The 288,358-nt window shown below is 38.7% G+C and overlaps 1 long non-coding RNA gene across 1 annotated transcript; it reads right to left on the bottom strand.

Annotated features, from left to right (window-relative positions):
• Positions 1–145,825: 145,825 nt before the first annotated feature.
• Positions 145,826–262,341, bottom strand: LOC129047998 (uncharacterized). Its single transcript, XR_008509959.2, has 4 exons — positions 262,126–262,341; positions 221,055–221,144; positions 148,708–148,746; positions 145,826–146,095 (listed from the first exon to the last, which is right to left on the bottom strand). It is a non-coding gene; the product is annotated as an uncharacterized LOC129047998 (long non-coding RNA).
• Between the last annotated feature and the right edge of the window lie 26,017 nt (positions 262,342–288,358).

Genomic DNA, 288,358 nt, shown 5'->3' with positions numbered 1-288,358 from the left:
GGTCTTCAAGAGGCAGGGTTAATCCTGTGGTTGTATCACAACCTTTATCAGAAATGCCATCTTCTCTTCCTCTCTTGTTAAATATCCCTTACGGTCAGCAGCCCACGGCCCACAACAGCAGTCACATGCTCCAGGATCTAAAAAGCAGGCTTTAAACGTTCTCACCACAAAAAATAATAAGTAGGTGAGATGAAGGATATGCAAATTAGATTGATTTCATCATTCCATAATGTATACATATACCAAAACATGACATTGTAACCCCATAAATACAATTATTATTTGCAAATCTTTTTTTAAAAATAAGCAAATCCTAAGCCCCACTTTGTTAGTACTTTATCTGATTCCTTTTTAGCTGCTTGTATGGTGGCAAGGTCCTGCTTCTGTGCTGTGCCACAGCTGAGGGGATCCCATCTCACGTCTCTTAGAGGATCCTGTCAGCTACCTGGTGGCTGTATGAGCTCAGCTTTCTGATGGCTTCAAGGAAAGCTGTGATTTTGTGGCTTAACTGGTATTTTTCTCATTATCAGATGAAAGTTACACTTCTTTTCCAGTTTTCCATACCTTAGACAACAACAGAAGTCTCTCACCTTCACTTGTGGATGGTATTTTCTCTTCTTATAGAATTATGAGCTAGTAGTAGATTTGCTTCTTCTTTTGGTACTTTAATGAGGCTCTTCTATTGTCATGTCACCCCAGCATTATTGCTTCTAATAATGTCACCATCATTTGTTTATTTGATCCACTGTATGTAATGTGTCAAGGTTTCTTTTCTTTTTTTTTTTTTTTCTGGCTGCGTTGAAATTCCTTCCCTTTCTCTCTCTCTCTCTCTCTCTCTCTCTGTTTCTTCTCCCCCCAGCCCAATCTTTTCCCAGATGTTTGCCTATAATGTTCATAGTTGCAGTTTATTTGTATTCATTCAGTTTAGGGTTTCCTGGGCTTTTTCACCTGTAAGTATCTATTTTTTATCAAATCCAAGTAATACTCTTTTTCCTTTTTTTTTTTTTTTTAATTTTACTTTAAGTTCTGGGATACATGTGCTGAACGTGCAGGTTTGTTACATAGGCATACATGTGCCATGGTGGTTTGCTGCACCTATCAACCTGTCATCTAGGTTTTAAGCCCCACATTCATTAGGTATTTGTCCTAATGCTCTCCTTCACCTTGTTCCCCCACCCCTCAATAAGCTCCAGTTTATGATGTTCCCCTCCCCATGTCCATGTGTTCTCATTGTTCAACTCCCACTTATGCATGAGAACATATGGCATTTGGTTTTCTGTTTCTGTGTTACTTTGCTGAGAATGATGGCTTCCAGCCTCATCTGTGTCACTGCAAAGGACATGAACTCATTCTTTTTTAGGGCTGCATCATACGACATAAACTCATTCTTTTTTAGGGCTGCATCATACGACATGAACTCATTCTTTTTTGTGGCTGCATAATACTCTTTTTCTTAATTAAAATATTTGGTTCCTTTTTCTCTTTCTCTCCCTTTCTTCTAGGATTCCAATTCCTGGTATATTAGAATGCTTGATAGTATTCCATAAGTATTGAAGTATTTTTTATTTTGATTTTTGTAGATACATAGTAGGCAAATATATTCATGAGGTACATGAGATGTTTTGATATAGACATGAAATGTGTAATAATCACAGCATTGAAAATGGGGTATCCCCTCAAGTATCCCTTGTGTTACAGAGAGCCCAATTATACTCTTTCAATTACTTTAAAATGTACAATTAAATCATTATTGACTATAGCAAATTGTTGTGCTATCAAATACTAGGTCTTATTAATTTTTTTCTAACTGATTTTTTTAAATCCATTAACCATCCCCACCTCCCCCCAACTCCGTTTTATTTTTTTAATGTTTTATCTCTGTTCTTCAGATTGAATACATTCTTTTGATCTGTCTTCTAGACCCTTTCTTCTGCTTTCTCTAATATTCTGTTTAAGCTATTCAGTGATTTTAAAATTCTACTTATTTCACATCTTAGTTTTAGAATTTTTATTTTTTGGCTAATATTTGGGCATTTGTAATGAACATTTGTAATGGCCATATTTTCTTTTAAGTTCTAGAACACATTTATAATAGCTGCTTTAAAGTTCTTGCTATTTCCAACATCTGGATCATTTCAGGGTCTTCACTTGCATAGTTTCTTTTTCGTTGCTTATAAATCCTTATTCACAGGTGTAGTAATTTTTATTGTATGTTGAAAATTGTGAATTATATATTATAGATACTGAATTCTGTATTTTCCTCTTAAGAGTACTGATTTTCATTCCACCACATAGTTAATTTGGTTTAACCTTGATATTCTGTCTCCCCAGGAGTGAGCAGCAGCTGAAATGTTTCAGGATGAGAGAAATGTAAATGTCTTCCATATTTCTAGCTGCAGGTTTCTGCCAGATACCTCAGAATCTCTCTCGTACTTGCATAGTCAACCAACATTGGGCAGCGTTTATATGCAGACTTGGGAGCTCCCTCCTTTATTTTCTCTCTTTTATAGGATTTTCGCTCACTTTCAAGCCATTGTGGCAAGTCCAAACTTTGCTTACTTCTCAAGCCAACAATGATGACAATTCCTGCTTGAGTTCCAGCTTCCTCCTTCTACATGATATGGGGAATGTCTCAAGGAAAAACTAAAATAAGAAATCATATAAACCTCACTCAGTTCACTTTATTTTTCAAGGGCCAGGTGTCTCCTGTTTTAAAACCCCATTACTCTAATACAACAACCTGTTTCAATGTGTGTGTTACTTTTTATTGGTCCATTGCCAAATAAATTAAAAAGCATCAATAATAATTTGCATACTATTTTGCATTCAGTAAAAAATTATTTGTGAGGTATCTTCACTATTATTTTGGCCAGTTTAAATAGAATTGTTCTTTAATTCTGGAAACCTTAAGTATATATCACACAAGACCAATATTTTTATGTTTTCAGTCAAAGCATGAGAAAAGCACTTTGAAAGTTAAAATATTAATTAAACAATAAATCATTATTATGTTAGGTTTTATTTTGCTTGTTTGATGAATTATTAGGCAATGGTTTAATTTTAGTTTCTAAATTTAGGTAATATACATGAGTAAAACCACATAGACTCTTACATCTAGAGGTTTGGACATTGTTTCCTATCAAGTAGAATATACATTTAACATAACTTTTAAAAAATCATGAGGATTTCATTAGAATATATTATTTTCTATCATCAACCTTACTACATAAGCATTTACAAGTCATTAGACTGTGTTTAGTACTGCAACTATCAGTTAAATCTTTTGAGTGCTTATGGCATTAGGTGCTGTTTGAAGAATGTTCTGAGTGATAAATTCATTTAATCTTTATATCAACTCTGTGAGAGAAGGACTATATTTTTCTCTAATTTCCAGTTGAGGAAACTGAGGCATAGAGAATCTTAATAAACTTGTTCAAAGTCACATTGTTGGAAAGTGGCAGAGTGGGCTTTGAACCCAGATATTCTGTTATCAGGGCCTTCAATTAAGAATTGAGAGCACAGAATACATTGTTTTTGAATATGGAAAGATAGGAAAGTTTGAGACCAAACAGAAGAAAGCTAAGATGAGGGAAAGAATGGAAGGAAACCAAGAGCTATACAGCAGAGAGTGTGAAGAAAGAGGGAACTGTCAACAACATCAAATGCAACCGAGAGATTGATCAAATAGTATGAAAAACATAACCAGTGGGTTTGGCAATTCCAAGGTGACTTTCATTAGAAGGACTTGGCAGAGTGGGGGAGGCAGATGCCTATGACAGAGGAATGAGATAGTAGGGGTGACAAGGTGCATGGTGCAGACTTCTGCGAAGTTGGTATGGAGATGCTTTTGAGGGTGAATGGAGGTGGAGAAGGGTATTTGGAGTTAATGTCTTTTTCGTCTGAGGACATGTTTGTTTTGTGTTTAGGATGAGAGAAATGTGAGCATGTTTATGAGCAGATGAAACAAAGCCAGAAGACCGAAAAAGACTGGTACAGAAGGCTGATTATAAAACTATTTTTAGAGACCATTAGAGCTACTTAAGACAAACAGAAAGCAAAAGGGAGGGATGTGTGTGTTGGAAAACAAGGTGTGAAGCCAACTTCACCTGCTCCTCTATATATTTCTCACAGGCCACTTTGCACTGGCACTTCAGACAGACAGACCCAGATTTTACTGTAAAACCTTACAGACACATTGGCATATATTTCTCTGACAGAGCAGTCTGCTGATAAATTAAGTGTGAATGAATCAGATACAGATGGACTGAATTTTGCTTGAAATAAACATGAATTACAAAATTGGAAGAGGAAAAATGCTGAAGGAAAAATCACTTTGTGCCAACTGAAAATTGTTTGGAATGTCAATTTTCCAGCCTGGCCTGATATTCCCATTTATTCCTCAGCCCTCCTTCAACCTGTTCCCAATTTGTCTGAATAGATGATATCTGCCAGTCCTCTGGGGCCTTCAGAACAGGTCTGGGGAAACCATGGAGGCAGGGACTTCTGGGAAGCAATGATATAAGACTTGTGTAGGCATTTATTAGTCAGCATGGAGTTTGTGGGGATGCTGGTGAGGAATGACTCTGGCATGCCTGAAGAATGTTCTCCCTAGACAGACTCAGTTCGTGGCAACACATCAGAGTGGAAAAATCCATGGTTTTAAAGTCAGGCTGACTTGGCTTGGGATCCTGGAAACACCATATATTAGTTATATGACCTTAATCAAGTGACTTTTACTTCATAAGCCTCTATTGCATTATCTGGAAAATGGGAATAAAAAGTGCTATTTATATCACACAAATGTTAGGTTTCCATGAGGTGCTGCATTCACAAAGCATACAGAGAGTTCATAATAATAGTTATGTATTCAGAAAGAATAAGCCAGTTTCTATGCAGAGGGGGCCAACTTCAGAGACCTTCAGAGTCATCTAAAAAATAGAGCAGTGGTTTCCATGCTAAGTATCCTGAAGTAGAGACTCTTCAGTTGAGATATCAGAAATATATATATTTTCCAAACCTTCTCAGGTGATTCAGATGATTGGTTACAATTAAGAACCACTGGAATAGAGGTTAGAGTAGGAATTTTTAAAAGCCTACCCATATCCAGTGTGTAGCTTCTACGAAGTCTCTTCATACCCTTTAGGTTATTTCTGCTTTCCTTAATTCTCAGCCTTGTGGGTTCCATGTAATTTCACAGAAAAACAACTATTTAATTATAGTAAAATTAAAATGCTGACACCAAATGGTAATGTGGTTTTTCATGAAAGATCATCTCAGAGGGAGATAAAAAGGTCATAGTTGTTGAGAGAGCACTGGAGTAGTCAGGACCCAATTCTACTTGTAGCTCCAGAAAGCAGAAAACCCACTCTATACCTCCAATTCATAATGTATTCTTCAAGGGGCTGTTCTGAGAAATAAGTGAGATAAGATGAAGAGCATCTTGGCATTTAGTAAATGACTGCTTTGGTAACATTAATAGTAATATTAATAGCCCAACTAAAAACGTCAGCTGGGAGTGGCCATATGACTGGGTTCTAGCCAATCAGACATAGTCAGAGCTATTTGTAAGGCTTCAGAGAAAGGTCTTTAAAAGGGGGTCCACTCAGCCAGCATGTACCTTTTATTCCTTGCCCTTCCCTCTTTTTTTGGTTTAGATCATGACTATGATGCTGGAAGTGGATCTGCCATTTTGGTGGAAACACATGCTAAAGAAAGGCTCAGTGAAAATAACAGGAAGAGCCTGAGTCTCCACTGGCATCTTGAAATAGCCATGGAAGCCCTGGATTACTTGCCTCTACATTTCTTATTGTATATGAGTAAGAAAATTCATGTTTTATTTATGACAGTTGTTTAAGGGTTTCTCTCACTGGGAGTCAAACAAATATTGATACATGAGCTATAAAACACCACAGAAGACCTTGAGTTCAAAACTCTGTAGAATAGATTTGCTGTAGAAGTTGGGAGCAGCCTTCTAGGACACTGGACTATGTGTTTCTGATAGCCAGATAAAGAAAAATGAAGAGCAATTGGTTTGACCCACATTGATTGGGATCCAGAGACACTGAACGATGATCAGGCACTGTAAGCTGGTGTTGAAATTGATGCTGGGAAGAAGAGTACAGTATCCCCTTTACCACCTTATCCATGATTTCAGTTACCCATGGTCATCCATGGTCTCATAATATTAAATGAAAAATTCCAGAAATTGACAATTCATACACTTTAAATTTTATGCCATCCCCTGTAATGTGAAGAAATCTGACATAGTCCTGCTCCATCCAGCCTGACTCATGAATTGTTCCTTTGTCCAGTGTCTCCATGCCATCTACACTACCCACCTATTAGTCACTTAGTAGCCATCTTGGTTATCAGATGGACTATTGCAGTATCACAGTGCTTGTGTTCAAGTAACCCTTATTTTACTTAATAATAATCCCAAAGGGCAAGAGTAGTGATGCTGGCAATTCAGATATACCAGAGAGAAGCCATACAAAAGTGCTTTCTTTAAGTGAAAGGTGAAAGTTCTCTACCTAATGAGAAAATAAAAATGGTATGCTGACATTGCCAAGATCTAGGATGAGAGCGAATCTTCTATCCATGAAATAGGGGACAGCATTTTTTATAATTGTTTTATTTCAGTATTAGTTATTGTAAAATTTTTACTGTGCCTAATTTATAATTTACACTTTATCATAGGTATGTATGAATATGAAAAAAATACAGTGTATATAAGGTTCAGTACTATCTGTGTTTTCAGGCATCTACTGGGAATCTTGAAACTTATCCCAAGTTACACAGCTATACAGGGGGCCTACTGTATCAACTGGAGCTTGAAGGTGATGCAACAGGAAGATGGAGAGCTGACTGAGCAGTTAGGATGGTTATGATATCATAGAGGTATTAGATGAGAATGATCTTCAATGCCTAAGAAACTGGGGGAGAACGGGTAATTGGCAAAAGCTTTTATCCTCTCAGAATCTACCTTGTTGCACAGACTCCGTAAGAGGCCACAAAACGTAGCATGCGTCAGGGCATACTGCTGTGGAAAGAATGCAGTCATGATGGAATCTCATAGGCCAGGTTTGAATTCCGGCTTCACCACCTGCCAACTCTACCAATTAACACCATCCTTCGGGATTTTAGTCTTCTCAACTCTCAATTGGCATAACACTGGCTACTTGAGTTGATCCCTGACAAGATTATAAATTATTACATAATTTATATATAAAAATTATTACATGATTTATAAATAAAAATTATTACATAATTTATAAATATATATAAATCTCAGCTATTGCTATATTTCACTCACTATTTTAACAACAATCCTAGGTGCCAACTATATGCCAGCTATTTTGCTAGATGCTACAGGAATACTGAATATGGTCTCTGTCTTTAAGTAGTGTGGAAAATAGCTGTATTCTCTATAAATGAAAGACAGTAGTATTTTAAAATTAAATTCTCATCAAGTCACTCTTCTGTTTAAACTATTTTGAAGATTCTTATTATTCTTAGGATAAAAACCTGAAATCCTTAGTAGGACAATTATGGATAATGTTGCCCTTGCTTAAAAAAATCAGTCTAATCTCAAGCTACCTTTCACTCTCTCAATTCCAGCTGCCTGTTTATTTCATATAGAGTGTATTTATGGCTATTTGACTAATGTCTATGTCTCGTGACATCTTTGCTCTGTTGTGTCAGAAAGTTTTATCTATTTTGCTACTCACTATATTCCTAAAGCCTGAGCAAAATTTCTGACAACCAGGAGGTTGTCAAGAAATAGGCTTTTAATAAAAGGAAGAATAAATGACAAGTAAAAGCTACAGTGGTAGATAAAGTTATCCCATGCAACAGGAGCACAAAGAGGGAAACAGCAAACTCTGCCTCAGGTAGAGGAAGTAGCCTTTGAATATAGTAGAACAATCAAGCTTGGCTTTAAAGCACACCGCAGAAGAGTTATCCAAGCAGAGAAGCTTTTTGTTTGTGCAAAAATCCCAGGAGGTACTAATTGTGCAGACCTCATTCTTCACCTACAAAATGAACTACATGATACCTATTTAAGAGAGGGAAGTTACGAGTATTGGCTGAGATGCATGATGTAAATATCTCTGCCAAACATATATAAGGTATTGTGATCAGAATCTACCTATCTCATAAGCCTGGTTTATATTATGGCATTCTTGAAAATAAAAAAGCATTAAATAATAATAGTAATAATAATAGTGACAATAATAATAAAAACAAAAAGTATCAGAAAAGAAGAGGAGGAGAAGGAGGAAGAAGAGGAAGAGGAGGAGAAGGAGGAGGAAGAGAAAGAGGAGGAGGAGGAGAAGGAGGAGAAGGAAAAGAATAAATAATTTTCTTTGTTTATTTTCTACTATGTACCTAGCACTTGATGTACAGTATTTTAATCCTATAAAAACTTTCATAGTAGCTAGTATTTTCTTCATTTCAATGATAGAGAAACTGACTTCCAGAGGATTTAAATGTCCTTTTACAAAATCATAGAATAATAAGCAATTTATATAAACAGTGAAATTCTAATATCCTGGCCATCAACAAGTATTTATTATGTACCTACAGTGGATCAGTCCATCTTTCTATGCTCTAGAAATGCAACTGCGTATAAAAAGATAGATATTCTGCCTTCATGAAGCATAGAGTCCGCTGGCATAAGCATATTGCAGAGATCCTGATGCTGATTGGTACCACACCATGAGAGTGGTGTGGTTCCCACACTAAGGAGCATTACTATAGGCAGATAGTGACTCGTTTAAGTCTCCATGAATGTCTTGCCACCTCACCTTGATACTAAATATTCTCATATCATGAAGCCAGAGTCGTAGGAAAAGGGCAGAATCAGAGGCTAAAATGACCAGTTGGTGAGGTTGTAGCAGAATGACATCTCAGATTCTGTTGTCCAAAGCCAGAAAGCGGAAGGGAACTGGAGTTGGCCCAGACACTTGAGTTCTTGTTCACATCAGTCTGGAATATGTTGATACTCAATAAATATTTGTAAGCTGTCACTATAAAATTTAGGAGCAGTCATGTGCTGGCAGCACACGAGAGCCCATTACTTTCCAACTCCACATTCAATAAAATAGATCATGATGAGAGTATTTTTTAAACAGAGAAATCAGCAAACACTATAGATTGGTCCCTGCCCACCACCACCCTGAGTTGGTTGGTAAACATTTACCAGCATACCACTGGAGAAAGAGCATCTCTCTCTGAGTCATTGTTTCTCCATCTGTTCAAGGGGTAGCCGATGAAGTGATTTTAAAGCCCCCAGAAAGCTGGATGATATATTAGAAACAGCAAAGGTCTGGGGCAAGGCATACTTGGATTAAATTACAGATGCTGGCCACACATTGCCCTTGGAACGTTCAGCACGCTATTTGTCTCCCTGAGCTGCAGTTCCCTCCTATGTAGAATGAGGCTATTAACTTCTGCATGTTTAGGTTTTTCTAGGTGTTAAATATCAACATGGAAAACATGGAAAACCTAGACTCTAATAAGTGTTAGACTCCCCTTATTCCTATCATCTTCATAAATTATAAATAAAAGAATGAGCAAATACATCAATTTTCATTTTTTTTAGAGTTTGTATACCCCTCTTTTGCTTGGTTACTTTTAGTTTTTTTGGTGTTATATAATAAATACCCATGATTTACTGCCATTTTTATTTATTATCATTATCATTATGATTGTATGCTCTAAATTCCTACTCTATAATGGTAATATTTTTAAAGAATCTTCAAAACATAACCATCTGTAGCCAGTTCCCTTTGGAAGGGACAAATAAATATGCATTTATTCAGCAGCTACTTGGTAGCAGGCATTGTGCTCGCATGTTACATATTTGGCTCATTAAGCATTCCAAAGATAAGAGCAGAGTCTACATCTCAGAGAGAAAACGTTTTCTTTGGACATCAGCAGAAGCCTACTTGCACCACCAGGGAGCAGTAAAGAGCCACTGTTCAGGATTTTGAAAACTCCAAATCCCCACTACCAGATCACAGCAGTTCTCTTTGGACACAACATAATGGTAAATATTAAGTCTTGGCTGGCCCACCAGTCAGATGAGGGTCAGTGTTGAGGGAAAGGGCCTGTGAGCTAGACCAGCATGTCTGATTTTAGGTACGTAATCCATAGGAGCTTCCAGGAGATTAATAAGCAGGGATGTGGTTTTCCAAGTGAGTACGGAGATAATGTATTCCTTCCACTGCTTTTTGGAGAAAATGAAACTGAGCCCCAGAGATGGACAAAGACTTATCAAAGCTAGCTTAGTAGGTTGGCAGCAGAGCTAGAGCCAGAACCTGTATACAGTGTCTTCACACTGATACCTGTTGATAAGTAGGCACATACGTTCTGAAATATTCTGATATCACCCTTATCCTGTATTGTCAAGGAAGAGACTGTTACCTTTTTTAATGGAAGGTGTTTCCATCCTGGGATTCCCAAGGGGTCTTTGCACATAGTACTTCCATTGGTATTGTTATTAGACAATCTTGAGTTTATTGCTGCTTTATAAAAGATAGCCAGGAACATAGGTAATTACATGTAAGAGAGCTTATCAAAGACAAACTTTAGCATCTTTTTCAGAAATATAATTTTGGTGACCACAGATAAAAGGCCTTTTTCATTTTGAACATGGTGCCCAGAAAGGACTCTAGGAGGAGATCCATGCACTCATTCAGTCTTCTTTATTTAGTGAAATAATAAGTAAATGACTAGAGTGCAACTCTGCAGCGGGTTCTAGCTTAGAAACTGTGTGCATGGATAGAATTAAGGTGTAATGCCTTAATGGTTATAGGTAAGATGTAATTCCCACTCTCAACAAATCTACAGTCTAAAGCACATATTAGCAAGAAATGGTGCAATTGCATTATAGAATCGTGAAATTGATTGTTGTGCGATATATGCCAGTGGTTAAATTTTGTTTTTCCTTCTGTTTTCAACAAGACGCATGCCAGGAAACCACTTTTGATTCATCAAGAGCAGTCTCTCCTAGAAGTGGGGAAAAACAGAATAGGGTACTTTGCAAATCTGAACATACATGTAGATATTTTGGAATCCCATGATGAGCCTCTACTGGAAAGATAAATCACTCTTTTGTCACTGAGGTTAGAGTTCCATAAAAAAAACAACAACTGAGGAACTAAGGGCACATCTCTTGGAAGGATGAGACTGTCACCCCATTATATAAGGGAAGGGCAGTCTGATCCTTTGAGCATGAAAAATCTGCCTGCCCCCTTAAGTCAATTCCCAGGAAGGAAAAGGCACAGGGATTCTAGGTTGGTGATATAGCAGACGTAGTCATTTCCTTGACCAGAATTCTTGGGTCTAGCTGATAAATTGGCTACATACCTGAGAGAGCTGCGTATGAGGATTTTCAAATAGAGAACTTCACACTGGGGACCTCTTTGCCTGGCTTGGTTAAGAATATATGAGCATGTTCTCCCTTGAAGAACCACGGCAGGTGGCATGACAATTGGACAAGTGAGGTATTGTGGCAAGATGAGCCGTATGAACTGTCAGAGCAGAGATTAGCAGTTTCTAAAGGGATAGATTCGGCAGCTGAAAGCGATGAGAGAAATGCTCTTATCTGACACCACTCCTCTTGCTTTATCTTAGAGGTTGGGGATTTCATAAGCTCATGTTTTGTTTATTGTTGTTGCGATGGTTGTTCTGCTTGTTCATTTTTAAGTTTTTTTTTTCTGTTGAGAGAGTACTCCAAAAACTTAACACTGTACAATAATGAAGTCATAGGATGAAGTGATGTATGCAGTCATGAAGCATCTGGGGACCTGAGAGATCAACTGGAAACATCCAACAAATGTGACTCTATTTTCACTCTGAGTTCAAGAGGTGGTTTGTAGAGGTTAAAGCAATATTGGAATTGTAGTTTGCTGTGGGTACAAAGAAAAGAGATCTCACTGATGGCTGCACCAAAATCAGAAAAGGCTTCCTAGAGGAGGGAGGCCTAAGAACAGGTGAACTCCGGACAACCATCAAAAGAGGAAATCTGGGCAATGGAAACATGCACAAGGCAGAGATGGCTGAATTCTTAGCTGAGTGTTTTCTTAGCATTTGCCTTGTATCTGTGTGGGGGTGTGGGGAATCAACTTACAGAATATACAAGCAATCATTTCATTTTGTTTCTTCGTTTTTAGCATATCAAGTTTGGAATTCCACATGACCAGAGCATCGAGTTCATGAGTAGAATGAACAGAGAAGAGGCCAGCAGCCATGCTTACTGGTTTAGAGAGTCATAGGTTATCTTCCAGGCCATGGGGAACTCTGTCAGAGAAAGAATCTCTTGGCTTCTGAAGAATAAAACCTCTGAGTATGTGGGCCATACAGTGATATCTCTACCTCAAGCTAGAGACCTACAAGGAGAGAGGGGTTAAATAAGTGCATAGTTCTTTCCCAGTCACTGTTCATTTGGTCTTTGTATTAGTCCATTCTAATGCTGCTATGAAGACATACCCAAGACTGGCTAATTTATAAAGGAAAGAGGTTTAATTGACTCACAGTTCCACGTGGCTGGGGAGGCCTCAGGAAACTTACAATCATGGTGGAAGGAGAAGCAAATACGTCCTTCTTCACATGGAAGCAGGAAAGAGAAATGCAGATGAAATGGGGGAAGGCTGCTTATAAAACCATCAGATCTCATGAGAATTCACTGAGTATCATGAGAACAGCATGGGGGGACTGCCCCATAATCTAATCACTTGCCACGAGGGCCCCCCCATGACACATGGGTATTATGGTAACTACAATTCAAGATGAGACTTGGGTGGGGCACAGCAAAACTGTATATGAACAGTCTTCATAACTACGAAGTGGGCTAGGCAGGGCTGTTCTTTGATTGATGGGTGGCGAGGATCAGAGCACAAAATGCCTGTTGGAGAGGGTCAGAAGCCTAACTTGCACCAGCGTCTTCAGGTGAGAAAAGCAAATTGCACTCTTAAATGCTTTCTATCATTTCTCTTTCTTCCACCCTGTTGCTTCTTTAGCCAAATTTGGCTGCAGAATCTGGCTTCAAGTGATTCATTTCTATGATCTGATCCTTAATTTTAAGAATTGTATGTGATATACATTATTAACTCTGTCTTTCCTAAGTGTGTTGAGAAGCATAAAACCAAAACTCTTTGAGAGGCTTAGACTGCCATTCACAATCTGGCCCTGCACCTCCTGCCAGCTTCGTCTCCTAGTACTCAGCCGTGTATGTCTCCACCTGTGATATCTTATCCAAGTCACACTGAATGACTGTATTCTGTGAAATCATCCTATGCACTCTCAAATCCAACCCTCCAACCTCAGCACATTTCCTATTCATACAGAAAACAGTTCTTTCCATCCTTATCCCAATTACTGGAGAATTCCTACTCTTCCTTCAAGTCTAGGCTTAGACACCTGACTTTCCCACCAGAGAAATAGACTTCAGCAGGTAGTAAGCAGAGCTGCCTTATCCTTTTATCATCTCTCCAGCACCACACATAGCATTTGACAAATGATGCATGCTCAAACAATGATTGGGTTAAAAAACAGATGACTAAACATACTAGTGCAGATAATATGAGAATTTAAAGGGAGAGGTAAGGAAAGATGAAATAATGCTGTGGTACAACCTGTGGTCATTTATTTCCATGGCAGCTTGAGACTCCTTATATTCCCACATTCTGCCCTTGCTTGAGAGGTGAAACAAGGTCTGCTCGAACAGGAGCCCATTTTCCTCTGGACAGTATCCATTGCTCCTATTCTGCATTCTTTTGCCTCTGATGTTTTCAGTGAAGCCAGGAGCTTCTTGGATCTTTATTAGCTCAGGCTGTGTGAACAGACTCCAGGCCAGAGTTTCAGCTGGGAAGAATGCCCCTGATGTGAACAGAGCTGTTCTGAATGCATGTGGAGAAAGCAGGTGGCATTTGCTCTTGCTGTGAGCAGACGTGGTGGTCAAGCGTGAAGGAAAGGGAATGAGAGTCAATTATGTGTTGAGTCCCTCAAAAGCAGTGGGACACTGTAGAAACTTAGCTTAAAATTTGGAAGCACACATCCCGTATTTAGAGTGCAGGTCTTTCACTAACTGTATGACTTTGGGCAAGGAAGTTATCATCTTTCTAAATCCAGGTTCTTGAGAATAATATCAGTACCTAACTCTTAGACCTGTGCTAAGGATTAAATGAAGAGCATCTCATGCACTGCTTAAATGAATTCTTAGCATTTAGAAGGCTTTTTTTTTTTAATCTATCTACCCACCGTCTATCTAATTAAATGTATGAATAGGAAATACCCCTTCCTTTACACATAACCTAATTTTAACAACTCTGAAAATTAACACAGCATCAGATAATTTTATTCTATTTTAATCTTTCACTATGTATTCCCAATAAACAGTAGCTAAATGATCTAAGCCAGTACCAAGAACCCACAATATAAGAGGGTCTACATATTACCAGTTCTCTAAATCCATAAGATGTGCAACAATATTCTGTAAGAGAATATCCTAACCCCATTATCTGAAAATACACACAAATAGCAGCCTGTGCAACAACTATACCAATTAATACTTATCTTCTGCCATGAATGTTGATTCCAGAGAAACTCTGGTTATTAATCATTCTCACCCCACCTTCATCCATCCAACCAAAGCTGTCATCTACCAGGGTCAGCAGGCTCTAATAAGTCAGGGGAGTCAGATATATGTAAAGTTAGTTCTGCAGCCAGTTTGAAAGCCTGAGATCCATGCCTCCAGTAGACGGGCCCAGGCCTCCCAGTCTCATTGGAAACATTAGCACCCAGAGGTAGACTAGGGAGGATATTCATGCATTGGTCCTGCTCCAGGGCCAGTGTGGTGGGTACTGCTCTGGCTTGGCTAGCCCGCTTGGGCTTTAGTCCAGCAGCACACGGCTCATCACTCCTCTCTGTAGATATAATGGGGCCATGCTTGACTTCTGAGCCAACCAAAGTAGGAGCCATGCCATGCTTTCCATAAATTCTGCTAAAAATATATTTACGTCAAACAAATAAATCCTTCACATCTAGACTTCAGGTGTGAAACTGACTAAAAGTCTCTGTTCCTAGCTCATTGAGTTATTATTGTATTGACACAAATTAAGACCTCATCTATGGACTAGCTATAATGGATCCTAAGCATGGTGTACTGTGGTGTTCATATTTTCTCCTACCTAGTCTGATTATGCAACCCCCCTTTTTATCTTTATAGAATCCCCTTTCCTATGGTAAAAATCCTCTCCCAAGTTATATGGTCCTGGTGAAAGAAGGAAGCTCGGCATTCTTGTAGCTGTCAGTTATACAACTAAGGGAGATCTAGGTTGGTCCATTCATAATACTGGCTTTCACTGAACAGAAAGTATGACTCAAAAAGTGTGTGTGAGACAGAGAGAGAGAAATGAGGAGGAAGGAGGAAGAAGAGGAGGGGAAGGAGGGGAAGGTGAGGAAGAAAAGGGAAGGGAGGAGAAGAAGATCATTTGAGACTTAGAACCTAAAATAAGAATCTGACACAAGTAAAGTCAGTTTCCACTCCCTGGAAAGCATAAGTTGTGTGTGTGTGTGTGTGTGTGTGTGTGTGTGTGTGTATTATAGATGACCTATACTTTCTGTGGTTTTGTTTTAATTTTTTTAATAAAAGAGAAAAAATACAAACAATAAGAAAAGGTAAATCTATTCCAACAGAAGGAATTCAGTATTTCAATTCAATGAATGCAATTTACAGTAGGAAATTAATAGTATTAAATAATAATGATAATAATCATAAATAAAATAGTGGGGAGGAATCTCAAAAACATAATGTTGAATTTAAAAAGCCAGATTCCTAAGAATACATGGAGTACATGCTATATAATTCCACCAACATAAGGTTCAACAACAGGCAAATGTAATCTCTTAGAAGCTAGGTATCAGCAGAAGAAGAGTTATCCTAGTGGAAGATACTGAAGGGCGTAAGAGGAGGGTTTCTGGGGAGTTGACCATGTCAGTTTCTCATCTATCTGCTGGTTCTGGGTGTGTCCTTAAATTGTGAAAAATTTGGCCAGTCACAATGGCTCACGCCTGTAATCCCAGAACTTACTTGAGGCCAGGAGGAGTTTGAACACAGCCTGGCCAACATGGCAAAACCCTGTCTCTACTAAAGAATACAAAAACTAGCTGAGTGTGGTGGTGCATGCCTGTAATCCCAGCTACTCAGGAGACTGACATGGGAGGAACGCTTAAGCCTGGAAGGCAGAGGTTGCAGTGAGCTGAGATCACGCCACTGCACTCCAGCATGGGCGGTAGAGTGAAACTCTCTCTCAAAATAATAATAATGATAATAAAATTGAGAAATTTTTTTAGCCATGCACTTGTGATTTGTGCCCATTTCTATAGGTCTGCTATATTTTACTGGGATGCCAAAAAAATTCTTAAACAAACCTTGTCCTAAATCACCTAAATTAATTGTTCAGTAAAGATCTTTACGTTGTTCTGGTGGGCTCACGCAGAATATCCCATAAATTTGATGTGCTATAACTCATATCTTCCCTTTTTTTAATTCAAAACTCATCCTTACTGGCTTGAAAAGTAATGACCATTGCACTTGCATTCTCCTATGCTGCTTTTTTCTTTTCTTTTGCTTTTTTTTTTCTTCCAATTCTCAGCAAAATTTTGAAACTACTCTCCTCATAAATTACTGTGGGGTTAAAGGCATGTTTTTCTGGGCCTAATTCACAAGCCACTTTCTGAATGGGTCAAGAGAAGCTAGCTCTGCTTTCTCTGAATGATAACATAGGCATGCCCAACAATTTGTGGAAGGAAAGTGCAGTCATTACTGCAGTGCTCATCTGTTTATAAAAGCCAAGCTGAACTGCACATATGTAAAACATTCCCAGATTTTAGATGTAATATGTGTAAATGTAAATTTAGCACAATATTATTTCTTTGCCAACCAGCACCAGATTCCTCTTTGGGAGTAAATTACCTCTTACTGGAAAAATTTTTCTTGGTACATGGCTGTGATAGAAATTTAGATTCCAATAACTTACAGGTTGGAGAATTCCAGTGCTTCAGAGAAAACAGGCCAAGTCTCTCTAAGTAAGAATGGGGAATGTGGGGTACAGGAGTGGATCTGTGGTCCTTTGGAGAAAGGGATGATTAGAGAGTGAAGGAGATTGGGGAAGATGAGTAGAAGTCCTTGGTGATGTGGGATTTTTTTTTTTTAATAGAGCTATACAAACCCTTGTGTGAATAGGGATTTATGGAGCTGAAGGACATGACTGACTTTCTTACTGAAATTAACATCATGGGCTGGGCATGGTGGCTCACACCTGTAATTCCATCTCTTTGGGAGGCTGAGGTGGGTGGATCATGAGGTCAGGAGTTTGAGACCAGCTTGACCACATGGAGAAACCCCGTCTCTACTAAAAATACAAAAAATTACCTGGGCGTGGTGGCACATGCCTGTAATCCCAGCTACTTAGGAGGCTGAGGCAGGAGAATCGCTTGAACCCAGGAGGAGGAGGTTGCGGTGAGCCAAGATGCACCATTACACTCTAGCCTGGGCAACAAGAGCGAAACTCCGTCTTAAAAAAAAAAAAAAAAATTAACATCATTCATGTTATAAGATCAACAGAGACCAGAGAAAGAAGGAGTTTAGGAGGGAGAAGAGGCCCCGAGAAATCAGTTGCTGGGTATCTGTGGAATATTTGGTTAGGTTTTGACTTTCACTGGAAATGCAAAGGTCATAGAATCAGCAGAGCAGGAGAAGGGGGTGTGATCAGAAGAGCCAAATGACAACTGAATTACCTAAATATGAAAGTGGGTTATCTTGAAATTATGCTTTTCACCATGCTATAAGTAGAGTTTGGCTTTACATTTTGTTTTGTTTTGTGTTTTCACTACTTTACTGAGTTTGATACACATACAAAAAGCTCTAGATATTTAATTTATACAAAGTGATGTTTTTGCTGATAAGCATACATTATGAAACCATCAATCACAGTCAATGCCATACATTTACTCATTGCCTCCAAAGCTTTCATCTCAATCCCTTTGGTTCTATTTTGGGTTTTGTTGTTGCTGCTGCTGCTGTTGTTTTCTTTTGTGATAAAAAGCCTTAACATAAGATCTGCCCCCTTAGCAAATTTATACTTTTAACCATATACAACATCTCAATGGTCCTCGACACTTTTGTAGAAGGGAGAGTTTTATTTCATTTCACAAAGTCAGGTCACTTGTCATATATTACAAAATTTGTGATATGCCCCATGCCTTGTGCTAAGTGCTAGGGATATAGCGCCAAGCACATCAGACAATGGCGCCCTGGCTTTTGTCTAGGCTTATGTTCTAGCAGAGATAGCAGGAATTGAAACAAATTATTATACAAATGTTCTGTCAACATCCTACGGAGGTTGTAATAGGAAGTGCAAACTTCATTTGGGGAAAAATATCGCAATGTCTCAGGAAGAAGATTTTTAAAGCGGGTGATTTGCATCAAGTTGCCTTGAAGGTCAATAAGGAATGATAGAAAAAGGTAGAGGCATGCAAGCAATATAAAAACCCAATCAGATTCATCCTAATCCATCTCAGGTAGCTATGAAATATCTCTCACTGATCCATTAAATTTCTCTGTAAACCTGTCTTCTTGGAAAATAAAAATTGTATGCAAGGAATGTGTGTTATATTTAATTAGTTGTTTTTAAAAATGCCCTCAAGTTGTACAAATAATCCTCTGAAAAGTTATTCAAACCAGTAACTTTGCCTTTCTAGAAATAACATGTCATTAAAAGTAACTGTTCTATAAGCCAGGCAATAGTGGCTCATGCCTGTAACCCCAGCACTTTAGGAGGCCAGGTTGGGAGGACTGATCGAGTCAGGAGTTTGAGACTAGCCTGGGCAATATAGTGAGACCCCATTCCCGATCTCTACAAAAAGTAAGTGGTCAAAGAGCTTCTGCCTGCTTTAATATGACAGTTAAAGAAATAACATTTTGTTATTACACAGCTTAAACATCAGTTTCTTACAGATAACATGAATGTAATCTTTAACATTAAAAAGTTTATGTGTTTAAACAGTTAAAAATGAAGGTACAATGAGATATTTTCCCCATCAAAATGACAGTATTAAGAAATATAAAAAAAATCAATTACGGTAAGATAAATTTTAAAAAGGAACACCTGCTGATAATTTATATCAATACTTTTTTGGAAGAATTTATTAAAAACTTGCATTGCATTTAACCTTTTACCAAATAGTTTAGGCACTATCCTCAGATTTATTTTACATTTGTATAAAGACATATGCCTAAGAATATTCACTGTAACATTTTTATAAATCTGAAAAATGGAAAACTGAATGTCCAATAGTGGAAAAAAGATCAGATTAATTTGAAAGGATTCTTCCTGTAAGAACGGTGCAGCCTTTACAAAGAATAGAAATTTTCTGATAAATAATATTGGGTGAAAATTACTAAAAAGAATCTATGCACTTATCTTCCTATTTTGTGATCCCATTAATGTCTAAAGGAACTCCAAATTATATGAATAGACATTTACATACTGTATATTGTATGTGTATGTATATGTATGTATATGTGTATGTATACTTTTTTCACCAAAAGGCCTAGAAGACTATTTATAGTAGTGAGCAGAAGGTAACATGTGTACTTTTTCATCTATGAATTTTAGTAAACTTTAAATAGTTTAAATAAGCGTATATTCATGATGTACTCTTTAAATTGTTTTTAAAAGTAAAGCATGACCTATATCTCCCCGGGTTGTCTCTGTCCACCTCTGGATGTGAGACAATACAGTCTTGTTTATGTGGGGCCATCTCTTTCTGGCGAGCAGAGGCAGCTTTTGTTTTCTTTAATTGATGTGATTGTTTTTTAAATCCTGTTACTAAGACCTGTGGGTGCCCAATAAGCATCTGTAGCTCTAAATCTAAGTCATCACTCCTTGCAGCCCCTCTTTCAAGTTCCTCAAGTCCCAACACAGTCCTGTGCCCAGTACCTGTAGGACCACTCCTCTATACTCCTATGCTTGGAGAAACCCAGCCTTTTCTCTTTGTTCCCCAACCCTGGGACCCTGCTTTCTACAGTTTCTCTTTTGTTACCTCATTTATCCCTTTGCTATTTTTTTTCTTTTACTTCTTCAACATTAGATTTCCTATATTAAATTTTCTCTGTTAAATTCTACATGTTAAATTTTTTTTAAATAATTAAAATGATTAGTTGGTTTCTGTTTTCCTGATTGGTTCCTTCCTAATACAAACTCAAACTTGTACGAATAGGTGAGGCTACTTTGTACCAAAGTTTGGAAATAGGCAGTCATGTTTCTCTGCCTCAAACATCTGAAAGTAGGGCTTGGATTCCTCTTTGGTTTTCCTAATTTCAAAGGCTAAGAACATCTGGAGATGGGCAGGCTCAGCTGCCTAAAGGTGAGCCTGAACTCCTACTGTTCACCCTCTGTCCCCTGCTCTTCATTCTGTGTTTCTAAGGCAAGTACTATTTTCCATGCAGGTAGTGAGGTGAGTGCAGTATAATCAGATCTAATACTCCTCACAGTAGGTCTGGAGGCATAGATTTGCTGGTCAGGTTATCAGAGGACAATTGACGTCAGTTCCCAGCCACATTCTCCAATTCTGCCTTATAAAGAAGCCTCACAAGTTGGAAACTATCAAGCCTCTATTTTTATTAGCTCCACATTTCACTCCTGCTTCTTTCTTACACTAGTTACAGCCTGAAAAGGAAGAATATTAAGTGATTGGTACCCTTAATTTCCAAAAGGAAAAATAATAGTAAAAAGCAGACAAAGACTAGAAGAATAATATCCCCCCCAAATACATAAAGAGCTGCCCTGTCTGGATGATTTTTATAGATTTTCTCTTTTATGCCTGTCTGAATTTCATTTATAATGAACTTGCATTATATTTCTGTTAAAGATAAACTGTAATAAAATTCAAAAATGAGAGGAAACTAAATCTAGAAGGAAATTACACTACAGGTGGAAAAAATTGAACTCTCAAAAGCATGAGATTTATAATCAAGTCATGTTGCCTCAACCATACTCCTAGTTTCTTATAGATCCTCTAGGCCAAAAAGAGAAATAATGGTCCAAAGAGTACAAGAAGAAATTGGGCAAAGCAAAGGTACAAAAACGGTTCATTGAAAAAGCATAAGCAAAGGAGAATAAGCAGATAGAGGGTAGAAGGAGATTTGAGCTGGAGAAATGAGGGGTAATGAGAGGAGAGGAAAGAGAGCAGAGCCTGTATGCAGTGGCATCTGATCTGCCACCATCTATGGAGATTTCCGCAGAAAAGGAGGTTGGCTACTGGCTCCAGCTGGCAGCTTCTTCAATCTCACTCTCATGTCAGACATCTGTCAGCACTCTGCAAGGACCATTGGAAATCAAGCCCATTCACAGTTAGTCTTGGACCTCCTCGAGTCTTCCCACCCCTACCAGCTACTGAAAAGGAAAGGGGAAAAATGTTATAAAGTTTCTCTAGCCAAAGTGAAAATAGCCAAAAAAAGAAAAAGGAGAAGGAGACAGCATCAACAAAGGAGACGTGTTCCCATGACTCCTCATTGTCAAAGGCTTTATTCATTCATTCATACCCCAAATATTTCATGAGCACAACTGTGTGCCAGGCAGTGCAGTAAGTACATTACTAATGCCACATTACATGTCCATGCAACAGGTTACACATTAGTGATGCCAACCTGAGCAAGGCCCTGTCTATGCAGCTCTGTGCTTCTCCCCCAAACAAGCTACAGCTCCTGGAACTGCGGTCCACTTGTACCTCTCTTAAGATCCTCCCTTTCCCTGAGAGTGAAATGGCTAAATATCTAGGAAAGGGAAAATAATACAAGGGAATTTGTCTTCAATTTGCCACCCTAAAAAGGTCACATATCTAAACAGCAGTGCTTTTGCCTGCTTTTCAGTTGACTCTGAAACTTTTCCTAACATCAAGTATACATACTTGAATTAGATGTCATTCTTCAAAAGTACATACTTAAGTACATAAATGCCTTTCACGCATCAGTGCCTTTGCCTGTGAAATTCTCCAGATTTTTCTTTTATCCTTTTTCTATTTGTTGCCAAAATCCTAGCCAAATTTTATTTTTTCCTATGAAATACTCTATCTCTTATGTAGAAAAATACATCTAAGATAGCTAGCTAGCTACATGATAGATTGATTGATAGATAGAGAGATAGATAGAGAGATAGATAGATAGATAGATAGATAGATAGATAGATAGATAGATAGCACTATAAACTGAATGCTTGCCTCCCCCATTCATATGTTGAAACCTAATACCCAATGCAATTGTATTTGAAAGTAGAATCTTTGAGAAGTAATTAGGAGCCCTCATGAATAGGATTACTGCCCTTCTAAAAAGGACACCAGAAAACTCCCTCTCTCCTTCCACCATGTGAAGACACAGAATACAGTTGCCCATGAACCGGAAAGCAGGCCCTCACCAGACTCTACGTCTGCTGGTGCCTTGATCCTGAACTGTAAGAAGTAAATATCTGTTGTCTATAAATGATTCCATCTTTGGTATTCTGTTATAGAAGCCCAAATGGACTAAGATGGGTAGATAAATGAATAAATGGATAGCTGGATAGATTGATACACAGATACATGGATACATGGATGGATGGATGGATGGATGGATGGATGGATGGATGGATATAAAAAGAAATACTAAGAAAACCAGGAGCCATATATACTCCACCCAGCTTAAGAAATAGAATGTTAAAAACCTTTGGAGCGGCCTATGTGACCCTGCCATGTGCATTCCATTATCGTTCTCCCAGCCTTCAGAGGTGACCGCTATTTTGAATTTTATGTTGATTGCTATTTTGAATTTTATGTTAATTATATCTTGTTTTTCTGGATGGATTTTTTTCACAAATATTCCTCTGTTTATTGTGGTATAAACATAAAGGGGATCATACTGCAAATATTTTCTCATGAAATACTACTTTCAATCAATCTTATGTTTTGAAATTAACCTATTTTTTTTTGTACTGTAGCTCTATGTTCTTTCAGCTGCATAGTATGTAATGCAATTACTATTTTACAGTGTGTCGGTTCTACTGATGATGGGGATTTAAGATGCTTCCAGTTTTTTGCTAGTAAAATCAATGTTGTTGGAAACATGCTTGTAGAACATTTCCTGGTATACATGTGCAAGTTTATTTAGGTGATATTCATAGGAATCTAATTGCTGGGCTGTAGGAATTTTTGAAATTTAGTAGACAATACCAATTTATTTTTCAATATATTTGGACCAATGTACATTCCATAAGCAGCATATGAGAGTTGCTATTGCTCTACACCTTTACAACAATCAGTATCATTGTAGTTTCTTTTTCACCAGTCACAAGAGTGTGAAATGGTAATCTTATGCCATTTTATTTGGTATTTCCCTTATAACTGATGAGAACAAGCATTTTTCAAATGTTTATTGGTTATTCATATTTCTGTTTTTATAAAATGTCTGTCAATGTCTTTGTTAACTTTTATATATTGTTACATGCATTATACTTTATATATTCTATTTACTAACACTTTATTTGTTATGTTGCAACATTGTTGAATGTTGCAAATACATTCTCCAAATGTGTGGGCTGCATTCCCACTCTATGATGTCTGTTGATTAACAGAAGCTCTTATTTTTAAAATGTAGTTGGACTTATTAGTCTTTTTCTTTATGATTTGCATTTGTGTGTAACAGCTTTTCTTATTTGCATACCCCACAGGCACATACATATTTCTCTTTTCTAAACTTGTAGTTTTTAATTAGTGTTTGCATGTTATATAAGGAAACTTTTTTTAAAATTTTCTATATGAACAGCCAACATTCAGCCTCATTGAATTAGTCAGCCTTTCCTTTATTGCTCTACAAAGTCATTATTGGTATATACTGTTTACGTAAATGCTTGTTTCATTGCTTAGATTTCTATTTGATTTCATTGGTTTATTTGTCTATACCTGCAGAAATGTAAAGTGCCTTCATTGTTATGGCTTTAAACAACTCATTTATATGCCCGAACAAGTTTCCCTGTCTTGTTTTTAAGGCTAAGACAAGCTCCTGGCCCTTTGATATAAATTTCGGGATTCACCAATCAATTCCACAAAAAAGAAAATCCTGCAAGATATTTATTGGTATTGCATTAAATCTATCTATCAACCTGGGAAGAATTAATATCTTCAGTAGTTTGTTTCTATGAATATGTCATGTCTCTCCACTTACTTAGGACTTCTAAAAAATCTTTTGCGATACAAGTTTTTTTTTAACTTTCTACACAAAAGATCTTGCACATCATGTGTTAGATTCATTCCTAGGTACCTCATCTATTTACTATTAGGAAATAGTATTTCTAACTGAAGTGTCTAACTTTTCCTGGTATAAGAAATCTATCGAGTATTGTATATAAATCTTACATTAAGCAAGCTTGTTCTACTTTGTTATTAATTTCATTTGTTGATTTATTTGTTTTGGATTTCATACATAAAGAATATATATATTGTTTATTAGTGTAATTAATTAATTCATTAATTTTGCCTTGATGAGCTGGTTAGGATCTCTATTATAATGTTAAACCCTGTCTGGTTCTTGAATTTATATGGAAAAAGTTTTTAACATTTTGCCACTAAGCATGAAGGTAGCTATACAGTTTTGGTAGCTGGTTATGTGGGTCCTTAGTGAGTTCTTTGTGAGTCCTGTGTGAGTTGTTTATAGTTAGTGAGGCTAAATGTAAAGAATTATCCATTCTTGGCCAGGTGCGGTGGCTCATACCTGTAATTCCATCACTTTGGAAGGCTGAGGGTGGGGGATCACGAGGTCAAGAGATTGAGACCATCCTGGCCAACATGGTGAAACCCCATCCCTACTGAAAATACAAAAATTAGCTGAGTGTGGTGGTGTGCGCCTGTAGTCCCAGCTACTCGGGAGGCTGAGGCAGAAGAATAGCTTGAACCCAGGAGGCGGAGGTTGCAGTGAGCCGAGATCGCACCACTGCACTCCAGCCTGGTGACAGAGAGAGAGACACCGTCTAAAAAAAAAAGAAAGAAAAAAGAAAAAATTATCCATTCTCTTGGTACATGATGGGGTAAACTTCCTAGCCTACTCTAATTACACAGGACCATATTACTAATTGCAGCCAATAAGTAGTAAGCAGAAAAATGTGTGTCACTTCTAGATCAGAGCATTGCTTGCCCATTTGAGACTCTCCAGAGTCCTCTTTCCTGTGACATGGTGACTAGTAATATCCAAAAGTTGTTGCTTCTTCAGCCTGAGTCCCCAAGGACATACAATGAGCAGAGGTCCCTGCTGATTTCTACTGGATATTTAGTGTAAGGGATAAATAAATCATGAAGTTTTAAGTCACAGAGATTTGGGTGGTCCTATTTGTCACCATGGCCTGGGTAACCTAACCTGTACTGACTGCTACAGTATCCTTTCAGACTAAGTGGATTTACTTCCTAGGAAAATACTGCCCTCTGGAGAGTCGATGTTGTTATTCACAAATGGAGGTTGAGTTGTACAAATATTTTTTCTACATCTATTGATATTTACTTTTCTCTTTAATAGATTAATGTGATAAAGATGCCTTAATAGATTTCATAATGTTGAATCAACTTTGCCATCTGGATTAGTGGTAATAGATTCATGCTGGGTTTAGATTATGAATGCTTTGATATTTTTATATCTGTGCATGAGTATGAATATTCTGAAAGTGCTCTACTTTTATTAAGATATATTTTTTTGAAACAAAAAGGGGAAAGTTCTCTCTTTTTATCCAGTATCTGAAAGACTATATAAAATCATAACTATCTGTTACATAACTATTGGTAAATTTGCCTATTAAACTGTTTTTTTAAAAAATAATAAATTTTGAAGTGATAGATGTGCTAATTACTCTGATTTGAACTACACATTGTATACATGTATTGAAATACCACACATTATCTGATAAATATGTACAATTATTATGTGTAAATTAAAAATAATAAAAGCCAGGAAACCCAAAACTGTTTACTTTTTTTTCTTTTGGTTGATAGAAAAATTCTGAGCCAATTTCTAATTTTTATAAATACATTTAGATTATCTTTTTCTTCTCTAGTCTCCTTAGTAATTTACATTATGCAAGCGTCCATCTATTTTCTTTTACTTTTTTTTTAGACGGAGTCTCACTCTGTCGCCCAGGCTGGAGTGGTGCAGTGGTGTGATCTCAGCTCACTGCAACCTCCGCCTCCCGGGTTTGAGAGATTCTCCTCCGTCTGCCTCCTGAATAGCTGGGATTACAGGCACCTGCCACTACGCCCAGCTAATTTTTTTGTATTTTTAGTAGAGACGGGGTTTCACCATGTTGGCCAGGCTGGTCTTGAACTCCTGACCTCATGATCCACCCGCCTCAGGCTCCCAAAGTGCTGGAATTACAGGCGTGAGCCACTGTGCCCGGCTGCAGTGTCCACCTATTTCCTTTCCTAAGTGTACAATTTACTAGCTGAAAGTTCATACAACACTTTCATTTAAAAATTTATAGCATGCGTCATTAAGTCCTTTTTCTTTTTTAGTATCATTTACTTATTTCTCCTTTCTCTTTCTTCTCTTACACTTTCACGTCCAATCTTGCATGATTTGGTTTTAATTATGTAAAGAAACAAACTCTGTTTTTATTCTTTCTCCAAGATGGCAAACTAGAGGCTTTCAGCATGCCTCTGCCACTTGGAGATAGCAAGACAGCACATAAAGATCAACACTGTGAGCTTTAATTCAAGAAAAATGGGAACCCACTGGAATTGTAAAGGACACCCCAGATGCCAGCGAGGAGAATGCTGGCATACAGCCCCTGTGATGGTGTCCAGTTGATAAAATGATTGAAGCCCCAGTATGTAAGAGAAACAGCCTCTTTCTGTGACTTACCTTTCCACTGGGGATATGAGCAACCCAGGCTGAGGGAGAGCATTTTGTTTCTCCCAAGCCCTGGAAAAAACTTAGGGAGAGTCTTGGAGATGCTGTGAGGGAAAGACTCTGGGAAAAGTTGCAGACATTTTTCCAGACCTGGGTCTGCAGGCAGGACATGATTTTTAATGTGGGTGCATACAACCTTGGCAACCCAGTTGCTTAGTTGCACAGGCACTTTAGTCTTGGGTCAGAGATTTGAGCATCTGCTCTGGAGTGGGCTAGGGGCCTCCACAACCAGGACAGTGGAAAGTGCTTCAACAGTAGGCACTAGAATTGTTCTCTCCTCCCTAACAGCTGGAGGAGAGCTGCTTACAGCTGTGGTTCTTCCTGGGCAATAACACTTGCAGGCAGGGCTAGCTTGGTAACCTGAAACTGATCTGCATGTGCCATTGCTGAATGCCCTACCTTGCTCTCCTGAGATTGTGGTATAGTGGGGCCCTCTCTGCTTCATGCCCAGGTGGATCTCCAGGCATTTGTAGCACCTGCTCATCGGGTTCAGCAGCCTGAGTTGCATCATCCTTCCTGGACATAGATTGTGATGCACCAGCACCCCCTTCACTCCTTCCCAGAAGGTCCGCAGACATTCAGAACACCAGCTCACCTGGATCAGCAGCCTAAGCCACCTCATCTTTCTTGTGCAAAGATTCTCGTGCAGGGGGGCCCTCTCTACTATGCACCCAAGCATTTCACCAGGCATTCTGCTCGTAGATTGGAAGAATTCATATCATTAAAATAACCTTACTGCCCAAAGCAATCTATAAATTCAGCGCTCTTCCTATGAAACTACCAGTGTTATTTTTCACAGAAATCACAAAAACTATGCTAAAATCAATATGGAAAATAAGAGTCAAATAGCGAAAGCAATCCTAAGCAAAAAGAACAAATCCAGAGGCCTCACATTGCCAGACTTAAAACTATACTATAAGGCTACAGTAACCAGAAAAGCATAGTACTGGTACAAAAACAGACACATAGACAAGTGGAATAGAATAGAAAACCCAGAAATAAAGCCACACACATGCAGCCATCTAATATTTGACAAAGTTGACAAAAATGAGCAAGGAGTCACATGCAGAGGAATGAAACTGGACCCTTACCTTTCACCACACACAAAAATTAACTCAAGATGGATTAAAGATTTAAATGTGAGACCTCTCAAACTATGAGAATCCGAGAAGAAAATCTAGGAAACAACATTCTGGACATCAGTCTTGGGAAATAATTTATGACTAAGTCCTTGTAGGCAACTGCAACAAAAACAAAAATTGACAAGCGGTACCTAATTAAACTAAAGAGCTTCTTCACAGTAAAATAAACTATCAACAGAGTAAACAGACATCCTAAAGAACGGGAGAAAATATTCGCAAACTTTGCATCTGACAAAGGTCTAATATGTGGAATTTATAAGAAATTTAGACAATTCTTTATGCAAGCAATTATACAATTCCTCATTCCTTTAAACAAGCAAAATAAAAACTTCATTGAACAAGCAAAAACAAATAAATTCCTTAAAAAATAGGCAAAAGGCATAAACAGACACTTCGCAAAAGAAGACATTCAAGTGGCCAGCATATGAAAAAATGCTCCACATCACTAATCATCAGAGAAATGCAAATTAAAACCACGAGATATCATGTCACACCAGTCAGAATGACTATTAAAAAGTCAAAAACCAACAGATGTTGGCAAGGCGGTGGATTAAGAGGAATGCTTATACATTTTTGGTGGAAATGTACATTAGTTCAGCCACTGTAGAAGGTAGTTTGGAGATTTCTCGAGAAATTTCAAACTACCATTCAATCCAGCAATCCCATTACTGTGTATATACCCAAAAGAAAACAAAGAAGACACATGTACTTACATGTTCATCACAGAACTATTCATAATAGCAAAGACGTGGAATTAACCTAGGTACCTAACAAGAGTGAATTGGATAAAGAAAATGTGGTACATATACACCATGGAATACTACACAGTCTTAAAAAAGAATGAAATCAGGTGCTTTGCAGCAACATGGCTGCAGCTGGAGGTCATTATCCTAAGCAGACTAACACAGGAACAGAAACCAAACATCACATGTTTTCACTTATAATTGGGAGTTAAACACTGGGTATTTAGGGACATAAAGATGGCAACAATAGACACTAGGGACTACTAGAGTGGGGAAGGAAGGAGAAGAAGTTTGAAAAACTTGGGTACTATGCTCAATACCTGGATGATGAGATCATTTGTACCCCAAACCTCAGCATCAAGCAATATACCCAGGCAGCAAACCTGCACATGTACCCTCTGAATCTAAAAAAAATTTGAAAAGTAACAATAATAATAATAATAAAATGATTGTTAAATAGCACAAAATGCTAATTAAAAGATTTGTGAAGCCTTCTAATTGTTTAATTCATTTTACATACTCACACATTTAAATACTATATATTATTTTTAAAAATTCTGGCTTGGCTGGGCGCCGTGGCTCAAGCCTGTAATCCCAGCACTTTGGGAGACCGAGGCGGGCGGATCACGAGGTCAGGAGATTGAGACCATCCTGACTAACACGGTGAAACCCCGTCTTTACTAAAAATACAAAATAAATTAGGCGGTCATGGTGGTGGGGGCCTGTAGTCCCAGCTACTCAGGAGTCTGAGGCAGGAGAATGGCGTGAACCCGGGAAGCGGAGCTTGCAGTGAGCAGAGATCCAGCCACTGCACTCCAGCCTGGGCGACAGAGTGAGACTCTGTCTCAAAAAAAAAAAAAAAAGAAAAGAAAAAAAGAAAACTTCTGGCTTATCTGAGACTAGGTTGTAATTTTGCTCTAGTATTTTCTGAACTTTTTAAATTCTAGCTTCTTTTTTGTTTAATTCTGTTGTTGTTTTTTCTCTTCTTTTCTTTTATTTTTTATTATATATATTTTGAGGTAGTGCCTCATTCTGTTGCCCAGGCTGTAGTGCAGTGGGATGATCATGGCTCACTGCAGCCTCAACCTCCCAGACTCAAGCAATCCTCCCACCTCAGCCTCCTGAGTAGCTGGGACTACAGGTGTGCGTCGCCACACCCAGCTAAATTTTTAATATTTTGTAGAGACGTATTTTTCCCTATGTTAACAAGACTGGTCTTTAACTCCTGGATTCAAATGATCCTCCCGCCTCAGCCTCTCAAAATGCTGGAATTGCAGGTATGAACCACAACACCTGGCCTATAGTTGAGCAAATACTTTTTTTTTTAACTTTTATTTTAAGTTCAGTGATACATGTGCAGGTTTGTTACAAGGTAAACTTGTGTCATGCGGGTTTGCAGTACAGACTATTTTTCTTTTTCTTTTCTTTCTTTTTTTTTTTTCGAGAGACAGAGTCTCACTCTGTCATCTAGGCTAGAGTGAAGTGGTAGGATTTCAGCTCACTGCAACCTCTGCTTCCTGGGTTCAAGCGATTCTCGTGCCTCAGTCTCCCAAGTAGGTGGGATTACAGGTGCCCACCACCACGCCTGGCTAATTTTTGTATTTTTAGTAGAGACGGGGTTTCACCATGTTGGCCAAGCTGGTCTCTCACTCCTGACCTCAGGTGAGCTGCCCACCTCGGCCTCCCAAAGTGCCGGGATTACAGGAGTGAGCCACCGCCCCCAGCCTTACAGATTATTTCATCACCCAAGTATTAAGCACAGTTCCCATTAGTTGTTTTTCCTGATCCTCTTTCTCCTCCCACCCTCCATCCTTCGATAGGCCCCAGTGTGTGTTGTTCCCCTCTATGCGTCCATGTGTGCTCATCATTTAGCTCCCACTTATAAGTGAGAACATGCGGTATTTGTTTTCTGATTCTGCGTTAGTTTGCTAAGGATAATGGCCTCCTGCAAATGTCTTCTAATTTTTTCTTAAATTTAAGTCTTTCTTATTTTGTAATAAAAGCATAAAAAACAATGAATTAATCTCTAAGCCCTGCTTTTAATTGGATTCCACTATTCTGTTTAAGTTGTATTCCAATCATTCAGTTGTAAGCATATTAAAATTTCTGTAATCTTTTTCTTTGTAATCTAAGTTATTTAGATGTATGTTTTCAAATTGTCAACATATTTGATTATGTTTTATTTTTGTTTTTGTTTTTTGTGTTTTGATTAAAGAATATGGTTTATATAAGCTAATTCTTCAGACTTCTTTTATGAACTGGTATGTGGTAGATTTTCACTAATATTCACTAATGTTTCTAATATTCAATAATATTTTCACTAATTTTAAAATATGCCTTAAAATAGCATTTTCAGATGTTATATGAAACATGGTTTTTGGGTATGTGGATATATCCACACACGCTTCATGCCACCAATACACACACAGCCAGGGACTACTTCTCTCATCCATTAGCTCCAGGTTGTTAATTGTGACATTTACATTTTCTGTATCCTCAGAGACTTTTTAAACAACCGGCTAATCTAATAATTGTGAGAAGATGATGTTTTTAAAAATATTTTAATATGATGGTGGCTTTATCCATTGTTCCTTGAAAATTTCTTAATTTGTGCTCTGTATTTTACTAAATGATATGTGCATACAAATATTATCTCTTGTTGGCAAAATAAACATTTAATCAACATGTAGTGATCCTCTTTATTTCTGGTAAAGAGTTCTACCTCCAAGTCTACATTTATGATCATTATATCAACCTATTTTTATTACTGTTTGCCTAGTAAAATTTTTTTTCATTCTTTACTTCTGTTTTTGGCCTTATGTTTTACGTGTTTCTCTTTTTAAAATCAGAGAGCTCATTTGAAAAAAAAAATCCAATCTAGCGATTTTTTTAACCTGAAAACTCCAGTCCATTGCCATTAATTTTGAGTATTAATATAGTTGGATTTGTTTCTGTCATCTTATTTTATGCATTCTATTCTCATGCTTTTTCCTTTTTTCTCATGTTTTGCCCATTTAAAATATTTGATTGATTAGGGATTTATTTCCCCTTACTCCATATTGTTCCCCCCTCTGTGCTGTTTTGGAAGTTTCCTACTAGATTGCTACTATTACAGTGTTTCTCTGAAATTAAATACTGTACCTGCTTCATTTCATCCAAAGTTAGTCACATATTTATTTTCTCTTTCTGAACACAGAATCTAAGGACATAGTAATTCTCATTATTCTTACACGACATATACTGTTTATTGCAGAATTTTAATTCTAGATTTCAAATATATAGTCAAGGTTTGTTTAGACTTATCCACATGGGTAACATTTTTTTCTCAATTTTTCTTGTTGCATTCCAGACCTTCTTTTATGGATTATTTTTTTCCTTCCCAAATTTTATTTTTTTAATTACTCTAGTAATGATAGTGAATTCAGTTGTTTATCTGAAGAAGTCTTGATTTTACTATTGTTCTTAACATTAGTATTATTGGATATTCAATTCCAGCTTGATTTTTTCCGATAATTTGAAATGTTCCACTCTCCTCTTTCTGTGGATTAAAGTTAGCAGCTAGTCTAACTTTCATGCCTTTGACTTAAACTGGTTTATTCTTCTGTCACATTTTAATAATGTCTCTTTTCTATTGATGTTTTCCTATGTCACTGTAGTTTTACTATAATTTATTTAGTTTATGTGTGTCTTTGTCTTTCTACTTAGGATTCACTAAATTGCTACTATCGCTTTGCATAATGCCTTTTGACACTCTGTTCTTTATGTCTAGAACTGTAATTAAGCATGTGTCAGACCTACTAATTTATCATGTATTGCCAAGATATCCAGATAACTCCATGGCACATCTCCTCATTTCCCCTCTGTATTTTCTTTTTTCTTTTCTTTTCTTTTTTTTTTTTTTTTTTTTTTGAGACAGAGTCTCGCACTCTTGCCCAGGCTGGAGTGCAGTGGCACCATTTCAGCTCACTGCAAGCTCTGCCTCCTGGGTTCATGCCATTCTCCTGCCTCAGCCTCCCGAGTAGCTGGGACTACAGGCACCCGCCACCACGCCTGGCTAATTTTTTGTATTTTTAGTAGAAACGGGATTTCTCCGTGGTAACCAGGATGGTCTCGATCTCCTGACCTTGTGATCTGCCCACCTTGGCCTCCCAAAGTGCTGGGATTACAGGCGTGAGCCACCACGCCCGGCCTGTATTTTCTATCTTATTATACTTTAGCATTGTTCTCTGTTTAATCTCTTTACATTGCCCTATCAATTCTTGATTTTTCTCTCTAGCTTTAATTGACGTTTAATATATCCAATGTAATTCTAATTTCAATTATCATATTTTTATTTCTATAATTTCTGATCTTTTACTTAATTTTCCTGACCCATTTTTAACAAGTTCTTGCTTCTTATTGATTTTTTTGTTTCTTTTTAAGAACATAATAAATATAAAAGTGTTTTACATTCTATATTGGTACAAGTAGTCTTTTGCATATGACTATATTGTTTGATGTTTCTCCTGAGTTTTCTTTATAACACCATTAATTTTTATGTGCTTTGTGATTTTTTATTTTGAGTTCCAATTCACTGGTCCCTATTTGTCAGAAATATTTAAAACCTATGTTGAGAGTGCATTCCTCGTGGAAATTTATCTAGAGGCATTACCAATCCGGAACTTTAAAGTCCAGATTAACATGTTTTGTGCCACAAAGGTTGTCTGAATTACAGCTCTAAACCTGAGTGAGAGTGGGCTTATGATTGGGAAGTTTTAAAGGAATTTTCTTTTTTCTTCCTCTCAGAACCAAGGCCAATAACTCCATCACATGCTTCTGAAAAACATGCTTTTCTCTAGTTCACCCACTGGTGTGTTGCATTTTAGGAATTTCAGATTATGAGGCATCTCCAATCTGATCTTCAAATTTACGTAGGCCCCAGAATTTATTTCCCACAACCCTTTCTGTACCTTTTTGAAACCTAAGCTCTGGGCCACCAGGTAACAGCAGATGCCTCTAGTCAAGAAAATCATCCTTCCCCAGCATTTTAGACATTTCGCTCACACAAGTATTATTTTAGACATTTAATCCTCTGTACTGCTGATAAAGTCACTCCTATTCACTCTTCTAAAATTATTCTAAGTGTTGAAGAAGATTTAAAAAATTATCCAGCCCAGCTAAAGCCCCTCCTCTGTTATTCCATAGCAAGAATGAATTCATTCTAAATTAGCTCTAAGTATGATTTGTTACCTCCTCTGTTTATTCACTTTTGTCTTAACAGTGAGCTCCTTGAAGCCTTCCAGTATGGCTTAATGAGTGCTTTCAAATGGTATCTGAAAAATAAGCCCTCTCATGGCTCAATCTACTTTGTTTTAATAATTGTTTATATCTATGTATAGCTAAGTATACACACACACGGTGATTTGTTACTGTGATTTGCCCACTTCTAATATATTTTCTAGGACCATGTCTATCCATTCACTCAGCAAAATTTCTTCAGTTTGCTATATGTGAAGAGTAAAGTAAGATCACTCCCTTCAAAATACCTCAACTTAAGGTTAAATATGAAAAATATAAAAATATGTAGAAGTTCTCAAGAAAGTAGTCTTATTATTCACTTCTAGCTTCTTCAGGCATCTTAAATTTTTTTCATTTTCCCATAGATACCATGATAGTTTTTGCTTAAGGGCAAAATTGCTACTAACTTGGAGGATATATTTGTTCAAGTTAGAGAAAGACATGATCTCTTTACAGAATTAGAGTGGAAGAACCTCTAGGTAGAGGAAGCCCCAAGAACCCATCACTTGACTTGTGAAAGTTGTCTTTTTGCAAAAAAAGAAAAAAAAAGGAAAAAGAAAAAAAAAAGCACTCCTTCCTCCAAGTAGATGTGTCTGGATTTTAGTCTCCACTTCATCATCAAACGGTGCCCAACAGGAATCAGGCTGCACAAAGATATGTACTAGGTATCTAAGTAGGGACATTGAACAGGCAATCTGATATAAGCCTCTCAAGCTTGAGTTGGTCCTAGGTAGAGATACATCTTTGGAATTTATCAGATTATAAATATTGTATCCGTTTAGACATTATCCCCACCAAGAAGACTCCTTACACCTGAAATCTCAGACACCCAAAGAAGAGAAAGAAAAACAGGATATTGAGACATGGAGGAAATCTTAGAAATCAGAGTTGATTCTTATGACCATTCATCACACAGCCTCTGGATTTGAGAAGTTTGTTATAAATACAGGTGAAAAACTAATCACTAGCATCTTCAGCATTATGTAGTAAACAAAACAGGCTTCCATCTTGGGCACACCTCCATCACAATTGTCATCACACTGTGAGGGTTAGTGTTTACTTATTTATACTTTTTTTTTTAAGTTTACCAGTTTAATACACCACTAATAGTGCACATTCCTCACTTTATGATATACTGGGCTGGATGATTTTCCAACTCAGCCTGGAATTCAAGGGTCTAGTGAATGGTATAGATTAATGGGAATTCAGATAAGAAAAGAAGGCTTCCTGGATGCAATGGAAATTGTTAGTAAAGTCATGTGCTTGGAATAGTTAAGCCATGAGCTCTAAGTTGTCTTGGACAGCCTACCTGAATTCTAGCACAGAGACTGTCATAATGTTAAATCAATAAATAGCATGAATTAAGTTTGCCAAGAGGCTTGGCCTCAGTTAGATGCCTCTGTAAATTATTTTACTCTATAAGTTATGGACTGCTGGATACAACCAAGTGATCAGTTTTTATATTCATAGTGCTAGTCAGCATTTGACAAGACACTCAACATGAACTTATTGTGTGGCTGCTATTACTCACTAATATTAAGGTTGCTTATGGCAGCCAGGAGTGGTGGCTCATGCCTGTAATCCCAACACTTTGGGAGGCTGAGGCAGGTGGATCACTTGAGAGTAGGAGTCTGAGGCCAGCCTGGCCAACATGGTGAAACCCTCTCTCTACTAAAAATACAAAAGTTATCAGGGCGTAGTGGTGCATGCCTGTTAATTCCAGCTACTGAGAGGTTGAAGCTGAAGAATCGCTTGCACTCGGGAGGTGAAGGTTGCAGTGAGCCGAGATCATGCCACGGCACTCCAGCCTGGATGACTCCAAAAAAAAAAAAAAAAAAAGAAAAGAAAAGATTGCTTATGGGAATGTAGTCAGGATTTTATGGTAGCATCATTAAGGCCATTAAGGGTGAGGGCATTTCCCCATTTAGTCTAACACCTTCAAAGAACACTAAAATATATCTTAAACATCCTCAGTGCTTGCTTACTCGACAGAAGAATCATAAATCCAGTGAGTCATCCTATACCTGGCCCCGTACTGTCCGTCATGGGTAGGAAGCTGTTTGCACAGTTAGGTTTTCCCAGGAACAGAGGACAGCTTGCATTTTTTGGTTCCTGTTTATTTTCAGCAACTGAAGTCTTTCCAAACAGCAGTTCATGAGAATTTCAGAAACGTGGGACTGTCATGAGAAAGCTATATAATCCATTAAGCCACTTGAGCCAAGATTTTAAGCACGCAAGTGGCATATTAGTCTTCAAGGGGTAACCACTTTATCCAAGATGACCCAGCTGACCCAGGTGTCATCTTCCCATACTGCAGGGTGGGGCATAGAATGGGAGACCCAGTCTTCCCACAGTCTTAGCTGCTAGGCACAATGACATTCTTTGTTATTTATCCAGCTGTTAACCTGAGAACATATCTAACTCCTTTTTGTTATTCTTGAGACGGAGTCTTGCTCTGTCACCAGGCTTCAGTGCGGAGGCGCGATCTTAGTTCACGGCAACCTCCACTTCCTGGGTTCAAGTGATTCTCCTCCCTCAGCCTCTTGAGTAGATGGGACTACAGCCGTGCGCCACCACACTCAGCTAATTTTTGTATTTTTAGTAGAGACGGAGTTTCACCATGTTGGCCAGGATTGTCTCAATCTCTTGACCTCGTGATCTGCCCGCCTCGGCCTCCCAAAGTGCTGGGATTACAGGCGTGAGCCACCGCGCCCGACTCATATCTAACTCTTGATGAATCTGTTTAGTGAACCAAGGAAAAGATTAACTAGATAGCAACTGCTTATTTTTTTTTTTAATAAATAATCTCACGTTTGGGCTTAAGATACTTGTATTTTAGTCCCAGATTTGTCATTAATGTACTCTATGACCTTGGGCGACTTATTGATTCTTCTGGGCCTCAGTATACCAATCATAAGAGAAATTAGAGTAACAAAACAACAACCTTAAAACGAAAATGAGATTGAAGGATTCAGTGGTCGCTAGGATTATTTCTGTTTCAAAGATGCATGGTGCCAGAGTGTGACTGACATCCTATAAGCGTTTTATGGGCTATAAACATCTAGGAGGCTACTTTCAGAAGCTGAGCTTCTGTGGATGTTAATTCTTGAAGATAATTTCTGATATATGCCCAAAATACAAGAAGAGCTGGCTGACATAAAAACACTTTGAGAAAGAAATGAGCAGGATGGAAATGGGACATTAGGATATCACCTAACACAGTGATCAGTGCCCAGCCCTCACTTCTAAGCCTTTATATGTGAAAAAATAAAGATAAATACATTCAAAAAGCCCTTTGTAAAATAGTATAAGAGAAATCTAACAGCTAAATGGGGAATAAACAAAAGAAGGGAAAGACTGAATTGACTTGAGAGTTTTAGAGGAGCATGAATCATAGCTTAAATGTAAATGGGTGAATATTAATCTTGGATTCTCCCATTTATTAACTGTGTGCCATGGAGTGAGTTGACTGATAAGGGCCAGCTTCATGGGCATGTGACCTGTGAAGTCACATAAAGCCCTATGCTTAGAAAGGCCTCATGCCTGATTTTCTGTTCAGCTACTGGTATCTCGAAATGCTCAATAATTTTTTAACAAGGTCCTTGAAAATTATGTTGCCAGTCATGAGTATAACTTTTCTAAAATTTGGCTTCTTTATCTACAAAATGAGAAGGGTCATACTTATAGTTCAGGATCCTAGTGAGGATTAAGTGAGGTAATTATGAAAGCTCCCAATAAGCTCAGTGCATGACGTATTTGCTAAATAAATGGTTAAGTCTTGTTCTTCGCCTTGATCCATTTCTCTACCCAAATCTAACTGTTCTCTTTAAAAGGAGCCATAAGATTAAGAGTGCGTTTTTTTTTTTAACTTTCTTCTTAGTTTGTTCTCACAGACTAGTGCAGTCCAAATGTGGAAGCATAAAACCATCTTGAATAAAAGCTGGTTTTGGCCAGCTCAGAAATATTAAATACAATAAAATCTCTCATGGTTTTACAGTTGGTGTTGGGGATTTATATGGACTGATAGTTCTGATAAGGCTTTTGAGAATTTCAACAGACACCGCATTTCAAACAGTACAACATGCCCCCATCAATAATGAACATTGAGTTTAACCTCCACACCCACCACTTGTCTTTTCTAGACAAATAAGCCCTTAAATGGCCAATATTTTCCTTCAATAAATCTTCTAATGTTATGGGGAAAATGTGAGTTGTTACTATGGAAAAGTCACATCATTCATTTCCCTTGAACTCTCCATTCTCAACATATTAGTTTTTAAAGAATCCAAGTTCTTCAATTTCAGAAGATGCTTCCCTCTTCACCTCCTGCAGAAGAGATTTTAATGAATATCTTTTGTTGTTTGATTTCCTGTTTCCACTCAAACATTTTTTATTTTAAGTTGATATTATCATTTTATTATTATGGTATATCATGCCTGAAATGCGTGCAATGTAGCCAAGCAGACATGTCAAGTAGGCTATCACACATGCATGTCTAAAATGCAAATGAATAGTCTAGGCTGAAAATACAAATGAGGGTGTAGCCGACAGAGGAGTGAGATCTTGAAAAGTTCAGCTGCCTAATAAAAAGACAGGAAGAGAGTACAAAAAGGGAGAGAAAGAAAACAATAAGGGAGAGAGAAAGCAACAAAGCAGGAATAAAGAAGCCCTGGAAAAGACCTGCATTCTCTGAAGAAGGCAGTGGTATATGCAGAGAGAATGAGATAAAGTAGCCATAAAGGTAAGAGGAAAACCAGGCCAGTGTGGCATATTTAGAAAGATATGAAGGGATGGGACTCAGAACACAGGTGAAAGATTGGATCTTTGAAAGTTTGAGGGATACACTGTGTCTTGTGGCAGGTAGCGAAAGAGAAAGAGAAGATGAAGTGACAGACACAGCAACATATAAGCACTACAGTAAAAATCTGGACAAAGTACTACTAAGCACACAGGGAAAAGGATTACTAAACACCATGAGAAAGGGAAGAGAGGACAGGATTGGAGAAGCAACATAGACGATGAAATATTTGACCTACCTGTCAAAGATTAGTGTGTGTTAAGTCAATATCTTTGCCAGATTAGGCAAACAAAAAGATCGTGTTGTGCAATATTTGGGACATACTTATACTACAGTTTTATCTGTTGTTTATTTGAGGTTCAAATTATACTGATAGCCCTTCATTTTATCTACAATCCTTTAGGCAGGAAAGATAGGAAGAAAGCACTCCTGCAGAGAATAGAGCAAAATAAAAGCATGAGCCTTGGCAATGCATACTTTATCTAGGGAATCCCAGATACCTTGCAATAAGCAGACTAGGAAGTTGTTGCAAATGATAAGGCTGCATATCACGGAATGAAAACATATGCTTGTTAAATACCTCTCATGTGCCAGTCCCTCTTCCAGGCAATGTATATAAATCACTGAATTACAGAAAAATCATAGATAAGGAAACAGGTTCAGAGACTAAAAACAACTTGATGAAGGTCACACAGAAGGTCGCTGGAACATTTGACAACTCCAATCCCTAGATCAAGTCTCCTTCCTCTGCACCAGTGTTTACACAGTCATAATGAATCGCAGTTTCTCCCACCAGGATCAAGGAACCATACACAGAGGTACACTGTGGTTTTCATTGATGAGCACTCATTTCTGGAGAAGTTGCCTTGTGATTACCTAAGTCTTCTTTCATAATTCTCTGGATACTTCAAAGAATAGAGTTGCCACCTTCATTAAAGCATATACATGCATATCTCCTTCTCTAAATGTTCACACTTCTCCAGACAGTTTTATCCTGTTTACTATAAAACCAAACAACTTTGAAGACCTAAATACAAGTAAGTACTGTAAAGGTTTAAGCATGCTTTTTCCCCTTGAGAATTAGGCATGTGTATACTCATGGTTTCCAAGCCTTGGCCATTGCCTCAGGGAATAGGACAGCTTGTTTTGGCTACAGTTTGGGGACAGCACAATTGAAACATTGCTTAAATAAATGACACAGAAGTCACTGGTGATATCATGGCTTTGCCATGAAGCTGCTGCAAATAAGTCCATTTAAGTCATTGAAAGAAATACTTAAAAGGTTGTCCTTTATCTTGGGCTTATGAGAAACTGAATTTTTATTATAACCTCATTATTTCAGATAACTTGACTATGAGCACAGTTTAGGTCACTTTCAAAACTACATATTTAATGTCTAATGTTCACTATGTACCAGGAGCAGTTTGATGCTAATAATTTCAGAATGAATTAAATATTATCCCTGACATTCCTCTTTTTTCTCCTGATCTGTTTTTTGCTCCACTAAATTCACCCTACAATTTTTGAGACTTTTATAACTGAAAGACCAGTTATAGTTTGGATGAAATATCCCTTAGTTACCAAATTTTAGGAACTCCAAGAAATTTCCATATGAGTTCTAGGCTTCCTCAAAGATAGTGAAGAGACAGCTGAGTGAAGAGATAATTTCGAGATAACATTTTTCTAAATTCTGTGACCAAAATAAGGGACTCCAAGAATTGTTTTAGCATGCAGGCATTAATTAGGTGATTATTATCATCATAATGACTTTTTAAATGTCTGGAATATTTTATAGAGTGTTTTGATAAAGATAATAAGAGCAAGTTGGGGTGGGGCCCTGAAGAAGAGCTCCTGATTCGGGCAGGGACAGGCAGTAGGGTGAGAATGTATGGTAAGCAAAGCTTCCTGAAAGAGGCAAAGTCTGAAGAATCATGGAAGATGACTTCAAAGAAGGAACAAAGAGTGATATTCCAGGCAGAGATAATCCCGTAGACAGAGGCATAAAAATAAGAGGATGTTTTTAAGGTTCTCCAAGGTGAACTCCACCATTTTACAGATGGAATTACTGGCCACTAGAGAGGGGATGTGTGAGTGGGATACTTGCCTAATGTTTTAAATAAACTGTCAAACCAGGGACCAGAACACTAGCCCCCTGACTTCAAATCACTGGTTTTCCATCCCAGTGTGAGATCTTTGTTCTTCATATTTAGACTACCTTTCAGGACCTTAATGCTGGTCAAAGTTCTTATAAACATTCCAGTTATCCCATGCAAAATTCCTCACCACAGGTTGTATGAGATGTCCAAGACCACCCTGTTTGCTAAATGAAAGATTAATTGAAGTTTGTTATGGGATGAACAAACCACAGAATATCTCTAACTTTCTGACAGGATGAGTCCTAGTTACTGTTATTCTGAAAAATTATTTTGAGCAAATTTAAATTGACCCAAGCAGGAAATCTGACTGTACCTAGCTTTCTTCTCTCTTTCTTTCCCTGTTTACTCCTCTGCTACTTCATCCTCAAAGTTTTGTTGATCTTGTCACTTAAAGACAATTTATGTTTTGAGGGACTATCCAATTTAGTTACCATATTACATAAACTTTAAGAGTTGCATTTGAGTTCTAACCTTCTTTGAGCCTAGGTTAAGAATGCTAGAAGTAGGTTGTTTGACCTTGAACAAACCGCTTCTTTGGTTTCAGTTTTCTTAACTGTCCAGTGAGAGGGATTGGTCTGGCTAGATGTTCAGATTCCTCCAAACCCTAAAGTTTAATATTTTGTTTTTATAAGTTACTGGCAGAAATACTGAGTTTCTTACAACTTGTTTTCAAAGCATAAATATTTTTCAAGAATTTGATTTAAGAAACAGCTTATTTTCCAAACACAAACTTGTTAATGGCTTGGACAATGTTCCCCTTGATTCCTTTTGAAAAAAAAAATAGCTTTATTCTACCTTTTGAAGCTCTATTTCTTCTTGCATGGCTTCCTATTTTTGTCCTTGGCTGATTTTTTTTAATGTTGGTCTCTGTGGCCAAACAAAAACAAAAATAAGGCCAGGAGTAGTGGCTCACACTTGTAATCCCAGCACTTTGGGAGGCCGTGGCAAGTGGTAAACTTGAGGTCAGGAGTTTGAGACCAACCTGGCCAACATGAGGAAACCCCATCTCTGCTAAAAATATAAAAATTAACCAGGCGTGGTGGTGGGCACCTAGTAATCCCAGCTACTCAGGAGGCTGAGGCAGGAGAATCACTTGAACCCAGGAAGCAGAGGTTGCAGTGAGCCAAGTTAGCACCACTGCACTCCAGTCTGGGCAACAGAGTGAGACTCCATCTCAATAAATAAGTAAATAAATAAACAAATAAAACAAAAAACCCCAAACAAAATCTCTACAGTTCTGTGGAAGGAAGCCCATTCAAAACACAACTATTAATATTTCAGCACTCTAAAACAATTCCTCAATTTCCTGAGAATAGTTTCTAGTAGCTCCCCCATTTTTATTATCTTATGAAAAGAATTCCAAGTAAGCACAGGCTAAAGATATAAGGGTGTAATGTGTATCTTTTGAGGAATCACTGCAAAATGGAATTTTTTTTTCTTCTCTAATCTTTAAATGTGGCAAGGACATTTCCATTTTGTTCCAAAGCCAGGTAGTAAGAATGTGGACATCTCTTCATTCTTGAGCTGTAAGATTACCACTACCCTTTGGAGAATTGATAACACGCTTAAATAAGCTTCCTTAGATGGAAAGAAACTCTGCTTTTCCAATGGAAAAATCAGGAAATTCTGGGAAAATGCCCACAGTAATCTGCTGTACATGCGTGCTATAGTATGGTGGTGACGGATTTCTTCAATCTTAGTGCCTCTAACTTCTTACTTTTTCCTTATGCTCCTACAATAATGTTCTGCATGGAGTTCCCCAAATGCCCTATCATATGCCATGTTTCTGTCCAAGGAGACATGGTAAATGATAGGAACTCTGTTCCATCTTCCAGGGATGCCCGTTCACCAACTGCTCCTCCTGGCGCAATCTGGAAGAGCTGTTTCAGACCACTCCTCCTTAGAATCCTTCCCTGATATCCCTGATTGAGTTATCTTCCTAGCCCCTACCCCTGTTATAACAGTTCTTACATTGTACTTCTAACTACTTTTAAGCATCTAGTAAGCCTAGTGGAATCTCCATTTGATTTATCAACAAATGAAAACAACAAACAAAACAAACAACAACAACAAACTCAGCTTGTGCCTAACCAGGCTCTGAAGGACACTGGATATTAACAGCTAGTTAGGTAAACCCTATCTAGGTAAATATATCTTCCAAACTCAGAAATGAGCATGATGAATACCTTCAAGACATGTTGAAATGATTAATAAGTTAATTTTATCTAGAATAAGATGAAATGTTTTGAGAGGGTACGACTTTTTTTGGATAATTTAAGAAGACATAGATTTAACTCCATTCAAGGGGTGTCAGGGTTCATTTCAGAGATAGGTAAGTTTTTTCTAATTAAAAATGGGGTTCAGGGTAAAGAGAATATCATAACTTTCTATTTCTTTCAGGATACCCTATACTAGGTAGGAGAAAGAGAATTCTGGACCAAGAGTCAGAAGCCTTGAGTTCAAATCCTAGCTCTGCCACTTAATACCATGTTTGACCCAGCTTCCTCACTAGTAGAAAAGATGTAAATAATAAAACATCTAAAATAAATTGAAAAATCCAAAGGTCATATGCATTTGAGAGTTGAATTTTCAAATCCAGAATTTCAATGTACTAGGAGCTTGGAAGAAAAGATAAGGGAAATTTTCTTGGATAGAGAAAGTCATGAGCCTTTATAATGCATTGCATTTATGTAGGCAGAAAGTAGGAATATGTAGATATAAGACATAAGATTGGGAGTGGGCCAAGGCCTTGGTATTTAAGAAGAGTGGGACTGTACAGAAGTGTTCACATTGGGAAGGTGAAGGCCTATTTAAATGGAAAATATAGGGGCTTGACACCCGGCTAAGGCATTCATTTGATATTTCATCTTCAATACACCAGTTGATTTCATACATTCCAAATGCCAGTTATGAGACAAGCATGAGATGCTGAGTGTGAGGGTTAGAACAAGGACAAACAATGGGAACACAAGAATAAATCAGATGGCTTTCCTGTCTCCCACGTATCTCACAATCCAAGGTGGCGATGTAATTGTCATGTTTTCAGGAAATATTTTGATGTTTTTCCCAGGCTTAATCTCAGTCCATAGCCATTCCTCAATTAATTTGTGTGAACTAAATATTTCAGCAAATGACTAAATTAAGATATAGCTATCAGTCAGAGTCCAAAGTGTTAAGTGAACCAAAATTTTAAATAGCAATTTTAAAACTCTTTTCCATTTACAAAGAATTTTTTCATCCTCTGCCTTATATAATTCCCAGAAAGCCCTATAAAGTAATGGGTTTCTTTTTTTAATCAGACCCATTATCGTGTAATGTAATTGAGAATCTAAAGAAGTTATATAATTTATTCATCACCCAGCCATGAATTGCAAACTGGAAACCCAGTCCTCTAATTTTAAATCCATTTTCCTTTTTATCAGTCTCTCTGTAGCAGTTAATAGTATGCATCCCCAAAAGGTAGTTTATAGAGAAATTGAGCCCTGCAGTAGTCCTTCTAAGGAGACACAAAAGGAGAATAAAACAGAGAAACTCAGAAATCAATGGGATCACCCATGTAAGGGTTGCTCAATCACCCCTGGTGCCCAATCAGATGGGCAGGTGATTTTGCTCCTCTGTAGCAGACTGATACATCTTGCAGAAGCTTAAATAACTTCTTGATGTAGACTCTGTTCATGGTTCCCATGGAATCATTCACTTGTTCATTTATGTACTCATTTATTCAGGATGTCTACCAGCATAGTGGAGCAGGCCAGGACTGAAAGAATGATCTCAGCCTGTCTGTGCAGCTAACCTTGGAATGAGATCTGGAAGGGACTTGCTGTCCTGTAACTGTGGGTCAGGAGGCCTAGGAGGCAGCATATCAGAGAGCTGTGGGTCGAGAAGACCATCCTAGGGGTAAGATGGTCCCTCCTGAGGCAAGAACCTGGGCCATCCATGTGTCTGTATGCCTGTCCCAAGCCTTCTCCAGCTCAGGTTACTGTGCCTGACTGTTTTCAGTTCAGGAAATGAGAAAATCAGCTTAGATTCCACCTTCCTTGAACTGAGCAGGGTCATTTCACATACCATGTAAATTCAATCAAATCTCTAAAAAGATCAACTGCTTTCCAATTCAGACATGTAAGTCCCAAAATGACATGTTAATTCTAAGGGAAATAGAGACTTTGAGTTCAGAGAACACCGCGTCAAATCTCAATACCAAATTTGCTATATGAACTTTAACAAATGATTTAAAGGCTCCAAGCTTTAGTTTTCTTAACTGAAAAACTGAGAAAATATTTACCACACAAGACAGTTGGGAGTATTACATGGAAAACCATGAAGAATAATAATAGCATATCCATTTGTTGTGTGCTAAGCCCTGACCTAATTATAATTTCTAGTGGAATCATCAAAGAAATAATTTAACTGATAAACCTCAGAATTGAAGGATGATGGGAACCAGGTAAGTGGCAGAATTCAGAGTCCAGAGTCAAACCTGGGTGGATCTGACTCTACATTCCTGCCTTTCAGCTTGATATTATTTATCTCCATGTTGTATTCTTTTGCTATTTTGCTGTTCTTTTCCAGCTCCCTTTCTCTACCTTTTCTTTCTGCATCAATTAAAACATCATTTGGCCCATTTATACCAGAAGACGCTTGGGCTTCTCATCTGAATCCTGTGCAGCCCAACACCAACGTGTCATGGTTCTGCTATTAGTGAATCACTTAACTCAAGCAATGTTACATATTTGGCACCAAGTGTTAATTTTTATTTCTTTACAACTGACTCCAAATTAAAGGCTATCTGAGACTTTTGCCTGTGGATATCAGTGGCTGACTGGTATAACACTAAAAGCTATGGAGTGTGTAGGCAGGTAGACAGTCTCCGTGTAATGGAGAGGATGAACAAGTACTGGAACATGTGGCCACAGGACGGGTCAGATGGTATCTAGAATGCTCACTGCAGTTTGAATGTGTGTAGCTGGTAGTAGTATTTTCCAACTACTCTCATTCCTCTAGGTTTGGTCCACAAGTCAGCAAAGGTCTGAGAAGGCACCAATAACAGTCCACTCTCTGATACACAAATAGAAAAGAATGGAAACCACTTCTCTATTCCTTCACCCATATTTGAAAGAGCAAGTGGAAACCAGCCCGTGAATGTGAACTCTTTAGGTATAGTTCCTCCAGCCAGAATGACTGTGATGACACTTCACATCTGTTATAACCCTTCTGCCAAATCCTGGGATCTACAGTCCCTGATGCTTTTTCAACACCGCGTATACAGAAAAGCTCATGTCTACCTTTCCCAGAATGTGAATCATCAGCCCTTGGTACATCCCTCCTTTTTACCTAAGAAACTGGTCTTAAATAATTTCATCATCTGTCTATGCATCCAGACTCACTTTCTCACTTAAAAAGTAAGAGATAGTGGAGAACAGATACAAATGCTTTAGGATAAGGGCCTGACAAGGACTGGATGTGGAGTCAAACAGAACCAGGCTGCCTGGGGTTGATAGTTTCTATGCCACAGGCCTTAGGATGTCCTGCTTTTTTTTTTTTTTTTTTTTCCCTGAAATGCTGTTTATTTCTTTCTCATTCACTAATTTTTTTATTCTACTTTTGGCATATAAGGTGTTCAGGTAAAATAAGATTACAGCCCAATCATTGCTAGCTTAGTTTCTAACATGCTGAAGGTAAGTCCTTTATGCTACTGTGCACGGGAAATTCTCGTGTTTTTCACAATGTGACATATGATGGCACTCACTCTCACAAGCTTTAAAATGCTATAATTCATAGTGGTAGAGCTGTGATTGATGGTTGTGTGGCCCAAGTACATTTAAAATGCTACTTTGTAGTAGAAAATGTGAAAGTGGTATCAAACTTTGGAGATAGAATTTTGAGCCTAGGAAAGCAATTTCAGTTTTAGAATCCTCAAGAGACTCTGTGGATAACATTCCCCTGTGTATAAATATACATCAATTTATCTACGGTTGAAATATTTCATAACAATCACTGTAAATAAATACAGGATTTAATTTTTAAAAAGTATAGAAAGGATAAAACAGCCAATTACTATATAAAGCATTGAGACAGGTGTTTGTAACTGTGATCTAATTTAAATTTCATCATGATCTATGAAAAAGATGTTTCATCTACCAAGGTGGAAATAGGCTTGAAGAAAGTAAACTATTTGCTTGAAATAACAATGCTCTAGAACTAACCCTTATCTATCAGATCAGAAAACCTATGCTTCTGCCATTTAATAAGATCCAGTATTGGATGATGGCCTTTCTCAAGGCCCTCTGCTTTTTCAAGGCCCTTGAATTTATAGCTCCTTGTAGAGAACAATAGGGAGGCAGAAAGTTGGGCTGTTTTCCACATAAATACTGTCAGGTAGGGAAGTCACCAGCCAATTTGAATACAGAAATGGGCTTATCTCAAGCAAGCCCATCCCTTGGGCAAAGTGCAGAGGCTTGATCCAATGTATTCTGTGACGGTTTCCACCACCTTGATGGCTGGGTAAGTCCTATCTTGTCAAAAAGATAACTAGGCACCATGAACACTAGATGTGACTGTCTCTGGAGCCTGAAATTAGTAACCACCCAGTGAAAAGCACACCTCAGTGGCTGCTCCAAACACAGATTCAGAGGCAAAAGAAGTGGGATGGGTCATCTGAGACTGAAGGAAGCCAGCATGCCCCACGTGGTCCTGTTCTAGCTCTCCCACCCCCATTTCAGCCAGCATACTCACGCATACAAACTCATCCTCAGCTAGCGGGTCTCTGAATGTTAGCCTTCTGAGGCACCACATATGGAGGGGCTTGGCAGTTCTCTCTCCCTTGTTCTTGGTTGCTAGAGCATTGAACCCTGTCCCTGTTGTCCAATTTGTTCTCCCTCCATAACCATGTGAGCTCTGGACTTTGGAAACAAGAGTATTAACTTTAAGTGGGTGTGTATTTATGTGTATGTGTGTTTTGTTGTTTTGTCTTCTCTAAAATTCACTATGTTGAGCAATTTATTGGACAATGCTAGTACCCTTGTTCAGAGCCAAATGGCTCCAAAGGGTTTATATGTATATTAAATCTATATGGCCTCAATTTTTAATTTGGGTTTTGAAATCCATTACTGTCTGGGCCCTGTATATAAGAGAAGAAGTGGAGGAAAAATGAAATCTGGTTACCTATTGATAGAGACCTTATTTCAGGTCAAATAGACAGGGTAAATACCAAAAGGCAATACTACATGCTACGTTCTACAGGTACAAGTGCAGTGTCAGAAGAGGCTCTTGTTCAAGACAAATGACTTTCTGCTTATCTGTGATACCAGAGGTGGGGCAAGTTTTGCTAGCAGTAGGAGCTCACTGTCTTACTATGGAAAAGAACAAGGTCAAGCTTTACAGGTGTAATAGTTGTGAGTGAAGAGGCAGAAGTATTGTGAAAAATCTCTCTGGAGACCTTACAGATCAGACATTTCAGCATCCCAATTTTACAAATACAACTAAGCACCTGCACCAAAAAACAAATAATCTAAAAAAGTCAAGCACCCATATATGAGAACATAATTAACCCCCTTCCCCCATTAACACATTCCATCACTCAACGTACTATGTTAGTTGACCAAGTACTGATCCACGTACTGATGGGATCCAATAGCAAGCAAGACTGATACAATTCTTGGACATGTGTCTTAGATTTTAGTAGGGAAAAAAGGCAAATAAAAGCAAACAAATGAATAATCACTATGGAGGACACAAAGAAAAACAGTGCACTGAGAGAGAATACTGGGGATGAAGAAAATCTCCCTATGAAGGAGTATTTATTTTTATTTTTATTTTTTATCTTTGAAACAAGATCTCACTTTGTTGTCCAGGCTAAAGTGCAGTGGCATGATTGTGGCTTACTGCAGGCTTGACCTCCCAGTCTAAATTGATCCTCCTACCTCAGCCTCCCAAGTAGCTGGGAACATGGGTGCATGCCACTACACCCAGCTAATTTTTGTACTTTTTGTAGAGATGGGGTCTCACTGTCTTACCCAGGCTAGACTCGAATTCCTGGGCTGAAGTGATCCACCCAACTCAGCCTCCCAAAGTGCTGGGATTACAGGTGTGAGCCACTGTGCCCGGCCCTATCAAAGAGCACTAGCAAAATATTTCTCTAAGAGCTGAAGGACAAGAAAAAGACACCCATGTGAATTTCAGAGCAATATACATGCCTGCAGAGTAAGGACTAGGTATAAAATCCTTGAGGAAAAAAGAATTTGCAAAATTCTAGGAACTGGGAAAAAAACAACAACTACAAAAATAAATAAATAAAATTAAAAAATTAAAAAAATTAAAAACCTGACTTAGGTGATAGCATCATGCTGCATAGGGAGACGGTGGGGGAAAGATGAGGTAGCAAAGGCAGAGGTAGGATCAAGCATGGCCTTGAAGGTCATGAAAAGAATTAGGATTTTATCCTAAGGGTAATGACAAGTTAATGAATTTTGAACTTATTTTGGGGGATAATTAGTACACTCACATGGGTCATGCTAACAAGTTTAAGGAAGTTTACAGTATAAATTCTTCCTGTTATCTCTATCCCATGTACACAGTTCCCACTCCCTCTCTGCCCTTCACAGGTAGTTACCATTTATTAGTTTCTTGGGCCTTGTTCCAGAAGGATTTTTACACACATATACAGGTATTCCTATGCGTGCTCCTAACTTACACACAAAATAGAATATTATATACACTGGTCTGATGCTCGCTTGTATTAGTTAATATATCTTGGAGATTTTTCTCTATAAACGTAAACAGATCTTAATCCTTTTTGTGTAGCTACAGAATACTCCATTATATAGATATGCCTTAGTTTGTTTAACTAATGAATGCGGTGTTGTCTTTAATCATTCACTATTACAAACAACGTCAAAACTAATAACTAACTATAGACAAACATCCTTTTGCCATGTGCCTGTGTACAGCAGTGGGATAGAATCCTACAGGAAAATTCTGTGAATCAAGAGGTATTTATGTATTTGTGAGCATCATGGGAAATTACAAAATAGGGAGCTCCAAGAATTGGTTTTTCCACTAAAGTATTTTAAGTGGGCAAAAACTGACAGCATTAGTGTTTTCATAATCCTTATATCTAATAAACAATTTATACAATGAAAGGGGTGCTTAATGAAGAAAGTGGTTTCTAAATTCTGAAAAGAAAGCATTATGATGCTTTTGCTTACTCACCATCTCCCTTTCCCCAGCTAGGCGACAGCCATAGGAATGATGGTCCACATTCCTGGTGTGATTTGATGATGTCAAGGAGCAACAAAGACCTTGTTTTCAAAAGTTGTTCTTGTGCATTTTGACAAGTTTGGTGCTTCCCTGAGGGACCACTGCAGACTACTGCCTTTATTTCACTTTCTCAGCGTGGGTGGCACACATCAAAATCATTAAAGATGTTTATTACCAGGCCAGGCACGTTGGCTCATGCCTGTAATCCCAGCACTTTGGGAGGCCAAGGTGGGTGAATCACCTGAGGTCAGGAGTTTGAGACCAGCCTGGCCAAGATGGCGAAACCCCATATCTAAAAATAAATAAACAAGCCGGGCATGGTGGTGGGAACATGTAATCCCAGCTATTGCGGAGGCTGAGGCATGAGAATCACTTGAACCCGAGAGGTGGAGGTTGCAGTGAGCCAAGATTGCACCACTGCACTCCAGCCAGGGTGACAGAGCGAGACTCTGTCTCAAAAAAAAGAAAAAAAAATGACATATATTACCTGTAGATGCCAAGGGCAAAGGATGGCAGATGGGGCAAGCAGTAGACAGACCATACAGCCTAGAAAGGAGGTAACTGAGAAGGAAGAGTCTTGAGGGGGATAAGAGTTTGAAATGCTACCATGTATAACTAAGAAATCCAAAGTGCAATGTACATGCCTAGGGCTGGAAAAGGCCTGAAAAGGTCCTAGTCTGGACCTCTGGCTGATGTTTCAGCTCTGCATAAACAGGGGGTAAGGGCCAAGGCAGGGTTGTAGACACAATGGCAAAGAATTGAAGGAGTATTTCAGCCCAAAGCCAACCTGCATAGACTAAGAGAGTAGTTTTGTTGTTGTCTTTTTGGCCCCAGGAATTTAAGAAACTCTGTCAGATCACTAGCTAATGACTGAAATAATGGAACAAGATTTTAATTACCACACATGACAGGAAATACAGACTTTATAAAAAATAGATTGGAGTAGTCATTAAACAAATGGATAAACAAGCCCTCACCAAGCAACAACAGCAAACATTAGGGAGGAAAACATAATCTAGTTTTCAGAGTTACCACATTATAATATTCAAAATGTCTAGTTTTCAACTACAACAAAAAAAATATAACACATAGAAACAGAAAAGTAAGGCCTATTTTCTGGGAAAAATAATTAAAAATATATGGACAGAAACCCTAAAGCAGCCCCAAAATGAACTGGGTTATATTACATATTTACCTATGTAGTTATATTTAACAGGGTTCTGTTTTTATTTGTTTGATGTATTGCCTAGTGTCCTTTCATTTTCATCCGAAGGACTCTCTTTAGCATTTCTTGTAGGGAAGATTTACTAGCAACAACTTCCCTTAGCTTTTGTCAATCTGAAAATGTGTTAATTTCTACTTTATTGTTAAAAGGTAGTTTTTTGCTGGATATGTTTTCTTTTTTCTTTTAACACTGTAAATATGTCATCTCATTGCTTTCTGGCCTCCATGGTTTCAGCTGAGATATCATCTATTAATCTTACTCGGTATCCCTTGTAAATGATGAGTTACTTCTTTCTTGCTGCTTTCAATATTCTCCCATTGTCTTACTCTTTTGATAGTTTATAATGTTATTTGGTATGAATTTCTTTGTGTTTCTACTTCTTGGAGTTTGTTGAACTTCTTAGATGTATAGATTTATTTATCAAATTTGGGAAGTTTGGGGGTCATTTTTTAAAAAAATGTATTTATTTATTCCTTTTTCTTTCCTCTCCTTCCAGGATTCCCATTATGTATATATTGGTCCAGTTGATGGTGTCCCACAGGTCTCCATAAAATATTTAAAACATTCTCCACTCTTTAATAATGCTTTTATATGAGGTGAATCTTTTCAGGGATTCACAAAATGGCTAGATTTGTTTATGTAACCAAGTATGCAGCAAGATTCCACACATGAAGATGAAGAAGTGACAGACAGTAGAATATTAACCTTCAGGCATTAGCAGAAACTGCAGCAAAAGCTTTGGGATTTCACAGGCTATGGAATTGTCAGAGAACTCATCTCAAGTCCTCTGGTACTCTGGAGAACAGAGTTATCTTTTCTGATACCTGAGTGACATCAGTATTGCAAGTGTCTGACACATGGTAGATGCTAAAAACATTTTTTTTTAAGTTGAGCAAATAAATCAGAACCAGAAAAAAAGTGACTCAGTAAAGTAGATAGAAGATGGGTTGACAAATGAGAAGAGAATCTCAGCTCTGCTGAAGACTACTATTAAGATAGTTTATTAAAAATAACTGGAGTCCAAGCATAAGTTCCACAGCCCCAGAATAAGTCTGGGTGAAAAGGGCTGAACTGCATGAGGTGATAACAGTCAGACAAATGCCCATTCATGGTCTGTTTTTCTTCTGTGTATTCTGCCCCATCTTCCTTACCACAATCCTGCCTATTTTTTCGTTGACAGCTTTATTCTCTTTGCCTGTATTCTCGATGTGCCAGAAGGATAGATACTCTCAGTGAGGACTCTTTCATTAGCAAGCATAAACTGACTGAGGTTATTCTAGGCTAGGCTATGCGCTTAATACTGGGAATTGAGACATGATTGGGACATAGTCCATACCATACAGGAAACTAAATCTATAGCGGGGTGGTGGGGTGAGGGGGGTCTCATAAGCACACAAATATAATCTCATAAGTACACAATTATAATCCTATGTTAAAGGATTTTAAAAAGTAATGTATTAATTATTTAAATCTTTATTGAGCACCCACAGGGATCCAGAATCTGCCCTAGGATAAAAAAGTCACTGTAGAAAAACACAACTATAATCTCTGCATACATGGAAATTTCTTGCTTTGTGGTCATGGAGGGGTTGGGGAGGACCATACAAAAATCAAAGTGTGTTGAGGACTATGAAGGGATTTGATTTTGTGATATTCTGACTAGAGAGCAGCATTAGTCTGATGGAGAAAAAAAACTATTTAATGGAGCTCTTAATGTAGCTATATTAAGCCAAACTTCAAATGAAATCTTAGTAGAAGATTGATAAAGTCCTTGCATTTGTGTTTACAAGGAAATTCAATTCTATTATTTACTATTTACAAAACAGCGTAAGTTCCTTTTGAAACAATATCAGCACCATTATTTTCATTTGATTATCACAGCTAACACAGTAGGGTAGTTTCATTGTGAAAGTTTAATTCTTAAATAATTTTTCTTTTCATTTATAATTATTATTTTAAACCTCACCTTTCTCAGCTGGAAATTAAAAACAGGTCAATGACTACCCACCTCACAGTATTGTTTATGAGTTCAAATGCATGAGATGAAACATACAAGAGAACACATAGAAGTGGTATATAATAGTTTTCAATAAATTAGAGTTAAATCTAAATCATAAGCAGGGTCAACTATGTGTTGACCCTATAGTTATAAACTATAACTGCTAGATCTTAGTCCCCAGAGATATCTAAACAGAAGTAGAATATGATTCCATACCAAAAATACTGCAGAAGAGATTTCTAAGTTGGGTTGAGCCACTAGATTATAAATTTCAAAGAAAGGATTCACCTGACTTTTCTCTTACATGATTTCCAGGACCCAGTTAGGTGTCTGTTATACTGTAGAAGTAATGGAGTAATGGTTAATTTCTTGTGTCAGCTTTAGTTGTTTTGTTGTTGTTGTTGTTGTTTTGGTTTGGTTTGGTTTGGTGTTTTTTTTTTTTGTTTTTTTTTTTGAGACAGAGTTTCTCTCTTGTTGCCCAGACTGGAGTGCAATGACGCAATCTCGGCTCACTGCAACCTCTGCCTCCCAGGTTCAAACTATTCTCTTGCCTCAGCCTCCTTAGTAGCTGGGATTACAGGCACCTGCCACCACACCCAGCTAATTTTTGTATTTTTAGTAGAAACAGGGTTTCACCATGTTGGCCAGACTGGTCTCGAACCCCTGACCTCGTCATCAGCCAGCCTCGGCTTCCCAAAGTGCTGGGATTACAGCTGTGAGCCACCGCCCCCCGGCTTCTTGTGTCAACTTCATTGGGCCATGGGTTGGCCAGACATTTGGTCAAATATTATTCTGGGTGTGTCTGTGATAATCTTTCTGTTTGAAATTAACATTTGAATTGGTAGAATGTGTAAAGAAGATTGCCCTCCCTAATGTGGGTAGCCCTAATCCAATCAGTTGAAGACCTGATTAGAACAAAAAGACTAAGGGAATTTCTCTTACCTGACTGCCTTCAGCTAAGAGCTATTCAATCTAACATTGGCTTGTTTTTGTTCTCAAGCCTGCCAGCTTTCAGACTGGAATTTACAATATCAGCTCTAGTGGTTCTAGACCTTCAGAGTCGGACTGGGACTACTAGACCATTAACCTTCTTGGGTTTCCAGCTTGCTGACTGATAATCTAGGGACTTCTCAGCCTTCATAATCACAGGAGCCAATACTTTATAATAAATCTTTTTAGATAGATTAGATATAGATATAGATACAGATATAGATATATAGATATAGATACTATTGGTTCTGTTTCTCTGAAAACCCTAAGAAACACAGTAAGCAATAAATTATTAGTAGAATGAATTAAAGTCTTCAATAATTTTTAATTTGATGTGATTGGCTTTCCTACCTCTTATTATTCTAAATTATTTTGTATTTTTCTTGAGCTAGCATTTTACTCTTTTCAAGACAAAATAAATGATTCATCTGTTCTGAAATCAACAGTTTTTGGTGTACAGATCTCCACTTTTTTTTTTTAATTTTGTGCATAACTATCCTGTCACAGAACAAACAACATTATAAAATAACAGTTCTCTTCTAAAGAAAGTGAACAGAAATCATCTCAAATCAACTATCCCGAAATTCTTTCTCGGAGGACACCTAATTCCTAAGGAAGCTAACTTTGGTATATATTCTGTTGTTTTTTTTATTATGTGCTTCCACGCGAGCTTGGCAAGTACTTTTAGATATTCTATGAGTATAACTTAATCAATATGTTAATTTTCAGGGTCATTCAGAAGCTAGTCCTACCTTGAATGAGACATATACATACCCTGTACTTCAAAACAGTGTGTTGAGAGGTAAGGGGTGTCCTGGTGCACTTCCCTGACAGTAGATCTGTAGCATAAAAAATGTGGTGTATATGCACTTATTCATATAAGTGGAATACTATCCAGCCTTAAAGAAGAATGAAACCTGTGATTTGTGACAACATGAATGAGCTTGGAAAACATTATGGTAAGTGAAATAAGCCAGGCACAAAAAGATAAATACTACATGATTGCACTCATGTGGAATCTTAAAAAAAAAAAAAAAATTGACCTCATGGAAGAAGAGAGTAGAATGGTGGTTACCAGGGGCTGGACTAGTTGGCAGGGGAGATGTTGGGGAGATGTTGGTCAAAGGATACAAAATTTCAGTTAGACAGGAGGAATAGATTCAAGGCATCCACTGTATAACATGATGACTATAGTTATTAATAGATTGGATTCTTGAAAAATCCTAAGAGAGTAGATCTAAAGTATTCTCACCATAGAAATGATAACTATGTGAGGTAATGCATGTGTTAGCTAGATTTATCCATTCTACAATGTATATATACTTTAATACATCACGTAGTACACTGTAAATTTGTATAATTTTATGCAAATATAAAACATAAAGTAAAATTAAAAACATCAAAAGTATAAAATAATCTTTAGTCATCAACTATTCAGTACACCGATGACTTCTTATATATTTGCTTACCATGAAAGAATATTAAGAGGTGGTTTTTGTGCAAAAAGTAGGAGCATTTCCTCTTGTAAAACTTTACATGACATTTCTTAAGTGTCGCATTGGAACAGTAGAGCTATCCCAGAATTTCAGGTGGCCTTATGGAAGCACTTGCTGGAGGCTGTATTTTTTTTTTCCTACTTTTACTGCCTCTACAGAAACAATGCTGTGTGTATGCAGAAGCACTGGGAATATTTTTCCAGGATCTCTCTGTGGGGTTCAATGTTGCTTCAAAATCTTTGTTTGCATTGAGAGTGTAGTTAGATAATTGAAACCAGAACTTGAAATGGCTACTTGCTGTTTTAAGAGGCCAGATAACCTAGAGATGGGAGGTTTGGGTTCTTGCCCTGGTTCCACAACTCCTCTGAGCTACTGTGTCCCCACCTCTTTACTACGGGCATAAAACTACCCATCTCCCAAAATTATGAAAATTAGCTCATTAATAATCACATGAGATCTTCAATAAAGCTGAAGTAAAAATCAAAGCTATTTATTCAGATGTTTAAGAATTTCAAATTAAGGACTCACACTTAGCTTGTGGTTTTTACTCAGAATTAATGGGATTTAATCGAATCAGTCTGCATATTATTTGCCCTCTCTTCCATACCCTACAAATAAATGAGTCTCATCTTTACCTTTGAACATGCTATTTCTTCTATCAGGTATACTATCCCTAGATCTGTTCCTCTACGTAAGTCCCAACCATGATTTCAATCCAGTTTAAATCCAGTAACAACCTGGGGAAAACCAAGAATGGGGAAGGGAAGTGATTTGCCCAAGTCTGTACAGTGATTTAGTTACATGTGTTGTTTCATATATTACCATTGGGTTTTCTGAATTCACTGTCTCCATAGAAAATTTTGAAAAGTAGAATTCCAATGGCAATAAAAAATTTTGGACATTTATGAGTTTTGCATGCTATTGAGCCTCTTAGATAAAACTTACTCTGTAAAATTGTATTATTGTTCTTACTTCTGAAAAAGTCAGTTAAATACTGACATTTCTCAAAACACTACTTTTTAACATGAGGTGGCATTAAAGGAGATTATTATAAACAAATATCTATTTACTTTTGATGAAGATTTTGTTATAGACACCCAGCATTATAATTTGCAATTAACATTTAAGAATAATATTTAGCCCAAAGCTGAAAAGTGGTCATCCAGCCTCAAGATGAAAGCATGTCTCCAAATAACAGCTAAATTACAAGCTGCATTTTGTAACAGTGCTATAAAGGATGCTTACCAGGGATCGTTTCTGTGCAGAACTCAATTAGGGTCAGTATGAGTATAGTGATAACACTTTCTAAGACAGCACTCCCTATAACAGGATAGAAACTGTAGAGCTAGCTCTTTAAGCTGATCAATGCGTAGGCAAGGTGACTTAAAGTCATTCATAGATTACCTTTTGTTCTGATGTCTGGGGGCAAGGTTCCTGGTGCAGAAAAAGGAAGCCAATCACCTCTCCAATTCCTTTGACCACCACAAAGACTACATTAAGTTGATTTTGTTCTGAAAGGAGCCAACGTCTACAGCTCATTTCAGACTGAAGTCTGGAGAGAGGATGTTATCTTGCTAAGGCTTCAGTGTTTGATAAAGTGACAAAAATAATGGCTAAAATCTGTATTTCTTAAAAATCCATCTCGGGACTGGAGATATGAAATGTATTCTGTCTTTTCCTAAAATGTGATATGAATTATAATTGTTCCAAAGTCTTCAGAAGTTCCCTCTTTTCTCATCATTACATTCCTGCTGCCTGAAAGAATAATAAACTATCCAAAGTTATTACTGAGTTACAACCACAACTCTCTACCTTCAAATCACAAGTTCCCAAATGGTTTCTAACTATGGCCAAGCCTCCGTGCCTTTGATTTTACTCTTCTCTTGACCTGGATAATGCTACCTGTCAAAATCCTTTAAAGACCAACTCAGACATCATGTCTACTTTCCTTTTTTTTTTTTTTTTTTTTTTTTTTGAGACAGAGTGTCACTCTTGTCACCCAGGCTGGAGTGGTGCAGTGGAGTGATCTTGGCTCACTGCAGCCTCCGCCTCCCAATTCAAGCAATTCTCCTGCTTCAGCTTCCTGAGTAGCTGGGATTACAGGGACCTGCCACCACACCCGGCCAATTTTTGTACTTTTAGTAGAGATGGGGTTTAGCCATGTTGGCCAGACTGGGCTCGAACTCCTGGCCTCAGGTGATCTGCCTGCCTCAGCCTCCCAAAGTGCTGGGATTACAGGTGTGAGCCACTGTGCCTGGCCATGTCTACTATCTTGTAGCTCATTTATTTGGTTGAGTTATTATCCTTAGTGATTGGTTTATATTTTACTTCAGCCAGTTAATCACATATTTTCTTCTTTCTGCTTGTAAATTTTCATCACTGAGTATCTGAGAGTTGTGTTTTGTTTTTCTTGATAGCATCTACAATATCAATAAATGTTCTATAAATGTGTGCTGGATTTGAATCTTCCATTGACCAAAGTCTTGAAAAAGGTAGTAAAAAAGGAAGACTGGAGCCCAGATCTTCTGAGTCTCAGTTTCAGTTCTCTTTTTATTCCAGGTTGAAAGTTGACTTTGATTTCCATTTTGATCTTGTGTGAAGACACCTCTCCTGTTCCTGGCTTCATACTGGATGCTCAAAGCCAGCAGAGCACACTTTGACATATGCTAATGGATGAAATCTTCCTCACTTATCCTGCAACCTTGGAAAAATCTCACATCCGGCAATCCCAAATGCAAACCCTAAGCCTTTCATCTGGGAGTCCATCTGGTATTGTAAAATCCATAAATGTCTTTGTCAGTCCCAAGTTCTGCTGTGCTAAACATAGTTTTCACACCAAGTTGCCTCTTGAATCCCACCCACCGAGTTCTCAGAAAAGTCATGTAGCAATAATTATTTTATCCATCACTGTCAACATCTGTGATTTAATTGTGCCCAGCTATTAAGAAAATGCAGAGAAAGACAAAGGAAAGAAGACAAAAAGCCCTGCCCCCGACCCCATCCCTATGACTCAAATGTTTTAGCACCAAGAAATCAAGAACTAGTTTAATCATTCTCTTCAAAGGTGTAGTGGGGAATTGATGTTAATCACTTGCAATTTGAAATTAAAATTTCCTAAGTTTATAATGGGAATGCTATTTGAGTTGCCTAACAGAAATGGGAGACAGTCATAGATCCTTTGTTTCAACTTCCTAGATTGGTGGCTGAGTAGAGACAGATTTGAAAAGATTTGTGTGGGGCCCTTAGAATGTTTAATCTACACTGGGACCTGTTGGCAAACTAGGAGAAAACTTTTCCTGCATCTAATACATGGCTCCCCAAAAAGACTTCCTGAGACAGCTACTTCTACAGAATGTTAATAGGTATTTTGAAGAGAAGGGTCATACTAAATCATTTAAGAAACACTAGGTAAAGCTAAATCTATCCCTCTAGGCTGCAACTTTCTAAATGAAGAGGGCCTTTATGATAATAATATATTTGTACTTGCCCAAAGAGGATAGAGCCTGTGGCTTATTTGACCATTAAGCACTTTTTCCACTGAAGCTCTGGTAGGACTAACAGTAACTGGGACACTTTAAATGAGCAAACAACACCAAAAATAAAATAAAATAAACAAATGTAAAACAATGCCAAAACCTCTAATCTAGTACTACTGTTCTCTTCTTCTTACATCAACCTGCGGAGTCACCTCTTGCTTTTACATCCTCTTCTCTATTTTACTTCCATTTAGTCTATTCGTTAGTTTATTTATAAGCAACTATATGCCAATTTCTTCCTTTCCAAAAAAATCCATTTTTAATATTGTCTCCATGTTATTCTGAGATAGAAAAAGCAATGGCCTTGAATTCAAACAAATATGAATTCAAATTTTTGTTATGGGGGTTACTGACTCTGTGATCTGGGGCAAATCTCTTTACTTTTAGTTGTTTATGCCTTACTTCTTCTGTAAAGGGAATAAGAAAACACTTAGCCCTCAAGATCATTGCAAAACTGAAAAAATAAATATATGAAGCATTTATGATAATATGTGACTCACGTCAGATCTGCATTATAAATATATGTGAAGCCCCATTCATAGTACTGCTAATGTTATATTGACAGTGGTATTTGCAATAGAAATAGAATAAAAATAGCTTTGAAATAGCATACCATATAAATGTGATGAGGTTTATCAATGCTGTTGATATGGACAGGAGGCAGGGAAATGCTAAAATGAGAACTTCACATCCCCATTTTCCCACCTGAATGTTTCCTTTTGACCTGCCATGCCCCTTATCCTGTGCCCATGAAAACCCCAAGCTCCACTGGCAGAGGAGCAGAGCAGTGTGGCAGAGAACAGAAGAGAGAAGCATCAGAATGTTTAGAGGAGAAAAAGCAGCTGGACATCAGAGACTACAGCCAAACTCCAGGGGAAGAACACCTTCCCACTCCATCCCCTTTCCAGCTCCCTATCCCACTGAGAGCCACTTCCACCTCTCAATAAAGTCTCTGCATTCACCATCCTTTAGGTCCATATGACCTCATTCTTCTTGGACATTGGACAAGAATTCAGGACACCCTGGGTGGGGGAACTAAAAAAGGCTGTCACACTGGCCCCTAGTCCTCACTGGTAGAGGGAAGCTGGCCCATACAATGAGGTAAATGCCTCATTGAGCTGTTAACAGCCCTCTGGGGCTTCAGGGGTCCCAGGCATCCCTTTCCAAAGGCAGAGATAAAAGAGCAATTGTAACACATGTGGATGCTGCCATGAGGCCTAAACAGGGCCTGTTCCCACTGGAGAGAAGGGGCTGGTGGTTCCAGTGTTTGTTCACTCTGGTTCCCACACCTGTCTGCTTGCGTGTTCCCTCCCATAAGGGGTTGAGCACAACGGCCAAGTAAATGAGCCACCCGTTTCACAAGTCCTGCAAAGGGGCCAAGGGAACTCTCTTATTTCACTGTTTTAAGTCAAGAGGCATAGTCAAAATATTTATATACTCTCCCTGACCCCAGAAAAGTTATTCTAATTTGTATTGTTCATTTAATGCTGAGTTTCCCAACTGAGGGGCTGCAGTCAGGAGGCCTGCAAGGGTATTAATCCCCTTGATCTTTGTGGTTATCCAGAGCCCTTGGACTGCTCACTTCTGCCTCTAAGTAGCCTCTTTAGTTAATTACTATGTTTGGTACACATATGGTCATTAACTCAGGCAACATGATGTCAACCAGGATGTAGTGAACCACACTAGTTAATGTCATGATGTCAAAAACACAGTCATGAGGGTACAATGAGTTCTTGTTGAGTGACCCATTTAAACATTTAACCTTTATTTAAAACCAATCAAGGTTTCAGTTGCGACTGAGAGGTTGCTTACTTGGATACATGACTTAAAAATTGTGTGTCATTTAAGAATTAATTAGATTGATATATCTTTATAGACCCTTTGGACATTGAGATGATTAGATTTTATCAACTGAGTCCAGCATATGCCCAACAGCTTGACCCTGAACTTTGTAGTTTTCCTTTTCCCAATTCATAACTCAGAAGTAAAGCCAAACGAAGAAATAAAGGCCAGCCTCTTTGGCCACCACAGATTTGCCACTCAGAGGGAAGTTGAGGCCTAACAGGCAAAGTATAAAGAAAGTTAAAATTTCTCAATAACAATGAAATGATTGAAGAACTCTCTGGTTAGTGTGGCTTAGTGTCAAGGGTTTTAGAGCCAGAAGAGCTTAAATTAAAACTACAATTCTAGATTCCTATCTCTGAGCTCTGATTATCCATTATCTAAATTGAAATGATGAAATGAGCAACTCAGACAGTAGCTGCAGAAAAATAACTTGTAAATGGTAAACTGCTGTGAACACGTGATTGTTGTGTTCTACTGGTCGTGATCCGGAAGACTGGTAGAGAGCAAATGAAGACTGAGCCAAAAAGACAGTATTTCCAGCCCATGCTTTACTTCTGGCCCCCTGCCTTTCCTTTCCCAATTTCGCATTTTCACATTCTCACATTGGGGCTCAGACCAAAGGGAATGTGCCCTGGAGACTGGTGGTTTCCATCAGAACACAAGCTCCACGTTCCACAGCGGGATTCCCAGTCTCAGCACATGTAGGTCTGGACTCCACAATCCCCCAGCTCCACTCTCCTAAATTGCTATCAGTCCCCACAGGACAGCTTCTTGCAATGTGTTGTTTTGTCTCTCCCTGTTGCTACAGCAATCCAAAAAAGATTTGTGTTTCCAATTCTCTGAAATGGAGACATCTGCATGCAATTTTTGAAAATCCTTGTCGGGGTCCTCATTTACTGTTTTGATCAGCTCTCCCTGACATGTGAGCAGAGTCCCCAGAGAAGTTAAAAGGGAAGAGACCCCTCTAGGCAAACAAGTGCTTCCCATAAAGGCAGCATGCCTATGGATTTCTGTCCTCTATGGAGTGAACTCCAAGAATGCACAGATACCAAATTATCTCCCCAAGCCTAACCTGAGCCTTTTGATTCGACCCTAGAAGGAGAATGGTCAAATCAAAAGGCTCAGGTTAGGACTCTCTTCAAGTGAAATTCTGTCGGGGAGTTGTCTCTTCTACATTTTTATATGAGACCATGTGAGTCCTAAAAGTCCTGCCCCTTGCATGTGCCCCATTTTGAGAGGTGACAGAAGGTGACATTTTTTAGGACTGGACAACAGGAATCCTAATCTTTGTTCCTCATTGTAAATAACCATGCAGTCGTAGGTGTAAGAATCACATCTGGGCTTCAGTTTCCTCATGTGTCAAATGAGTTGACTGGAGGTCCACGGCCTCTTTGAAGTCTGCAATAACTCTAGGCATGAAGATTATCCAGGAGTGGGGCTCCAATACATACACCTGCTACTGCTAACCCCCAGGCAGAAATTTATTATAAAAGTTTAATCACTGGACTACTGTTGGAATAATGTTTGGAAGTATTCTACTCCTCAATGGAGTAAAAAAACTTGTCTAGATCTTAAAGTCAGATAGACTCACTTCCAAGCCCTCATATGTTACTTTTTGGTAGTGTGACTCAGGGCAATTTATGTAAGGCCTCCAGGCTACTGGTAGCTATTTTACAAATAATTTGTGAAAAGTAGGTAAAGTAGTTTATGTAAAGTACAGAGCACAGTGCCTAAAACAAAGCAAGATCAATACAATTTCCCATTCCTCTTTTTTTTTTTAATCTATCCACTTTCTAACCTCAAGCTAGCCCAAATCCAAGCTTATATGTGTACAAATTAATGCTTCTACATTTTTAAAATGTGTATAAATTTAAGGGGTGCAAGTGCAGTTTTGTCACATGGATATACTGTGTAGTGGTAAAGTCTGGGCTTTTAGTGTATCTGTCACCCAAATACCTTTATGTCTATATGTGTGCATATACTGAAATGCATACGTACAGCTGAAAAATCACCCCTCTCCACCCATATCATGGCTTTTGCTTAATTGGGGTATTAACACTTAAAAAAAGAATCATAACTTTTAGTTTAGATTCGGGGGTACATGAGTATATTGAGTGATGTGAAAGTTTGGGATACAAATGATCCTGTTATCCAGTTAGTGAGCATAATACTCAACAGTTTTTCAATCCTTGCTCTCCTTTCACTCCCTTCCCTTTTAGGAATCTGCAGTGTCTATTGTTGCAATCTTTATGTCCATGAGTAGCCAGTGTTTAGCTCCCATTTGTAAGTGAGAATATGTGGTATTTGGTTTTCTGTTCCTGCATTAATTTGCTTAGGATTATGGCCTCCAACTGCAGCTATGTTGCTGCAAAAGTGATTTCATTCTTTTTAATGGTTGTGTAGTATTTTATGGTATACATGTACCACATTTTCTTTATCCAATCTACCGTTGATGGGCACCTTGGTGGATTCCATGTCTTTGCTATGGTGAATAGTGCTGTGATGAACATATATGTGCATGTAACCCTTTCTTCAAAATGAAATTGAACCATCTTCTTTTTCCATTTAATGCTATGTATATTTATGTTAAAATTTACATGTTACATATTAATGTTCAATATATTTATGTAACATATTTTAATGTTCAATATATATTATATATATATTTTCTGAGAAGTGTCTATTCATGTTATTTTCCCACTTTTTAATGGGATTATTTGTTTATTTCTTGCTGATTTGTTTGAGGTCCTTGTAGATTCTGGATATTAGTCCTTTGTCGGGTACATAATGTGAAAACATTTTCTCCCATTCTGTAGGTTGTCTGCTTACTCTGATGATTATTTCTTTTGCTGTGCAGAAGCTTTTCAGTTCCATTAGGTTCCATTTATTTATTTTAGTTTTTGTTGCTTTTGTTTTGAGATTTGGTCATAAATGTTTTGCCTAGGCCAATGTCCACAAGTGTTTTCTGTGTTTCCTTCTTGAATTTTTAGGGTTTCAGGTTTTATATTTAAGCCTTTAATCTATTTTGAGTTACTTTTTTGTATATAGTGAGAGATAGGGATCCAGTTTCATTGCCCAACAAACAGAACACTTCTGCTACCTCTCCAGCCACACACACACACACACACACACAAATGTGAGTGCCTGCTCTCCCCCTGGCTCAGAGTCTCAAATTAAATATCTTTCCTTCTTGTTAGAAACCAAGCAAGGTTTTCTGCTAGTCCATTCTAGGTCCATGTAGATATGGCATCTGCATTTTGAAAAGTGCCAAATGGAAGCCAAGGTTGAGAGACAAAAAAGGTACTAGCTCTGTTCCTAGTCTGGAGTGGTCAAACAATTTAATTTTTTCCCATATTAGAAAAACTAGGCAAACACCCCCAGAATTGGGGCTTTCTTGCTCCTGGTGACTGATACAGTGAGATACCATGTTCTTGATTTTTGCCAGACCCTGTACTAAGTGTAGATATATATTATTTTATCCCAGTTACTTCTCATAGCCACCTTATGAAATTTACACTATTATTAGTGCCCATTTATACATAATGAAACAAAGGCTTAAACAAGTTAAATGACCTGACCAAGTTCAGATGGCTAGCAAGTCTCATTCATAAGATCCCCCACCAGACCCCGGTCTTCCACAAGGTTGACCACTCCAGGATTTGATCTATTATCTTTTCTTTATGTTCTTCCTTAGGTGATGGTATCTGGTCTAATCAGTTAAAAAATTATGTATACACTAAATATCTTTACACATAAATCTCCAGCCATGATCTCTACAGGGAGTTCCAGATTCATATATTCAACCATCCCATTCAGCGCCTCCATTTCAAAGTTCTTTAGACACGTCCAACTTACGATCAAAAATAAATTCCATTTATCACCCTCCTTAATATGTACCCCTCTCTCCCAGTTGTTTGCATCTCAGAAAATATTACTATCATTGAATGATTATCTTTTACACCTCATATACTATATATCAACAGTTCCTGTCCTCTCTACTTTCAAAATATATGCAGGATCTAAGCACTTTTCCCCATCTGAGTCTAAACTGGGTGTCCAACAGAAATATAATGTGAGTCCTACATACAATTTTAAATTTCCCAGTAGCCACCTTTTAAAAAGTAAGAAGAAACCATTGAATAGCATATTTAATAGCATTTTATTAACATATTTATTAATGCTTTATTTCATCCATTTGAGCAATTATTTGAGAAAAATATATCATTTCAAAATGTAGTTAATACAAAATAGATATTAGTCAGACATTTTACATTATTTCATATTAAGCCCTTGAAGTCTGATGCATACTTACACTTACAGAGTGTGTTAGTTTAAAGGAGCTACATTTCAATTGTCAGTAAGCATGTTTGACCAGTGGGTTCTATGTTGGACAAGCAGTGCGGGTCCAAGGTCATAATCCCCCTAGAATTCTCTAATAGCCTCCTAGCAAGTCTAAATCCTTCTACTCTTATTCCACCAAGTCTATGATTCACACCACAGTCTAACGATCTTTTAAAAATGTCAATCAGATCATGCCACTCTATTGTTCCAAATACCTCTGGTTTCCTAGCACTTATAAAACTCTGAAGCCCTTCCATGGTCTGGCTCCTGACTGCCTGCTTGACAGGGCTCTCTGATCCTCTGCTCTGTACACTGTCGCACTGTGCTTCAGTACGCTGGCTCTAGCAGACACAGTTGATGGTTTTTCCAGACCCTCTTCTATCTCTTTGTTGTTCTTGTGCTCATTGTCCAGCCTCTGCGAGCCTTATCCTCTAATGGCTGACCCCTGAGACTTTGTTTAAAGGACTGCCTCTGGTCATATGGAGCTAATTCTCTTGCTTATCCTAACAGAGACCCGGAATCTAGGGGAGCTAACTTCCTCCCTGGCTCCCTGAAGTGTAGTATAAGCTCCAGGAAAGACGAAGCTAAGGCCAGCACTTTGCATAAATTCTTACTCTTTCCTTTCCTACCTCCCAGACTCCCTTACAGATTCCTTCTGCAAGTGCTTCCATAATGAATAACTTATAAGACAGCATGGGCAACCTAACCTAGGACAACGGCCTTAGACACTCTTCTACATCAGAATTGCCTTTGCAGTTGCCAGTCCTCAGCCTAGAACTCTCTTCTCCCATAGAGAAACATGGCCGGCTACTCTCACTTCATTCAGGTTTCTGCTCAAACATCACCACCTCAAGGAAAGCTTTCTCTGATGTATGTGTCTGTTTCTCCCTTTCTTCTTCTCTGCTTTATTTTCCCAGATAAGAATTATCACCATCTTATATAAGTGAGTTTTCTTGTCGTTATTGCTCGTTTCGTTCACTAGGATATAAACTTCATGAAAGAAACAACTTTGTTTTGTTCACATAATATTCATAATACTCAGAAGTGTGCTCAACAACACTGCTAAATATGTATTTAGTTAATAAATGTATGAATGAATGAACTGGTAGAGGCACAACCAGGGTAGACAGTATTAATTCCAAAAATGCATATGCTACATGTTTGAAAAGCCTAAATCTACAAAAATTATTTCAAATTGTTAGGGTGCACACAAATACACATATGTTCAAAGAAACATTTTTTATCAACCATCCTATAGGCCTAGAATGCCATACACTCTGCCTCTGTAACAAGGAATGGCCCCATTTCTTAAGGGAAAAAGAACAAAAGTATACATTATTCCTCCGAAAACTCTCTAGCTATTAGGAATTGTAGCTTCTTACTTTCCAAGCCCAACTGTGACTCCAACCAACAGTGCAACAACGTTAACCAATGTCAGATTGAAAACATAAAAATTCAGATTAAAGAAATGAAATAATTACAAAATGCTATCACGGTTCCTGGTACATTATATGCTCTTTATTCACAGTTGCTAAATTATCACAGTGGTTCTTTGCTCCCTGATATCTTGCTTAAAACCTGAGTCTTAACTCAGTTATATCAATGTGAAAGAATGAGATCTGGTTGGGAACAGAACTCGAATTCAGAGGGCGAAGCTGATAAAACATGCAATGCCACATTTCTAGGACTTTCTGTCCTGAACACTGACCACCGTAACCTGCACAGAAGGGATGAGAAATAGCAGTGAAGGGGAACATATGATTTCCCAGGAGAAAAAATTATCATCTCTGTGGCTTGAGTAACAGAGTTGCTCAGTAAACTTTACTGGTAGTTTGCAGTCTGTCTGAAAATACTAGCACATTCTTCCAGTACCCTAGCCAATATTGCTTTTGGAATAGAAATTATTGGCAGATTGTGAAAAGACGACTGAAATAGTTTAGAAATGAGCTTTCGCCTGTGCTAATCACTCCAACCTTTTCGTGTTTAAGTAAGTCAATGAAAGGAGCATGTACTCTGTCTTTAAATGTCAGTTAGCTAGGGAGTCATTTAATTCACCAAGGAAATGCAATTAAATGATAAAATGACTATTACATTAGGATCATTAATATTGATATCAAAACCACAAGCAACATAACAAATGCCATGACATTCCTGGGGAAATGAATATCAACCCTGTTCCTATTCTACCATGAAACTCTGCTTCTGGGAACAAAATTTGGAGCACACTGTAGTTGAGATGTGACAGTCTTCAGGATGTGGTGCCAGTTCAGTCCCTGGGATGAGATGCCAGGGCCTGGGAGCAATGGTGAAATGGGTAGCACAAGGGTAATGATCATTATTATCTATTGTCCTACTGCTGCTGTAACAAATGGCCACAAACACAAACAGGTTTTAATGGCTTAAAACAACACAAATCAATTATCGTATCATTCTGGATGCCAGATGTCTAAAATGGGTCATACAGGGCAAAAATCAAGGAATCTACAGAGCTGCGTTCCTTCTGCAGCCCCTATGGGAGAATCCATTTTCTTGCCTAATCAAACTTCAAGGCTGCCCTATTCCTCAGCCCTGGCCTCTTCCTCATATTCAAAACCAGTAGCGTAGCATGGCAGTTTCAAATCTCTCTTTGTTCTGTTTCTCACCAAACTTCCCTAACTCTGATGCTCCCTCCTACGAGGACCCTTGTGATTACACTGGGCCCAACCAAAATAATGTAGGATAGTCTATTCAACTCCAGATCCTTAACTTTAATCACATCTGTAAGGTCTCTTTTGCCTAGTAAAGAAACATTCAGAGGATCTAGAAATTAGAATGTGGACATCTTTGGGGCCATTATACTGTCCACTAAATTCCCTGTCACAGGCTTCCCTTATTTCTTCTGTATTTTCTACCCTTTTATCTGTGAACAGTTGATTCTTATGTGGCACAAAGGACTTTTCCAAACTGAAGATACTTGACCAAACTCTAGCCTGGCTTTCATCTGCACCAAGCTATGTCCCTAAAGGCAACCTCTGCTTCCGTGCTGAGTTTTTACTTGAGAAAATACAAGCCACCAAACCCCAAAATGTACATTGTTCCAACCCACTTTGCCATACCATTTTAAGTAATTTTCCACTTACCTCTCTTTTCTGTAACTCTCCATTTCTACATAGCTCCCAGTACCTTTCTCATTCCCGCTGAGTCCAGTTTTGTTCCCTATCTATGTTCCCTTTAAAAACCTTTGTTATCTTCACTTAGTTGGAGTTGAGCTTGTTATATATTAGAGTCTCTCCTCCTTCTATAGTAGTCTGAATAAAATCTATCTTCTCACCTTTAACAAGTATCTGGCTCTGTTTTCTCTTTGACCCCTCTCTCACAGCAAACATTAGAAAAGGATCTGAAATAAACATTTGGACCTTTCTGTGATTTGGAATCTTTGTGTCTTCTCACAGAAATACAGGTCAGAGAGGTCAAGCAAACTTATCAGTTTAACAACATTAGCAAGAAAGAAGGTGTTTTGTAGGAGATGCTCCTAGAACCATGCCACCTGATGTATGTGCCAAGCAGGGTAATGATATGGATTAGGATTATGAAACAGATCAGAGAATCTTCATGAAAGATATGGGGTTTGATTTAAGCTTGAAAAATTATCAAAACCTGGTGGAGGAGTGAAAGCAAAGAAAGAACAGAGGAGTGCGAAGGCAGAAGATGTCTTAAACACAAGAGAATCAGGAAGCCCACAGTAACCTTCTCTATAAGGATGTATAAAAATGTCACTTTCGGCTGGGTGTGGTGGCTCATGACTGAAATCCCAGCACTTTGGGAGGCCGAGACGGGAGGATCACGAAGTCAGGAGATCGAGACCATCCTGGCTAACACGGCGAAACCCCGTCTCTACTAAAAATACAAAAAATTAGCCAGGCGTGGTAGAGGGCGCCTGTAGTCCCTGCTACTAGGGAGGCTGAGGCAGAAGAATGGCGTGAACTCGGGAGGCGCAGCTTGCAGTGAGCAGATATTGCGCCACTGCACTCCAGCCTGGGCGACAGAGCGAGACTCCGTCTAAAAAAAAAAAAGTCACTTTCGTCGAGTGATATTTTCTTTGCTGATCAGTTACTTTTAGAATCCACTCCTTCTTAGTCTCCCTTGTTCTGTTACATATTTTCCCTTTATAATTTCATGTTTGCAAGATCAAAACAAACAGGCATCTTTATATTCCCCACCAAAATACAGTGGTTAGTGGTGTTGCCACCGTATAGATGGACAGTCACGCCTTGGGTCCAGTCACCTGCACTCTCTTCCTCACAATGTGGGTGACCAAAGACCTAGACTCTCAACTATCTGCCAGCTTTCTCTCTATTGTTAGTAAGATTTGCTAGATCTGGAGTTCTGAGGATTGGAGGAATGGTGTACTCTTGATCTGTCTTATTCTACATATATATTTTGGCCAAAACTTCCCTTCCATGGTCAGAAACAGGGTAGAAAGACGAATGTTAGAAACACATGCATGACTCACTTCCCTGGTGACTATTCTACTCCAGTCAAGACTTTCGTGGGGTCTCCTGAGCTAAATAAATGTTTATTTTAAATGCTAAAAGAAAAAAAAGAAAAAATTACCTAGCTGATTGGGGAAGGTATTATAAAAGAGGTTATAGTTAAAGCAGTTCTTCACAGTGAAATCTTGTGAGTTTGCTAGGTATAGATTCTGAAGGGAAGAACATTATAGGCAAAAAGAATCAAATTGCAAAAGCCCAGAGGAATAAGAATATGACATATTGCTGAAATATTACAAGTTCAGTGATTAGGACTTTGGGTGTAAAGGAGTTCTTGATGAGAAGTAAAATCAGGAAAGGAGAATTAGCTGGATTATGAGAAACCCTGCATGCTACATATGAGATGTAAACTTCATCCTGTAGGTGATGAGAAGCCACTAAAACAATTGACACAAGGAATGACTGTGCCCATTGTATAACTGAAAATGATGGCTTGGTCAAGCAGTGTGCAGGATGTTGAAGAAGATAGTAAGACTGACCAGTGAGGCAAAGAGACTCCATTCCAGGCAAATAGATAGTCCAGCCTACTGGATGTTTTAATACTGAAGAAGAGTTGAATTGAAAAAAAAAAAAAACTTAGAAGGTAGAATGGACTGGAAGTGGAGACCAGCTGATGATGGGGAAAGAGAAAGGGGAAGATTAAAATGAGTTCTAGGCACTTGGTTTGAGTTACTTGGAGACACTGTGACATCAACTGCATGAGAGGCAATAGAAAAAAAAGTTTCTCCAAAGACGTCTTCCACCACTAATTTATAAAGTTGGGAGGGAATAGTTCTTATAACTGGACATGTCCCTTAGTCATTGGAAGGCTGAGAATTCATATAGAATGCTTATGTAGGAGGCAGGCATGTCCTGATGACTACAGTGTTTAAATAGATGAAAATATTCAGATTGTCTGGAAAATATTTCACCATTAGAAGTGATCTAACTGTGAAAGTTTCTATTTGGAACCAATCCCAGTTCCTAAACTTCTTGAAGACTTTTCCTTGCAAGGAGGTGAAATAAGCAATACTAACTTTACCCTCACAGAGTCAGGAATTGTGCAAGAAGCAATGCTGCGAATAGCTAATTCATCTAAGAAAGTGAAGCTCGCAGGATGGCAGTGGTCCATGGAATCATTGCTTTTAAAACTGGAATAAAATTAGAATAGTATCTGGCTGGATTGCAATCTTCTACTGAATTGATAATGTAAATTTCTCTGATTTGTTGGTCAGTTGCAGTGATACAGTTTTTCTGACCCATTTAGATGTGCGGGTTAATTTCAAAATAGAAAATTACTAAATCTCAAAGCAAAATCACAGACTATAGATGAGCTTCTTTAATCTCTTCTTGTAAAATAGAAGGTTGAAGTCTAAGAAATATTAAGAAACTGATCAAAGATCAAACAGTAACTTGGATATGGGGATTGGTTAACTCACATGATGAACAGATTCTGAAAAACTTGAATTAGCCTATAACTGGGTGCCTATAAATGAACAGCGTTTGCTGTGTACTTGCTGTATGCAGGGATGTATCCCGAGTGTAAGATGTGTCAAGTGTCAGTGATAAGCTTAGGTCAGTTCTAGAATAATGAAATTTCCACAGACAGGTTGGGTCGAGTAAATTTTTCATTACTAAGATCTACCTATCTTTATTACTTAAGACCATTGACCAGTTTTTCAACCTATATCTCATATAATAGCCTGAACACTCAATGTTCCTGCAGTGCCTTTGGACCCCACCTGCAGTGCCTTTGGACCCCACCATATTATCATCCTTCTTATCACTACTGATTTCTTCAGTGTTTTCTACATTGCAGGTACAGTACTAAACATTTTACATTTATTATCTCATCCAATCTCACAGTCATCTTATGAGGCTGGTACTACTATTATTCCCATTCTATAGAAGTGAAGTTCAGAAAGAAGTAATTAGTCCAATATCACATAGCAGGTACATGGAAGAGCCTGCACTAAAGACTGTGAAGGTTAGAGGGGACTTCATGGTTATATTTGCTAAACTTCTGCATCGTTCCAGCAACAAGATACTCATCCCACTTCTGCTCTGATTGACTCAGGAATGAGGATTTATTACCAACAAACACAGTTATCTTCATTTCATACATTTGTAACTGTTCTTCCTTACAATGAAGCTGAACTCAGTATCTTTATAACATTTAATTATGAGTCCTGGTCATATCTCTTGAGATCCTCACAATAGTTCAAAAGCGTCATCTATCTGAGAGTTATTCAAATATGTGAAGACAGAGTCTTTTTTCCAATATTTAGTTTCCTTCAGTTCTTCTTCATATGTTCTGACTCTTGAATCTCTTACCATTTTTATTATTCTCTTTCAGAAATGTTTTTAATTATCAAGGATTCTCTCACCAAAAGCAAAACAAAAAAAAAATCACAAACACAAACTTCCAGAAGTAAATCAACAGTCCTGGATAGAGCAGAATTTACAGCATGACTTTTTAAGTGAATGAACATATTAAATAAAAGAACACAAGCAAAAGATATAGGTTAAATCCTGACTTTGTCATTTGCTGAACTAAGTCCCCTTACCTTCTCCCAATCTCCATGCTCAATTGTTAAATTGAGAAAATGATACCACACTCATTGTCTATTAAGGACAAAATAAAATAATAGGCAGTCATTTTATTGTGCCTAATTTTATTGTGTTTCACAGATATCACATTTTTTACAAATTGAAGTTTTGTGGCAACCCTGAATCTAGCAAGTCTATTGGTAGCAGTTTTCTAACAGTAAGTGCTCACTTTGTGTCTCTGTGTTACATTTCATTAATTCTCATACTACCTTAAACTTTTTTGTTATTATTATATTTGTTATGGTTTTCTGTGAGCAGTAATCTTTGATGTTACTATTGTAATTGTTTGGGGGCACCAAGAACTACACCCATACAAGAGAGCAAACAATCGATAAATGTTGTGTGTGTTCTGACTGCTCTACCAACCTGCATTCCCCCACCTCTCACCCTCTCCTCAGGCCTCTGTGATTCCCAAGACACAACAATATTGAAATTAATCCAAATAATAATCCTACAATGGCCTCTAAGTGTTCAAGTGAAATAAAAAGTCTCATGTCTCTCACTTTAAATCAAATGTAGAAATGACTAATCTCAGTGAGGAAGACATGTTGAAAGCCAGGACAGAAAAAAAAAAAAAATTGTGCCAAACAGTTAGCTAAGTTGCTAATCCAAGGGAAATATTCTTGAAGGAAAAGTGCTACTCCAGTGAACACATGAATAAGAAAGCAAAACAGTTTTATTCCTGATATAAAGATGGTTTTAGTTTGACAGAAGATCAAACCATCCACAACATTCCCTTAAGCTAAAGCCTAATGCAGAGCAAGGCCTTAATTCTCTTCAATTCTATGATCACTGAGAGGAAGCTTCAGAAGTCTGAAACTAAGCAACTTGCTTCATAATATTTAAGGAAAGAAGCTGTCTCTAAAGCGTAAAATTGCAAGGTGAAGCAACAAGTTTTGATGTAGAAGCTGCTGCAAGTTATCAAGAAGATAAGATAATTGATGAAGATGGTTACTGAATAACATATTTTCAATGTAGATGAAACAGCCTTATACTGAAAGATTAGTCTGTTTTCATGCTGATGATAAAGACATACCTGAGACTGGGAAGAAAAAGAGTTTTAGTTGGACTTACAGTTCCATATGACTGGGGAGGACTCAGAATCATGGTGGGAGGCAAAAGGCACTCCTTACATGGCAGTGGCAAGAGAAAAATGAGGAAGATGCAAAAGTGGAAACCCCTGACAAACCATCAGATCTTGTGACACTTATTTATTACCATGAGGACAGTATGGGGGGAACCGCCCCATGTTTCAAATTATCTTTCACCAGGCCCCTATCACAATACATTGGAATTATGGGAGTACAGTTCAAGATGAGATTTGGGTGAGGACACAGAGTCAAACCATATCAAAGAAGATGCTATGTAAGACTTTTGTAGCTAGAGAGGAGATGTCAATGCCTGACTTTAAAGCTCCAATGGACATAGTGCAGCTTGTGACTTTCAACTGAAGCCAATGCTCATTTAGTATCCAAAAAATCCTATGACCCTTAAAAATTATGATAAATATATTCTTCCTATGTTCTATAAATAAAATCAAAGACTATAAAGGCTGTATGGCAGCAAATTTGTTTACAGAATGGTTTATTGAACATTTGAAACCCAATTTTGAGACCTACTGCTAAGAAAAAAATTATTTCTTTCTAAATATTACTATCCATTGACAATGCACCTAGTCACCCAAGATCTCTGATGGAGAAGTACAAGGAAATTAATGTTTTCATGCCTGCTAAAACAACATCCATTCTACAGTCCATGAATCAAGCAGTAATTTTGATTTTTAAGTTTTATTATTTAAGACAATTTGTAAGGCTTTAGCTGCCATACAGAGTAATTCCTCTGATTTAGGCAAAGTAAGTTGGAAACCTTCTGGAAAGGACTCACCATTTTAGACACCATTAAGAATATTCGTGATTCATGGGAGGAGGTCAAAATATCAACATTAACAGGGCTTTTGAAGAAGTTGATTCCAACCCTCATGAGTGACTTTGAGGAATTCAAGACTTCAGTGGATGAAGTAACTGCAGATGAGATGGAAACAGAAATAGAACTAGGAGTAGAAGATGCGACTGAATTGCTGCTATCTCATGATAAAATTTTAACAAATGAGGAGTTGCTATTTATTGATGAGCAAAGAATGTGGTTTCTTGAGGTGGAATTTATTAGTGAAGATGCTGTGAAAATTGTTAAAATGACAGCAAAGGCTTTAGAATACTGAGAATACTACATAAACATAGTTGTTAAAGCAGCAGCAGGGTTTGAGAGGATTGACTCCAATTTTATTTGTTTTATTTGTTTATTCATTCTTTAAAGACAAAGCCTCACTCTGTCATCCAGGATGGAGTGCAGTGGTTATCATACCTCACTGCAGCCTCAAAGTCCTGGGCTCAAGCAATCTACCACCTCAGCCTCCTGAGTAGCTAGGACTACAGGCACACACCACCACACTTGGCTATTTTTTATTTATTTTGTAGTTGTTGTCATTAGAGGCAGGGTCTTGCTTTGTTGCCCAGGCAGTTCTCAAACTCCTGGCCTCAAGCGAGCCTCCTGCCTTGGCACCTCCAAGCACTGAGATTATAGGCATGAGCCACCATGCCCAACCCCCAAATTTTGAAAGAAGGTCTACTTTGGGTAATTATCAAACAGCATCACATGCTACAGAGAAATCTTTCATGAAAGGAAGTCAATCAATACAGCAAACTTCACTGTTGTCTTATTTTTTTTCTAATTGCCACAACCACCCTAATCTTCAGCAACCATCACTCTGATCCCAGTTAGCAGCCATAAACTTTGAGGCAAGACCCTCCACTAGCAAAAAGATTACAACTCACTGAAGGCTCAGATGATTGTTAGCATTGTTTAGTAATAAAGTATTTTAATTAAGGTATGCACATTTTTAGACATAGTGCTATTGCATACTTAATACACTATAGGATAACGGAATCATAATTTTTATATGCACCGGCAAACTAAAAAAAATGTGGGCTGGGTGCAGTGGCTCATGCCTGTAATCCCAACACTTTGGGAGGCCGAGGCGAGTGGATCACCTGAGGTCGGGAGCTCGAGACCAGCCTGACCAACATAGAGAAACCTTGTCTCTACTAAAAATACAAAATTAGCCAGGTGTGGTGGCACATGCCTATAATCCCAGCTACTAGGGAGGCTGAGGCAGGAGAATCACTTGAACCTGGGAGGTGGAAGTTGCGGTGAGCCAAGATCGTGCCATTGCACTCCAGCCTGGGCAACAAGAGTGAAACTCTATCTCAAAAAAAAAAAGAAAAAAAAAATGTGTCACTTGTTAATTGTGATATTTCCTTTGTTGCACTAGTTTGGAATTGAAGCCACAATATCTCAGAGGTATGACTGTATACAAAGAATATCATATTATTTCTAGAGGTAATAAGCATTCAATATGATGATTCAAAATTATTTATAAAGGACTGTCACCTTCAGAAAGATTGAGTAGATCTACTTTTCTCCTAGTAAATGCAACTAAAACCTGTAGATACCATATATATGAACACACAAAAGAAGACTCAGAAGGTTGAGGAGAGGAAGGCATGCCATCTAGGGACCTTGTGACCTGAGGAACAATGAGACAGTGAGTCTGTGGGTTTCTTTTTGCCTCATATGTTCATGACTGGGAGTCGAAGAAGCCAGTAACCTAAAAATGCTAATAGACATAGACATTAGCATTAGCATGACCAAAATCTCCAACAAAAGCTTTTTGGTTTTTCTCTCTAGCAAAAGACCAGGAAAGGAACAGTCAAGCCGGACATAAAGACAGATTTTAGGCAACCATCAATCTACCATGGTCAAACACATCAGAAACTGTGACCAATCCATACTTGCACGAGTAAATGCCAGGTGAGGAGCAGCCTAAACATTCATCCTCACAAGGCTGTAATGCAGCACTCCCAATACCCAAGACTGGCGTGATTTAAGAGAAGACCAAGTTAGGACCAATGATTTCAATTCCTCTAGCCAGTAATGGACCATCCTGCTGATGTCATTAGAGACCACATAAAATTTCTGGACTTCTACCCCAACTCCCCATTTACCTCCACACTGAGACAGTGTCAGGGCAGATCTCGTGAAGATTCAGGACTTTCACCATCACCTAAAGTAATAAAGCCACCCCTTCTGTAGTAGTAGTGGAGATCCCGTAGGAAGCCAGACTCCTTCCAGCAATAACAATGAGCCTCCCTTCCTTCAGTGTCAATGGAAATCAAGTAGAGAACCCGGACTTTTACCATCACCAGACAAGATGGTCTTCTCCCTGCTCCTGGCAGGGCAATGTCAGAGAAAACCAGCCTTATTTAAATGGTAGGTTTAAATAAGATCCAGATTTTTACAAAACAATCTCCTTGCTCTAATTTAAAATCACTCATCATATCAAGAATTAGGATGATCTCAAACAGAATGAAAAAAGACAATAAATAATAAAACTAAGATAACAGATATGTTAGTATCAGCTGACAAAGATTTTAAAGGGTAAAGCGGCATAAAGAGAGGTAAGCTTTCTATACTTTAATCCACCTAGTAAAATGATGGCAACAGTAGACTGCAATAACTTATGTATAAATGATGTAATATATTACCTAGAGGAACCACAAAAGATACACTTTTAAAAATATTAAAGGTATATCAAATTGTAATTCTAAGAAATGTTCAGTAACCAATGGGAAAGCTGGGGAAAGAAATTGGAAAAATGAAAAACATTACAAGCAAAACCAAAAGATCAAATCAAATCAAGTAGCAGACTTAAGGTTTAACATAGCAATATTACATCAAATGTAAATTATTTAAGTACAACAATTAAAATACAAATATTGGAAGAGTTGCTTTAAAAAATATGACTCAGTCATTTGCTATATATAAGAAACTCCAAATATTAGGGGTTTGTGCAAAAGTAATTGTGGTTTTTGCCATTAAACTAATGGCAAAATACAGGCAGGTTAAAAGTAGAAAGACGAAAACAATATATCATGTGAACTTTTATTGAAGGAAAACAAAAATGGCTATGTTAATGTAAGATAAAATAGACTTCAGAGCAAAGAAAATCATCAGAGACAGAAAACGGCATTACACAATGAAAAAGGGTCAATCTATCAAGATGATATACCAGACCTAAGTGTGTATGCATCAAATAATGGAGCTGAAAAATATATGAAACAAAAACTGATGGAGAAGTAAATAACTGTACAATCATAGTTGGAGACTTCAACACACCTTTTTCAATAATTGATAGAACAACTAGACAGAAAATCAAAAATAATATGGAAAAATTAACATCATCAAACAATAGGATTTAATAAACATTCAAAGAACACTTTACTCAACAACAGCAGTATACACATTTTTTTTTTCAAGCATCAGATCATATGTCAAGATATACCATCTCCTAGGACAAAAAAGAAACCTCAAAAAATTTAAAAGAATTTAAAGTAATCCAATGAGCTCTGACCACAATGAAATCAAACTGTAAATAAATAACCAAAAGATAAGAAGAAAATCTTTGAATACATGGAAACTGAACAATATCCATCTAAATAGTCCATGGGTCAAATATAACATCTCACAGGAATAAAGAAAATACATTGAACTGAATGAAAATGAAATGCACATATTAAAATGTGTGGAACATAGCTAAAGCAGGGCTGAGAAGAAAATGTATACCATTAAGTATGTACATCAGAAAAGAGAAAAAGTCAAAATAAGTCCAAAGCAAGCAAAAAAAAAAAGAAAAGAAAAGAAAAAATAAGAACAGAAATTAATGAAATAGAAAATAGAAAAACAATATGGAAAATCAATTAAATGAAAATTTAATTTAATTTAATTTAATTTAATAGTTATTTGGAAAGATCAATAAAACTGACAACCCTCTAGTGAGACTGGCAAAGAAAAAAATTAAAGAAGACGCAAACTACAAAGCTCATGAACAAATTAGGAGATATTACTACAGAACCTGTAGACACAAAAAAGATAATGAAGGAAGGCTCCAAACAAAGCTAGACACATAAATCTGACAACTTAGAGAACATGCAACACTTCATTGAAAAACACAAATTGCTATTCAAAATAAAACAGGTAATTTGTAGAGTCCTATAGCTCTTCAGAAAATCAATTTTATAATTTAAAAGCTGATTAAAGAGAAATCTCTAGGCCCATTTGGTTTCACTGGAGAATTCTCCCAAACATTTAACGGAAAAATAACACAAATTCTACATAACTTCCTCAAGAAAATAAGAGGAAGGAATACTTACAGTTCATTTTGTGTAGTTACCATTGCCCTCAATGGGGAAAGAGAGTTTTTTCAACAAATTGTGCAGAGTACTTGGACATCCATGAGCAATAAAAAATAAGTAAATAAAAGTACCTCGACCTAAGTCTTACATCTTCTACAAAAATTAGCTCAAAATGGTTTATGAACTTACATGTAAAACATACAACTATAAAACCATTTCTTTAAATAGGAGAAAATCTTCACAATTCAATGTAATCCACCATTCAAATAGCCTGATAAAGCAAAATCACATGAATATATCAATCAATGCAGAAAATATACTTGACAAAACTCAGCATCCATTCATGATTAAAAAAAAAAAAGTCGGAAAAATAGGAAAGGAGGAGAACTTCCCAAACTTAATAAAAAGCATTTAGCAAAAACAAAGAAATACCCTATAGCTAAAACTATACTTAATGGTGAAAGACTGAAGGCTTTATTTCTTAGTTCAGAAACAAGGGAAGAGTCTTTGCTGTCATAATGCTGGGAATTCTCATCAATATAATGAGGGAAGAAAATGAAATAAAAGACATATAGATAAAAAAGAAAAAGGGACGAGTTAGTGGGTGCAGTGCACCAGCATGGCACATGTATACATATGTAACTAACCTGCACATTGCACACATGTACCATAAAACCTGAAGTATAATAATAATAAAAAAAATAAAAAATAAAATAAAATAAATTAAAAAAAAAAAAGAAAACGGTAGACCAGGAGATACGTATTTGCAAACCACATATGTGACAAAATATCTAAAGTATATTAAGGATTCTTAAAATTCAGCACTATAAAATGTAAACAATCCAGTTAGAACAAAGGCAAAATATATAAAGACACCTCAAAGAAAAAGATATATAGATGGCAAATAAGCACATGAAAAACAAAATCAACATTATTAGCAATTAGGGAAATGCAAATTAAAACCACAATGCAATATCACCACACATCTATTAGAGGGCTGAAATAAAAAGTGGTAACAATACCAAATGCTGTCTAAAATGTGAAGAAACTGAATAATTCAGACATTGCTGTTGAGAATGTAAAATGATACAGCTACTATGGAAAACAGTTTGGCAGTTGTTAGCTTTTGTTGGTGTCATTGTTGTTTTTAATTTCAGCTTTTATTTTAGATACAGATGGTTCATGTGTAGGATTGTGACATGAGTATTTTGGACCCAGGTAGTGAGCCTGGTACCCAATAGGTAGTTTTTCAACCCATGCCCCCCATCCCTTTTACCCCCACTAGTAGTCTGTAGTGTCTATTGTTTCTATGTTTATGTCCATGTGTGATCAATGTTTAGCTTCCACTTATAAGTGAGAACATGCAGTATTTGGTTTCTATTCCTGTGTTAATTCACTTAGGATTATGGTCTTCAGCTCCAAACATGTTGCTGCAAGACATGATTTTATTCTTTTTTATGGCTGCATCGTATTCCATGGTGTATATGTATGACATTTCTTTATTCAATCCACCATTGATGAGTAGTTTCTTAAAACTAACATTCAACTACCACATGATACTGCCATTGCATTCTTGGGCATTTAACCCAGAGAAATGAAGATTTATATTCAAACAAAACCCCATACACTAATGTTTATAGCAGCTTTATTCATAACAACCTAAAGCTAGAAAAAAAAAAATAACTCAAACATCCTTTAGCAGGTAAGTGATTAAACAAATTGTGATAAATCCATACCATGGGATAGTACTCAACAATGATAATGAACAAACTACTGGTATATGCAACTATCCGAATGCTGTTATGTCAAGTGAAAAATCCAAACCCGAAAGATTATATATTGTATTATTCTGTTCACATAACTTTCTTGAAATGACAAAATTATAAAAACAGAGAATAGATTACCAGTTACCAGGGGTTAAGAAGGGAATAGGGGCTGGAGAGAAGTGGTTGTGGCTATGAAAGGTCAACTTCAGGGATCCTAGGGGTGACAGAAATGTTCTGTAGCTTTGCTGTATGAACATTAATATCTTGGTTGTGATACTGTCCTATAGACTTGCAAGATATTATCATTGGGGGAAACTGAGTAAACAGTACATAGATATCTCTATAATGTCCTACAACTGCATATGAAAACTATAATTATCTCAAAATTTAAAAACTAATTAAATTGTATTTCTAAGAATGAAGCACATCATCAGTCCTTAAAAATTTATAATCTGTAGGTGACATATGTTTTATATTAACTTGAACAGGTGTTTCCCACTGTGATCTGGAGTGTGTTTGTAGCTGTTATGTAACAGAAGGAATTTGTCATCACGGACATTTGGGAAATGCTGGCTTAAACAGTTTTCTTTTTCAGGAATTCTCAGAACCTTTGTTATGCTTACCTGTGTCATGGTTCTGTAATTGGCAGAATAAACATCATTGTTCCTAATTTTTTCATTATGAAAACTTCTCCCCTTCCCACTTCTCCCCAAAACACATACCCAACACACCAGAGAAACATTTATGAGACCAATGTCTCATGGAATTAACTTAAAAAGGCCAGTATCTCGGGCCGGGCACGGTGGTTCACGCATGTATTCCCAGCACTTCGGGAGGCCAAGGCGGGGTGATTCACCTGAGGTCAGGAGTTCGAGACCAGCCTGGCCAACTTGGAGAAACCCCCATCTCTACTAAAAATACAAAAATTAGCCGGACTTGGTGATGCGCGCCTGTAATCCCAGAGACTCAGGAGGCTGAGGTGGGAGAATCACTTGAAACCGGCGGGCGGAGGTTACAGTGAGCCAAGATCACGCCACTGAACTCCAGCCTGGGTGACAGAGTGAGACTCCATCTCAATTAAAAAAAAAAAAAAGAAAAAAAGCCAGTATCTCTAGAATATGCTATTTACTACTCTGGCTTAATCATGCAAGTAAGTAAATTCTAAGCAGAAGCAGTAACTTATCAGAAGGCAAAAAGTGTAAAATAGTAAAGATCTCTGGACAATTAACATTTAGGACATGGGAATGCGCACAGGGCTTGCAGGAGGCAGATCTGAGATCTGGAGGGATGTCAAGTGGTCAGATCCTGAAGAAACTTGTCTGTGAATCCAGGAAATTGAACTTTGTTCCAGAAGCCATAGAGTCTGTACCCAGGCCCACCCTTTTATTCTACAAATGAGGACACAGAAAGGAGAATAAACCGAATAAACCAATTTAACTATGGCTGTTCAGTTTTGACTTTAAGAATCCTAAAAACGTGAGGGGAATTTACAGACTATGACATTAGCCTTTGACTTCAGTGATTACAAAGCACATATGGATAAACTTAAAATCAAAACATCTCTGTGTATATTCACATAATCCTGAATCTTGGACCAGTGGTTGCAAAGTCATTCTTCAAGTCTCCTTATCATGCAGACGGGGCAACAATCCCAGAAAAAACAGACACAAGATAGAATTCAGGTCTCTATCTCCAGCATGAATCTCTTTGCATTCTCTGTTCTGTCTTCTAAAGGGGTCTTTCAGCCTCACTCAAACATAACCTAAGGAATATAAACTTGCACTTTAGCTTCTGAGAAAGGGGACAGCCCCGGGATTAATTAAAATCCTACACACTGATTAAAACACTCTAGCACCTCAGGATCAGTTATGAAAGCTTTTCATCATGCAACCTCAGTTAAAAAAACTCAGTAAACAGCTCCCATTTCCAACCTTTATTTTGAGAACAAAAGATATCTGTCAGGAGGGAGGAAGGATGGGGGCTGGCCACGGGGATTGTTTTTCTGTGGCTGCAGTAGAAAATAGTCTGGTTTGAATTGTTGTAAAGTAGAAAAACAAATGGCATGTAGCTGTGCATTTTAACTCACAATATCAGTTTGAAAAAAAAAATGTTGTTTTCTCCCGTGACTCAATGGAGTGTCGCATTTGGCAGCTGGACCCCATTACTGGCGTCCCCACAAAGGAAATGTCAGGTCAGACATTATTTACAATCTCAAGTTTACTTTTTCACTAAAGCCTTTCATGGCCCTGTCCACATTTCAAGTGACAGGGCTTCAAACCAAAGTCATTTACGCTCCTTCTCATCACGTGCAAACTTTCACATCTTAACATCTTTAACACCAGAGCCGATAAGTCTTCTCAACCAAAATTGTACTTAGAGAACTGAGGGTTCTGTTAATGTATTCCCTGGCAAGGAACAATGTGCATGGGCCAATATTATTTATTCAATGTTATTATAAATGTTTGAAAAACAAACAGGAGTGATTGCAAACTGGTTCCAGCCATATAACCGGCGCCAGATGATTTTAAGCAAGTTAGAAGGATACATACACATTACATGCGATGGAACTCCTGTGTCTGCACGGGAGACCATCTGAACTTGCTAAGTCTGAAAGTTTTCATTGCTTTGTTTTTATCTAAGTTTGACCACTTTGGACAATGAGACATATTTGCCATCTTTTAATAGAAGAGCTAAGATACATAAGGCTGTGTCTTTATGAGAATGTCAGAATCAGATTTTCTTGAATGTCACTCCTTTCTTCAAGCTATTCTAAATTTCACTTAGCCCGTGTAACATGCAGAAAAACATGATTATGTAACTAGAAACACCTAAGTTCAAGTCCTTACTTATAGCAGTGGTTTATAGTTAGGCAGGTTATCTTAGCCTCTTTCAGCTATTTCCTTGGTTGTAAAATGAAGATAAGGATGTCTATTTTGGGGAATCGTTGTGAAGATAATGAGATTGTAAATGCTAACTTCCGGTTTTATAGAGGATTATAGAGGATACTCAGTAATATCCAGTGTCTTCTTTCTATACAAATTACCCTAACGGAAACTCTCTCAGAGACATTTTGTATATAATTTTCCATATATCACATTTGTTTGTGTACATTATTTAGGTAGTACACTATGTGCCTCTTCAAGACAAGTGGTTCCTTTTGGTAAATGATGTAGTAGATATAAATGTGGTTCTTTCTTGCTTCAAACACAATGACTTGCATATTGTAGAAACTCAACTAATGGTAGTAAGTAATTGAAGCAATTGAGGCATCCCATTCTCTCCTTTCATTATCTTAAATAAAACATACTAGATATTTCCTGGTTCTTTTCCACAATCTTGGATTCTCTGCTGGTTCTGTAGAAAGTACTCAATAGATCTCAGTAAATCTTTCTGTGCATGATTTTTTTTGTTTGTTTTTTTTTTGTTTTTTTTCTGAGACGGAGTTTTGCTCTTGCTCTTGTTGCCCAGGCTGGAGTGCAATGGCGTGATCTTGGCTCACTGCAACCTCCGCCAAAGCAATTCTCCTGCCTCAGCCCCCAAAGTAGCTGGGATTACAGGCATGTGCCACCATGCCTGGCTAATTTTGTATTTTTAGTAGAGACAGGGTTTCTCCATGTTGGTCAGGCTGGTCTCAAACTCCTCACCTCAGGTGATCTGCCCGCCTTGGCCTCCCAAAGTGCTGGGATTACAGGCGTGAGCCATCGCGCCCGACCTAAATCACTTTATTTAATGAACTGTTTGAAACTCCCCGGGAAGCCACAAAGCTAGTCACCCTCAAGTACTGTGTCTTTGAGAACCACATGAACATATCACTTTAATTTCTCCTGGCTACATATGTACCCATTTTGTGTTGCATTAATTTTATAGGTTGGCAGACAGGCCAAAAGATACACTCAGAACCACAAGAAAACCATCTTCATATGGCCTGCCATGCTTTTCATGACTATTCTTCCTATGGCCTCACTTTCCACCAAAGTTCACTCCACCTGCCCTGCATTCCAGCCGTATTGCTGTCATCTGCATCTATGACCTAGGAATTCCAGTTGCGGCAGTGTCCTTGCTCTCATGCTTTGTTGGCCAAACTGCCCTACTGCTCCTGCAAAACACAACATAAATTGCGCTTGTTTTGTGAAATAATATTGCAAATTTCTAGGCAGAATTAGACGGCTCCTCTCTCCACTCATTATGGCCCCCCCCCCCATCAAACTTCACAGCACTTGTCCTGTAGCTTCATAACCTGATCTTTGTTTAAATTGTGAGATCCTTAGGGCTTAGCAGTGATTGGCATGTAGAAGATGCTTGGTAAGGATTTTCCAAATTTAGTGAAGAAGCATAAGAAGGTGACTATGAAGAGGAGGAAAGAGAAATTGGCTCAATAAGAAAAATAACTTGTAAGCAAAAGACATATTTAAAAACAAAATAATTTCCCAAATGCCTTTATTCTATACATCGCTTCTTTGCTAGTGGGAAATAATGATATAAATATATACTTTTTACCAGAAGATAAACTCCATGTATTAGAAAAAAAATTCTTCAACTTTACTGACTAGCAAATTTTATATTTTGAAATCTAAAGCTCCTTTTTCCAGAAAAGCTTTCCAGTCTGCTTGGAAATATTTTAACCATAGCAGAGTAAAAATCAGACAGCCAAAAAAAAAAATTATACAAAAGCATCTATCAGAAAAAAAAAGAGATACTTTTGTGTCTGCAATTTGCTTTTACTTCCGTACATGTTTCAAGAAAATCTCAAAACCACCCAAAGAGATCCCAAATCTCAGATTTAGTCCACATTTCCTAATTGTTCAATCATATTGTAATTCCCCAGTTCCTAGTGCTAGTAATTGTCTAATGGTCTGAGGAAACACACACACACACACACACATATACACACAGTCTTTTTCTTGAGTCATCTTCGGCTTAGAGCACAGTAGCCATGAGGGTAACACTTTTTTCCTGTCTGACATTTCATTTCTGAACTTTAGACATCTGATTGCAGTTGGATTAAGTTTAAACATGATGTCAGGTTTTCCACTACTTCATGAGCAAAATATGTTTCTCCTGAGTTTAAGTAAGTCTAATTGTGCTTACTCTTGTGTTAATTCGGGAAATCCCTAGATTCTTTTGGAGGGAGGCAAATAGCAGTGTCCTACCATACATGATAAGGGGAGGGGAGCACTGAGTGATATGTGTCAGCCAGCAGCAACGCTGCTTCATAAGTAAACTAAGATACGCTTGGGTAGGAAAAGCAGAATTGGAGATTTTATGAATGCTACAGAGAGCATTTTTGGTGGAAGTATGAAAGGATAGTCATTTCAGTAGACCCTGTATTCTTAGTGCTTAAAACGTTGCATATAGTAATTGCTCAATAAATATGTGTGGAATAAAATAAGTGATACTGCCTTGCCAGATAAAGATTAGTATATATGGATGGCAGGAACTTCAAGAAAAGAAAATCTTTGCAGAGTGATGCAAACTCTTCTATACTTCTTTTCATCAACGATGTCTTTGAGGAGTACAAAGATGAACTATATTTCTTCTCCCATAGCAGGAAACAACCTCAGGACTGCTGAAGAGAACTTAGTCCAAATATCATTATCCTCATCACCCTTTTGTCTCTGTCCTCATAAACACAGCCATCACCACACCAGCCCCAATAAATAGCTCTGTGACCTTGGGCAACTTCATTAAAATCACTGAACCTTAGTTTTATTTCTGTACGTGAAAAGATAGGGTTTGTCCTCTCTTAGCACCATTTATTCCTCCACATCTCCTCTCTAGTTGTGGAAATTTTTTAAGTTAATAAAATATCAGTGTTCTACTATGAGAGGTTATTAATACAGCATTATAAAGTTTAATTTATTTTGTTGGCGAAGCAGTCTAAAGAAGTGAGAATCCAGACTACAGTTGACTAGACAGACTGAAAACAAATTGTGATGATAAAATTTTTTGAGATTCCAGATAAGATAAGAAAAGATAAGAAGAATAAAGAGAAAATACAAAGAAAGTGTGATTTCTGAATGTTCAATTCAGCTTGATTTCTAAAGGAAATAAAGGAAATAAAGATGATCTATGGGGAAGATTGAATAACTATGGCACATTCAGTTACTTTTGATTGGTCATAAATAACATGGGATTCTTCCCATTACAGAGCAATCCAGATGTTTCCTGGAAGCATAAGGGAAGAGTTTTATACAAAATGGAGAAAAGAGTACAAACTTTCTGTGGTAGAAATTACCAACACTTAACCATAGTTAGTCTTCTCCTTCGTAAGATTGTGAGAAGACTTTCCAGATTTCCTCGCAGCTAGGCTGAGGTCATGTGACTATTTCTGGCCAATGGGCTGTAACAAGTGTCACTTTTAATAACAGAACTTGAGAAGCAAGAGTTAGTTCTCTCTACTTTCTCTTCCCCTGACACAGCAATCAAGAAAACCATTTGTTGAGATGGCAGAGCCACAAAACAGAAGCACTCTGGATCCCTGCATTGCCACATGAAGAGCTGTCTTGAAGAGTTACCTCCCTCCCGTTAGACGTGGCACTAGAGAGTAATAAACTTGTGTTGCTTGTAGCCACAGAGATTTAAGAGTATATTTATCACTGCATCACAGCTTCAGCTGTCCTAACTGGTTCACTTCACTCATTGCTGGAAAGATTAAATGAAAAAGTATTTGTCAAATTTTCTGGAAATGGTAAAGTACGCTAAATGCTACTTGCTAATAACTTTGATGAAAGCCTTTCTGGTGGCAAAGTTTTTATTACCAAATAGCTCTATATACAAGTGCTAAAGAAAGTCTTTCAGACAATACTTGCTGCAGCTTTTCATCGAAAGAGTGTGTCACATTTAGGATCAAAACATTTATGATGGCGGGACAAGAAAGAGAACACATTTTTGAACCCAACAGATTTGCACACAAATCTCCTCTCTGTTATTTACCGGTTTGTGACCTTCATATTTTTTATCTATAAAATGTAATATAGAAAGTGTGAGAGTATAGAGAAATGCCTTGATTGTATTAATGTGAGGATAACATTAAAATGTGAGTGACCAATAAATTCCAGGGCCTTATACATAAATCAAAGTACTAACAGAGGGTAATATCCAATTAACATTAAATATTTTCTGATTACTGGAAGAGTGAAAGATAAAAATAAATAGTTGACCAGTATATTAGATCTTCATATAATCTTATACTATAGAAAACAATGATGTAAAGGAAAAGTGAGAAACAATCAGTAGAAGGTTCTGGTTTTAATCCACCTTAAGAGAAAGTTTGAACAAAGGTAGCTGTCTTCCCATTCATGTTCCATTGGCCAGTTCCCATGTTGACATTACCTAGTTAAGAACTACAAACTCTAAAGATTGAATTATATTTGGGCAATTAAAACCAGCCTAGTGGAGTGATGTGAATAAAGATTGTCCTCTTGAGCCAAGAGTTGCTGTCATCAATTATAAACAGACGTAAACCCAGGATGGAGTAGATCTTTGCAGAAAATATTTATGTCGGTTACTATGCACTTGGGTTTTGTGGGATACGTCTATTTTTCCAACAGTTAATGACATGATATTTAATGTGCCCAGGTTAGCTCTCAACTATTTTCTCTTTCCCTTTTACTTTTCTTGCTTTTTTCTTTTCTTTTTTTTTCATCCCTTTTCCTTTCCCTTCTTCTTTCCTTCCATATAATGACCAGCTTCCATATATTTGGCCTACCTTGCCCCAGTTTTGAATACACAAAGTGACTAATACTCACCTACCTACTTAATTGTTTGATTTTACTATTCCTGGTTCATACCCGATTCTAGCCCTGGATTCCAAAGGTAATTTTTAATTTTTTTCAGCTGATATTATGGAAATAATGAATAGAAAATCTTGGAAGCTGAGACTTATTTTGTGTAATCCAGGCCACAGGATTGGCAGGGTTAAAACTAATCCAAACCTCAGGATTCCAGTGACCCTATTTCCAATCACAATTAGCCACACCTAGATCTCCTAAAGGATAAAACATGTTTTAAAATTATCAATTTAGACCAATTTAAGAAGCACCCATTTCTTGATCCATCTCCCCAACTAAAGTCATCTCTGTCAATTCAATGAGCTCAGAATCCTTCAACTTCATGCCTTTCCCAAGCTAAGAAGAAATTTCCCTATGATGTTTTTAGTACTCTATATCTTAGTATGGTTTAGTTTATGATAATCCCATGAAACTTCTTGGATGTCAGGGAAGAGAAAGCCACAAATACTCAATATTTAAGGAGAAATACCAAAATCAAACTTTACAGCTTTTGCCTAGGGGTTACTCAACATGTGTGATAGCCGTATTCATATTATTTATTATTTATTTATCAAATTTTTCTCCTATCAAAAGTGAAAATAACTATCCTAGGCCTAGGTATTGAGGTAAAATGGTTACAAATTTCTGGGACCCTACAGCTAGGAAGGCAATCTGTCTTCAGTAATTTAACACAGAAATAAAACAGAATAACATGCTTGCATCAATAGGCATACATGCAACATTGTCAGGGAGTGGGGACATTGATTTTAATGGAAAAAGGTGAAAATGGGAAACGTTTCCTAGAGAAAATGACCTTTAAATTGAGTCTTTTAGCGTTAATAGCAAGAAAAAGGAATTGTTAGGCTGGGGGAATGTCATATCTAAAAAATCACTCAGCATTTTAAAACTATTTCTTGTGCTCTTTGATGAACCCAAAGATATCACAAAAAAGATGTAGTTTATTACTAAAGAGGTTTACTGCCTCAAACAAGCCATTAAAGAAACATTAATTAAATACAAAGTAGCTGGAAATGAACAAAAATAGAGTCAGCATATTTACCTCTAGGCAAACAGCCCATCCAGTTCACTTTCTATAGATAATGCTTCTTGAATTGATTTTTTGTTTTGTTTTTCAACGAAGGCAAATGCAGCCTTCAAGGGGGAAGCCAATCTTGTTCAGATCTGCTTTTCCTCTCTACACTCTTCCCACTTTATGCTTGGGCCATTGCAGCAACCCCTTCCACCTTATCTACACTGAGTTTTCTAGACCTTCTTTTGCCAGAAGCTATCTATTTCCATGGTTTGGTCTTGTCTGTAAAACTATGCTCTTTGGAGCCCCAAATCAGGCTTCTGTCCCTTAGGTACTGTGTCTTATGTTACTTAGGTACTGCGTCTTACTGAATAGGGGATCTAGATTTTGTGAGTTTTGGTTCAGTCCCTTGGAACACCCCATGCCTTATGACATCGGCAAAGTCACATCTCTCTGAACTTTAGTTTCCCCACCTGTAAAGTAAAAATGGCTTGTACTTCAGGGCAAAGGTAGTTGCTTCTTTCCCCCGTGTGTATGTGGTGTGTGTGTGTGTGTTTATGTGTGTGTGTGTGTGTGTGTGTGATCTGTGGAGGAAAAGTAGTTTCTCTGGAAATCAGAAAACCCAAAGTCTATCCTATTTAGTTTTGAAAAAATCATGTTATGCCTTGTAATAGCTGACTCTTCTACTTAAGGGGACAAGCATGAAGATTAAATGTAAAACTGAACAACAGCATAATCAAATAAGCCACTTTGGTGAGGGGAGAAGGGTAGAAGCAGGTCAACTGATTGCTTAACTGAATGACTGATGATTTGACTCAATTGACTAAACTAGAACCATCCGTCTAGTAGCCAAGGGTGGGTGCACATATCAAAACAATCTCTAAAAAGACTTGGGAACATCTGCACATTTGGACTAATGTAGACAAAATATGGTTGGCTAAATGCTTTGATATCTTCTAATCCTAGTTGAAGCACTTAGAAAAAAACATAGTTAATGAAATACACGGCTTTATTAAGCCTTGGAAAGTTGACAAAATTGTATCTACATATTTATTCAAAAATTGTTATGTCCCTTCTAATGATTCAAATACAAACTCAGTCATCTGTGTTTTGTTTGGTTTTGTTTTTTTACATGAAAGGAAAGGGATCATGACAATTATAATGAGGATGATGAAGGAGAAGCAGAGGAGCAGAAGGATGATCTCAATAAGTTAGGACATTTTATTGCTTCAGAGTTGGAGCTGCACACTTTGTAGACATCATCTCTAATTATCAAGACCATGATCTGAATATTCATACACTCATTTTTAAAAGGAAGATAAAAACCTCAGATAGAATAAAAGGTATATTATTTAGGACTCCTTTAGCTACAAGTAATGACATTAACAAGAACAAAGTGCCACTGGCTTAAAAAAAAAAATGAAATTTGTTATAAGCCTAGAGATGTGTCTCACGGAATCTAAGGCAAAAGATATAGCCTAAACTTCTAGATGTCCAAGAAGTTCTGTCTTTGCTCCTTTCTGTTTCACATAGCCTATTTTAGCTCATTTTCATTCCTTTGTGTCCTCTCTCACCTCTCTTTCTCTTGATAAAAGAAAAACTTCAGCCGAATTAAATTTAAAGGAGTTTAATGGAGCAATACATGATTTGCTAATTGGGCAGCCACCAGAACCACAGCAGATTCACAGAGACTCCAGCCCAGCCACGTGGTTGAAGAAAATTTATAGACAAAAAAAAAAGGAAATGACATAACAGAAATTGGAAGTGAGGTACAGAACAGCTGGATTGGTTACAACTCATCATCCACCTTATTTGAACACAGTTTGAACATTCAGCAGTGTATGCATGGTTGAAGTACGGCTGCTGGGATTAACCAAGACTCAGCTATTGTTACAGGCACACACTCCTAAGTCAGGCTTTCAATCTTGTCTACCTATTAAGCTACGTTGCAGTTCGTCCACAAGGACTCCAATATAGAAGTATGGAGTCCTTCTCACACCATATTTAATTTTCTTTAACACTCCAGACTAATGCTTGGGTTTTCAATTCCTACAAAAGAATATCTCTCTCTTTCAGCTCACTTCGTAAATCCTTGTAAAGGTACTCTCATAGCTAAGCTTGCATCCAATCCTCAATCTTGAATCAGTCATCAGTAACCTCTGACAAGGCCACAGATGCTGAGGCTTTTACAATATGGGTGGAAAAGAGAAGAAACTTTGAGCCGACAGCCTAAGATGTGTCTATCACGAGCAACCTGACTCTGGTTACAAAGAAGGATTGAGCAAGGATTTGAACTCAGGTCTATCTAGCTCTGAAGTCCAAGATGCCTTTACCACACCATGACACCATCATGCTTAGTAGTTTGAAGAAAGACCATAAAAATGTATCCATACATAACAGATATCTAGATTTTCTGCTAGGAAACATCAAGCTAAATCAAACTTAGATTAGGTATTTACTCAGGTCACAAATGTTGAATGTCTACTTTGTGATTAGTACATCGGTAAGTAGGATACTAACATATATAATAATGATAATATTAATAATGATAACAATTCCTATTTAGAGAGCCTTTAGTATGTGTCACTCTTCTGAATTCTTTACATTCATTAACTCAATTAATCCTCTCAAGAACTCCATGAGACCAGTATTATCATGTAATTCCCATTTTACAGATGAGCAAATTGAGACATAGTGAGGAGAGTGGAAGCTATCAGGCATTTTCACCTCATTAAATTTTTATTGGCAATGAAGTAAAACATGAGGAATTACTAACTTTAATGTCACAGAAAGGCTTCAACAATTGCCTCATATATAGTGTGTATAGTTCACAATGTGCTTTATTTAAAAAAAAATCTTCAAGTCATCCCAACAATTTCAGAAGGAATAAAGAACACTCCACTGTCATTTGTTGATAACTTCACTGAAAGTTGAAATAGATGTCTCCACGTTTGTGGAATTGATTCTCAAATCTATGCTCTTGGTCTCTAATGACTTCAGAAAAGGAAAGACATTGAGCGTTTGAGTTGTATATTAGCTTCCTGTGGCTGCCATAACATATTACCACAAATGTAGTGGCTTAAAATAATAAAATATTCCCTCACAGTTCTGTAGACCAGAAGTCTGACATTAAGATGTTAACAGTGCCACACTCCTCCTGAAAGGTCCAAGGGGAACACTTGCCTTGCCTTGTTTAGCGCTTCTGGTGGCTCTAGACATCCCTTGACTGGTGGCTATAAGTTTCTTCCTCTTCTGCCTCTTATACTATGCCTATCATTGGAGATAGGAGCTCCTAGGGTAATTTAGAATGACCTCATCTCAAGATCCTTAGTTACATCTGCAAATTTCACAAATAAGGTGATAATCACAGGTTTGGGGGTTAGGATGTGGACATATCTTTTGGGGGGCCACCATTAAACACATTACAGGTGTTTAGGGAAGCCATTTCAGATTTTTATAAGAAACTTAATAGTGTTCAAGACACAATTCTAAGTAGTTTACTTAAAATAGAGGTGATATCCATACCCCTGTGTATTAGCCCATTACCATGCTGCTACGAATAAATACCTAAGACTGGGTAATTTATAAAGAAATGAGGCTTAATTGACTCACAGTTTAACGTGGCTAGGGAGGCCTCAGGAAATTTACAATCATGGGGAAAGGGACCTCTTCACAGGCCAACAGGAGAGAGAATGAGTGCAAGCAGGGGAAATACCAGACACTTATAAAACCATCAAATCTCCCGAGAACTCACTATCACGACAACAGCATGGAGGAACCTGCTCCCATGATTCAATTACCTCCACCTAGTCCCACCCTCGACATATGGGGATCATGGGGGGATTACAATTCAAGGTGAGATTTGGGTGGGGACACAGAGCCAAACCATATCACCCTCACAATGCATGTCCTGAGACCATTATCAGACAAAGGACTCTTACTTAGGGATATAAATGACTCTGAGATAGGGGCAGGTGTGTTTTGACTTAAAGCAAAAACAGACTTATAAACTTTCACTTTCTCTAAAATAAAGTACTGACTTTTTAAACTATAATTTTGAATTGGTAAAACATTCATTTAAACTTAATTAAGATCATATGTTTTAGTTTTTCCTCTTTTGACAGTTTTTAAAACATCATTCAGAAGTGTTAACTTGGCAAAAAAAAACCACTAAATGTGAATTAAATGGGTAAAAAGATTTTCACAATGAAAAAGTAAAATTCTAAGGGAAAAGATAGATTTGTATATTACTTTTAATATTGGAACATATGTTCTCACTTCTACACTTTTTAGACCATAGATTTTTAAGTATTAGATATCTTAAAATGTCAACAACTTTTCATAGATTTAAAATTTGAGATAGCTTCTTGAGTCCTTAGAGAAAAATGGGATTATGTTTGGAGGAAAAATGCCTCTGAGAAATGACCTGAAGACTTATATGAGTAGATGTGAATCTCAAGTTTGAATAGTTTACCCTGTGGTAAGAGGTTGGCAAGATTCTAGGGCACTTTGTTCCTTGCAATAGAGAAACAATGTTTCCTAAAATGTGGTCTGTAAAACACCAGTCAGCTGCGTAATACCCAGTTGCTTAATTCTAACATGTATCTGCCCACCCCCATTTTAATGAATCTGAAACTGGGTTGCCTATTACATAATGTCAAATGCTTTTTTTAGCCACTAGACCTTGATTGAACAAACTTAGCTATTTATGGATAATGACCTATCATCTAATGATCTCCTCAGTTGACTTATTTGCATTTATTGCACCTCATGTTTCTGAATTTAACTTAGATCCTCAATTGTTGCTTATAAAACATTATACTCCAATGTTGCATTAAAAGGAAATATTTTTATGAAGGTGAAGATTGACAGTCTCAAGACAAGTCTTTCAATTTAAGGTGGCAGACACTGCCAAATCTCTTGAATTAAATCATAAAATGTTCAAAGCTGGGAGAAGTCTGATTTATTTGGTCTTTGAATTATTTTATCTGTCAAAAGCTTCCAGATGAATTTCAAGAGAAGCTGATTAACTTCTAGTGATACATACTTAAATGAAGTACATAATAGGAAATGCAGATAAAAGTCTAAGAGTCTTTCATATGATATATAATTATAATGTCAATTCTGAAGATGCCAAAAAAGTTGATATAAGAGCGTAGTTTACAGAAAAGAAACATGTCAATCTAGTGTCATATTGAACACTTTAGAATGATGGAAATATTCCTCTTAGAATTTCCAAAGGCAAATTAGCTTATTAAAAGCTCTTAAACATCCTGTAATAATAAAATCTACTTAGCTTTATTTATTACCATCATTTCCACACATATATAAAACTAAAATTCCCCCACCCCCACCAACATTTCCTCCCTTCTCCCAACCCCACATACAAACTAGCTACTACCATTTACCATTTTTACATCCTGGTGAATATATCTTATCTCAGGGAAAATGTTATTGTAAAAATTTACCTCATTCTCACTTTTGTAAGTGATAAAGTCATGAATACAGTTAAAATCAAACACACACAAAAGACTGCAATGGAGAAAACAATACTACTACTAATTTTTCATTAATTTGCTTTATGACTATGAGCACATCTTTTCTTCTCTGAGCTGATTTTTCGATCAGTTCAATAAATAGATTTTACAGAACAATCTTCAACTTTCCTACTGCCCTACCCTTCTGTGCCTGTGATGAGGTCCATTAGATGGAGGATAGAATATCAGCTTTGTTTAAACGTATGCATCTTGCATTTGAAAACTTTCTTGCTAAACATAAAATCACAATTTATTCTTTGGTTTTCGAGAATAATGCATGAATTTATTTTATATTTATTATTTTATATCAGCCACACTTCCAATGCCGCATTCTAAGAGTGCTAGGCTGGCCATCTCGAAGAGATCTATGAAATCAAATGTACCACCTGGTGTTCATTTGTCAAACTCCTTTCATGAATTGACCCCAATCCTTGCATGAGTAGAGCTGTCTGAGGATAAAAAAGGGATTTTTGAATTCTTGGCCACATATTTCTCTCGGTGATGACATTGTTGAAGGTGATTGTTCTCCTTCTTCTTCTCTTTTCTCCTACTTCTTCTCCATCATCATCACATCTCACCTTCAACCCACCTTCTATATTACTTCTCATAAGATTGATCTTGGCATGCCTCTGCTTAACACTTCACCCCAAGGATAAAGTCCAATCTCTTTGCACAGTTTATCGACCCTTTAAGGAATGGTACATTTTTCCCTCTCTATCCTCATCTCTTGCCATTTTCCCACCAACCACTGTACATTCTAGACATGACTGATTTCTGTTCAGTTCCTTGAATATATCACGCTCTCTTTTATTGCCATGCTTCTGCACCTGCATTTCCTTTATTCAAGGACATGTCTCTATCTCCACCTTCCTCCCTCCACTTGGTTATAATTTTAATACAGTTTCATCATCATTTGAAACATCACTTCCTCTAGGTAAATGTATAATGCGCTTATCACCAATATTGCATTCAGTGACACTCCTATCAGCTCCCACAGCATTTCGTACTTTTCCTAACTCAATACGATCAGCATTCTGTTGAAATTACCTTTCTCCATGTACACCTCCCCCTAAATTTCAACTTCTGGGGTGGCTTTCCAGCTAGACAATTTCAGATTATATGAGGATCTCATGAAATCCAGAGCTTTGCTAAGCAGTGAGATCATGTCTGAAATCTACTATCTAAAGAGTATATACGATAATATAAATGATACAGCCTGTTTGGAGTCATTGTGGGTAGCATAACCTTTTCAGTCTCACCAAACCAATGTGGAAGCAAAATAAATGGCCAACTATTCATTAGATACACAAATCCCAAACATCTGTGACAAATGTCATACATCTAAAATCATCTCCTGTTGTCCCAGGAATTTCTTGCAATTACTCTAGTATTCTTATCTAATCTGGGGATCTGAGAATACTGCTCTAGCTTCTCTCTTACATACTTGTTTGCCTGACCTGGAAATGAGTTCACTCTCCTCTCCTAACACCAAACACAGCTGACTTTTTGAAGCTGTGAATCAAGCTAACTGCCTGAAAGCCTCTGGCATCATAATCATAAGACTTTCGAAAGTCACTGGATCTAGAAAGTAACTCTTTTTTATAACTGCAATTCATTCAATTACTAATGTAAAGGTAATGTAAAATTTAATATTTTATTACGTTTTGGGGTTCACTATGATCTAGATACTTTGAACACACTATAACAGTTAATCATCTCCACAATTCTACAGCTAGTTATTATTTTCCCCATTTTACAGATGAAAAGACAGAGGCTCTCAGTAGCCTAGTGGTTTGTCCAAAGTCACACAGCTGTTAAGTGTCAGAACTCACGTTAGAAAAAACATGTCTGTGATTCTGAAGTCCACGTTATTTCCATTAAGATGTGTCTCAATGTTTCAGGGCAGGATATCCCTTATTTGGAGTCAATTTTAGAAAAGATTATTTATTTGAAAATGCACGCTTTTCATCTAAAATAGAATGCAGTAAAAAATACTTTTTCTCTCGGTCAATGATTTTCACTAGTTATTGAAATGGAGGACTAGCCAGCAACACCACCCACCAGGACACATTTGTGGCAGGTGGGAGACATTGGGGTGCACTATCCCCTCTTCTAAGGAACATTCCATGAAAATCCCTCCTATATCTACCCAGGAAGTTCTTTCCACCATTGCATTATAGGAGCTGACAGAGCACTGGACATGGGGTTAGGCAGATGAGAGTTTGAGCCCTGACTCGCCAATTCCTACTTATGTGAATTGGATGATTGCTAAGTGGCTTGACATCACAAGGAGAAGAGAGAATCTCACAAGGTTGGAAAGGGAGCCACGTGAGCAAAATCACGCATATGACAGAACCCTAGAAACTGTAAAGATGCTGAACATATATGAGGCAACATTACTGTGCCCTCCAAACCAGCAGTCAATCAAAACTTAAGATACCAGGATTTCCATCAAAGAACCTGTTTGGGATATAAAACTCTGATAGAAAATATTTAATGATTATCTTGATTATAACCTAGAATATGTATACATTAGTAAAATAACCAGATATACTACAGAACTTTCTATTGGCTCAAACAGGTTGACCTCAATCCAAGTTTACTCTTGATATCACTCTATTGGCTGAAGGAGGAAACTCAAACCTCATGGTTTGTTTTTCCCGGGACAGATAGTAGTGATAATGCATTATATTTTAATAAGAAAAACAAACTAGTAAACCTTGAGAAATTTTAAAAAGCATAGTTGAGGCATATTTTTTCATAATTATATACTATCTATTTATTGCCCATGGAAAATATATGTGTAGAAGTATTTCTTCTGTTATTTGTTACTATCTTCTTAATTTGTTCCAAAGAAAATACTGCCATTATGCATTCCCTCTGGAAGGAAACAAAACAAAACAAAACTCACTCAAAACCAGCAGTGCTGCTATAAGATAAGTAGATGTCAATGTGTACTTACAACGAAAAACTAAAAAATGTAATGTGTTAATTCAGCCTTTTTCTATGTAATATTTCCAAGTCAGACTTTCTTACATTCTTGGAATTTACTTTGATGTACCAAGAATAATAATGAAAAAAGGTTTGCTTTCATTACTGTGGGGGGAAAAAATGAAATGTTCAATTGTATTAAAACAAACAAACTTTTCAGAAAAAAAAAAGATACCAGGATTTCATGTGGATATTATCATCGATTGTGTGCATTTTAGTAAGGGAGACATGGTCTCATTCATTTCTTTGTGTGCCCCCTAATTAGCCTAGGGTCTGAACAGTATAGAGACTCTATAATGACTTGATCTTGATTTTCTGAATGGTGATGATCACAGCTCTTCCCTCACCTCCAAGCTGGAAGTCAGTGGCTTCTCCTTACTCTGAAAACATTCTCTGTCTGAAACTCACACCTGAACTTGGAATCTACTGGCTTAGTTTTTTTGGTTTGTTTTTATTATATATGTACATAATAATGTTAGCAGGCATCCTTTATCAAGCAGACAAATTGCAATTTACTGACTAATTTAAGCCTTACAGCAACTGTATTAGTCTATTTTCGTACTGCTATAAATAAATACCAGAGACTGGGTAATTTATAAAGAAAAAGAAGTTTAATGGGCTCACAGTTCCACATGGCCAGGGAGGCCTCACAATCATGGCAGAAAATGAAGGAGGAGCAGAGGCATGTCTTACATGGCATCAGGGAAGAGAGTGTGTGCAAGGGAATTGTCCATTATAAACCGTCAGGTTTCATGAGACATATTCACTATCATGAGAACAACACAAGAAAAACCTGCCCTTATGATTAAATTACCTCCCACTGGATCCCTCCCACAACATGTGGGGATTATGGGAGCTATAATTCAAGATGAGATTTGGGTGGGAACACAGCCAAACCATGTCAGCTATCTCACATATTACTGTACAATATGTATCCCCATTTTCACATGTGAGCTAACTGAGATTTAGAAATGAGATGACAGCTCCTTTTTTCTGATTCATCAGGACTCACTGGCAGAAGGGATCTGAACTCAGAGCTCCCTGAGGCCTGACACAGCCTCTTTACCATGCTGATGACTTTGCTAAATTTTGTCTCACAAGTCAGAGAACATCAGGGACTTGCATGAAGTAAGTGTTAAATAAATATTCTCATATTCTTCATCTGTAACAGAGAGATAGTAAAGGTCCCTACTTCATGAGGTCGTATGAAGATAAAATGATATTGTCTATGAAATGTTTAACAAAATGTCTGCCTCAGGTAAACGTTCAATGATAAGTGGCTATAATTAGTCTTTGTGTCCCCACCCAAATCTCATCTTGAATTGTAATCCTCTTAATCCCCGTGTGACAAGGGAGAGAGCAGGTGGAGGTAATTGAATCATGGGTGTGGTTTCTCCCATGTTGTTCTCATGATAGTGAGTTCTCATGAGATCTAATGGTTTTATAAGGAGTTCTTCCCACCTTTGCTCTGCACTTCTCCTTCCTGCCACCTTGTGAAGAAGGTGCCTTGCTTCCCCTTCATCTTCTGCCGTGATTGTAAGTGTCCTGAGGCCTCCCCAGCCATGCTGAACAGTGAGTCAGTTAAACCTCTTTCCTTTATAAATTACCCAGTCTTGGGTATTTTTTATAGCAATGTAAAAACAGATTAATACAGTAAATTCATACTGAGGTAGTAGAGCATTGCTATAAGATACCTGAGAATGTGGAAGCAACTTTTGAACTGGGTAATGGGCAGAAGTTGGAACAGTTTTGAGTGCTCAGAAGACAGGAAGATGTGGGAAAGTTTGGAACTTCCTAGAGACTTTTTGAATGACTTTGACCTAACTGCTGATAATGATATGGGCAATAAAGCCCAGATTAAGATAGTCTGAGATGGAGATGAGGAAGTTCATGGGAACTGGAGCAAAGGTGACTCTTGCTATCTTTCAGCAAAGAGACTGGTGGCATTTTGCCCCGGCCTTAGAAATCTGTGAAACTTTGAACTTGAGAGACATGTTTATGATATTTGGCAGAAGAAATGTTTAAGTATTATAGCAAAGCGTTCAACATGTGACCTGGGTGCTCTTAAAAGCATTCAGTTGTATGCATTCATAGAGAGATTGTTTAAAATTGGAACTTATGTTTAAAGGGGAAGCAGAACATAAAAGTGAAAAATTGGCAGCCTAATAATGGCTTGATGAAAAAGAAAAACCCATTTTCTGGGGAGAAATTCAAGCTGGCTACAGAAATTTGAATAATGAGAAGACAAATGTTAATCACCAAGATAATGGGGAAAACGTCTCCAGGGCATGTCAGAGGTCTTCATGCAGCCCCTCCCATCAGAGGCCCAGAGGCCTAGGAAGCAAAAACAGTTTCTCAGTCTTTGCCCAGGGCCTTGCTGCTTTGTGCAGTCTCAGGACTTGGTGCCCTGTGTCCCAGCCTTGGCTAAAAGGGGCCAACATACAGCTCAGGACATTGCTTCAGAGGGTACAAGCCCCAAGTCTTGGCAGCTTACACATGGTTTTGGGACTGTGGGTGCACAGAGGTTAAGAATTGAGGTATAGGAGCCTCCACCTAGATTTCAGAGGATGTATGGAAATGCCTAGATATCCAGGCAGAAGTTGGCTGCAGGGTTGGAGCACTCATGGAGAACCTCTGCTAGGGCAGTGCGAAGGGAAATGTGGGGTTGAAGCCCCCACACAGAGTCCCCACTAGGGCACTGCCTACTGGAGCTGTGAGAAGAAGGCAACAGTCCTCCAGACCCCAGAAGTGTAGATCCACTGACAGCTTGCATTGTGCACCTGGAAAAGCTGCAGACACTAAATGCCAACTTGTGACAGCAGCTTCGAGCAGGGCTGTACCCTACAAAGCCACGGGATGGAGCTGTGCAAAGCTGTGGGAGCCCACCTTTTGCATCAGCATGACCTGGATGTGAGACATGAATTCAAAGGAGATCATTTTGGAGCTTTAAGATTTGACTGCCCTGCTGGATTTTAGACTTGCATGAGGCCTGCAGCACCTTCATTTTGGCCTATTTGGAATTATTGTATTTACCCAATGCCTGTACCCCCATTGTATCTAGAAAGTAACTAACTTGCTTTTGATTTTACAGGCTCATAGGAGGAAGGGACTTGTCTCAGAGGATACTTTAGACATGGAGTTTTTAGTAAATGCTGACAAGAATTAAGACTTTGGGGGACTGTTGGGAAGCCATGATTGGTTTTGAAATGTAAAAGGGACATGTTATTTGGGAAGTGCCAGGGGTGGAATTCTATGATTAGTCCCCACCCAAATCTCATCTTAAATTGTAATTCCCATAATCCCCACATTTCAAGGGAGAGACCAGGTGAAGGTAATTGAATCATGGGGGCAGTTTCCCCCATGCTGTTATTGTGATAGTGAGTTCTCATGAGATCTGATGGTTTTATAAGGGGATCTCACCACCTTCACTCAGCACTTCTTCCTGCTGCCTTGTGAAGAAAGTGCCTTGTTTCCCCTTTGCCTTCTGCCATGATTGTAAGTTTCCTGAGGCCTCCCTCCCCAGCCACGCTGAACTATGAGTCAATTAAACCTTTTTTTTTTTTTAACAAATTACCCAGTCTTCGGTATTTCATTACAGCAGCATAAGAGCAGACTAGACAGGCTATTATTAAGCTTTTTCATTGAATTTTATTTTTTCCTACTCTCCTCTCTCTTCTGTGGGATAATATTCTCAAACATAGTGTCAGCACTAATATTTCTTTTACTTTTGCCCCACACAGAAGCCTGCCCCAGATCTGTAACTCACAAAATATATAAATAGATAGGATATAAAGTTCAGAAGGTCTGCTGGGATTTGACTCATAGGGTGATCAGTTTTGGAATTAGAACCAATGACCAAATGCTCATTACAGATGAACAGCATTCTATAGTTTAGAGTTAAGCAATACAATGCGATGGTTAGAAACATAGACTTTGTAGTCAACTTGAATTAAAAACCAAAATCTGGTACTTTTATAGATTGAATACATGCAAATTGAGTGTTTGCTATGCATCAAGCACTGGGAAAGAAATTTTACACTAACTAGCTTTGTGAACTCATGCAAGTCAATAAATATTCCTATCCTCAATTTCTTCACCTGTAAAATGAGCATGACAGTCTTGCTGATAGCATTGTAGGCTTCAGAAGAAACAGTATGTCAGGAGTTCTTAGAAAAGTGCCTAGTGATGGTAGCTCTAATTGCATGGCCTGAGAGATTTACTGTTGGAAATCTTGAGCAATATTTTTATTACCATTGCCCTCATTTTTGGGGTGAGGAAATTGAAGAGACTCACGCTGCTCTACTATTCTTGTGGGCAGCACTAGTGGGTGTCAGCAGGTATTCATCGGTCCTTCATGAGGGATTTGTAAGAATGAATAAACTGTGGAGGATATCCAGCAGCTGCAGAGGAGAATATTACCCAGCTTTCCCTAAGTCTTCCCACCAGTGAGTCCTGGAGCACCAGACATGGCCATGTGAATTTGTTGGGCCTCTAGGAGCTGAATGAAAGCAGGAAATCTGTCAGCCTTGGCCTCAACCCTAAGAAAATTCTGCCACCCCTTGCTGCCAGCTCAGATGCTTGTCATATTATTCATGAATGTGGTGTCTTCCCAAAGAAGCTGTTGGCTCCCCAAGGCTGGCATGTGTAGGCAGGCACTGGAAACCCAGAAATCCAGACCAACAGTGGGAGAATCTGGCATGCAGTTGAGGGGCCTGCTAGGCCCATCAGTTTATGTCAATTCTGGGCAAACTAAGAATGGTCCCCTAAGACTGGCATCCTAAGGACAGGTCTATCAGTCACTCCATGGAAGCCAAGCATTATGCCAGACACTGCATGAGAAGTGCGAAGGGAGTTGTCTTAGACTGCTCAAGCTGCCATAACAAAAAACTGGGTGGCTAAAACAACAGAAATTTATTTTCTTAAGGTTTTGGAGGCTGGAAGTCTGAAATGCCAACATAGTCAGTTGATGGTGAGGGCTTTTTTCCTTTCTTGCACCTTCACACTGTGTTTTCATATGATTGTGAGAGAGAATGAGCAAGTTCTCTGGTGTCTCTTCTTATAAGAGCATTAAATTAGTCCCCACTCTTATGATCTCATCTAAATCTAATTATCTTCCAAAGGCCTCATCTATAAATACTATAACAGTGGAGGTTAGAGCTTCAACATATACATTCTGTGGGGAACACAATTCATCAATAGTAGGAGATAAACATTTTATTGCATTTGAAGTCTTGTCAATTTTGATTGATGTATTTAAGAGAATTAATGACAAATTAGGAAACGCACCAAAGAGAAATCGGAATGGTAAAGGATCTTAAAATCATGTTATATAAGAAAAAAACATAGTTAGCCATAAAGCAACTATTGGGGGCCTAGACTAATTTAACAGGAAAAAGTGTTATGAAAATGCAAATTGTTAGGGTGCTAACAGAAAGATACTAGAACCCTAATTACAAAATTATTAGGGCAATAGTTAAAATTTAAGATAGCATTTATAAACATTTAGTATGTTATCATAATTTTAGTGTACAAGGTTTACGTTGTTACTGTGTTAATTGCTCATTATATGGGTGATCATTACAAATGAATAGTGCATTCATTTAGTAATTATAATATTAAAATTCAACCCTACTGGTCAGTCCTTCTAGCAATAGTCAAATGATTTGAACAGAAATGTTTTTTAGTCTGCAGTCATAGGCCAGCAGATATATAAAATATTAGTTAAAAATTAACATTTTATGGCAAATAAATCAAACCCCAAGTGAACTCTTTTACCAGGATCTCTTACTTACTCATTTGGTTGCAGCTTACAAGCCCATTTAAAAGATTACTGGAGGTTTGTTTTAAATTGTTTTGCTTTTTTTTTTGAGATGGAGTTTCGCTCTTTCACCCAGGCTGGGGTGCAGTGATGTGATCTCAGCTCACTGCAACCTCTGCCTTCCAGTTTCAAGTGATTCTCCTGCCTCACCCTCCTGAGTAGCTGGGATTACTGGCACCTGCCACCACACCCGGCTAATTTTTGTATTTTTAGTAGAGATGGGGTTTCACTATGCTGGCCAGGCTGGTCTCAAACTCCTGACCTCATGATCCACCTGCCTCGGCCACCCAAAGTGCTGGGATTACAGGCATGAGCCATCATGCCTGGCCTCGTTTTGCCTTTTAATCTTTATACTAGAGATATAATTGATTTACCCATCATCATTACAGCATTAGATTTGTTACAAATTTCAAAGTGTACTTTTACCAAGGAGGATTTTACTTTCATATGTTTTCATGTTACTAATTGAAGTCCTCCTTCATCTTAGAACTCCCAATAACATCTCTTGTAAGGCAGGCCTAGTGTTGATGAACTCTCTCAGCTATTGTTTCCCTGAGAAAATCTTTATCACCTCTTGATTTTTGAAAGACAAAGTTGCTGGATATAATATTCTTGGCTGATAGGGTCTTTTACCCCCAGATTTTTGAATATTTACCCCACAATGTATAGACATATAGAAACATTACATTGTATCCCATAAACAGATACAATTATTATCTGTTAATTTAAAATAAAATAAAATTGTAAAAGGACTCATTTGAATAAATGGGTAAATTCATAAATCCCTTCCATAGAAAAATGCACCAATACATCAACCTTGACATATAGTTTCAGAGAATTAAGAACCACCAGTTTAGATAGTATCATAGTTGGTGCTTAGTAATTATTTGTTGAATGACTGAATAAATTAATGAATGAGTAAAGATTGAAGCCTATTTTATCTTGAGATTAGGATATTTCACATGCATGAATATGTATAATGAGATATCACTTTTCTCTTAAGACAGAGGCCCTTTCTGGAGAGTTTCAGGCACATCTTCTTGCATCCATTGGGCTCTAGTAGGCTCTGCTTGGCTTAGCTTCAAGATGTAGGTCTGGTCCAGCTCTGCTCTTGATGTCTTACTCTGCAGCCCAGTTTTACAGGGGAGTGGGCACCCAGGCTATGTGCACATGGTGGTGGCAGAAGCAGGAGATAGCAAATCCAAGAGAGCAGGCACACTTCTCATCTGTTTGCATCATGCCTGCTGACATCCTACTGACATGAAAAATCAACAGCCACCCCAAAAGTCACAGGGTGGGGAATACATTTTATTACCACAAAGCCAAAGCAAGAGTGTGCATGGTTAATGTTATTACAGGTGAATGAAAAATTAAGACCAATAATTCAATTTACCTAACTCCTTCCCTTCCAGTTGTAGGAGCCAGTTGTGTGACTGATGTCTCCTTATGTCTCAAAAAGGCATTGCTTTTTCACCAAACCACCTTCTTTAGGTCAAATTCAACCTTTGAAAATCACATGAGATGACTATTAAAATGTACTTTAAATTGGTCAGATGTTCAGCTCAAGATTCCTGGTCATTCTCTGATGCTTAACTTTACATTACTCTTTGGAAAGCATCACTCTGTGTTCTCTTTACTCAGAATAGATTCAGTAAGTGTTTTTTCTCCTTTCCTTTCACTCTTTTTTTATGTAAATATTTCAGATTTCTATTTCTTAGTTGGGTGATAAGACAAATAACTTTTTTTTTTTTTTGAGACTAAGTTTTGCTCTTGCTGCCCAGGCTGTACTGCAGTGGTGCAATCTTAGCTCACTGCAACTGCCGCCTCCCAGCTTCAAGCGATTCTCCTGCCTCAGCCTCCCAAGTAGCTGGGATTACAGGTGGCCGCCACCAAGCCCAGCTAATTTTTGTATTTTTGGTAGAGAAGAGGTTTCACCATGTTCGCCAGGCTGGGCTTGAACTCCTGACCTCAGGTGATCCGCCTTCCTCGGCCTCCCAAAGTGACAAATAACTTTTACAACTTATCCTTTTTTTTTTTTTTTTTTTTTTTTTGCTGTAGTAGCCAGGTATTTAATTCTCTCTTCATTTGTTATATCATTCTTAATGACACTTCTGATGTGCCACAAAATTAACATTCTAAAAGCCCTTGTTTATATATTAAAATCTGAGCTAAAGAAAGTACACTTACACTGTATCTACAATTTGGAAAGCAAGTTATATCTGGCATAAAAATAGTAAGAAAATGAGAATGGAAATGTATTCCTACTGAGTGGTATGTTTCCAATTAAATCCTGCTGCTATTTTAATGATCTTAGAGGAATGGTTGTAATTCAATGTAAAACATATTGGCACCTGATCTGTGCCAGGTGCTCTGATGATGGGTTCTGGGGTCTTAGGGATGCACAAGATTCATCTCTCCACTCAAATTGCTCACAGACCAGCAGGGAAGGCATTAACTCACTCACTCATTCACTCACCCGTTCATTCAACAACTAAGTCCCAAGTTATCTGCTGGTCATAGTTCTGGGTGCTGAGGATACAGAGGTGAAAAACAGATTAAATTTCAATCTTTATAAACCTAAAACTCCAGTTGGAGAGAGCCATTTTAGAATAATGTGAGGTCTAACTTTAGGACAATGTGAATAGCCATTACCTATTTCTAGATCTTTTTTCAGACTTTTTCTTTCTGTCCCAAAACACCTACAGGATTTGAGATATAAACGAAAGTAGAGATTTTACTTTGGACAAGATGGGCTCTTGAGGTATGAATTAACCAGACTTCTTATAGTAAGCTCATTCTTAAGAGGTATACGTGCTCACCCCTCATACTCCAAAGGAAAAATGTAGAACGTTTGTACCAAAACTTGTCTTGCTTTACTTAATGCACCCAAATAATCTGGTGTGCTTCTCAAAAATGCAAATTTCTGCACCTAGTCTAGGCCTCTTGTTTGTGAATTTTCACACATTAAGTACGGGGATTTCTTCCTTCAAAAAAGTTCTCCAATAATTTAGACACAGTTAGGTTTGGAACTATTTGTCCCAGGACATGAAAAAACCTTCACTGAATGTCACAGAGCTGTGTTTGAAGGACAAATTGAAGGGAGTAGAAAAGAATTTGAGGCAAACGAAACACAGATGAAGAATTAAGAGTAAACAAATGAATAAACAAAGGAAGCCAAGAGAGGGAATGAAGAGGGAATTTGAAAGAATAAACTGATAGAAAATTTTTTATCAATATTATCAATGTTTGAGGCCCTTTTTTGTTCTTGTTTGTTGCTTGAAAATTCCTTGAAGTTCTGAGATCTACATCAGGAGCCAGAAAACCTGGGCTTAGTCCCAATTCTAATATTGGGTATACTTGGTCAAAGTTCTTCCCTTCTCAGACTTTTATGCTCCATTCATAAAGTTTAAAGATTTACCCAGGTGCTGCTGAAGGGCCTTCTAGCTTTGAGAATGCTCATACTCTGATCTGTTTGGCAATAGATGAGGCTATCACAGAGTTTCCCTCTAGAATCAGAAGAGAGGCAAGAAGGGGTGGTAACTCAGTTGTGCATTCTCAAGCATATCAATGGAGACCAGCAATTAAAAAGATGCACTTTGTGGCTGGGAGCAGCGGCTCACACCTGTAATCCTAGCGCTCTGGGAGGCCAAGGCAGGCAGATTGCCTGAGTTCAGAAGTTTAAGACCAGCCTGGGCAACACGGTGAAACCCTGTTGCTACTAAAATACAAAAAAAATTAGCCAGGTGTGGCGGTATGCGCCTGTAGTCCCAGCTACTCAGGAGGGTGAGGCAGAATTGCTTGAACTCAGGAGGCGGAGGTTGCAGTGAGCCGAGATCATACCACTGCACTCCAGCCTAGGTGACAGAGTAAGACTCTGTCAAAAAAAAAAAAAAAAAAGATGCACTTTCCAAAAAAGAAAACAACCAGCTGGGAAATCCATGCTAAAATGTTCCCTCCAGGTTGGCTCTGGAAATGCCCAAGGGTAGAATATTATTATCTCCAAAATTCTGAAGGGGCAAAAGGAGGGCAAGTATATATCTGACGCCAAATACATAAAGGCCATTCCAGTTGGTCAATGGAATTCACAGTTTGAAAAGAAAGCAACTTGTTTTTGTAAGACTCATTTCCAGAGAGCCAGCTCCTCTGTTTCCATTTGCACCAGATGACTTCAGGTCAGCAGAATATGGAAAGGACAGTCTCAGTCAAGGCTCCAAGAGCCTAGGCCAACAAGGCCCTAGGGGAAAGGCCTTCAAAGGGTACACAGATTACTTACTGTGTCTGCCAGTGAAACTGACCAAAGGGAAGCAGACCTGCCAGTGCAGGCCAGGCACCCGGAAGTGTGAAAATGCCGTGTTAATGGCCACTGACTGTGGACACTCCTACAAGCTGTTCTTTGGAAGTCTGATCTGGTTTGGCTGAAGGGCTGTGCCAGTAAGAACCACTTCCACCCAGCTGCTCTGCAGAATTGGGGCATTAGGAAGTTTGACAACTTGCTTTTCATGATCATCAACAGGTACCATTGGAAGAGACCTGAATTCTGGCTCTGAATTGCTTTTCCATTCCTGTGCAATCTTGTACAGGTTACTCTCCCTCTCTGAGACTTAATTTACTCACTGTTAAGAGAAGGAAATTTGATTAGCCTTGATGCGTTGGGAGTATAGAAAAGCAAGCTTTCCTTTAAGTAGCTAATATGTGGCTAAAAACTGGCTGTAGGCTATACTATGTCTGCCTGTGTGTGTTTATAATGGAGGCAACTAAGTTTCAGAGACATAGCTTTCCTAGGGTCAGTTCAGTAAATGTGAGTTGGGCATATTGCTAGGTACAGGAGGTCAAGGAATGAATATGGCTCAGTTCCTTCTCTTGACGAGTTTCTAGTTGGTGGCAAGGCAAACCTGTAAACAGATAGTGCAGTGTGTTTGGAGCAGCAGAGGACATAATGCCACTGGATGGGAGAGATAGAGATAAGGTATGGGTAGTGGAGCCTTCTCCAGTAAGTAGGGGTAGGAGAAACTGAAAGAGAAGGCTCTTCAGTAGGAAACAAATTCCTGAATTGTCTTGTATGATGATTATGGGTTGTCTTTAAAAAAAAAATGTGAGACGGAGTGGCTAGAAGAAAGAATAAAGGAAGGCTTTCCAAGGCAGGAGAAAAGAAATAAGGCATGGAACTGTATAAGAAGTAGCATAGCAGAGATGGAACTGAAAATTCATCCAATTAATTCAATGTTGCTGGAGGGTAAAATAGAAGGAAATGAAAAAGTGGTTAATCTGAGCTAAATAATATCTTCTAAAAGCAAATTCATTCTTCATTCATTAAACCATTCTTCCTTTTATTGCATTTTATTTGAAAATACATTATAAAAGATTTCAATACCCAAAATGTGACAAAGAATAAATGAAAGCCTGTATACCTACCATTCAGTTTAGGAAATAAAACGTTGCCAACATAATTGTAGAGGCTTGCATTCCCTATGCTAAGCGTACCCATTAAGAGCAGATTCATCTCTTCGGATGAGAATCACAGTAATTAAACTCTCAGGAATTAACTATAAAATTGTAAATTTAATTTATGAACTGATATTGCAAAATATAACTGTCACATGGACTGGAATATGAGTGTCCCTGAGGTCAGTACATTCCTTCCCTGTACCAAGCTACAGGGTACACCACATCTTAGTCAAAAGCCAGTTTTTCAGTTAACAGTGAGAAATTCCAGGCAGTCTGAACAGCTTATTCTTTTCCAGTGGCTGGTTCCTCATGAAATGTCAAATTATTGTCAGATGTTTTCTTGGTAAATCTGGAATCAGATGAATCAAAAATTGAATGGCACAAACTTCCTCTCTCCTTCCTTCCTTCCTTTCTTCTTTCCATCCTTCCTTCCTTCCTTCCTTCTTTCCATCCTTCCTTCCTTCCTTCTTTCCTAAAGTAACCCAACCACCTCACCTTGGGGACATGTTCTCAGGACCTCTTGAGACAGTGCCTTGGACCGTGGTCACTCACATTTGTCTCAGAATAAATCTCTTCAAGTATTTTACAGAGTTTGGCTTTTTTGGGTCAACCTTCCCAGCAACACTGTGAATTGTGACTTCTTATTCTTTTAACAACTTGTTTCTTCTTAATTATCCAGAGTTATTTGCTGTTGCCTATGTACAAAATCCTGCTCGTGCTAAGAGCTGTATAACTGATAAGAAAAATAAACATAGCTCTGACCACATTATCCTTGTAAATTCATGGAGGAGGCAAATGTCAACTAAATGAATACAGAATTACAAATTTATAAATTGTGATAATTTGTAGTTATCTCTACAAGGAACAGTACATTAATAAAAAGTGACAGTAGGGGAAACTAATTTCAGTTTCAGGGGAATTCACAGTGGCTTCTCTGAGAAAGTGACACTGGAGTTGAGACCTGAAAGTAAGTAGGAGTTAGAGAAATAAGAAGTTGGGTGTGTCTTAGGGGAGAGGGGTTAAGGTTATTGTACAGTTCAATTAATGGCACAATATCAATAAGATTTCAGATTTCTCCTGAGGAGATTGGGAAGGCGCTGAAAGGTATTAGGCAAGAGAGTTACCTAATTTAATTTATTTTCTGTTTGTTTGTTTATTGCTTTTTAAAAAGTGCACTCAATGTGTATAATGAATTTGCACTGGATAAAAATAGAAATAGGCAATTCCTCCCACCAGGTCTACCACAACACCACCTTCTTGGGTGTGGGCTATACTTAGCAATTCACACCCAATACACAGAGTATGGGAAAGGGCAAAGTAGTAACTTTATAGAAAAAAACTAACAAACCAACTGGCAAACACTTCCTTAACCAAATAATCAAGGTTAATGTCACCAACAATAGGCCATTCTGATAATAAGTACCTTCTAATATAATGTGATAGGGAGGGAACTTCAAATCTGTGAGATTCTTTTCCTAAATCCATAAACTTAGTTTAATGAGGCAAACATCAGAAAAACATGAACTGGGTTCATTGGCAAAAATTTCTGGCCTCAGGTACTCCACAAAGCTGTCAAGGCATGAAAAACAGGAAAGGACAGACATTGTCACAGACCAGAGGACACTAATGAGATATGATGACTAGATGCTATGTGGTATCCTGGAAGAGAAAAATGATGTCAGCATAAAAATTGGTTAAATCTGAATAAAGTCTGCAGTTTAGTTAATAGTAATGTACCAATTTTGGATTCTTAGTTGTGATAAATGTGCTGTGGTGATGTAAGATGTTAGTACTAGGAGAAACCAGGTGAGAGATCTACAAAAGCTATCTATATTATTTTTGGAACTGTTCTGTAAATTTAAAATTATTCTAAAATAAAAAGATTATTTTAAAAAAAGAATAAGCAGAAAAATCTGTTAACTACTGCAGCCAGTTTTCTAGACAAGAGAGTAGACTCTAGTGAGGACATTGAGATAGAGAGCAGTAAGTTAGAGGATTATTTTGGAGGTATGATTGACAGTTCCAATATGTTCTTCTTACATTAGAGGAAAGGCTTTCCAGTGGAAGAGCAAGGTCTATAATCAAAAGCTACGTGCTGGTGAGGACATTACTAAGTGACTAAGTATCCTAGCAATACTTACCAGATGTGTGCATGTCCGAAGTCCTGATAGATGTCCAATCATCTAATTCCCATGGAGAATAAATTCTTTTTTCCAAGCAGCAGAAGCTCTCCCCTTAAGCTTCTTGTTTAGCTGGTTTATAAATGTTCAATTTTTTTATTTGCATCAAATAAATTATTCCCACCAGTGAGCTGGTGATTCAGACTGAGTGGGAAGCTCTCTCCTATCCTAGGGCCATGAGCCTGCTGATTTGTCATGCTGTGCTTGTGGCTTTAGGAATCCCTCTATTTATCTTATAGTTAACTACTGTCTTCAGTTGTTAAAAGGCCAAGTGGAACTGAAATGCTATTTTGATTTTTCAAAGCAATATGGTTTTGACAGCTATCTATGGAAGGAGATCAAGAGGAGGCAGGAATGGAAAGTAGTTGGAGGGGTAGGGGCATATGCCTGGCTTTCCTCCCAAGCACAAGGTTGTTTTTCTGTATTCTGTTTTTGTTTGTTTGTTTGTTTTTGACAGAATCTCTCTCTGTCTCCCAGGCTGAAGTGCAGTGGCATGATCTCAGCTCACTGTAGCCTAGACTTCCCGGGCTCAAGTGAAGGTTACTTCTTACAAAGAGTTTACAGGTTGTCATAGTCTTTGAGTCATGAAATCCATCATGGCTACTACATAACAAAATGAGAAGCCTGGTGGCCAGAAACATTTGAAGTATTTGAAAGTGTAATCAAATAGCAAAAGTAAAATAGCGGACTGAAATTTTTGCCTCCTTGATCCTCCCTTAACCTTACTCTATGAGGTTTGGGTGAGGCTGATTCCAGCCCTTGGTAAATGAGAGAATTCCAGCCTCTTGTCCATAGTCAAGAATGTAGCATATTCTAGGATGGGCCAAGAGTCATATCTGGAAATTTTGCTGAAGATATTGGAAAAGAGACATTCTTTCCACTGAGGTTGCCAGTAGTCAGAGCACCAATTCAATATCATAAGGACATAGATGGTGGAATAGTTAACAGATAGCTCTGCTTGAGGTAGGATAAAAGGAGCCTTGATGACAAAACAAATAACATTTTGTAGCCTGACACTTGGAATAGCCGGCTTTTACTGCCTCAGTCTCTTGCATTATCTGGTTAAAGCCTGTCTGATGATAAAACTGATAGATCTGAAAGCAGAGTGAGAGAGGAAAAGAAGCTGAGCTTTGATAAGCTTGGAACCAACCATGCCTAAAGCCATTTTTTAAGTTGAGTTAATGAGTTCTGTTTTTATTTCATTTTATGAAGTTTTTGAGCTTCTTAATTAGATAAAAAGAGAAGTAATACCTTCTGAATACCTGTGAAGGGTAGCAGAATATGCCACTTTGTCATATTGATTATTTGGAGCTGAAGACAATTGAGAGGAAGCAGATAAAATAAAAGCTCTCTGTCCTACTCTTATTTGCCTAAAAGTGGGACATAAATTTATAAGGGTGCAATCCCCCCACCCCACGCTTTCTACCAGAAAGGACATAATTTAATCACCTGAAACAATTCTAAACCCTTATTATCCTTGAGACTGAAGACTGTACCAGGAGAAGGATCTACATAACAAATCTCACTAATTAGCTCTATTCTTCCGTTAGTTTTCTCATATATTTTCCTTCCTACAATTTGCCACCTCTAGAACTCAAAGTCATTTTCTTTTGTCTTATCAATTGTCTACAAATTTATCGTTCTTTTCTAAGATGATATATATGCCCAAGGTATACCCATCCCTTTAAATTACTCATCACTGAATATTCCCTTGAATAAGGCAATGCACATATTAGTCAATTTCTCTTTGTTCTTATCTTGTTAATCTGTCATTTGTTAGTCTAATTTGCAGGGGTCCAGCCATTGAACCAAAGCTGGGTAGAGGAAAAAGTGATTTTTTTCCTCTGCTACACCTGCTAACTATTCCACACTAACCCTTCCTGCTAGGAGCTACTCTATAAGTTTTTCTTTAATACTCGTAGAAACATTGTAAAGTGTTATTTATCCCATTCACAGAAAAGGAGACTAAAACATAGAAAAGTTAAAGTTGCACCAATTGTAATAAAAGGCTTAAGCAAACGGAGTGGGGAGTAGAACTAAGGTCAATTCTATGAGTTGCAGCCTCACTCTGCTGCCTTTTTTTTTAAGTACCAAAAACTGTTTTTGTGTCTTTTGAGCAAAACATTTTGGTGAACTTAAAAAAAATTACCCAGTTTTACAGATCAAATCTTGTCAGTGTCTCCCAAATCTTTTTTCTATTCCCACTGCCAACACCAAATTCAAGACAAGATGTCCTCTGAGAATTGCAAAAGCAACTTCTCAGGTCTGTCTTCCCTCCCACGTTGTTCTCTACTCTGCATCCAGAAATCAGTATAATATTGTTTTACTCATTACTTTTTGTACTTTGTTGTATTTATTTATTTTTATTTATTGTGAGGTCTTCAAGGACAAGAATTTGGTTTATTTTTCTCTCTGCTGAATGTCCCAGTGTCTGACAATGTCTGACTTTCAGTGTTTTCATTTATTCTTCTACATCTAAATACCTTTCATAGACCAAAGAACTCCAAATTTATATGTCTATACCACACCTCTCCCCAAAACTTTGATTTTAATAACTGTCTTTGTACTTGCATATGCAATCAATGTTTTAATCAAAAACTGAACTTCTTATCTTCTCCTACAACATGTTCCCAGCTTCTTTCCCACCATCTTCCCCATGGGACACAGCTAAGGACAACCCCATCCTTTCAGGTACTCAAGCTGATAACATGAAGTCATTCTGGACTTTCCATCTGCCCTTGCACACCACTTCCAATGGATCAACACATCTTGTTGGGTGTAACTACAACTTCTGACCATACCTACTGCTTCGATCACAATCCAAGTCACCACTACTTTTTATTGTTGGGTTGCTGTACCAGCCTCCTAACTGGTTTCTTTGTTTCTGTCCTTGTTTCATCTCAACTCCAAGGAATAGTTCTGGACTGGAAGCCTTAGTACTTCAAGCTTCTGCTCAGAACATTCCAGTGGCTTCCCTTCTGATCCAGGGTAAGAGCCAAAGCCTGCACAATGTTCCACATGGTCCATCATCTCTCTAGATTCATCTCCTCTCCAGCCCCACGAGCTTTCTTGGTGTTCCTCAAACACACCCAATACCCTCTTTCCTGTAGACCTTTGCCCTGGTTTTTTCCTTTGCCTAGGATGTTTTTCTTATGGATACCCACATGGCTTACCCTTCACCTCCTTCATATCTTTGCCCGAATGCCACCTTCTTAGTGAGCTTTTCCCTGACTACTACATCTAAAACTGCCATCTGCTCCTTCAAGGAAGAAGGATTTGTCTGTCTTTTGTTTGTTTTTGTGTTTATTTATTTTTCTGCTTTGTCTCCAGTGCCTTTATGTGTTCAATAAATGTTTGTTAAATAAAAAGTACAAGATGCATGACAAATACCTGACAAGTAAATGTACAAATAAATAACTGTCACCTAATGATTGTTGGCTCTCCATTGCCCTGGAATCACGTTGAAAATGCTAGAACACAAGGTCCTCCAGAATCTCATCCTTGAATCTTGGTTGAGCTTTATTTCTCAACAGCCACCTCATCATGACTTGCTTACATACACATACACCGTGTCCCAGCCACATTTAAATAACTATTTTGAGTGAGTACACAACTCTTTCTGTCTACCAAGTCCATTCAGAAATTTTCCTTGGCATATCACATTTCCCCCCCCACATTAGAAAGGGTGGCTTCCCAGTTTGTCTCATTCTTCTCCCCTTGTAGCACTTACCAGATTGCATTTCTTTACTGCAATTTTCTGCTTCTGAGAGACCTCCATGTGAGACTGATGTCCCTGGAGGCAGAGGGCATATTTTTCTAGCCACTGTATCTCCAAGCCCAAGACAGTGGGCAAAGTTGTCTGATACTTGTTATCAATACTGTTTTCATGACAGGACACTGCTTCCATCTCATCCAACCTGGAATACTCCCAGCTTTGTCCCATTTCAAGTCTTTAGCTAATTTAATCTTCATTTTATTCTATGTCAAACGAGAGTGGTAATAATAAAAAGTAAATATTTCTGTCCTTCCAAATAGAGAAAAACTCCAAAAGTTTGAGTATCTTTGATACAAAATTTTAACATTCATTCATAGCTTTCAGTTGTGGTTAAAAATGGAGTAGATTAGTCATTATACACATTAAAAGCCACTTTTATTTAGTCTATAGTCTATACAACAGTTCAATGCATAGTCATGATTTTATCTAGAAGAACTAAAACAATGAAACCTTTAAAAATGTCAAGTTGACTGACCCCATTAACAAAAGTCATGCAAGATGCAAATGATATTAACTGGCTTGGGTCAGATTACGTCTTGAGAAGTGATTACCTTTTTCTTCTGGAAAGAATTCTCCTTGCTGCTGGCCTTGCCTTTCCTCCCAAAGCCTTTGATCTGTGATCTCCCTTAGTTGTTTAGGACCCTGGAGATACCATCTCATATCATATACTGATGTGGCAATACACCTGAGAAATGGGCACAGAATATGATGATGCCCTCCCGACATGCTGGGGAGAGGAAATGGCTTTCCCTGGTTGGGACTCTCAGCTGGCCACTGGCCATCAGTTAAGGAGGAGGTGACAGGGGAGAAGTCAAAGAGGTGGAGTCAGTATTCAGAGGTTTCAGCTTCTGCTCTGGAAATCCTATCATGGACCATCAATCACCTCCTTTTCCCGTTCAGATCCTTAGCTTTGCCAAAGACAGCAATCCTTTGAGAGGATAAGGAGACACTGTAGTAATCACATATATTCATGGAGGAGAAGACTAGTGGGCTTGTTCTTTTACCCCTGCTTCTCCAGTTCTTAGGTTTACCACTCTCAGTCTAAGAGACATGTGCCTATGGCTGGTCCATCCCATAATATGTGTCTAAAAGTTTCTCCTAGCTGACATTTCCAGCCATCGTTTCCAAGTTGGTGATGTGTTGAAACGTCCTCTTGGGATTTCTGTTTGCAATTTGTTCTTAGAAATGCATGAAAATTGTTCAGTTACGCTGGAGATGCAAAGACAGAGATTGGTTCATGAGGACAGTTTTCTGATCATGGTTTAATTTTTCTAAGCTGGAGCTTCATTGTGCTTTGATGAAATTGCCACAATATCAGGATTCAGAAAACCTATGTTTTCTCAAAGATATTTTAACTCTATAAAATATTTACCAGATAGTGTATCTTTGGGAATACGGAATCAAATTATGGCTGTAAAGCTATAGTGATTTGGGAATAAATAACTGATTCAGTTAATTGGGCTACGAAATGTTTGACAGATATCTTCCCTGTGCTCTTTATCCTATAGGAAACTTAAATTTTCTAAACCAAATGTAAACCAAGTGACCCCAGGCTCTCTATCCTTCTTGGGGCAGCTTTCCCTTTCACATCCAAATAATATGATCCAGGTCCCAATACTGAGTATGCAGGAAGCCTTGGCTGTTTCCCATATAATTCTGAGAATCCCTAGGAAGTGATTATATGTTCCACAAATCTATCTTAGTTGGGCTTCTCTTCTCTCATTCCAGGTCAATGCCCCCAACTTCTTTTCCATCAGCTGAGACAAAACACTCAACTTTATCAAACTTTGCTAAGGCTTGAGTATGATACAAGAGAGTGAAAATGCATAAATAAAAACCCAGAGCTGGATACAAAATATCTCCTCCTTGAGTACACACAGCATTTCTCTTTACAGGACACCCCCATGGTCATTGTTCTCAGCATCTGAGGTGTCACAGGAGAAAAGTTGCTTTTCTCATGTCACCTTAACCCCTGCTGTCTCTTAACCCCACCAGAACATTGAAGAAATTAAAATCAGCATCATCATCATCACTGCGAGATGCCTTCTGCTTAAAATGAACATCCTTTGTTTGAGAACCTTACATTCTAGACTGAGGACAAACCGTCTATATTATTACTTTGGTTCTAAACTTTCCTTAGAACAATAAGTGATAACTCACCTATATCTCTAAGGTAACAAAGGCACATCTAAAAGCCTCCTCCAAGAGATAGATTCCATCTTGATTTACAGAATGCAGAAATGTCACACACTTTTTAAAATAGCTTTAAGGGAGATAGCAGAGGAGAGGCACCCTGCATTCAATACTAGCATTTTGAGAACTTCCTGGCCCTACAAACTAGCAGACTTAAGAATAAGCTGAATGTTTAAGTTATGAGGATGCAGCAGTTAACAAGACGGATCCAGCTTTCAGTCTAATGAAACATCTAGACAAAAAGCCAAGCTGCTTTAGGAACCACAGTAAGTACCATGATAGGGCAGCCCACAGGGTGATGGGGTCTCAGGGGAGCTGTACTATGTCTTATAAAGTCCCAAATACATTTGAAGGCTGTGGCTTGGAAGTTAAATTGCAATTAAACTTCTTGAGTTTGACACTTGGCAATCCATAAATTCCTCTACAAAAAGAAACAACCATACCACCACTAAAACCACATACTCTACCTCTTAAAACATCCCATGACATCTTGGATGCTACATAATTCCGTGAGGCAATCTTTCCCAGGAGTTGAGGAAACATCAGACAATATCTATTTTAAGTATCTTCTGAAAGACATGTTGTCAAAAATGAAGAAATGGAGACACCTGAAAATGAAGAATGGCTAGGCCTTTAAATGATAAAATAGTTGAAACTCTGCTTATTATGTTGTGTAAAATTAACAGATAATTGTGCATTTTCTGGAAGCAAAAATTTTAAGTGATTTTTATTAGTGTTGTTTAATCTTACTTTTTAATGTCAAAATTGTTAAGTAGCAATTGTAGTATAAAGTAGTAGATAGGAGAGTGAGCTTGCAGAAGCAGAAAATCTACTTCTGCCACTCTCTTGGGTAGCCTATCAGCCTCTCTGTGCCTCAGGTTGCATAATATTAAAATGGGGATTATTGTGATAATGAAAGAAGTGTAAGCAAGTTATTTTTCACACTGTAAGCATTCAATAAATATTAGTTTATATTATTAGAAAACAAAAAACTGTGGAAAATTTTAAGAAAGAAGTACAGATTATTCTTCATCCCACAATCAAAAGCCAATCAAAAATAAAGTTGTGGGTTCATACACATTTTTTTCAGGTATATATGTGTGTGTTAATTCTAGAAATATGGATTTATTCAGTATCTAATACATAGATTTTGTTTTGTTTTGTTCTGTTTGTTAAAGAGATAGGATCTCATTATGTTGCCCAGGTTGGTCTCAAACTCCTGGGCTCACGTGTTCCTCCCACCTTGCTCTCCCAATGTGCTGGGATTATAGGCATAAACCACCATGCCCAGCCCTAATACATAGTTTTGAAATGCTTCTTACATGGGCTATACATTAGACATGTTTTCATGTCATTCAATATGGATGTAAGTCATCTTAACAGCTGCGTTTTGTTCCATTGTATGACAATGCTATTATTTTATGAAGTGTCTGTATTATTTGAGTTTAACTTTTACTTTATACCATTTTTGTTTACTATTTCTTTTAAGAACATGCACAAAGAGGATCACTGTATACACGCATTTTTTTTTTAGCATTTATCATATCATTTATAGGAATGTAACTGTTCAGTCAGCCAATAGACTCTTTTATGTACTTGATAACTACCATCAGATGGCCCTCTGGAATTTATACCTCCCATATTCTATATAGGAATGTCTCCAGAACATTCCATTTGAGGCTGTGTGTGTGCTTGAGCACAGGGGCTCTGCAAGCCCTTCAGTCCTAGAGGTTCAGAGCATCACTCCTTTCTGTGTGTCTTGGCCCAGCTAAAAAGACATTGCCTAAATTGGTTACTATTTAGGCAAGTCAGAGTTTCTACAGGATACGTAATTCTATACCAGTTTCTTCCTTACACTTTCTTGGCTGCAGTCCCTTCACTTGTAAAATCAGAATAAAATAGATATTGTTATTGAGAAGATTAAAAAGTGGTAATGTAAAATATATAGTACCTGATTCATCGTAAGCACTTAGCAAACATGTGCTCTATTGCCCCATTCTTTTGTAAATTGCAATTTTTTATGCCACAGTGCTTTGTAAAAAGTAGGTGTCAAAAAATGTTTATGCTTATATTTTTAATCATTTTACTCTTGAAAAGGATATCAGGGATAATACATCAAAGAAGACATCTATGAGCTTAGCTAGCATTAAGGAGTGGAAGAAGAAGAAAAAGGGGAAGAAAAAGAAGAAGGGAGAAGAAAAAGTGGGGGAGGGTGAAAAATAGAAAGAAGGGTGAGGGAGGGAGGGATTCTAAAGACAAGCAGACCTAGGGTGAAATCCCAGTTCTGTCACTTACTAGCTGAGTGAATTGGGGTTTTGAATTAACCTCCTTGATTCTCAGTTTCCTGCTCAATAATGAGCAGCTAATGACTTCTGTCTCAATGTGCTCTTATGAGGATTTATTGTGAGAGTATAGACAAAGTATTAAGAATTATTTTAGACAAACACCAGATGTCCAATAAAAGGTAACTCTTATCTGTATTGCCATCATTATTTCTATCATTGACATTTTTAATCCATCATTATGTCCATTATTGACATTATACATTATGTCTGGTGATTAACTCTCTAAGAAATCTTCATGGATTAGCATGGTAAATCTATGCCCTGCCCCCATGACGCACATCAATATGATTTATTCATTCATTCATACTAGAGCCACACACTGAATTTACACCTCAATCAAACTCGGGGCTTTGCTTATGGACAGTGACTAATCAATACATGATAATTGTACTAATTAATTAATTGGTACAGTGTTAATTATCAGTGTCATAGGAATATGGATAAACTCAGCACAGAAAGAAGGCTTCTTTCTGTCTTTTGCATTCTACAGACAATTTGCTCATAATTCATTGCTAACAACCATTACATTAAATCCATACCTATATATCTACTTCTATATCTATATCTATCATCTATCTGACTGTATTAGTCCCTTTTCATGCTGCTGTAAAGACATACCTGAGACTGGGAAGAAAAAGAGGTTTAATTGGACTTATATTTCCGCATGACTAGGGAGGCCTTAGAATTACAGCAGGTGGCGAAAGGCACTTCTTACATGGCGGTGGCAAGAGAAAATGAAGAGGATGCAAAAGCAGAAACCCCTGATAAAACCATCAGATCTTGTGAGACTTACTCACTACTATGAGAACAGTATGGGGGAAACTGCCTTCATGATTCAAATTATCTCCCACAGGGTCCCTCCCACAACACATGGGAATTATGAGTGTACAATTTCAGATGAGATCTGGGAGGGGACACAGAGCCAAACCATATCACTAACTATACATGAAAACATATCTCTCTCTCTCTCTCTGTCTCTCTCTCTCTCTCTGTCTATATATATGTATATATATATACATACATATATATAAATATCGGTTCCTTCATTTTCATTTTTTGTTTGCTGATTTGTTTTTGTATTTTGTTTGCCACAAAAAGGAAAAAAAACGATGTAAGACCAAGTCTTGAAACCAGAATAGGCAGTGGCAGATCTACACCATTTACTCTGAGAGTTGATGATAAAGGAAATCTTCAGGGCCAGTGCTTTCTGACAGCTGTACCATATTGGAGCTTACAGAGATTAGGATGAAAAAGAATGCTTTTTGCATTGTCTCTGACTGCAAATTAATCAGAATGTATAGACTAGAAAAGAACCCTTGTTGGAAAGTATGCCAGAGAGATAACACACATAGGTGTGCCTCAGGGACACAGCACTTCTAGTACATGGTCTTCCATAGCTCCAAGCAGTACACATACCCTACAAAGAAGTCCGGTTGAATGCGCCGAGGAAACTCTTTCATATATTCTTATAGAAAAAGCCTTTCTAGTAAATGATAACTGGTAAATTAACCCCCTCCAAATGTGCCAACACATTCTTAAGTAATCTTTGTAGGCACAAGCCTCTCTAGAATAGTTTGTGCATGTCTCTGATGAGTTAAATAGATTATTCTAAATGGATTTAGAATTTTGTGGGTTCAGCAGCCCAATGTTATACTGTGGGGGAGGTAAGGTTCTTTTTGTCTGCTTCGCTTTTATTTTTTCCTCTGTTCTCAAGCTGTCAAGTCTTCTACTGACATTTTAGCTGTTTCTGGCAACTCCTCTTCCTTTTCCAAGTCACTTACATTCAATCTGCTGGGAGACAAATAACCTAGCTTGCTAAATAAACTGTGTTTAATAAGATGTCATGAAACCCAGCAAGAGAGCCAGGGGGTTTGTGCCTTCATTAATTAAATCGAATCTACAAATATTCACTAGGCTTCCTTTGTGCAAGGCCTTGTGATGATCCATGAGCTATGCTTGCTCTAGGCAATAAAACACTGGTGTTTGGGGTCTGTAACATTTGAAAAGTATACTTTCATTTTCACGAGGCTCTTAAAATGTCTGAGTTTATGGCTAATTATGAATGGTCAATACTGTTAGCCTTGGACCTCTAAAGATTTGGTTAATTACAGAACCACTCTGCCTATGTATATGTGAATTTTCTATGACTCCCAAAGTATCAACATGTGTAATCTCTTGTTTTGTCCACATTTGAGCTAAGGAAGGTTGGAATGTTTAGCCACATCTTAGAAGACAGTTAAAGGGGCTTATAAACTGGAATCATTTCAAATCCTTTAAAATATTAGACTAGAATCTACTGATTCATTAGGTCAAAGCCCATGCCCTAAGCCTTTGTCCAAGCATCAAATAACTAGTTTTTAGATCTCACTTATTGCCATGCCTAAGATCCCATATTGGAAAGACACTGACCCAGGAATCAGCCGTTCTGGATTGTAAGATGAAATCTGTAAGAAACTCATAGGCAAGTACCTCTGAATCTCTGGTTTGTCTCTTTTCATCTGTGAGACGAAGATGATCATATCTACCACATAGGATGAAATGATGATATCCCTTAAAACACTATTACTAAATGAAGTATATTACCAATTCCCTCTGCAGCCTTGGGCCTGACGAGAGATATAGCAAAATCCTTTCCTCCATTGTAGCAGACTCCTGTTTGCCACTTTACAGACCTCTCTCTGTGCAGGGCATCAGTAAAAACCCAAAGATAATGAGATACAAAGATGGTATCCATGCAGGCCATCTCCCTGGATGTACCACTCACCACATTCCTTTCACACTAGGTTGGGCAGGAAAAGCAATTCTGGGAAAGAGTTGTTCAGAGCCTTCCTGGGAACTTTGGTGTGTTTCTCTCTTGCTGGCTGCTGGCTGGCCTAAGGTCACGCACAGGGAAGAACACCAGCTCCATCCAGACTCCTTGCAAGAATTTCAATGATGCATGTTAAAGATTAACAGATGTGCACTTTCTCCTCTTGCAGTCTGAGGCCAGACACCAGCTCCAATGGATGTGAGGCCTCTCTCAGGGGCTCAAACAGCAAGCACCCTAAAGTCCCCTCAACAGGGTAGAATCATATGCCATGGCTTTTGTTTTAAATGTGGAGATGTAATAGAGAGATATGGGTGCTTAAGAGGCTAGAGCAGACAATCCTGGGTAGATTTCTGACTCTGACACTTTCTGGCTATGTAACTTTGCTAAATGCATTTTTCTTATCTCTAAAAAGGGGATAGCTACTGCTGTAGTTTGAGTGCTTGTCCCCTCTGAAACTCATGTTGAAATGTAAGTGCCATTGTATCAGTATTAAGAGGTGTGGTCTTTAAGAAGTGATTAAGTCATGGGGACTCCACCTTCATGAATGGATTAATGCCTTTATGCCAGGAGTGGGCTAGTTATCTTCAGAGTGGGTTATATAAAGCTAGTTCTGCCCTTCATATTTCCTCTCTTATTGAGCTCTCACCTACCATCATGTGTAACACGGCAAGAAGGCCCTCACCAGGTGCTGGCACAATGCTCTTCCACTTCCCAGCCTCCAGATCTGGAAGAAATAAACTTATTTTCTTTAAACTTACCCAGTCTTAGGTATTCTGTTATAGCAACAGAAAACACTGTCGGATGGCAATCTTTTGTAATGATCTAATGAAATAATGTACAATACACATTAGTACATTGCACAAAGTACATGTCTATAATTTATTACTCTTCTCAGTCCACTAACCTACCTAGCAGATCCCCTGGGAATTACTCCATTCTCTGCAAAAGTTGACAATAAATAAAATATTTGGGGCAAGTGCTTTCTGACAGTTGCACCATAGGAGCTCATAGAGTTGAAGATGAAAAACAAATTTTTTGTTGTTGTTTTTGCATTCCCTCTGACAGCAAAGTCATCAGGTTGCATAGAACAGATAATTGACTAGTGCTAATTAGATTTCCTGCTGCCCTCTAGCCTTCCACTTTGCTCCATGGTTCTCACATGGCTATGCTACAATCCGTCCCTCCTTGCCCATGGTGGGAGGGAACAAAGGATGTGTAGTATGGACAAGGATGCTGCTCCCTCCCATTCCCAGAGCCCTCCCTTATGAGAAAGGAGAGCAGCAAAGACAGGAGATAGTCAGGGTGATTCCCTTCCCGCTTCTGGGAGTCAGCTCTCTCATTCTCTCCTAAACCCCTGAAGAATCCTCCTGACTTAGCTAGTTATGACCTTCAAGGAGGACCCATGGTCACTGCCTATTGAGAGTGTTCAGCAGATATTGAGGGTATAGGTAAATGTTACATTTTACAAATCTGTAAATGGGCCACACAATGCTCTGGGGATGCTCCTTTCAAAATCAGGAGACATTTTAGTGGTACTAGAATAAACATAGTGGCTACAATTTGAGTACTCATGATAAGCCAGAGACTATGTTAAATATATTATAGCCTTACTGATGTTTAAGGACACACGGAAAGATTGAGCAACATTGTCAAAGACCGCATCTAGAAAGTGACAAAACCAAGATCCACACCCAGTCCTGGCCAAATCCAATTGTGGTTTCCTAAACTGCTGTGCTGCTGTGCATCCCCCAATTGGTCTGGATCAGTTTTGCAGTGTTTCTCTACCTCTGACTGCTCCAGGAAAAGAAAGTAATAGCATCTGCAGTGATGTGCCCCACACATCCAGATATGCTCTTCCTGGCAGTGTGGAATGGTGACAGTCATGTCACCTCTTTGTGTCTGCTTATCATTTGTCAGAGAAGATAATACTAGCACTGGCTCCTTCCATCTTAACCACAAGCTGGCTAAGAGTAATGCTGAAGATATTTATGAAATATTCTAAATAATGCTCCCAGTGTAGTCCCAGCATGTAGTAAGCATATTAATCCCCATTTCCCCTTTTCTATGTCCAAGAGGCTGTTTAGGGAGAATTATGGTAATTTCTTTGGGAAAAGTTTACTTCCTGTCTATCATTAAGGCTAATTGGGTTTCTACCTTTGAATTTTCTAAAAATAGGTATCTGATAAAACATCACATTGAAGGAAGGTAAAAGGATATCTATATCTATCTCTCTATTTATCTTTCTCTCTATATATATTTGGTGGTGTGGGGAGTTTCAATAATTTTCGAGAACTGGTATAGTGAATGACAATCTGCTTAGAAAAAATTCAAACAAATAGTAAACATGCTGAAATGTTCAAGGAAACCCAGCCAATAATTTGATATATTTTTAGGAAGAAAGGGAAAACAAATTTATTTTAATTTTAATGATTGTTGTGGTTATAGTGTTGTTGTTTTCCACATTCAGCACATAATGACTTAGAGATTCTCCATCATAAGTGTCTTAGGTCCCCGAGGCATGCTGTGATGTTGAAAAGTATGATAGCACAGAGGCATGATTTTAAGTAGCTGTTGGGGAGATGTGGAGAAGAGGTGCATTTGACCCGTGCCCTGCTCTTCTTGCTTTGAAAAATAAAAACAGGAAGTGAATCTCAACAATCTCTGGCAACAAGGTTGAAAGAAATAGAGAGGGACAAGGAATTTTTACAAAAAGTTCTTTTTTGTTCTTTTTCATAGTTTCCAAAACTACTCAAGTCACAGTCCAGTGTGGTTGGCATGGGAAGGGGTGGTTGTGCTCCATGCTGTCATTGAGGACCTCAGCTCCTTCCACCCTACAATGCTTTCATCCACAACACAGGGTCTCAGTGGTTGCTGCAGAAGGAGCAGAGTTTAGAACACACGTCAGGTTTTAGGGCCAGGCTTGGAAATGGTGATGTCGCTTCTAGGCAAAACCGAGTCATATCATGCTCACCTCACTGCAAAAAGAGAATGTGAGGTGTCTTCATAAATACCCAGGACAAACTGGAAGGCTTTCATGCACACATTTTACTGTCTCTGCTGTATGCCTTCTTTGAATTTTTTGCTTCTACCCTGGCCTCCTTCAAACTATTATTAACCCAGCAGCCAATGGAATCACTGAAAAAATATAATTTGATTATGCCACTTCAGTGCTCAAAACTCAGCAGTGACTTCACAGTTTTTACAGAGTAAAAGCCTAAGTCATCACAATGACCTGTATGGGCCCGCGGGATTTGGCCCCATTATCTTGCAAACCTCAGCTTCCACTACTCTCCCCTCACTCACGGGCAAGGCTGTAGCCATGCCCGGAGCTTTAGAATCTCTTCTCTTGCTTTGTCCTCTGCCTGGAAAGCTCTTTCCCAGATTCCTCTCTGGACCTTCTTCAAACTCAAATTTACCTTTTCAGTGAGGACTACCATAGTCATCCTACTTAAAACTGTAATTGTCCTTCTACCTAACACTTCTGATCTCCTTTGCCTTCCTCTCTTTCTTCCAGATCACTTAGCACCTTTTATCTAGTATTTAAACTGGTATTGTGATTATCGTCCATTGTCTGTGCCCACCTCGCCTTCACAATAAACACTCTGACTAGAAAGCCGTGCTGCACAAGGTGGTGGCTGACAATGGAAAGGGAGACATTATACATATTTTATTCTATATCTGACTGCAGAGGCAAATGTTTATGTCTTTCTTGTTCTGTGACATAACCTGAGTACCTAGAGTAGGGCTTGTAACATAGCAGGTGCTCTGTTCATCCTTGCTAAAGGAATGAATGAATGAGTTAGAATATATGTGACTGAATGGAATGAATGGACCCAGGACAAGGCCCTGAGACTTTGTCAATTTTTTCAAAACAGGTTCAAATCCTGTACTTTGCACTTAATAGCTGTGGACCTTGGTAGATTCATTTTGCATAGGCAATGCCCTGTTTTCTCTTCTGCAAAATGAGGGTTTTCACCATAACTATTATATCTACCTCTTAAATTCACTGTAAACATTGAAACATTGAATACATCTTATACAAAGGAAATAACTTTAACAACAGAAGCACTAATCAGTGTTATGTAACTAAGGGTATGGATTGCTTACTCTGCTTCTTGCATGGGGAATATGTATTGCTTTGGTGTGATATCTGATTGAAGACTGGTAGGGAATCCCTGGGATAATTCCCTGAAAGCCTGCTGTCTACCCACTGCTTGCTTGGCAACTTCTGATAAATGATAAGACTACATGCAGTTGGTTTCATAGACAGGCCCTAGGAGGAGTGTTCAGGGCTCTTTCTGAGGCAGCCAAGGCAAGCAGAGGCACACCAGGCCACGGTTGTTGTTGCACTTGCTGGGACTTTCTGTTGAAAGAACTATCTCCTCTCCAGTTAGAAAACAAAGAATTCAAAGGTAATCAGACATCTCCCTTCATGCAATCAGCTTGAATGGCCAGGCCAAACCCTGTCTGGAATGAAAAGAAATAAGAGATGGTTATCCTTAATGCCCTATTATGCCTAAGAACCCTTTGCTTTCTTCACTCTTGGGTTTCATATGGGCTCCAGGAGGTGGCATTAAAGAGTGAAGCTTTATTCATTCTCTGTTAGTGTTTGTGTTTTATCCATTCTCTGCACTTGTGTCCCCTGGAGGAAAACAAAATTGCTCCAACTCCACCCTGGAACTTTCATGTCATTTCCTCACTGGGGAGCTACAGAAAAGGATATTGGTGAAAAGTATGTGGCTACTTGCCATGAACAGATAAGGATTGTCTGTAACTGAACAGATAAGGGTTGTCTGTAGCTACCTAAAACTGAATGACTGCCTACACATGCTTGAACAATTTATCCTTTCAAACAAAATGATTTTCTCTACATCATTCTATGAGTACTACTTATCTTTTTATGTGAAAAACATTATCATGATCATGAAGAAACTAATCTAAACCACATCCTGCCTGAGTGATCATCTACAGTTTCATTTATAACCTCGAAATTAAGAAAATTTTCCTGAGCAAACAGACCTTCCTCAAATTCCCTCTTTTACTATGATTTTTATCTATGGTCTACTCACCTTTTTAAAACTCATCAATAAGAAGCGTTTGCTCTTGTGATCTGCTCTGATTAAGGAGAGTTTAGAAGTCCTATGGGAAGTTTCAGAAAGGAGTTTCCAGAGGCTATTTACAAACCTCATGGAATCTAAACACTTCATTGAACAGGAAAGTTGGCATCTTGCCTTCTAATGGAAGTAAGATAAACATGGCCAGGTGGAATGGAAGCTGCCCTCCAAGACCAAGTTCTAGCCTGAAGAGCCCTTTAGCTTATCCAAAACTCTGAGAACATCTTAAACGGAAGACTCTCAAAGAAATAAATGTTCCCATCTGTCACTGCCTCATTCCTGGCTCCTCCTTGGAACCCCTGAACTTGCCACTGAAAACCCTGGGGAGTTATATCTTGAGCTGTGGACAAACTGATTTCAGGGGCTTTCCTTGTTACCACAGTGATATCTGGGCAACAATAAGCAATTTACCAAAGGACATGCCCCTTTTTTTCCTGTTATCTTCACCCCTCTGTTTTCCCAAACTGAGCTGCTCTGTGGGAACTGACAGACATCCCCTCAGATCACTCTCTCAGCTCCCTCTAGCAATGTCCCGCTCGAGCTCACAAACCCACTCCTTCCCTCTGTGCTTCTGACCTGATAAGACCTTATTATAGCTCCTATGCATTGATTTCTACTAAGGTCAGGCCCTGTGCTTGGAGACTTACATACATAGAATCAATTAATCCTCGTATACCTTTGGGGTAGGTTTCGATATGATTACTATTTAACACAGGAGGAAGCTGAGAATTAAAAAGTTTCAGAAACCTATCAGAGATTGCACAGCAAGGAAGTGACAGAGATTGTTTGTTAATAATGAATGTTTTTCCTCCTTATCTCTTCTCTTTGAGCTTCCTTGAACATCTATTTCATAAGTTCTTGGAAAACACCGATGGACATGCAATGTCACAGCAGTTGTGTGACTATGAGCAACTCCTTCTTTCTCTCTGGATCTGTTTCCCCTTATGTAAAATAATATGATGGGGTTAAGCTTTGTTTATGCCCCAGTGTCCTGGGATTCCAGGGATGCACACGGTGGTCATTGAAGCTGAAACACCCCAATTTGAAAACTCTCACATATTTGATCTCACTAAGCCTACTGAGAAGTTACCAGCTGGCAATGCTATATGGCTCAGAGAGAAGAGAAATTGGGAACATTTCAGTCTAGAGGTCAAGAGAAATAAGACCAGATGCAGAGTTTGGTCACTAAACATTCTTCTGATTTTTGGTAAGATAAAAAAGATCATTAGGTCCTCCAATAATTATAGTATAGACAAGAATTGGGGAGATTCCAGTTCACATTCTGACTCTGTCACTAGGTTATTGTATGGTCTTGGGAGAGTCACCAAAATTCTTGGGAATCTGTTTTCCCATCTATAAAGTAGAGACGCTAATGACTATGGTTCCCTCCCATGATTGTTGAAAGGAACAAATTGGCCCCACAGGTATGATTAATCTCTGACTAGCCCATCTCAGCCTATGCATGCAAAAGTTCACAACTAAATATCCAATACGCTCCCTTCTTTTCAGCCATAGCAAGTTGACCTCTTATGGACATAACTCTAGACAACAAAAATAGTCAGAAAAGGATGGGAGGTGACTGGCTTTCTTCCCCCAACTGCCTGACCATTAATGGAATTGAGCAAGAACAGAATTTCTCAACGCTTGCACTTGTTCTTCTGAGCCAGCAAGACCAAGGAAACGATGCCCATTGAAAACACTAATTTTGTTTCTTAGCCAGTGATTTTAAATACGTATTTGATCTTGAGCTTCTCCATTTTTAGACTGAACGTTGTTTGAAAGGTCCATTTAAATTAACTATTTTCTCCTCTCTTGAAGCAGATTTGTCTTTGGATAACCTTGAATAAGAATGGCAAACAAAGATGTATTCAAAGGCTCAGTTAAACTTTCCAAAGCAATGGCCCCCAGTGGGACAGTAGCTGTGACTTTTATTTGAATCCATGTCTCTAGGCACAGAGGCAACATGCACCCAGAAATGTGCTTTCCCAGCATGCCTTGCTCCAGGGTCATAACCTCTTGGGTATTAGTTATTCTTAGCTCCTAACATCAAAACTAAAGTTACATAAAAGCTAAAAATGGGTGATTTGTCACCCAGCAAGCACCAAATAATGTAACCACAAGGAAAGACACGTTAAGCTGAGCCTGTCTTTCTCTCAGAGATAATTTTCTCTAATGTCTCACAAGTTACCATTTTTGTTCTCTGACAAATCCTTCCTGACCCAGAGAGCTAAGCCCAGCCCTTCATTTCTCCTTTACAAGCCCAGTGGCTCTTTCCTCCCAGTAAAATGTAGCTTCTTTGTTCTTTACGAAGAATTGTGGTTCCTGACTTGGGCAGGTGCTGTGACTCTGAGTCGACCAGGATTGGCATCATCCACCTGCTGCCACCCTCACTCCTAGCCAGTATATTTGCTGGTCTTGTTTCTAGGTCCCCAGACCCATCCCAGCTGACCTCTGGAGCAACAGCAAACTCAAGTCTGGTTTCCTGAGGACTGACCTTCTGGAAAAGATGAAACTGTGTCCTGATCCGTCTTTTCAAAAGATGTTCTCAGCTCGCCCAGTTTTTGGTCCTTACCAAGGGAACAACAGCCTATGTATAGGCTCTAGCTATGAGTATTTTTATCTTCTGTGTTACTTAATAATATAGACACAAATAATAAGAATACTAACGACACTTAATGTAAAATAAAATACTTTAAACACTAATAATAAATTTACACAACTACTAATAATAGATCTCGTACACACACTAATAATAACACTAACAAAACTCGTAAGAATATTGCATCTACCATATACTGAAAACTTACTCTGTGTTAAACACTCTGACATACATTTTTCTTGCACTACCTCTAGGTTGCCTCGAGTGGATCATGTAATCTTCATTTTGTACATAAATAAATTAAGATTCCAAAAGGTTAAATAACTTGCCTACATCATACAGCTAATAAAGGCTAGGGTCAAGATAAACACTCAGGCCTGACTGGGAAAGTCATGCCTTTAATTACTGTCTTCATCTTCTCATCCAGGTACCAGGTAAATCATCCATGTGAAAAAGGTGGAATTTGGTCCTCTGTCCTGATGAAAGAATTGGCATAAAGAAAGATTTGTGTTACATCTGTAGCCACCAGTTCTACTGGGTTTGACTATCTACCTCCATCTTCACTGATACACAGCTGAATTATTTTGCAGTGAACAGTCCTGGCTAAATGCACCAATATCCAGACACTGTTTGAACCAAATAAATGAGGTGGCATCATTATACAGATTAGAAAAATGCAAGCACTTGGGCTGCATGATTTTTTAATCTCATCCTTGTCTATTAAGCTAGGAGTCTATGAACAGAAAGAAGGAAGGACAGAAAGAAGGAAGGAAATAAAAAAGAAAAGAAGGAAGGGAGGGAGAGAGAGAAGGAAGGCAGGAAAGACAGGGGGAAGGTAGAGTGGCATTTATCTGTAATAGTAGTTAACATTTATTAAATCTTTCAAAAGTGCAAACCCCGCAGTAAGAGCTCTATGTATGTAATCTCATTTAATCCCTCCAATAACCCTGATGTAAATGAGAAAAGATGATCCCTTGTGAGGTTAAGAAATTTCTCTAGGTCAGATGACTAGTAAGTGGTAGAAATAGTATTCAGATCCAGAGTTGTTTGCCCAGAGAATCTGCACATTACCACAGTGCTATAATGTCTTGTAGGTGCCAAGCAATGTGGTACACACTTCACACTGCATTGTGTACAATGCTGCAGTACTTAATATGTCATGGGGCTTCCTTTTCTTCCTCAGCCATTCATTCAGTCATTCACTCTGACTCTTTAGCATGATATATAAGGCCCTGTTTGATGTGTTCTTTGCCTAGATCTCCAGCCTTGGTGCCTGTCCACCCAACGCTTCCATTTAGTTATCCAGTCAAGCTGGACTTCTTACAGATTTCTCACCTTTGGTTCACTGTCATAGGCTCTCTCTTACTTGAGCACCTCTCCCTGCCCATTCACGTGGCTCACTCCTTCTATACTTTCAAGATTTGGCCTGTGAATTGCCTCATCTGGGAATCTTTGCTGGGTTACTCCCTAGCTTGTCATAGATGCCTCCTGTGTTAATTTCCTCCACATCCTGAGTTTCTCTCCACCATGTAAGTTGGTGCACTACACACTGTGCATAAGGTTGGCTATGTCTCTCTCCTCCCAGACTTTTAAGTCCTTGAAAGCAGAGACTATATTATACACACTATTGAATCCCTACTACTCAACAGAGTGTCTGATACCTAGCAGAATTCTAAGGATATTTCCAACATCAATGAGTGAGTGCATGACTTGCTGGCTGGATGGCTGAATGGAGTGGGCAAAGGAACAAAATTGGAGAATTGCTGCAATGAGTTGTTGCAGATGCTAAAGCTTAGGCAATGAACTAAGCCATAACCCTTGAGAGCCCTAAAAACTACAGAGAGGAAAACACAACACCAATCGAGACAAGTTAGGAAACAAGAGAAGCACATACAAGCTCATCAAGTTCAACTCTCTTAAATTACAAATAAGGAAACCCAGGAACAGAGAAGGAGAGTAGCCAGACAATGATTTATAGCTAAGTGGAGAATAGAACCAGGTCTCTTGGCTCCCAGCCCACTGTTCTCTATCTTTTCTTCATCTTAAGATGCACGAAATGGGATGCTGCCCACATAAAATATTTGTTCTAATGAGAAAACTGGGGTTGAAATGGATTTCTTTTAATGAGAGGAAGTGTGTAGGGTGCCAAATCCAGCAAAGTCTAGCCAATAAAAGGCAATAATGAGAGCTGCAGTTAAAGTTAGACTGGGTAATAGGAAGTGCATCTAATTCCCTAGGAAAGAAGTAAGATGCAGAAACCCCACCACCACCAAAAATATGATACAACATCAGGAGATGCCCAGAACTCCAGGTTACCTCCATGATTATTTGAGTGATCTTTCTGATGATTCTTCGTTGTAACACATGTTTATAATTTCAGACGTAGATACGGATCAGCTCATGGAAGTCCTTGCACTCTTTCCTGTGCCCTGCAAGGCCTTCCATAATCTGATCCTTGGGAGGCCAAGGCGGGTAGGTCGCTTGAGCCCAGGGGTTTGAGACCAGCCTGGGCAATATGGTGAAACCCCGTTTCTACAAAATATACAAAAATTAGCTGGGCATGGTGGTCCATAAGGAGATGCGTGAAATTAACAAAGAACATTTGATACTAGAAAGCTCAGTGCGTTGGGTTTGAAAACAATAAACTGATGTACATGTCTGATAACACTGAGATCACTCTATAATCCAGACCCAGGTCTCCAGACTCCTACCTAAGGAACTTTACATTCAAAGTATTTATCATGAGGAGAATCGCTTGAACATGGGAGGTGGAGGGCACAGTGAGCCGAGATCATGCCATTGCACTCCAGCCTGGGTGACAGAGTGAGACCCTGTCTCAAAAAAAAAAAAAAAAAGTATTTATTCATGATTTCACTGCTTTAGCCCCAAAATATTATACATTTGCCACAAATCATACAAAATTATTTCACTAAACTACAAATAACATATACATCACTTTGCTCTTAAAGGTCTTTCATCCATTGCTCATAGAATGAAATTTTCACTCCTTCCTGCAGGCCTTTCATGATTTGATCCTCCCTATCTTCCTGTTCCTTTTCTTTTTCTCTCTCACTAGGCTTTAGCAACACTGGCATGATTTCTTGTTTTTCTTTAAAAAAACACCAAATTCTTTCTTGCCTCTGGGTCTTTTTACTTGCTTTTCTCTCTACCTAGACTATTATTGTACCTAACTATTCATAAAGCTGGTTCTTTTTCATTTTTCATGTCTAAGATCAAATACTGTGTCCCCAAAGAGGGCATCTGTGACTATCCTTGCTGAAGTAGCTCCCTGCAGTCCACCCCTAATAAGTTACTCTCTGTTTAGTTCCTTCATAATATCCTTTATTATCCAAATTCACTGTGTCTTTCTAATCATTTGTTCATTGGCTGCCTCCTCTAAGCTAAGGTAAATCCTGGAGGACATGGATCTTGCTAGTCCTGTTCACCACCAAATCTCCTAGTGCCCAGAACAGTACCTGTGGCTTGAAAGTTATCTAAAATATGTGGCTCATGGATTAATTAGCAAATTCATATAACAGAGGCTTATGGATTTTCTCCTAGGTGCAAAATATTATGATGAGTACTCAGCAGACAAATAGGTGAATTAATCACAGCATCTACTAGGAAGGATTTTATAGACTTGTAGAGAAGATAATTCTGGCAATTAGTAGTAAACAAATACAACTCCAGTGCAATGTAGACATGACTGGAGTCATAAGACAGAGGTAGAAAAAATGATGTGGTGGATTGTATCGGAGGGGTTACCTCCCAATAGAGTTAGATCCTGGGAGAATAGGGAGAATTTTCATGAAGACGGAAAGAAGAAGGTAAGATTCCCTGCTGGGCTGAAAGCTTTAGGAAGACAAGGGTAATGACTAGGTTGCTCATTATTTTATCCCCAGAGTCAGGAAAGGTGCCTGGCACATGAGAAGGATTTGGTGAATGCATGTCAAGTAAATAAACAAATACATAAATGAGCTTATTGAAATAGAGAGACCTTTTTAAGACATATTAAAATATGCTTGTGTTTGTTTAATGGGAAAAACAGTCCCTTGTTCTTATCATATGCCATTTGTAATAAAAGTCTTATTTCTATTAAAGTGAAGAAGCACCCTCTTCCTCTATTTGCACCCGCTCAAATTCCAGGATTCTTGCTTTGGCAATAAATTAGCATTGAGGAAGAAGTTAATCCTCATCTGTCCATATTCTGTCATCAAAGAATTGGTAGTTAGCAATCCTGGGAGAGAAGGGACCTTTCTATGGTCAAATCTGATTGTGGCTGTAAAGAGAAATGAAGATGCCCACAGAAGAGGAGCAGTCATGAAGACTAAGAAAAGGCTTCACAATTTCTGTTCCATGTGCTTAATATTTTAAGAGCTTTGTTGAGGCTTAATTTACATACCATAAGTTTCATTCATCTCATGTGCAAAAAGAAAAATCAATGATCTTTAGTAAATTTGTGGAGTTGTGCAACCATTATTATAATCCAATTTTTTTTTTTTTTTTTTGAGATGGAGTCTTGCTCTGTGCCCAGGCTGGAGTGCAGTGGTGCAATCTCGGCTCACTGCAAGCTCTGCCTCCCAGGTTCATGCCATTCTCCTGCCTCAGCCTCCCAAGTAGCTGGGACTATAGGCGCCCACCACCATGCCCAGCTAATTTTTTTTTTTTTTGTATTTTTAGTAGAGATGGGGTTTCACCATGTTAGCCAGGATGGTCTCCATCTCCTGACCTCGTGATCCACCCACCTCGGCCTCCCAAAGTGCTGGGATTACAGGCATGAGCCACCACGCCTGGCCTTATTATAATCCAATTTTAAAGCCAGGTGTAGTGACTCATGTCTATCATCACACAATTATTCTTTTGGGAGGCCAAGGTGGGCAGGTTGCTTGAGCCCAGGAGTTTGAGACCAGCCTGGGCAATATGGTGAAACCCCATCTCTACAAAAACTTAGCTGGGCATGGTGATGCATGCCTGTAGTCCCAGCTCTCAGGAGGCTAAGGTGGGAGCATCACCTGAGCCCAGGAGATCAAGGCTGCAGTGAGTTGTGATCATGCCACTGCACTCTAGCCTGGGCAACAGAGTGAGATTCTGTCTCAGAATAATAGTAATATCAACCCAATTGTAAAACTTTCCCATCACTCCAGGAATATCCTACATGGCCCTTGCAGTCACTCCTCATTCCCACTCCCAGCTTCAGGCAAAAACTAATCTGCTTTTTATCTCCGAACATTTACCTTCTCTGGAAATTTCATATAAATGGAATTGTACAGGTACACATCCTTAAGTTTATATCAAAATGTTGTACCTCTTCGCTATTTGCAGAAAGAATCTAAGCAGGGTTAAATCATCCTCTCTGAAGTCATAATCCTCTTTTTGCATATCTGACTTACCCTCCTTGTGCCTAATTTCTTCATCCACAAAATGGGATTCAGAATAATTCTCACACATGACTAAGATATTTGGCATAATGCTGGTAAACAGTACATTCTCATTAAATCATAACTGTTATTATTGTTGTTATTATTATTTTCCCATCACAGTTCAGCAAGGCCAGGATAGGAAAATAAGAAAAGGAACTCCATGAAAATCTACACAGATGGCATATTAAAAGGAGAGAAGTATTTCCATTCAGATCCTAGCAGAAGGAAGCTTGTATTCATTCCAGAGCTTTCTGTTCCCATTTCTTCTTTGGGGATAGGATATGGATAGATGTGAGTAGCCTTTTCATTCACTACTGATTTACTGCCAAAGAAATGATTCTGGAATCTGACTAGATGTGAGTAGAAGGAGAGGGTGTTTTTCTGTTTCAATAGAAATGAAAGGAGATCTTTAATATGAGATCCAAGTGACAAGGACAGGGGACTGGTATTCCCATTAAGCAGACATAACAGTGTTTTCATGTCTGACTGTGGCATAACCATTAACAAGAAGGTTTAAAAAACATATCTCTACATTAAAATTCTAGTGGAAATAAAGTCATTTTTTTCCTGAGGAAAATGATTTCTTTCTCCTTTCAAGCTAAAGAGAAAATATGTAGTCCCCGATTTGGAGTCAGGAGATCAAGATTCTGGTGCTGGCTCTATCCCTGGAGCTGCTGACTTTGAATAAATCAATTCCCCTATCTGGGCCACAGTTTAATATAGCTGTTAAAAAAGAGAGATTTGATCCTTCTCCAAGGTAAGACTGGTTCAAAGGCTATGGGGTTCTTAAGGTGAAGGCAGGACTACTGGAGAACACAGAGCCACTGACTTTCCTGCAATATTATGTTGCAATATTATGTTGCATTTCATGGATCACAGGTTTGTGTTGGGCAAAACTTACTTCCTTATAAATCACAGAACATTTACAGCTTCTTTACTTTAAAGGAGGGGTGAGCAAACTAAGTCCTGTCGACCTACCTTTTTTATTTTATTTTATTTTATTTTATTTTATTTTATTATTTTGTAAATAAGATTTGATTGGAATACAGCCATGCCCATTTGTGTATTGTAGTATATTGTCTATAGTAAAGCCTAAAATGTTTACTATTTGGTCTAGTACAGAAAACAGTTTGTTGACCTCTGGTTTAATCTTTCGATTGTTTCAGAAACCACTCCCAAAAAAAGGTAAAAATAGCTCCAATATATATTAATAGTTGAACATTTTAGAAAGCCATGAGTTGTGGCTAATGTGAGGTGACTAGGGTCACAGAGTTCGTAAAAAAGAGTAAGGAAAAAGGGCTAGTAAAGGAGGAGGAGGAGGATAATGGTGATTGCATTTATTGAGTGCTTAGAGAAGCAAGATGATAATCTAAATGTTTTATGCTAAGATATTTAAACCTCACAACTGTCATCTTATTATCTCAACTTCGTAAATCAGGACAATAAGGCCTGGAAGTTCAAGAAACTTGACTAAGGTCATCAAAGCTAATAAGCCATGACTTGGGAGATGGAACAGTTACGGGATCTCTGGGGTGTCCATTTTTCTGGCTGGAAAGCTCTGTGGCTGTGGCGCCTTTGCCCAAGTTCTTATACTGCATCTAGGAAGAATGAGGTACACAGACAACTGAAAGGTGAAGAAAAAGAGTTTTATTTAGTGTTAGAACAGCTCAGAGGAGTGGGTAGCTCCTCTCTGTAGGCAGGTCGTCAGCTCTGAGCAGAGAGGAGGCTCTGAAGAGGGTGGTTCCTCTCACAGGCAAGTCATTGGAATATCTTTGCAGGTCTCTCATCCCATCTTCTCCAGCTATCAGCAGAGAGGGTGATCCTCTCTGCAGCTTGTCATCTCCTCATCTCTTAGTCCTCCGCTCTCTTCCTCCTCTGGCAGTCCCGTACCCTGATCTGACCGAGCCCAGGCCTTTTATGGATCTCAGAGGGGAGGAAGTGCCTGCTGATTGGTCCATGGGCAGCCATGGGAGGGCCTGGAAGAGGTACCACTAGTCCCCCTCCGGTAGGAGAAACTGGCAGCCCAGCCCCCCACCTTCAGGCCCGCTCTAGCCTGAGGGTGGGGCCTTAATGGGGACCCCACCCCCTTCCACCCAGGACTCTGTCTGCCTCCTACTGCCATTCATGGCCCCAGGGCTCGGCTCTAACCCAGCTCCAAGATTGTGTCAAGTGCCAAGAGCAGAAAGAGGTTAGGCAGTGGGAGCAGACACCCCTGAGCCTGCAAGGATGGGGGTGGGGGAGGGCTCCTTCAAGGGGCGTGCGAGGGTGCAGGCTGCAGAGACACCCGGGTCCTGTGCCTGAGAGGGTGGCCGCAGCTGCGCCCAGGATCTCCCACCACCCCACCACACCTCCGCCCCCAACTCAAAAGGAGCAGGGCTCCCGCTTGTCCCTAGTTCCTGCCTGCTTCCTGGAGCCAGAGGCCCAGGTCTGCAGCCGCTTATGCCGTGGCTGCAGCTGTACCTGAGAGGGCAGATCTTGCCTATTCCCAGCTCCCCCAAGAGCACAGGGAGGCTCGGATCCACAGCTGCAGTTTGGGCAGCGGAGCTCTGCTCCACCCTCCTGGGCAGAGCTCTGTAGAGCAGGAAGCCTGGGTCTGCAGCTGCGGTTTGGGCAGCTTCGGCGGCACAGGGAGCTCCCTTCCCAACTCAGAAGGGGCGGGGCTCCCATTTGCTCCATGGAGTGTGCAGCCCCAGCTGCACTTCCCTGCTGCAGCTGGCATGATGGCAGCAGCCAATGCCATCCATCCCCCATCTGAAGAGGTACACCTAACTGCTGTTAGGATGGAGACGATGACAGCTCTTAACTGCTTCATGCTGACAAGGAGTATTGTTCCGGGAAACCTACAGTCAAGTCTCTCTCTCAGTGGGTCCTATCTAAAGGTCCCCAGTACAAGGGAGCCATCATCCAGGGCTCCATCTGTGTGACCACTTGGAGTTTGATGGCCCATGCCTTTTGTTTCTACTGAGCTGTAGTCAGAGATCACTGGTTGGTTCACCCTACAATTGTTTAAAGCCACAAATAGCTAAAAAAAAACCCTTGATTTTGAAAAACAGGACATAAGGATCAGCACTGTTCCAAGCAAAAAGCAAAAAGTCAAAAAAGATTGGTCTTCCAATAGTTCTTTACCTACTCAACTCCCGTTCACAATCTTCAAAGTTATAAGAAACCTGCACTTGAGGGTTATAATCCATTCTTTGAAGAGGATCAAAACAAGACAACAATTGTCTATGAACGTTAAAATGTCCTAGGTTAGTTACAGTCAAAAACATAATTGACAGAAATTTGGTCACCTCTGTGATTTACAATAACCTAACACAATGACCCTAATTATGATTAATAACACAAACTCAGACATCAGAACTCTAGAAATCTCATACTATTTTGGAACACATATTAACATTTTTCACTAAAATATAACTTGAAGATCAAACACCACCTTATTTCAATAATCCTATATAACTAAACATGTCAAATAATCCTGTTTACCTCTACTTTGGACACTCCAGGGTACCTCTGCAGCTTCCAAAAGTTGGGAGTTAGGAGAGGCAATTTTGAAGCTGTAAAGCCTCAAATACTTAATAGAATTTCAGATTACCATAAGTCATCCGTTTAGCTACAATGATGACTCAAATTTATTTTAAAAAGAAAAATGTTTACTCATTAAGACAGAAGACTTAGTTTTACAAATAATCTGTCTCTTGTCCTTCCCTTCTTTTGTTGATAGTTTGCAAACAAAAATATTTCATTGCACAAAAGTCTTATTCAAGAGAAAGCCAAATTTCACCCCAATTTTTAAAAAATAAAACCTTACAGACAAATCCTCAAGAAACCCTTGTTGTGCATTTATTCTAATGTTCGACTTATGGAAAAACCAAATACCCTTTTGAATTTAGTCAATATATTTACACACTTTTATTTTACAAAATTTTCACAAACCTTCCATAACTTGTTTGAACCTTTAGTTTTATCTTATCTCATTTAAAACAATCTTTGAACCCTCTGAACTAGGCAAAAATTTACATTCCTATGCTCTCTCATATTCTTTTACTAAAGACACGTTTTACTTTCCTTACATCTTGCATGTAAATCTATTTTCAGGAGTCTCCATTAGATGCTATAATAGGCAAACATAATCCAGACAAAAATGCATCCTAACAATTCTGAAGGACTTCTTTACTTATGTGTGATACTCTCCTTTGGTGCTGTTTGGCCTCAGTGTTCTTCGAAGTCTGGGGAGATTTGACCTTTAAATCAAATTGATATGGAAACTTTGGTTTACAGCCTTCATTGGGTTATCTATTGGGGCAAACAAAGTAAAACCAGTGAGCTCATGTTGCTATCTCATGGCTAGGGTTCCAAGCTATTGGATCTTAGTTTGTGTGTGGGTATACATGTCTAGATGTGTTTATTGATGTATGCTGTGTCAACCAAAATGACTTATAAGTAGAATGGTGTCATAAATTAAGTAAAGAAGTGATTTATATCATTCCTGCAACCAGTTTGCACAGAAAGAGAGAAGCCACAGTCTGAATGGCAAGAACCTTTCCCCTTTCGCCAGCATTTCAGCCTTCTGGGTTTCCTTCCCCTGAGCCATGAGCTCTGAAGTCCTGTCCAGTGATTTAGGATGCACTTGAGGAGTGCAGGTTGAAAATGATTGGTTGGTTACCCATCTGGAAAGAGGGGAAAAAGGCATCCCTTTGTTCCTTTCATCATCCCAGCAACCACCCAGGTTACATGATGAAGAGAAGAAAAGGCATCCCTCTTTCTTCTCCTGACCTTATATCCCTGAGTCCCGGTGACTTGTGCAGGTGCCAACTATGGGTGCAAGTGCAACCTTCACCCATGAAGTGGGAAGCATAGCTGACAGGAATAGTCACACTCATCTGAGTGGAGCCTAAGCCTCCCACTCTCGGTAATCTGTGAGTTCCTTAGACCTTATCTATATCATGGATGTGAGCATAACCTCCATCCATGAAGTGGGAGGGCCTAATTGGCAGGAATTAGTCATGCTCACCTGTGCTGTGACCCTCAACTCCCACTGTCATATGCCTTAGGTCTAGTGTTCTATTACAAGGCTTCAAACCAAAGTTTGGGATAAAAGGTGCCTCAGGAGGGTATATGAACCCTTTAAATTAGTCCCAAATGGCCCTTGCCACATTGCATCTAGCAACTGGCAGGGCCCACTCCTCTTTTGCCTCCCTATCACAAGCAGGCAAAGCTGTGGGGCCAGGTCCTCCTCAAACAAGGGAGATAAAGGAAGTCCCAGGAATGGGAGTCCCAGGAATTGGGGCCCTGGCCTAAAGAGGTGACAACTAAGAGTTTTGGCTTCTCCTGAGCTCCTCACAGTCATGCTAAGAGAGGGGGGCCTAGGTTGGAGAGAATGAAAGGCCCACTTCAGTCCAGGAGGAGATCCATCCTCTTTCCCTTGATACCCATAATCACCCAAGGCTCCTGGATGATAATGGCAGTCTGAATCACCAAAGCTAGGGAAAGGAACTCTGGGACCCATAAGCCTTGCTGTACCATTTGAAAGACCAGCCCTGGACCTGGTTACCTGTGTCTCAGGAACAGTCTGCCCTCCAGTGGTTTACATTTGCAGAAGTCAACAAGTACATCTTAGGAACTCTGGGGTTTCTGAGCCTGTAAGGTGGCTATTAGACTGTCTGCTTTTTTTTTCTGCTTCCTTTCCCTCTCTCGGGCCTCCTGATCTCTATTATAAAAGACCAAGGTGGCCACTTTCGGGACGTCCTCTAAAGTACTATCTGGTCCTATGTCCTGTTTCTGCAGCTTCCTCCTGATATCAGAGGCTGCCTGAGTAATATACTCATCCCCTAGGACCAGCTATCCCTCTATTGAATGAGGGGAGAGAAGGGTGTGTTTTGCCAAGACCCCTCTTAGCCTTTCCAGGAAGGCAGTGGGACTCCCGTTGAATCCCTGGTCTACCACAGGTAGCCCAGTGAGATTGAGAGGTCTAGTCTCAGTCCCTTGCAAAGCCCTCTAATATACACACATTAAAGTGTTTCCTCTTCAACTCTCCCATTTCATCATTGGGGTCTCATTTAGGGTACTCCAATGGTATTGCTATTCTTCCAACTGGATAAAGTTCCTCCCCTTCCCTGGTGCTATACAAGATATAAAACTCATCCCCAAAATTATTTGCCACTTGCTGAGAATGGCCTGCTTTTCAGCGTTGGTCAGGGTTTGATTCAAAAGTAACATGACATCCTTCCAGGAGAGTTCACATACTAATACTTGGGTTAAGTTCTGGAAGGCCTCTATATACCTATCAGGGTCATCTGATAATTTGCCAAGATCCCTGATACGGTTTGGCTGTGTCCCCATTCAAATCTCAACTTGAATTGTATCTCCCAGAATTCCCACATATTGTGGGAAGGACACAGTGGGAGGTAATTGAATCATGGGGTCCGGTCTTTCCTACGCTATTCTCATAATAGTGAATAAATCTCACAAAGTCTGATGGGTTTATTAGGGGTTTCCACTTTTGCTTTTTTCTCATTTTTCTCTTGCTGTTACCATGTAAGAAGTGCCTTTTGCCTCCTTCCATGATTCTGAGGCCTCCCCAGACATGTGGAACTGTAAGTCCAATTAAACCTCTTTTTCTTCCCAGTCTTAGATATGTCTTTATCAGCAGCCTGAAAACTGGCTGGTACAGTAAGTTGGTATCAGTAGAGTGGAGCACTGCTGAAAAGATACCCAAAAATGTGAAAGCGACTTTGGAACTGGGTAACAGCCATAGGTTGGAACAATTTGGAGGGCTCACAGAAGACAGAAAAATGTATGAGAGTTTGGAACCTCCTAGAGATTTGTTGAATGGCTTTGACAAAAATTCTGAGAGTGATATGAACAATAAGGTCTAGGCTGAGGTAGTCTCAGATGGAGATGAGGAACTTGTTGGGAACTGGGGCAAAGGTGACTGTTGTTATGTGTTAGCAAAGAGACTGGCAGGATTTTGCCCCTGTCCTAGAGATCTGTGGAACTTTGAACTTGCGAGAGATGATTTAGGGTATCTGGCAGAAAAGAAATGTCTAAGCAGAAAAGCATTCAAGAGGTGAGTTGGGTACTATTAAAAGCATTCTCTTAAAAGGGAAACAGAGCATAAAAGTTTGGAGAAATTGCAGCCTGATGGTGCAGTAGAAAACGAAAACCCATTTTTTGAGAAGAAATTCAAGCAAGCTTTAGAAATTTGCACAAGTAGCAAGGAGCCCAATGTTAATCCCCAAGACCATGGGGAAAATGTCTCCTGGCCATGTCAGAGACCTTCATAGCAGCCCCTCCCATCACAGGCCCAGAGGTCCAGGAAGAAAGAGTGGTTTCTTGGTTTGGGCCCAGGGTCTGTGTGCTGTGTGCAGCTTAGGGATTTGGTGCCCTGTGTCCCAGCCACTCTAGCCATGGCTGAAAGAGGCCAATGTACAGCTCAGGCTGTGGCTTCAGAGGGTGTAAGCCTCAAGTCTTGGTAGCCTCCACATGGTGTTGAGCCTGCCAGTGCACAGAAGTCAAGAAGTGAGGTTTGGGAACCTCTGCTTAGATTTCAGAAGATGTATGGAAACACCTGGATGCCCAGGCACAAGTTCATTGCAGTGGCAGGACTCTCATGGAGAACTGCTAGAGCAGTGCAGAAAGGACATGTGGGATCGGAACCCCCACACAGGGAATCAAGCGATTCTCCTGCCTCAGCCTGCAGAGTAGCTGAGATTACAGGCACCCACCACCATGTGCAGCTAATTTTTGTATTTTCAGTAGAGACAGAGTTTCCCCATGTTGGCCAGGCTGATCTCAAACTCCTGACCTCAGGTGGTCCACCTGGCTTGGCCTCCCAAAGTGCTGGGGTTACAAGTGTGAGCCACTGCACCCAGCTGAGGCCAGGGCTTTTATGGACTTCAGAGAGGGGAAGTACATGTGAATGGGTCCATGGGCAGCCATGGGTGGGCCAGAAGAGGCACTGTGAGTCCCCACTCTGGTTGGAGAAACTGGCAGCCCAGCCCCCAGCCTTCGGGCCCTCCCTGGCCTGAGAATGGGACCTTACTGGGGACCCCACCTGCTTCCGCCCAGGACTCTGTCAGCCTCCTGCTGCTATTCATGGCTCCTGGGCTTGGCTCCAACCCTGCTCCGACATTGGAGGTGCCAGGAGCAGAGAGAGGCTGGGCAGTGGGAGCAGACACCCCTGAGCCTGTAGGGATGGAGAGGGAATCCTTCCTGGTGCACCCGAGGGTGCAGGCTGCAGAGACACCCCGATCCTGCACTTGGGAGGGTGACCAGATCCACATTTGCAGTTTGGGTGGCTGTAGCCCCACCCAGGAGGGTGGGGCTCCTGCCTGCTCCCTAGAGCAGGGAGGCCTGAGTCTGCAGCTGCAGTTTGAGCAGCTGCAGTGGAACAGGAAGCTCCCATCCCAACTCAGAAGGGGCAGGGCTCCCACTTGCTCCTGCTGCAGCAGGCATGATGGCAGCAGGCACTGCCATCAGAACTATGCAACTGGGTAAAATTCCTCTGTTATAAATGATGAGACCACAATCCAGAGAATGAAAGAGGTTTTCACAAAATTCCTTATGACAAAGGAATAGGGAAACCAGCTTCCTTACTCCATGACCAGTATTCCTGCCATTGAAGCATGCACCCATCTATCTGCTAACTCATGGTAGATTTATGTGCCTATATGTAACCTATTTTACTGACTCCTTCTAGGTTGTTAGATTTAAGAAACAAGAAGCACATCTTCTAATTCTTTTCCTAGAACCCTAGCATATAGAAGGCACACAACAAATGCCTAATAATGATAGCAAACATTTACTGATAGAATATGATGCGACAATTAATTATTTTAGCACTTTTTGTGGACTATATTCTGTACTTAAAACAGTCCTATATGTTAGGTACTTTCATTATCTGTATTATATGCAAATGTTTAAAATGAGGAAATGAAGTCTCAGAAGCTCGGTAATGTTCTCATGGTCTCAAGTGAACCTGGGCAACTGACTATGCTCTAAGACTGGGTCTCGCAGCATGGTCCACAAACCAGCAGCCATGACAGCTGGTTAGAAATGCAGATTCTCCGGCCTGATGAAGCATGATCTGCATTTTAACAAGATCCTCAGGTGATTTGTGGGTGCATTGAAGTTTGAGAATCTCTTCTCTAAGTCAGCACACTCTTCTCTGTTGATGACATTTTTAAAAAAAGGAGTAGATGATCGATTGCTTTCTGGGCAATACAAGAAGCAAACTGGTCAGATGAAAATTGTGCTCTAAAGAAAAGGATTAAAGTGTCCATTCCTGTAAATTATACCTGTTTCAAAAATGAATGCCCTTTTTTTCTCCCAGATTTTATACTGATTTCACTGCCTCTACAGGCTCCTCAAACTATCTCACTAAAAATGTCGAAGATCTATATCTATACCCTGAGCACCATGATAAATACAGAAGCAAATGCTTCCAGACTGAATAACAGAGCTTTAACTCGGCCTGGGCTTTGCTTATGACGCATCCAAAGTGTGTTTTTAGGCAAGAGGCAGAGAGGAAATTGCCATCTGCTTGGTAACTTGTGAGTTACTATTTCCCGAAAATCTAAGCTTTTTCCAATTCCATTAACATGAATAAAAAATACAAACTTAAGGCAATAGTTACTGTTGCCCCTGGAAAATGTCCCTGACTTTCTTGACATCATCGGAGACAGCAGAGACTACCAGGACTCATTCAAGGGACTATAATTATTTTGTGCTTGGTTACTATTTTTTCATATTTTTAATATAAATGATCATCAAATAATCAAAATTAGGGTTTTGGCCTAAATCATCCCTCTTCCTTGGTCCATGGAAATGTCCCCCACTGATTCAGGGAGATGAGAATCTGAGTAAGCATCTTACCTCTACTTCCGTTAGAAGGTGGCAAAGACAAATAATCTCCTTCTTTTGTAACTATATCCTTTTGGGTCTTTGGCTGATTGCAACTCCTCCTACATCAGTTTTCTGAATGGTCAGATAAAGATGGTAACATCTACCGTCATTGGATCTTGATGAAGATAATTCCCTTTTATTATGCTAACATATTCATAGAGCCACTAGCCTAATGGTTTCTCAGCAATCATGAGGATAGTAAAACTTTGTGAGCTAATCAATCTTCATATTCATTTCTCAAACAGCCTGATTCAGTAGGTCAAGGATAAGGTACAGAAGTCAGCATTTTAAAGTTTTCCAAATGATTTTAAACCAGATGTTCTATACACATAATTTGATATCTCTCTCTCTATTTTACATAGTAAAAATTTTAACTCCCTAAGGCAAATATGAGTCCCCAAAACAAGTTAAGCCCAAATTTGAGATGATACTTTATCACTTGTGGGCAAATTCCATGATATGTTCTTATGGCTCTGAACCTCAAAAATATACTTAAAGTGGAAAAAAAAACCCTCAGAGAGGCAGGACCAACCAAGACTTGAAAAGCTTTGCCTGAGATTGGGGTGGGCATGAGTTAAATGTATCCATTTCAGTCTCAGGTCTTAACCCAGCTCACAGTTGAGGGACCACTACTCTGCTGCAACACTGTGCAGGGAACCCCAGGGCTTAACACACCCTACCTCTGTCAGAGGCTCTGCTCAGTGTATCCAACTATTATTAAAATAGCAGCAGATTCTACTCAGGTTTTTTTAAACTTGACTTGTCATTGTCAACAACTGGATTTAGATTCCTTTCTACTTTCAGTGGTAGCTGTTCTACTCCTATGATCCCTCAGAGCTGACAATGGTGCTAACTTCTCCAAGACTGCCTGCATAATCACACCCTGCTTGTTTTGCACTGGGCTCATGTAACATTCACTTATTTACTCCGTAAAAGCAGATCTCAGGTCAGGGGAATATCTTGCCATTCATTGTCATAACTGGGCTGCTTTCAGGTTTCTCTTTGTCTTTCTCTCCCACATCCAAAGTTCCTTCTGTACTAGTGAGAAAGAAATTGTTTTGAAAAACGATGTCTGCTGTATGTATATATCAAGATTCAAAATAAAAAGTGCATAGTAACTACTAGGTTTCAGACCCTGTGGTAATTGCAGTAATATGAAAATTCAATTTTTATTTTATTAATAATACTAATAAAAGCTGTCACTCAATAGTGTCAGTAAACTATGCTAAACAATTTTTACATTATGTAATTTTTTTCACATTATGTAATTTTTTTCACATTATATGACATTATGTGATTAAATTTTATAACAATCTGGGTGAATCAGATGTTAGTATTCCTACTAAAAATTTTAAATTAAGAGGTAACTGATATGGTTGACTTTGTGTCCCCACCCAAATCTCATCTTGAATTATAATCCCCATAATCCCCACATGTCAAGGGGTAAACCAGGTAGAAGTAATTGGATCTTGGGGGCAGTTTCACCCACACTGTTCTCATAATAGTGAGTGAGTTCTCACAAGATCTGATGGTTTTATAAATGTTTGGTAGTTCCTCCCGCATTCATTCTCCCTTCTGCCACATTGTGAAGAAGGTGCCTTGCTTCCCCTTTGCCTTCCACCATGATTTCTAAGTTTCCTGAGGCCTCTGCAGCTGTGCTGTACTGTGAGTCAATTAAACCTCTTTCCTTTCTAAATTACCCAGTCTCAAGCAGTTCTTTACAGCAGCGTGAGAACAGACTAATACAGTAACTGTCATAGATTAATTGACCCAAAGTTTAAACCCATGTCCATCAGAGACCAAAGTTGAGTGCTTTGTCACCACCATCTTTCCTCTCCTAGAGGAGGATAATGTGACAGCAGAACTTGATGGGGAGGTCAAATTCTGGTCGAGATTGGCAGCAGAGTGGGCTGCTAACTCCCTGGATGGACTATGACAATGTCCTTCCCTCCCAGCTATTTTGGTTGACTTTGAAACCCCTCATATTTCTAACAACACATGAAACTTTGAGTTAACTCTAGGATCACGCTGGTGGAAAGGCATAATAGTTTCTGGCATTATGTGGGCCTTCAGAAAAGGATAAAGTTCTTCTATAATAAATAGGACCATATATTTTCCTAACTGAGAAAAATTTGAGAATAAAAGGGATTATCATTAATATTTACACCTAGACATTGGGCAAAAACCATGACTGTGCTGGGCAAACTGAGAAGTATGACCATCATAGTTATTATATGCTTATCTCTCCAAATTCACAGCCACTAGCTGAATGTGTTCAAGAATATGAAAAACAAGTGTTGTTAGAGAAAAGACAAAATGAAGGTGGGAAAGGGGCCTCTTGAATGCACCAAAGTTAGCATTACTGCCAGACCAATATGACAGGAGTGTGGAGAAAAAACTATGCAGTAAAAGGAGACACATATAAAGAAAGATAATAACAAAAATTTCCAACTTTCCCATTGTGCATTAAGTTTGACCTTGTACCGTCGATCTACATTATGGTGACACATGCTAAGAGCAAGATTTTTCAAATTCCTTGTAATTCTATCCCTAGGCATTGCAACCATTACTAGCACAACTGTGGTCTACCTTTCTCTTTGAACAAAGAGTCTGCAGACAAATGTGTCAGCTACAGGCAGGTCATAGCTTATATCAGAAATATAAGGTGACAGCTAACCATATTCCGAACAGTCCCCCAAGCCATAAGGCCACAGAGAACATGCCTCCACTGGATTCTAAGGCTGACTTGCCATGAGTTTGATCATTAACTGTGGCTTATAAATTGCTACTCTGGCCTTTTTTATTCAAGGTGACAGCTCTTTTTTATGAAAAATGTGAATTCTTAGCAGCAAGGATACACAGATGCTCTCTCCATCTTTTCCCTCCTCTCAGCCATCCTGTGGAGAATGAAGTACACATATTAGGGGAATGAAGTGGGTCCAATCTTGTAGTAGGAATTGAGAATTCAATGATGAATTAGACATGGTTTTTGCTTTGGGGTAGATTCATCCTCATTTGATGAAACAAATAGGGTTATAGGAAATTCAATACATCATTGTCATTTTGCCAAAATTTATTTTATGCCAGGCATTACACAAATATCTCAGTTAATCTTACTACCAATCTAATAAGGTAGGTTTTGTTGCCCCAATTTATAGATCACATGTTCTGGGTCACAGAGCCAAGATCTCTATAAAAGTCTGTCTCATTCTGCACTCACTCTACTGTTCACAGTCTCCAATGGCTTCCCATTTTACTCATGGGAGAAGCCAAAGTCCTCACTGTGACCTAAATGACTCCATTTTTGTTTGCAATATTTACAGGATTTCCCCCAGTCTGAACACATGATAGAACTGTACTTCCTGATTCCACATTTTAGGTCAATCCAACTAATCAGTTCATTCCAATGAATGATGTGTGGAAATAATGTGCATCAATTTCAGGCTGAGCATTGCTTCCCCAAGGTGAGACCCAGCAGAAATCTTTTTATTTTTTCCCCTATAATAGCACAGATATTCGTTGCTCTATAGTCAGAGTCCTAGAGCGAGGAAGACAGTGAAGAAGCAGAGGCCCCTTCTGGCCCACAATGAAAATTAGGCGAGTGGAAAAGTCACTGAGATTCCAGTTTGTTAATTATTGCATGTTGGTTGCCTAACCTCTCTTGATTGATAAAGCTGCTTTATTTTTCTTCTCTAACATATCACCACAGATCCTACTGTGTAGTTTACTTATTTATCATGGTATTTTCTGTCACCCACATGAGAATGTCAGCTCCATGAAGGCAAGGAGTAAATTTAGCCAATTTTCTTCACTACTATATTCCCCGTGGCAAGAACAGTGCATGGTTTGTTGTAGGAAATCAATAAGTCCTTGCTGAATAAATAGAATCAAGCTACCTCATTACATCTATGAGTGATAAGACAAAGTTATATTTGGGAAGCTATTAAAACATACAAAAAGACTGATTCAAAATGAGGCTGGACTTGCGTCTTTCCCCCGTGTGACCCCAGTGTTTAGTGAGTGTCTGCATTGTGGGAACTCTGTATATGATTGTTGAGCTGTTACAATGAAGAGCCTCTGCTGTGGTTTTCATAACTAAATAACTCACCAAGCAAACATGCATTAATAATTACTCCACTCTCCTGGTGGTGAGACCTTCATCTATCACCCTGGAGGTCTTAGTCATGCCCAGTGACTCACCTCCATTCAGCTTTTCGCTTAGTGATGTTCCTCTCCTCCTTTTTCTATATCCATTTTCCTCCTTTCTGTTTTATTTTCTTTCCTTTTTCTTTTCTTTTTAGAGATAGGGTCTCACCTATTGCCCAGGCTTGTCTCAAACTCCTAGGCTCAAGCAATCCTCCCACCTGGGCCTCCCAAAGTGCTGGCATTACAGGAGTGAGCCACAACACCTGGCCCTCCTTTCTCTTAATTCACACCCCACTCAGGTGTGTCTTGAATAGTTAGCCTCAAATGACTCTTACCTCCTTTCAGCACAAAGCAGTTCTTTTTGTTCCCTGTCACTAGAGGCATTTGTTCCAAATTGCAGCCTCAGGAAACTGCTGCAGGCAGACAGGTGGTGTATCTGTTGAAGGATCCTAAAGGAGATATACCTTCTCTTCAAAATATCCTTGCGCACTGGAAATAATGCTGACTTCTGCTTAGCCCTGAATGAACATTCTTCTGAAGGATGTCTATTTGGTTGTCCAGCTGACATCTAAAGGACAAAGTTCCAAATTGGAACTTTCTCCTCCTGAAATCTTTTCCATTTTGGTGTTGACACCACTTTCAGGCACCCAAGCTCTCTTTGTAACCCAACTTGCAACCTTCACCTAAAGCAACAAAATCAAATGCCATTGTGCTGTTGTCACCCCTTGTATCAGTCAGGGTTCTCCAGAGACAGAACCTACACACACACACACACACACACACATACACACACACACACTATATATATATATATCTATCTTTAAGGAATTTTCTCACATGATTGTAGGGACTGATAAGTCTAAAATTTGTATGGCAAGCCAGTAGGCTAGAAATTTAAAATCTACAGAGCAGAGCATGTCAGCACACTGAAAACTCAGGTAGGATTTCCACGTTACTCTTGAGGCAGAATTTCTTCTCTGAAAAACTGCAGTTTTATTTTTCAGGCCTTCCACTGATTGGATGAGACACATTGTCAAGAATAATATCCCTTATTTTAAGTCAACTGATTGTAAATGTTCATCGTGTCTACAAAATACTTTCACAGCAACATCTAAACTACCGTTTTACCAAACAACTGGGCACCATAGTTTAGTTAAATTGATACACAAAATTAACCATCACACCCTGCTGTGGACTGAGTGTTTTCCTTCCCCAAATTCATATGTTGAAATTCTCATCCCCAATGTGATGGTATTAAGAAGTGAGACCTATGGGAGGTAATTAGGTCATAAGGGTGGAATCACCTTGAATGAGGTTAGTGTCTTTAAAAAAAAAAAAGAGAGATGAAAGAGCTTGCTTTTCCTCTCTCTGTTCTCCACTATGTGAGCACACAGAGAGAGAAGATGGCCATCTATGAACCAGGAAGCAGGTTTTTGCCAGATGCAAACCTGCAAGGATCTTCATCTTAGACTTCCAGCCTCCAGAACTATGATAAATAAATGTGTGTTCTTTAAGCCACCCATCAATGGTACTTTGTTATAGAAGTCCAAACTAAGACACACCTCTATGTCCTTTACTCTATAGCAGACATTATTAATCAATCATTACCTTTTCCCAGATAAGTTCAGATGAAGTTTCATAATTTCTTTCATGATAGCACTGCTGCCAGCCATTATTAATTAGTCAAATCTGGGATGTGGGTTGGAACTCATCTCTGGCTTGTAGTTCTAAAATAAGTCTAATCATTTGTCTTTCTTGCTTAATGGTTCTTCATTGCCTAAGATTCCATGTCATAAAATATTAGTCTTACAAGATATTCTGCCAAAAAGAGATTCTGTGATTGAAACGGTTTATTGTAATTGATACAGCATGCCTCCCTCTAAAAAATCGAACTCCTGCAGAAACCAAAGCAATTAAAATTTGATAACGCAGTTTTTCCAAAATCTACTTGACTACTCAAATCATTCTTCATATTTTACTCACTAACATTCTGAAAAATACATTTTGGAAAATGCTTGTCACTAAAGGCCTTTCCAGATCTGGTATCAACTATCTTTCCAAACTAATCTCTTTTGTTTCTTGTTTGTTTTTGTTTTGTTTGAGACAGAGTCTCGGTGTGTCACCGAGGCTGGAGTGCAGTGGCACAATCAGGGCTCATTGCAACCTCTGCTTCCCGGGTTCAAGTGATTCTCTTGCCTCAGCCTCCCGAGTAGCAGGGATTACAGGCACACATCACCACGCCCAGCTAATTTTTGTGTTTTTAGTAGAGATGGGGTTTTGCCATATTGGCCAGGCTGGCTGCGAACTCCTGACCTAAGGTGATCCACCAGCCTCAGCCTCCCAAAGTGCTGGGATTACAGGCATGAGCCACCATGCCCAGCTCCAAACCAATCTCTTTTGAATCAAAGTGTTCCATGAATACCCCCTACACTACCTTCATCCTGCATGTCCCTCAACTTCTTAAATGATTCTGCAACACCTATGTCCATATTCCTTGTGGCAGAAACAATGCTATGTGCTCAATTCAGCTCTATTTCCTCCCTGGGCCTACAGGAAGAAGACATTTCCCATCCTCCTTTCAGTTGTGTTGGGGCCGTGTGACTTCTCTGTCCACTGGGATGTAAATGAAATGAAGTAAACCACTTCTAGGCCTGGCTTCTCTACTTTCCACTTGATCCCCCATTCCCTCCCTCTCTCTCTCTCTCTCTCTCTCTCTCTCTCTCTGTTCTAACCAGGTGGCTAGAAACATAGGACTCTCAAAGGGTAGAGCCACATGATACAAGAAGCCTATAACCTGAGTGACATCATAGATGAGAGCACTGCCTCACCCCAACAAAGAGTGAAGAAGAAATTCTTGTTGTGTTAAGCCACTGATATTTTGGGGCTGTCACAGGAGCTAGTGTTAATCATCCTGACTATTGCAATCTTCCATAAAGCCTTATGGAAAATACTTATAAATATAGTCTTTACATTCAAAGTTTTGGATAGGACTTATGCCTTAGCCAGAATAGACTTCTCCTTTTTCAAATTTCCATCATAATTTAACCCACTCATAACATTTATCACTTTTTATCTTTCATTAGAATGTTTGATGTTGCCGTTGTAACTCTATTTCTAGACTTAGAGCTTCTTGGGAGCAAGATGTATACCTATTTGATCTCTGCATCCATTCACCTCACTTTGAAGAGTAAATTGTACATAATAATTGTTAATCATTATTGAATACAAGATGCCATCAAGATTATTTATATTCTAATAGCAAATTTCATCATGGTAAGAAAAAGCTGTGAGTCTTAAAAAGACTTAGGATCTATAGCAATGGGACTCTCTGTTGCCAAATTTGACATACTGACCAAATTGCATCTCACTCACCCCTGTATAATTCCTTGGTACCTCTTGATGTAGAAAGCCAAACTGAAAAGTAGAAAATGCACAGATTTTGGAATTAGAGAGTACTTGGCTGAATCCCAATTCTTTCACTTGTTGCTCTTTGATTTGGGAAAAATGTTTTTACACTTCTAAGCCTCAGTTTCCTCATCTTAGAATCAGAGATCAATCCCCATCTCATGAGACTGCCATGTGGATTAAATAAAACCTTGCATTTAAAGTGCCCAATAGAGGGACTGGCACATGAGAAAGTGCTCAGCAAATGGCAGCTCCCTCCGCCGGGACTTGGAAAAGCTGTTGCTACTGACATGTCAGCAGGGGCCATCCTGGTCGGGGAAGCTCGCCAAAGCCCTAAAGGAAACTGGATGGCTTTTAAAGCAGAGTTGATTAAATATTATTTTGCAGCTCCTGCTGAGAGACGAGCTGCAAGGGAACAGCTGTGTTGTTTTATTGGGGAATCAAGGATTGAATGTCATATGAAATCCTCTTTAAAAGAATCTAAAACTAGTTATTGATGCTAGTGAGCAGTTTGTTTAGTAAATGAAGTCTGCTCTCAAAGAGCCATGGCTAAATGGTGAGGTCAGGACAAAAAGTAAATAACGGTTTTCTTTCCTCATTGGTCCTAACAGATTAAAGCATACATATATCAGTGTGTCTGCCTGTGTCAGGCTAAGCCAATTCAACAATGGTGCAACTCTCTTACTCAGTGGAAAAATGACCAATTAGAGCAAAGAGTCTCCTAATCTTTCACATAAACATGTTGGAAATGGGAGTCCCTGGTTGGCAATTTGAAATGGGCAAGTAATGATATATTCCTCTAACAACCGTTATTCTTTATTTGGAAGTAGTGATGGAGAATGGAAGATTTACGAAGTGAAGACATAACTGTTGTAGATTTGTTTTCTCTGTATCAGTGTCAGGGAAACGTGGCAGAAACTGTATTAAAGAGACTTGGGTTCAAGTCCTGGCTTGTCCACTGTGTCAGGAGATGAATCCATTTCCCTCTCTCAGTCTTGGCTTCCCTGCATAACAGAAAATTGCACTGGGCAACCAACCTGTAAGCCCTTCCTGCATTTCCACTAAGCTTAACATCTTAAGATTCATTTTTTTTTTTACATTCTTTGGGCTTGTGGGAAGAAATAAAATAGTTACATATGAGGTGGGATTCGGAGACTTAGTTTAAGAAGGAGCATTTAGTCTGTAAAGAAAATAATGAGAACATTTATTTCAGTTCTCCATTAAAAGATAATTGTCAAATTTGAAGTAACCAAATGGAACAAAGAGATGATGGTTTTATTGAACTTTTCTGTTCTCATCAAAGTTATTATTCATAATTTCCTATGTAAGCATAGAACATAGCAGGAAAGAGTCTCAAACAAACCTCACAAATCCTGCCTCCTCCAATGACAAAAGCCAGCATTTATTTTGCCCTTGGTATGTGCAGGCACTATGCTAAGTGATTTTTAAATTTTATTTTATTTTTCCTCATCATAGCTATAAGGAAGTAGAGGTTACTATTCTCATTTCACTAATTTAGAGACAGGAAATCGGTTGCCCAAAGTCATGAAGTTGGGGATAGCATTGGAAAGCAATGACAGCTCCTTCTGTTTTTCTTACAGAATAATTGTTCTATTCTGTTCTCCTTCTAGTGTCCTTCATTTACTCCTTCAGCAAATGTTTACCAAAGGTTTGCAACATATTAAATGCTGGATATTGGTTCTGTGGCAAGACAAGAAATGTTCCTATCCTCAGAAAGCTTGTGTTCTAGCTGGGAAAAGGCATAAAATAAGCACAATCGCACATAGGAATATGAGAAAAATGCCAGCTAATAGTGAATAATATGCAGATGAAAATCTTAGAGTAAATGTAAAAAGGGAGTGGATGACTGTTTTTTTATATTGAGTGCTTTGAGAAGGCATCTATCTCTGAAGGTGTGACATTTAAGCTGAGACCTTGGGAAAAAATGTCTGACCTCTTTGAGCTGCAAGTCTCCCATCTGTAATATGGGAAACATTAAGATGTGCCCAGACAACAGGATTTTAGGAAAGAACAAATGAGACTGCAAAAGTAAAGAACTTAGTGTCCACTAAAAATCTTGCAAGTGCAAAGATTTAACAAACAAGTGTTCCATTCCTCTATGATGATACTACACTTAATTCAGGATTTCTCAACACATGCTTGAGTCACGGTCATAACAATAATGGCTTAAGTTTACTGAGCTCTTTTTTACTATATGCCAGGCAGTATTCTCAATATTTTGCATGTATTAAATGATTTCATTTTCTCAACACCCCCATGAAGTAAATACTACTGTGAGCCCCATGTTACAAATGGGGAAACCAAGGCTCATGGAGATTAAGTAAGCTGGCCAACTTTATGTAGATAATAAGTAGTGAACTCTGAATCCTGAGGCCATGTCCTCAACTATCAGACTTTGCTGTTTCACATATAATTGTCTTTGAATCTATTTCTCCAAAACCCTCTCTTGTCCTATCAGGAGTGTAAAAATGCTTACGAATCCCACAGCACCCTCGCATTATTCAGTTTTGCACCAGACGTTGTGACCTCAGCCAGGATTATAACCTGTCTGGAGACCAATACACAGTGCTGCATTTTCTCTAAATGATTCAAGATCTTCCTAGCACTCAATGGACCCTGAGAAAGTATTTGATGATAAGAAGCACAAGATAATAACAGCAAACTTTCCAAAGTAATGAGTTATTCAGCACCATAAGTATTCAAAGTTTCTAGGCCCAGTGGTTTTTCATCAGGGATGCTGTATGATTGACATTGCATATCACCTAAAGTATCGGTTCAGGATCTCTGCAATGCTAAAAGACTACCTTCTCATAGAGGTATAAAATAAGGATCTCCCTTGCTTTTCTGTGCCCATAGATGAGGTAGGACGCTGCCCATAAAATAGCACTGTAGTGCTGCTCTTCCTACTCTTCCCAAGGATACCATCCACATGTGTTTGTTACTTTCAAACTAGAAATTATCGCTCCTCTGATTTAAAGCAAAAGAGGGTTCAGTCAGAATGAATTTGTGATCTCTGGAAGGAGTGGCTTATCAATGACAAATTCCAGAGCTACCACCTCCTGCATTGGGTGTTTCTCTACAGAAATAAACAAGGGACAAAAGATTGGCTGGGATAGTGAAAGGAGTAAGAGTGAGGGCAAGGTCCAGATTGCAACCTAAAGAGAGAAGTTGGAAGATAAAGAAACAAATAACAGAGTATTTTCCATTTTTCCTGAGACCACCCTCAGACTTCTAAAAATATCTCCAAACCATAGGAAATGTTTTCTGATATAAATCATAATCCAGAAACAAAAAGTGGAGTCAGGGAAAATAAAAAGAAAACTCCTTATAGGCATTCCTGCTCATTCTCAAAGAAGGAGCCTTGTACTCACAGTCCAAGAGGAAGAAAAAAAAAAAAAACTAGCACTGTTATATTTTCCACACATCTAGGAAAGTATCCAGTTTATAGACTCAGTGGTTCATAACCAGGTTTTTATTTTCTTTCATCTCTGTCATTTCACAAAAGTCAGTCTGTGTGACGCCATCAAACTGAAAAATAAAGGGTTGAAAGTAAATTCTGAAAGCCAAAGGAAGAAAGAGGCTGATTCAGCAGCCTGGAGACTGGGCAGAAAGTCTCCTTTTCCCTGAAATAAGTGCCAGACCCAACGTGGTCCTTCTACGGCTGGCACCTAGAGGAGGCATTGATGATTAGGCCTGCAGAGTCTCAGAGCAGGGTTCCAGTATTGAAAGTTCCAATTCTACACTGAGAATGGTATGCGACAGAAATGCAGGGTTCTGAGCTTCTGTTTTCTCCAATCAATTGGAAGTTCTGCATGTAGATTATTTCCTGAGGGGCTGATTTATCAAGTCAGTGGCAGGACAACCTGATCAAAACTTATGGCTGACACCCTAAAGATAGCACCACATAGTAGCAAAAATAAGCAAAACAGACTTGAGTTCTAATTCCTCCTCTACTTTGGCCCAGTTGTTTCCACTTTCTGAGCCACTTAACTCAACTGTAAATGTAGAATGGCAATCCAAACTTTATTCTTGTGGAGTTTGAATGAGGTAATGTAAATAACATTCAATGTCCAATACAGTGAATTTTCAGTACATTTTGTTATTAGCATTGTTTTTATACAATATTATACAAAACTATACCTACTATTGAAAGAGATTTATCTTGCAAATAACTGCCCTATCCTCTTTTGCATTTTAAAATCTGAATTTCAGAAAGTCTGTCTGAATGGATTAATTTAATTATAAAATATCATCAGCCGGGCATGGTGGCTCACACCTGTAATTCCAGCACTTTGGGAGGTCGAGGCAGGAAGATCACGAGGTCAGGAGATCGAGACCATCCTGGCTAACACCGTGAAACCTTGTCTCTACTAAAAATACAAAAAAAAAATTAGCCGGGCATGGTGGCGGGTGCCTGTAGTTCCAGCTACTCGGGAGGTTGAGGCAGGAGAATGGCATGAACCTGGGAGGCGGAGCTTGCAGTGAGCAGAGATAGCGCCACTGCACTCCAGCCTGGGCGACAGAGTGAGACTCCGTCTCAAAAAAAAAAATCATCAGTTGGTGGTTGCCAGGGGGCAGATGTCTGCTTACAGCCCATTCAGATGTACATATTAGGTTGGTGCGAAAGAAATTGCAGTTTTTTGCCATTACTTTTACTGACAAAAGCTGCAGTTACGTTTGCACCAACCTATAGAATAGCCTACAGAAGCTTCCATGAATCAAAACTGTGGACCTGACAGTTTTGAACAGAGAAGGCCTTAGGTTAACTTTGTGCCTCTCCTCCACTGAACCAACCACATGTATATAAAATATCTTAAGAGAAACCCCAGGCATGGCAGGATCCTCTACATACTTTGGAAGCTAATCAGCAACCCCAAATCAAGAGTAAAATAAATATTCCCATTGGAGTGGTCATGATGAGATCAGCTTTATGAAGTCACATCAAAGCCCATTTTATGCTGGCCTTTTATTTTCATAGGAAAAACGTGGATGCCGAGAGTGACTTGGAGAAATCATACAATCTCTTCTTTTTATTTTTTTTTTGAGACGAAGTCTCATTCTGTTGCCAGGCTGGAGTGCAATGGCACGATCTCGGCTCACTGCAACCTCTGCCTCCCGGGTCCAAGCGATTCTCCTGCCTCAGCCTCTAGATTAGCTGGGACTACAGGCGCATGCCACCACACCCAGCTAATTTTTGTATTTAGTAGAGACGGGGATTCACCATGTTGGTCAGGCTGGTCTCCAACTCCTGACCTCATGGTCTGCCCACCTCTGCCTCCCAAAGTGCTGGGATTACAGAGGTGAGCCGCTGCACCTGGCACGGCACAATCTCTTCTTTAGCTACTCAAGAATTTAGCTTCAAGGCCTTCGTTTCTAGCTTCGAGGCCTTCTGCATCCCTTGTACAGATTTTCCTGGACTTGTATGGAAATAGGGTTCATTTCCTCTCCCTTGTAGTCCCATTGTTCTCAGTATCTGCACTGTTCATTTGGGACTTAATGATATTCACTCACTTATCTCATGCAGAGAAGTCCTTGAGCACCTACCACAGGCCTGACTCTATATGCAGAGATGAATAAAACACTGTCCCTACCTTTAAGTATCTCACGGTCTAAATCAATGTTGTCCAAATGAAATAAAATGAGCCCCATACATAAATTTAAATTTTCATGTAGACACATTTTAAAAAATAAAGAGAAAAAATGAAATTAATTTTAATAACATTTTCACTTAGCCCAATGTATATTTTAATTTCAATAGGTAATCACTATAAAACTACTAATGAGACACTCTACATTGTTTTATAACAAGACTTTGAAATGTTGTGTGTGAATTTTACATTTCCAGCATATCTCATTTTGGACTAGCCATATTTCAAGAGCTCAACAGCCACGTGCTATTAATGGCTACCACACTAAAGGCTCCAAGTCTAGATGGAAAATAAACAAGTAAACCTATAAACACAGTTAATAGGTAGGTATGCAGGGTTTTAAGGGAGAAAAAATTTAAGGGAGAAAAAAACACCCTAACCTAGTATCATGTGCATGTATACGTACATGTGCTAATATCTGCTTTCAGGTACCTGACCGCATGGTAGAACGAGTTAAGAGAGGGAAGTTTACTATAAAAGAGTCATCAATGTTTTGTTGTTGTTTTTAATAGCATCATTATTAAGATATATTTCATATGCCATAAAATTCACCCTTCTCAAAGATTTCAATAATTAAGCTACATCATAAAGGGTGATTTTATTACTTAGACTACTAGAGTAGAACATTCCAGACTGAAGAAATAGTATTTTCAAAAGTTTAGCTATGTGAATAAGTATAGCATGTAACAGAAAATTAAGTCGCTTTTTGTATGGTAGTAAAAAGGGGACTTAAAGAACATTAAGAGATGAGGGTAGGGGAGGCACTGTGTATCTTTTAAGGATCCCCCACCCCTGGGCCACAGACTGATAGTGGTCCATGTGGAACTGGGCCATACAACAGGAGGTGAGCAGTGGGCAAGAGAGTGAAGCTTCATCTGTATTTACAGCCACTCCCCCTTGCTGCATTACAGCCTGAGCATTAGATTCTCATAGGAGCATGAACGCTATTGTGGACTGTGTATGTGAGGGATCTAGGTAGTGTCCTCTGTATGAGAATCTGTCACTGTCTCCCATCACCTCCATATGGGACCATCTAGTTGCAGGAAAACAAGCTCAAGCCTCCCACTGATTCTACACTGTGGAGAGTTGTATAATTATTTCATTATATATTAATTATATATTAATGAACAATGTAATAATAATAGAAATAAAGTACACGAGAAGTGTAATGCACTTGAATCATTCTGAAACCATCCTGCCCCGCTCAGTCCCTGGAAAAATTGTCTTCCACAAACGTGGTCCCTGGTGCCAAAAAGGTTGGGGACCACTGTTTTAAGGCATTTGAACTTGATCATTAAAGCAATGAAAACCTACTGAAGTTGTCTGATTGCAAAAGTAGTAAGAGATCGGGATCATTGCAGTGGGAACTGGAGGAGTCAAGTTTAGAGGCAGGAGTTCTTATCTACAGACAGCTTGATTTATTTGGAGGAAGGGATTGATATTTGGTCTGTCTTAAATTTTAACATATGGTATATTTTCTGTTGTATCAAATAGCATAGGGACTCCCCAAGGGCAAGGACTGTTTGTTATGGTTTTTCTGTTCAATGTTCTTGTTCACTTGAATCCCTTTAGATGTATTTCAGCTGCAATCTGTACTGTGACTGGAATGAGAAAGCCTTAATTCCTACCATCTTCTGATGATACAAGACAAGCAAGTTCGTAATTTAATAAATGCAGTCAAACCTGACCTTTGCAATGAACAACAAACATCTTGTAGCCTGAAATTTAGTCCCAAAGACTTGCCAGAGACACTGGATAATATGATACCTTGATTCTTCTGCACATAAAGTCCTGGGCATACAATTTCAAATGTGTGTCTCGAGCCTTCCCATAAAAGATAATTATGGAGTTCTTCCTTCTAAGATATTAAGATAATTAGAATGATGTCTCACAAAAAAACCATGGCTTGTCAAGATGGACCCAATATGTCAGGAGATAGCTTCTTAAAAGGATGAATTACACGAAAAGTAACTTGGGACCAGCCAGATGGAAATTGTCACCTGATGCTTTTACTGTTGTGAAAGAGCTGCCTAAATGAAGAAATGTAGTGAGCAGATTATGGAAAACTTACACCAGAGTCAAACTCGAGACCTAGTCTCTGATAAATGACAATACTTCATGTCCCTTAGATACTAAGCCATGTAAACAAATAATAACACAAACGTGCTACTGCTCCCATGCACGCCTAACATGTTATGTGTGCACCTCTGACATTCTCCTGTCTCGCCTCATTTGTGATTTAGTGTTTAAAACCATCAGAATTAGCTAAATTGTTTGGGTAATCTCTTGAATAATTTGGTACTTGTCATGATTAATTGAAATTTCTTTTGTTTATCTCTATGTACTTAAGAGAGACAGTGAGAAAGAGTGGGTTCTCATGCCGGCTTTGTGTTTACGGGTCTGGAGAATTTAGACAAGTTACTTTCTCTCCTGGAGCATCAGTTTCCTAATCTTAGAAATAAAACATTCACACTTTAATATTCCTCTAAGATCTGAGAATGACCTTCAGATATTTATGGACAGATCATGCAGTCATGCTAAGTGACCACCGATGAATCCAATAAATACAAAGTTGCAAATGTTGATTGAAGTCACGTAACATTGCTCAGACAATGCTTGGGATTTTTGAATGTGGACTCTTTTCTCCTAGAAAGAGATTTCAGTGTACACCTTGGTTTACTGTTTACCATCCATTTCCCTTTCTTAAGGATAATAGTTCCACAAATTTCCTTAGGAGAACTGACCTGCTACCATTCTTGGATACCCATTTCAGGCAGTTTTGACTGATCCCCAGCGATGTTCTTTCAATCACTGCCTGTGAGTAAGCATGTAGACCTGGAGTATCTGGCTAGTATAGCCACCTTATATTCTAATATGATAACAAAAGGATAGAAAACAAAGAAGAAAAAGACAAAATAGTCTTTTGGTAATAATCTTGAGCCACTGATGTGAGCTGCACATAAAGTTCCTCCTACCTCTGAACTTTTGGATACAACCATAAATAAATTCCCCTTCATTTTCTAAGCAAGTTTGATTTATTTCTGTTACATATAACTAAACAGTACAATGAGTTCATTGATGAAGACTGCATCATACCTGAAAATTCTTCCCTGTTTTTCAAACTCCATGGCACCAAATATCTTTGTTAGGAAATCAGTTTCGTGGACTGATTCCAAACATTTCAGCAAGTCTCTTCACCTTAAACAAAACTGTTTTTCTTTGTGTGTAAAAGGCGATACTTAACTAGATTTTTTAAAAGTTTACGCAATATCACAATGTATTTCCAGGCAACTAAATCTTCCAGACAACTAAGTCAAATCAGTGTCTTAGACAAAACCGTAGTTAGGTTATTGGTAATTGTCTAACAATGTACACAAAATAAGATTATTTCTGATATGAGTATTAAGGGGCTAAATAAGATGATTTAAAGTTGTTTCAAAACTCAACTTCCAACTTCCCTGAGTTCAGTTTATGACCACATGCAGCATTAGATCAGGGTTGCCAGAACCACTGACTTCATACATGACACTGTGATATTTTATTTACTGTACGGCCATTTTTTTTTAGCAATATAGGAAAGCATTTCAATCCCAGACAGCCTGGGTTTGAGTCCCAACTCTACCACCTCTGGCCATATATCTTCATGCAAATTCATACTTATTTCCACAGGACTTCTGTTTTCTTCTTTGTAAAGTGAGAATAACAGAATTCACTATCTTATAGGGTCTTTGGCAGGATTAAATCCACGGTCACTATAAATCTTAGAACAGTGCATAACACAATATAAGCATTCAATAAATATAGTTATTCTTAGTGGTATATTAGAAAACATCCAAATTTAGGATGGCTTTTTATCTTAAATGATCTTTTCTGAGTATCCCAGAAGAAGTATAGCCCTGTGCTGAGAATTTTATATATAAAGGCATTATACATAAAGGTATTATATGTTCACAACAACTCCATGCAGGGATGTTATAAATCACATCTTCCCTATAAAGAAACTTAGTCTCAAAAAGATGAAAGTCTATAGGTGGTAGGGACAAAGGCAAGGTTGGAATGCTATTCTCTCTGGGGCTTAAATACACACATTCCATTCTATTGCCTATCCATGCGAGATGACTTGTCCATCTCTGCATTTCTTTGGGCTGGGCATAGGCCTTCCTTATTTAGTCTGTTCCCTGGGATGAATCCTCTTCTATCTGTCTCCTTCTCCTGTTTTCCCCATATTCCCATTTTGTTACATGCTATGGTGATTGCAACACAGAGGAAGATTGTTCCTCCTATGTCAAGCGCTCATATGAGGCACCAGGTGAATTATTTAACCTAGATTCTATGATCATACAACACAAGTCTGATGCTAATTTAAATGAATTAATGGCTCTTCATTTCCCTCAGAATACAGTTTGTTGATCCATATAGTTTTTCAACAAAGATGTACCAATGTTCCAAGCACTGAGCTAGTTCAAATTCCTTAGACAAGATTTGCCTTTGGTTTGCTTGTCCACCCTCAGCTCTCACTATGTCCAACTTCGTATACAAGACTTTGTGCATTCTTTACAGTTTCCTGTATGTGCTATGCTTTTGCTAATTCCTAGGCCTTTATATGTTGTTACTTCTGGCAGAAATATATCCTAATATCCCACGTCCACTTTGCCTGGCTTACATTTACCCTGCCTTCAGACCTCAGTTCAGCAGACACATTTTTCTCACAGTCATCACTAAATGCAATCTGGCCCCAAAGAGGAGGCAGGAACCTTGCTTAGGTGTCCCAGACATGTCCCTATGTCACTGTCCCATTTGCTGTAATCTATTGAAATTTCCTGTCTCCTTATCTAACCCTTCACTGCAAGATAACAGTCATGATAGCAGAGAAAATACTTTATTCCTGTCTAAATCTTGAGCACTTAGCAGAGTGCTTAGGGTGCTGTGTGAGCTCAATAAATATTTTATTAATAAAAGAATCAGCTATGTGATCTTTGAACTGGTGTGGGCGGGATTGTAAGAAAGGCAGATGTTATTGGGAGTCGCCATGCATTTATGGTCACAGGGGCAGGAAGCAACTTAAAGATAACAAGTTTCAAGGGTTTCCAGTAATCAATTCACTTAAGCCAAATCCCTGACACTTGAGTGCCTGACATGACAATGCCATAATTCTTTGGTCTTAAACTTCCCATGAAACTACGTGCTTAATCACCCAAGAAGAAGGCTTGGGTTAGAGAAAAGTAGCCTGTCTCTCTGACTAAATTCCAGACCCATGAAGAACATGGAAACTTGTGGGGGGTGGAAATCAGTCTTCAGGGAGATGTATTGGAATAATGAGTAAAATTTTCCCAAGTTCCCAAGAGCTGTGTAATAATATTTAAAGAGTTCTACTGGAAACAACACCACTCAAACATAATTATCTTAGAAAAGCTACACATATAAAAACACGTTCAGTTCTACTTACGTTGCAAAATTCTGTCTTCTTCTGGCTTCAGTGAATTAGCAACAAAATTTAATTGAGCATCTACTATGTACCCAAGAACTAGCATTATTGAGCATTTACTGTGCTTAGCACTAAGTGCTTTTCATAAATTATTTCATTTTTTCCTTACAGCAACTAATAGCATTTTCCTCACTGTATTAGTTTGTTCTCACACCGCTATAAAGGTACTGCTAGAGACTGGGTAATTTATAAAGGAAAGCGGTTTAATTGAGTCACAGTTCCACATGGGGAGGTCTCAGGAAACTTACAACCATGACAGAAGGAGAAGCAGGCATGTCTTACATGGTGGCAGGTGAAAGAGATAGTGTGTGTAGGAGGAAATGTCAAACACTTATAAAACCACCAGATCTCATGAGAACTCACTCACTATCATAAGAACAGCATGGGGGAAACTGCCCCCATGACCCAATCACCTCCCTCCCTCAACACATGAGGATTACAGGTCCCTCCCTCAACACCTGGGGATTACAATTCGAGATGAGATTTGGGTGAGGACAGAAAGCCAAACCATATCACTCACTTCACTGAAGAGAAACTTGAGGCAAAAGGAGTTCAGTGCTTAGATCTGGGATTCAAATTCAGGCATTCTGACTTCAGAGCCTGACCTCCTAACCAGTTTGCCATATTTACTTGTGTTCACGCATACATGTAATTTAACTCTCACAACTGCCCTAGTACATGGTTGCTTTTATTTACATTTTATAAATGAAAAAATACTCTCATTCATAAATTCAGCCAAAAATTTCTAAGAAGCTAGCACTGTATGGGCAAGTAGTATGTCTTTTCTTTTTTCCCCCTATTCTAATTTCAGCTCCCAGCACTGTGTCTGCCACATGGCAAGCGCTCCATATGCCTTCTCTGAATAATTAGGAAGTACTTACTGCTTCATGGTCTTTGTTTTTATCTCATTCGATCCCACTGCAATCATTCACTGGGACTAGGTAGTACCTCATCACTGGAGTGGGCAGCTTAAGATTTTATTTAAAAGAAAAATAAGGCAAATCAAGAAAAGCCTTATGGGAGCACTTAAAAGTGGACTGTTAGAAGTACATGAAAAGAAAAAAATAGATATTACTTGTGTCTATATATACTATATTACATGATTCTAGAACAAGTAGGTTTGGAGACATCTGGGAAACTGTCTGAATCTTGCCATTTTCCACTGGAAATAAAGAATACAGGTGCATACTTTTTTGCACACAAAGAAATTATAACATTTTATTTTTATAAATAAAACTTATTTATAAAAAGTTTTATAAATAAAACTAAACTTTTTATAAATAAAACTTCTATTTATAAAACAAAATAAAATAAATTTTTTTTTTTTTTTTAAAAGGGAGATGCAGGCAAGGTAAAAGACACACACACACACACGGGGTGGGGGAGAGAGAGAGAGATGGGGTGCCATGATTTCTATTTTCAAAATGCAAAACATGCTTCATTCTGCTCTCAAATCTCTAGTGAAGGCAAGATTACCATTGAAGGGACACGTCTGTCAGAAACATCTTCAATGAAATTCAAATCTGGAAGTTCAGCCACTCCATTCCTATAGGGACTTACAAAATTCCACTATTTCAGAGAAAAGAACTTCCAAGAAAAGGTGCAATCCAATCCTGCCATTTCTAAGAAAAAACTATCTTTGAAATAAGAGACTAAAGAGCAGTCTCAAATCAGAGTCCTCCCTTATATCATAAAACTAGCACCTCAGCCCTGACAAGGAAGGAAATCATTTTGTGCACAGGTAAATAGTGGAATTGTTTTATCTATCCAGAAAGTAACTGGTGTGCTCCACTGGTGAACATAAAGTGCTGCTGACATGGAGACCCTAGGGAGGCATTCTTCAAATCCCAGCCAGTCTCTCCAGTATGAGGAAGTGTTTCCAACCACTATGTTATCCCCCTCTGATAACACAGTCACAGTGATAAGAGAGAAATCTTTGTTGGGGTGCAGGGAGCAAAGAGAGTTCACATTATTTGAAAGTAGCAATCATGGCAGATTCACCTTCCTTCCATCTCCTAGCAAGGGAAGTTGAAAAACGAACATGTATTAGGTCGGATTATATGTTGAACTCTGTCCTAGTTACTCTATATGTGACTTCTTTTTAACACTCATCACAAACCTACTAGAGAGAGATTGTTTTACCCCATTTGACAGGACATTGAAACCCAGGAGGAAGCTCGTTCTTGGCCACAGAGTAAATCAGTGGTAGATCTCTAATCTGGACCAAGATCCAACTGGCTTCAAAACCTATACCCTTCCCAACACACCTTACTAACTGCAAGGAGAACATAAAATGAGAAGAATCAGAATCTAGCATTAGAATTATAAACGTTAGTGAGAAGATCATAAGAAGAGGAACTATAAACCTGGGTCTCACTTCTGGCCTGGCTACAAACACTGTCCATCACACTGAGCCAGTGCTGAATTTCCCTGGGCCTCAGTTTCCTAATGTGAAAGATGAGGGGGTAAGGTTTGCATGAAGTCTGAGAACTTCCTGGCAATAATGAATAGCTGTGAGATGACAATTATTGGGTAATCGCTTTGTTAGCATTCAATGGTTTTGATCATCACATTTTTTTTTAGTTTGTGGACATCTGAACTAGAAAGTGTGTTATACCATCCAATATACTGGAAAGTTCTTAGATTTTGTTGTAGAACATTTATGAAAACATATTTTTGCTGTATTGGTTGGTGCAAAAAGAACTGTGGTTTTGGACCATGAATTTTAAATCATTATAGCTAGGGTCAAACACATCTTTATTAATCAAAACAGGAACCATTACAATAAACGTATTTTTGCCAATGAGGAATAAGTTTGCTTATTCCTATAGAATAGAAATCTATACTTTGGGATTCAATAAACTCTTGGAAAGCATTTTCTGCATCTTGCTGGTTGTGGAAGTGTTTTCCCTGCAAAAAGTTGTTGAGCTGCTTGAAGAAGTGGTAATCGGTTGGTAAGAGGTCAGGTGAATATGGTGGATGAGGCGAATCTTCATGGGCCAATTTGTTCAAATTTTGAAGTACTGGTTATTCGACATGCAGTCAGGTGTTGTAGAGAATTGGACCCTTTCTGTTGACCAATGTCAGCTGCAGGTGTTGCAGTTTTTGGTGCATCTCATTGATTTGCTAAGCATACTTCTCAGATGTAATACTTTCACCCAGATTAAGAAAGCTGTAGTGGATCAGACTGGCAGCCGGCCACCAACTGGTGGCCATGATTTTTTTTTTGGTGCAAGTTTGGCTTTGGGAAGTGCTGTAGAGCTTCTTCTCAGTCAAACCACTGAGCTAGTCATCGCTGGTTGTGGTGTAAAATCCACTTTTTGTCACATGTCACAATCTAATTGAGAAATGGTTTGTTGCGTAGAGTAAGAGAAGATGGCACTTCAAAAATGACTATTTTTTAATTTTTACTCAGCTCATGAGGCACCCACTTAGCAAGTTTGTTAACCTTTCCAATTTACTTCAAATGCTGAATGACTGTAGAATGGTCAATGTTGAGTTCTTTGGCAACTTCTCATGTAGTTGTCAGCTTCAATGATTGCTCTCAACTGGCCATTGCCAACTTCCAATGGCCAGCCACTATGCTCGTCATCATCAAAGCTCTTGTCTCCTTTGCAAAACTTCTTGAACCACCATTGCACTGTACGTTTGTTAGCAGTTCCTAGGCCAAATGTGCTGTTGATGTTGTGAGCCGTCTCTGCTGCTTTATGACCCATTTTAAACTTGTATAAAAAAATTGCTCGAATTTGCTTTTTGTCTAACATCATTTCTACAGTCTAAAATAAACATAAAATAAACAGCAAGTAAGGTCATTAGCAAAAAAAAAAAGCAAGAAATGCCCATTAAAATGATGTATAACATAACCACATTTATTTAAGAATGTATTTCAATATCAAATGGCAAATTCCAATAATGCAAAACCACAATTACTTTTGCAGCAACCTAATACTTTCTAGTTTCAGTTGTCTCATCTGCAAGATAGTGTTTATGAAACAGATCTTACAAGTTAGTGGGTAAATGGAATACTATAACTAAATGCTTCTAAAAGTGGTTGGCAAAATGTAGGTGTTCAAGAAAGGTTAGTTAAGTGGAAGATGTGGGAGGACTGTAAAGTTGGAGTGGTCACTTAATGTCAGAGATGGGAAGCTTTTTTAGACCTGAGTCATGCGGGGGAAATGCAACAGATATTTAAGAACACAAAAATGTGTGCATTGAAAACATATTCTTCTCTTTGCATTGCAGAATTTATCCTCTGAGCCGCTTTCTCCAGGAAGAGCTCCTGGAGTTATGTATCCTCCCTTCACAGTAATTCCTCTTTCCTCACATCCCTCATCATTGCCTACTCTGTCACTATCAGCCCACTGAGGGTATGCTGAGTAGAAGATAACAGATTGCTTTCAGTTTGCTTCATTTTTGTTTTTGTGCCTTACAAGTTAACGTAGAAGTCAGGGCCTGACTGCTGTTACGTATTTGATAGACTGCAGGCTTCTTGGAGGAGGGAATTTGTATTATTTCTACCCACATTTTTCAGTGTGCTAGCACGTAAGTATCCAATAAATGTTTACTCAAATAATGGATGAATGATTCAATATCCTTTTAACTGTGTTTAGCCATCAACATGTGGTTACTATTAAGAGTTCAATCTCCCAAGGCAAGCATGAAAACCACTTCATGATCTAACCCACAGATACCTCTTCAACTGCAATCTTGGACATGCCTCTGAACAAAGCAGGTGCTCCAGGCAAACCAAACCATTTGCTGTGGATGTTGTTTCACATCTCCTTTTTTTTCCCTCTGCTCATATTTCTCCCTTCATCTGCATTTCCTTCTGCCTAACTACATATCACCCTTGTCCACCTGATAAACACCTTTTCACTTTCCTGGGCTCCCACCAAGCTCCCTCTCCTCTAGAAACCCATTCCTAGGTAAAATGAACTAACTCTGCCTTCTCTCCACCCAGGGACACCCCTAGGCCCCCTATTACCAATAACATTTTAATTATCTTATTTTTTAAAGTAGTATCTTTAAAAAATAACATAGTAGTATCATAAAAAAAAAGACAGTCTCCCCATGGAACTATGAGCTCCTTGAAAGCGGTGACCATGTATGACTTTCCACTGTACACAGCAAGATCAATCAGCACAGGGCCCAGGACAGAATATGTGCTCAACAAAATGATCCAACTCATTTGCTTATAAGTGGTTATTGGCAACCTATTATGTGCCAGGGCTATTCAGGAGCTGGGAAAACAAGGGCAAACCAATGCAGACATGTGCCTTCCATTCAGATACTAGTCAACTAATCACTCAAAAATGCATGATTAGAAGTGACAAGTACAAAGAGGAGATGGAGGTCTGTAAGAGAGGAGTTGACCTAGTGAGGGAGGTAAGAAATCCCCTCCAAGCTGGAAACCATCATTCTTAGCAAACTGTCACAAGAACAGAAAACCAAACACTGCATGTTCTCACTCATAAGTGGGAGTTGAACAATGAGAACACATGGACACAGGGAGGGGAACAACACACACCAGGGCCTGTCGAGGGGTGGGGAGCTAGGGGAGGGATAGCATTAGGAGAAATACTTAATGCAGGTGATGGGTTGATGGGTGCAGCAAACCACCATGGTACATGTATACCTATGTAACAAAACTGCACGTTCTGCACATGTACCCTAGAACGTAAAGTAAAATTAAAAAAAAAAAAAAAAAGAAAACCCCTCCTGAAAAACTGACATTTGAATCAAATGTGAAGTGTAAGTAAAAGTCATCAGGTAGGCCTGGGGTGGGGAAAGGGAATAAGTGACCAAAGCGTCCAGGTCTCCAGGGTATTATTCTTTCTCCTCATATACCCTGAAACTCTCTAAGTCTTGATTTTCTCATTAGCCTCACTGCAGGGAACAATCCTCACCTCAATGTGTGGCTTGTGAGGATGCCATGAGAAAATGTGTTTGATGTGCCCTGCATAGTCCTTGGCATAGAGTTCCTGCTTGATCAATGCTAATGCCCCTACTCATTCTTCTGATGCACCTAATCTTTCTCTTGATGTTTCTGATTATTTTCCTGGTGTCTCTAATCATTCTCCAAATAATAGCAACAGACAGAACATGTGGCTGCTCAATAGGCCATGACAGGGAATTGGCTTTCACTGAGAAACAGCGAAATCATATACTTTCTCCAAGTTACAAGGATAATTGACCTTTCTCTGAATTATATCTGGATCTATTGTACTTATTTGTTTGTTCTATTGAACTGAGATTCGGGAGACCTAGATTTTAGACTTCAATTCTGCCATCACCTTACAGATAAGTCCAGAGGTTGAAACTGATGATTGGAAATTGTTTTTGTTTTACAAATTAAATTATCCCCTTTCTTCTTTCTTTCTTCTCCTTCTTCCCCCTTCCTTTCTTCCATGTATCCTTCCTTCCTCCTGCCCTCCTTCCTTCCCTCCCTTCTTTTCTTCTCTCCTTCTTTCTCCCCCTTATTATTTTTTATTAAGTACTATATTCAGTAAAACCTGCTATAGGTCAGGTGCTGGACTAGGTACTAGGTATGAAAGACAAACTAAGGTAGATATTTTCTGGCCCTCCTATAGCTCACAGACTCATGAGGAAGACAGATGGGAAACACAGCTATTGAAATAACTGCAATGAAGAAGATCAAGTTACTATGGAAACATGTAACCGCAATCTGATCTGGTCTGGGAGGTCAAGAAAGTTACATCCCAACTATATCCTAAGGATGAGAAGGATTTAATCAGGTTGGGGATTGAAGAGTAAGCCCTTCCAGGATAAAGTAATAGCATTTGCAAAGACTTTGAGGAGAGAACAACGCCGTGTTAGAGATACTAAAAGGTGGTCAGCCTGACTGAAGGGTAGATATTGAAGATAACGGCAGCCTAGGGAGAGGCTAGAGAGAAAGATAGCATGGCAACCTGCTCATGACAGGCCTAGTAGGCCACATGAGGCAATTTGAACTTTATCCGAAGAGCAATAGAAGTGGCATGATGCTGAGAGTCCTCCACCTCCTTCTCAAACCCGTGCTTTTATTTCTCTAAAAACTCTAGCAATAATTCATGAAAACCATTTCCTTCTTTTTCCTCACCTCACTCACTCATGCCTGGAGGGACCCACCCTAGATTTTCCCCCAACTTCCATTAACAGGGCAGAATTGTAAGGAGTCCCAGCTTGGAAAGTTGCCCTTGGAGCCTGGGGCTGCAGCTGGCATTGCCCACCACATCACTGACCCAAATGTGAATCAACCAGAAATTATTGGGTGAAGCTCATTCATTGGCTGTGCCCTTAGCTATGCGGTCACAGTGGAAGAACTGGCCCCCTGAAATAATCACGCCTGCCCATCGAGGAACATCTGAGTCAATGGCTCCATTCATCGGCCTGCCCACGCCTCCCAGGTCTTCTTCTCTCCAGAGATATATGGCAGGATACCCATATATACAGCTGTCAGTGGAAAACCATTGCATGGGTGGGGGTGGGTGGAAAATATCTTTCTTTTTGCAAATTTATGGAAAGCAAATATTGCAGTTCTCCTCCTTCATGACGCTAAATATAGCAGGTAACAGATCCTCCTTTTAAAATGGACATTAATTTTTTTCATAAAGAAAGAATAGCAAAAACACAGGAGACAGGCAAATCTGTTACAATCATTGAGTATTGATTCAAAGGCCAATTCTTTCTATGTAGGCCCCAAACCACCCATGCGAAGGATGGCTGGCACGCAGTGGTAACTCAGAACTTACTATTAACAATGACGTGTTTGTGGTCAGCAAATTCCTCCCAAGGCTCTAAGTCCCACTCCAAAGTATAGTACTTTTCCTCTTCTTTCTGCACAGCAACCCATCTCCTTGTATAATTTCAGTCCCTCTAGACATACTAGTGTTAATATTAATGAGATAAAATATAATTTTTATAAAGATCAGTAACTTCATTCCATTCTTGATCTCAGCATTATTGACATTTTGAGCCAAGTATGTCTTTGTTGTAGGGGCTGTTTTGTGCATTGTAGGATGTTTCACTGGCCTTTACCCAGTAGATACCAGTAGCACCCCTTTTTCCTCCCACCCAGAAGCTGTGACAACCAAAATGTCTCCAGACATTGCCAAATATCTTTTGGGTGTAAAATCACTCCAAGTGAAGAACCACTGGTTTATTCTCATACTTAAGAGGCAATAGAGCATAGTGGTTAAAGACGTAATAGACTTTGAAGTTGAAAAGAAACTAAGTTTCTTTTGAGATTAATCTCCTTTATGATTTAAAAGCTGTATGACCTGTAGCAAGTGATTTAACACCTCCAAGCCTCAGTTTCCTTGGTAACATGAGGAAAATAATATATCTTACTGTTGTATTGAGAATTACATAATATAATGTGGATAAAACAATTTTGCAGGGCCTGGAACCTAGTAATTACTTAATTAATGAAACTTGCCATTAACTGGAATCATTATTATTGATAATTTGTTCAGCTGCTTCATTCCTCTTTTTCAAGTTTAGTCTTCCTTCTCTGCTCCTTTTTCCTTCTCTATTCACTTATTATCTTAAAATATATCTATCTCTAAATTAATAACATACAGAAAGTTGCTGTATTATTAACATTGCCCATGAAGTTTAGCCCTCTGTTCTAAATTTCTAGAAAACTGCTCTGCTTGAGTGTCATGGGATGCATCAAAAGCAGAATGTCGAAAATCAAACAAGCCCAAATTTATCAGGGATGACTAAGAGAAAGATTACTAAAGGAAAGGCAGAAATATGAATTGTTTAAATGACTCAAGGGAGGTCACAGTTCTTAGAAAAACAAAACAGATATAAAATCCCTTGAGGAATAAACTTGGGATTTAATATGATCATGGCAATTTTAGCAAAACATTAACAAACAGTGGAGTGTCTAGAATAAATAATCCAACCAGAGAAAGGTCTGATAAGAAATCATCAGTCCAATCAATTGATAAACATTCATTATTTCTAGGAGCTGATTTCTGCTCAGTTTTACAAAGGACACTCTTGTGCTAGTGAGCGAATTAAGTTGCAATCAATTTTTTAAGGCTACTTCATCTCCAAGCATGGGCATTTTATCAGAGCCTTTATCACAAACTTCTTAATGTCTTCTTAAAGATGATGACATGGTTTGGCTCTGTGTCCCCACCCAAATCTCACCTTGTAGCTCCCATAATTCCCACGTGTTGTGGGAGGGACCCAATGGAAGATGATTAAATCATGAGGTTGGATCTTTCCCATGCTGTGCTCATGATAGTGAGTGTGTCTCACGAGATCTGATGGTTTTAAAAATGGGAGTTTCCCTGTGCAAGTTATCTTTTTGCTTGCTGCCATCCACGTAAGATGGGACTTGCTCCTTCTTGCCTTCTGCCATGATTCAGAGGCTTCCCCAGCCACATGAAACTGTAAGTCCAGTTAAACCTCTTTCTTAAGTAAATTGCCCGGTCTTGGGTATGTCTTTATCAGCAGCACAAAAATGGACAAATACAGTAAGTTGGTACCAGTAGAGTGGAGCACTGCTGAAAAGAGACCTAAAATGCAGAAGCGACTTTGGAAATAGGTAACAGGCAGAGGCTGGAACAGTTTGGAAGGCTCAGAAGAAGACAGGGAAATATGGGAAAGGTTGGAACCTCCTAGAAACTTGTTCAATGGCTTTGACAAAAATGCTGATAGTGATGTGAACAATAAGGGCCACACTGAGGTGGTCTCAGATGGAAATGAGGAACTTGTTGGGAACCGGAGCAAAGGTGAATCTTGCTATGTTTTAGCAAAGAGACTGGTGGCATTTTGCCCCTACCCTAGAGATTTGTGGAACTTTGAACTTGAGAGAGATGATTTAGAGTATCTGGCAGAAGAAATTTCTAAGCAGCAAAGCATGCAAGAGGTCACTTGGGTGCTGTTAAAGGCATTCAGCTTTATAAGGGAAACAGAGCATAAAAGTTTGGGAAATTTGCAGCCAGACAATGTGATAGAAAAGAAAATCCCATTTTTCTAAGGAGAAATTCAAGCCAGCTGCAGAAATTTGCATAAGTAATGAGGAGCTGAATGTTAATCCCCAAGACCATGGGGAAAATGAATCCAGGGCATGTCAGAGGTCTTCATGGCAGCCCATCCCATCACAGACCAGGAAGCCTAGGAGAAAAACGTGGTCTCATGGGCTGGACCCAGGGTCCCTGTGCTGTGTGCAACCTTCAGACTTGGTGCCCTACATCCCAGCCACCCCAGCCACAGCTGAAAGGGGCCAATGTAGAGCTTGGGCTATGGCTTCAGAGTGTGTAAGCCTCAAGCCTTGGCAGCTTCCAAGTGATGCTGAGCCTGTCAGGGCACAGAAGTGAAGAACTGAGGTTTGGGAACCTCCATCTAAATTTCAGGATGTATGGAAATGCCTGGATGTCCAGGCAAAAGTTTGCTGAAGAAGCAGGGAGCTCATGGAGAACCTCTGCTAGGGCAGTGCGGAAGGGAAGTGTGGGGTTGGAGCCCCCACACAGAGTCGCTCCTGGGGCACCACCTAGTGGAGCCTTGAGGAGAAGGTCACCATCCTCCAGACCCCAGAATGGCAGATCCACTGACAGCTTGCATCGTTTGCCTGGAAAAGCCACAGACACTCAACACCAGCCCATGAAAGCAGCTGGGAGGGAGGCTGTACCCTGAAAAGCCACAGAGGCAGAGCTGCCAAAGACCATGGGAACCTACCTGTTGCATCAGTGTGACCTGGATGTGAGACATGGAGTTAAAAGATCATTTGGGAACTTTAAGATTTGATTGTCCTGCTGGTTTTCAAACTTGCATGGAGCCAGTAGCCTCTTTGTTTTGGCCAATTTTCCCCATTTGGAATGGCTGTATTTAACCAATGCCTGTACCCCCATTGCATTTAGGAAGTAACTCACTTGCTTTTGATTTTACAGGCTCATAGGCCAAAGAGACTTGCCTTGTCGTAGATAAGACTTTGGACTGTGGACTTTTGAGTTAATGCTGAAATGAGTTAAGACTTTGAGGGACTGTTGGGAAGGCATAATTGGTTTTGAAATGTGAAGACGTGATATTTGGGAGGTGCCAGGGGGAGAATGATATGATTTGGCTCTATTTCCCCACCCAAATCTCATCTTGTAGCTCACATAATTCTCACGTGTTGTGGGAGGGATCCAGTGAAAGATGATTAAACCATGGGGGCGGGTCTTTTCTGTGCCGTTCTCATGATAGTGAGTGAGTCTCATGAGATCTGATGGTTTTAAAAATGGGAGAAACACAGGGACATGGCTGCCTTTCTCTCTTTTTCCTTGTGAGAGCTGTTACCCCTTCACCCATTCAGGAAGCTGCCTCTGGTTCCTCAGGATTTCAGTGGAACACTGAGGGGAAATAAAGGGCAGGAAAGGTCTCTGTATTAGTCAGGGTTCTCTAGAAGTACAGAAGTAATAGGATAGATAGTATATATGAAGGGGAGTTTATTAAGGAGTATTTACTCACACAATCACAAGGTGAGGTCCCACAATAGGGCCATCTGCAAGCTGAGGGGAAAGGAAGCCAGTCCGAGTCCCAAAACCTCAAAGTATGAAAGCCAACAGAGCACCCTTCAATGTGTGGCCAAAGGCCCAAGAGCCACTGGCAAACCACTGGTGTAACTCCAAAAGTCCAAAAGCTGAAGAACATGGAGACCAATGTTCAAGGGCAGGAAGCATCCAGCACCAGAGAAAGATGAAAGCCAGAAGACTTAACAAGTCAAATCCTTCCACGTTCTTCTGCCTGCTTTATTCTAGCTTCGCAGGCGGCTGATTAGATGATGCCCACCCAGATTAGGGCGGGTCTGCTTCTCCCAGTCCACTGACTCAAATGTTAATCTCCTTTGGCAACACCCTCACAGACACACTTAGGAATAATACTTTGCATCCTTCAATTCAATCAAGTTGACACTCAGTATTAACCATCACAGTCTTCCTTTTTCAATGCTAATATAATATAGTATTGGTTTCCTTTGGGCATAATGGGATCTAAAATCTGAGTCTGGGTTCCATGAATATTCAAATCTGAAGCTTTTTGAAGATGTGTTTATGAGTCCTTCATGGACACTCCTCCATCACCTCAGGGTGTCCCACTTCCAGTATCCTGTGGTGGACTCCCTACAATTTCCCTTTGGCCTCTGGTGACCTCATTGATACTTTCCACTGGGGTCTCATCACCCATCCAGAAATCTCTCTTGGGAAAAATTACAACCTCTTTTGGATGACTCCTGGCCAGCTCTTTCCAAGTGACCACCATCTGACCCATTAGAAGTATATATCCTGTGCTCCAATGCACTCTGGAAAAGCAGGTATTTTTCAGTAGAACTCTCCCTCATCATCTATTACCAGAGCAAATACCAGGCACAGTTTTTCTTATTAGGCTTTAACAGAGAGGAAGCCAGGAAGCCAGCATCAGCCACTGCCTACAGTTTCCAGTCTTCTTAAAGCTTCACTCACTCACCCTGAGGTGAGTGAAATCTTCTTTTCATTCATTTTATATCCTCCAGGTGAATATTGGGCTAATGGTCACATAATCTTTAAGCTCATCCTCTGCATGTTCTGCATGGGTCATTCTAGAATATAACAGTAGTTGGCACCATATTTTTTTTTCCTTTTTTTATTATACTTTAAGTTCTAGGATACATGTGCACAATGTGTAGGTTTGTTATATATGTATACATGTGCCATGTTGGTGTGCTGCACCCATTAACTCATCATTTACATTAGGTATATCTCCTAATGCTATCCCTCCCCCACTCCCCCACCCCACAACAGTCCCCAGAGTGTGATGTTCCCCTTCCTGTGTCCAAGTGTTCTCATTGTTCAATTCCCACCTGTGAGTGAGAACATGCGGTGTTTGGTTTTTTGTCCTTGCGATAGTTTGCTGAGAATGATGGTTTCCAGCTTCATCCATGTCCCTACAAAGGACATGAACTCATCATTTTTTATGGCTGCATAGTATTCCATGGTGTATATGTGCCACATTTTCTTAATCCAGTCTATCTTTGATGGACATTTGGGTTGGTTCCAAGTCTTTGCTATTGTGAATAGTGCTGCAATAAACATACGTGAGCAAGTGTCTTTATAGGAGCATGATTTATAGTCCTTTGGATATATACCCAGTAATGGGATGGCTGGGTCAAATGGTATTTCTAGTTCTAGATCCTTGAGGAATCGCCACACTGTCTTCCACAATGGTTGAACTAGTTTACAGTCCCACCAACAGTGTAAAAGTGTTCCTATTTCTCCACATCCTCTCCAGCACCTGTTGTTTCCTGACATTTTAATGATTGCCATTTTAACTGGTGTGAGATGGTATCTCATGGTGGTTTTCATTTGCATTTCTCTGATGGCCAGTGATGATGAGCATTTTTTCATGTGTCTGTTGGATGCATAAATGTCTTCTTTGAGAAGTGCCTGTTCATGTCCTTTGCCCACTTTTTGATAGGGTTGTTTGTTTTTTTCTCATAAATTTGTTTGAGTTCTTTGGAGATTCTGGATATTAGCCCTTCGTCAGATGAGTAGATTGCAAAAATTTTCTCCCATTCTGTAGGTTGCCTGTTCACTCTGATGGGAGTTTCTTTTGCTGTGCAGAAGCTCGTTACTTTAATTAGATCCCATTTGTCAATTTTGGCTTTTGTTGCCATTGCTTTTGGTGTTTTAGACATGAAGTCCTTGCCCATGCCTATGTCCTGCATGGTATTGCCTAGGTTTTCTTCTAGGGTTTTTATGGTTTTTAGGTCTAACATTTAAGTTTTTAATTCATCTTGAATTAATTTTTGTATAAGGTGTAAGGAAGGGATCCAGTTTCAGCTTTCTACATATGGCTAGCCAGTTTTCCCAGAACCATTTACTAAATAGGGAATCCTTTCTCCATTTCTTGTTTTTCTCAGGTTTGTCAAAGATCAGATGATTGTAGATGTGTGGTATTATTTCTGAGGGCTGTGTTCTGTTCCATTGGTCTATATCTCTGTTTTGGTACCAGTACCATGCTGTTTTGGTTAGTGTAGCCTTGTAGTATAGTTTGAAGTCAAGTAGCTTGATGCCTCCAGCTTTGTTCTTTTGGCTTAGGATTATCTTGGCAATGCAGGCTGTTTTTTAAAGTTCCATATGAACTTTAAAGTAGTTTTTTCCAGTTCTGTGAAGAAAGTCATTGGTAGCTTGATGGGGATGGCATTGAATCTATAAATTACCTTGGGCAGTATGGCCATTTTCACAATATTGATTATTCCTAACCATGAGCATGGAACGTTCTTCCATTTGTATGTGTCCTTTTTTATTTTGTTGAGCAGTGGTTTGTCGTTCTCCTTGAAGAGGTCCTTCACATCCCTTGTAAGTTGGATTCCTAGGTATTTTATTCTCTTTGAAGCAATTGTGAGTGGGAGTTCACTCATGATTTGGCTCTCTGTTAGTCAGTTATTGGTGTATAAGAATGCTTGTGATTTTTGCACATCGATTTTGTATCCTGAGACTTTGCTGAAGTTGCTTATCAGCTTAAGGAGATTTTGGGCTGAGACTATTGGGTTTTCTAAATATACAATCATGTCATCTGCAAACAGGGACAATTTGACTTCCTCTTTTCCTAATTGAATACCCTTTATTTCTTTCTCCTGCCTGATTGCCCTGGCCAGAACTTCCAACACTATGTTGAATAAGAATGGTGAGAGAGGGCATCCCTGTCTTGCACCAGTTTTCAAAGGGAATGCTTCCAGTTTTTGCCCATTCAGTATGATATTGGCTGTGAGTTTGTCATAAATAGCTCTTATTATTTTGAGATACGTCCTATCAATACCCAGTTTATTGAGAGTTTTTAGCATGAAGTGCTGTTGAATTTTGTCAAAGGCCTTTTCTGCATCTATTGAGATAATCTTGTGGTTTTTGTCTTTGGTTCTGTTTATATGCTGGATTACATTTATTGATTTGCATATGTTGAACCAGCCTTGAATCCCAGGGATGAAGCCCACTTGATCATGGTGGATAAGCTTTTTGATGTGCTGCTGGATTCAGTTTGCTGGTATTTTATTGAGGATTTTTGCATCAATGTTCATCAGGGATATTGGTCTAAAATTCTCTTTTTTTGTTGTGTCTCTGCCAGGCTTTGGTATCAGGATGATGCTGGCCTCATAAAATGAGTTAGGGAGGATTCCCTCTTTTTCTATTGGTTGGAATAGTTTCAGAAGGAATGATACGAGCTCCTTTTTGTACCTCTGGTAGAATTCAGCTGTGAATGCGTCTGGTCCTGGACTTTTTTTTGGGTGGTAAGCTATTAATTATTGCCTCAATTTCAGAGCCTGTTATTGGTCTGTTCAGGCACTCAACTTCTTCCTGGTTTAGTCTTGGGAGTGTATATGTGTCCAGGAATTTATCCATTTCTTCTAGATTTTCTAGTTTATTTGCGTAGAGGTGTTTGTAGTATTCTCTGATGGTAGTTTGTATTTCTGTGGGATCAGTGCTGATATCCCCTTTACCATTTTTTATTGTGTCTATTTGATTCTTCTCTCTTTTATTCTTTATTAGTCTTGCTAACAGTCTATCAATTTTGTTGACCTTTTCAAAAAACCAGTTCCTGGATTCATTGATTTTTTTGATGGGTTTTTTGTGTCTCTGTCTCCTTCAGTTCTGCCCTGATCTTAGTTATTTCTTGCCTTCTGCTAGCTCTTGAATGTGTTTGCTCTTGCTACTCTAGTTCTTTTAATTGTGATGTTAGGGTGTCAATTTTAGATCTTTCCTCCTTTCTCTTGTGGGCATTTAGTGCTACAAATTTCCTTCTACAGACAGCTTTGAATGTGTCCCAGAGATTCTGGTATGTTGTGTCTTTGTTCTCATTGATTTCAAGGAACATCTTATTTCTGCCTTCATTTCATTATGTACCCAGTAGTCATTCAGGAGCAGGTTGCTCAGTTTCCATGTAGTTGAGTGGTTTTGAGTGAGTTTCTTAATCCTGAGTTCTAGTTTGATTGCACTGTGGTTTGAGAGGCAGTTTGTTAAAATTTCTGTTCTTTTACTTTTGCTGAGGAGTGCTTTACTTCCAACTATGTGGTCAATTTTGGAATAAGTGCAATGTGGTGCTGAGAAGAATGTATATTCTGTTGATTTGGAGTGGAGAGTTCTGTAGGTGTCTATTAGGTCCGCTTGGTGCAGAGCTGAGTTCAATTCCTGAATATCCTTGATAACTTTCTCTCTCATTGATCTGTCTAATGTTGACACTGGGGTGTTAAAGTCTCCCATTATTATTGTGTGGGAGTCCAAGTCTCTTTGTAGGTCTCTAAGGACTTGCTTTATGAATCTGGGTGCTCCTGTATTGGGTGCATACATATTTAGGATAGTTAGCTCTTCTTGTTGAATTGATCCCTTTACCATTATGTAATGGCCTTCTTTGTCTCTTTTGATCTTTGTTGTTTTAAAGTCTGTTTTATCAGAGACTAGAATTGCAATCCCTGCCTTTTTTTGTTTTCCATTTGCTTGGTAGATCTTCCTCCATCCCTTTATTTTGAGCCTGTGTGTGTCTCTGCACGTGAGATGGGTTTCCTGAATACAGCACACTGATGGGTCTTGACTCTTTATCCAGTTTGCCAGTCTGTGCCTTTTAATTGGAGCATTTAGCCCATTTACATTTAAAGTTAATATTGTTATGTGTGGATTTGATCCTGTCATTATGATGTTAGCTTGTTATTTTGCTCGTTAGTTGATACAGTTTCTTCCTAGCATCAATGGTCTTTACAATTTGGCATGTTTTTGCAGTGGCTGGTGCCGGTTGTTCCTTTCCATGTTTAGTGCTTCCTTCAGGAGCTCTTTTAGGGCAGGCCTGGTGGTGACAAAATCTCTCAACATTTGCTTGTCTGTAAAGGATTTTGTTTCTCCTTCACTTATGAAGCTTAGTTTGGCTGGATATGAAATTCTGGGTTGAAAATTCTTTTCTTTAAGAATGTTGAATATTGGCCCCCACTCTCTTCTGGCTTGTAGAGTTTCTGCTGAGAGATCTGCTGTTAGTCTGATGGGCTTCCCTTTGTTGGTAACCCGACCTTTCTCTCTGGCTTCCCTTAACATTTTTTCCTTCATTTCAACTTTGGTGAATCTGACAATTATGTGTCTTGGAGTTGCTCTTCTCAAGGAGTATCTTTGTGGTGTTCTCTGTATTTCCTGAATTTGAATGTTGGCCTGCCTTGCTAGGTTGGGGAAGTTCTCCTGGATAATATCCTGAAGAGTGTTTTCCAACTTGGTTCCATTCTCCCTGTCACTTTCAGGTACACCAATCAGATGTAGATTTGGTCTTTTCACATAGTCCCATATTTCTTGGAGGCTTTGTTTGTTTCTTTCTACTCTTTTTTCTCTAAACTTATCTTCTCACTTCATTTCATTCATTTGATCTTCAATCACTGATACCCTTTCTTCCAGTTGATCGAATTGGCTACTGAAGCTTGTGCATTCGATGCGTAGTTCTTGTGCCATGGTTTTCAGCTCCACCAGGTCATTTAAGGACTTCTCTACACTGATTATTCTAGCTAGCCATTCGTCTAACCTTTTTTCAAGGTTTTTAGCTTCTTTGCATAGGTTCGTACTTCCTCCTTTAGCTCGGTAATGTTTGATCGTCTGAAGCCTTCTTCTCTTGTCAAAGTCATTCTCTGTCCAGCTTTGTTCCATTGCTGGCGAAGAGCTGCATTGCTGGCGAAGAGCTGCATTCCTTTGAAGGGGGAGAGGCACTCTGATTTTTAGAATTTTCAGCTTTTCTGCTGTTTTTTTCCCCATTTTTGTGGTTTTATCTACCTTTGGTCTTTGATGATGGTGACGTACAGATGGGGTTTTGGTGTGGATGTCCTTTCTGTTTGTCAGTTTTCCCTTCTAACATTCAGGATCCTCAGCTGCAGGTCTGTTGGAGTTTGCTGCAGGTCCACTCCAGACCCTGTTTGCCTGGGTATTAGCAGCGGAGGCCGCAGAACAGCGAATATTGCTGAACAGCAAATGTTGCTGCCTGATTGTTCTTCTGGAAGCTTCATCTCAGAGGGGTATCCGGCTGTGTGAGGTGTCAGTCTGCCCCTACTAGTGGGTGCCTCCCAGTTAAGATCCTCAGGGATCAGGGACCCACTTGAGGAGGCAGTCCCTCAGTTCTCTGATCTCAAACTCTGTGCTGGGAGAACCACTACTCTCTTCAAAGCTGTCAGACAGGGACATTTATGTCTGCAGAGGTTTCTGCTGCTTTTTGTTCAGCTATGCCCTGCCCCCAGAGGTGGAGTCTATACAGGCTGGCAGGCCTCCTTGATCTGCGGTGGACGTCACCCAGGTTGAGCTTCCCAGCTGCTTTGTTTACCTACTCAAGCGTCAGCAATGGTGGGTGCCCCTCCCCCAGCCTCACTGCCACCTTGCAGCTCGATCTCAGACTGCTGTGCTAGCAGAGTGGGGTTCCATGGGCATGGCACCCTCTGAGCAAGGTGCGGGATATAATCTCCTGGTATGCTGTTTGCTAAGACCATTGGAAAAGCACAGTATTAGAGTGGGAGTGACCTGATTTTCCAGGTGCCGTCTGTCACCGCTTCCCTTGGCTAGGAATGGGAATTCCCTGACCCCTTGTGCTTCCCAGTTGAGGCAATGCCTCGCCCTGCTTCAGCTCACCCTTGGTGGGCTGCACCCACTGTCCTGCCCCCACTGTCCGACAAGCTCCCATGAGATGAAACCAGTATCTCAGTTGGAAATGCAGAAATCACCCATCTCCTGTGTTGCTCATGCTGGGAGCTGTAGACTGGAGCTGTTCTTATTCGGCCATCTTGGAACTGCCCCCAGTTGGCACTGTATACTTTAAAACTAGCTTATGAAAGGTCCCATTTTAATGTCCCATTACAGAAGGTAATCTTGCAAAACCCAAGGTAATCATTGCATTAAAGTCTTATCTTGCTCTCTAAAGCTATGCAAGAAGGCAGCAATGTCATGAGGTTACAACCCCAACATCCTCACCCTTTAGAAGACTAAGGGAAAACTGAACAGAGAATGTGTGGGGAGCTCTTTCTAACCTGTGAGCCCTATACCAAAGTGATGTGAGTGATTAAGGATCTCAGATTGTAGTCTTTTTTTGGTATCTGCATACTTAATCTCTTCTAATATTTTTTCTTTTTCTCTCAAACTCATAACATATCAGAAGGTAATCACCTATGGCAGGCTCAAATCCCAGTGTGGGCTGACAAAGTGTCATTTGGTACTTGACAAAGGGTTTCATGATCAGAATTCTACTGTTCCATTCTCTAGAGCTTAAAAAAGGGAGTCTGGTATAGCAGAGAGCAGAAAGACTTTTCCATTAAAAAGTTTCTTCAATTTAAAAGTCACTTTTCTTTCTGAGCTTCAGTTTCCTCATCTGAAAAGTAGAAAAGTCATACCTATCTAGCTTAACTACAGGGCCTGTGGTGAGGCTCAAGTTCCAGTTCTATCACTCCATTCCTAGGTGCACCTTGGGAAGAGGGCTTAATCTTCATACACATATCATTCACAAATACTTGTTAACTCAATTCACAAACATTTATTAAGCACTGCTACATGCCAAGTACTATGCCAGATTCTGGCATAGTAAATAAACATGCAAAAAAGTACTATGCCAGATTCTGGCATAGTAAATAAACATGCAAAAATCACACAATATATATTCTTCACAGAGTCTATAACCATGAGTGGGATAGACATCCAAGTCCAGAGTCTAATGATAAAACTCTTGAGAGAATAATATAGCTGATCTTAATTTCAAAAGGTAGAAGAAGATGAGGTTAAATATCAGTCCTGATGACTTGTTGATGACATTTGAGAAGTTTAATCGTACAAAAAACTTTTCTTTTTAACGCAAAGGGCATATTAGTATCAGATGTTATAAGAGGCCTACAAAGTATAAGTGTTGAGCTGTGTAGGGCTCACAGTTGTAATACACACCTCCTATGACATTCTCTTTTACTATTGAGCATGGCTTATTATGGTATTCAGTAGTCCTAAGGCACGGTACATGTTTCCTCATTTCCTCATCTTTTATTCATTGTTCTTTTTTCTTCTTCACCTTCATAGATTTTAATTTCAATCTAATTCTATTTGATCCCTATTCTACTATTTTATTAGCACATCTCCTATGGCTTCTGAGAGATTTCCCACTTGATTCCATCATGTGCACTTCTTAAAACAGTTACAAATTTGATTAAGAAAAAAAATCACAGATACGTCTTCTTTAAACTAATCATTGCCTATACGTATCCCCTCAATGAAAGCAGAGTCGTCCAATGCAGGCCACTTAAAATATAAAGGATTATTTTCACTTGTCTTGAATTTATTATAAAGTAGAGCCTAACATGAAACTAAAGGAGTAACTGAAAAATTTATATGTTTCCTTACACAAATAGATTTCACTTATGAAAATCTCCTCTAAAGTTCAAGGCAGAAAATGTTATTTTAAAAAATTAGATTGAAGATGTTTTTTAAAATTATGGGCCAGGCATGGTGGCTCACGCCTGTAATCCCAGCATTTTGGAGGCTGAGGTGGGCAGATCACGAGGACAGGAGTTCGAGACCAGCCTGACCAACATGGTAAAACCCCGTCTCTACTAAAAATAAAAAAATAAAAAGAAAATTAGCCAGGCATGGTGGCACACACCTGTAATTCCAGCTACTCAGGAGGCTGAGGCAGGAGAATCGCTTGAACCCAGAAGGCAGTGAGCCAAGATTGCACCATGCACAGAGTATCTCTTGAATTCTTGATTTCCCTGTTTTCTTATTTACAGTATTATTTTTATTGTCAAGTCTTATAATATTTTATTCTACTAGGTAATAGTAACACTCAGAGCTAGTAATCTTAGCTATATACTTAAATGGATTTAATGTTCACTACCAATCCATCTTTTTCCTAGACTTCTCTGAGTTTTTTTTTCTTTTTTCATTTCTTCATTGGGTGCATTTCTTTGTCTTGTGTCTGTTTTTTTAATTCTAAGGAAGGTTTATGCATACCGTAGGATGAATATCTGCATGTCTGAGGTTGTAGATCCTTTGTCTTCATCTTCTAAAGACAAGCTATGCTGGGTATAATGGGTCTAGTTTTCTTCCCTTTAAACATTATGGATATTATGCCACTGTCTTCTGCTATTACATGTTGCTGTGGAGGAGTATAAGGCAACTCTGAATTTTTTCCTTCTAAATTACTTTATTATTATTATTACATTATTATTATCACATCTGAAATGTATTGAATTTACTGGGATCTGTGCTGTTGATTCTATATAAAAATTTCTTGGCATGTAATATGATGATGTTTCTTTCTGTTAAATTATTTTCATCTCATAAAACATTTTCTAATGTGATTGTTCTCAACCACAGCTTTGTCCTTGACTATGTTTTCAGTTGAGTTCATTCTACTTCTGGAATTTTCATGTGTCTTCCACTTCAATATTACTTAAAATTTCTTCTTTGATTATTTCTTGAGCTCTTCTCACCTTCTTTTTTTTTTTTTTTTCTTTTTTTTAACTAGAACTCTTGCTTTTTAGCTCAGAGCTCCCTTTTTTATGCAAAAGAGATATCAGGGTGACCTAATGTTCTTGAAGCTGTCAGGAACTGGAAAACTATTTGCTAGAACTCTTCCTCCAGTGATGTGTGTTCTTTTGTTTTCTTTTCATTGCTTTGCTTATTCAGTGTCTATGCATAGACTTCTGTTCTTATTTCTTGCTGATAATTCTTTTTAACATGACAAAGTATTTACTAAACAATATTGTGCAGAGTGAGGAGTGCAGAAGTCAAAGATGGAGGGAAGTTCTTTAAAGGCAGTATTCATTTTTATTGCAAGTTTGTTTTCCAGAACACTTTTATCAAATTTAACCCTTCCATTCCTGCATGCAGCTGTCTATTCTTTCTGGTTTAGGTATTTGGAAGATCAGTTTGGCTTCCATGCTATCTCTCTATACACAAGCCTTCTGGCTTGTCATTCGGTGAACGCTTTTTTCATTTCATCCTCCACCTTTCTTTTCCCCAGAGATGCAGTGACCATCTAGGTGGGCTAAATCACAATCAGTTACAAATGTCATGATATAGCGCCCATCTCCAGACCAGTGGTTTTTTATAGCATTATCTCTCTTCTTCCATGGCTTGCCACAATTTTAAATTCTTCTACTTTAATCAAAGGACCACTGAATAGTCTTTTGAGGATTGTGGCACTTCTAGGAAAATCTGCACCCAGTTTCAGGTCTATAACAAGATTTTGTGGTGCTAAGTAGGAATATATCAAAGTCTGTGGTTCAGGGTTATAGCTATTTCCACGTTCACTGAAGATGGAGTAAATTTTATTTCTTTTTTTTTTTTTTAGTTTTTTTTCTTTTTATCATTTTCAGAAAACTTAAAGGAAAGATTTATCAATCTTTAATCCAATCAAGTCTCTTTGAGTGCTTCACAATACCTATGTTAAGAATTGATCACAGTGCCCATGTAAATTGCATTGCTCTGCTTCCAGCTAGAGAAAAGCTTGTGAGGAAGGTCTAGAGGCTGCACCTGTACATTTAATCAGCCTCCTTTAGTGAAAGATGATCATTTTGAAAGACATATTTTGTATTCTGTGTTTAAACTAGGACTTGAAAGAGGAGAAAATTGACCTATAGTTAGTTCATTATGCCCTGCTCTTTGCTAGTTCTCTTCTTTGAACAAACCCCACTATCATATCACTTAGAGATTATGACTCTTTAAATCCTCTAAGAGCTCCTCCAGCACCTAGCACAAGGTGTACCACACAGTACACTCAAACAATGGGAAATCAAATGAAATAATTCCAGAAATTTACTGTGCAAAACAAATCCCACCTTTGCAAGCTAAAGCTCATCTTTCTCCGAAACCTCTCTCTCACTCCTTACAGTTTTTCCATACAGGTTCCCTCTTTCTGGAGATAAACTGAACAGAGGAATCTTGTTTGCTATATTTTTTGCAGGCAGCATCATGTGAAATAGGCACAGTGAAATGATTCTCTTTCAACTGCAGCCCTTATTTTTCCATTTTTGTTCAAGACTCGAGAGTCCAGCTTTGCCCAGGCCTGAAGCAAGAATGAAAAATTAAGTAAAAAGTTTAAAATCATGATGCTCAGAATCTCCATCCCAGGCCTGGAGGCAGCTCCTGGAAAATATGTGTCAATTTTTAAGCAAGACTCTCTGCTCCCTCCTTTTTCTTTCCTCCAAGACTCTGAAGCAAGCTTTGGGTGGGGCTTCTCTTCTCCCCAGAGGAACAGGCTGCTATTTTGGGGAATCTGATTGGGTTTTATATTAACTGGAAACTTTGCCACAAGGAGTGGCTCAAGGTCAAGAGAGACAGCTTCCACTTTGCTGTGTATTAGAAAGACTACCCATACACAGGTGCTTTGGCATCAAGAAACCTGATTTAAATCTCAAATCCTGGGTCTGCACTTTCTAGCCATTTGACCTGAGACAAATTACTTAAGTTGTCTGAGCTTCCATTTTTCTCATCTGTAAAATGAGTTTAATAAAATCTGTATCAGATAATCATATACACATGACAATTAGCATAGTTTCTACCATAGAAGTACTCAATGAATGCTAAGTCATATGCACAAACACACGCTCTCTTCCTCCCTCCCTTTCTCTGTCTCACACACACACACACACACACACATGCACACACGCATACATGTTTGACCATCATTCACTTGGTACCAGCTGTGTCCTTGAGCCAACTCTATGAACTGGTTTTTAGGACAATTATTTTGCAGATGCAAACGATAAAAGTGAGACACAGCAATGTCAAGTAACCTGCCTGAGGTGGCATAATCAGGAAGTGAAGCAGTGAAACTCATATTTGAACTCAGATCTCTGATTCCAAAGCCTGTGTTCTTAAATGGTCTGACTGCTTCATTTCAAATCATTCACCCAACATATCCCAAATTATCTTCTCAACCCAAACCAAAGTACCCAAAGTGCCCTTACCTCAGGTTGATAAAGGGGCATTGCAAGAAAAATCCCACATTGACCAAACCTCTTCTCAACATACAAGTCTCTTCTCTGCTCCTCTGCAGGGGTAGCACTCTAAGTCCTCATCAGCTGTCTCTTTAATAAAAACTGACAAGGACAGAAGATGAGGTCTGCGTTAGGTGCCCAGGAAGAAATGATGCCAGGACAGCAGAGGGGCTTGGAAGGGAGGCAAGGACCATGAAAGAATTGAGGACTGAGGGCAGGTCCCGCTGTCCCCCTGCTGTTACTGGGCCACCTTAGGATCTGGGACTGTCGGCAGCTAAGCAGGCAAGGCCAGGGCCCTCCCTGTCTGTCTCTGAGGTTATTCCCCAAGCACTCCACAGGCCTGACTCGCCAGGGATTAGCCCTGTCTCTAAGGGAGGTGCTGCCCCTGCCTGGCTGTGTCCTCTGGTTCCAGACTTCGAGCCAGTCCTAGAACCGACTCAGTTGCCCGCTCCTTGCAACTCCTTCCACACTAGGTATGGGCCCATTCTGTCTATTTATCTATTTGCGTCCATACAGAGAATCAGTTTTATCTGCATATCCCTGGCACATAGCAGAGTCGGTGCTTAGTAAATGCCTGTCTGAAGGACATCAAGGTATGGAGAAAAATGTCTTCAGAATTAAAAACATGGATTTAAATGCTAACCCTGGCCGGGCGCGGTGGCTCACACCTGTAATCCCAGCACTTTGGGAGGCTGAGGTGGGCGGATCACAAGGTCGGGAGATCGAGACCCTCCTGGCTAACATGGTGAAAGCCCGTCTCTACTAAAAATACAAAAAATTAGCCGAGCATGGTGGTGGGCGCCTGGAGTCCCAACTACTCGGGAGGCTGAGGCAGGAGAATGGCGTGAACCCGGAAGGCGCAGCTTGCAGTGAGCCAAGATCGTGCCACTGCACTCCAGCCTGGGCAACAGAGCAAGACTCCGTCTCAAAAAGAAAAAAAAAAAAAATGCTAACCCCGCCACTCAGTCTCTGTGACACCTTGGGTCATTACAATATCTCCACGGGCCTTTTTTTTTTCATTCGCAATTGTAACTGATAATTCTTCCAATTCAGTACTGCTGGGTGGATCATGTGAGATAATGCAAGTGAGAGAAGCTCATAAACTGTAAAGTGCTTACCAATGAGTAATTCTCAGGAAGACCAAGTGTCTAACGCCCCATGATTGGAGCAGCTATCCTGACCAGAGACTCATTTTACAGGTACATATGTGTCTCAAACATTTGTCTTATGCTTTCTGTGTGCTTAGAAGTGGTTCCTTACATCATTATTATAGCACACTGCATTTATCCATCATTCATTCGTTGATTCATTTGTATTATTTTATTCAGAATATGTTTACAACTTGGTATTTTCCAGGTTCTATGATAAGTTCAAAAGACACCACAGTGAGGAAAGCAGACATGGATTCTGTCTCTTAGTGCTTATAGACTAATGGGAGAGAAGGGCATTATATAGATAGTAATTCAAATATTTTATTATAGTTGTGATAGTGCAAAAAATGAAAGATACAGAAAATCAGAGCAATATATAACAGAGCATAAACTGTGTGTATGTGTGTGTGTGTGTGTGTATTTTCATGGTAGTGAGGTGGAGAGTCAATGCTTAAAAATAGTGAATACTTTCCTTAGAACATGTCAATTAAACACAGCCTAAATAATGAGTAGGACATCAGCAGGTTAAATGTCTGTGTCTTGTGTGTGCGGAGGGTGTTCATGGGTGGGGGTAGTTAGACACAAGCCTTTCAGAAAGAGATCAATTGGCAGCAAGATGACCACCAGGTAGGAAAGAGCTTGGCATCTAGAAAGCTGTTTGGGGAAGAGACAGGAAAAGACACATTCTGTCGAGTCTGAGATTTGTCTCACTTTTTCCTGTTGGCTTATACCAATGCTGCCAGCTCCACAGAAGAAAAGAAGAAAGAGAAGGAGGAGGGAGAGGAGGAGAAGGAAAGGAGAAGGGAAATGAGGAAGGGGAGAAGGAAGAGGACTTTTGGATTTCTTTAAAAGGAAAGAGGAAATATAATTATTCTTTATGGAATTTTTGCCATTCTGCCTGGGTTCTCTGTCTAACGAGTGACCTCATTTCACTCCACCATTTGGGCAAAATGATAGGGATTATCTAGAACTTCTCTCTTTTCTTCACATTCAGCATCCAATTACCACTGTTTCTACCCACAGAATCTTCAAATCTGGGGGACAGGCTTGCTGAGAACATGGAGAATTCCCCAGTGCCCATGGGTTGCTGGGCATATTGGCCGTGTTTGAACCAGCTTCCTTTCACAGAGTACTTAGCCATCACCTGGGGCTGGAAGAGGTCCTGTAGCAAATGAGGATTTCTGGCTGAGGCTAACCCCTGGTGCTATCCAAAGGCTTCTGGACTGACCCCAGCCTTTGACCACCCGATGGGTGTCAGCAACAGGGTCTTCAACTTTTCTATCCTAATTTCTTCCTTTCCTGTCCATGACCGTCATATCTCCTACCCTCTCTATCCTCACATTCTATTAAATGTGCAGGAAATTTTATAGTTCAGGGAAGCCTGTGAGCCCTATGTAAATCAGACACCGCCTCCTCAAACCTGACTGTAAAAATCTGGCGCATCTGCCACCAGCCGTCTTTCCTCTCAGAAATCCCATCTCTCTCAATAGAGAACTGTTTTTCTTTCTCTTTCTTCTGCTTTTTTAAACCTCCGCTCCAAAAAATAAAATAAAAAATAAAAAAAGAAAGAAAAAAAAGAAAATCCCTGACATTTCCTTGCTAATAGAAGTTACTGAACTTAGGCTGGGCATGGTGGCTCACATCTATAATTCCCACAGTTTGAGATGCCAAGGGGGGAGGTTCGCTTGAGGCCAGGTGTTTGAAACTTGCCTACGCAAAATAACAAGATCCTGTCTCTACAAAAATAAAAATTAAAAAAAAAAATTAGCCAGGTGTGGTTCTGTATGCCTGTAGTCCCAGCTACTCTAGAGACTGAGGCAGGAGGATTGCTTGAGTCTGAAAGTTCGAAGATGCAGTAAGCCACATATGATAAATCCGCCACACTTCAGCCTGAGTGACAGAGCGAGGTTCCATCTCTTTAAAAAAAAAGTTACTGAATTTCATTGGAACTGTTTATTTCACAATTTCTTAACCACATCTTGAATTTGCCAGGGGCATGAACAAGTTCCTCCAACTCTAGACCACATATAGACCTAATATTGATATTTTCTGATATCCACTGATTAGTTAATATTATGAACTAACTGTACTAAATAATTTACATATGCAATTTAATGTGACGCATATTATTATAATGCAAGTACTTTTCCCAAGATCACAGATAGGAAGTGGCAGAGACAGTGCTCAGGACAAAACTCTTTTGATTCCAAAGTCTGTATTATTAACCTATATATTTTACTCATTCTCAAAATGTGGAATAAAATAGAAAATTAAATTTTGAGATAGAAAATTTACTCATAAATTCTATCATTCTTAAATATATATATACATATATTTCATATTGAGGGAGGAGAAAGTGGCATACACATAAATAAAGGAAGTGGTAGGCTGAATAATGTCCCTGCATAAGACATCCTCATGCTTGGATTCTGTGGCTATTCATTATCTCATGTTGCAAAAATGAGATTTTGCAGGAATGATTAATTAAAATTTTTCAGGTGAAAAGTTTATCCTGGATTATCTGGGTAGACCCTAAATGTAATCACATATATCCTTATAAGAAGGAGGCAAAGGGAGATTTCACACTCAGAAGAGGACGCAATGTGATTATAGGGGCAGAGATTGGAGTAAAACAGCCACCAGCCAAGAAATAAAGACAGCCACTAAAAAATCAAAGGGGCAAGGAACACACTATCCCCTAGAGCACCCTAAAGTAACACATCCTACTGACAACTCGATTTCAGCCCAGTAATACTGATTTTGGATTCTCGGTCTCCAGTAATTGTGAAAGGGTACATTTCTCATGTTTTAGGCCACCAAATTTGTGTAATTTGTTACAGTAGCCATTAAAATTAACACATGGGACAAATGAATGTTTATTTAGCAGAATGAATGAATAAGTGGTGAATGTATAAGAGAACAAATAAATTGTACAGTGAAGGATTCTGATCAAAAACACATACAATTTATAACTTCCAGGGTAAGCCTTACACAATTTTACATATAACAGAACTGGGACTGAGTTTAAATGACTTTTATAAATCACCAGCTAATGAGAAAAGGATTTGGGGGTAGATGCCAGGCTTCCTGACTCCTAGTTATGCCCATTTTCAACTGCAATCCACTTTCTCCTCCCTCAATACAAAATATATATATTTAAGAGTGATAGAATTCACAAGTAAATTTTCTACCTCAAAATTTTAATTTCTGTTTTACTCCACACTTATGTCCAGCTGATGTATAATTGGTGGGGAGCAGAGACCACAGTTCCTCAGCCACCACAGCTGAGAAGAGCAGAAAACATCTCTTTTTTTTCACATTATTTCTAGTCCCTGGTATGACATCTGGTACCTAGTAATACTTGGTGAATATTCGATTAAATAAAGAAGAAATGAATCAAAGAAATTGAATATCAGACTCAGTAAAAATTGTGATTTAGTACATTTTTCCCCTTTTATTATGACCCTGAATGCTTGAGTCACTAAAATATTGGTAAAAATAATTTTCAAATGAGTGGGAAATATTTGCTGGTAGTATAGTTATAGATATGTCTGTCTTCACCACGAGCTGAAAATGTTATGAGAGGAGACAATGTTTTCCCATATTTCAGTATTTCTCCTCTCATGGGGGTATTAAACAAATCTGTATTCAATGCAAGTAAAGCTATATCAAGGCCCCTTTCTCTGGGACTTTTATGCTTCTGAGACTCAAATCTCACTGTGTCTTTCTGTGACTTTTTGAAAAGGCTCCAACTTGAATATAAGTGGCATTTGTATCATTTCAGCCACCATGCACCCCCATCGCTGTATGTAATTGAGAGCTAACCCTTTCTTCCTCAGGGAGGAATTACCTACGGAAGATTCATGCTTTTGGGATGTAGCTTTCCCAGTTGAAAGGCTCCTGTTAATTTATAGGAGGCTATAAATCAGTAGGAAAAGAAACATTGGCCCACAACCCATGAAAGGAAAATACCTCCTTCAGGACCAAATGCAAACCTGGCCACAAACTTATGGGTGATTTAAGACCCTGGGCTTACTTACCTGTCCCTGGCTGATTTAGATTCTTTGGGGCTTCTCTGCTTAGGGCAAGGGAAGGAGGGTTTTGCACGGATCAGTGACCATGAATGAAAGAGATACAAAATGTCATTCAGTTAATGATACATCACCAACCATGCTATTTCTCCTGAAAAGAGTGATGCCATCCTTTGCATCATTTACCATGACCCTGCCAATTGGCTGTGGCCCTCGTGGGCCCTTGGGCCAAGGTTTATACTTGTAGGAGGCAGCTCATATTCAGATATTAATTTAAAACTGACATTCTTAGCCTTGGCCAAGGTGTTTAACAGACTGCTCTTGTGGGCTGGAAGCAAGGAAAACAAACAACAACAAAAAAAACATCTCTATAACTTCTTTGAGGTGGTGGTTCCCCAGATGCATACAAATGTCAAAACTCATCTAACTGAATACTTAGAATCTATATATTTTATTGTATGCGAGATTATAAGAAAGTTCCAATGGCATTGTTTCTAGGAGTGATAAATGATTATTTAATAACTAGAAACTATTTGTCAGTTTGTGATTTCTGATCAAGGCAATAAATGTTTCCCAAGCACCTGCAATTATTGGTCAAATTCTGCATTAGATACTGGAGATAGAAAGTCACTGTCCCCAAATGGCTTCTGGGCCAGAGGAAGAGTCCAGGCATTTAAAGAGATAATTCTAATAAAGTCCAGTGAGTGCTATGATGAGGTACATATAGAGAGGGGATATGGGATCAGACAATCCATTTGACTTACTTGGAGGTCAAGGGTAGATTTCTAGGGCTTGAGGAAGGATAGAAGTTTTCTATTCAAAGAGAAGGACAATTGGAATAGGGAAAAGAGCTTTAATAAAGAAACATGCAGTAGTGTGAAATAACAGTTTGGGGTTTATTTAAATCATTATGAGTAGTAGTGTTGGATCAGAAAGTATGAGGTTGGAGAGGGCAGTCAATGAGACTGGAAACCTTAAAAAATGAATTTTTTCCAGATGAGAGATTGTCTCCACTGAGTTCAAGGAAAGCAGACTAGAGACTGCATCCACATTTAGGTAGACATGGGAACAAGGGAATATTATTTTGTTCTGTTTTACCCGTTGACATAGTGGAATAAAAAGTAAGATAATGAAGGTAGCATTGTACATGGGTGAGTAGGCTGGATAGAAACTAGGAGACCTGGGTTCCAGGCCCCTCTGTTTCAGGACATTTACAGTGTGACTTTGGGCAGGGCTCTACTTCTCTGAGCCTGTTTTTCACCAGTCAGTTGGGGATAATAATAGCTACTTCACAAACTTTGAGTGAGATGCAGAGATATATTGGGTAAAGCTCTTTGGATATTATAAAAGCTTTTCTTACATTTGGTTATAAAATTGATAGGAGATGCAGGAGGAAGTTTACATATATCAAGTTATTTCCAACTTTTAATTTCAACAAATCTGGCAGATGACCCCAGAAAGGAGTGAATGAAGATTAGGCTGCCTGAGTGGGGGCATGAATGTATCCAGCTAGATATTCAGAGAAGAATACTACAAATACCCAAGAGAGGAAAGAGATGGCATCAGGAAATGTGGCTTGCTCAAGAGCAAGGACAGGGGATGTTTTGTAGACTTAATGATTTTTGTGAACTCTCTACAAGGCTCTTACAAATGCCCCCAGTGTGTAGGGATATTGGAACCATGTCACGTTTCCTGCCCCAGGGCCTTCACACGAAGTGGGAGGCAAGATTATAATTCCCTGGGCACAGTCCAGGAATGGGCATAGCTTTTGGCACCATTGAGTCATCCACAGGATATGACGAGACTTTCAGGGCCTCCCCTATGCCTGCACTGACCCATCTTAATGCTCTGTTGAGGCCCAAATTCTGTCTGTAAAAGGAAGACCCCCAGCTCTCACAGGGGTCCCCCACTGCTGTTCTGTGGGAGCCATCCAGTCCCATCCAATTGATTGATTTCTCCGGAAACACCAAGGGTGGTCCTGGGGGAAAGGGGGTCTTGGCAGGATCTCCCCCCATATTCTCAGCTCATTTGTCACTGTGCCTTTGCCAAGTTTTGCTTCCTCTGCATTTCATCAGATCATTCCTCAGTCTGTCTCCTTAAGGCACATTCAGAGAATCTGAATTAAGCTTCAGTCAGTCCCTGACTTCCCTCAGAAAGTGTTGTTAGGGAACTCGCATACAAAGGCAGCCTGGGCGCAGTCCCAGATTCCAATCTCCCTTTCCTCTCCTCCTCATCCTTCTCCCCATCATTCAATTAATTTAGCCTGTTTTCCTCAGTGGCCCCTGCTCTCCTGGTCACTGGGCAAGTCCTTGTACCTCCTGAAGAGCTATGCCAAGAATCTGCCCATCGTAGCCCTTCTTTCTTGCTCCCTGCAGCAGTGAGACATTTGTCTAATTATCTCTGGATCTGGAAGCAGTTTCATTTTCTGGAGAAGAGCATATCAGCTCTGGTCTGTAGCTTTTCCTATACCCCTTGAGTAATAGGGCTGCTACAAAATGCCTCCTGTCAAGTGCTCTAAGCTACCCAAAGCAAACCCTTCTCTGAGACAAAGGAGAGGATTAACTTACAGTATTGTATACACAAGTCAGACATCAAAGTAAGTGAGTGAAAACCCTTGTTTGTTTCCACAGCCTTGTCTGAAATGTTGTTTGTAAATGTTCTCTGAAACATCAACAAGACCTTTCATAAGGTGGCTGGCTACCAGGGAGCATGGGAACTTGCCTGTCACAAGCAACAAAAATAAACCCCTCATCTGCAGAGTTATCTCCATGCAATTGCTATCACTCTAGTCTGGGCCTTCATTGGCTCTTGCCTTGCCCACTACAGTAACAGCCCACATAGTCTCCTTGCTGCCGCTTTTATAGCCTATAGCCCATTCTCCACTTGGCAGCTAGAGAAATTCTTTAAAAATAAAATTATGGAGGTAGAGGTCATTATCCTAAGTGAAACAACTCAGAAACAAAAAGTCAGGTACCATATGTTCTCACTTATACATGGGAGCTAAACAATGGGTACACGTGGATGTACAGTGTGGAAGACAAGACATTGGAGACTCCAGAAGGTGGTAGGGCAAGAGGGGGATGAAGGTTGAAAAATTACCTATATGATACAGTGTTCATTAATTGGGCAATGAGTATGTGGGAGCTAAACAATGGGTACACATGGACGTACAGTGTGGAAGACTAGACACTGGGGACTCCGGAAGGTGGGAGGGCAAGAAGGGGATGAGGGTTGAAAAATTACCTATATGGTACAGTGTTCACTAATTGGGTGATGAGTACATGGGAGCTAAATAATGGGTACACATGGACGTACAGTGTGGAAGACTAGACATTGGAGACTCCAGAAGGTGGGAAGGCAAGAGGGGGATGAGGGTTGAAAAATTACCTATATGGTACAGTGTTCACAGTTTGGGTGATGAGTACACGAAAAGCCCAGACTTCACCACAATGCAGTACATCCATGTAGCAAAATTGCACTTGCACCCCCTAAATCTATAAAAATAATAAAACATCAATCAATCAATCACATCTCATTTTTTCCTCTCTGTCCTCAGTCAAAACCCATTTAGTGTAAAACTCAAACTCTTTACTCCTACTTCCAAAGCTCAATGGTCTTATTTCTGCCTGCCCATCCCAACTCGACCTGTACCACTCTGTCTTACTCACTCTACTTCAGCCATAACAGGACTCTCAATGCTCAAACTGCACCTGGTCCTGTCCTCAGAGCCCTTGCAGCAGAAGATTCTCTTTGCATAGGTTCTTCTCTCTTCTGAACTTTTATATGCCAAGTTTCCTGTTGTTCAGATCTCAGATCTTCAGAGGCCTTTCTTGGCCACCTAATTTAAACTACCTGGCATATTATATTGGGTTGAGCCAAATGACATTCCTGTTTTGTAGGTTAAATACATATTAGAAGTTTCATAAGGTTTAACCTGATAAGGTCTGTATACATGTTTCACGACTTGAGAGTTTTTACATATAGTTGTGTTGTTTATACTGTTTCTATATAATGAGAAGTACTATGTCTGACATATAGTAAGGTAAATTAAAGGTAGTTGCTGATTTTATCATTGTCATCATCATCATCATCATCATTCTAAACCATGTAAGAAGATGTGGAAATAAGAAATATGTAGGAACAGAGGAAACCTCATTGTTGCACTGGTTTGGGGTACAGGAGAGAAGAGATCTGAGATTAGATCTTTCACTGCTGCCCAACTTTGTGATCTTGGATCAGGCAGTATCTGTTGGAGATAACACAAGGGCTAGATTTTCAAATTAGACCCACAACAATAAAATATTTTACCAAGTATCAAGCTTTACTAATAATGTCAAAGCTATGAGCAATCACAAGGTACAGGGAACATAGGGAGAAGCCCAGGACTGCCAATACTACTCCACAGCCCTTTTCTTATCACATTAGGACTTGGTCTGATTCAGATTTAACATATGGTTCTCTAAAAGATGTACACAAGTACATTACTTGCACGAAATGAAAGCCATCTTTTTTAACCCTGAAGTAGCTCCGTCTCCTGCAGTAGTTACATAGCTTACTTGACACTTTTCAAGAAGCCATTACCCATGAATCCTTAGATTCCAGGTTTGTTTACCATATACAATTCTACTACGGGGGTAAGGTTCATGCTGCTAAAAGTCTCCCAAAGATAAAGACTGCCACTAACAAATATCATTAGTGGTTTTCCCCAGAGTCTTCACAGCATGTTTACAAGGAGATTTGATCAGCCAGATTTCTTCTCCAAGGGAATTCCCAGAGAAGGGAAGGAATGCACTGCAAGCCTGGATAAACCTTTTCTTCTCAATTCTTTAGGCTGCAGTTCCTTCATCTATGAAGTGAAAATCTTGCTCACTATATCTGAGGACCCAAAGTGTTCTAAATCTCATTAGACCTACAACAAGGGAAACCATTTTCTGCCACTGCATATACTTGGCAGAAGCTAAGTAAATAGCATATAGCAGAAGAGATTCTCTACCATGGAAATTGTTAAACTCAACCCAAAAGGCACTTTCTTACTTAAAGGTTACTCAAACCAGGCACGGTGGTTCACACCTGTAATCCCAGCACTTTGGGAGGCTGAGGCGGGCAGATCACCTGAGGTCAGAAATTCGAGACAAGCCTGGCCGACATGGTAAAACCCTATTTGTACTAATGAAACAAAAATTAGCCAGGCATCGTGGCAGGCACCTATAAGCCCACCTACTCGGGAGGCTGAGGCAGGAGAATCACTTGAACCCTGGAGGCAGAGGTTGCAGTGAGCCAAGATCATGCCATTGTACTCCAGCCTGGGCGACAAGAGTGAAACTCCATCTCAAAACAAACAAACAAACAAAAATGTTACTCAGCAAGCAGAGGGTAATGAAAAGAGTATAAACTCTGGAATCAGAAGCCTGAGTACAAGCCTCGGCTTGAGAATGTAATGGCTGCAGGTCTTTGAGGAAGTTGCCCAAATGACCAAGCTTCTGTTTCCTCATCTGTTAGAGGAGAATCATGATATTTATCTCCTGAGTTCTGGCAAGTTTTAAATGAGATGATGCACGTCAATGCCAAGCACCATGACTGGTATAAAATCATTGGTAGTGATGAAGTCATTTATCCATTTATGCCACTGTATGCAATGTCCACAGTGTACAAAAATTGAATAAAATGATGGAGTTAGGCATACCCTTGAGAGCAGCACAGACAGACCATTAGCCACTCATGTCTCCCATTCCCACCATCTAGCACCAACCCATTCAGACAACACAGCATTCAGAACAAACATCCTGAGCTACAGATCTGAACCACTCTGTTGCTTAAAACTGTGCAATAGCTCTCAATCTCCTTAAAGATAAATCCTAACCTCTTCATTCCATGTATAAGGCTCTGAGTGATCATTTTCCTCTCCCAATCACCATGATTAGTAAAGGTAGACTAAGCACTAGAATGAATAATCCCCAAATTTTATCAGCATAACAAAATAAAAGTGTGTCCACTGAGAGAGGGGTGATTGCCTGGGGCAATAATTCAGAGACCTTGTTTTCTTTGGTCTTGTGGGTCCTTTGGGTTCTGAGTTCTCTTTGTCTGCCAGAATATGGGGAGAAAGGAAAAGGATCACTTATTGAAGGGTTTATGATCCAGACTTGGAAGATAGGCATATAATTTCCTGTCCTATTCTATCATCCAGAAATGAAATCAGAATACTGCTTCACCTAATTAGAAAGGAGGCAAAAAAAATAGATACTGATTAGCATTCTATTATCTTTCAGTTGACACTAGAGCAATTCTAGACTCCTTCTATTTATCTGCCACACCATTCTAGTCCACATCTCTCTGTGTTTTCGCCCCTGCTGGTCTCACTGTCAATCATGTTTTAGATGAACTTCTATGCTGAAGTTCTTGTCCAAGGATGATCTTCTCTTCAAGTCTTCCTTTACAAAGCCCCTTCCTTACTCAGAGAAAGAGCTAATTGCTCATTCCTCCTTAGTACATCGAGACTTTGTACTAAGCCCTCTTTAGTACTTCTAGACACTCTGTCACTCTGCTCTGATGATTTTGTTCATACGCTTGTATCCCCTCTAGAATTTAGGCTCCTTCTCTGCAATTAGCAGAGACCTGTGCTAATTGCATCACAGCTGTCCCTTCTCCTCCCCATCTCCTCACCCCATACAGCACACACCCTGGTGCTGAGTGAGCTGTATGGTGGGGAACTGCAATAACATCCAATGTCCCCAGAGAAATAGAGCTGAGTATTAGGAGCTAAGTTTAAGACAAACTACCTGGTTTTGAAGCCCAATGCTGTTGCATAATCTTGATCAAGTTGTTTGTTCTGATTCTCAGAAAAAAAGAATGTCTATAAAACCAGAAGATTATTAGCTTCCCATATCAGATGGTTGTGAAGAGTTTATTAATTAATGAATATAAAGCTCTCAACATGGTACTTGCCACACACAAGGAACGCTAAATAAAATTCTACCTATGGCTATTATCATATCCTTCTGACCTATTTTGTGGATGGAAACAGAAAGGCTCTCTCCTGACTTTGAGAAGCCTTAAATTAGGACAGAGAAACTTGCCCTGTGGATATGTGGTCCCCAGAGAGTGACTCAGGCAGACTGAGGCCTTTGTGAGCTCCCATGGCCCTGGAAGCATTCCTTGAGTGAGGTCTGGCAAGGACAGGGAGAAGCTGACAAATTAAATGATTTAGTCTGCTCAGCAAAGTAAATGTGGCTCCAGGAAGTTAGAAGTAACTCAGAATGGAAGCTCCAAATGCCACTGGGTAGAGGAAATTTTTTTTTTTTTTCCAAACTCAATTTGTTTTCACTTAAACTGCTCCATTTCATCAACATGGCTCTTTGGAACATTGGCTAAATTCCCTAAAAATGTCTCTTTTTTTAAACGTTTTCCTCCCTCCTTCCTAGTTCCTCAAATGCAATAAAATTAAATACTTGGAACCCAAGAGAAAGCCCCCCAAAACATCAGATCAGCATAGGTGTCCATCAGGTACGTGTTTGCAAATTGATGGCAAAGTTGGGGCTATAGGTGTGGATGTAAAGTTGCTGTGAGCAGCACAGTGACCACAGTTAAATCATTCCCTGAAATGGCCCTGCAGTTGATAAATTGCCTTCTCTTCACAAAGACCCTTTTATCCAGGTCAGTCCTGTGTGAGGCTTTCCATGCCTCCCCATTTAAGCCTCAGGAGGAAGGAAATAGACCTTCATCTATAGAGGAACAGAAGGTTTCTCAATCAAGAGTCCAGGTTGCAACCCATTCTGCACTTACACATCTGGGAGATAGACACCCACTCCATTGCCCCACCAACATGACCGAGACAGGGGCCCAAAGCCAGAACATGCTGAGGGAGTTTCTTTCTTTATTACCTGGAGTGGCTTTTAAAATATGACAACAAACAAGAGAATCCTGCTTGTACTGGCTCATGAAAAGTTTTGACATAACTTAACCCTTTCAGTCCATAACCGACTCATACCAGACCAGCTCTGATTCTTTTTGAGTATGAATCACCCCAGTTTTAAAGCCATAGTTTTCTCTTCTGCAGAGGAAATCTATGTCAACAGTAAAAGACTACAGAAAGGATATCTTCCATTTTTTTTCTGCTTCTTCACCTTTTCTTTTGTTTTTGTAAGAACTTGGCAGAGCTGGTAAATTAAGCAGATTTTTCCATACAAGGGACACAAGGACTCATTGTAAACTACATGCAGGAGTTAACAGGACTATAGTAGCCTAGTTTAGGAAGATAATTTCACTTAATTTCATCACTGAATTGTTAATCATTTACTATCTATGGATATAAAAAAAAGTCTGCAAAAGAATAAGAAAATAGTAACCATTTTGTAGGTATTTTCCAATAACTGGCACTCTGTTGTAACTCTTACACAATCCTTCAAGATCTCTCTGTTCAGAGAAAATATAAGCTCCTAGAAGTTAGATACTTTGCTCAAGGACCTACAGATAGGACCAGGCAAAGCTATCAATCAATCAAGTTTTGGCTTATCAGATCCTAAAGCCCGTTCACACCTATAACTATGAATCTCCTCACCTTACTGTTATTTTTTTTTTTTGAAAAGACAGTATGATCTGCCTCTTGGGGCTGTTAGAAAGATTAAATGAAATATATTTTATGTGCCTATTATGTGATTGTATATGAAATTCCACCAGCATAAAGTCTAAAACCTCAGCCATTTGGAGAAGTTCAAAGCAAGAAGGTGAATGGATGGATCAAGGAGAGGAGCAGACCCTTCTCTGACTTCTCCACCCATCAATATCATCCTACCCTAAACTAGGCACATAACGTGGTTACTGTGCTAACATAACACAGAACGGCTAGTGATAGGTCTTAATTCTCAGACCGCTAGGAAATGACTACTACACAGCTGCTTCTAGTAAATGTTGGTTTAGATTTTATCTAGGGTCTCGCTGACCTTTGAGATCTCAGCAAAATTAGCTTCTTATCCTCCCCAACTGTGCAGCCTGTAGACATCTTCTCCAGTACTTTGGCAAATTTTCAGAAAACCCAGCACCTCTTGTCTCTTAATATTTGTTTCTAGATGGATATCTCTGTCTTAGTCTAGAAGACTTAGCTGGAGAAAAAATTCAACTATTGCTTTGAGTTTCTAAAAACTCCACTCACATTTGCAAGAAGAGTGAACTTCACACAATAATGGGGAGAGGGGCTTCAGGGTGAAAAATATCTCTATAGCCACCAACAAAACAACTATCAAAGAGCAGAAAAGAACCCGTTTAGAAATCTCCTCCAGACATCTCGCTATCAAGATGCTTTACAAACCCTTTATATTGCCCGGTCTCAGTCTCTCTCTATTTTGCAGACTTCTTTTCCTCCCTTCTTTTATCTCATCACTCATCTCTTACCTATTCAAATTCAGGATCAAAAATGATAAACCATGTTCTTATGCCATCAGATGCTGAGACTCGCATCCATGATAGTCTGGCATCTATCAGCATCCATGTCTTGAAGATCTCACTTCAAAAAGATTTATGAAGCTCCACCCCACTTCCATTCTAATGGGGCATGCTAAGATCACTAGATAAATAATAGCAAAGTTGTCTATAGCTCTTAAGCTGCACCAGGCACCGTTTTAAGTACTTTGTATTTATGAATTAATTTAATCCTCACAACAACTCCATGAAGTTATTATTATATCCCCATTTCACAGATGGGAACTGAGGTGCAGAGAGGTTAAACAACTTAAAGTCACATAGATAGTGGCAGACCTGTGATTCAATCCCAAGCAGTCTGATTCATAATGCATACTATTAAATTCTATATAATCATTTGGCAGAAAGATGAACAGTCAGATATTTCTCCCTCCAGACTCATGACAACATTGAATGAATGCATTTATTTACAAAATAAATGAATGAGTAGAATTTGAAGCAAATCTTTGGGTTTTGAAAAACATACAAAATGTAAACAACAAAAAGTAGGCCACAGACTATTAGGGATTAAAAAAAATAGGAAGATTTAAATGGGTAATTTCAGGACAGAGGGAGGCCCCGGGGCAGGCAATCGTCAACTGCGTTGAATAGGCTCCAGGAAGTTATATGCAGAGGTTAAGTTGGGTTCAGGGAAATAACTGTGTTTTTAATTGGATAATCTATCTCCCATACCTCCAGGAAAACATCATGGCCACTGAGCCTGGCTGCTTCCTTTGGAAAGGCCTTTGGGGGAAGATAGAGTTTGTAAAGCAATAGGAGAAGAGAGCTCTCAGCTACATGAAGACTCATTTTGCTTCAAAAGAAGGGCCCCTCATCAGAGCAGTAAGTTCAGGAAAGTATCCACTTCCAAGTGGTCTTTGTTTCCTATTTGGACATCATGGCAGTGCATCTACATCTGGACGATGATGTCTCTTACAGGAATACAATTCTCTCATCAAAATTCAGCAGACTGCATAACCAGGGCTGGGGCATTGTAAAGAGTTGAGGGCCTTACAGTTCTGTCCCCCAGCTTCCCTTTCCAAACACTTTGCTCTTGTCAACACAGGAAAAGTTAAATCATTCTGTATTTCCAGACCCATTATTGAAGAAGGTAGAAAAATAACTCTGATGATTAGGTTCTTTGACATTTTACATTGTTTAAAGATCTATGTTGAGAAATAAAGGTCTCATTATCTGAACAATTTCATTTTTTCATTTGGCAAACTAGTATACTTTTACCTTCTTCATCCAGATTAAGTGAAAGTTTATCTCATTAAGCATAATACTTTATTTTTGGGCTCCAAAATCATCTGTACTCAGAGTTGAAATAGTAGTAACAACAATACCCCTTAATAAACATTTTATAACTACACAATTCTGTTTGATTATCATAAACTTTTTTTTTTTTTTTTTTTGAGATGGAGTCTTGGTCAGTCGCCCAGGCTGGAGTGGTGCGATCTTGGCTCACTGCAGGCTCCGCCTCCCGGGTTCACGCCATTCTCCTGCCTCAGCCTCCTGAGTAGCTGGGATTACAGGCGCCCGCCACTATGCCCAGCTAATTTTTTGTATTTTTCGTAGAGACGGGGTTTCACCATGTTAGCCAGGATAGTCTCGATCTCCTGACCTCATGATCGGCCCGTCTTGGCCTCCCAAAGTGCTGGGATTACAGGCGTGAGCCACCACGCCCAACCATAAACTTTTTTTTTTGAAAACTTTATTGGAGTTTTAAAACAATCCTGAGGTAAATAATATTATCCTCATTTTGCAGTTGAAGAACATGGAATTCAAAGAAGGTCCCACATGCAGTGAGTGATGAGCAGAACCTGGGCTCCACCCAGGCCTGACTGATGCTAGAGCTTTAATTACTTCACTATTGCTCAGACTGAGAGAATGGTCACTGACATTAGTGGAGAATGAAGCAGAGCTCATCACCTTCACCACCAGACTATCTGCTCCCTCATCCATCCTGAAGGGTCTCCAATCACCAAAAAGACTCTATTCCTCCTATGCATATCAGCAACATTGAGCCAGGAAACTCACCATAAACCCCACTTATTCAAGCCACACAATAGACCACTCATGGTGAGGATGTTCCTCCTCCCACCTCCCATGTCACTGAAGGTTGGGAGTCCGTGTTCTCCCGGCTTGTATCACCACTTCTGGATTAGATTTCCTTACTCCTTCCATACAGTTCCCACTTACTGAAAAGTGTTTGCCTGTGGTTCCACCTTGGGGTACTCCTCCTTAGCACTTCATCAAAAGACCTTCTGCCCTGGCCAATCCTCTAAATTCTCTGAAGATTGGCCTCTGCCTTTCCATCTTCTCCCCACCACAGGGATTGCTATTATTGGTGATTTTGGCATTGGGTGATCCTTTCAACAACCTCGTTTTTCAGATTCCTTGCCCTCTTCATCCCCTGTGGTCTCAATTTCTTCACTTTGGCCACACTATCCCAATTCACTGATCCCCAATATACTATTTTATAGGCCTTCTAGGAACTTCCAGTTTACCGACTCCTTTACTTTCTCCTTACTTCTCAGGACTCCCCTGTTTCCACTTCTCTCATTATCTAGCTAAGATTTTATTGATAATCACATTAATTACTGTCTTCAAAATCTTTAATTTTTTAAGTTGTAATTATCTTATTATAAGTCATCTGGAAAACTTCAAACCTGAGTAAACTCAACTTGCTATTTTCTCAACCTTGCAGTTGGGTTGCTGAGTAGTTGTGGAAAGAAAAACAAATCACTCTCAATTGGAAATGCTCTTAATTCATGGTCCTCAACCTTAACTAGGTCCTTAATAATGCCCAGGAGATCTATTATGTTTCTATGGGAAGTACTTTCCCCATCTCTGAGGCAGCATATTTCAAATTGTCTTCTTTGCTCTCAAACCTATGACTCCCACCTCTCTCCCTTAGTCTCCGTATGACCTTGACTCCACAGAAAAAAACAAAAGGCATCAGTCAAAGCTCCCTCAACTTTGTGTCATAAAAGTTACACACATATTTGCATCTTCACTCATCACTTCCTTCCGTGCTCCTGATAGACTGAAAGGAATGTCCTTTATCTTACCAAAAACTGGATCCCATACTCTGAATCTCATCCTTTTTGATGTTCAGAAGAACGTCACTCCATTTATATCCCCTCTCTAGTGGCTACATCCCATTAGCATGTAGAGGTAGCATGATGCTTTGTTTTGGGGCTTTAACGTCACCTACAGCCAGAATTGTAATGGTAATAACAATACTTTTTACTCAGTACTTATTTTATGGCTACACCATGCTGTTTGATGATCACAAACTTGGGCCATCTTGGGCCTTCCTGTTTCGTGTTTCCTCATCTCTCTGGTTGATCTCATGCTGTTTTGTGATGATTTCAATGAGTTCATTTACCCAAACCTGTATCTCTATCTCAAGTCAGTTTTCTGTGCTCCAGGCTTTATTTCAATGGTCTTTTACAGACTGCACCAGGATATCTCAAAGGTACTTTATATTCAATATTTATAACATCTCCCTTCTTCTCCCCCAGCCTTTCACTAAGCCCATTTCTTTGCTCATGTATTTCAATCTCAATGAATAGTGCCATAATTTTCCCAGTTAATCAATTTAGGAACGTAATAACATCGTTGTCCTCTTTCTTTGCCTCAGTTTTCACATGTAACAATTATCAAATTCTCTAAATTCTGTTTCTCAACTATGCGTTGAATAAGCCTACTTATGTCTAACTTCAGGTTTATTCACAGGCCATCCTCTGCTCTCTCACTCCAAGTTCAAGGTATACGTTACCTTCTCCTTGGATCATTTCCCACACTCCCATCCCTTTTACATATTATTCCATCTGTTTTCCACTCTGATATCACCTCTCCTGGTCCCAAGGCTGAGTTGGGTACCTCTTTTCTCTGAATCCATAGCATTGTGATTACCATTATCGTATCAGTTACACTGTTTCTTTTCTAAAAAATTTCCTGTTTACTCACCTGTTTCACTCACTGTCTAGTTCATAACTTTGTCTTGAATAACTAGACTAGCCTTTGGCACATAATAAGTGATAAATCTATATTGGTTGAAAAAATGGCCCATTTTAGGCCATAACTTTGTTTTCTATTAGTTGTACAGTGACATTCAAAATTTTATCACTCAACAAGTGTATAACTTTTAAAAGTCAGCTTCATTGAGGTATGTTTACATGCAATAAAACTTACCAAGATTAAGTGCATATTTCAATGAGTTTAGACAAATGTATGTAACCACAACTACAATAGTAATAATATAGGGCATTTCTATCACTGCAAAAAAATACCCTTGTCTCTCTCTGCAATAAATTCCTTCCCCACTCCCTCAGGCTCTTGGCAGTGATTTATCTGTTTCTGTCACTATACTTTTGCCTTTTCTAAAATTTCACAAAATTTTAATCATAGTGTGTAGTCTTCTGACTCTGGCTTCTTTCACTTAGAATAATGCATTCATTATGTTGTGCATATCAGTAGTTGGTTCATTTTTATTTGCAGAATAATATTCTATTGTATTAATATGTCACACTTTTCTTATCCATTCACCAATTAATGAATATTTAGGTCATTTCACTTATATTATGTTCTCAGTTATTATGAATAAAGCTGCTGGGACCATTCAAGTAAAAATCTTTGTGTGGACAGATGTTTACATTTCTCTAGGGTAACCACGTAGGAGTGGAACTTCTGGATCATATTGTAAGCGTTTGTTGAACATTATAAGAAATTGCCAAACTTTTCCAAAATATTGTGCATTCCCACTAGCAACATTTGAGTTTCCAGTTGTTGCACTTCTCACCAAAACTTAAAATCATTTTTTAAAATCATAGCCATTGTAATGGTTGTGCAGTGGCATCTCACTGTGGTTTTAATTTGTATTTTCATGATGTCTAATGATGTTTAACATGTTTCCATAAGCTTATTGGTCATTTGTGTCTTCTTTTGTAAAGTGTCTTTTAAAATTTTTTGCCAATATTTATTGAGCAGTTTATCTTCTTATTTTTAAGCTGTAAAAGTTCTTATATATATATTCTAGATACAAGTCCTTTGTTAGACATACCTATTGAAAATATTTTCTCATAGTCCATAGCTTGCCTTTCAAATTTGTAAGAATATATTGTGAAGAGCAGAAATGTTTAAATTCCATGAAGTATATTTACTAATATTTACTTTCATGGTTTATACTTTTTTGTGTCTTATTTAAGAACTTTTTTTCACTATTTCCAATAGCAAAGATTTACTCCTATGATTTCTTCTAAATCTTGCCTGAAAATAAAGGCAATTTTTATTTTTTTATAAGTTTGAATTATTGTGTTATTTCATTGCATAGGACTTCCAGTATAATGCTGAATAGAAGTTATGAAAGCAAAGAACGATGGCTGGATGCGGTGGCTCATGCCTGTAATCCCAGCACTTTGGGAGGCCAAGGCGGGCAGATCACCTGAGGTCAGGAGTTCTAGACCAGCCTGGCTAACATGGTGAAACCCCGTTTCTACTAAAAATACAAAAAATTGACCAGGCATGCTGGTGCACACCTATAATCTCAACTACTCAGGAGGCTGAGGCAGGAGAATCGCTTGAACCTGGGAGGCAGGGGTTGCAGTGAGCCAAGATCATGCCATTGCACTCTAGCTTGGGCAACAACAGCGAAACTCCATTTCAAAAAAAAATTAAAGAAGTAAAGAACCTTGCCTTCTCTCTGATTTTAGGGAAAATGCAGTCAGTCCTTCACAATTAAATATGAGGTAACAAAAGTTTTTGTTGTTATTGTCGCTTGCTTGCTTTTTATCAGGTTAAAAGCTCCCTCTACTTCTAGGGCTCTGAGAGGTTTATATCTTAATACATACTGAGTTTATTCAAATGCTTATTCTGCATCTGTTGAGGTAATCCTTTAGTTTTGGTGTTTGTTTTTTACTCTGTAAATACAGTAAATTTTGTTGTGTCATTTTGATTAATAGATAAACATTACATTTCTGGGGTAAAACTCACTTAGTCATGCTGTAATACATTTTATATATTGCTCTATTTGATTTGCTAGTATTTATTAAATACTTTTGAATCTTTTTTATAAAGAATATTGGGTATATTTTATTTCTGGATAATGTTGCCTTGTAGAATTAATTTGAAAGTGTGTTAGTTATCTATAGCTGCATAACAAATGCCCCCAAAACATAGCATCTCATAGCAACAAATACTTACTATCTTACAGTTGTTTTTTTTTTCAGTCAGAGATTCAAGAGAGCTTAGATGGATGTACTGGTCAGGGTGTCTCAAGAGGTTGTAGTCAAACTGCCCATTTATTAGTCCGTTTTCACACTGCTGATAAAGACATACCCAAGACTGGACAATTTACCAAAGAAAGAGGTTTATTGGACTTGTAGTTCCACATGGGTGGGAAGGCCTCACAATTATGGTGGAAGGCAAGGAGGAGAAAGTCACATCTTATGTGGATGGCAGCAGGCAAAAAGAGTTCTTGTGTAGAGAAACTCCTGTTTTTAAAACCATCATATGTCATGAGACCCATTCACTATCACAAGAACAGCATGGAAAAGATCCACCCTCGTGATTCAGTCATCTCCCACCAGGTCCCTTCTACAACATGTGGGAATTATGGAAGCTACAAGATGAAATTTGGGTGAGAACACAGAGCCAAACCATATCAGCCCGTTAGGGATGAAGTCATCTGTGGCTGGAGAATTCATTTCCAAGCTCATTCACATGCCTGTTGGCTGAAACCACAGTTTCTTACAATGTGGGCCTTTTCGTAGGTTGCCTGAGTCTTCTTACAACATCATAATTGGCTTCCCACAGAGTGATTAATGAGAAGAGACAGAGAGAGACAGAAACAGAGGCATAGAAAGACTTGTCTTTTATAACCTAATCTTGGAAGTGACATACCATCACATCAGCCATATTTCCTTGGTTAGACAGACCAAACATGATGCAATGTGGGAAGAAACTACACAAAGATGTGAATACCAGTAGTTGAGGCTCATTTTCGTTAGGCCTAAAGAACTTCCTATAACATTTCTTTCTTTTCTTCCTTTCATTCTTTCTTACTTTCCTTATTTATTATAGAAACAGGGTCTCACTATGTTGCCCAGTCTGATCTCAAACTCCTGGGCTCAAGTGATCGTCTCACCTTGACCTCCCAAAGTACTGGAATTATAGGCACAAACCACTGTACCCAGCCTGTCACATTACTTATAGCGTAGGTTTGCTAGTAACAAATATTCTCAGCTTTTTGTTTTGTCTAAAGATGGTTTTATTTTACCTTCAATTTTGAAAGATAGTTTATCTGGGTATAGAATAATAAGTTGGTTTTTTTTTTAGTTTATTTCACTGTTTCTATAATATTTGCTTTTAAAAATTTGATTATGATATTTCTTTATGTGGCTTTCTTTATGTTTATCTTCTTTTGTGCTCACTGAACTTTTTAGATTGATGGGTTGATGGTTTTCATCAAACTTAAAATTTTTTCAGCCATTGCCTCTTCAGATCCCTTTCTTAGATTTCAGTCACATGAATTTTAAACTCCTTGATGCTTTCCAAAAGGTCAATAAAGTTCTATTCATATTTTTCAGTCTCCTTTTCTTTCTCTGCTTCATTTTAGATAGTTTCTATCGTTATGTCTTCATTTTCACTACTATTTTTTCTGAAGTATTATAGTTCTCATCCTATGGGATTTAATTTCAGATATTATGTTTTCATAACTAGAAGTTCCATTTGCTTTTCTTTTTTATCTTATATTTCTCTCCTCATTATATTTATGCTTTGTTTTCAATACTTGAACTTATGAAGCTTATTTACAAAAGTATATTTAATGTCTTTGTCTGCTAATTTTATCATCTTTTTAATCTCTGGATCTGTTTATATTGGCTGATATTCACCCAGTTATGAGTCCCCATTTTCTACTTCTTTGTACATATAGTATTTTTTGAGAATGTTACATTTGTAAGTAGTGTATTTTTTATACTTCTTTGAAGAGTGCTACCTTTTCTTGTGTCAGGAAGTTAGGCTACTTGCAGATTTGTTCAGTCCCTTTGAAGTTGTTTTTATGCTTTTTCAGGGTGACTCTGGAGTAGTATTTTCTTCAGAGCTAATTTAGCCTAACTTCTAAGATATGAAAATTCTGGGATCTCTAGTGAATGCCTCCAGTATTCAATAAAGCCCCTCCACTATGGCTGGTGGGAACTAAAATGATGTGTTCAGGAATCATCTGGCATGAAATTCCCCAGTAACTTCTTTGTCCAGAAGTTCTTTATATAAGCCTGAAGTTTTCACTCTAAGCCTAGACCAGTCAAGAATTTTAAGGAAATCCTTTGCAGATTTCTGGTACTTGTTCTTTGTTAAGTTCACTCCTCTCAGGTACTCTCTTAACTATATACATTTTAACCCCTTTGGCCTCATAAACTCCAATCTCTGTCTTAGCTACTCAGCAAGATCACTCTTAATCCTTGAGCTGCCCTTCCCTATGAAGCATTCTAGAAACTGCCTCCCAGTAGAAAGCCTTCTTGATTCCAGGGCTTACTTCATTTGTTTCCCTTTTTACAGGAACCACAGTCCTACTGCATATTAGCCAATGATTAAAAATGTTTGTTTTCTATCTTTTGTCCAGTCTTCTAGTATTCATGATAAGGGAATAATTCTGGACACCACTACTTTCTAATAGCCAGAAACAGAAGTAATAATATATTTCTAATTACTTCTAAATTTAAGTTCTTTGATAGTAAGACATTTTTATTTCTCCTAGCACTGCATTCTAAATAAAGACAATAGGAGGAAATGGGAAGGTAGTTGCTACTTCATGATGTATCAGTATGATTTAGGTAGATGCTACTTCATGAAGTATGAATGATTTAGGGAGATGTTTCATCTAGACCAGAGAGGAAAACAAAATCTGCTTCTTTTGGGCCAAAGGTTAGTAAAAGAAGGAGAGAAGGAGTAAGAAAGAGGAATTAGCTTATATATACCCCCAAGTCTTTGCTCTGTAGAATGAAAGATTATGTAGTACCCGATTCCCCTCCTTTCTATGTGGCATGAACACTGAATTGAAAGTCAACAGACCTGTTATTATGCAAGTGGTATAGGTAAGATGCTCCCAAAGCAGGAGCTTCAGTCCAAATGGAGACTATGAGAGAATTTCAGAGAGATATTCATCCCAGTGAGAACTAAGGGTGGCTGGGTCAGCAGGAAGAATTTATGTGACTCTGAGTCAGGAGAGGATAATTGGACATAGGAGTAATTCAGGAGCAAGCAGAAAACCCAGTAGAATGCCCAAAACATGATGGACCAACTGCACTTCAGTGGCTACTAGCCAGAACACTACTAAAAAGCACTATGAGGAAAGGAGAAATTTTCCTTCCAAAGCCATTAACTTTTCCTCATACACCTCAATAAGAAATGAGACTGGAGAAAATGGAGGAATCTAAAAGTAAATATCATAGGGTAAAAAAAAATCAAAAGGTTTTTAAATTATTAGATGAAAGTAAGTTTCAAACTTGTAGATTAAGTTTAGTTTAAATCTTTTTTGAAAAGTAACAGGAGGGGAGATTATGATGATGAAATAAGCAGGCTACATTTTCACTGCATGTCTGAATTGTGATGTGAGCAAATTTGCATTCTCACTACATAAAGGTAGAAAAGAAATGAGTAGAAAAGTTCAAAAAGAGAGGAAATAAAGAAAGAAAAACGAATAAAAGAAGAAAGGAGGAAGGAAGGGAGAAAGGAAGTATACCAGAAAGGAAGGGAAGGAGGGAGAGAAGAAAGGAAAGGACAGAAAGGAGAGTAAGAAAAAGGAAAAGAGAGAAGAAAGAAGGAAGAAAGATTGTTCTTTCATTTTCCTTTTCAGAAGTCTATAGTTCTAGAGATTGGTCCTTCTTTATAAGTTGAGAATACCATTAGAAGTTTCTTGGCATTGGAAAACTTTTTTTTTTTTTTTGAGATGGAGTCTCATTCTGTCGCCCAGGCTGGAGTGCAGTGGCGTGATCTCGTCTCACTGCAACCTCTGCCTCCCAGGTTCAAGCGATTCTCCTGCCTTAGCCTCCTGAGTAGCTGGGACTACAGGCATGCACCATCACGCCCAGCTAATTTTTGTATTTTTAGTAGAGACAGGGTTTCACCACGTTGGCCAGGATGGTCTTGATCTCTTGACCTTGTGATCCACCCGCTTCAGCCTCCCAGAGTGCTGGGATTACAGGCATGGGCCACCACACCTGGCCGGCATTGGAGAACTTTTAAAAGCCAATGATGCAGAGTTGGAATGAAAATTTTAAGGGTGAGGATGAAAGAATGAAATAATAAATTTAGAATATTTCAAAGGTACCATTTTAGAGATAGATATTTTAGGCTCTTCCAATAAGTCTACTCTATGGAAGTGGGGTGTGGGAAAGTAAGTTTACCTAGGGTTCAAAGCCCAGATTTTCTGCTCAGACATTCACCAAAAACTCATTTTCTCCAATAATTTTCATTAATTTTACGTCAACACTACTCAGTAGAGTATGTTTTCACCTCTGGATGTTATCTCTCAATACTAACCAACATGGGAAGCAATCCAAACCAGAGAGATAAAGAACCTCAAGAATACCGTGAGACAGAAGCTATTTACTTATATTTATGAACCATTTGGGATATTCAGATATAGGACAATTCTTAAACCAGATTTTCAAAAATTCTGAGTAACCTTAGCATACTTTGGGTTACCCACTCATGTCAACTATTTTTATTTTTTGTTTGATCTGGTGTTTTCTTTAAAACTGTAGATGTGAATCTTTATCTTCCTTGCTTGGAAAACTATCCTTTGATTCTCAACTTATAGAATAAAATGCAAATACACATTCCTTTATAATTTGAAACTAATTTATATTTTGGGCTTTATTTACCACTGTTTTCCTTCTTGCATTATACATTCTCATTAAGTGACCTCTCTAACATACTATTTTATAAAACTATTTTTTTAAAAACTTCCTTTTCTTAGAATGTGTTCCTTTTATTTTTCTACCTACCTGACACCCTTCAATGTTTACCCTGCTCAGAAGAGAGCTTGGCTTAATGTACAGGCATACCTCTGAGATATTATGGGTTTGATTACACACCACTGAAATACAGCAAATATACCAATAAAGCAAGTCACACAATTTTTTTGCTCTCCTAGTAAATATAAAAGTTACTTTTACACTATACTATAGTCTATTAAGTGTGCATAGCATTGGGTCTTAAAAATGTACATATCTTTTTTAATGTTTAATTTTTGTGGGTATGTAGTAGGTATATATATTTATGGGGTACATAAAATGTTTTAATAAAGTCATGAAATGTGAAATAAACACATCATGGAGAATGGGGTATCTATCTCCTCAAGCATTTATCCTTTGAATTACAAACAATCCAATTACATTTTTTATGTTATTTGAAAATATACAATTAGGTTATTATTGACTATAATCATCCATTGTACTATCAAATAGTAGGTCTTATTCATTCTTTCCATTATTTTTGTATACATTACCGATCCCCACCTCCCTTTCCACCCTCCCACTACCTTTCCCAGCCTCTGGTAACCATCCTTCTACTCTCTATGAGCATGAGTTCAATTCTTTTGATGTTTGGATCCCACAAATACGGGAGAACATGTGATGTTTGTCTTTCTGTGCCTGGCTTATTTCACTTAACATAATGGTCTCCAGTTCCATCTATGTTGCTACAAATGACTGGATCTCATTTTTTTATGGCTGAGTGGTACTCCATTGCCTGTATGTACTGCATTTTCTTTAACCATTCATCTGTTGATGAACACTTAGGTTGCTTCCAAATCTTAGCTGCTGTAAACAGTGCTGCAACAAACATAAGAGTGCAGATATCTCTTCAATATACTGATATACCTTCTTTTCAGTATATACGCATCAGTGGGATTGCTGGATCATATGGTAGCTCATTTTTAGTTTTTTGTGAAACCTCTAAACTGTACTCCATAGTTGTACTAATTTACATTCCCACTGACTGTTCTCTTTTCTCCACTTCCTCATCAGTATTTGTTATTGCCTGTCTTTTGGATATAAGCCATTCTAAGTGGTGTGAGATGATATCTCCTTGTAGTTTTGATTTGCATTTATCTGATGATGGATGATGTGCAGCATCTTTTCATATGCCTGCTTGCCACTTGTATGTCTTCTTTTGAGAAATGTCTTTCAAATCTAAAAATGTACAGAGCTTAACTAAAAAAATGCTTTCTTGTTTAAAAATGCTAATGATCATCTAAGCCTTCAGCAAGTCCTAATCTTTTTGCCAGTGGAGATTCTTGCCCCAGTATTGATGGCTGCTGACTGATGAGGGTGGTGGTTGCTGAATGTTCGGTGGCTATGGAAATTCCTTAAGATAACAATGAAGTTTGCTATGTTGATTGACTCTTCCTTTCACAAAATATTTCTCTTTGGCATGTGATGCTGTTTGATAGCATATTACTCACAGTATAACTTCCTTCAAAATTGGAGACAATTCTTTCAAACCTGATGCTGTTTGATGAACTAAATTTATGTAATATTTTAAATCATTTGTTGTCATTTCAACAACGTTCACAGCATCCTCACAAAGAGTAGATTCCCTCTCAAGCAACCACTCTTTGCTCATCCATAAAAGCAACTCCTTTTCATTCAAGTTTTATCATGAGACAGCAGCAATTCAGCCACACCTTCAGAATCCACTTCTAATTCTAGTGTTCTTCCTATTTAAGCCACCTCGGCATTACTTCCACCACTGAAGTCTTGAACAAAGTTATTTATATGTGAGAGTTGGAATCAACTTCTTCCAAAGTTCTGCTAATGTTGACATTTTGATATCCTCCCATGAATCACAAATGCTCCTAGTGACATCTAGAATGGTGAATTCTTTCCAGGTTTTTTATCTACTTTGCTCAGATTCATCAGAAGAATCACTTTCTATGGCAGTTATAGCCTTACAAAATGTATTTTTTTCAGTAATAAAATGTGAAAGTCAAAATTACTTCTTGAACCATGAGCTGCAGAATGAATATTGTGTTAGTAGGGCATAAATGTAAGGTTAATCTTCTTGTATATCATTATCGGAACTCTTGGGTGATCAGGTGAATGGTCTATAAGCAGTAATATTGTGAAAGAAATCTTTGTTTCTGAGCAGTGGGTCTCAACAGTGGGCTTAAAATCTTCAGTGAAGCATTATGTAAACAGATGTGCAGTCATCCAGGCTTTGTTCTTCCATTTATAGAGCACAGGCAGAGTAACTTAGCATAAATCTTAGGATTTTTAGGAATGGTATATGAACATTGGCTTTAACTTAAAGTCAACAGCTGCATTAGCCCATAACAAGAGTCAGCATATTCTTTGAGGCTTTGAAGCCAGGCATTAACTTCTCTCTAGCTATGAAAGTCCTAGATGGCATCTTCTTCCAATATAAAGCTGTTTTGTCTACACTGCAAATCTACTGTTTATTGTAGCCACCTTCATCAATTATCTTAGCTAGATCTTCTGGATAACTTGTTGCAGCTTCTATATAAATATTTGCTGCTTTACCTTGAACTTTTGTGATATAAAGATGGCTTCTTTCTTTAAACCTCATAACCCAATCTCTGCTAGCTTCAAACTTTTCTTCTGCAGCTTTGCACCTCTCTCAGCCTTCCTAGAATTAAAGAGAGGTAAGGTGTTGCTCAGGGTTAGGTTTTGGCTTAAGCAAATATTGTGGCTGTTTTGATTTTCTATGTAGACCACTAAAACTGTCTTCATACCAGCCATAAGGCTGTTTTGCTTTCTTATCATTAGTGTGTTCATTGGAGTAGTACTTTTAATTTGCTTCAAGAACTTTTCCTTTGCATTCACAACTTGCCATATTCTTTGGCACAAGAGGACTAGCTCTTGGCCTATCTTGACTTTCAACATGCCTTCCTCACTGAGTTTAATCATTTCTTGCTTTTGATTTGAAGTGAGATGTGCAACTATTCCTTTCACCTGAGCACTTTCAGGCCACTGTAAGGTTATCAATTGGCCTAATTTCAATATTGTTGTATCCTAGAAAATAGGGAGGCCAAAAAAGAGAGCGGCAAAATGGCCAGTCATTGGAGCTGACCACAATATTTATTAAGTTTACAGTCTTATATGAGCTTGATTCATGGCCCCCCAAAACAATTACAATATTGACATCAAAAATTACTAATCAGGCTGGGCGTGGTGGCTCTTGCCTATAATCTCAGCACTTTGGGAAGCCAAGGTGGGAGGATCACTTGAGGCCAGGAGTTCAAGACCAGTCTGGCCAACATGGCAAAACTTCATCTCTACTAAAAATACAAAAATCAGGCAGGTGTGGTGGTGCATGCATGTAATCCCAGCTACTCGATAGGCTGAGACAACAACTCTGTCTAAAAAAAAAAAACTCACTATCATGAACCATCAAAATGGATATAATGGTAACAAAAAATGTTTGGAATATTGTGAGAATTACCAAAATGTGAAACAGAAACACAGAATGAGCACACACTGTTAGAGAAATGGTACCTGTAGACTTGCTCAATGCATAGTTGCCATAAACCTTCAATATTTTTTAAAAAATACAGTATATGTGAAGTGAAGCACAATGAAACAAGGTAGACCTGTACTTAGGGGTATGAACTGTGGCGTCATCTAGCCCAGATTTTAAATCATAAATCTAATCATTGTACATTCTTGGGAAATTTGTGGACCCTCTCTTGGCATCAGACTGTTCTTCAACATGGTGATAATAATACCAACTGCAGAGAGTTGCTGGCATGATTTAATAAAATAATACCTTGAAAGACCCAATACAGTATCTTGAAAATAACGTTTAATACATGTGCCTTATATTCCACATTATTTCCATTACTATAATCATAATCATCATCACCAATATCACAAGTTTGTTAGATTGAATAGAATAATTCACGTACAGGCCATAGCGCTGGGATTAGCATTAAAAAATCAATGAATTATGGTAATTACAACCACCATTATAATAATTCTCATTACTACTAAATTTAATAAACTTAATAAACTCCGCTTACTAATCAACATTCTTCTTCTGTTAGTCTTACATATTTATACCTACCTTTACTATGATACACATCATAACACATCACAATTATCTGTTTATATATCCCCCTTAGTCCATTATTTCCTCAAAGCCAACTCTTGTTCAAGTTGACCATGTGTCTCCAGAGACTAGTACCTAATGGGCTTTTATCAAATTCATGTTGAATGAATATACAGAGTTAATGGTTCACACTAAGCCATTCCCACTGTTTTTTTTTTCTTTCTATTTATAGCCTATGTTATTTACTTGCTAAATAGATTAATAGAATAAGGAGTATATATGTATGTATGTATATATATATATACATATATATATATATATGAGCACTAGAATAGGACAAAGGACTCCAACCATTGGCCTTAATAGCACCAAGTTCTATTAAACTAAACCAAATAGCCTCCCTTAAAAGTCATCTGGAACTTCCCAATTCCCTCAGAGAATCCTTGATTGCCACTCAAAGGACCATTTTGGTGAGAATTGGAGCTTACCCATGAATCTTTTCCAAATGCGCATTACTGATTCTGGGATGAGTTTACAGGAATTCACCAGTGGTCATTAAGTGATTTTTTTTTCAGCATTTTAGGATTTGGAATCATCATCCTGCTCCATGGAAAACTTTAGAGAAAAGTAGATTATGGTTGAAAACATTGGCCAACTGGATGAAAGAAAAACTAGTATACTTAATAAACACTCAGCTTTGTGGTTTATAGTTGCAATCCATGTTTAATCTTGTATCAAAAAGAGGAAGGCATTAACCCCTTCAAAATTTCACTGAAGCTAGCCTCAGGGCAAAGGTTTAGAGCCACGTTCCATAGGCAGGTTAAAAAATAAGGCCCGAAGATAATGCATGATATTTTTTAAGTACCCGAATAGTAAGATAAATACCACCCACATCTTAAATTTTATTTCCCATTGAAATTCAGTATATTGTTCTCAAGAAAGAGTACTTTACTGGAATAAGTAAGGGATTTGGCATCCAGAAGATCTGATTTCAGATCTTGTACTTTGCCATTTTCTAGCTGAATTACCTGGCATAGTGTAATTTACTTATCTGAGCCTCATTTTTTTCTCTCCAATAAAAGGTAAGCAATACTTTTTTATAGCATCATGATGAGGAATAACTATAATATGTTAGTGAAGATGATTCACATAATGCTTAGCAAAAAGATGATCAATAAATATCATTTTCCTTCTAGTTTTCCCTTGGCTTTTGGAGGATTCCTAAAACTAAAAATCTTAGAAGTTTGTGTTGTAGAGAATCCAAATACATACCAATCCATTTACGTACCAATTTATTAAAAATGTAGAGACAAATTTTACAAAGTAACACAACATCATTCATGTATATCTATCCCTAGATTCCATGGCAAATGTTCTTAGCAGAAGTTTAAGACTGTATATAGTACTTTATATACATGGATTAAGCACCTCTTTAAGAAACGCTGGTATCTGAACATACGCATGGTAACTAACAAGAGATTATTCACTTTCCAAAGGGATCCTTTACACAAAACGATTAGCCATATGACTCACTTTAATAATGATTTTTGCAGATGCCTATAAAATAAGATTTAATTTTCTTAAAAACTACCATTAACTAACTTTCAGAAATAAACCCCTGTGTGAAACAATATGATACTTTATGAGGTTAACTCAAATAAAGCCTACTGGGTTGGCTAGGTGTCAAAGAAGGCATGCCAGATGATGAGACAAATCCCCATGATGAAAAGCTCTTAGGTTTCATGTTTAGTGTTGTGCAAAGACAGAGTCATACTTTCTACAAGTGCAGCTCTTTACAGGCACCAGTGATAGTAGGTATTAACTCAAAGGATGATAAAATCATAGTCATCTATTGCTTCTCCTGTGCACCAAGGCTATTACATGCGTGATATGGTTTGGATGTGTCCCCACCCAAATCTCACCTTGAATTGCGATAGTCCCCACATGTCAAGGGTGGGGCCAGGTGAAGATAATGGAATCATGGGGGTGGTTTCCCCATACTATTCTCGTGGTAGTGAATAAGTCTCACAAGATCTGATAGTTTTATAAATCAGAGCTTGTTCCCCTGCACAAGCTGTCTTGCCTGTCACCATGTAAGAAATGTCCTTGCTTCTCCTTTGCCTTCCACCATGATTGTGAGGCCTCCCTAGCCATGTGGAACTGTGAGTCAATTAAACCTCTTTCCTTTATAAATTACCCAGTCTTGGGTACGTCTTCATCAGCAGTATGAGAACAGACTAATACAATGTGTAATTTCCTTAAATTATCCCAACAACCAGATAAGGTAGGTCATATTAACAGTCTATTATTTTTAATATTATCATTTTATGAAGAAGAAAATATTGAGATGTTAAGATCACCCAGTAAATAACTGCCACAGGCTTCACACCCATTCCTGTGCAACTCCAGTACCCATATTCTCTCCTCTAACTGCATTGTATCTCATTGCATCAGGGTAAAACATGGTTAATGCCATGAAACAGTTTAAATACAAGTAATGTAGATGTGCAGATGATGGATATATTATTGCAATTTGGGAATTAAGGAAAAATTCATAGGGACATGGCATCTGAACTGTGCTAAAAAAAAAAGAAGGAGAAAATAAAAAAGCACAATTTTAAACTTTCCAAGCCTACTCCCAGGAGCAAATTTAAGTGAGGTCACAAAACCTGAACTTCAACTGGCAAAAATCTAGATTTATTGTCTGAACTTGAGCTCCCAGGAACATCATCCCAAGACTACCAAATAAAAATTATCATTGTTAAAGGAAACATCAGTTTAGTAACAATTTTACCTGTTGAAGATAAGGGGAAAATGCATTATGTAAACAATACCTTTCTAGCGGCCTTCAATAGCCCTTCAAGTTTTCCCTTTCTCCAGAAAGGGTTGTCTTCTTATTCAGGTACTTGGCAGTAGCATCAAATCTGTGACCAAAGGAAAGATACTGGTCAGGCCTCATTAGGCTGTGATTTCAATTAAACATCATAAAGGAAAAAAGAGAGTTGACAACAAGTAGCTTACAGAAACAGGAAACATGCAGCACCAGGCACGCAGCTCGGCCTTCATGCTCTGTCTTATGCTTGGCCGGTGAAACAAACCACAACTTGTTGACAAAGTTGAGGCATGTTGCCTGTCAGAGAGGCCCAGGATAAGGAAGCATCTAAGGCAGTTCATGAGAGTGCTGACCTTCTCCCAGCTTAAAACACCACCCAGGCCCCTGGGGTATCAGAGAATCAAGCATCAACTTCCTAGCTTGGAGGAACAATAGTCCCATGAAGGACAATTTATTTTCTTTCATTTAAAAAACTCTTTTTAAACCCTCCTTTTTTCTAATGTAAAAGTAAAGAAGGATCAGTAAGAAGTATAGGACTAACTAGAAAACGAGGAAACTAAACACAGACAAGAGGAAAAAGAAGAAAGAAGACACCAAAGCATGAGGAGGTGTTTCTTGGACGCAGTGTAAGAAGAAAAAATAAAACATAAATAAGACAGAACAAGACAAATATAATTTGCATTTCTTGAAAAGAAATCTGTATATGTTAAGCAGAGAGAACTGAGATATAAGGGATATACTAACCAGGAGACATTGTTGAGTTAAACTCCCTTAAGTGCTGGCATGGAGTTAACACAGGTGGCATTAGGTTCTCCAAACATTGGTTTAGACATAATGTCACAAAGTGGTCAAGGGCATGTGATTTGGAGTCAGAAACGAATGGATAAAAATCACCACTTTACCACCTATGCACACTTGAGCAAGTAACTTAAACCCCATTAATCCAAATTTTATCATCTCTAAACTGAGACTAGCACTGCTTATACCATATGATTTTTGCAAATATGTAACATCATGTATATAAATAAAGTACTTAGCCCAGTGCCCAACACACAGTTAGCTACCAATTTGATTAATTATAATTAATAAATTATTGTTGTGGAAGGCGAGATATTTCCTTGATTCAACTGGGAATTTCCCTATTAGCCATTGCTAAGATTAGTAAGTTAAATGTGGGAAACCTAGATATTTTTTTCCTTAAAGATCCCATTTACTTCTCTGAGAGAACAACTGGCACCAGCCAATATATATGAAAAAGAAAAACAATTTGTTTTACAATGGGAAAAATGCACACAGGTGATATAATTAGAGCATAGTCTAAGATGAAAAATTTTCTTAAGCTCTAGCATGTACAAGAAAAATAGTAGGTGGAATAATCTAGTAGACAATAGTAGTCATCTAATAGACTATAGATTGAAATTATTATAGACTAATAGATTATTAGATTGAAATTGGCAAAAACTGCAATTACTTTTGCACCAACCAAATAGACTAGTCAGAAATTAACATAACATCCCCACTCCAAAAAATGTACAATAAAATAAAGTTACAGATGGCAAAAAAATCTTAATTTTAAACATCTTAAGTAAAATCCAAGCATAATAATCCTAACCCTTCACTAAAACAAACAAACAAATATAATGGCCTATTAAAATTTATTAAACATCTTAAGTAAAATCCAAGCATAACAAACCTAACCCTTCACTAAAAATAACAAACAAATATAATGGCCTATTAAAATTCATCAAAAAAAGAGGCAAGTGTGGTTAACTAGGAAAAAAATCTATCAAGGAAGGCTAATTCAATATATGAGCAAACTAAAAGGAAAAATATATTTATCAATAGATACACAAAATTAAACAATAAAATTCAAAATGAATCTATGACAAAATTCTTAGCAATCTATCAGTAACAAGAAACTTTCTTTAAAAATAAGCGTCTAGCAAAAACCTACTGCAAATACAATAATGAATGATGAAGCTTTAAAAGCATTTCTATTAAAGTCAAGAAAAGAAAATAGTAGAGTCTTTATAATTACTTTTACTAGTCAACTGGATGCTCTAATTACGTAATAAGACAAGAAAAATAAATGATACTTAAGAATTTAAGATTATCAGTATATATTTAGAGATCATATATAAGGTCCTCAAAATAATAAATCTAAGAAAAACTGACTAAACTAGCAAAGTCACTCTAAGCTCTCACAAGGGTGGAAGAATATATAACAATATATGCATATCAGTAATAATGCAATATAAGTACAGGCATAAAAGCAAAAAAAGTTGTTTATGAATAAATTTAAAAATACATATATGCAAAAATTTGTATACAAAATTATGAAATAATCAGCATAAGAGGAAACAAAATATATGGAGAGTTGTGCCATTTCCATGAGTGGAGATATTTAAAATCACAAAGCTATTAACTTGATCCAAATCATCAATATATTTAATTAATGAGGTTTCAGATAAAATCTCAACAAGATTTCTCTCTCAGAATTCTACACACTTATTCTAAACTCCATTTGAATATGCAAACAACAAAGATCAGCAAAGATAATTCTGAGGCAAGGGGAAAAAATGAGATAGCACTTGACTACCTATCCATGAAAACAGTTTAAAGTCATAAAATTAAAAGAATGATACTGGAGCAGAGAAAAAGTCAAGTTAATGAAATAATATTTGAAGCCCCTAAATAAGCTGAAATACATATGAGCCTGGTGTATGACAGAGATGGCATTATAAATCAGTGGGAAGGAAAAAAGTGCAATAAATGACTTGGTTTCCCATTCGGAACTCACTTGATAGACAAAAATAATTACATAAAACTGTAAATGGGATTTTTTAATTAGAAGACAATGTAGGATAACAATTTTTGACTAAGAGATAAAAATCAAATTTCTTAGAAAACTCTCAAACACTAGCAATTTATAGGAAAGCATTGATAAAACCAAGTGCATCAAAATTAAAATGTTCCCCATTACAAAGCACACCATGAAACATACTTAAAAAAAATGGCAGGCTTAGAAAATATGTTTGTAACGTATAAAACAAACACAGATTATCTTGAATAGGTAGAGAAATTATGTATCAGTTTAAACGAACCAACAATATAACACAGAAGTTGGCAATTGATGGGAACAGGCAATTCAGAAGAGCCAATGAATATATGAATAGATTATTATCCTCACTAGAAATAAAGGAAATGCAAATTAAAACAACAGTGAAGTATTTCACACCAAATAGTTTGACAAGCATTAAAGAGTCTGTCAATAGCAACTGTTGGTAAAGACATGAGAAAACTGAACTTTCCTACCCTGCTGGTGGGAGTCTAAATTAGTACAATCACTTTGGAGAGCAATTTGACTGTAGATCGTGAAATTTTTAAAATGTGCATGCCCAGTGACTTCTCATTCTACTTCAGAGAAATACCTGCACATAAACCAGAATGTTCATTACAGCAGTGTCTGTTTACAATGAAGAAAAATTGGAAACAATCTTTATGTCCTTCAATGGAGAATGAGTAAATAAATTGTAGTATATTCATGCAATTTACAATAACAAAAATCAAAATGAATTAATTAGATCTATGTGTAAAGACATGAATGGATATAAAAAATTCAATCTTGAGTAACAAAGGGGAAACAAGTTGTTAAAAACTGTAGTATGAAATAGTTCTGTAAATAAGTAAGAAATAGCAACCATATGTATTATTTGTGGGTACATCTCATAATAAACATAGAAAACAGGGGCTGCAATGATACACAGTAAAATTCATATTGGTGATTGCCTTTAAAGAAGGGGGAATGATATTAGGGATAAGAGCTTCCAAGTTATCTGTAATGCTTTAGATTTTTAAAATAAATAAGTTGCATGATGAAATACATTTTTAAAATTATAGTTAGGAGAAGGAGTCCAGGAGAAAAATCTGACACTGCCACTAGAAGGTAAGCAACAGGAGGAAGTGAGATTTGGTGTTTGTTTATTTTTCCATCTGTTCTCATATTACACAAGGCATATAATCACCATTGGTTCTCCTCACACATTTGCTGATTTAGGGATAAAGAGAAATGAAGAGACAAATTAGATATTATCCAAGTTTCCAAGAAGCTCAAAAGACATCAGAGTAGTAGACATAAGATATTACATACATGCACACATGTGTGCACACACGCACACACACATACCATGCACGACCACATCACTAAGTTCCTGCAAACCACAGAGCTTAAGTTATTCTGAGGCTAAAGGGAAATGACTTTGTCCCTTCAATCTGAGACCCCTTTGCATGCCTGCTGAATTTTTAAGCTAGCACTATCCAAGGCAAATTGAGACGTCAAATCACCCTACTAGCTTGTCTACCATAGTCTGTCTAAATGTTCTCCATAGCTTTATCTAATCCTTCACTCTGAAAATACTTAAAGAACTTACCAGGCTCTATACTAGATATGAAACTACTCCTACTCTCTCCCTCTCTCTCTCTCTCTCTCTCTCTCTCTCTCTCTCATTCCCCAAAATAGCCCTATGTGGTCAGTATTTTAACCTTATTTTATAGTTAGGAAAATTACAATGTATGCAGTTGAAATATCCAAAGTTACAGTTTGTAATTTGTGTAACTGGAATTCAAACTCAGGTTTGAATTACCCCAAAGTTAAGCTCTTTCTGCTGTAAAAGGATCTGGAAATGCAGTTGCTGAATCAGTTTCCTCAGCCACCACTTTATTCAGAGCTGCATCCCAAACACCATGGAAAAATAAAAGATAAACAGGTTGAGTCCCTGCTGTAGCTCCCAGCTTGGGTTCCAGCAGTGGGTTTACCTCATCAGTGATCTAAGAACTCGCTATAGACCAGGAGGTTATAATTAAGCTATCCTACAGTTCCTCCCAGCTGTACAAGCCTGCTGCCTTTCATCTGTTCACATAAGTCTTATATTCCAGGCCTTTATAGTTCCCACCAGATTTCCACATCCCTTTTGGGTTTGGGGGCCAAGAATTGATCACAGCCTTGCAGTGAGAGGAAGACCTGTGCTGTTTCACTCCAGGAAAAAGCACTTATGTGTGGTGTAAGGGGATCCTCTTCTTGGTCCAGCCTGGAGATTTCAGTGTAATTAATGCTGTTTGTAGGTTGTAAGAAGTAACACCTAAGCCTTTCTGTTGATGGCCAAGCCATTATTAATTTTTCAGATGTGTTGATGACTTTTCCCCATGTGTCTACATGCCATGTCTGCTGAGCTCATCCATAGCAGGAAGTGGGATCAGTGGAAGCACCAAGAGAGAAGATAAGTAACATGTCCTCTCGGCACATGTGGAAGATAAATGCTCAATTCTTGGATGTGTTCTGTCTACTAAAACTTTAAGTTTAGGGAAGGCCTTTAAAAAAATGCATTTACCACCAGACTTGGAACAAAATCAATAACCCTCCATCCCAATGAGCTACAGAAGTGGTTTATTATACAATATCCTGGTAGGAAATTAATCATATGTCTTTGGGAAGGAAAAACATGGCAGGGAGTTGCCTTGGTGCCAGTTGTGCAAAGGGTAATACTCTTGGCTTTTTCTGCCTGCCCAATCCGTGTGATGAGTGGAGGAAGAGGTGGAGGGACAGAGAAAATGAGACACACTGTGGATACTGGCATGCATGGTAGTGTCTGTGAAGGCCACACTGGATATTAGATGCCAGCTCATATCTGCAGAGTCAGCAGGAAGGAGCAAGAGCTAGGAGGAAACTGCATTAAGAGATGCTTGAGCTGTAAGAATCCTCAAGGATCTCCTGCTCCAAAGGGCTTGAAACCTGTTTGACAACAGCATCACCTGGGAAACTTCTGAAAATACTGATTCTTGTACTGCACACCAGACTTAGTAAATCAGAGTCTACAGTTGTGTGACCACAGATACATGTTTGGGAGTCTCTCTTCAGTCTGATACTTACTTTCATGATAAAATGAGAAACTAAAGCTAAAGAGGGAGACTTATTTGCCCATAGTCAGCAGTTTGTCAGAAGCCATGGAACCTGATTCCAAGCCCAGAAGTTCCTGGTTGAAGTCTCTCTTCTGCTTTCTAAACTCATCATCTCTATCCCCTCCATTGTTCAGGTATCAAGGAATGCCCCCACCCTCACTCCCCGCCCCAACCACCCAATGCTCAAATCAGACTCTTGGAAATTATTCTCACTCTCTTTCACTTTCCATATGCAACCCATGCCCAATCTTGCCAACTTTACCAATTAATATTGATTGCATAGATCCCTTTCCCCTTCTGCACTGCCACTTCCCTAATTCAGCCACCACCACCTCTCATGTGAATTACTGAACTAGCTTCCTAACAAGCATCTCTGCCTCTGGTTTCACCATTCTATTCATCCTCCACCCTGAAACCAAAAAGATATTTGTGAAACGTGAATCTGATCTTGTCACTCTGTTGTATAAAACCTTTCAATGGCTTTCAAAAAATGAAGACTTTGATCAGCCTTTCATAACTGACATCTCTTGCTATCCCCCAACTTTCATCTTATGTCTCCTACAACACAATACTTATTCTATTCTCTTATATGCATCATTCAATTTTATGCCTTCACATTCAAATATATACCACACCTTCATCAAGAAGACTTAAGCTCCTTTGTCCCCTAGGAGAAACCATCCCTAATCCCAACGATCTAGGTTAGGGATTTTTTCCTCTTTGCCTTGGTAATATCCTGTGATTCCCTCCATTAAAAACTTTATCAGATAATATTTAGAATATTTTTTGGTAATTGCTCATATCCATCTCTACAGTGTGAAGTTCCTTGGCACCAGAATTAATTCCTGGTTCATATCTATATTTCAAGAATGAAGCAAAGAACCTGGCATTGTGAGTACTTCAAAATGTTGGCTGGACCAAACCAAATCCTCTCAAAATAGGTTGGTGAACCTAATTCCTAATCACTCTCCATAGGATTGTTCCCTGTGAAATGTGATTTGAGAGGCCCCACTAATCCAACCAATCCTTGGCCACCTGATATAGTCAGTGCAATCCAGATCTTTTGATCTCCTTAGGTGCCCAGTGCTCTATGAGCTAAATCACAGGTTTATGAGCAATGTCCTAGAGTTGGACAAATAATACCTCCCATTTTCCTAGACACTCTCCAGACATGTGATGATTGAATTCTTACAAACACCTTAAGAGGGAGACGTTATTGTGCCTATTTTACATTAAAACAAACGGGCTTAGAGAGACTAGGTCTGAGTCTACACAGCCACTATAGGGTGGAGCTAGGATTCAAATCAGATGTGTGTCTCCAAAGAGTGTACTCTATTAGTTCACCTCTTTGGCTAGTGTATGGCTGGTCATAGAAAAAAATGAGAAAACAAGAGAATCTTGACAAGTGAGCCAACAGTTCTCCCACCCTTGAAGATTCCAAAGAGTTCAGCCTAAAAACTCTAATGAGTTTTCTTCTTTCTGATGCCTGGGTCCTGTTGGGAAGATATACAGTAGAGGGAAGGGACACCTAAATTTAAGCCAACATATTTCTCTTGCAAGGGTTATCCTACATAGGTCATATAACATCCTAGAAGATTCACCTTAGGTGGGCCCTTGGTAATGAAGGATCCCAAGCAGCTCATCTGCTGGGATTACCTTGATCAGCCGCATGCCCATTTGATCATAAAGAAGCCAAAGGATCTTTTCCACCACAATCCTTGTGACATACTCTCCAACCTCTCCCTCCACTGTAGGTACCCTCCCCCACACACACCATCCTCCTGTTGCAGAGACTCTCCACACCAAATATATTAATATGATTTGAATTTACAAGTTCCATGTAGTAACCCCAAATTTGTCAATTTCTTGCTTTGTGGACTTCAGTGAGAAAAATAAAATTAACATTTTGGTTAATGTTTTCCATTTTCCATATGCAAAATTAAAGTACAGATGCTTTCCTGTTTTTTTTGTTTTGTTTTGTTTTGTTTTGTTTTTGAGATGGAGTCTCACTCTGTCACCCAGGCTGGAGTGCAGTGGCACGATCTCCACTCACTGCAACCTCTACTTCCCAGGTTCAAGCAATTTCCAGCTAATTTTTGTATTTTTAGTAGAGACAGGGTTTCCCCATGTTGGCCAGGCTGGTCTCAAACTCCTGACCTCAAGTGACCTGCCTGCCTTCGCCTCTCAAAGTGCTAGAATTACAGGCATGAGCCACCAGGCCAAGCCTTTTTTTAAAAAATGAGGATACCTAGTATTGAAGATGATGGAGAGAAACAAGTACGTTCATGCAGATGGTAAGGATTCAATTCAGTTACCCTTCTGGAGGGTGACTTGAAAACATGTAGAAAAATCTAGAAAAGAGTGTACACTTTGACATGGCAATTCTACTTCTGGGAATATCCCAAGCCAGGTGTCAGCAAACCATGGCCCACAGACTGAATGCAGCCCACTAACTTTTTGTAAACAGAGTTTTTGTTTGGAACAGTAGCATCCATGCTGTTGCTCAATGTACATGGCAGTGGCAAAGCTGTGTAGTTACAATAGAGATTATGTGGCCCACAAAGCCCAAAATGTTTATTTAATCTGCATCTTTCCACAAAGTTTGCTGATCCATGACAAAGAGTTATGGAAATGTCACTAGGCTACTACTGATTCAGGTTCCTTGCATGGGCCATCCATTTGCTGTCTCAGAGGACAGGGCTTCCACTCCCTCAATGCCAAGCTTGTGGCTGCAATGTTCCTAGGTTTTCAGGCCAGAGACCTACAAGCTTAGCTTGCTCAGCTCCATCCAGAGCCAAAAGGCAAGCCCACCAAGGAGTGCTGTGCCAGAGGCAATGGCTCAATCACCTCCTGCCAGTAATGAATCTTCTCCTCCACCCTGAACTCTTTTCCCTTCTTCCCTGAACTCTTTGAGAGAATCCGGATCACTACAACAGAGACATAAGAATTGTGAAGCTTATTTCCCTAACAAGGAGACCAAATTGCCTCTGGTGAAAGACCTCTACATCCATTTTGGGAAAGGGAGCCACATTATTGCCTCAAAAGTGAATCATTCTCTCAAGAATGACCATGGTAGTGTAGTGTCTGGCTCTCTCTTCACTAGAAGAAAATAAGTAAATATTTAATATAGCACCCTGCTGTTATGTATTCATTTTATGACTGAAAGAAAACAATAAAGCAATTTCAAAAGAAAAAGCCTAGTTCACAGGTGTTTTCTGAACCCGTTATCATGCAAACAACTAGATTTTATAAAATCTAATGTGCTTCATAGATATAAGGTATAATTATTATTAATAAAATTCAGTAATTCCAAAACAATGAGTGGGAGTTGTTTACATTGCAAAACTTGTCTTTATAACCTGCCATAAATTTCTTTTAAATAATTAAGCCCACACAAAACCATATTCCACAAAAGGGATAAACCACATATACAAATAATTGTATATGTATGCATTATTGTCCCCCAAGGATAGCTTATTAAACTTTAATGAACCCTAAAGCAGATAAAACCAAAAATGTCCTTTTTAACACAGCCCTAGTTACTAGGTATTCCCAGATTTACTCAACTAGCCCACGGGACATCTCAGGAAGACCCTTGGGTTTTGCAGAATTAGCAAAAGAAAGGAATTGTCAGTTCTGTAAATTATGGAAAGTTGGCACTGGAAGAAAACAGGGAACATTCTGAGCCCATTCCTTATTTTTCAGATCAGGAACTGATTACAAAAGAAAAGAAATACGTCACCCACAGTCATAGAGAGCTCATGAATGGATCAACTACCTCGAAGAGTATGGATCCAAGAATGGATCATCTACCTCCAAGAATAAATTCTTCTCTCCCTCCTCCTCTCTGTCCCCCACAAAAAATCAGAAACATGCCTGAAGATGTAAAGTGAAATTCACCTGGAGAAGGCACAGAAGCTGTTAGGTTCACAGAGGGGAGGGGAACTACCTGACTCTCTGAAAAGGCTGTAAGAGACCAGGTCATCCTCCACCAAGCAGCAGGCAGCCTGCACTCTCAGAGCTGCCAGGACCTCACACTATTCATTACTCCCTTCTGAAGCACTTTCCAGGCCTACACTGGACTTGACTTCCTGATAGGTTGTATATTGTTTCTGCCTCTGAGCTCAGGGATCATTTTTCTCTCATTTATGGCCCTGCTTTATCCTCTCGCAAAACATTAGCCATATTTCTCTTGTTTTGCCTGATTCAACCCAGGCTATAAGGCTATATATTGCACACCTTCCCTTTGGGCAGCCCACTAGACTTTTACCCTCTGAGCAGGACTCTGGCAAGACTGAGGGCAACTCTTTCCTACAAGACCAGATTTCTGCACTGCACAAAGAAGAGGTTCAGACTCTTCTTGCCTCATTCCTAGGGTACACTCATTTGCTAAATTTTGCCCTCACAGCTAGAAGTGTTGGCATCCTCAACCTCACAACCCGATGATACACCTGAACACACATAAATTTGGGTGTCTCTGACTCCGCTGGTAGGATCTGCTTTTATACTAATAATTAATATCACTTGGCACTTAAAAAAGATCTGTCAGCTTTGAAAATGTCTCCCAAGCACATATTAATTGAACAGACTTGCCAGCTCAAAATATTTTCACTCTACCTCCCAAGCCTCTGGGTATTTATCTAAGCTACTCCCATGCCCCATGCAGAACTTTCAGCATTAACTCTGACTTGAGAAGCTGACAAGAGCTCAGGAAATCCCAGTTTATCAAGCTTGCCACTTGGACCTCCACAGATTGTCTAAGCCATGTATCTAAGCCTTCAGTAAGGTCCCAAAGGAGGGCTGTTTCCAGGATCCGTGAAAAGAAAATTAATTGACTATTTTGTTATCGTAAGAGATGACGTATATAGAATTTTAAATTCATAATAATTGTGATCCAAAACCCAGAACTCCCACTGGGAAAAATATCTAACCTTGGAGCCCCAGGTATTTCATAGGTAAAATAGAGATAATAATACCTAAATTAGTTCTTATGAGAATGAAAGATAAAGAATCTGATGGTAAATAACTGGCACATAGTAGATAACACTCATTGATCTTTTAATTTTTTTTTTTTTTTGAGACAGGGTCTCTGTCACGCAAGCTGCAATGCAATATCTCCATCATGGCTCACTGCAGCCTCAACCTCCTGGGCTAAAGTGACCCTCCTACCTCAGCCTCCCAAGGAGCTGGAACTACAGGCACATGCCACCACACTTGGATAATTTTTAATTTTTTTTCTTTTTTTGTAGAAACAAGAGTTTTGCCATGTTGCCCAAGCAGGTCTCGAACTCCTGGACTCAAGCAGTCCTCCTGCCTTAGCCTCCCAAAGTGTTGAGGTTACAGGCATGAGCCACTGTATCTGGGCCATTTAATCCTTTATATAGTATTAACTTACAAAATTCTGTGAGTCAGGTCTAATTACTACCACCAGTTTAAAGATGGAGAAACTGTGGTATAGAGAGATTAACGTGTACCAGACCCCATAGAAATAGGTGGGGAGCTGAGATTGAAGCCTGGACAATCTGGCTCCAGAGCCTGATCTCTGAACCACCATGCTGTCCTGTCCCTTAAGAGTAGTTGGCAGGTATCAGTGCTGCCATAGCATCAGTGAGGATGGCCAAGCCCTTCTGGGATACAGGTGAGGATGCAGCCTATTGTCTGCTACCCTATGCCTTGCCCTTTGGTGATTTTCTTGAATTTAGAGACATAAAATCTTATGTGGGCTTTATATTTTCTAGTAGTTATAATAATAATAGTAAACAACTATTAGAAAGCATTTTTCTCATAGTTTCTTTGTTTTTTGGTACTTTTTGGTCATTTGTGGAAAGAAAAAACTGTATACAGGCAATCAGAGTTGAGTCCCAGCTCTATCTCTCCTCTTCTACCTCCTCTGTGGAAATTGTTTTCACATTTGTAAAAATGGGGTCATAACATCTTAACTCAAGGGAGTGCTGAAAAGGAAAAAGATGATAAGGTTCTTTGTTAACTCAGAAGTTCTCAAAGTTCTTCGCCGTGTTATTTGGGACAACTTCTAACACAGTAATTTACTGACAGAAATGTGAAGTGGACATGAGCATTCCACAAAATTTTAACCTCATGGAAACCTGAATTTATCTAAGCTGCCTGTAAACTGGTCGTTCTGTCTTTTTCTCTTCTTTGGCAGAAATATTGCCATCTTCAACTTGCTCGATTAGCCTGTTTGGCAGTAGTGATCATTGCCAGATCTTGTACGCGGCTGCAAAAACACGAAGAAGCATAGAAAACAAACCCCACGAGGGAACACCCCATCATATGATAAATGCAATGATGACAGAATTGTTGTTCAGAAAACAGTGATTAACTCTTAGGCCAGAGAAGACTTCACTGAGAAGGCAGACTCCTGGGCTGGATTTTAATGACTGGCAGGTTGGATGATGACTGGGGATGATGGTGAGGGTCCAGGTTCCCAGTGGAAGGAACAGAGGATGGGAAGCCATATAGGGATCAAGCATCATAATGTGATGGGGCAACTGCTGATACTGACACTTTATGATGCTGGGGCAGTGGACACAGCTAGATCTGGAAAGGCCTCATGTGACAAACTCAGCAGCTTGGAATTACATTTCCTTCTGTATACAGAATGTGCAGAAATGTTATGTTGCCTCTAGATCCTAAAAGTTGCTGGCCCCCTAACCCTGGTTCTCTGAGCAAGACACATCTCCCCTCCACTTCCCCTCTGGCATCCCTACCACCACTACCACCCACAAGCTACCTGAAGTACTTATAGCAGCAGGGAGTGGGAGCTGCTCCACAGAGCAATGGAAAAATAAGTTGCTGAAAGGTTTATTTCCCTGCTTGGAATATTTTTACAAAGGAAATCCACAAGGCTTGTCACCACACACTCAACTATTTTTAAGCTTCCTGACCAGATCCTCTAGATAGGCCCTTTGGGGAATGTAAGTAGCGGCAGCGAGGTAGGAGTTGCTCTTGGCTTTGGGTACATTGGGTCTTCTGGGAGCCCTGGGATTTGGTTTGGCCAGAGAACATTTCTGGGGGAGGCAGCAGGAATGAAGTGAAGGCAATCAGCCCCCTTTTCTGTGTGCCTTATTTTTCCATGACCACCGGGAACCCCACCCCTTCACAGAAGCTGCCAAGATAAATGAGGCTGGAATTTCACCTCCCTCAATACCCCCGTGTGATGGATCAGGCCACAGATAAAGGGGCTTTAATTGGTTTTATACCATAAGCTAGGCCTGGGTCATGACTCAGCTAAGTAGATTCCTTCTCTTCTCCCACACTGACCAAGGCCTCAGCCAGATGGGGATGGTGGGCGGGTGGCTGAAAAATCAGAAAGGGCAAGGCTGTGGGGGTGACAGGTCATCCTCAGAGTTTCCAACAATGGTGCTTCTCAGCTAATGGCTCACAGAGGGGAGGGGAATTCTCAGCTAAAGAGGTCCCAACGCCAGTCCAAATACAAGGTAAAGTAAAAACTATCCAGGGTTGTCTGGAAACTAAGGTTGATTTAGTCACATTTTATCTAAATAATGGGGAAGTGCGGCTGTTTATAAAACATAAGACACGACAACGCATCTATCATGCAAAGCTGGAAGAGTCTTCAGATCAAATTGGTGCAATAATTTCTATTAATAGCTTATCTGCACACTTAACAGGGTTTACGAGGTGCTTGTCACACTTCTTCCTCCAATAACTTCGTTCAGAGTATAACAATGGCATTGTCCTCATTTTACACATGAAGCAACCTATGAGAACATCTGAATGTAGCAAAGGAAATACAAGATATAGCTCTTCTGCATCCCAGACAAGATGTTATAAATATATATGTTACATAGTAAGTGGAAAACTGTTAAAGACTTTGTTAAGTAATAGAACTGCAATGACTAAGATTCCCCTGAAGCTCGGAGAATAAAATAAATTGCCTAATGAAACAAAATCTGTAAATAGGATTTCAAACTAAGTCTGTCTGGCACAAAATGTGTGGCTTTTTTTTCCTCCTTGCTATAGTGTTCTTCATACTCCTTTACTTCTGTTTACATTCCAACTTAATGTGTGATCCGCCTGCCCGGCATGCTTTTGAAGACTGGAGGGATAGAGGTGTTTACCTGCTCTGGGCATGTGTCTTATCAGCTCTTGTTTTTCATTCCTGTTCCCAGCTCCCTGTCAATTGCTCTGGCCACCTTGCCACTACCCCCAAGGCTGTTCTAGCTGATTTTTTTCTGCAAGCCCCACCCACACAAGTCAGTTGTATGCACAAAGATCTGCAATAACAAAAGGACATTATGATACATGAAACAATTTAAAATTAGGGGGCAGGTATTATTATTCTAATAGGTCATGGGCCATTGCCCTCCTTAGGGAGATATTTCTCTGTCAATCCCTGCTTACCATAGTGTTCCTGGGACCTTCTCTTTCCCCTTGCTTCTCGTCCTCAGTTTCAGGGCCCCAATCAACCGTATTTGGTATGTTGGCATTTTGACTAGACAATGAAAATTACCTCACTTTATTAAGCAACCACTTTAGAGTTTTTTGCCTCATTACCTCTCCCTCCAAATCTCCATTTCTATTCAGAAATGAACAATTTCAATCTATGACTTTTCTGTAAGAACAAGAAAATCTTTTTCAGAGGCCCCCAGAAAGTGTCACTGTTGAGTCCCATCTCTACACCTAAACCAGTCACTGGCAAAGGGAATGGCCAAGAGACCAAAGAGGATTTTCTCCTAGAACAGGGAGCAGAGTTACTCTCCCCTTAACCTAGGGAAGCAGTTACATCTGAAAAAGATTGGAGCAGTACACACAAGAAAATGAGGAGAACCCATTTAGTGTATGTATATTTCTCGTTAGCTGTTGTAACAATCCACAAATCACAGTAGCTTTGGGTGTTTTCAGCTTTTGACATTACATTTATTTACAGACTTTCTAAGTTCAGAGAAGCAAGTGAACAAAGGCATATGTTGATGATTTTGAGTTTATATAAAGTGAAAAATATAAATCCCAATATAATTTGAAAACATACATCTTAGGCATCTTTTATTTTCATGGATAAAAATGACTTTTCTTCCTACAGTTAAACTTTTCTGTATCTTACAAAAGTTTGTTTCTTACTTACTCAGAGTCTGACATTGGCTAAGTAGCAGTCCTGAATAACTCTCCTCAAGCAGTCATCCAGCCATCTGGACCCCTTCCATCCTATGTTTCTACCATCTCCAAGCCTCCCCTTCCAGCTGCAGGGGTGCAGGAAGGAGTCGAAGAGCTGAGGGGAGTCACACTTGATACTTAACCACCTCCCTCAGAAGTGACCACATTACTTCTACTCTGAGTCCATTGGTCAGAAATAGTCACATGGTCAGCCCAAGTGCAAGGGAGACTGGGAAATGTCAAGGAGCACATGGGTATCAGTAAGCACTAGCAGCTCATGGCACAGTGAATGTCTCACAGAGCCAAGAATGTGCTTCCTTCAGCAAGTGAGTTATCTAATCCCAGTCGCTACCCTTCACAATACAAAAAAAGTGATCAGAAGTTCTGGAGTTACAATCTTCTTAAATCTTCAACTGTTCCATACCAAATCTTTAGGCTTGGTTCGATGTACAACACCTGTTCTTCCTTCCCGGCTCAACCCCTTTCCCCAAGCATTTACTTAAGATACAAATGATGATGTGGTGGACATAAGGTTTTTTTGTGTGTGTGTGTGTTTTCAGCATTGCCTGAAGAAAACACCAAGGGTTAATTTATTTTTCTTATTACTCACCCATCTCCCTTTATCTGTGTTGAGTTTAATACTCCTACACAAGTTATCTCTAACAAATCTTTGTTTCAGGATTCCATCTCACTAAGTTAAGAAAAAAATCCCTAAGCTGTCTTTTTGCAATATAAACTCTTCCTTTTCATCCTTTTTTCTCTATTTTGGCAGGCAACCAAGAATTATGTCATAACCTTGTGGTGTGAGTCTCCTTGACTGAGGCTTGCTGGAGATGAAGCTTAGGATGAGGAAATTTGGATGGTTTCCCGCTGAATTCTATGGTTTTCTTCCTGTGGTAGCCATTTGCTTCCAGAAAATTCTAGGGAAACCCAGTGTGGGCTGTGGCTGACAGGAAGTTAAGGGTTCCAATTCTGTTCCCAGTAGAGAGTAGGTCTTGTTGCTTAGCCACAGTTAGTTCGTAGAAAGAAACAGGTCCTGTCACTTTCTTCAAAGACCCAAATATATTACCAGCTGTCAGTATACATGGGAGGCCTAAGACCAAGAATTAGAAATAGATTGCAAGAAACAGCCTCTAATTGAAATGAGTTTTCCTCTAGTGGACTTTGAATTTTCCAAAATGACATTCTTAATACTTCTCTGTCATAATTAAAGCTGTCATTTGGCCTCAATATCAGGCTGAAGTTAAGAGTCAAGAGACTTGAATTTTTACCAGATCTGCTATGAACTAGTTCTGGGATCTTGAGCAAATAGACCACTCTCTGAGTCTGTTCCATCACTGACTATTAGATGAACTTTAGGGTCCTTTACAATGTAGAGGAACATGTCTAATTTACCTTTGTGTCCCAGCACTTAGCACCTGATCTGTCATGCAATAGTATCCTTAATCACCGTGAGCTGATGAATGAATGAGATCTATTGATTTTTTTTCTTCTTATATCTTCTAATGGAGCAAAATGATCATAAATCATTACATTTCTATTATACAAATTCATGCAGATTCCACATGTTTTTCTCATATGGTTGATAGTCATATACATTGTATAATGTGAGTAATTTTAACTGCAGATAATTCAGAAGATTTAATAACTGTGCTTTAAATACAAATTTAATGTGATTCTCACAGTAGAGAGTCTCCATTTCTGCTAGCCTCAGAGTATCACAACCATCTCACACTAATTTTGTCACAGAAATTAAAATTAGATTCTTTAGTGTACATACTCACAAAGTAATCTTTCTTTCCTTGAAATTATGTGACTTAAAATACGTAGAGATTGGTTGTCTGATTTTTTTTTTTTTTTTTTTTTTTAATACGTGGAGTCTCACTCTGTCGCCCGGGCTGGAGTGCAGTGGCGCGATCTCGGCTCACTGCAAGCTCCACCTCCTGGGTTCACGCCATTCTCCTGCCTCAGTCTCCTGAGTAGCTGGGACTACAGGCACCCGCCACCACGCCCGGCTGATTTTTTTTGTATTTTTAGTAGAGATGGGGTTTCACAGTGTTAGCCAGGATGGTCTCGATCTCCTGACCTCGTGATCCACCTGCCTCGGCCTCCCAAAGTGCTGGGATTACAGGCGTGAGCTACCGCACCTGGCCGGTTGTTTGATAATTTTATTATGAAAGTTTATAAAGGCTTTATGACTTTCCTAAAATTGAAATGTGCCAACAACTTAATGCAGACGGACCTCACACTTTTCCAGATACTGTCACATCCTATTCAGGAAGTTTCAAAGCACAGATGGATGTTAGACAGAAAGAAAGGGAAAGAGAGGAGAGAGAGAGTCTGGAGATGAGACAGGAGCAAAGTACATTATCCATCCTGTTGTAAAAGCAGCCTATGAAATTTAAATGCAGATTTTTAGAAAGCTGGCAAGGCTGCTCTTATAACTTAATTATGGAATCATTTAAGTGCAAATGAGATCCTCAGGTGAAAATTTCATAGACTTTCCTTCACTATCAAATAAAAGTGATGAAGGTAGTTATATTAATATAAAATATATAGTTATTGTATTAGGTTTAATGTAATTATCTTAGTTTGAGCTGATATAACAGAATATCATAGACAGGGTGGCTTAAACAACAAACATTTATTTCTCACAGTATTGGAGGCTGGAAAGTACATCAAGGTGCCAGCAGATCTGGTGTCCAGTGAGAGATCTCTTCCTAGTTTGCAAACAGCTGTCTTCTTCTTGTATCCTCACATGGAAGGCAGAGATGGATCTCATGACTCCCAGTTTTTAGGAGGGCATTAATTCCATCAAGAAGGCCCTGTCCTCATAACATAATCTAATCCTAATTGCCTCCCAAAGGCCTCACCTTCAAACACCATTACACAGGGAATCAGCATTTTGCAGATGAATTTTAGGCGACACAAAAATTCAACTCATAAGAGTAATAAGCCGGGCGTGGTGGCTCATGCCTGTAATTCCAGCACTTTGGGAGGCTGAGGCTGGGAGGATCACTTGAAGCCAGGAGTTTGAGACTAGCCTGGCCAACATGGTAAAATCCCATCTCTCCTAAAAATAAAAATTAAAAAAAATTAGCCAAGCACGGTGGCATGCACCTGTAGTCCCAGCTGCTTGAAAGGCTGAGGCATGAGAATCATTTGAACCCAGGTGGTGGAGGTTGCAGTGAGCCAAGATAATGCCACTGCACTACAGCCTGAGTGACGGAGTGAGACTCTGTCTAAAAAAAATAATATATTCTAATCCTTAACATTTATGTAAGAGTAATGCAAGTTATTATTACCATTACAAATATGATTTGAGAGCTTGCTACTGAAAATTTACAGAATCTCACGTGCACTTAATACATCATCAGAGAACCCAGCTGAAACTGTCCTCCAGTAGTTTTAGCAAGATATTTTTAATTTTAATGATAAACAAATTACTTTTCTAGCTTCTGTAGGAGTGGGTACTCAAATGGATCTTTCAGGGCTTGTTGTGCCTTTGTGTGGGGGAGCAAAAGTCCAAAACTTTAATGAAACTTTGTTTCTCAGAGAAAAACAAAATTCCAAGATTCTATTATATTTTATTTCAAGATAATGAGAAGATAAACTATTCTCTGCATAATAGCATACCATTGGCCCTCCCTGTGGGTAGATGTGCAGCTCTGTAGATTAGTTTCCTTTCTAAGAAAGCCATTTATATGTGTGTGTTTTTCCTTTCTTGGGGAGCTTCATATTAGTCATGGACTAAATGCAGGGAGATTCATGATAGTAGTGATATATCTTCATATGATCATCGCTTGGGCCAGATAGTTTGCAAATACTTTGCACATTTTAACCCAATTAATCCTGCCCGTACCTTATGAGGCAAGCACTATTATTAACCCCACTCTACAGAGGTGTAAACTAAGACCCATGTAGGTAAATTGTCCAAGGTCACACAGCTGGTAAGTAGCAAAACCTGGATTTGAACTCAGACATCATGATGGACCTTCTTGCTGGGAAAAGACGAACTGTCTTCTGCAACACAGTGACCCACTGAGAATGGAGGAGCCAGGAGTGGAGGCGTTAAGAAAATAGATTGCCAATTAGAAACCCAGTTAATAGAGATTTACAGTAATACATGTTCTTAGGTGGAGTGATAAATGGTTTAAGGTAGACTCATATTTTCCTAAAATCCATCATAGGGCTTGCAGCAGTTACTAATACTTTTATTCTTCTGGGTACTGAGCACTTGGCCTGTGCTAAGACATTTACATGCATTATCTCATTTATTCCTTGGAACAGTGTGGAGTTTCACTAAAGAAGAAAATCAGAGAACAGCACAGATAAGCTCTCTAGGGCATAGGCTTCTTGTACAAAAGAGAAGAATCCATGGAATTCTGACACAGGTTGGGAAGCTAAGAGTAAGGTGGATAGAGATAAAAAGAGGTGATCAGGTTGGAAAAGAGGTTCTTGTCAGATTCTGGCAACATGGATCTTAGTAGTTCTGACACATTTTTAAGGACAGGACTGAGCCTCCAAAATTAACCAAACTTTTCAACCAAATTTTTCACATACTGGTCAGGTAAGTTTGGCAAACTCCATGGAAGAGGAGAATACTTTCAGGGATGGTTGTCATGGACAGTCTTGTCATCATTACCAGAGGTGACAATGAACCATCCACCCAATTTCATTTTCTTGCCTCCTAATATGGAGGCTTACTGTAAGCCTCTTGAGAGAAAAGGCACAAAGAAAGAAATATAAGAAGATCTACACTAAATTAGAAAATTGAAATAAGAATAGGAAGATTACAAGAACTGTCATCCCTCCACTAAAATAACAGCTATATTTAATTTCATTCCAGGATAAATCTGGTATTGTGAAAATTTTAGATCCTAATGTCCAAAATTTAATTCACTTTAGATATTTTTAGTAACCTATGAATCATAATTGAAAAGATGGAATAATAAAATTTAAATTTAACAAAATAAACAAAAATGACACTCAAGTGATTCCTTTACTGGGCTACACTTCTTGTACATATTTGAAAGGAGACAAATGTAATTATTTTCCCCCTTTTAGGTATCATGCAAATATATGTATGTATGTATGTATGTATGTATATATCTATCTATCTATCTATCTATCCATCCATCCATCCATCTACCTCCCTGCTATGTATCCATATAAATGCATATGAAAAAATATATACATATATTTATATGCATATATTCATACACATACACACACACACACACACACACATATGCTAAAGTACATACTGTTAAAAGGATCAGAGTAAGATCAGCTAGGTTCCTCCCTTTAAGGGCAGCAGGCAATGCTCTGGTATCCAAAGAGTTTTGGGGCAGAGGGGAAGAAAAAGAGTGGGGGAAAAAACCCCAGCGACAAAACTTCCACTGCAGCAACAATAAGCCATATTAGAATGTTTGGAGAACACTGAGATTTAGAAAATCAGCCTGTCCGGGCATGGTGGCTCACACCTATAATCCTAGCACTTTGGGAGGCTGAGGCGGGCAGATTGCTTGAGCACTGGAGTTTGAGACCATCCTAGGCAACATGGTGAGACCCCGTCTCAACTGAAAATACAAAAAATGGCCAGGCCTGGTGGTTTGTGCATGCCTGTGGTCCCAGCTAGTTGGGAGACTGAGGTGGGAGGATCACTTGAGCCCAGTGGATGGAGGTTGCAGTGAGCTGAGATTGCGACATTGTATCCAGCCTGGGTGATAGAGCGAGATCCTGTCTCAAAACAAAACAAAAAGACAATAAACCCATCATGTTTGCATCTCAGAATATCAGTCTCTTTTAAGGTAACCTGGGCTTCCAAATTCTTACATAGAGAAGAACATTGGCCACTCAGCATTATTTTAGACAGACTGGTTTTGGCCTGTTTTTATGAGCCCCACACCTTCCCAGGGCACTTAACTGCAAGTTCTGTGAACTTCTCCTGTTGGTGACAAGCTGTGTTTTCCTGCTGCATTCCTCTACATAACAACCCCAGCAAGCTATTGCTAAAGGGTTTTAAGTTTAGAGTTCTCTTGTGACTCCCACAGCCACTGCCCACCTTCCATAAGCTAGACACTTCATATAAGTATTAATAGTAATAACAAGCATTGTCAGTATAGAAAAGATACAGAAAGAGGCCTTTATGACTCAGAGACTCCATTACCTTCCCAAAATTAAAGAAAACCTACACTTTTTAATAAGGCACACAAGGCTTTCCTGATCTGCTCCCTCACATACCTACACTTATCTTTCCAAATACATCTCTTGTAATTCCCACATATACCCATTCTGTCTTCCAGCCAATCTGGGCAACTGATATTTTCCTGAGTATGCTATGCCTTCACATGCTTCTTGTCTCTTCACAGATGTTCCTCTGCCTAGAGTGGGTCTCCCAGCCCATCAGTCACTTGGCTAACATCTGTACCTTTTCAGCCCTTGGCTCAGTGTGTCATCTACTCTTGGAAGTATTTTTTATTCCACACACACCTACCTCCAAATTGGCTTCGTCTTGATTCTTCCATGTTCTTTCATTTTCTTTCTCTATCATCCCATGGAAAACATCTATTACAAAATTTAGACTAGCTGACCCTGTATTATAGAATTTAAAACTTTCACCATTGATTTCCTTCTCTGTCTCCTCCGCAAGACTTGATGGACAGAACATGTTTTTTATTTTATTTTATTTTATTTTATTTTACTTTATTATTTTATTTTTTGAGACAGAGTCTTGCTCAGCCATCCAGGCTGGAGTGCAGTGAAGCAATCTTGGCTCACTGCAACCACCGTCTCCTGGGTTCAAGCAATTCTCCTGTCTCAGCCTCCTAAGTAGCTGGGATTACAGGCACCCGCCATCATGCTCGGCTAATTTTTGTATTTTAGTAGAGACGGGGGTTCCACCATGTTGGCCAGGCTGGTCTTGAACTCCTGACCTCAGGGATCTGCCGCCTCGACGTCCCAAAGTGCTAGGATTACAGGCTTGAGCCACCAGTTCAAAGGGTCTTATAGACGACTTGGCTAGAGTGGGACTCTGTGAATGCTTGCCAAATTAATGGAAGAATGAGATGGTATGTGACAAATATGGTTAAGGAGACTTAAACAGCTTCCAATTCTAATCACTACAAACAGGATAGATCCTCTGAAATGGAATGTAACCAAATATACCTAAAAGAACACAATTTGTAAACCGATTCACTTCCTCAAAAGTATAGGTGTTTTCTTTTGTACTCATCATAAAAGTCTTAAACTTTTATTATTTTACTGCAATTTCCTTTCTAATCTCATCCCACACTCCAGCACCCACACTCTCTGTAAATATTTCGCGCAAATTGGATTTATTTTATTGTCTGGAATGTACCAGATTCTTACTTTCTTCTAGCTTATGCACACATATTCTCCATTCTACTTGATACTTCCCCTCAAACCAAATTATTGGTCTTAACACTTCTATTAGTTTTTCAAGATTCAGCTTAGACAATGCCTCCCACTAGAAAAGCTTATCCAATCCTACAGATTAGAGTTAGATCTATCCTCTCTACCTTCCTAGGTATTGAACCCTTCTCTTTCTTCCATAATGGCATTTATTACCTTGTATTATAATAGTACATTTATTCATTTGTCATATCCATTGTTATTTTCTTTTATATCCCCAGCATCTAACAGAGTGCCTAGTATATAACTAAAGAGCATGCAACATTTTCTGGTGAAATGATAAACATAGGAAGGTAGAAAGAAACAAAGAGTAACAGGAGGTTTTGATGGCATGCAGCCTCATTTTCAGCTATGTGCCCCAAACAATAATTAACATATCAAAGTAAGCTGCTTGTCCATCTATGCAGAAATGACAAAGGAGATGGCTTATAACTGATTTTGCAAGTGTTAGCCTAATACATTAAAGGAATACATAATTTAAGCTGGACATTAGAGATGGATTGTCACTGAAGCATGCTTTAAGTCCTACCTCCACTTCCATCCTATGACAGACTTATTTTCCCCTCATTTTGATCTAAATGAGTTTCAAAGAGATGAATAAAAGAGGCTACATGTATTTCCTAGGGTTTGGAGGATACTCAGGAGACTCATGACCAACCAGACTGACACGCCTATAAAACCTAAAGAGGAGATGGTTGACTGAAGCAGCCTGTAGCAGCTGAGTAGAACAGATTGGGAAGTCACTGCATGTCACTGATAATGGATCCAAGTGACAGAGCATGCTAGCCAGGCAGGAGCCATCTGAACAGGCTTTATTTAAGAGAGGAACCAGGAGGGCTGATGAAAACTCAGCAGAGGTTGTGCAGCCTCTTAAGCAACCAGCCATAGGAGATGTATTCACTGACATCACACAGGAGAGCTGATATAGTTGGGCTCTGTGTCCCCAACCAAATCTCATCTTGAATTGTAATCCCCATGTCATGAGGGAGATACCTGGTAGAAGGTGATTGGGTCATGAAGGTGGTTTCCCCCATGTTGTTCTCATGACAGCGAGTGGGTTCTCACGAGATCTGATAGTTTAAAAGTGGTGGTTCCCCCCACTGCCTCTCTGTCTCTCTCCTGCCACCATGTAAGATATGTCTTGCTTCCCTTTCACCTTCCGCCATGATTGTAACTTTCCTGAGCCTCCCCAGTCATGAAGAACTGTGAGTCAATTAAACCTCATTTCTTTATACATAACCCCATCTCAAGTAGTTCTTTTTAGCAGTGTGAGAACAAACTAATACAGAAAACAAGGGCAGAAATAAGACAAGGGCAAAGCGGAGTCTCCACCTATGCACAGAGAACTCCAAAAGAGAACCCACCTTAAAAATCTGCCCAGGCCAGACAGCACTGATGCCTGCTCGCAATAATGCTAGTCTCTAAACCTTTCTCTGCCCAGCTCACCTCCCCATCCTTGACTTGAACATAATATTCTACAACTGAGAAGGAGAATTAAAAGTATAAATTGTAGAAAAAGGATAAAAGCAACTGATCAAAGGACACCTAACAACCCACACCCCTTACCAACAATAGGCTTTCTGAGCTAAGAAGGAGGGAAACTTAAATTGTAATGAAGTTTAACATTTTGACTTAATAAAGGGGACTGTATATTTTGATTATTGAAATGAAATTGCATTGTGGTTTGAAATGGATAGAAGACAGATTTTCTCTAAGAGTGAGCAGATCTGCTGTTGGGCTGCCAAAGATTTTCATCTGAGGGGGCAGGAATGGAGGATTTGACATGGGGTCCATAGGAGCAGCTTTAAGGAAAATAGCCTTTTTCTGATCCCCTCACCCCTACCTATTCTGCTCATTCAATATACTTAAACAGGGAGAAAGGAAGGGAAGGAGAGAAAGTGTTTCAGGATAGACATTGTCTCATTGGCATGAACATACCATGTTTTTGTTTGTTTGTTTGTTTGGGGTTTTGGGGATTTTTTAGAATTTTATTCCTACCATGGAAAAGGCCAACCAGGAAGTCATGGTTTTTCACATTAGCCAATAAAGTCTTTAGTTGACTCATTTTTCACTCTATATTTTCTAATCACTCTCTCCCTAGTAGAGATTTAACTCTCCTTGTTGACATTTCTTTGTAGAGAGCAAAGAATTAGATAATCAGGCATACTGAAGCCCATGGGGTAATCATGGTTCTCTCTAGGTATAAATGCGTCAAGTGCTGTTCTGCTTTAGACTTTTGTCGCATGCAGACTTGTTTAAGTGTGAGTGCTTTCTGTCGGTCACTTCCAGGTTCCCTGACAAAATGAAACAGGCATAGAAAAGTTGGGATAAGATCCAGAAATCTGTTGTTTCATTCTAATGGGCTTCTTTCCGAATTTCAGTGTGTTCACTCCTTAGGAAGCTCTTCCTTTAAATTCCCCTGAAATTCTTTTAAAATTTGATTTTTAAAAAAATTACTACTATTATTAGGATTTTTTTTTGTTTGCCAAGTGTTTTATGTGTCACCTCTCATTTGAGCACTACAACAAACCTACAAATTAGATATCAGTGCTATGTTTATAGGTGAGGCAGCCAACAGATCAAGTAAGTTTTCTAAGAGCTAAGCTGATAACAAGACAAAGCCAACACACAATCCCACATCCACTGTACCTAGATGTATTACTTCCCTGGATTGTTTCTTTGGCAGGAAGAGAGAAGAAATTTTGTAAACCATGCAAACTGTTTTCCTGACTCTGGGCTATAGAAAATCTATACGCACCCAATCATAAGAAGAAGCCTCCCAGCCAGTCTCACCCAGCTCAACAACCTGTCAAAAGTTATTTTTCCATCTGAATAGAAAGCTGTGAGGGCTCCAACCTAGGTCAGTTCCAACACACCACTTTTACCATCTGGTGGCAAGCAGTTGGTAGAATCAACTGAGGCTGTTGAGTTGCTCTTACAAACCAACCCTGCAAAACATTACAGATGCCCAAGACATCTTGGCTCAGTCCACCTGGACACAGAGCTTTCCAAAAGAGAGGCAATGGTCCCCATTTGGCAAGCAGGGAAACAATTACAGTTGCTTTTACTATATTCAAAATAATTTGGACTCCAGTTTGTAAGGAAAAAGCCATCCTACAAATCTATTGGGATATCATTACACTTGACAGAATTCCTTGCCCTAAGAAAGTCCTAGGGTCAGTGGGAAACTTAATAAGAATCAATATGTGTCATATCTAAGTTAACCCTCCTAATATTTATGAATTTTTCTTATGAGGCTGATACCTATGAATCATACTGAATATTGACTTTTGCCTTCCCTTTGTAGATTTAGGCTGAGTAGCTAATATTCTTTCTGGCAAATGATGATTTCTGAAAGCATGAAAAGGCTTCTCATGAAAAGTCTGTGTGAGGTCCCATTGGAAAAAAGGTGTGACTGACTTGAAATTTACAGATTTTAGAGATAGAAAACAATTTTAATGGCTCTTAAATGAGATATTCATGTTGGGGCTGGCACAAACTCAATCTTCAATACCCCTCAGAAAAAGATCAGAGATGTAATATAATCTTCCTGTGGGGTAATATTTTCATAATCCAGAAAGCCATGGAAAGACGGATCTATGCATGTAGTGCCATTTATTTGTAATTTATTACCCATTGAGACAAATATCTATGTTAAGCAGAGCTTCTTCTAAGAGAAAATACCTGTGGCACTAGAACTGTTTTTTAAAAAAAATCTAGCATCTTAGGAAGAATTCCCCAAATGGCAGTGTTTTTCATGCATTTCTCTCTGCCCAGAATGTTCAATCCCAACTCATCATCCATCAAGGCCTAGATCTAGGTCCTCCTTTTTATACAAATTGCCCTTCAATAACTCCCTAAAAGTAGATATCCTTCTAGGTTATTTTGTTTTTGGTTTTGGGGTTTTTTGTTTTTTTGGGGTTTTTTTTTTGCAAAATAATACATACTGATACATTCTCTTCACAAATTATTTCATCTGTCAGTGAAACTATAACCTTCCTGAGAGCAGAGAATGCAGAACAGTACTTAATTATGAGTTAAGCTCCAGTTTTCTCAGTGGCTTTCCATGTGATTTTAAATATATCACTATTCCCCTTTGCTATACAATCTATTCTAATTTGCACAGAGATTATTTAGTCCCCGAGGTCCCATACAACTTTAATATTTAACAGTTTTATGACTAACTATGTCATTCTGGTCATTTATCTTCAACTCTCCTTACCCAATGTATAAAACATAGATTCACTGACTGTACCCACCATGAAAGCAGCGACACCGTGTCCAACTTGCTTACTGTCTTTATTTTCAATGCCTAACACTGTGTGACACGCAAAGAGCTCAGGAGACATTTCGTCAAATGAATGAATACATAGCTCATAAATGGATTAAAATTAATTAAGTACATAGACTATTCAAGGCACTATGCTAGGCACTTAATGTTCATTGCCATATGTAGTATTCATAGCACAATCAGAGTAGACACAGTGATTTCAGTTGAAGTAAGAAAGACAATGGAGCTAAGAGAGAATAAATAATTTGTTCAAAGTGCCGCAGCTGTGTTGCAGTGTGGGAGACCAGCACCCAAGTCTGTTTAGCCCCCATATATGTACATCCCCTCGCTACACCACAAGTCTCTAAACCTGTCAGAGAAATAACGCCCACACTCATGCCACTATATTTCATGCTACTGTAAGAAAAGGGTTTATTTGTGTTGATTGGGATGGCAACAGTACCCAGCTCTAATTTGAGGAGCAAAGAATTAGGGGAGAGGTTGGGTTTCCCACCAAACCCTCCCCAGGCAAATCGGCAAGCCAGAATGAAGTTGCAAAGGAGCTGAGAAATAGCATGCATGATGAGATGGTGGTTCTTTAGGTTTGTGATCAGGAAAGCCTGAGGCTCCTGCTACAGCTGCCAGGCCTACAGATTAAGCTTTTCTTTCTTTCTTTCTTTCTTTCTTCAAAAGCAAGAATGCTGAGACCCTAAACTTGTTTTCTTTTAAATGCTATAAGCCTTTCAGGAAACAGCTTTCTCTGGGAACCTGCTCATTACAGAAAGCCCCTTGAAGAAGTGCCAAAATGTAGTTAGCACGGAGGGGGCAGGGGAGGGGAAAATGTTAGGTTGATTCAGTAGAGCCATTTGATGGTGAAAATGCCTTTTCTAAGGGAGCAGAGAATAGCCTGGTGCCTTCTCAGCCATGCAAAACACACAGACTCCTGGGAAAGGATCTCACATTTGGGTGAAATGTGGCTGGAAACAGAGATTCCTGGGACTAATGGGGATAATGAACTTAATAATTATAATAATAGTTCCTATATCTGGAGAACTCCAGGCACTGGGCTTCAAATCTTTCTCTCTTATTTAACCTCATAGCCACCCTGTGGGTAGATGTTACTACCTTTATAAAGGAAAAAAATAATAAGTTCAGAAAATAGAAAAAACTTGCAAAGGTCGGGCATGGTGGATAATGCCTGTAATCTCAGCACTTCGGGAGGCCAAGACGAGCAGATCCCTTGAGTTCAGGAGTTTGAGACCAGCCCAGGCAACATGCAGAAACTCTTTCTCTAAAAATAGAAAAATTAGCTGGGTGTGGTGATGTGTGCCTATAGTGCCAGCTACTCTGGAGGCTGAGGTGGAAGGATCACCCAAGCCCAGGATGCAGAGGTGGCAGTGAGCTGACATCATGCCACTCTGCTCCAGGCTGGGCCACAGAGTGAGACCCTGCCTCAAAAAAAAAAAAAAAAGAAAGAAAGAAAAGAAAAAACTTGAAAATATCACAGTTAGGACATGGCCAAGGCATTATTTGAACTCCAGTCTAACACCAAAGTTCACATTACACTGTCTCACTTTCAGGGTCTGAGTAAAGGGAGCTCTAGATCTGCTAGGCTAATTAGAAGCCAAGGTGTATGCAGGATGGAGAAAGTGAAGGAGTACTGTCTTGAATTAGAATTTCACATGTCACAACCATGAGTTCACTTCGTTTTATCAGTGAAATGGAAGGACCTTGAGCTCTTGAGTACATAGCTACTGCCATTCCCATGTATGAGTTTATAGGGAGAAGGCAGAGCAAAATGGCTAAATAGAAGCTCCACCAATCATCTGCCCCATAAGAACACCAAACTAAACAACTCTGCACGCACAAAAAGCACTTTAATAAGAACAAAAATCAGTTGAGCGATCACAGTACCTGGTTTTAACTTGATATCACTGAAAGAGGCACAGAAGAGGGTAGGAAAGACAGTCTTGAATTGCTGTCACCACCCCTCCCCCGTACTCTGGCAGTGGCCGTGTGGCATGGAAAGAGAACCTATGTGCTTAGGAAAGGGAGAGTGCAGTGATTGTGGGACTTTGCACTGGAACCCATTGTTGCCCTGTCACAGCAGAAAGCAACACCAGGCAGAACTCACCCAGCACCAGCACCCACAGAGGGAGCATTTAGACCAGCCCTAGTGAGAAAGGAATCACGCGCTCCAGAAATCAGAACCTGAGTTCCAACAAGCCTTTCTATCATGAGCTAAAGGGCTATGGGGTCCTAAATAAGCTTGAAAGGCAGTCTAAGCCACAAGAACTAAAATTCCTGGGCAAGTCCTGGTGCTGTGCTTGGCTTGGAGCCCGTGGTTTTGGTCAGCAGGTGGGATGCAACCTAGTGAGACACTAGTTGGGGCAGCCAAGGGAAGGCTTGCTCCAGTCCTCTCCTAACCCCAGGCAACTCAGCTCACAGCTCTGGCGGAAGCCTCTGCCTTCCACTTGAGGAGAAGAGAGGGATGAGTAAAAAGGACTTTGTCTTGGAACTTGGATACCAGTTCAGCCACAGTTTGATACGGCACAAGGCAGAGTCCTGAGGTCCCCATTCTAGGTCATAGCTCCTAGAAATCATTTTTAGACACACCCTGGGCCAGAAAGGAACCCACTGCTTGAAGGGAAAAACTCAGTCCTAGCAAAATTTATCACCTGTTTACTAAAGAGCTCTTGGACCCTGAATAATCAGCTGCAGTAGCCAGACAGTACTCACTGTGGGCCTCAAGTGAGACTCAGAGATGTGCTGGCTTCAGGTGCGACCCAGCATATTTCCTAGCTGTGGTGACTACAAGGAAAGCCTCCTTCTGCTTTAGAAAAAAAAAAGATAACTTAGTCCCGCACTTTGGTACCAAATTGGCCACGGGGGTGTAGAGCACCAAAAGGGCTCTTGGGGTTCCTGATTCCAGGCCTTGGCTCATGGATGACCTTTCTGGACATGCTCTGGGTCAGAGGACAGCCCACTTCCCTGAAGGCAGAGTCCCATGCCTGCTGCATCCACCACAAGCTGGCTGAAGAGCCCCTGGGCCTTGAGTGAACATCAGCAGTGGCTAGGCAGTACTCGCCATGGGCCTGGGACGGTGGTCGCCACTGGGAGAAACTCCTCTGCTTGTAGAAAGGGGAGGGAAGAGTGGGAAAGACTTTGTCTTGTGGGCTGGGTGCCAACTCCACCACAATAGAGTACCAGGTAGATTCCTAACGCTTCTGACTCTAGGTCGTGTCTCCCAGATGGCATCTGTGAACCAGCCTAGAGGTGGGGGAAACTTGCTGCTCTGAAAGGAAGGACACAGCCTGGCTGGCTTTGTCACAGGCTGATGGTAGAGCCCTAGGGCCTTGAGCTAATACACACAGTAGCCAGAAAGTGGTTACCATAGGCCATGGGTGAGATACAGTGCTCTGCTGGCTTCGGGTCTGATCCAGCACAGTTCCAGTGATGGTGGCCACAGGGGCACTTGTATCCCCCTTCCCCCAGCTTCACACAGCCCAGCACAGAGACACAGACTCCATTTGTTTGAGAGAAAGTACAAGAAGAGAACAAGAGTCTCCACCTGGTAATCCAGGGAATTCCTCTGGACCTTAACCAAGACCACCAAGGCGATATCTCTATAAGTTTGTAAGAGCCACAGAGTTACTGGGCTTGGGGTGTCCCCCTAACACAGACATAGCTGCAGTGACTAAAAACTTAGATTACAATACCCAAATCCCTTAGAATACCTGGAAAGCCTTCCCAGAGAGAACAAGTACAAGCAAACCTAGACTGTAAAGACTACGATAAATACCTAACTCTTTAATGCTCAGACACTTACTAATACCCACAAGCATGAAGACTATCCAGAAAAACACGACCTCACCAAACAAATTAAATACAACACCAGGGACCAATCATGAAGAGATAGAGACAAGTAACCTTTCAGACAGAGTATTCAAAATAGTTTGTTGAGGAAACTCAATGAAATTCAAGATAATACAGAAAAAGAATTCAGAATACTATCAGGCAAATTTAGCAAAGAGACTGAAATAACTAAAAAGAATCAAACAGAAATTCTGCAGTTGGAAAATGAAATTCACATACTAGAGAATGCATCAGAGTCTTTTAACAGCAGAATAGATCAAGCAGAAGAGAGAATCTGTGAGCTTAATGACAGGCTACTTGAAAATATAAAGTCAGAGAAGACAAAAGAAACAAGAATAAAAAAGAATGAAGCATGTCTACAATATTTAGAAAATAATCTTGAAAGGACAAATCTAAGAGTTATTGGCCTTAACAAGGCAGTACAGAGAGAGAGAGAAGTAGAAAGTTTATTCAAAGGAGTAATAACAGAAAGCTTCCCAGACCTAGAGAACAATATCAATATTCAAATACAAGAGGGCTATAGAACACCAAGCATATTTAACCCAAATAAGACTACCTGAAGACATTTAATAATCACACTCCCAAAGATCAAAGATAAAGAAAGGATTCTATAAGCAGCAAGAGAAAAGAAACAGATAACATACAATGAAACTCCAATATGTCTGGCGGCAGACTTTTCAGTGGAAATCTTATAGGCCAGGAGAGAGTGGCATGACATATTTGAAGTCCTAAAGGTGGGGAAAAAAAGCACCACACTTGTATTCCAGAATATCACCCAGTGAAAATACCTTTAAACATGAAGGAAAAATAAAGGCTTTCTGAGATAAACAAAAGCTGAGGGATTTTATCAACACCAGACCTGTCCTACAAGAAATACTAAAGTGAATTCTCCAAGAGAAAAGAAAAAGCTTCCTTTTTTTTTTTTTTTTTCTTTGAGACAGAGTCTTGCTCTGTAGCCCAGGCTGGAGTGCTGTAGTGTGATCTCGGCTCACTGCAAGCTCAGCCTCCTAGGTCCCAGTTCAAGCAATTCTCCTGCCTCAGCCTCCCGAGTAGCTGGGATTACAGGAACATGCCACCATGCCCAGCTAATTTTTGTATTTTTAGTAGAGACGGGCTTTCACCGTGTTGGCCAGCCTGATCTTGAACTCCTGACCTCGTGATCAGCCTGCCTCGATCTCCCAAAGTGCTGGGATTACAGGTGTGAGCCACCACACCTGGCCTAGAAAAAGCTATTAATGAACAGCAAAAAATCATCTGAAGGTACAGTACTTGCTGGTAATAGCTACACAGAAAAACACAAAATGTATAACACTGTAATTGCCTTGTGTAAACTACTCATATCTTGTGTAGAAACACTAACAGATTAACTGATCAAAATTAATAACTAAAACAATATTTCAAGACATAGTACAGTAAGGCACAAAAAGAAATAGCAAAAAGTTCAAAAGTGGGAGGACAAAGTTAAAGTGTAGCGTTTTTATTAATTGTCTCTTTGCTTGTTAGTTTGTTTATTCAATCAGTATTAAGTTGTCATCAGTTTAAAATAATGGGTTTTAAGATATTAATTGCTAGCCTTATGGTAACTTCAAATAAAAAAAATACAACAGATCCACAAAAAATAAAAAGGAAGAAATTAAAACCTACCACCAGAGAAAATCACCTTCACTAAAAGGAAGACAGGGAAGAAGAAAAGAAGGAAGATAAGACAACAAAACAACCAGAAAGCAAATGATAAAATGGCAGAATTAAGTCCTTACTTATCAATAATAACATTGAATGTAAATGCACTAAACTCTCCAATCAAAAGAAATAGAGAAGCTGAATGGATTAAAAAAAAAAGGCCTACTGATCTATTGCCTACAAGAAACACACTTTACCTATAAATACATAAATAGAATAAAAATTAAAAAATAGTAAAAGATATTCCATGGAAACAGAAGCCAAAAAAAGTGTAGGAGTAGCTATACTTATATAAGGCAAAATAAATTTCAAGACAACAACTATAAAAAAGGGACAAAGAAGGTCATTATATAATGATAAAGGGGTCAATTAAGTAAGAGGATATGACAATTGTAAACATATATGCACCCAACACTGGAGCATCCTGATTTATAAAACAAATGTTATTAGAGCTAAAGAGAGAGATAGATCCCAGAACCATAAGAATTGTAGACTGCAACACCCCAGTTTCAGCATTGGACAAATTAGCCAGATGGAAAATCAATAAAAACATTAGACTTGGCCGGGTGTGGTGGCTCACGCCTATAATCCCAGCACTTTGGAGGCTGAGGAGGGCCGATCACAAGATCAGGTAGATCGAGACCATCCTAGCTAATGTGGTGAAACCCCGTCTCTCCTAAAAATACAAAAAATTAGCCGGGCGTGGTGGTGGGCGCCTGTAGTCTCAGATACTCGGGAGACTGAGGCAGGAGAATGGCATGAACCCGGGAGGCGGAGCTTGCAGTGAGCTGAGATCGCACCACTGCACTCCAGCCTGGGTGACAGAGCGAGACTCCGTCCCCAAAAAAAAAAAAAAAAAAAAAATTAGACTTAGTCTGCATTATAGACCAAAAATAGACCTAATTCATATTTACAGAACATTTCTTCTAATGGCTGCAGAATACACATTCTTCTTCTCAGCACATGGATTATTCTCAACAGCAGGCCATACATCAGGCCACAAAACAAGCCTTAAAAAATTTTTAAAAAAAGAAATTATATCAGGTATCTTCTCTGACCATAATGGAATAAAATTAGAAATGAATAACAAGAGAAAATTTGTAAACTATAGAAACACATGGAAATTTAAAAATATGCTCCAGAATGACCGGTGGGTGAATGAAGAAATTAGAAAAGAAATTGAAAATATTTTTTAAACAAATGATAATGGAAATACAACATACCAAAGCCTATGGAGTACAGTCAAAGCAATACTCAAAGTTTATAGTATAATTGTCTACATCAAAAATATAGGCCAGGCACCATGGGTCACGCCTGTAATCTCAGCACTTTGGGAGGCCGAGGCAGGCAGATCACGAGGTCAGAAGTTCGAGACAATCCTGACCAACACGGTGAAACCACATCTCTACTAAGCATGGTGGTGCATGCCTGTAGTCCCAGCTACTCGGGAGGCTGAGGCAGAGGAATCACTTGAACCTGGAGGCAGAGGTTGCAGTGCAGTGAGCCAAGATCACACCACTGCACTCCAGCCTGAGTGAGAGCACGAGACTCCAACTCAAAAAAAAAAAAAAAAAAGTAGAAAAACTTCCAATGAACAAACTAATTAGGCATTTTTTTTTTTTTTTTTTTGAGATGGAGTCTCACTATGTCACCAGGCTGGAGTGCAGTGGCATGATCTCAGCTTACTGCAACCTCCGCCTCCCAGGTTCAAGTGATTCTCCTGCCTCAGCCTTCTGCGTAGCTGGGACTACAGGTGCACGGCATCATGCCCAGCTAATTTTTGTATTTTTAGTAGAAACAGGGTTTCACCATATTGGCCAGGATGGTCTCGATCTCCTGACCTTGTGATCTGCCCTCCTCGGCCTCCCCAGGTGCTGGGATTACAGGCATGAGCCACCCCTTTTGGCAGATGCATCTTTAAGAAGTATAAAAGTAAGAGCAAACCAATCCCACAATTAGTAGAAAAAAATAATAATAAAGATCAGAGCACAAATAAATAAAATTGAAATGAAGAGAACAATACAAAAGATCAATAAAATAAAAAGGTTTTTTTGAAAAGATAAAATTGACAAATCTTAAGTCAGACTAACAACAACAACAAAAAAACAGACAGAAGACCCAAATAAATAAAATTAGAGATGAAAAAGGTGACATTACAACCAATACCACAGAAATTCAAAAGATCATCAGAGGCTACAATGAGCAACTATATGCCAAGACATTCAAAACCTAGAAAAAAATTGATACATTCTTAGACATATACAAGCTACCAAGATTGAACCATGAAGAAATTCAAAACATGAACAAACCAATAACAAGTAATGAGATTGAAGCTGTAATAAAAATTCTCCCAGCAAAGAAAAGCCTGGGACTCAATTGCTTCACTGCTGAATTTCATCAAAGATTTAAAGAAGAACCAATACCAATCCTACTCAAACTATTCTGAAAAATAGAGAGGAAGGGATATTTCCAGACTAACTCTACAAGGCCAATATTACTCTGATATCAAAACCAAACATACATTAAAAAAAGAAAGCTACAGTCCAGTATCCCTGGTGAACACTGATGCAAAAATCCTTAACAAAATACTAGCAAACCAAATTCAACAACATGTTAAAAAATATCATTTATCATGACCAAGTGGGATTTATCCCAAGGATGCAAGAGTGGTTCAACATACACAAATCAATTAATGTGGTACATCATATCAACAGAATAAGGGGTAACAAGAAAAAATACAATCATTTACATTGCTGCTGAAAAGGCATTTGAATTTGATAAAATTCAACATTCCTTCATAATAAAAACCTTCAAAAAACTGGGTATAGAAGGAACATACCTCAGCACAATAAAAGCCATATGTTACAGACCCACAGCTAGTTTCATACTAAATGGGAAAAGACTGAAAGCCTTTCCTCTGAGATCTGGAAGATAACAAGGATGCCTATTTTTGTCACTGTTATTTGACATAGTACTGGAAGTCCTAGCTAGAGCAATCTGACAAAAGAAATAAAGAGCATCCAAACTGAAAAGGAAGAAGTCAAATTATCTCTGGTTGCAAATGATATTGCTTTGTATTTGAAAAGACCTAAAGACTTCACTGAAAAACTATTAAAACTGATAAAATTTAGTAAGGTTGCAGGATACAAAATCAACATAAAAATATCAGTAGCATTTTTGTATGTAAGCACCAAATATCTGAAAAAGAAATCAAGAAAGTAATCCCATTTACAATAGCTACAAATAAAATAAAATAAAATAAAATACCTAGGAATTAACTTAGCCAAAGAAGTATAAGATCTCTACAATGGGAACTATAAAACAGTGATGAAAGAAATTAAAGAGAACACACATGAAAAATGTAAATATATTTTATGCTCATGGATTAGAAGAATCATATTGTTAAAATGTCCATACTACACAGAGCAATCTACAGATTAAATGCAATCCCTGTCAAAATATCATGACATTCTTCACAGAAATAGAAAAAACTATTCTAAAATTTACGTGAAACCACAAAAGGCTCACAATAGCCAAAGCTATGCTAAGCAAAAAGAACAAAACTGGAGGAATCACATCTGACTTCAAATTATATGACAGAGCTATAGTAACCAAAGCAGTGTGGTACTAACATAAAAACAGACACATAGACCAATGGAATAGAATAGAGAACCCACAAACTAATCCATACATCTACAGTGAACTTATTTTTGACAGAGGTGCCAAGAACATATATTGGGGCAAGGACAATCTCTTCAATAAATGGTGCTGGGGGCCAAGCTTGGTGGCTCACATGCTTTGGGAGGTGGGTGGATCACTTGAGGTCATGAGTTTGAGACCAGCCTGGCCAACATGGTAAAACCCTGCCTGTACTAAAAATACAAAAATTAGCCAGGTGTGGTGGCACGTGCCTGCAGTCCCAGCTACTTGGGAGGCTGAGGCAGAAGAATCGCTTGAAACCAGGAGGAGGAGGTTGCAGTGAGCTGAGACTGTGCCACTGCACTCTGACCTGGGCAGCAGAGCAAGACTCTGTCTCAAAAAATATAAATAAATAAATAAATAAATATAAATAAATAGTGCTGGGAAAACTGAACATCTACATGCAGAAGAATGTAAGTAGATCCCTATTTTTCACCATATATAAATATCAAATCAAAATGGATTAAAGACTTAAGTCTAAAACATCAAATTATGAAACTACTGAAAGAAAACATTGGGGACATTAGACTGGGCAAAGATTTATTGGGTAACACTCTACAAGCACAGACAACGAAAGCAAAAGTGGACAAATGTGATCACATCAAATTAAAAAACCTTCCCTACAGGAAAGAAAACAATCAACAAAGTGAAGAGACAACCCATAGAATGGAAGAAAATATTTGCAACTATCCAACTGACAAGCAATTAATAACCAGAATATATTAAGAGCCCAAACAACTCAATAGGAAAAAAACTAATAAGCCCATTAGAAATGGACAGAAGATCTGAATAGACATTTCTCAAAAGAAGACATACAAATGGCAAACAAGTGTATGAAAAGATGTTCAGCATCATTAATCAACAGAGAAATGCAAATCAAAACTACAATGAGGTATCATCTCACCCAGTTAAAAAGGCTTTTATCCAAAAGACAGAAAATATTAAGTGCTGGTGAGGATGCAGGGAAAAAGAAACCCTTATACATTCTTGGTGGGAATGTAAAATAGTACAACCACTATAGAGAACAGTTTGAAAGTTCCTCAGAAAACTAGTTAAAACTACCATATGATTTAGCAATCCCACTGCTGGGTATATACCCAAAAGAAAGAAAATCAGTGTATCAAGGAGATATCTGCACTCACACGTTTATTACAGCATTATACATAATAGCTACTATTTGGAAACAACCTATGTGCCCATCAGCAGATGAACAGATAAAAACAATAGGGTACATTTACACAGTGGAGTAATATTCTTAAGCCATAAAAAAGAATGATATTCTGTCTTTGCAACAACATGAATGGAACTGTAGGTCTTTGTGTTAAGTGAAATAAACCAGGCACAGAAAGATAAGCTGCATGTTCTCACTTATTTGTGGGAGCTAAAAATTAAAACAATTGTACTTACGGAGATAAGAGAGTAGAAGAGTTGTTACCAGAGTCTAGGATGGGTAGTTGGGTTGGGAGGCAGTGGGGATGATTCATGGGTACAAAAATATAGTTAGATAGATAGAGTGAGTAAGATCTAGCATATGATAGCACAATAGGGTGACTACACTCAACAATAATTTATTTTACATTTTTAAATAACTAAATAGCATAATTATATCGTTTGTAACACAAAGAAAGGATAAATGATTGATGTGACGGATACTTCCCCCAAAAAAGAGTTTATAAAGCATCAATAAAAAAGGTGGCGCTTACTTTTGAGTATCATTCATGTATGTAGACATCGGGATCTGAAGCCTTCATCCTTGGAACCATCTTTGGCTCTGCCATGGATTACCTGTCTGACTATGGAAAAGCGGCTTACCTTTTATGAATCTTGATTTTCTCATCTGTAAAATGGGTCTAAGAGGCATTTACCCTGTAGGGCTACTGTGAGGTCCAGAAAAATTATAAAACAGTGGCTAAACAGAGTAGATAATTACTAGAAAGCAGTGATTATTGGTGAGTTTCATGGTGGTTGTTACTGATGATGTTATTATTTTTGTTTTTGTTGTTATTTATTACTTTTATTCCGAAAAAAATGAGAACATAGGCTCACTGACATGGACTGACTTCTCAAACTAAGTTATAATTATTTAACTTAGAGCCTTATTAATAAAACAATAATGTGTAATATTTATGGGGTGCTTAATCTGTAACAGGTATAATTCTAAGTTCTTTTACATGTCTTACATCATGTAATCCTCAAAGAAACTCTATTTGGTTGTGAACAAGATGTGATTTCCTTAAAAGTTTAGAAGGTTGAGGCATAGAGAAATTAAATAATGTTTTCCAAAGACATAAACAGTGTGAAAATTTGAGCCAGGATTCAAATCCCAGAGGATTAACTCAGTCAACTTTCCCATAGGCACTCAAAAGCTGGAATTATCTACATCACATATTTGCAAATTATATCCTTAGATCCCTGGAAGCCTCCAAACATGGTGAGGAATAACCTAAGAAAGACAGGTTCTAGGGTCCTCATGCCCATTTCAGCAGAACTGCTCCTATTTATTTTATATATAAAATTGTAACAAAATACCTCATTTGAATAAAGTACTTTTAGGGCCAATAAGCATTCAGTAATCCTCAGTCTGGATAGAGCATGCTTCATCGGATGGAAGACTGAGCCATGGATTCTGGCACAGTTGGGGTAAAGTGGGAATCCAGCAGGGATGGGGAAGGACCATATCTTGCATCACGTTCATTTTCACATAATTTGTACGAGGTCTTGCCCTATTTATGTTGGTATTTAAGAGTGAGATTCTTTTCAATTGGGGGATCTTAGAATAACTCATGTATGAAAATCTCTACCCCCTCAGCTGGGTGCTAAACAACCTGAGAGTTTCAGCACTCTGTTTGTGAACAGCAGCCCTGCAGCTAAGATCCAGGAGACCTAAGTCTAATCAAGGAAAAGACAATTTGTACTCCAAAGTTGCTTGGTGCAGGACTTGCTAGTGTATGCAGTTGATATGAGTTATAGTACATCATCCTTATAATATTCATATGTAGTATTCTTTTTTTAACACACACATAATTTAAAAGTGCTTTCATATACTTCCGTATTTCTTGAAATTTCCATCCAAAATACCCATTTATTTAAGAAGAGAATAAGGATGAATCGTGGGGCAGCTGATAGCTTTAAAGGATTAAGCAACAGCCTGAGCAACATGGTGAAACCCCATCTCTACAAAAAATACAAAAAAAAAAAAATTAACTGGGTATGTTGGCGTGCACTCGTAGTTTCAGTTACTTGGGAGGCTGAGGTGGGAGGATCACCTGAACCTGCAGTGAGCCATGATCGTGCCACTGCACTCCAGTCTGGGTGACAGAGCGAGACCCTTTCTCAAAAAAAAAAAAAAAAAAAAGCAAAAGGAATGAAAGGGTATTTCTAAAGCAGCCTGTCATCATTGCAGGTCATTTATGTCTCATATTATATCTTAAGAAGTCAAAATGGTCACCATATACACCTGCCTAAGGTTCAGGTTTTGAGAAATCCATTCTTTCTTCCTTTCATGTGTGATAGTTTTCAAGTAAGCTTTAAAGATTGTGGATGTTATTCTATTTTAGTAAGATGAGGTTTTTTGGTGTTTGTTGTTACTATTTTATTTTTTTCACTAATTTTATCAGTGTGTTGCCATGAGTAAAGTACAATGAAGAGTCTTACATGGCCAAATGAGTAGAAATCCACAAACAGCTCGTCAAGGCTGAAACCATGTCATTCTTAAGTTGTCATCCTTTTTCAGGGAGTTTTGTCAACCAAGTTACTTTGTGAATGTCCCATGTATAAATGAGTTAATGACAACCAATTTCACATCATGTGACATTATATCCAAAGCACCATTAATGAATTCAATGTTCAGTGATTCTTTAAGGAATGGAAAGGTAAGAGTCTCAGGCATCATCAACAGCATACCTTAATCTGTTTATTCAGAGAAGGAAGAATTGATTTCTTTCTACCTGGGCCCTGGGAAAAATAAACACTCTGGCTGAATAATTCTCTCTTTGAGGGTTCTCAAGAGGAGGTAGGAGCCAGGGGGTCTTCTCTAAATTATCACAATCCTCCCCAAATAAAAGCTTCCACATATTATAGAAAGAAGTACCTCAGGTGCTGGCCATTTACTCATTAGACAGATGAATCATTATCTCCCCAAATCAGCTTCTTCCACTGTGTATCAATTTTTCAACAAACAGCACCATTTTGATCCTAAGCTAGACAAATCAAAACTGCAGCAGACTGAGCCTCCTCAGTCTCTGCCATCCAAATCCAATTTCTTGTCTAGTCCAGGAACTCTAACATATAGATTCTTCCTTCAGTTGTGAGCAAGTAGGAATAGTTGGTTACTCTATAATTCCCTTCCAAATATTCTCACCCAAGTTCTTATCTTGGGCTCTGCTTGGGGAGGCAACCCAAACTAAGATGTATGAGTTATGCTGGAGAGTAAGTCTTGTTGTTAGTACTTTGTTCTCCATTCTCTTTCCCTGGATTTTCCAATGTCCTTCATTGACTGAGTGATTGCAGCTTCAAGGCTGTTTTCTTTGCCTGCAGGCGTGATCTTCCTACACATTCCCCAGGCTGCAGCCAGAATGGGATGTTTCAAGCATTACGTGATAATTTATTCCCCTGCATAAGTACTACAATAACTGCCTATTACTCAATCCAGTGCTTTACAAACTTTTTAAACTGTGGAAACTTTTATTCAAGTGATAAGATGTAAAAGATAAAATTAGAACCACTCTGGCTTAAGTTAAAGAATCAAAACAATGAGCACTCCTGCAATATAAACATACACACACACACACACACACACACAGAGAGAGAGAGAGAGAGAGAGAATGAAAGTTTGGTCCAGAAAAAAGTCTTGGAACCTTCAGAGAATTAAAGAAGCACAGTTTAAAACTCACTACCCCATGAAAATAATATCTGAGCTTTTAAAGTTCTTAAATAAGATGCAGCAGATTTCTCTGATACTCACTTTATTCCCTCAACTCACCTGTAATTGGAGTTCTCACTATGGTAGACCATTCCCACTCACCTCATAAGGCCAAGACCCCTCATCTAGGACGGCAATTTGTCTTTCTAAGTTTCGCCCCAGAACTTTCTTGGCTCATCCCAAGTTGGCTCATGGTGCAGGCAGACAAAGCCCAGAAGTGCTTCTGGAGTCAAAGCCTCTGGGATGAACTTTCAACTCATGATGAAACGAGCTACTGGGTACATGCTTCAGGTACCCATATTTCAGGAGAACAATTCTAAAGGGCATCCTGCATGATTCGCAGAGGCCCCAATGAGATGGAATCCCATTGCCTCATAATGCACCCTCATGATGCTTTTTTTTTTTTTTTTTTTTGGTCTGGTGCTTATCCCTTGCTTCTGGATTATCTCATCCTCAAGGCAGTTTTCCAGAACATTTCAGTTTTAAAACTGAAAGTCCTGCATCCCAGGACCACCTTCAGCTGTCAGAAAACCGAATTGTTGGTAATCCTATGATTCCATTATAAATATTCTCACCCAGGTACTTGTCTTTGGCTCTGCTTTTGGGAGGAACCCCAAACTAGAACATATGAATAGTGTTGAAGAGCAAGTTCTGTGGTTAGAACCACTAGAACTGGCATCAGTGGAAATCTTGGGCATTCATCAACTATGCCACCATGGACAAGCTATCCTGCTTCTCTAATCCTCAATTTCCTTATCTGGAAAATTGGATAAAAATCCACCTTTAGTAGATACAACTATTCTTTTACCCCTTTTCCACAGCGAAAGAACTCCCATTACTAGCTGAGCACATGGCTACCCATAATAAATATTAGATGTTCTAGTATCTTCTGCAACTAGGTGCAGCCATTTGACTAACTTCTGGACAAGATGCTAGCAAAAACACTGTGAGGAAGCTTCCAGAAAGCTTTCTTAGAACACACCTGGTATGCTCCCATGACTCTCTTTCTTCTCTTCCTCCCTGCTGCTGACAAGAAAACAAACAAGATATCTAGAACCAGAGAAGCAAAATTTGGGCTAGACATGGCCTGGGGAATTAAGATAGAAGAGCAACAAAATAGAAGCACCTATGTACCTGAAAAACTCTCTTGGACAAGAGCCCCCAGGATAACCCTGAATACCAGAGTTGTACATAAGAGAAAAACAAATTTATATCTTGTTTATGCCTCTGTTATTTGAAAGCAAGGAAATGACAATATTACTGTCAGCCAAATTTGCTTCTAGTTAAGACACAAATTTTTCCATTTTTGTGAAGATTAAGAGATTAAATATGTAAACCACTTTGTATGATGCATAGCACATACTTGGCATTCATTACTGACCACTTCAGTTATGTAGTGAGAGTGATGGGGTGGGAGTAGAGAAGCACATCGAGGGGACTCAACTGAGAGTAGTTTTCCATCCCTTCCTGCAATCTGACTCCAGTCAATTTCTCCAGTCTATTCTGAAACAATTTTCCCCAGATACACCAAACTAGTTGCATCTCACCATTCCCCAAACATATGCCAATTCTTCCAGGTAGCTGCAATTCTCTTCCCTTTGCCTGGACTATCCTTTCTCATCTGCTCCACTTGGTGACTCAGATTCATCTTTTTATGGCTCTGCCAAACTCACCTTCCAACACCCCAGAAAGGATGAAGAACTCACTTCTGCACATCCACAGCTCACTGTGCACCACCACCACTCCACATCTCCCTCCTGTACAACATCCATTACATCGGATTCCCATTAACCGTGAACATTCCCCTCTCTGAAACTATTTTCTTCAAACATAACTTTCATCATTTCCTGGACAGTATCTCAACATCTGTCCATTTTTCCTGCTTCATCAGAACACAAGTTCTGAGTCTTACATGCATCTTGAGATTGTGCAACTAGTCCAAATTTGGCTCATACACCAGAAAATGCAATGTGCCACATCATATTGTGTTATTTCTCCAAAAACATGTTATATCTGAAAGCTTAATGAGATATTCTAAAAGAACCAAAATTCTGGAAACGCCCAACCTTGTTCAAAAGATTTGTTTTTAGAAGGAAACTTAGGAGATGATGATAAGTGGCTTACTTATCCATCTTGGTCATGTAAAGTAAATCATTTCAGAACAGTGAAGACTCTGCTCAAAGACACATAGGTAGTCAAACTCAAGGGTGAATTTGTAGCCAGCATATTCTGATGCCAATGATAATACCACATCATAAGTCTGCCTGCAAGGCAACACACATCATCATCACATAATAACAATAATGATAAGAATGACAACTGGAGCTAATATTTATTAAACACATACTAGATGCCAGGAAAAAAATGCTAAGCACTTTATAATGAGTATTTCATTTTGTTCTCACTTTATATACATATATATGGCATGAACTCTCTCTCCATTTTATATACAATGAGATCTGGAAAGCTTTGAGACTTGCCTAAAACTACAAAAGGAGTAATTAGCAAAGTGGGAACTTGAACACAGATTCATGAGGCAGCAGAACAAGAGCTCTCACCAACTTGCCATAATGCATTTCCCTGGATGCAATGTTCAGCATCAATTTAGCTTTCATTTTTAACCTCTAGGAAGGATTAACAGCCCCCTCCTTTGTGTTCCCACAGTGCTAGGTACACCCCTCTATTAGACCACTCATCATATTGCATTATGGTTATTAGTTTAAATGTCTGTCACCTCTACTGGTCTGAGTGCCTCTTGAGTCATGCTTATGTTATGTATCTTTCTATGCCCAAGGCCTGGTAGAATGGCTTATACACAATAGTCATTCACTCAATTTAACAAATAATAACAGGCATATAATAAATGCTTCTTGGATTGGTATAAGATGTATTCTCTTCACCTGTAGAATGGGGACTGCTCTCCTATAAATAGGGACCATTCCCCTTCTTTGATGCCAATGAATGTTCAGGACTTCAGGAGCCAATACATATGTACAACTGGCAAGAAACATCTTGGGAAAATACTACCCTATTATTACAAGGCACTATTGAAAAGGAAGCAAAAATAAAATTCCTACTCTCCTAACATGATCCAGCTGCAAGAGACAAATTGTCATTACACCGGTGGAAAGTTATTGCCTCTAGTCTGGAAACCAGCAAACTGGCCTGAAGGCACAGGATGCAGTCTTCATTGCCTATCACTATAAATGCCAACCACACTGTGCAAACACCATTGTGTCTTACCACCAGGTATGCAATCAGTGTCTGCTGGGCAGATTGCCAGGCTGGCCATCTGTGTTGTGCTTGGTTGCTAGGGCACAGGCAGGGAGCTGTGTACTGTCTTGCTTTCACCCTACCCTCAAAAGCCTGAAGTAATGACAAAGGCTGTTCAAAGTGCTGGGGTACCAAGAAAATGTACATATTTGGCTTAATTCATAAAACTGTCATTGAAGGCCAGCTAAGAAGATCAAGACTTTTGTCCAGGCAGCTGTGAGACCACAGGTTAGACATTTATTTCTCTGAACATGTAAAGTCCTCACTTGTAAGTAAGAAAGACCCAAAGCTAAGTGTTTCTTTGGGAAACACTCTGTGTTTCACTGGCAATAGTAAAATGTTTATGGGTACTACATGGACAAACTTCTAAACATTTCAGCAGTTATAAATTATTGTAATGTGCACTAGAAGATAATTATCATCTCAGACACTTGATGTCACATAAGTTCTTTGAATGTAAAGTAATTCAGTTTTTACAGTTGTTCTTGTTTTAAAGTTTTTATGTTATTTTCTCAACATAAGAAAATATTAATGCCAATGGAGGGGGTAGGTGGATATGATGATAACTATAAAGATGGAACACAAATGATGAGTTGGATGAGTCAGATCTGGCATTCTAGCATTTGACTCTGTGATTCAATCACCAATGACTAATTGGCAAAATCATCCAGAAAATTCAGGCAATAGTAAATTTATTCTGAAAATGACTCTATTTATATAGGCCCGGTATATCAAAACAAATACTTTTGAACACTTATAGGATATCAGGCACTAGGCTGGTCATTGTGGAAATGAAGACCAATCTTGGCAGAGTCTAGGGGTACATCTGGGAAGATAAATTATTCCAATTTAGTGTGATATTTACAATAGTGTGAAGTAATCTGGGAGTCAGAGAGAGAATACCCATTCTTCCTGGGGGAGAGGAACAGTTGAAGTCATCACAGAGGAAATAAATATTGAATTAAGCTTAAAAGACTAAGCAAACATTACGAGTATATAAGAAGGGGAAGACCTTCAAGGGAGAAATAAAAGCATGTGAAGTGTTGAACTGCAAATCTAATGGAAAAATTTTTTTTCTTACTCTATATATCATTTGCAAACAAAAGCATCTATGTAACTGTTTTGTGCATTTCATAAGTGAGAGATCCAGATATTGAATAAAGTTATATACAATTCCAACATTATGTTCTTTCTACTATATCATATTGATATGGTTTGGCTGTGTACCCACCCAAATCTCGTGTTGAATTGTAGTTTCCATAATTTCTACATGTTGTGGGAGGAACCTGGTGGGGAGGTAATTGAATCATAGGGGTGGTTACCCCCATGCTGCTTTTCTTGTGATAGTGAGTGGCTTCTTATTAGATCTGATGGTTTTATAAGGGGATTTTTCCCCTTTTGCTCAGCATTTCTTCCTGCCGTCGTGTGAAGAAGGACATGTTTGCTTCTCCTTCCACCATGGTTGTAAGTTTCCTGAGGCCTCCCCAGCCATGCAGAACTGTGAGTCAATTAAACCTCTCTCCTTTATAAATTACTCAGTTTTGGGCAGTTCTTTATAGCAATGTGAGAATGGACTAATACACATATCATATTTGCTATTCATATCAGAAACCTCACCAATATATATCCATTAATAGTTGCTGTGGTTTGAATGTGTCCTATAAAACTCGCATGTTGGAAACTAGCCCAAATGTAACAGTGTTTCAGGGTGAGACCTCTAAGAGGTATCAGGTCATGAAGGATCTGCCTTCATGAAGGGATTAATGTTGTTATTGTGGAAGTGGGTTCATTATCACCAGAATGGATTTGTTATAAAAGTTAGTTCAGACCTCCCTTTCTCTCTTACATGAGTTCACTCACTGTGTGATGCTTTCCATCACGTTATGATGCAATAAGATGGCCCTCACCAGAGGCAGCCCCTCAGTCTTGGACTTCCCAGCCTCCAGAATTATGATGAATTCCTTTTCTTTATAAATTACCCTTGCTCAGGTATTTTGTTATAGCAGCATAAAATGGACTAAAATAATGGTATTTCCAGCTCATTTATTCTTAACTCACCAAGCATGAAATACTAATCACCAAAAGAATGAATAATGAGATCTTTTTAAAAGCCGGTATCCCCAAACCAAGGCAATTTTTGGACTTTGTATTAATTTTCCATTTAAAAGAATCTGTAGAATAATTTCCCAAAACATTTTGAATAAACTATTTTAGGCAGAAGCCACAAAGTTTCAGAAAAACTCCCCCATGTTCTCTTGCCAGTTATACATAGACACATTCTTCAGAAGGAAGGATAATGGAAAGATCCCATTCCTGGAGAAAATTTTAATACAAAGCAGGAAGGAAGCATTTGGACTTTTGATGTGGAAGATGGCATTGATTAATAAGGCTGTAACATTTGGAAATTCACAGTTGGGGAATGCTCTGAGAACTTCACTCTAGTAAGGATACTTAATCCAATCAACAGGATCTCCACAATTCCTCCTCCATCTCTTTCAAGTTTTAATTTGAACAACCAAGACAAAATGCCACAAATTCTCTACATTTAACTTTTAAAAAAAGGAACTAATTTTAAAATAATATGGCTACATTTTTGTTTTCGCTATACATGTATCATCTAATATATCATCTATTCTTTTTTTTTTTTTTTTTTTTTTTTTTTGAGACAGAGTCTTGCTCTGTCACCCAGGCTGAAGTGCAGTGGCCTGATCTAGGCTCACTACAACCTCCACCTCCCAGGTTCAAGCAATTCTTGTGCCTCAGCCTCCCGAGTGCCTCAGCCTTCCGAGTAGCTGAGATTACAGCTGTGCACCATCATACCTGGCTAATTTTTTGTGTTTTTAGTAGAAATGGGGTTTTACCATATTGGCCAGGCTGGTCTCAAACTCCTGACTTCAAGTAATCCACCCACCTTGGCCTCCCAAATTGCTGGGATTACAGACATCAGCCACCACACCCAGGCTACAAGTATCAGCTATTCTAAATCAAACTAGATATAGAGTACTGACTTTGGATTGGAGTGTTTCACCTGTGAGACTAGAGAGAAAACTGCATGGAAGCCAAATATTAAAAATGTTGACCTACAAATATAAAAGAGCCAGGGTGGAAGATAGCAGTTTGTGTTTTCTCATAAAAAAGAACATCTTTCACTTAAGGAGATAATTTGACAACAGAAAACTCAATCTAGAGCATGTTATTATAAAAAAAATACTATGAATTTTGGAGTTAGGCAGACAGGATTTTAATTCCATGCTGCCATTTACTAGCCATATGATCTTGAGATTCTCTTGTGTCTCAATTTTCTTATATGCAAAATGGGACTTGTCTTAGTCCAGTTTTTGTTGCTATAACAGAATATCACAGACTGTATATTTTATGAAGAAAATCCATTTATTTCTCATATTTCTGGAGGCTGGGATGTCCATATTTGAGGGTCCAGTATCTGGTGAGGGCCTTTTTGGTGCATTTTCTCATGGTGGAAGGTGAAATGGTAAGAGCTTGCAAGAGAGTGAGAAAGTAAGAAGAGGCTGGACTCACTTTCACAACAACCTACTGGGACCATAACAAACTCACTGCTGCAATTATAAAATCAATCTATTCACGAAGTCAGAGACCTCATATCCTAACCACCTCTTAGTAGGCTCCACCTCTCGACACTGTTGCATCAGAGATTAAGTTTACAACAACTTGGAGATTAAATTCCAACTTTGGAAGACACATTCAAGCCATAGCAGGGCTTGTAGTATATACCATAAGGATTCCTGGAAGAATTATGGTACAAGTTCTAAGAGTACTTGGCAACAAAAAGAGTTACAGTGTATGCTAAATAATTGTTAGCCTTCATGCTCAATTCAGTTCAGTTGACAATGACATTTGGTTGTCTGAAGGAAGGTAAGGTTGCTGGACAGTCTATATCTCTTCATCAATAATTTTATGTTGTTTTTTTTGATGGATGGTATATTATTAAATGTTGTATCTTCCTAATGCTGATACTTAATTGGTTCTTACTCTACTTATCTTGTATGTAGACTACTTTCTAAATTGCCTTCTCTATTTCAATATTATTTTTGTTAGTTCTTTCTGATTTTGTAGATATATCTTATAACCTAAAATAATGATTATGTCTTTCTTTCCAATATTTGCCCCTTTTCTTTCTTTTATTGGGTCTTGTCCTCTTGTTGGATTTTAATTAAAATGATACAAGCTAAATTTTCTTTAAAATTAGTTAAGCAATATGGTGACATGACTGGTGCTCTAGGTTTCTACGGAGATCACTAAGGAGACAGATTCTTATTGCCTTTTCCCAAAAGTTGCAACTGCCAACGACATCATATCAAAATTGCACCAGATCTGTGCCACTGGGAAGAGACCAATTCTGGAGTGGCAGAAAGAATCCACAGAGCAGAGATGCTATTTCAGAGAATGATTGAGTTTTGGCCCAGGAGATTGTGTTTTACGACTTAGTTGAAGAGAACTCATGTGTAGGCATATCTGCCATCTTGGATTAAAGGAGTAAACAGCCTCAGGTCTTGAGACAGACAGCTTCCTGGCCTCTGCTATCATGTCCAATACACAGTGCTGTCAGTAAAACTAAGAAAATTATTCAGGTTCATGAATCAAACTCAGCATACTCTTCAGAGAAGTAGGGTGCACACCACAATCCATTCTCACAAGAAGAGGCATTTCAGAGGAATGAATTTATAACTTTGAATTCCTCCTGCCCTGGAAGAATTTAGCCTTTTATCTTCAATTCTCCATAACCTCTGGACATATTTATCCCCATACAGTCAGCAGAGATATCTTTACACATCCATATATGACCAACATATGTATCTTTATTAAATTAATAATGACTCATACTTTTTTATTCAAACATGAACACCTCTATTAGCACCCTCCTTCAGCTTTCAGCATTCCATGTCTTTGCACCGAATTATTTGTCTATAATGGCTTCTCTTTCTTCTGTGATGTCTATGTGTAGCAAACTTCTGGCTAGTTTAGGCAACACCTCATGCAGACTTCCTCTGAGCCTATACTGTGTCTTGTGTCTTCCTTATCATAGAATTTATTATAATATTTAATTTGATCTCATTAGGCTTATTTATCTCTGTATTCCAGGTTCTAAGAACTGAGCCTGATGCATATAACCATTATCTGTGTTTATCAGTTAGGTTGCTTTCATCAGCAAATAACAGAAAACCCAATTCAAATTGGCTTCATTAAAAAGAAAATGTACTGATTCAAATAATTGAGGGTCAAAAGATAGAACAGGCTCTATCTTTGATTTAATGCTACAGTTCTGGCTCAGGTGTGTGTATCTGTGTGTCTGTGTATGTGTACATCTATGTGTATGTTTGTATGTTTCTGTGCATCTATGTGTGTCTGTGCATGTTTGTGGGTCTGTGGGTCTGTGTGTGTGTCTGTATCTATGTATGTCTGTATGTGTGTCTATGTGTGCTCTGCCTGTCTGTGTGTGCTCTGCCTGTCTGTGTATGTGTCTGTGTATCTGTATCTGTATGCCTGTGTGTGTGTGTGTATGTGCTCTGTGTGTGGGTGTTCTAGATCTGCTTATTAAAAGGACCTAGAAACACTGGCACCCCTCACCCAATGGGCAGTCTTGGTTCTTGCTTTCTGTATATGCTTCTGTACTACAATAATGATTACTTTATGTAATCATTATTTTAGTAGAGGAACTACTAAAGAGTATTGATGGTTCCAGAGCTGAAGAAAGGAAAGTCACTTATCAAGATAAGTGATATGGTTTGGATCTGTGTCCCCACCCAAATCTCATGTTCAATTGTATCCCCAGTGTTGGAGGTGGGGTCTGGTGGGAGGTGATTGGATCATGGGGTGGAGTTCTTGTCAATGGTTTAGCACCATCCCCTCTTGGTACTGTATAGTGATAGAGTTCTCATGGTATCTGGTGGTTCAAACGTGTGTAGCACCTCCCTGCTTCTCTTCCTCCTGCTCCGGCCATATGAAGTGCTGGCTCCCCCTTTGCCTTCTACCATGATTATATACTTCCTGAGCAAATGCCAGCCTCATGCTTCCTGTACAGCTTGCAGAACCGGGAGCCAATTTAACCTCGTTTCTTTATAAATTACCCAGTCTCAGGTATTTCTTTATAGAAGTGCAAGAACAGACTAATACAAGACACCTGGAATGTTCTGTTGTATGATAAACCAAGGAATTGCTGAATGAATGATGGTAACAGGTGGAGACGCCACTGGAGCCAGTTTGAAAGGTACCACTGGTCAAGTCTAGAACAATTTGAGTATCAAAATGAGGAATGATATTTATAGGCTATAATCCATTGAGTTAAAAAGAAATCCATTCATCTATACCAATATAAATACATAGGATAGAAGGAAAAGCTCCAACTTACAGTAGAAGACATGAATTTACTCACAAAATACAATCTTATTAATCATTAATTGATGAGTACAAAATACTTATTAGCTAACCTCATAGTAGAGAAACCTTATAGACACCTTTTAACCAAGTGATAAAAGTTAATATCTCCAGTAATGGTACAAATTAGCATTTGGTACTTAACAATATGATGCCATGAGAAGAATATTTGGCTAATATTTCTATTAAAAGCTCACAGATCTTGAAGAATCATTATACAAACCTATACTGAGTAACATTTCACAAAGTAACAATTCTGCTTTGTTTAAAAATGTCAGTCATGAAAGAAAAGGAAAGACTAAAGAATTCTTTCAGACTAAAAGACAGTAAAAAGACATGGCAACTAAATCAACACATGTTACTGGATTGGATCCAGGACATAAAAAGGACATTATGGGGACAACAGAAATTTCAACTGGATGTATGCCTCAGGCAGCATTATTGGGTCAATGCTAACTTCCTGATTTTGATGGTTGTACTGGCGTTATGCAGGAGAATGTTCTTGTTTTTAAGAACTACAAACTGATGTAACTTATTTGCAAACGGTTGAAAAAAATAGTACATGTGCAGTTGGGTATGTACAAAACAGACAGAATGCTAGAAAAAGAAGTGGAAAAATGTTAACAATTGAGGAATCTGGATGAAGGGAATATGGGAGGTTTTTGGATTATTTTTCAACTTTTCTGAAGAGTTTAAATTTTTTCAAAGTAGAAAGTTAAAAAAAAAAAAACAGAATGAAGAACAGAGATACAGATGTTGCTTGGAGACCAAAAGTGTTTATGATAACATACATCTCAGACCTCAGAAGTCAGACCCTACACTTCTTTGGGCATCCAAATTATAGGTGCATTATTGCTCAAGCTACTCAATGAAAATTCATTCTTTTACCAGTGCTGCACCACACTTCACAAAATATCGCTGGGAATCTTCATGACACTTTAAAATTTTCTGCAAATCTCTCTTGGTTTTCGCCTTTTGTATAAACCAGGCATATATCTCCAGACAGCCATCTGTTCTTCTACAGGTCGCCCCTTGCTCTACTGAGATGATTTCACTCAAGTGGCAGCTGTTACCCTTCCTAATCTTCCTGTATGGCCCCCTCACCTACCCATGAGATCACTGCAATCCTAGATTGGCTGGGCCCAGCTGTCCTCCACGTGGCTGCAATGTGCTGGGAGTCTATAAGGCTCTTCTTTTAGCTGCTGCCTCCAAATATAGCAAGTAGTTATTTTGAAAGCCCAACCTCAGAGACCGTTCTCTTCTCCCCAGCTCTCCTGAGATCCCGGCAACTCTGAATGCAGCCCCAAATGACTTCCAAAGGGATGGGGGAGAGACTTTTTTTTCCCTAAAAAAACAAGGGGTAGGTGCTTGCCTTATATTTATAACAGAAGTTGACTAACTATACCCTGGGGACTAAATCCAGCCTGCTACCTGATTTTTTATGGTCTGCAAGCCAAGAAGAGTTTAAGCATTTTTCAATCATTGAACAAAGGTCAAAAAAAATAATAAAATTTCATGACCTATGAAAATCATAAAAAATTCAAATGGCAGTGTCCATAAAGTTTTGCTGTAATAACAGCCATGCTCTTTGGTTTACATATTGTCTAGGTCTACTTTCATGCTGTAATGAAGTGCTGAGTAGTTGTGACAGAGACCACCTGCACTGCAAAGCCTAACATAACATATGTACTATCTGGTCCTTTATAGAAAGTTGGTTGACTCATGACCTAGATGACTGCAAGAGCCTGCAATGAAGTCCCTCTGCAAACAGGAGAAAAAGGCACAGTCTGCTCCTCCTAAAGCAAGTCCACATCTCTACTCCAGAAAAGAGCAAACTATTCACAACTATTTAAATAGCCTTTTCATCTTAAAAATTACATTAAGTTTCTGGAATTCTGATATACCCAATTCCAAGTAAGCACGCTTTGAGCTGAATTGAGCCTTTAGGACTTGGAATATTTGGGACCTAGTTCCCAACCAAGTCTTCAGGACTTCTCAAATAATTAATTCAGGTCATACAAGAGATTTGGTGAATGATACAGAGCAGTAGAAGTCCCATAAATGGGGGAAAGAAGACATAGGGGTTACAGGAGAGGAGAGAAGGGTATTGTTGGGGAAGTACATGAAGTCATAAAGTAGCACTTACTGAAGACCCGGGACTTTCTAATTAAGCCCAAGCAATTCTCCTGAATTCAGTTCAATTTATGGGTTCATATGCTAAAGAAAAAAAATATCAATTCATCTTGATACTATTTTGATCATTATTTCCAGAGGAAAGATTTCCGACATTCTTATTCAGATTGAATTTCATAGTAAAATACCTACTTCAAAATTAATGCCCATATGATTTTTGAGTAATTTTTACTACTTATACTTAAGGAATATTTTTATATTGTTTTCATTAAAATGGAAGTTAAAATAATCCAGAAAGAAGAAATTTAAATATACTGATAGCCGCCACAATGCTAAAACCCTCAGCTGAACAGCCACAAAGAAATGAATACTGCTAACAACCTGAATGGGGTTGGACATTGATTCTTCTCCAGTCAAACTTTCAGATGAAAACACAGCCTAGCCAACACTTTGATTGCAGAGTGGGACTCTTTCCTTTTGCACCTCTGTAGTCAGTAGGGCCTAGGATATCATACTCAAGGGTAGTCAGTCTTTGTTTACTGAGTAAATGTATGGTGCAAAAAGCTGTTGGCTTAAGATCTAGACCTTAAGCAGAGAACTAACTAAGTCTTTGCTTACACTTCTAATCCATAGAAACTATGAGATAATTGTGTTATATGTTAGCTGTTAAATTTGTGGTGATTTGTCACATAACAATAGAAAACTGATATACTGGGCAACATTCTTGTCTCAGTTTGGGCTGCTTAACAAAATACCATAAACAAGGTAGCTTATAAACAATAGAAATTTATTTATTACAGTTCTGAAGGCTGGCAAGTTCAAGATCAATGTGCCAGAAGATTTGGTGTTTGGTGAGAACCCACTTTCTCGTTCCTAGAAATGACACTTTCTCCCTGAGTCCTCACATAGTAGTGGGGATGAAGAAGTTCTTTGTGGCCTCTTTTACAAGGGCACTAATCCCTTTTATAAGGGCTCCACCTTAATGATCTAGTCACTTCCCAGACGCCTTACTTCCAAATACCATCACATTGGGGATTAGGTTTCAACCTACAAATTTTAGGAGGACACAAACATTCAGACTGTAGCAATCCCTTGTGCCCATTTGTTTTTCCTTTAGGATGGTCATTTTCTGCTGCTATGGCCCAGTTTGTGCCTTCAAGGACTGACTGTGTAAGAAAGAGCCCAGAAACTCTTTGAACTGACTTACAGTGACTTCTTCAGCAGTCAGCTATAATGATGGCTGGAGCACCTGGTACCTGAGTGAGGGCCAAGAATGGGCTCTGCATGTGCCCTCCCTCAACCCTCGCCCACCACCCATTCTCACACAAATGCAGTGGGGGATGAACCTGTAGGGATAGGTAATCAGCCTGAATGGAACAATTTTGCATATGTGTAAAATCTGAAAAAATAAACTATTATTCATGGGAAACATGCCACCAATATGATAGAGAAGAAAAAGTTTGATATTTGGTGTCTGAACATTTGGGTATTTCAAGATATATCTTTGCCATTTACTCTATGATTAGAATCTACAATGAACTCCAACAAATTTACAAGAAAAAAACAAACAACCCCATCAAAAAGTGGGCGAAGGACATGAACAGACACTTCTCAAAAGAAGACATTTATGCAGCCAAAAAACACATGAAAAAATGCTCACCATCACTGGCCATCAGAGAAATGCAAATCAAAACCACAATGAGATACCATCTCACACCAGTTAGAATGGCAATCATTAAAATGTCAGGAAACAACAGGTGCTGGAGAGGATGTGGAGAAATAGGAACACTTTTACACTGTTGGTGGGACTGTAAACTAGTTCAACCCTTGTGGAAGTCAGTGTGACAATTCCTCAGGGATCTAGAACTAGAAATTCCATTCGACCCAGCCATCCCATTACTGGATATATACCCAAAGGACTATAAATCATGCTGCTATAAAGACACATGCACACGTATGTTTATTGCGGCACTATTCACAATAGCAAAGACTTGGAACCAACCCAAATGTCCAACAATGATAGACTGGATTAAGAAAATGTGGCACATATACACCATGGAATACTATGCAGCCATAAAAAATGATGAGTTCATGTGCTTTGTAGGGACATGGATGAAATTGGAAATCATCATTCTCAGTAAACTATCACAAGAACAAAAAACAAAACACCACATATTCTCACTCATAGGTGGGAATTGAACAATGAGAACACATGGACACAGGAAGGGGAACATCACACTTCAGGGACTGTTGTGGGGTGGGGGGAAGGGGGAGGGATAGCATTGGAAGATATACCTAATGCTAGATGATGAGTTAGTGGGTGCAGCACACCAGCATGGCACATGTATACATATGTAACTAACCTGCACATTGCACACATGTACCATAAAACCTAAAGTATTATAATAATAATAATAATAATTTTAAAAAAAGAAAAAAAAAAGACTTCATGACAGAAGTTTTCTAAGTCTTATCTTCCCACCTCTTAAAGGTGCCTAATGACAATACCTGAAACCACTTTGCCATAAAATATTTACTGCATATTGTCAATGTATACTAGGTATGATACTAGGCACCAGCAATATAAAAACAAATGAAATGTGACACCTGCTCTCAAGACTTGAAAGAAGCTATAATGTAAAGCATCGAACTGCAGGAGAAAAGTGGGAATCTTTCCTTTTTCATGTTCATAGTCACTAAGGCCATTTGTCAACTGAGCAAATGTATAGTACAGAAAGCTGTTAGCCTAATATCTAGTGATTAAACTGTACTTAAGGGAGAGAATGGCCTTTAAGTAGCAAAAATCTCTCATGGGTTATTTTGTTATTTAAAAGTGGCACTGGCCAGGGCTGGGATAAAACAGTTAAACCGTTTTACCCAGGAAATAAACCAGAATATTGGAGAGGGAGGTTTAAAGTACTAGAAAAGAGGGAAGGAGGAAGAGGAATGATAAGAATGCAGGCTGAACTGAAATAATTTCCATGATCAGCTGTAAAGGTGCACACTTTTACATGCATACTCTGATGTTGGATTGTCAGTAAAAGTCTGCTATCCACAATTCTTATCTGTGAGTTTGGGGAAAATAAATTAAAAGGAGATGTTTGCCAATCATTGATGAATGGCAGCGGGAGAAGTGGAGAGATGGAGAATAAGAGAGACCTGAACCAGGGCCAGAGGTGACGATGTAAAACCGAAGCTTGCCAGCCTGAATCCCTGGAGTCTTCATAGGACATTATAGGACATTGAGATCCCACCATCTGTAGAATAAGGCTTTAAGCCAATATATACCTAAATTGTGATAAACAAGGGGATCCCTGCAAGCTGAAGATCCAGGGAACATGTGGAGACTGACACAGAAGAAATGAGGAAATGAATGAATAAAAAGTCAAGAGCATGAGAGGAAGGTAGACATGACTTTGAAGGAAAGTCAGGCAAGAATGTATGGTTATACTCTGTTGTCAGCAGGGAATTACTTTATAAAGTAGAAAGAGAAGCCCAAAGAGCATCTCTTCCCCAGGGTATAGTCAAGGGAAGGGAAGGGGAGGGGAGGGGAGGGGAGGGAAGGGAAGCCATTTGGAAAAAGTGATGGGGAATTCAGGCATCAGGTCAACACCACGGTAAGTGGGAAGAACTCAGTGGGCCTGGCATTGCTGGCATAAAGAGAAGGTCCCTGAGGGCAGAAGGACACCTTCCAGACAGACCTGCTGTTTCTCCAAAGGGGTGCTTGCTTCACATCCTTATTTTTTTTTTTCAGTCTTTACCTGATGCCTGAGACCTGGCCCTTCTCCTAATTCTTTACACTGAAAGACCAGAAAAGTTTTTAAAAGAGAAAAAGAAAGAAAGATAAAGAAAAAAGAAAGAAAGACAAGCATAGCATTTATAGAAACATGAGCACTTCTGCAGGGGTGCAGACCCATCTTTGAAAATGATTCTTTGGAAGAGGCCTTTGGTGCCAAATACTTGAGCTGCTGCCAGTCTGTTATGACTCCTTCTTTATCATTTCCCCTCACATGAGGCAGATCGAGACAGATCCACATTCCTTCCCCTGTGTTTGGGGCCCACTCTCAGTCATTGTCAGCTGCTGGTTTGCTGAGGTTCTTGGGGTTGAAAAAATCCACCTGGCGACTCCATCTCTGTTTTCTGCAACATTTATGTAGATGGGGTGTCATCTGGGAGTCATGGCAGCAGAGACACAACAAACAAAAGCAACCCACTGGCTTCCAGGGTGAACAGCAAATTCCTCTTTAGCTCCCTAGAATGTTTATGGAGTAGCTGAGTAGCCACACATCCTTGATCCTCCAAAGCCAGATAGTGGGCAGCTGTTGCAAATTCTTTCTGAAGAGCTTATACATAAAATAATTCTTGCTGAACTTAACTATGTCACCATGAAAAAGGACATTAATCTCATTTATGAGGGCTCCACCTTAATGATCTAATCACCTCCCAGAAGCCCCACTTCCAAATACCATCACACTGGGGGTTAGCTTTCAACATATCAATTTTAGGGGGACACAAACTTTCAGACTGTAGCAATCCCTGTGCCCACTTTTTTTCCTCTAGGATGGTCATATCACCAAATGGTCTTCTGCTGCCATTTGGTGATAACTGTCCCTCTGTGTTCTCTCTTTCTTCCTTCCTTTCTTCTTTTCTCCTTTCTTCTTTCCTTCCTTCATTCTTCCTTTCTCCTTTCTTTCCTTCCTTCCTTCTTCCTTCCTTCCTATGAATTGAGCAACTAGTAGCAACATAGGACCTAATGCTAGGTCCTATGATTAGAAATGAGAATGTTACCAAGAACAAGGACATTATCTTTATCCTCATGGAACTCAGAGTTGAATTGAAGAAAACAGTAGACACATGACCAATAGAGAAAACACAGGCTATGAAAAAGGGAATAGTAATTCCCTAATCAAGCCATGGGCTTTCAGAGAAAGCCTCCATGAGGTAGTCAGGTCTGAGATGGGCTTTAACAAGAAAACAAAAAAGTCAAACAAATGGAGAAATGGTGAACAGGTATCTTCCTGGAACACGGTACATGTGCAGCCATGAAGGATCGAGAAAACCCAAGGCATATTTGAGGGCTGCCCAGCCATGCAGGTGTAGAGTGTGCTTATGTCTGAGGGGTGGGGCTTAGGCCCAGGCAGAAGTGAGACCATAAAATCAACTAAAAATGCATTAAACATTGAAACCTAAGACCTGGAGCCATAAAATGCCTAAAAGAAAACATGAAGGGGAAAAGCTTCATGCCCTTGGACTTGGCAATAATTTTTTGGACGTGACATCAAAAGCACAAGCAACAAAAGCAAAATTAAACAAGTGAGACTGAACTAAAATCTTCTGCACAGCAAAAGAAACAATCAGCAGAGTAAAAAGGCAACATACAGAATGGGAGAAAATATTTGCAAACCAAAGATCTGACAAGGTATTTATATCTAAGATATACAAGAAACTCAAACAACTCAATAGCAAAATAAATAAATAAATATATATTTAAAAATGGGCAAAGGACTTGAGTAGACATTTCTCCAAAGATGACACACAAATGGCCAATAGGTACATGAAAACATGCTCACTATCATTAATCATCAGAGAATGCAATCAAAAGTACAATAAAATATCAACTATTAGAATGTCTATTATCAGAAAAAAAGATAAATGTTGGCAAGAATGTAGAGAAAGTGGAACGCTTGTACACTGTTTGGAATGTAAAAATGGTGCAGTTGCTGTGGAAAATAGTGTGAAGTTCCCTCAAAAAATTAAACATGGAATTACTATGTGACCTAGCCATCTCACTTCTAGGTTTATATCCAAAAGAATTAAAATTAAGATCTGAAAGAAATATATACACTTCCATATCTATTGCAGCATTTATTCAAGCTAATATATGTTATTCAAGCCATTATTCAGTAGCCAAGAAATAGCCTAAATGTCTATATACGTGTTTGTGTGTGTGTGTTCACATACACAATGAAATATTATTCAGCCTTAAAAATATGTATATTATTTGCACATACACACACACACACACACACACTGGAATATTATTCAGCCTTAAAAAAAGAAATAAATCCTGCCATATACAATAACATGAATAAACTCTGTAAAGCCAAGTAAAATAATCCAGTCACTGAAGCTAAGTAAAATAATCCAGTCACAAACGGACAAATACTGTATGATTCTACTTCTGTGAGAGATCTAAAATAGTGAAACTCATAGAAACAGACAACCAAATGGTGGCTGTGAGGGGCCAGAGAGGAGGAATGAGGAGTTGTGTTCAGTGAGTATAGGGTTTCAGTTATGTAAGACAAATGTTCTAGATATCTGCTGTAAACATTATGCCTATAATTAACAATACTGTACTGTGCACTTAAACATTTCTTATAAGGATAGATCTCATGTTAAGTGTTCTCACTAAAATTTTCTTAAATCGTGTATTAGTCAGGCTCCTCTAGAGGGACAGAACTAATAGTATATATATAATAGGATATCTAATATCCTATTATATATAGGATATATCTATATATGTAGATATATCTATATATAGGATATATCTATATATATCAGATATATGTATAGATATATAGGATATATCTATATATATAATAGTATATATTTATATATATCCTATTATATATAGGATATATATATAAAATAGGATATATGTATATAGGATATTATATGTATCCTATTATATATATAGGATATTATATGTATCCTATTATACATATGTATCCTATTATATATATGTATCCTATTATATATAGGATATATGTATATAGGATATTATATGTATCCTATTATATATAGGATATATCTATGTATCCTATATATATAGGATACATATATCCTATTATATATACAGATATATCCTATACATAGGATCCTATATCTATATAGATATATCCTATACATAGGATCCTATATCTATATAGATATATCCTATACATAGGATCCTATATCTATATAGATATATCCTATATATAGGATCCTATATCTATATAGATATATCCTATATATAGGATCCTATATCTATATAGATATATCCTATATATAGGATCCTATATCTATATAGATATATCTATACATCTACATATATCTATATAGATATATCTATACATCTACATATATCTATATAGATATATCTATACATCTACATATATCTATATAGATATATCTATACATCTACATATATCTATATAGATATATCTATACATCTACATATATCTATATAGATATATCTATACATCTACATATATCTATATAGATATATCTATACATCTACATATATCTATATAGATATATCTATACATCTACATATATCTATATAGATATATCTATACATCTACATATATCTATATAGATATATCTATACATCTACATATATCTATATAGATATATCTATACATCTACATATATCTATATAGATATATCTATACATCTACATATATCTATATAGATATATCTATACATCTACATATATCTATATAGATATATCTATACATCTACATATATCTATATAGATATATCTATACATCTACATATATCTATATAGATATATCTATACATCTACATATATCTATATAGATATATCTATACATCTACATATATCTATATAGATATATCTATACATCTACATATATCTATATAGATATATCTATACATCTACATATATCTATATAGATATATCTATACATCTACATATATCTATATAGATATATCTATACATCTACATATATCTATATAGATATATCTATACATCTACATATATCTATATAGATATATCTATACATCTACATATATCTATATAGATATATCTATACATCTACATATATCTATATAGATATATCTATACATCTACATATATCTATATAGATATATCTATCTATATATATCTATCGATATAGATATCTATAGATCTATAGATCTATCTATCGATATAGATAGATCTATAGATCTATCTATATATATCTATAGATCTATCTATCGATATAGATAGATCTATAGATCTATCTATATATATCTATAGATCTATAGATATAGATACATGTATATATCTATAGATATAGATACATGTATATATCTATAGATATAGATACATGTATATATCTATAGATATAGATACATGTATATATCTATAGATATAGATACATGTATATATCTATAGATATAGATACATGTATATATCTATAGATATATCTAGATATATATCTATATAGATAGATATATCCTATATATATCTATATAGATATATATATATAGATATGTATAGGATATATCTATCTATTATATCTACAGATTTATATATATAGATATATACATAATAGATCTATTATATCTATTATATCTATAGATATATCTATTGTATCTATAGATATATCTATAGCTATATCTATTATATCTGTAGATATAGCTATAGATATATCTATTATATCTGTAGATATATCTATAGATATATCTATTATATCTGTAGATATATCTATAGATATATCTATTATATCTGTAGATATATCTATAGATATTTCTATTATATCTATTATATATCTATTATATATATTATATATCTATTATATATCTATTATATATCTATAGATATATCTATAGATATCATATATATAGATATATCCTATATATAATAAGATACATATAATATCCTATATACATATATCCTATTTTATATATATATCCTATTATATATATAGATATATCCTATGTATATGGGAGTTTATTAAGCAGTATTAACTCACACGATCACAAGGTCCCACAATAGACCGTCTGTCTGCAAGCTGAGGAGCAAGGAAACCAGTCCAAGCCCCAAAGCTGAAGAACGTGAAGTCCAATGTTTGAGGACAGGAAGCACACAGCACAGGAGAAAGATGTAGGCTGGGAGGCTAGGCCAGGCCAGTCTTTTCACATTTTTCTGCCTGCTTTATATTCTAGCCACGCTAGCAGCTGATTAGATGGTACCCACCCAGATTAAGGGTGGGTCTGCCTTTCCCACCCTACTGACTCAAATGTTAATCTCCTTTGTCAACACCCTCACAGACACCCCCAGCATCAATACTTTACATCCTTCAATCCAATCAAGTTGACACTCAGTATTAACCATCACAAATGGTATGAAAATAAACAGAATCTTGGACAGGTGATCTAATCTGCATTTCAGAAAGATTTTATAGTCAGTAGCATGAAGTAAGATGGAAAGCAGGAGAGGAGGGCTGAAAAGAGAACGGCCATGCACGCAGACCTCCATCAAGTCAGCCACAGAAACACCCCAGCAGGAGAGTATGTGTGTTTCATACCATAAGCAATAGCTCCTGGACTAACTAGCACACCACAAGGGGAATGTCAGCTCCCTTCATGGTTAAATTCTGATCCATTTCTGATATATAAAGAGAATGAATAATGCCTGCTTCATTTAATCCTTCAACCTTGCTCAACTGAATTTAATTCTCATATACTGGTTACCTAATTTATGCCAAGCACAGTTAAAGATACAGGGATATTAAGATAAATCAGCTTATGTTTTGTACCTTTATGACCTGATAATTAATGGCTATTGGCACTATTAAAATAACACAGTAATCAATAACAGCCCAATCACTAATTGCCCCATTTTATAATTTTCTTTTATTTGCAACATCAGATCCCAGGAAAATAAAATAAAATTAGAAGTTTATTGAGTGCTTTGCAAATTAACTTTGCAATGGAAAGACACATGGTTTCTGTGGAGTCTAAAGTAGCGGAGAAGGGGACTAATGCAAACTAGGCTGAGTGTTCAGGGAGAAGGGTGATATGCTCAGTCTCAGCTTGCTAGCATCCTGCTGTCTGGTTTGGATGGAGATCTGAATGGTGAGCAGATGATGTTGGCACAGCCCACTGTCTTGCAGAGCTAGTGGAGGTACATCCACCGTGGGAACTGGAACACCCAGGTAAGCCTAAAAAATAGCTCTTCCATGAAAAAAGTAGACATAGAAAATTTTATTTAATTATCATGTATCTGCCTGGGTTTGCTTTTCAAGTTCACAGGCTCTCAGATTTTGAGTGTGCTCCATTCTAAATTTCCTTTCTTTTGTCTGATGAAGACGTTCATTTTCTAACACATTTTCTATATGGCTTCTCCTAAAGCCAGGAGAAGGACTACTAAAGCATTTGTACATCCTCCTTGTAGTGTATAATATGGTACATATTATAGATTAAAATTATATGTCAAAATATGTAATACAATGATTGTACCATGTTAACTAGTATATATGTCATATATGAAATGATATGATATAGTATGATGTGCTGTAATTATTTCCCCAACTATCTTGGCCATGAGACTATGAGCTATTTGAGGGCTGGACAGTGGCTTATTTATCTCTTTATCTTTAGGCGTAGGGGTAACTGCAAATTAGTTAAAGCTCAGCATGCATGTTTGATAGAGGATGAAAATAAATGGTAAAAAACAGAAAGAAAAGGATGAGGGAAAGCAAAGACAAGAGGAAAAAAACAAAGAAGCAATTTCTTTCACAAAGGAAAAACAGCACTAGACTTCTTTTAAAAAATGTCTTCTGTATCTCACTAACTCAGACTTTCTTCATCTAACAGCTCTGGCACTCTTCCAATCAGCTATCAAGAAGAAAAGTGAGAGTGTAGGTTCCTCATCTTGACATCTTCTCAAAGAATGTTAAGAGTACCTCATGCATTTACTCCTACTTTAGAAGAGTGAGATAAGAAAAAGGAATAATTATATATAAAGATAAGTGTCACTATTCAAGCATGCACAACATAAAGTATTGAGGGGGGGGAAAGGGGATGGCAAGATTAGTGAATTTTGCCTAGAAAGATCAGGGAAGGAGGAATACTTGAGATGGGTTTTGAAGGTGAAATAAGAGGTATAGCCTAGGAGAAAAGAGTATTTCAGGGAAGATGGTCCTCACCAGGGTGAATTTTAAAGCTTCCTAGCAATTGGATTTTGTATCACCAGTTGAGTCGTAGTGGGAAGAGTTTGAATATTTTCAGCAAAAGTTATTCTTGTAAAGATGGCATTATTCCTTCAAAACCTTGGTCTTCAGGAGTGATTTTGATGGAAGGTATGACTCATAAACTAAGTGAGAGCTCATAGTTCAGATTGCTCATTTCACACTTGGAAAATCTGAGGAGCAAGAGGCAAACAGACTCATTAAAAATTATTCACAGCTAAATAGAGACAGGGTCAGAGTTGAGCCAAGGTTCATTTAAACCATTAAGAGAATAATAATTGGGTCAAACTCAATACCCTAATGGGAATCCCCTATTCAACATAGTGTATCTGTATATATGTCCTCTAAAGTTAGGGCCTCCTAGGAGACCAGGAGTTGGAGACCAGCCTAGTCAACAGGGTGAAATGTCATCTCTACTAAAAATACAAAAATTAGCTGGGTGGGGTGGTGGGCACCTGTAATTTCAGCTACTTGGGAAGCTGAGTCATGAGAATCACTTGATGCAGGGAGGTGGAGGTTGCAGTGAGCTGAGATCAAGCCATTGCACTCCAGCCTGGGTAGCAGAGGAAAACTCTGTCTCAAAAAAAAAAAAAAAAAAAAAAAAACCCTCCTATTCTGCATGTCTTCATCCTAAAATGAATTTAACAGCAAAAGCCAATGTTCATACATATCCATAACTCACAGACTTGTGAGGAGCTGATGAGACACTGTACATACAGTTCCTGCCTATAGTGGATTAAATGGCGGTGTCCAGAAGCATATATCTATGTCCTAATACTCAAAATCTGTGGTTGTTACCTTATTTGGGGAAGGTTCTTTGCAGATGTAATTAAATTGAAGCTGTCAAGATTAAGAGATCATTCTAAATTATCTGACTGGACCCTTAATACAGTGACAAGTGTTTTTATAAAAGACACACAGAGAAAAAAAGGAGGAAAGATGACCATAGAGGTATAGATTGGAATGATCTGGCCAAAGCCAAGGAACACATGGGAGCCACTGGAAGCTGGGAGAGACAAGGAAGGGTAATTTCACACTTCTGGCCTCCAGGACCTGAGGTAATAAATTTCTCTTGTTTTAAGCCATGAAATTTGTAGTAATTTGTTATGGTGGCCACTGGAAACTAATACAGGAACTAGAAACTAGAAGATAGTGTTAGAAAAATATGTATAGGTTCCCATCTCCATCTGCTGGAAAGCTCATTCTGAAAACACAACTGACATCTTCATTCCTTTCCTTTTGCTTTTTTCTTTTTCAGCCAAGTAGAGAGGAGGCTTTTGCTCCATGAACTCTGTTCTAGACCTTATTAGTTCTGATGCCTCCAGCTAGGAGTAAATGGCAACAATAATACTGAAATCTTAATGAAAAATCCTCCCAAGAATGGGGAGGTATAGGAAAGCAAGATGGAAAAACCAGCATCAATGTGTCTCCTTTTATTGAATTATATAAGGCCAGAGGAGAGTGTTTTGATGCCTGGCTGGCTGTCTCCACTCTGCCACTAACTCACAATGTGATCACTGTGGAGTTGTAAACTCCTCCTTTTTGAGCCTCAGTTTTCTCAATTATGTGAATATTGGAAGCCATTTAATTTTGAAGGGAAAAATAAAGAAGTAGCAAACTATTATCTACTCCAAAATGCATCTGGCTAATTCTACTCTACTATCTTTTTGAACTTTAAACATAAAGATGAGAAATAATTCACCCAGTTACATGAATATTTGTTCCATTATGCATTCTACCATACCCCTCTCTTTGGGTATCAGTGTTGTGTCCATTACCCTGGCATCCAAAGTCCTGCACAGTCCTCTACTGTATTTCTTACTATTCCAGCCCCTCATACATTATGCTTCAGTATCAGTGAATGGTTTTCCACTTAATACTGTTTTTTCTAGCCACAGATGGAATCTTCAGAGACAAAACATCAAGTAGCAGCAAAGACCCTGCTATAAGCACATTGATATTGTTTGGCTGTGTCCCCACCCAAACCTCATCTTGAATTGTAGTTTCCATAATCTCCACATGTCATGGAAGGAATCAATAGAAAGTAATTTTATCATGGAGGTGGTTACCCTCCATGCTATTCTCATGATAATGAGTTCTCACAAGATCTGATGGGGTTATAAGGGGCTTTTCTACCTTTTACTCACTCACTTCTCTTCCTGCCACCATGTGAAGAAGGATGTGTTTGCTTCCCCTTCAGCCATGATTGTAAGTTTCCTGAGGCCTCCCCAGCCATGCTGAACTGTGAGTCAATTAAACCTCCTTTCCTTTATAAATTACCCAGTCTTAAGTATGTCTTTATTAGCAGCATGATAACAGACTAACACACCTATCCTTGCTTTTGCCCAGACTCCCTGTACATCCCAAGCAACCAGGTGCGATCTTAACTTCCCAGAAACAAAAGAGATGCTTGTGGGAAACTTAGACTCTTAATCACAAACTATTCAACTAATGAAGTATGTAGGGTGATTTCCCATTTCATAGTTCATATCTCATCCAATTGTATCATAAAATGCTAGAGTAACATGAAAAATTACAGGACATCTTTCAGTTTTTGTCAATATGGAAATCCAAGGCCCAGAGAGGAAAGAGATGCCCAGCTACACACCCCAAGTCAGTGGCAGAGGAAGGACTAGTACCCAAAATATCCTGAATCACGTGCCCTGCAGTCTTTTTCAACAATATGACCTTTCAAATGTCCATTGGTGGGGTAGTTCAGTATAATGAAATGTGTAGAGAGGGAACAAAAGGAAGGTTACAAAGTTATAAAACCAGTCTAGCTGGCCAGCATTACACCCATCATTTTGGAATAAGAGTGGAGAATAGAGAAGTATGAATTACTGCTTAGCTGTGTTCCACTAGTACAATTATTCTCAAAGGCAGGGGTGGGAAGGCGTGTCCCTTAGGGGATATTGTCAATGTTTAAAAACATTTTGGGTTATCATAGAGAGGGAGAAGTTACTACTGGCATCTTGAGGCCAGGAATGCTGTAAACATCCTAGGATGTGCAGGACAGTCCTCCACAGCAAAGAACTTTTCCAGCCCAAAAGGTCAATAGTTCAAAGGTTAAGACCACTCCGTGGGTAGGATTTCTCTTTTACAAAGACAACTTCTAATGGGATCAATATTTTGATAACCTGTCTTGGCCAGAAATTTGAAAACACTCAATGGTTTGGAGTATATTTAATCTAGTCTTTCAGTTACACAGAGAGGTTCGTTGTAGTCATCTCTACGGAAGTTAAAGAAACCAATGTCCAAAAGCAATGGCAACAAAAGCCAAAATTGACAAATGGGATCTAATTAAACTAAAGAGCTTCTGCACAGCAAAAGAAACTACCATCAGAGTGAACAGGCAACCTACAAAATGGGAGAAAATTTTCTCAACCTACTCATCTGACAAAGGGCTAATATCCAGAATCTACAATGAACTCCAACAAATTTACAAGTAAAAAACAAACAACCCCATCAAAAAGTGGGCGAAGGACATGAACAGACACTTCTCAAAAGGAGACATTTATGCAGCCAAAAAACACATGAAAAAATGCTCACCATCACTG

This window comes from Pongo abelii, chromosome 13 (genome assembly GCF_028885655.2).
Source record: "Pongo abelii isolate AG06213 chromosome 13, NHGRI_mPonAbe1-v2.0_pri, whole genome shotgun sequence".
Taxonomy (NCBI): Eukaryota; Metazoa; Chordata; class Mammalia; order Primates; family Hominidae; genus Pongo; species Pongo abelii.
This window is presented reverse-complemented; position numbering and strand designations above follow the sequence as displayed.